The following is a 275736-nucleotide window of genomic DNA, read 5'->3' on the forward strand; positions in this document are numbered from 1 at the left end:
GGGAGGAGAATGTAAGAGGAGAGAAGAAAACAGGAGAATGTAAGAGAAGAGAGAAAGAAAAAACAGGAGATGTAAGAAAGAAAGAAAACAGGAGAATGTAAGAGAGAAAGAAAACAGGAGAATGTAAGAGAGAGAAAGAAAAAAAACAGGAGAATGTAAGAGAGAGAGATGAAAACAGGAGAATGTAAGAGAGAGGAAAGAAAACAGGAGAATGTAAGAGAGAGAGAAAGAAACAGGAGAATGTAAGAGAGAGAGAGAAAGAAACAGGAGAATGTAAAAAGGAAAAAGAGAAAGAAAACAGGAGAAATGTAAGAGAGAGAAAGAAAAACAGGAGAATGTAAGAGAGAGAAGAAAAACAGGAGAATGTAAGGAGAGAGAAAGAAAACAGGGAATGTAAGAGAGAGAAAGAAAACAGGAGAATGTAAGAGAGAAAGAAAGAAAACAGGAGAATGTAAGAGAGAGAAAAAACAGGAGAATGTAAGAGAGAGAGAAGAAAACAGGAGATGTAAGAGAGAAAGAAAAAAACAGGAGAATGTAAGAGAGAGAAAAGAAAACAGGAGAATGTAAGAGAGAGAGAAAGAAAACAGGAGAATGTAAGAGAGGAGAAGAAAACAGGAGAATGTAAGAGAGAGAGAAAGAAAACAGGAGAATGTAAGAGAAGAGAATGAGAAAACAGGAGAATGTAAGAGAGAGAAAGAAAAAAGGAGAATGTAAGAGGGAGAAAGAAAACAGGAGAATGTAAGAGAGAGAAAGAAAACAGGAGAATGTAAGAGAAGAGAAAGAAAAACAGGAGAATGTAAGAGAGAGAGAGAAGAAAACAGGAGAATGTAAAGAGAGAGAAGAAAACAGGAGAATGTACAGAGAGAAAGAAAACAGGAAGAAGTAAGAGAGAGAAAGAAAAACAGGAGAATGTAAGAGAGAGGAGAATGAAAACAGGAGAATGTAAGAGAGAGAAAGAAAACAGGAGAATGATGTAGAGAGAGAAAGAAAAACAGGAGAATGTAGAGAGAGAAAGAAAACAGGAGAATGTAAGAGAGAGAGAAAACAGGAGAATGTAAGAGAGAGAGAAAACAGGAGAATGTAGAGAGAGAAAGAAAAAGGAGAGAATGAGAGAGAGAGAAAGAAAACAGGAGAATGTAAGAGAGAAAGAAAACAGGAGAATGTAAGAGAGAGAAAGAAAAAAGGAGAATGTAAGAGAGAGAAAGAAACAGGAGAATGTAAGAGAGAGAAAAGAAAAACAGGAGAATGTAAGAGAGAGAGAAAACAGGAGAAGTAAGAGAGAAGAAAACAGGAGAATGTAAAGAGAGGAGAAAACACAGAGAGAATGTAAGAGAGAAAGAAAACAGGAGAATGTAAGAGAGAGAGAAAGAAAACAGGAGAATGTAAGAGAGAGAAAGAAAATAGGAGAATGTAAGAGAGAGAAAGAAAAAGGAGAATGTAAAGAGAGAGAAAGAAAAAACAGGAGAATGTAAGAGAGAGAATGAAAACAGGAGAATGTAAGAGAGAAGAAAAAAGGAGAAGAAGAGAGAGAGAAAGAAAACAGGAGAATGTAAGAGAGAGAATGAAAACAGGAGAATGTAAGAGAGAGAAAGAAAACAGGAGAATGTAAGAGAGAAAGAAAACAGGAGAATGAAAGAGAGAGAATGAAAACAGGAGAGTGTAAGAGAGAAAGAAAACAGGAGAATGTAAGAGAGAGAGAAAGAAAACAGGAGAATGTAAGAGAGAGAAGAAAACAGGAGAATGTAAGAGAGAGAAAGAAAACAGAGAATGTAAAAAGAGAAGCAGAGAGAGAAGAAAACAGGAGAATGTAAGAGAGAGAAGAAAACAGGAGAATGTGAGAGAGAGAAAGAAAACGAGAATGTAAGAGAGAGAAAGAAAACAGGAGAATGTTAAAGAGAGAGAAAGAAAAAACAGGAGAATGTTAAGAGAGAGAGAAAGAAAACAGGAAGAATGTAAGAGAAGAAAAGAAAACAGGAGAATGTAGAGAGAGAAAGAAAACAGGAGAATGTAAGAGAGAGAAAGAAAACAGGAGAATGTAAGAGAGAGAGAAGAAAACAGAGGAGATGTAAGAGAGAGAAGAAAACAGGAGAATGTAAGGAGAGAAAGAAAACAGGAGAATGTAAGAGAGAGAGAAAGAAAAAGGAGAATGTAAGAGAGAGAATGAAAACAGGAGAATGTAAGAGAGAGAGAAAGAAAACAGGAGAATGTAAGAGAGAAAGAAAACAGGAGAATGTAAGAGAGAAAGAAAACAGGAGAATGTAAGAGAGAGAGAAAGAAAACAGGAGAATGTAAGAGAGAGAGAGAGAAAACAGGAGAATGTAAGAGAGAAAGAAAACAGGAGAATGTAAGAGAGAGAGAAAGAAAACAGGAGAATGTAAGAGAGAGAAAGAAAATAGGAGAATGTAAGAGAGAGAATGAGAAAACAGGAGAATGTAAGAGAGAGAAAGAAAACAGGAAAAATGTAGAGAGAAGAGAAAGAAAACGGAGAATGTATGAAGAGAGAGAAGAAAACAGGAGAATGTAAGAGGAGAGAAACAGGAGAATGTAAGAGAGAAAGAAGACAGGAGAAATGTAAGAGAGAGAGAAAGAAACAGGAGAATGTAAGAGGAGAGAGAAGAAAACAGGAAATGTAAGAGAGAGAAAAGAAAACACTAGAATGTAAGAGAGGAGAGAAAGAAAACAGGAGAATGTAAGAGAGAGAAAGAAAACAGGAGAATGTAAGAGAGAGAGAAGAAAACAGGAGAGGTAAGGAGAGAAAGAAAACAGGAGAATGTAAGAGAGAGAGAAAGAAAACAGGAGAATGTAAGAGAGAAAGAAAACAGGAGAATGTAAAGAGAGAGAGAAAAAAGGAGAGTAGAGAGAGAGAAAGAAAACAGGAGAATGAAAGAGAGAAAGAAAACAGGAGAATGTAAGAGAGAGAGAAAGAAAACAGGAGAATGTAAGAGAGAGAGAAAGAAAAACAGGAGAATGTAAGAGAGAGAGAAAGAAAACAGGAGAATGTAAGAGGAGAGAAAGAAAACAGGAGAATGTAAGAGAGAGAGAAAGAAAACAGAGAATGTAAGAGAGAGAGAAAGAAACAGGAGAATGTAAAGAGAGAGAAAGAAAACAGGAGAATGTAAGAGAGAATGAAAACAGGAGAATGTAAGAGAGAAGAAAGAAAAAAGGAGAATGTAAGAGAGAGAAGAAAGAACAGGAGAATGTAAGAGAGAGAGAAAGAAAACAGGAGAATGTAGAGAGAGAAAGAAAACAGGAGAATGTAAGAGAGAAAGAAAAAAGGAGAATGTAAGAGAGAGAGAAAAAACAGGAGAATGTAAGAGAGAAAGAAAACAGGAGAATGTAAGAGAGAGAGAAAGAAAACAGAGAAATGAGAGAGAGAGAAAGAAAACAGGAGAATGTAAGAGAAGAAGAAAATAGGAGAATGTAAGAGAGAGAAAGAAAAACAGGAGATGTAGAGAGAGAATGAAAACAGGAGAATGTAAAGAGAAGAAAGAAAACAGGAGAATGTAAGAGGAGAGAAAGAAAACAGGAGAATGTAAGAGAGAGAATGAAAACAGGAGAATGTAAGAGAGAGAGAAGAAAACAGGAGAATGTAGAGAGAAAGAAACAGGAGAATGAAAGAGAGAGAATGAAAAACAGCGAGAGTGTAAGAGAGAAGAAAACAGGAGAATGTAGAGAGAGAGAAAGAAACAGGAGAATGTAAGAGAGAATGAAAACAGGAGAATGTAAAGAGAGAGAAAAGAAAACAGCAGAATGTAAGAGAGAGAAAGAAAAAAGGAGAATGTAGAGAGAGAATGAAAACAGGAGAATGTGAGAGAGAAAGAAAAAACAGAGAATGTAAGAGAGAGAAAGAAAACAGGAGAATGTAAGAGAGAGAAAGAAACAGGAGAATGTAAGAGAGAGAGAAAGAAAAACAGGAGAATGTAAGAGAGAAAGAAAACAGGAGAATGTAAGAGAGAAAGAAAACAGGAGAATGTAAGAGAGAGAAAGAAAACAGGAGAATGTAAGAGAGAGAGAAGAAAACAGGAGAATGTAAGAGAGAGAAGAAAACAGGAGAATGTAAGAGAGAGAAAGAAAACAGGAGAATGTAAGAGAGAGAGAAAGAAAATAGGAGAATGTAAGAGAGAGAGAAAACAGGAGAATGTAAGAGAGAGAGAAAGAAAACAGGAGAATGTAAGAGAGAAGAAAACAGGAGAATGTAAGAGAGAAGAAAACAGGAAGAATGTAAGAGAGAGAGAAAGAAAAAGGAGAATGTAAGAGAGAGAGAGAGAAAACAGGAGAATGTAAGAGAGAAAGAAAAACAGGAGAATGTAAGAGAGAGAGAAGAAAACAGGAATGTAAAGAGAGAGAAAGAAAACAGAGAGTAAGAGAGGAATGAAAACAGGAGAATGTAAGAGAGAGAAAGAAAACGGAAATGTAAGAGGAAAGAAAGAAAACAGGAGAATGTAGAGAGAGAAGAAACAGGAGAAGTAAGAGAGAGAAAGAAAACAGGAGAATGTAAGAGAGAGAAAGAAAACAGGAGAATGTAAGAGAGAGAGAAAGAAAACAGTAGAATGTAAGAGAGAGAGAAAGAAAACAGGAAAATGTAAGAGAGAGAAAGAAAACACTAGAATGTAAGAGAGAGAGAAAGAAAACAGGAGAATGTAAGAGAGAGAAAGAAAACAGGAGAATGTAAGAGAGAGAGAATGAAAACAGGAGAATGTAGAAGAGAAAGAAAACAGAGAAGTAGAGAGAGAGAAAGAAAAAACAGGAGAATGTAAGAGAGAAAGAAACAGGAGAATGTAAGAGAGAGAAAGAAAACAGGAGAATGTAAGAGAGTGAGAGAAAGAAAACAGGAGAATGTAAGAGAGAAAGAAAACAGGAGAGATGTAAGAGAGAGAGAAAGAAAACAGGAGATGAAGAGGAGAGAAGAAAGAAAAACGGAGAATGTAGAGAGAGAGAAAGAAAACAGAGAATGTAAGAGAGGAGAAGAAAGAAAACAGGAGAATGTAAGATGAGAGAGAGAGAAAGAAAACAGAGAATGTAAGAGAGAGAGAAAAGAAAACAGGAGAATGTAAGAGAGAGAAAGAAAACAGGAGAATGTAAGAGGAGGAGAAAGAAAACAGGAGAATGTAAGAGAGAGAGAAAGAAAACAGGAGAATGTAAGAGAGAAAGAAAACAGGAGAATGTAAGAGAGAGAAAGAAAACAGGAGAATGTAAGAGAGAGAGTCTACTTGAACAGAGCAATACTCAATCATGAGGCATCAAAGCCAAAGGAACTGAGTAACATTAAGAAATGCTATAGATGGAAGGAATGCAGTTTGGAAACCTACCAAAAAACAATTAGGCAACAGCAAATTCAATCCCTTTTAGACAACTTCCTGGGTAAATGTTCCACGCAATAGTGAAGGTTGTAAACTTGGCAGTAGAAAATCTAACAGTATATTTGACCTCTCAGCTTACCTATCAAATCTAAAAAATCTCAAATAGAAAACCGAAGAAAATGAAACAACAATGACAAATGGTTTGATAAAGAATGCAAAAATCTAAGAAATAAATTGAGAAACCTGTCCAACCAAAAACATAGAGACCCGGAGAAAACCTGAGTCTACGCCTTCACTATGGTGAATCACTAAAAACAAACAGAAATACACTACGGAAAAAGAAGGAACAGCACGTCAGAAATCAGCTCAATGTAATGAAGACTCCATAGACTCTAACCAATTCTGGGAAAAAATTGGAAAACACTAAACAAACAACAACACGAAGAATTACTATCCAAAATGGAGATGTATGGGTAAACCACTTCTCCAATCTTTTTGGCTCTAAACAAAGAATAAAGAGCAAAAACATATACATGATCAAATACAAATCCTAGAATCAATATTAAAGACTACCAGAACCACTGGATTCTCCAATTACCTTGAATGAGTTACAGGACCAAAATAAAAACTCCAACCCAAAAAAAGGCCTGTGGTGTTGATGGTATCCTTAATGAAATGATCAAATATACAGACAACAAATTCCAATTGGCTATACTAAAACTCTTTAACATCGTCCTTAGCTCTGGCATCTCCCCAATATTTGGAACCAAGGACTGATCACCCCATCACAAAAGTGGAGACAATTGTGACCCCAATAACTACCGTGGAATATGCGTCAACAGTAACCTTGGGAAAAGCCTCTGCATTATCATTAACAGCAGACTCGTCATTTCCTCAATGAAAACAATGTACTGAGCAAATGTCAAATGGCTTTTTACCAAATTTACCGTACAACAGACCATGTATTCACCCTACAACCCTAATGACAACCAAAACAAACCAAAACAAAGCAAAGTCTTTATCATGCTTTGTTGATTTCAAAAAAGCCTTCGACTCAATTTGGCATGAGGGTCTGCTATACAAAATGATGGGAAAGTGGTGTTGGGGTAAAAATACGACATTATTAAAATCCATGTACACAAACAACAAGTGTGCGGTTAAAATTGGCAAAAAAAAACACACATTTCTTCAACAGGGTCGTGGGGTGAGAACAGGATGCCAGCTTAAGCCCACCTCTTCAACATATATATCAACGAATTGGCGCGGGCACTAGAACAGTCTGCAGCAGCCGGTCTCACCCTACTAGAATCGAAGTCAAAATGTCTACTGTTTGCTGATGATCTGGTGCTTCTGTCACCAACCAAGGAGGGCCTACAGCAGCACCTAGATCTTCTGCACAGATTCTGTCAGACCTGGGCCCTGACAGTAAATCTCAGTAAGACCAAAATAATGGTGTTCCAAAAAGGTCCAGTCACCAGGACCACAAATTCCATCTAGACACCGTTGCCCTAGAGCACACAAAAAACTATACATACCTCGGCCTAAACATCAGCACCACAGGTAACTTCCACAAAGCTGTGAACGATCTGAGAGACAAGGCAAGAAGGGCCTTCATGCACATCAAAAGGAATAAAATTTCAACATACCAATTAGGATCTGGCTAAAAATACTTGAATCAGTCATAGGCCATTGGCCCTTTATGGTTGTGAGGTCTGGGGTCGCTCACCAACCAAGATTTCACAAAATGGGACAAAACCAAATTGAGACTCTGCATGCAGAATTCTGCAAAAATATCCTCCGTTGTTACAACGTAGAACACCAAAAATGCATGCAGAGCAGAATTAGGCCGATACCACTAACTATCAAAATCCAGAAAAGAGCCGTTAAATTCTACAACCACCTAAAAGGAAGCGATTCCCAAACCTTCCATAACAAAGCCATCACCTACAGAGAGATGAACCTGGAGAAGAGTCCCCTAAGCAAGCTGGTCCTAGGCTATGTTCAAAACACAAAAACACCCCACAGAGCCCAGGACAACAGACACAATAGACCCAACCAAATCATGAGAAAACAAAAAGTAATTAACTTGGACACATTGGAAAGAATAACAAAAAAACAGAGCAAACTAGAATGCCTAGTTGCCCTAAAACAGAGAGTACACAGTGGCAATACCTGACCACTGTACGTGACCCAAACTTAAGGGAAAAGCTTTGACTATGTACAGACCTAGTGAGCAAGCCCTTGCATATGAGAAGGCCGCCGTAGCGCAGACATGGCTTCAGAGAAGACAGGCTATGTGGCACACTGCCACAAAATGAGGTGAAAACTGAGCTGCACTTCCTAAACTCCTGCCCAATGTAAGGACCAATTAGAGAGACATATTTCCTCAGATTACACAGATCCACAAAGAATTGAAAACAAATCCATTTGAGTAAACTCCATTCTAACTGGAGAAATTCCACAGTGTGCCATCACAGCAGCAAGATTTGTGACCTGTTGCCACAAGAAAAAGGGCAACCAGTTGAAGAACAAAAACACCATTGCTAAAATACAACCCATATTTTATGTTATTTTATTTTAACTGTGTGTTTAACCATTTGTACATTGTTACAACAACTGTATATAATAATATAACATTTGTAAGTCTTTATTGTTTTGAAACTTCCTGTATGTGTAATGTTTACGTTAATTTGTATTGTTTATTTCACTTTGATCATATCATACATCACTGCTTTGGCAATGTTAACAAATGTTTCCCATGCCAACTAAAGACCCTTGATTTGAAGTGAAATTGATTGAGAAACGGGTGTAGAGAGAAAGAAAATCAGGAGAATGTAAGGAGAGAAAGAAGAAAACAGGAGAATGTAAGAGAGAGAAGAAAACAGGAGAATTAGTGAAGAAAAACGAGAAGAGAAGGAAGAAAACCAGTGAGAAGTAAGAGAGAGAAAGAAAACAGCGAATGCAAGAGGAGAAAGAAAAAAGGAGAATGACAGAGAGAGAATGAAAACGGAGAATGTTGGAGAGAAAAAAACATGAGAATGAAGAGAGAGGAAAGAAAACAGGAGATGTAAGAGAGAGAAAGAAAAACAGGAGAATGTAAAGAGAGAGAGAAAGAAAACAGGAGAATGTGAAAGAAGAGACGTAAGAGAAAGAAAACAGGAGAATGTGAGAGAGAAAGAAAACAGGGAATAAATAGAGAAGAAAGGTAATGTAGAGAGAGAGAATGAAAAAGCAGGAAATGGTAAGAAGAGAGAAAGAAAACAGGAGAATGTAGAGAGGAGAAAGGAAAACCAGGAGAATGTAAAGAGAGAGGAGAAAGAAAAATAGGCAGAATGTCAAGAGAGAGAATGAAAACAGGAGAATTAAGAGAGAGAGAAAGAAAACAGGAGATGTAAGAGAGAAAGAAAACAGGAGAATGTAAGAGAGGAAAGGAAAACAGGGAGAATGTAAAGAGAGAGAGAAAGAAAACAGGAGAATGTATAAGAGTAGAGAGAGAAACAGAGAAGTAAAGAGAAGAAACAGGGAGTAAGAGAGAGAGAAAGAAACAGGAGAATGTAAGAGAGAGAGAAAGAAAACAGGAGAATGTAGGGAACACGAAGTAGAGAGAGAATGAAAACAGGAGAGTGTAAGAGAGAGAAAACAAACAGGAAAATGTAAGAGAGAAGAAAAGAAAAACAGGAGAATGTAAGAGAGAGAAGAAACAGGAGAATGTTAGAGAGAGAACACGAAAACAGGAGCAATGTAAGAGAGAAAGAAAACAGAGGATGTAAGAGAGACGAGAAAGAAAACAGGTTAGAATGTAAGAGAGAGAGAAAGAAAACAGGAAAATGTCAGAGAGAGAAAGAAACACTTAGAATGTAAGAGAGAGAGAAAGAAAAACAGGAGAATGTAAGAGAGAGAAAGAAAACAGGAGAAGTAAGAGAGAGAGAATGAAACAGGAGAATAAGAGAGAGAAAGGAAAACACGGAGAAGTGTAAGGCAGAGAGAAAGAAACAGGAGAATGAAAGAGAGAAAGAAAACAGGAGGAAGAAGAGAGAGAAAGAAAACAGGAAGAATGTAAGGGGAAGAGGAGAGAAAGAAAACAGGGAATGTAAGAAGAGAAAGAAACAGGAGAATGGAAGAGGAGAGAGAAAGAAAAACAGGAGAATGTAAGAGAGAGAGAAAGAAAAACAGGGAATTAAGAGAGGAGAGAAAAGAAAACAGTAGAAGTAGAGAGAGAAGAAAGGAGAATGTAAGAGAGCAGAGAGAAAGAATGTAAGAGAGAGAGAAAGAAAACAGTAGAATGTAAAGAGGAGAGAAAGAAAACAGGAGAATGTTAAGAGAGAGAAAGAAAACAGGAAAGTAAGTAGAGAGAGAAAGAAAACAGGAGATGTAGAAGATGAGAGAAAGAAAAAGGAGAATAAAAAGAATAACACAAGTAAGAGCGAGAAAGAAAACAGGAGAAGTGTAAGAGAAGAGCTAACTTGAACAGAGCAATACTCAATCATGAGCATCAAGCCAAAGGAACTGAGTAACATTAAGAAATGCTATAGATGGAAGGAATGCAGTTTGGAAACTACCAAAAAACAATTAGGCAACAGCAAATTCAATCCCTTTTAGACAACCTTCCTGGGTAAAATGTCCACCTGCCAATAGTGAAGGGTAAAACTTGCAGTAGAAAATCAAACAGTATATTGACCTCTCAGCTTCACTATCAAATCTAAAAATCTCAAATAGAAAACCGAAGAAATGAACAACAATGGACAAATGGTTTGATAAAGAATCCAAAAATTCTAAGAAATAAATTGGAAACTGTCCAACCAAAAACCATAGAGACACGGAAAACCTGAGTCTAGCCTTTCACATGGTGGAATCACAAAACACTACAGAAATAACACTACGGATAAAAGAAGAAACAGCAGTCAGAAATCAGACTCAAGTAATTGAAGACTCATTTTTATCTAACCAATTCTGGAAAGTGGAAAAACTACACAAACAAAAACACGAACGAAAGAAAGTATCTATCCAAAAGAGATGTATGGGGGTAAACCATCTTCCAATCGTTTGGCTCTATACAAAGAATAAAGAGCAAACACATGAGACATGATCAATACAAATCCTAGAATCAAACTATAAAGGACTACCAGAACCCACGGATTCTCACAATTACCTTTGAATGAGTTACAGGACAAAATAAAAACCTCCAACCAAAAGGACTGGGGTGATTGGATGTATCCTTAAGAAATGAAATATACAGACAACAAAATTCAATTGGCTATACTAAAAACTCTTTAACATCGTCCCGCTCTGCATCTTCCCCAAATTTGGAAACAAGGAATGATCACCCCCAATCCACAAAAGTGAGAAATTTGCCCAATAAATACGTGGAATATGCAGTCAACAGAACCTGGGAAAATCTCTGGCAATATCATTAAACAGCAGACTCGTACATTTCCTCAATGAAAACAATGTATTCCAGAACCTCTACAAGACGGACATCGAGATCTTCCCCACCGACCTGGTGAAGGCGCTAGTGGACTCGCTGCAGAAGGACGAGCGCTCCCAGGCGGACCGGCGGCCAGAGCTCAAGCGGCTCATTTTCAAGGTGAAGACAGACAACGAGATGGTGCTGGTCCAAGCTGACGATCACGTGAAGAAGTTCCAGCTCCCTAAGACCCACATGCTGCAGGAGGACTTTGTGAAGTGCATCCAGGAGTCTGGGATTGTGAAAGACGTCGCCACCATCCATAGGCTGTTTGAGGCTCTCACTGTGGGTAAGTTGAGACTTACCATCCATAGGCTGTTTGAGGCTCTCACTGTGGGTAAGTTGTGACTTACCATCCATAGGCTGTTTGAGGCTCTCACTGTGGGTAAGTTGACACTTACCATCCATAGGCTGTTTTGAGGCTCTCACTGTGGGTAAGTTGACACTTACCATCCATAGGCTGTTTTGAGGCTCTCACTGTGGGTAAGTTGAGACTTACCATCCATAGGCTGTTTGAGGCTCTCACTGTGGGTAAGTTGAGACTTACCATCCATAGGCTGTTTGAGGCTCTCACTGTGGGTAAGTTGACACTTACCATCCATAGGCTGTTTGAGGCTCTCACTGTGGGTAAGTTGAGACTTACCATCCATAGGCTGTTTGAGGCTCTCACTGTGGGTAAGTTGAGACTTACCATCCATAGGCTATTTTGGGCTCTCACTGTGGGTAAGTTGAGACTTACCATCCATAGGCTGTTTTGAGGCTCTCACTGTGGGTAAGTTGAGACTTACCATCCATAGGCTGTTTGAGGCTCTCGCTGTGGGTAAGTGAGTTAGAGGTCAGGCCTCTCGTTGACAGGACATGGAAATACATGAGCAGTACAGTATGGTTGTACTATAACAATAATATCACCCATGATAGTAAACCAGTGATTGATCTGTCAATAAAGTTTGAAATACAGTACCACTCTGCCTAGGAACACGGTGTGTATCATCTGATTATCCTTACTTTATTAATAGCATCTTGTAAGAGTGACTTTGGATTCAGTGACTTCCATGAGGAGTCCCTCCAAATCAGTATTTTACATTGACTCCTCATTGGATGGTAAGCAAGATTGTCCAGTTTGTCTGCAGCATCCCATCGTATGACTGGTCAGCGGGACTCATGTGGCATCTCTTTTTATTTTTCTCTCCATCTTCATCTCTGCTTGGGTTTAACGTTCATTCCATGACATCATACATGAGATGGATGGCTGTTGTTTCATGGGGCGTCTTCAGCTATGGAAGATGTATAAATGTGCTCTTTGCTTTGACAAAACACAGTGTTCCTGTTTACAATGGATGCTGTTTGAAGTAGCTTGTTTCTATTGGCTTGTATGACATGCATGAACATGAAAGTAAAATGATAGAATGCATTTGCATGGTTTTAATGTGCGTTTGATGAGCATGTTCTCTACAGGCTGCTGAGACTTGTCATGCCTTGTTTACATTCACACCACTACTCTTACAACGAATGGCTCCTTGAAGACTGAAGCTTTCTTCTAAGAGAAGGTTACCTCTGTTTCCAGGGCAACAGAAGCAGATTGACCCAGAGGTGTTCCGTGTGTTCTACACCTTCTGTTTCCAGGGCAACAGAAGCAGATTGACCCAGAGGTGTTCCGTGTGTTCTACACCTTCTGTTTCCAAGGCAACAGAAGCAGATTGACCCAGAGGTGTTCCATGTGTTCTACACCTTCTGTTTCCAGGGCAACAGAAGCAGATTGACCCAGAGGTGTTCCGTGTGTTCTACACCTTCTGGAAGGAGACGGAGGTGGAGGCCCAGGACGTTCACCTGCCAGCTGAGGTCATAGAGCACCTGGACAACAACGAGTGTGTCTACAAGCTGTCCTGCTCCATCAAAACCAACCAGGGAGTGGGTAAGATCGCCATGACACAGAAGAGGCTCTTCCTGCTCACTGACGGGAGGCCTGGGTTTATCGAGATCACCAAGTTCAGAGACATAAAGGTGTGGTTACTTTATGTTTAGGCAGTAGTAGTAGTACTGTTCAGGGATGAGTTTTCTAAAAACTTTGTAGTCCTAAAATAATCTTTGACAAGTATAGGCAATGGATGAAAGATGATCTTAGTGCTATGAAGCTTTTGGAAACTCACTCAGTAATGAATGAAGGGTACATTGGTATGACTACAGTGTATTGCCATCAATGTTTGGCTTTGTTCAAATGAAAATCTGCCATGATGACGATGACACATCTGATATTCCTCTCCTCACATTTCAGTTGAATGCATTCAGTTGTCCAACTGACTAGGTATCCCCCTTTCCCTCTCGTCTCTGTCAGGAGGTGAAAATCTCCTTTGCTCCTTTCCTGCTGTTGAAGATCCCGTCTCTGAAGATCAAGTGCAGTCTGAGGAAGGAGGTGTTTGAGGCCAACCTGAAGTCTGCGTGTGACCTGTGGAATCTCATGGTCAGAGAGATGTGGGCTGGGAGGACGATGGCAGACGACCACAAGGTAGGATATACGCTGGATCTCAGACTGGTGCTGCATTCAGTAGGGTATAATGTAACCAAGTTGAATTCATTCAACTAACCCCTTCAGCTTGAAATACCCCAACCCGCACCATGGAATTGCTAGCTTTTCGGTGGCGCAGCAAAGCTGTTAAGCAGTGCAGTGACTTCTGTTAAACACTTTGTGGAACGTGTGGGTAGAAATATTAGCATAGTCCATTTCACCCTCCTGAATGTGTTATGTCGTTATTCATAGTCTTGAAAAACATGTCACATTATTTTATTACCGTATTATGAAAAAAGTATAAGATCGGTTGGCACCTAAAGGGATATTAATCTTACAGTACAGGCTTGTCCCACCCCTCTGACCTGATGGTTTCCTCCAGGCTTCCTAAAGGAATATGAATCTTACAGTACAGGCTTGTCCCACCCCTCTGACCTGATGGTTTCCTCCAGGCTTCCTAAAGGGATATTAATCTTACAGTACAGGCTTGTCCCACCCCTCTGGCCTGATGGTTTCCTCCAGGCTTCCTAAAGGGATATTACAGTACAGGCTTGTCCCACCCCTCTGGCCTGATGGTTTCCTCCAGGCTTCCTAAAGGGATATTAATCTTACAGTACAGGCTTGTCCCACCTCTCTGGCCTGATGGTTTCCTCCAGGCTTCCTAAAGGGATATTACAGTACAGGCTTGTCCCACCCCTCTAACCTGATGGTTTCCTCCAGGCTTCCTAAAGGGATACTAATATTACAGTACAGGCTTGTCCCACCCCTCTAACCTGATGGTTTCCTCCAGGCTTCCTAAAGGGATATTAATATTACAGTACAGGCTTGTCCCACCCCTCTAACCTGATGGTTTCCTCCAGGCTTCCTAAAGGGATATTAATATTACAGTACAGGCTTGTCCCACCCCTCTGACCTGATGGTTTCCTCCAGGCTTCATAAAGGGATATTACAGTACAGGATTGTCCCACCCCTCTGACCTGATGGTTTCCTCCAGGCTTCCTAAAGGGATATTAATTTAAAAAAAAAAATTATTTAACCTTTATTTTTATTTCACCTTTATTTAACCAGGTAGGCTAGTTGAGGACAAGTTCTCATTTGCAACTGTGACCTGGCCAAGATAAAGTGTGACACAGACAACAACACAGAGTTACACATGGAGTAAACAATAAACAAGCCAATAACACAATAAACAAGTCAATGACACAGTCATTTAACTAGGCAAGTCAGTTAAGAACGAATTCTTATTTACAATGACGGCCAACCGGGGAACAGTGGGTTAACTGCCTTGTTCAAGGGCAGAATGACAGAGTTTTACCTTGTAAGCTCGGGGATTCGATTCAGCAACCTTTCGGTTACTGGCCCAATGCTTTAACCACTAGGCTACCTGCTGCCCCATGTTGCAGTACAGGCTTGTTCCACCCCTCTGCTCTGCTGGAAAACATTATGTTTTGTCCTTATTATATTCTCTTAATGTGATCTCCCAAACTTAATGTGATCTCTCAAACTTAATGTTATCTCCCACACTGTTTAATTGGCTGTACTCATTGTACATTGTAATGTGTAGTAGGTTGTGTGTGTATATATACTTGTAAGACTATGTCTCTCTTATAGGATCCTCAATACAGGCAGTGTGTGTATAAGCTGTCATGTTCCCTTTAAGGATCCTCAGTACAGGCAGTGTGTGTATAAGTTGTCATGTTCCCTTTAAGGATCCTCAGTACAGGCAGTGTGTGTATAAGTTGTCATGTTCCCTTTAAGGATCCTCAGTACATGCAGCAGGCTTTGACTAACGTCTTGCTCATGGATGCTGTGGTTGGGTGCCTTCAGAGCCAGAAGGCCGTATTTGCCGCCTCCAAACTGGCATACTTTGACAGAGTGAAACATGAAGGTATGCATTATGGTCCATATACACTGTCGATTTGTTTTTTTGCATATAAATCATCTGTAAGCTTTACCATTTGTGAGTTTAATGGTGGGGTTCCGGACACAGATCTAGCCTGGTCCTGGACTAAAACACAAACTCAATGGAGAATCATTGAACATGTATTTAGTCCAGGAGTTTCCAGGACTAAGGATCAAGTATACGACTAAATCAACGACATCGGATGTCCCTCTGAAGAACAATAGTGTGTGATATTCATTGTGATTTTCTGTAATCAGGATAGTGATTCATATTCTGATATGTCATTTTTTCTGCTTTCTGTTTCGTTGTCTGTAAGCAGTTCCTATGATGGTTCCAAAGACAACATCGGAGACGTTGAAACACAAGATCAATCCATCACTAGACCTCCCAGCTCCACAGACTGTACACGTCTTACTCTACACACCAGGTGAGGGAATACAGACTGTACACGTCTTACTCTACACACCAGGTGAGGGGATACAGACTGTACACGTGTTACTCTACACACCAGGTGAGGGGATACAGACTGTACACGTCTTACTCTACACACCAGGTGAGGGGATACAGACTGTACACGTCTTACTCTACACACCAGGTGAGGGGATACAGACTGTACACGTCTTACTCTACACACCAGGTGAGGGGTTACAGACTGTACACGTCTTACTCTACACACCAGGTGAGGGAATACAGACTGTACACGTGTTACTCTACACACCAGGTGAGGGGATACAGACTGTACACGTCTTACTCTACACACCAGGTGAGGGGATACAGACTGTACACGTCTTACTCTACACACCAGGTGAGGGAATACAGACTGTACACGTGTTACTCTACACACCAGGTGAGGGGATACAGACTGTACACGTCTTACTCTACACACCAGGTGAGGGGATACAGACTGTACACGTCTTACTCTACACACCAGGTGAGGGAATACAGACTGTACACGTCTTACTCTACACACCAGGTGAGGGAATACAGACTGTACACGTCTTACTCTACACACCAGGTGAGGGAATACAGACTGTACACGTCTTACTCTACACACCAGGTGAGGGAATACAGACAGCTGAGTTTATATTACTCTACACACCAGGTGAGGGGAAACAGACAGCTGAGTTTATATTAATCTACACACCAGGTGAGGGGAAACAGACAGCTGAGTTTCTATTACTCTACACACCAGGTGAGGGAATACAGACAGCTGAGTTTCTATTACTCTACACATCAGGTGAGGGGATACAGACAGCTGAGTTTCTATTACTCTACACACCAGGTGAGGGGATACAGACAGCTGAGTTTCTATTACTCTACACACCAGGTGAGGGGATACAGACAGCTGAGTTTCTATTACTCTACACACCAGGTGAGGGGAAACAGACAGCTGAGTTTCTATTACTCTACACACCAGGTGAGGGGATACAGACAGCTGAGTTTCTATTACTCTACACACCAGGTGAGGGGAAACAGACAGCTGAGTTTCTATTACTCTACACACCAGGTGAGGGGATACAGACAGCTGAGTTTCTATTACTCTACACACCAGGTGAGGGGAAACAGACAGCTGAGTTTCTATTACTCTACACACCAGGTGAGGGGAAACAGACAGCTGAGTTTCTATTACCCTACACACCAGGTGAGGGGATACAGACAGCTGAGTTTCTATTACCCTACACACCAGGTGAGGGAATACAGACAGCTGAGTTTCTATTACTCTACACACCAGGTGAGGGGATACAGACAGCTGAGTTTCTATCATAGTTTCAGTCTCTTATCTTCACTCTGATGTATCTGCCTGTAAGATAGAAGCTGTTTACATGCCAGTTAAGTGCATGTCCAGTTAAGTGCATGTCCTAACATGTTCTGTAAGGTGCATGTCATAACATGTCCTGTAAGGTGCATGTCCTAACATGTCCTGTAAGGCGCATGTCCTAACATGTCCTGTAAGGCGCATGTCCTAACATGTCCTGTAAGGCGCATGTTCCTAACATGTCCTGTAAGGCGCATGTTCCTAACATGTCCTGTAAGGCGCATGTTCCTAACATGTCCTGTAAGGCGCATGTTCCTAACATGTCCTGTAAGGCGCATGTTCCTAACATGTCCTGTAAGGCGCATGTTCCTAACATGTCCTGTAAGGCGCATGTTCCTAACATGTCCTGTAAGGCGCATGTTCCTAACATGTCCTGTAAGGCGCATGTTCCTAACATGTCCTGTAAGGCGCATGTTCCTAACATGTCCTGTAAGGCGCATGTTCCTAACATGTCCTGTAAGGCGCATGTTCCTAACATGTCCTGTAAGGCGCATGTTCCTAACATGTCCTGTAAGGCGCATGTTCCTAACATGTCCTGTAAGGCGCATGTTCCTAACATGTCCTGTAAGGCGCATGTTCCTAACATGTCCTGTAAGGCGCATGTTCCTAACATGTCCTGCAAGGCGCATGTTCCTAACATGTCCTGCAAGGCGCATGTTCCTAACATGTCCTGCAAGGCGCATGTTCCTAACATGTCCTGCAAGGCGCATGTTCCTAACATGTCCTGCAAGGCGCATGTTCCTAACATGTCCTGCAAGGCGCATGTTCCTAACATGTCCTGCAAGGCGCATGTTCCTAACATGTCCTGCAAGGCGCATGTCCCTAACATGTCCTGCAAGGCGCATGTCCCTAACATGTCCTGCAAGGCGCATGTCCCTAACATGTCCTGCAAGGCGCATGTCCCTAACATGTCCTGCAAGGCGCATGTCCCTAACATGTCCTGCAAGGCGCATGTCCCTAACATGTCCTGCAAGGCGCATGTCCCTAACATGTCCTGCAAGGCGCATGTCCCTAACATGTCCTGCAAGGCGCATGTCCCTAACATGTCCTGCAAGGCGCATGTCCCTAACATGTCCTGCAAGGCGCATGTCCCTAACATGTCCTGCAAGGCGCATGTCCCTAACATGTCCTGCAAGGCGCATGTCCCTAACATGTCCTGCAAGGCGCATGTCCCTAACATGTCCTGCAAGGCGCATGTCCCTAACATGTCCTGCAAGGCGCATGTCCCTAACATGTCCTGCAAGGCGCATGTCCCTAACATGTCCTGCAAGGCGCATGTCCCTAACATGTCCTGCAAGGCGCATGTCCCTAACATGTCCTGCAAGGCGCATGTCCCTAACATGTCCTGCAAGGCGCATGTCCCTAACATGTCCTGCAAGGCGCATGTCCCTAACATGTCCTGCAAGGCGCATGTCCCTAACATGTCCTGCAAGGCGCATGTCCCCTAACATGTCCTGCAAGGCGCATGTCCCTAACATGTCCTGCAAGGCGCATGTCCCTAACATGTCCTGCAAGGCGCATGTCCCTAACATGTCCTGCAAGGCGCATGTCCCTAACATGTCCTGCAAGGCGCATGTCCCTAACATGTCCTGCAAGGCGCATGTCCCTAACATGTCCTGCAAGGCGCATGTCCCTAACATGTCCTGCAAGGCGCATGTCCCTAACATGTCCTGCAAGGCGCATGTCCCTAACATGTCCTGCAAGGCGCATGTCCCTAACATGTCCTGCAAGGCGCATGTCCCTAACATGTCCTGCAAGGCGCATGTCCCTAACATGTCCTGCAAGGCGCATGTCCCTAACATGTCCTGCAAGGCGCATGTCCCTAACATGTCCTGCAAGGCGCATGTCCCTAACATGTCCTGCAAGGCGCATGTCCCTAACATGTCCTGCAAGGCGCATGTCCCTAACATGTCCTGCAAGGCGCATGTCCCTAACATGTCCTGCAAGGCGCATGTCCCTAACATGTCCTGCAAGGCGCATGTCCCTAACATGTCCTGCAAGGCGCATGTCCCTAACATGTCCTGCAAGGCGCATGTCCCTAACATGTCCTGCAAGGCGCATGTCCCTAACATGTCCTGCAAGGCGCATGTCCCTAACATGTCCTGCAAGGCGCATGTCCCTAACATGTCCTGCAAGGCGCATGTCCCTAACATGTCCTGCAAGGCGCATGTCCCTAACATGTCCTGCAAGGCGCATGTCCCTAACATGTCCTGCAAGGCGCATGTCCCTAACATGTCCTGCAAGGCGCATGTCCCTAACATGTCCTGCAAGGCGCATGTCCCTAACATGTCCTGCAAGGCGCATGTCCCTAACATGTCCTGCAAGGCGCATGTCCCTAACATGTCCTGCAAGGCGCATGTCCCTAACATGTCCTGCAAGGCGCATGTCCCTAACATGTCCTGCAAGGCGCATGTCCCTAACATGTCCTGCAAGGCGCATGTCCCTAACATGTCCTGCAAGGCGCATGTCCCTAACATGTCCTGCAAGGCGCATGTCCCTAACATGTCCTGCAAGGCGCATGTCCCTAACATGTCCTGCAAGGCGCATGTCCCTAACATGTCCTGCAAGGCGCATGTCCCTAACATGTCCTGCAAGGCGCATGTCCCTAACATGTCCTGCAAGGCGCATGTCCCTAACATGTCCTGCAAGGCGCATGTCCCTAACATGTCCTGCAAGGCGCATGTCCCTAACATGTCCTGCAAGGCGCATGTCCCTAACATGTCCTGCAAGGCGCATGTCCCTAACATGTCCTGCAAGGCGCATGTCCCTAACATGTCCTGCAAGGCGCATGTCCCTAACATGTCCTGCAAGGCGCATGTCCCTAACATGTCCTGCAAGGCGCATGTCCCTAACATGTCCTGCAAGGCGCATGTCCCTAACATGTCCTGCAAGGCGCATGTCCCTAACATGTCCTGCAAGGCGCATGTCCCTAACATGTCCTGCAAGGCGCATGTCCCTAACATGTCCTGCAAGGCGCATGTCCCTAACATGTCCTGCAAGGCGCATGTCCCTAACATGTCCTGCAAGGCGCATGTCCCTAACATGTCCTGCAAGGCGCATGTCCCTAACATGTCCTGCAAGGCGCATGTCCCTAACATGTCCTGCAAGGCGCATGTCCCTAACATGTCCTGCAAGGCGCATGTCCCTAACATGTCCTGCAAGGCGCATGTCCCTAACATGTCCTGCAAGGCGCATGTCCCTAACATGTCCTGCAAGGCGCATGTCCCTAACATGTCCTGCAAGGCGCATGTCCCTAACATGTCCTGCAAGGCGCATGTCCCTAACATGTCCTGCAAGGCGCATGTCCCTAACATGTCCTGCAAGGCGCATGTCCCTAACATGTCCTGCAAGGCGCATGTCCCTAACATGTCCTGCAAGGCGCATGTCCCTAACATGTCCTGCAAGGCGCATGTCCCTAACATGTCCTGCAAGGCGCATGTCCCTAACATGTCCTGCAAGGCGCATGTCCCTAACATGTCCTGCAAGGCGCATGTCCCTAACATGTCCTGCAAGGCGCATGTCCCTAACATGTCCTGCAAGGCGCATGTCCCTAACATGTCCTGCAAGGCGCATGTCCCTAACATGTCCTGCAAGGCGCATGTCCTAACATGTCCTGCAAGGCGCATAACTCGCATAACATGTCCTGCAAGGCGCATAACTCGCATAACATGTCCTGCAAGGCGCATAACTCGCATAACATGTCCTGCAAGGCGCATAACTCGCATAACATGTCCTGCAAGGCGCATGTCCTAACATGTCCTGCAAGGCGCATGTCCTGCAAGGCGCATGTCCTGCAAGGCGCATGTCCTGCAAGGCGCATGTCCTGCAAGGCGCATGTCCTGCAAGGCGCATGTCCTAACATGTCCTGCAAGGCGCATGTCCTAACATGTCCTGCAAGGCGCATGTCCTAACATGTCCTGCAAGGCGCATGTCCTGCAAGGCGCATGTTAGGACATGCGCCTTGCAGGACATGTTAGGACATGCGCCTTGCAGGACATGTTAGGACATGCGCCTTGCAGGACATGCACCTTGCAGGACATGCGCCTTGCAGGACATGTTAGGACATGCGCCTTGCAGGACATGTTAGGACATGCGCCTTGCAGGACATGTTAGGACATGCACCTTACAGGACATGTTAGGACATGCACCTTACAGAACATGTTAGGACATGCGCCTGCAAGGCGCATGTCCTGCAAGGCGCATGTCCTAACAAGTAATTTCTTCACACTTGTCAGGTGTGGTAACTTATGAACTTGTTGTACTGTACAGTGTGAGTCAACAAAACTTAATATGTCACTGACCGGCTCAACATTTTCATATTTTTTATTTTTTTACATTGGTTAAACGTAGAGGCTCAGAGCTACAAAATGGTATATCATACACTGCATTTTTGAGGAACAATGGGAAAGTAATTCTGCTTTGAAAGTTGATAAACTTGTAAACTCACTTTTGAGAAAAAGGACATTGAATGTTTTGGTACCTACTGGAGAACACTCCTTTGTCTACACCCATTCAGCATTGTTCACACACTCTTAAGCCAGCCCCACCCATCTCTTTAAGGATTCACATGTGAGGTCATGTGATCAACACTGAGTACTGTAGTAAAGATTAAGACTAAAAGTGGTAGTAGCCTACAATAAGGAAACATTCCAGGTAAACAAAGTGTCCAAGTAAAAATACTTAATAGATATTAGATTACTCTTACCCAGACACACTTGTCTAAATTGATGGGTCATGTGAAAGAAACACTATAACCCCCAGCCACATCATGTTGTGTAAAAAGTATTAGTGTCATACTTGAGTAAATGTAAAGATACCTTAATAGAAAATGACAGAAGTAAAAGTAAAAGTCACCCAGTAAAATACTACTTTAGAAAAAGTCTAGAAGTATTTGGTTTTAAAAATACTTAAGTATCAAAAGTAAAAGTATAAATCATTTCAAATTCCTTATAGTAAACCAGACGGCCTAATTTTAATTGTTTTATTTTTATTGACGGATAGCCAGGGGCACACTCCAACACTCCAAGACATAATTTACAAATGAAGCATTTGTGTTTAGTCAGTCCACCAGATCAGAGGCAGTAGGGATGACCAGGGATGTTCTCTGTTTAGTCAGTCCACCAGATCAGAGGCAGTAGGGATGACCAGGGATGTTCTCTGTTTAGTCAGTCCACCAGATCAGAGGCAGTAGGGATGACCAGGGATGTTCTCTGTTTAGTCAGTCCACCAGATCAGAGGCAGTAGGGATGACCAGGGATGTTCTCTGTTTAGTCAGTCCACCAGATCAGAGGCAGTAGGGATGACCAGGGATGTTCTCTTGATAAGTGTTTCAATTGGACCATTTTCCTGTCAAAATGTAACGAGTACTTTTGGGTGTCCAGGGAAAAATGTATGTACATTATTTTCTTTCTGTAGTGAAGTAAAAGTTGCCAAAAAAAATAATAGTATGATCTCAAAGGCACTGAAAAACCCCAACATATTCTATGTTGTAATGCAGAGCTACAGTATATACCGTATACATATAATCTATATGCCTGTGGGAGTATCCATTGACTGGCTGACCCATGGATTGTACATTTAAGTTTTAGTGTATTTGATTTTGATGTAGACATTTGCAGCTAAAAGCTGAATTGCTGTGACTGACCACAGTCTCTCTCTCTCTCTCTGTTTATCCAGGCCAGTTGAGTTACTCGGAGGCAGACGGAGATGGGAACCCCAAGCTGTGGTGTGCCCTCAGTGGTGGCAGGGTGGTTGTGTTTGATGCAGCCAGCTGGTCCATGCAGCAGAACTGTGTTCAAGTGGGATCCTCCCAACTGGTATGATGTCTGCAAGCAGACACATACCATTTCCCCTGCGCTCTCCCTGGACTATCGCTTGAGCCTTCCTACTAGGCTCTGTTCCAATATCCACATTAGTGTAGCAGAACACTTAGAGAGAAGCATTGGATTTGGCCATGCATTCTAAGGGTTATATGCTAGTGTGGATATTGGAACATGTCCTTTGTTTCTGTGAAATTGCTTACAGATATCCTTTGAAAAGAAATTGTTATATTGAATTAAGTACACAGTGATCTCTTTCTCTCCCTCTAGCTCTCTGTTTCACTTGTTCTCTCTCTCCCTCTCCATCTCTCTCTTTCTCTACCTCTCTCTCTCCCCCCTCTAGTTCTGTTTCACTTGTTTTCTCTCTCTCCCTCTCTAGCTCTTTCACTCTCTCCCTCTCTCTCGTTTTCTTCTGTTGATAGTGTTTCCTCCTTTCTGTGGTCTCATGAGGCATGAACAGGAGTGCCTACCATTCACATGACAGTGGATTAAACCTGGATATGTTTGCGTCCAAAATAGCACCCTATTCCCTATATAGTGCACTTCTTTTGACGAGAGTCCTATGTGCCTTGGTCGAAAGTAGTGCACTATATAGGGAATAGGTGCCATTTGGGATGCAATTTATGTGCTGAATACGTGGCTTTATTATGTGCACAGAACTGCATGCTGGGATTGGACCAGGATCAAGTATGGATTGGCTCCCAGGATTCTATCATTTACATAATTGATACTCGCAGCATGTCCTGCAATAAGCAGCTGACAGAGCACAGGCATGAGGTTATGGACTTTGCCCTGGAGGAGAGTGACAAGATGAGGTAAAATGTTACACATATAGTTCCGTATGTCTGTGTCCCACAGGGCACCCTATTCCCTATATACTGTAGGGCACTCTTTCATGCTACAGTCACTTCACCCTCACAAAGTGTTAACCCGTGTGTGATGCTCAGGATTCTATATTGAGGGAAGGATAATGTGTTAGAACTGCCTGTTCAAATGACCAATGCACCTATTGCAGAAAGTAGTTCTAACTGTCCTCGCCCCAGTATAATTTTGCAAGGCTCTTAGAACATGGAGTGTTCAGTGTTCTGATGTCTATTTCCAACCAGCAGATGGCAGCAGTGTACTTAAACTACACTTTACTTTGCCCTCAGTGAATCATCAGTAGTTAGACCACAATCAGGCTTCTACATGGTGCTTGTTTTAATCCAACTGTCCCTCTCCTCCCTCCCAGCCAGACATACTCCTGTAGTGCCGATGGAACAGTCATTCTGTGGGACCTCTCAACGCTAAAAGTGAAAAAGCAGTTTCAACTGGCCTGTGATTGGCTTATGTCCATTCAGCTCTTCAATGGAACACTGTGGTGCTGTAAGTCAACCCACTCAGTCATAGTTGTACTTTAACTCTATATTATTATTATTATATTCTTTATATAATCCTATATATTGTATACCCTGCCAATGATCAATTAACAAAGTGTGTCAACTGACCACAAGATAACATGCTAACAACAGCAAGCATCTGGACAGAAACTTTTGTTTGTTTTGTTCCCATCTGTTGTAATGTTGACTAGGTGCCAGAGACGGCATCGTTGAACTGAGGAAGGACGGAACCCCACATCGTAAGATGACACTTCCTGAGGATCTACGGAGCATGCCCACTGAGTTCAGCAGCCTCATCCTCTTCGTAGAGGTAGTAGGCCCATGTTCCCTTCATCTTGGAGATTTCACTGAACCAAGATCTTTATCTCATGCTAGGCCTTCACCTTGGAGATTTCACTGAACCAAGATCTATATCTCATGCTAGGCCTTCACCTTGGAGATTTCACTGAACCAAGATCTTTATCTCATGCTAGGCCTTCACCTTGGAGATTTCACTGAACCAAGATCGTTATCTCATGCTAGGCCTTCACCTTGGAGATTTCACTGAACCAAGATCTTTATCTCATGCTAGGCCTTCACCATGGTCTCCAAGTGGCCTCAATAATCAAGCCAGACACTATGTATTTTTGCAGCCTTCCAACAGTCAGTTTGCTTGTCATGGGTGTCATGAGCTGATGGCTAAACCAGTCCACTGTGTGTTTCTTTCAGAGGGGCCAGTTGTGGACGAGCTGTTCTGATTCTGACGAGCTCTGTCTCTGGCACTGTAAAGACCTGACCAAGCCTTTCCTGAGGGTGCAGCTGCAGAACTGTACAGGGGTCAACTGTATGATCAAGGTTAAGAATCAGGTGAGAAAATAATGGTCTCAGTTGGATGTTCACCCATGCTGTTCTTTGCATGTTTTGCTGGTAACACTTTATTGGAAGGGTACCAACATAATAACCTCTTTAACACGTTACTATTAACACATACAAAACACATTCATAAGATTCTGTCAACAACACTCTTTCTCAGGTGTTGCAATTTCTACAAAAGCTTGTAAAGTAGCAGTTAAAATAGTACAGTACTTAGAAATGATACCATACATTCCACCCTCCCATCATTATTTTATCTTCTTTCTCATAGTAACGATCAGAGTGTCCAGAGCGAACGCTGATTTCTATTTCGATAGTAAATGTCACAGTACAACTGCAAATCCTCAACAAGCTTCTCTTCATTGTTTGTCTCCTCCCCCTCCCTCGTCCAGATCTGGATTGGCTGCAGCGGGCCGAGCCCTGATCAATGCAGGGTGAGTGGGAAGATCTACATAGTGGACACAGAGAGCCACAGTGTAGAGAAAGAGCTGATGGCCCACACAGACAGTGTCCAGGCACTGTGCTCTGCAGAGGGCCGCTATGTACTCAGCGGCTCCGCCTGCCAGGATGGCAAAATCGCCATTTGGAAGGTTGAGTAGAGGACGAGTAGCCTGGTCCAGTATCTGTTTGTGTGGTTTTGCCAACTCTTAAGTGAATAAAATGTTTGGCACAACAATGACCGGAGTTTCCTAAACAGCAGAAATAGATGTGGGACCAGGTTAGAGGAAGAGCCCTGCAGACCCTGAGGAGTCCTACAGGTCTGAAGAGGCTATAAACCCCTCAAACTCAACTCTGGACCTGGAAGCCAGTTCCACTGCTTTGTTTCATTGTTCCCCTCTAATCAGGGACTGATTTAGACCAGGGACACCAGGTGGTTATAATGAATTAGCAGGTAGAACAGAAAAGCAGCAGGATCTGGACCTCGTGGGGTCAGAGTTGAAAATCCATGCTATAGACTATAAATTGTTCTTATTTTCCCTGAACACCTCAGAGAGACGGTGAGCTTCTAAATGTTTTTTCAAAGCTTTGTTCTAAAATGTGCTTTTCCTGGATTAAAGACTCAAGGTTGGCCATTTTTTCTTTTTCACATCATTCCACCTCTGTGTCCCAACCCCACCATGCTGCTCCACCTTGTGGTCTGCCCCCCAACCCCACCACGCTGCTCCACCTTGTGGTCTGCCCCCCAACCCCACCACGCTGCTCCACCTTGTGTTCTGCCTCCCAACCCCACCATGCTGCTCCACCTTGTGGTCTGTCTGCCCCCCCCCCCCCCCCCCCCCACCACGCTGCTCCACCTTGTGGTCTGCCTCTGCCCCCCAACCCCACCACGCTGCTCCACCTTGTGTTCTGTCCCCCAACCCCACCACGCTGCTCCACCTTGTGGTCTGTCCCCCAACCCCACCACGCTGCTCCACCTTGTGCTCTGCCTCCCAACCCCACCATGCTGCTCCACCTTGTGGTCTGCCTCTGCCCCCCAACCCCACCACGCTGCTCCACCTTGTGGTCTGTCCCCCAACCCCACCACGCTGCTCCACCTTGTGTTCTGCCCCCCAACCCCACCACGCTGCTCCACCTTGTGGTCTGTCCCCCAACCCCACCACGCTGCTCCACCTTGTGTTCTGCCTCCCAACCCCACCACGCTGCTCCACCTTGTGGTCTGTCCCCCAACCCCACCACGCTGCTCCACCTTGTGTTCTGCCCCCCAACCCCACCACTCCACCTTGTGGTCTGCCCCCCAACCCCACCACGCTGCTCCACCTTGTGTTCTGCCTCCCAACCCCACCATGCTGCTCCACCTTGTGGTCTGCCCCCCCCCCCCCCCCCCACCACGCTGCTCCACCTTGTGGTCTGCCTCTGCCCCCCAACCCCACCACGCTGCTCCACCTTGTGTTCTGCCCCCCAACCCCACCACGCTGCTCCACCTTGTGGTCTGTCCCCCAACCCCACCACGCTGCTCCACCTTGTGCTCTGCCTCCCAACCCCACCATGCTGCTCCACCTTGTGGTCTGCCTCTGCCCCCCAACCCCACCACGCTGCTCCACCTTGTGGTCTGTCCCCCAACCCCACCACGCTGCTCCACCTTGTGTTCTGCCTCCCAACCCCACCACGCTGCTCCACCTTGTGGTCTGTCCCCCAACCCCACCACGCTGCTCCACCTTGTGTTCTGCCTCCCAACCCCACCATGCTGCTCCACCTTGTGGTCTGCCCCCCCCCCCCCCCCCCACCCACCACGCTGCTCCACCTTGTGGTCTGCCTCTGCCCCCCAACCCCACCACGCTGCTCCACCTTGTGGTCTGCCCCCCAACCCCACCATGCTGCTCCACCTTGTGGTCTGCCCCCCAACCCCACCACGCTGCTCCACCTTGTGGTCTGCCCCCCAACCCCACCATGCTGCTCCACCTTGTGGTCTGCCCCCCAACCCCACCACGCTGCTCCACCTTGTGTTCTGCCTCCCAACCCCACCATGCTGCTCCACCTTGTGGTCTGCCCCCCAACCCCACCACTCCACCTTGTGGTCTGCCCCCCAACCCCACCACGCTGCTCCACCTTGTGTTCTGCCTCCCAACCCCACCACGCTGCTCCACCTTGTGGTCTGCCCCCCAACCCCACCACGCTGCTCCACCTTGTGTTCTGCCTCCCAACCCCACCACGCTGCTCCACCTTGTGGTCTGCCCCCCAACCCCACCGTACTCAGCAGCACCACCTTGTTCGAAAATCCTGGTGAGGACCCTGCTATTCCCTATATAGTACACTACTTTTGACCAGGGCCCTATAGAGAATAGGGTGCCATTAGGGACGTGGACAGTGAGGCTCAGGGAATGACATGATCATGAAGAACCCTGTCATCCTCTGTTCTCTTTAAGTTGGGGTCTGCCTTTATATACTGGATGATGATGATGTAATAGCGTTTCTCTGACTGTTTCACAAAGTTTTGATTTATTTCACTAACAATATTCTGGATACACTACATGTCTTCTTTCAGATTCATATTTCTGCCTCACCCATGTCTTAGCTGTCACATACAATAAAAAAATGATTGTACAGTTATTATTTTTTATTCCTATGCTCATTCATGCAAGTCAGCCTTTCATTTACAGAGAAGGCTGAAATAGGTCTTGAATACAAACCATTGTCATCTAAAATCATCTGCTGAACAGTTAGCTTGTGCTTCACCCCATCCTATGGGCATTGAGGGTTAGTTTTTCTGTGAATAAGTCTTAGTTAGCCCTTCAGAGCGAGGTTGCTTTGGGTGTGAACAGTGAACAGATCAGTGATTTTGTATCTTACTATGGCAGGCATTGCGATCCTCATCTTCCCGTCAACGTTGTGGGCAGGGATTCAGTGGTCTGGCCGAGGGTGGTGGAAGGCTGCTATAATGGGCTCTCGAGTGGTGCAGTGGTCTAAGGCACTAATTTCAGTGCTAGAGGTGTCACTACAGACACCCTGGTTCGATTCCAGGCTGTATCACAACCGGCCATGATTCAGAGTCCCATAAGGCGGCGCACAATGGCCCAGTATCGTCCGGGTTTGACAGGTGTAGGCCATCGTTGTAAATATTTTTTTCTTAACTGACTTGCCTAGTTTAAATAAAGGTTACATTAAAAAAAAAATATATATATATATATATAACAATTATGCACCCTGGGGTTACGTCCCAAATTGCACCCTATTCCCTATAAAGTGCACTACTTTTGATCAGGGCCTGTAAGGCTATGGGCAAAATTACTGCACTATTTAGGGAATAGGGTGCCATTTAGTATGCCGACTGGGTCTCTGCTATGGGCCTGGCTTGCTGTGTGTTGTAGTATTATGCAGGGAAGCTAATGAAAGGAATGTTTTGGGATGTGTCTGTTGGACAATGGAAACACAGAGTTCTCTTGCTGTGTCTGTGGGTGGGTGTGAATGACATGTAAATGTGAGTCTATTTAACCACAGAGAACTCAGTTGTCAATGCATTTTTTTGCATCGCAAAATAATATTATTTCTAATGAATTTAGCTATTTGTAATATCAATGTTGACATTTTATGAAACATTTATGAGGAGTGTATTAGTCACTTTAGTATAAGAAAATAAGGTTTTGTGAAGTACTGACATTCTCATTGATGTAATTGTCATGTGAAAAGCTATTTACAAGTATAACAAGTTATGAATTTGCGTTTTGCCAGCTGAGATGGTCAGTGAGTCCACTGAACTCTCCGGCCGTTTCTACTGGGTATGGTCACTACATGGTCACTACACGTCAGCCATATTGGAACTATTTAGGATGCAGTGCTGCTGTGTCAGTGGTTACCGAGAGTAGGGCGCTAGAGCACGGTGTTGTGGAGAAACCGAAACGGAGGGGGAACCACACACAGCTATACGGTTAATACGGGATTGTAACACATATTTGCAGGATAGGAGACCGGTTAACGGAAATAGTTGAGGTGGATCTTCGATAGTAAAGATATACGTGAGTATAACGTGGCCTTATACATTTTTGAATGATGTGGAGGATATTAAATAACTTTAACATTAGCCAGTTAGCATAGTAAGACCCCAGTCATTGACAATGGGTTGCAGTGAGAGTCGGAGCTTTCAGTTAGCCTACTTTAATTTGCGTTTTTGGTGGAGAAAATACGGTTTCATTTGATGGCGAAAAGGGGACTATATCCTTTATGTACATGAATATGCATGTTTCTGCAAACAGTGGTGCAGTGTCCGAATCTCTCACGCCTAGGTGCAAGGTTCAGCGAACACAGAATGTCTTATTCAAATAGTGTGCAGCGAGTGGCTACATTTCGAGTGGCAACATTAGGGAAATTATACAATGTTGCTAGTTTAAAACAAAAAAGTGATTACAATATTGTTACAATGTTACAAATTGTAACAACTCTCATGGTTGTTTGGTGAGCTCGCTACATTGTATGTCATTGCATGATATAGTTCTGTAGCCGGCTCAGCCCCAGCCATTCTGCATGCCGTTGTTTAAATGACCTGAGTAAGGTATAACGCTACTTGCAGGGGAATAGGGGAAGATTAGCGGAGACCCTGTATCCTCTGTATTTGACACGCTGATGTAATTACACAAGTCGAAGATAGACTGTTCCTTATTCCACGTGTCTAATAACAAAAAACTGCTAAACTCCATAGGCAATTACAAGGCAACAACTATATTACGATGTAACAAAACATGTATAATAACCATAATTGTGTTGAGGTTCACAGATATTGAACTTTCTTCAGTTACTGCTACAGTGCAAACAGGAGAGCCTGCTCATAAACTGTAATGATTATTGTTTTTTTTACAATGAGTTGCATTGATTTGTTGACTCTGCGTATGTTTGCAGGCAAGCAGCATTATTTGATCTGCATGCCTGAATCATCTATTGTTTTGTTTGTTTCCACGATCAGTATCATTGTTGCCGCCATGCCTGCTGCTGTAACAAGTTAAAGCTAGTGTGTAAAGGGAGGAGTTTGGAAGCCAGTAGGAGGAGGGGCCAGGTGTGTTGGTAAGAGGGTGTCAGGTTATCAGCTCAGTAGCACTGACAGAAGTGATTTGCACCAGTTGGAAATACTCTTACATGTAAATAGCCTACAAATATGCAGTTCTGGAATATCCTGGGCTGTGGAAATGGAGGTACGTGTGCTATATTTATATCCATAATACAACTGACAGTTTTTGAGAAGTAGTGGTAGGCTTGTTTGGCTGAGAACTGAACGTGTGTCTGTCTCAGGAAGAGTGAGTCAGTGTGCCTGAGATAAGGGCAGGAAGAGTGAGTCAGTGTGCCTGAGATAAGGGCAGGAAGAGTGAGTCAGTGTGCCTGAGATAAGGGCAGGACGTTTCTCATGTCATGGCCGTGCATGCAGTTGCATGTGAAACGTCACAGACAGGTAAACGTTGTTTGTTGCATGAACATCATGTTATTAGTGACCTCAGGGATTCTTTTGTAGAGGAATCATACAGGGGTATAGAGAGCAGGAGACCCGTACAGAATGTTGTACTGATTGTTCAACCCTCAGAAGAACCCATAGCCTACCTTGTTTGTCAATGTTACCTGATAAATTCCAGGACACCGAGGTGTACCTCAGAGAATGTGCTGCTTCAGGGCTAGTCTTCTGATATGAGTCATCTCGTCACATCTAATGGCTTGTAATAACCAGAAATATCAGCAGTTATAATGTGGGTATGAGAATAGATGTCTATGCTTCTGCCCATGATGATACGAGTACACACAGTGCAATATGTGCCATACACTAACTAACCCTATAGATGTGGTCCTGGTGGAGTAGGCAAAACCATGTGAATGAAACCACACAGTCAAAGACCTGGGTTTCTTTCACCTCCATGTCCTGACAACAATAGTCAAATCAACTGTAGTCCAATCAACTGTAGTCAAATCAGCTGTAGTCAAATCAATGAAGGCAAATCAGTAGTCAAATCAATGAAGGCAGAGATTGTCGACAAATGTAAGCCGAGATTTTGTTGTGTAGAAAATGTACCTTTTGATGTCGACACAGCCCCTCCAGAGGGCGATCCAGCTGTTATGTATTGCGTCACAATGTTTTGAACAAATTCCAATCTCAGGCATAGACAAGCCTTCCGTTCAATTAGATTTGAGATGATCACTGCCATTGTATGTAATTACAGATCCAGATTGATAATATGTAGATGAAGGATCAGGCTAACCTTGCAGTCTCAGTTTGCCTCAGGAACCTCAGGTCTTCAAATGCTCAACTTATCTATGTGGATTCATCGATGGAATTTGCATTAACCTGACTTGTCATGTTATTGTGTAAAAACCCAAATTTACACTTTTGCCATATTTGCCATATGTTTGTAGTTATTTCTCTGTCTCACTGTATTGTGAAGATAGGCCCTCAGTGGGGAAAAGAGGCCTACTGAGCTTGATAAACATGAACATGCATACCTTTTTAATTTGATTATTTAACCTTTATTTAACTAGGCAAGTCAGTTAACACCAAATTCTTATTCACAATGACGGCCTACCCCTGCCAAACCCTAACTTGGGACAACACTGGGCCAATTGTGCACCGCCCTATGGGACTCCCAATCACGGCCGGATGTGATACAGCCTGGAATCAAACCAGGGTCTGTAGTGACACCTCTCGCTCTGAGATGCAGTGCCTTAGACCGCTGCGCCACTCGGGATACCTACTGTACTCTACCTGACTTTCCAGAAGGCTTTTTAAACAGCACGTATCAGGCAGTACCCAGATCAATGACAGGCACTATTCATTATGGATCCCTTTTTCAATATTAACCTTGGCAGGGTACTCTGAGCAAAGGCTAGCGCTATCGAATACCTTGCTATCGAATACCTTGTCAAATGTTGTTGTTTTAACATAGGTTTGGAGATCTGCTGTGTAAATCAGCCAGCAGCGATTCAATGCCGAGTGGATGGGGAGTTGATTTGTGTCTTCTGGGGGGAAAGAAATGCCTGGAAAGCCCATCAACAGTGATTTATTCAAAACAGTTATGTATAAGTGAATGTGTGTATTGAGACAACAAGGCTGTCAAGTGTAAAACAATACAAGCAAGGCAAGATCTGGAAGCGAAACCTTTTTATACTCTGTCAGTTAGTCTTTACTAAGAATATAGAACCATCCGTCAATAGTGTTCTTCTCAAGAAGAAGGGCGGTCCGTAGTTAAAGAACTACAGGGAATGGCCGTAGACTTATTAGTCCAATGGGAAAGTGCTTGTGGGAATGACTTTCACTAAACTGCAGTCTTAGACAAAAGGGTTCCAAAAGGGATCTTTGGCTGTTCCATGTAGAGCCCTCTGTTGAAAGGGTTCTACCTGGAACCAAAAAGGGTTCTTCAAATGGTTATCCTACGGCGACATTCGAAGAACCCTTTTAGGTTCTAGATAGCACCTTTTTTTTCTAAGAGTGTGTATTGCAAATAGAGGTACTCAAATAGGCTCTATCCCTCAGTGATTTATGGTGCAGCTCTCACAAGTCTACAACACACCTTAGGCTTGAATAGTGAACATCTCTCTCGATGTGAGTTGGTCTTTTGTTTGAGATGGTCTCTCGAAACAGCTTTCAAAAATGAGATGATACCAATGGGTTAACCGAAGTCTGGAGCTTTTACACAATTTGACAAATGAGGAAGCTCTGGCCTCCCAGGAATCCAGCGCTGAGACCACAGCATACTGTCACACCCAGCTCTTATCAAGTCACTACTGGGATGTGAAGACCAAATGACCCAACTCAATTCCTCTGAGCCCACACCTTTTGTTACAATGCTTTCTTACTCCTTTTAGTATGTGTTGCATACCGCCACCAAGTTATTTTTGTTGAAAAGCAGCACACACCCACTGGGCACAGATTTGGTTGAGTTGTCAACTAACGTGTGAAATCAACAGAAAATGTCCCCATGCCATTGGATTCATTGGTTCAAAGTTGGGTGAAAAAAGAATAAATTGCCTTATGTTGATGACTTCAAATTCAATCAGTTTTCCACATTGATTCAACATCACCTTGAATTACTGGGTTGGAATGACGTGGAAACAATGTTGATTCAACCAGTTTTTGCCCAGCGGTCCATGATCTCTGTGGGAACTAGAACTAGCTACCATAATCCATGACAGAAATACATCCAGTATTGCGATTGGGCCTGCATTGCAGATGGCTTGTTATAGCAAACACATCCTAAACTGATATGTTGCCAGAGACAAATTTGATTATGTGATTAGCAACATAAATTATGTAAATTGCAACAACACTGACTCAATGGCATTTTTTTATTTTCTCCTAGAAAAATAACCTGAGGTTGAACTGATCGTCAAGGTGGCTGCTGTCATCTCTCTCCTTGAATTTGTTATTTTTAATTTCCTGTTAATTTATAGAATGCAAACAGCTAGTGTGTGTTATTCAGTGAGACTAAAATATTTCTAAAACTGGTAGATAGAAATGTATTTTATATAACTAACATGATTGCCAATTCTACCTGACTGATAATCATGTCTGTTCTAAGCTATACATTTCTATGTGACCATTCTGTTCAGAGGATGCTGAAGTGATGTTCTGCTTGATAGGATCTAGATTAGAGGTCGACCGATTATTATTTTTCAACGCCAATACCGATTATTGGCGGACCCAAAAAAAGCCGATACCGATTAATCGGCCGATTTTTATTTTATTTATTTATTTATTTTTTAAATGTATTTATTTATTTGTAATGACAATTACAACAATACTGAATGAACACTTATTTTAACTTAATATAATACATCAATAAAATCAATTTAGCCTCAAATAAATAGTGAAACATGTTCAATTTGGTTTAAATAATGCAAAAACAGTGTTGGAGAAGAAAGTGAAAGTGCAATATGTGCCATGTAAAAAAGCTAACGTTTAAGTTCCTTGCTCAGAACATGAGAACATATGAAAGCTAGTGGTTCCTTTTAACACGAGTCTTCAATATTCCCAGGTAAGAAGTTTTAGGTTGTAGTTATTATAGGAATTATAGGACTATTTCTCTCTATACCATTTGTATTTCATATACCTTTGACTATTGGATGTTCTTATAGGCACTTTAGTATTGCCAGTGTAACAGTATAGCTTCCGTCCCTCTCCTACCTGGGCTCGAACCAGGAACACATCGACAACAGCCACCCTCGAAGCATCGTTACCCATCGCTCCACAAAAGCCGCGGCCCTTGCAGAGCAAGGGGAACAACTACTCCAAGTCTCAGAGCGAGTGACGTCACTGATTGAAACGCTATTAGCGCGCACCCCGCTAACTAGCTAGCCATTTCACATCGGTTACACCAGCCTAATCTCGGGAGTTGATAGGCTTGAAGTCATAAACAGCTCAATGCTTGAAGCATTGCGAAGAGCTGCTGGCAAAACGCACGAAAGTGCTGTTTGAATGAATGCGTACGAGCCTGCTGCTGCCTACCATCGCTCAGTCAGACTGCTCTATCAAATATCAAATCATAGACTTAATTATAACATAATAACACACAGAAATACGAGCCTTTGGTCATTAATATGGTCGAATCCAGAAACTATCATTTCGAAAACAAAACGTTTATTCTTTCAGTGAATTACGGAACCGTTCCGTATTTTATCTAACGGGTGGCATCCATAAGTCTAAATATTCCTGTTACATTGCACAACCTTCAATGTTATGTCATAATTACGTAAAATTCTGGCAAATTAGTTTGCAACGAGCCAGGCGGCCCAAACTGTTGCATATACCCTGACTCTGCGTGCAATGAACGCAAGAGAAGTGACACAATTTCACCTGGTTAATATTGCCTGCTAACCTGGATTTCTTTTAGCTAAATATGCAGGTTTAAAAAATATATACTTCCGTGTATTGATTTTAAGAAAGGCATTGATGTTTATGGTTAGGTACATTCGTGCAACGATTGTGCTTTTTTCGCAAATGCGCTTTTGTTAAATCATACCCCGTTTGGCGAAGTTGGCTGTCTTTGTTAGGAAGAAATAGTCTTCACACAGTTCGCAACGAGCCAGGCGCCCCAAACTGCTGCATATACCCAGATTCTGTTGCAAGAGAAGTGACACAATTTCCCTAGTGAAAAGAAATTCATGTTAGCAGGCAATATTAACTAAATATGCAGGTTTAAAAATATATACGTGTGTATTGATTTTAAGAAAGGCATTAATGTTTATGGTTAGGTACATGTTGGAGCAACGACAGTCCTTTTTCGCGAATGCGCACCGCATCGATTATATGCAATGCAGGACACGCTAGATAAACTTGTAATATCATCAACCATGTGTAGTTAACTAATGATTATGATTGATTGATTGTTTTTATAAGATAAGTTTAATGCTAGCTAGCAACTTACCTTGGCTTCTTACTGCATTCGCGTAACAGGCAGGCTCCTCGTGAGGCAGGTGGTTAGAGCGTTGGACTAGTTAACCGTAAGGTTGCAAGATTGAATCCCCAAACTGACAAGGTAAAAATCTGTCGTTCTGCCCCTGAACAAGGCAGTTAACCCACTGTTCTTAGGCCATCATTGAAAATAAGAATGTGTTCTTAACTGACTTGCCTAGTTAAATAAAGGTGTACATTTTTTTTTTGTTGCCAAATTGGTGTCCAAAAATACCGATTTCCGAATGTTATGAAAACTTGAAATCGGCCCTAATTAATCGGCCATTTCGATTAATCGGTCGACCTCTAATCTAGATCTGTAGTCATGACCATTCTGTTCAGGGAATGCTGAAGTGATGTTCTGCTTGACAGGATCTAGATCTCTTACTGTAGTCATGTCTGACAGTCTGAGGCTGGAGGAGATTGAGTGTATTTTTCACATCACTGTAGTTTATACAGCTAATCTTCAGGGCCCAGTTCAAAAAATAAATATCTATCTGGATTTCGCCTATCGGATAGGATTAAATGCATAGAAATGTAATGAATAGAGCGGACGAATCTATTAATTGAGTCCTATCCGATAGCCGACATACAGATAGATCACTTTAAAAAAAACTGGTCCCAGGCCAATAGGATTACTCTGCTAGAGCAGCTGTTAAATGATTACCACTCTAGAACGATTTACCTTGTTTTCATTTACATTAGGTTGAGTTGTGAACTAATGTGAAATCAACGTGAAATCAACCAAAAAAGTCACCCTGTCATTGGATTTAACAGTTAGGTAAATAAAAGACTAAATTCTCTTACGTTGATGACTTTTTCCATTCAGTTTTCCACGTTGATTCAACATCATCACATTTTAAGTTTTTTGGTTGAAATGACATGGAAACAACGTTGATTCAACCAGTTTTTGCCCAGTGGGATGGTGCCAATCGTCCTGTCAGGTTTTTTGTGTTGGCTAGGGATGTTTCATATACTGTGCAATGTAGCCTGATTGTGTTGAGACCTAGGGAGTGTTACTATTAGTGCTCTCTTGTCAGTAATACCATTTGAATAGTACAGGCTAGGGGAATTGGGAATTCAGCAGTACTGTACAGTTTGAGTCAGATTGTGATTGGTGACCATCTCCTCCCCTGTGCCTCTCCTTGGCAGGATCAGTGTTGTCTAGGTGAGTAAATGAATGGTGTGACAGAACCCTAGCATTGTGCTGAGTCAGACGTAGGCCATGTAAAGTCCTATAGGCCTATCCACATACACACAGCCACACATACAGTAATCCGTTTTGCAAGCTGCTGTCTCAGTAAGTCCAGTACACATCACCACTAAACAATCACCCAGATCAATCAAACAACTAGGTCTGCTGCAGTATGTCAATCCAGTCTGCTCTAGGGGAATCAGGAGGAGTGTTGTAGTCAGTCAGCCAGGTCTGCTGCAGTATGTCAATCCAGTCTGCTCTAGGGGAATCAGGAGGAGTGTTGTAGTCAGTCAGCCAGGTCTGCTGCAGTATGTCAATCCAGTCTGCTCTAGGGGACTCAGGAGGAGTGTTGTAGTCAGTCAGCCAGGTCTGCTGCAGTATGTCAATCCAGTCTGCTCTAGGGGAATCAGGAGGAGTGTTGTAGTCAGTCAGCCAGGTCTGCTCCAGTATGTCAATCCAGTCTGCTCTAGGGGAATCAGGAGGAGTGTTGTAGTCAGTCAGCCAGGTCTGCTGCAGTATGTCAATCCAGTCTGCTCTAGGGGAATCAGGAGGAGTGTTGTAGTCAGTCAGCCAGGTCTGCTCCAGTATGTCAATCCAGTCTGCTCTAGGGGACTCAGGAGGAGTGTTGTAGTCAGTCAGCCAGGTCTGCTCCAGTATGTCAATCCAGTCTGCTCTAGGGGAATCAGGAGGAGTGTTGTAGTCAGTCAGCCAGGTCTGCTGCAGTATGTCAATCCAGTCTGCTCTAGGGGACTCAGGAGGAGTGTTGTAGTCAGTCAGCCAGGTCTGCTGCAGTATGTCAATCCAGTCTGCTCTAGGGGAATCAGGAGGAGTGTTGTAGTCAGTCAGCCAGGTCTGCTGCAGTATGTCAATCCAGTCTGCTCTAGGGGAATCAGGAGGAGTGTTGTAGTCAGTCAGCCAGGTCTGCTGCAGTATGTCAATCCAGTCTGCTCTAGGGGACTCAGGAGGAGTGTTGTAGTCAGTCAGCCAGGTCTGCTGCAGTATGTCAATCCAGTCTGCTCTAGGGGAATCAGGAGGAGTGTTGTAGTCAGTCAGCCAGGTCTGCTGCAGTATGTCAATCCAGTCTGCTCTAGGGGAATCAGGAGGAGTGTTGTAGTCAGTCAGCCAGGTCTGCTGCAGTATGTCAATCCAGTCTGCTCTAGGGGAATCAGGAGGAGTGTTGTAGTCAGTCAGCCAGGTCTGCTGCAGTATGTCAATCCAGTCTGCTCTAGGGGAATCAGGAGGAGTGTTGTAGTCAGTCAACCAGGTCTGCTGCAGTATGTCAATCCAGTCTGCTCTAGGGGAATCAGGAGGAGTGTTGTAGTCAGTCAGCCAGGTCTGCTCCAATATGTCAATCCAGTCTGCTCTAGGGGAATCAGGAGGAGTGTTGTAGTCAGTCAGCCAGGTCTGCTCCAGTATGTCAATCCAGTCTGCTCTAGGGGAATCAGGAGGAGTGTTGTAGTCAGTCAGCCAGGTCTGCTGCAGTATGTCAATCCAGTCTGCTCTAGGGGAATCAGGAGGAGTGTTGTAGTCAGTCAGCCAGGTCTGCTGCAGTATGTCAATCCAGTCTGCTCTAGGGGAATCAGGAGGAGTGTTGTAGTCAGTCAGCCAGGTCTGCTGCAGTATGTCAATCCAGTCTGCTCTAGGGGAATCAGGAGGAGTGTTGTAGTCAGTCAGCCAGGTCTGCTGCAGTATGTCAATCCAGTCTGCTCTAGGGGAATCAGGAGGAGTGTTGTAGTCAGTCAGCCAGGTCTGCTGCAGTATGTCAATCCAGTCTGCTCTAGGGGAATCAGGAGGAGTGTTGTAGTCAGTCAGCCAGGTCTGCTCCAGTATGTCAATCCAGTCTGCTCTAGGGGAATCAGGAGGAGTGTTGTAGTCAGTCAGCCAGGTCTGCTGCAGTATGTCAATCCAGTCTGCTCTAGGGGAATCAGGAGGAGTGTTGTAGTCAGTCAGCCAGGTCTGCTCCAATATGTCAATCCAGAGTGTTGTAGTCAGTAATGACAGTTGACTCCCTCCGTTTAAAAGGCTGTATTTGTCTTACACACACACACACACACACACACTAGGGTGCTGTGTTTGGAGTCTGACCCGTTCGTTCCCTCCTCTACACCATTCACTTTAACACCATCCTGCAGGCAGCTTGAGGGGTGATGAGAGAGAAAAAGGTCCAGTTCCCAGGACCACAAATACAAATTCCATCTAGACACCGTTGCCCTATAGCAGTGGTTCCCAAACTTTTTATAGTCCCGTACCCCTTCAAGCATTCAACCTCCAGCTGCGTACCCCCTCTAGCACCAGGGTCAGCGCACTCTCAAAATTTGTTTTTTACCATCATTGTAAGCCTGTCACACACACACTATACAATGCATTTATTAAACATAAGAATGAGTGTGAGTTTTTGTCACAACCCGACTCGTGGGAAGTGACAAAGAGCTCTTATAGGACCAGGGCACAAATAATAATATAATAATAATAATCATCATCAATCATTTTGCTCTTTATTTAACCATCTTACATATAAAACCTTATTTGTTCATCGAAAATTGTGAATAACTCACCACAGGTTACCTAGAAGGGTGTGCTTGAAAGGATGCACATACCTCTGCAATGTTGGGTTGTATTGGAGAGAGTTTGTATTAAATCATATTCCACACAGTCTGTGCCTGTATTTAGCTTTCATGCTAGCCGAGAATCCACTCTCACGTACTGTAGGTACGTGGTTGCAAAGGGCATCAATGTCTTAACAGTACGATTTGAATACTCAGGATACTCTGAGCGCAGCCCAATCCAGAAATCTGGCAGTGGCTTTTGATTAAATTAAATTTTCACAGAACCGCTTGTTGCAATTTCAATGAGGCTCTCTTGTTCAGATATCGGTAAGTGGACTGGAGGCAGGGCATGAAAAGGATAACGAATCCAGTTTTTTGTGTCATCCGTTTCAGGAAAGTACCTGCGTAATTGCACACCCAATTCACTCAGGTGCTTCGCTATATCACATTTGACATTGTCCGTAAGCTTGAGTTAATTTGCACAGAAAAAATCATACAATGATGGAAAGACGTGTGTTGTCCTCTGCAGACAGAGAAGAGCTCCAACTTCTTAATCATAGCCTCAATGTTGTCTCACACATTGAATATAGTTGCGGAGAGTCCCTGTCATCCTAGATTCAGATCATTCAGACAAGAAAAACATCACCCAGATAGGCCAGTCATGTGAGAAACTCATCATGCAAACGGTCAGACAAGTGAAAATTATAGTCAGTAAAGAAAACTTTAAGCTCGTCTCTCAATTTAAAAAAATGTGACCAATACTTTGCCCCTTGATAACCAGCTCACTTTTGTATGTTGTAAAAGCGTTACAATGGCTCACAGGCTCCTTGGCTCCGAGAAGCACTGCAAACTGTACTGCTGGGAATGCCTATTATTTGCAAGTGATCGATTTGGTGTTTGGAGCCACACTGGCTTTGCAAACTTGAGTAACACTCCTGTGTAACACTGGAGCCAGCCAGAAGGCGTACAATAGCCAACTCCAAAGCTGATTGGTTGACACTAAATTTTCATTTCCATTCACTATAAGCTACAAGCGCCCGCACTGTTGATTCTGAAGGCCTGAGGGCAGATTTTAGACCCCTGGCAACACATGATGGCTGAATATGATTGGATAAAAGATCTAACATAAAGACCAGCCCTCAAAATCTCAACCTGGGGCAGGAAGCAGTGCAACCAAGAGGAAAGCTATGAAATGAAGAGTATAACTCTTACTCTGGGGAATAATTTAATACATATTTGTGGGAAAATATATTTAAAAAAATATATATATTCTGATGATGTTTAGGCCAGCAGAGAAGGCCTTGCAGGCCCTGACGGCCCACCACTGACCAATTAGGATCTGGCTAAAAATACTTGAATCAGTTATAGAACCCATTGCCCTTTATGGTTGTGAGGTCTGGGGTCCGCTCACCAACCAAGAATTGACCAAATGGGACAAACACCAAATTGAGACTCTGCATATAGAATTCTGCAAAAATATCCTCTGTGTACAACGTAAAACACCAAATAATGCATGCAAAGCAGAATTAGGCCGATACCCGCTAATTATTAAAATCCAGAAAGGAGCCATTAAATTCTACAACCACCTAAAAGAACCTCTCTTGGTTTTGGAGAGATTTTCATCATTGCCGCATCAAGAGTTTTGTCCTTGTAGCCTCGCATTTTGAATTTCTGTCTTTTTTTTTAGCATTGCTGTCAAAATCTGTCTGGTGGCCACAGATTGGTTTAACTCTGCATAACTGGCTATAGACCATTCTTGAGAGGAAGAGGTTGCATACTATCCGCACATAGCAAGGTATTGTGGTCTGTGGGCTTTGTGTGTAATGCATCATTCTCTTTGATGATCCATAAGTCCAGGTAGTTTATTTCTCTCTCATCAGTCTGCATGGTGAATTTGAGGTATTCAGAGCTCTCATTTAGTAAAGTTTGGAATTCATTTCGTTGCTGCTGACTTCCTTCCCAGAGCACAAAGACATCATCTATGTATCTCTTCCATAGGAGGATTTTAGAAAGTAGGGGGTGTGTCTCTGTTTTGTAAAGGTGTGCTTCCTCAAATTGTCCCACATACAGGTTTGCATAGTTGGGGGAACAGGGGCAGCCCATGGCTACACCCCGAATTTGTCTGACTCAAAGACAAAGTAGTTATTGGATTAACCAGGTCAGTAAATTGTAAAATGCAATTATTGGATGGAACAAGGGTAGAGTCTGTCTGCTTGAGGAAATGTTGCAGCGCCTGCAAGCCTCCAGTGTGATGGGATGTTAGTGTATAAGCTAACCATACGTCTGTTACAGTGGGACAAGATAGAGCCATGACAAAACAAGGAAATAAAACTGCTGAAAGCCGATTGGCTTCCTATTTAAAAATAAGATTGAGAACAAGCTATGAATGGTTGCTGGATTGAATCCCCGAGCTGACAAGGTAAAAATCTGTTGTTCTTCCCCTGAACAAGGCAGTTAACCCACTGTTCCCTGGTAGGCTGTCATTGTAAATAAGAATTTGTTCTTAACCGACTTGCCTAGTTAAATAAAGGTTAAATAAATGCAATGAAGGAAAAATACTGGATTTTGGTGCAGGTACAGCCATCCAGCGCAAGAATAAATATTACGATATTGTGAAAATGATACGATATGATATAGTGTCAAAAATAATATCCCGATATGTCATTGCATCGATGTTTTTCTTCTCCCCAGCGCTACTTTTAACCAGGGCACAAAAGTAGTGCACTATGTAGTGAATAGGGTGTCATTTGGGACGTAGCCTCTGTTGACTAGCCGCCGTCATATTCATATGAACACGTCTAAAGCAAACTTTTATTGACCATTCATTCTCTAGTGCAAACAAAACAGTGGCATTTCATAGTCACATCAATATTACAAGAGGAATTGATAGAACCATTTATTTTGATCAGTGAGGAGGAATATACAATCACTGTACCACAGAATTGCTAACTTCTCTCAGTTTCTGGCTAAGTTTCCTAGGTCATGACTACGTCCATGTCATTTGAAGCCCTGGCGCTTAACATTAAAAATGTTTGTTGCCTTTTTTTAAAACCCCCAATTGACTTATTTCCATCTGAAGTCTTACATCATGAATCCCTTATTCATTCACTGCTGTTCGCTCAGATCATCTCTCTATCATCTCCTCTGCTGTGCTTTCTGCTGAGACAGCTTTAGTCAGGAATAATGAGCATTAGGATTAACTGATGAGCTTAGCTGCTCCTGGCTCCTCACTGATAGCAGGACCTCTGTCTGCCTGTCTTTTTGTCTTTCTCTCTGTCTGCCTGTCGGTCAGTGGAGGCTGCTGATGGGAGGACGGCTCATAATAATGGCCAAAACGGAGCAAATGGAATGGCATCAAACACCTGGAAACCATGTGTTTGATGTATTTGATACCATCCCACTCATTCCTCTCCTCTCCAGCCATTACCATGAGCCTGTCCTCCCCAATTAAGGTGCCACCAACCTCCTGTGCTGTCTGTCTGTCTAATAATGTCTCTAATAATGTAGCCAGCTCTTCAATATCGCCACCCTAAGAAGCCAGTGAAATACTGATGTGGTATCTAGAGGGTCTTATCAAAGTCCTGCCATCATCTGCTGTCCGTCTGAACGTGCCTCGGACTTTAATGACCGCAGGAGGATGTCATCTGAGTGCCAAAGGCCACCCTATTCCCCTTTTTAGTGCTCTACTTTTGACTTGGGCCCATTGGGCTCTGGTGAGAAGTAGTGCACTATGTAGGGAATATGTTGTCATTTGGGACGTAGGCGTGATCTCCACTGGAGGACAAGGTTAGGTGGTGACTGACTGCAGGCAGGCAGACAGGGAGCACTGTGCTGAATCCAAAACACTGTTTGTGGAGAAAATAGCCTAGACTGCTGAATGCTTATTAAATTAGGGCTAATCAATTGTAAAGTCATCAGAAGCACATCCTCCTCCCTGTGTCAAGATTGGGTGCGTTCCATCCAGGATTAATCCTCCTAGTTTCTACCTTTCTACCACTTTCACCACCATCTCTCCAAATCAATTCCTGACAGTCACCAGCCTGCTACCATCATGCTAGCCTTTAAGAAATGTCCAGTACCATCAATGTATAATGATGACAGTCACCGTTACATCACCTGAAACAGCAAAGGTTCTGTGCAAGCAGGCCAAGACCCCAGTGCCTTTGGCAGTGCAGTCTAACAGCCTCTGGGCTGTGCTGAACAGATGACCTCTAGGGGGCTGTATCTGCACAGGTGCTGCTGGCTACTGGCTAGCCTCCAGTGGTGCGTAGCTTTGAAGGATCACAGTCAGCTCATGTAAATACCCTGAGTAATGCCATTCAATGCCATCCTAACATACTTCTCTCTCTCTCTGTTTCCCTTGCAGATATTTCCAGGATATCATCATACTACGCTGGTATGTACCGGGGGATTTTGCCCTGGCAGTAAAGATTCTGTCATTTAAAGTGAATAGTGCTGTGTGTATTTTGCCCTGGCAGTAAAGATTCTGTCATTTAAAGTGAATAGTGCTACGTGTATTTTGCCCTGGCAGTAAAGATTCTGTCATTTAAAGTGAATAGTGCTGCGTGTATTTTGCCCTGGCAGTAAAGATTCTGTCATTTAAAGTGAATAGTGCTGTGTGTATTTTGCCCTGGCAGTAAAGATTCTGTCATTTAAAGTGAATAGTGCTACGTGTATTTTGCCCTGGCAGTAAAGATTCTGTCATTTAAAGTGAATAGTGCTGCGTGTATTTTGCCCTGGCAGTAAAGATTCTGTCATTTAAAGTGAATAGTGCTGCGTGTATTTTGCCCTGGCAGTAAAGATTCTGTCATTTAAAGTGAATAGTGCTGCGTGTATTTTGCCCTGGCAGTAAAGATTCTGTCATTTAAAGTGAATAGTGCTACGTGTATTTTGCCCTGGCAGTAAAGATTCTGTCATTTACAGTGAATAGTGCTACGTGTGAAGCGCTGGTTGACTGTGTGTAGTATTTATAGAAAAAGGACAAACTGCACCTAGACTTGCTCTAGATGAGTGCAGCCAGATTGTATTCCACATGTTGTTCCCTATACAATACATACAGCTATTCCACATGGTGTTCCCTATACAGTACATACAGCTATGTGACTCTGTTAGCTTCCTGGAGGGGGCCCATGGCTGAAGCTAAAGGCATGATGGGGCTTTCTTCATCTCCTGCAATCAGCATTTCTCTCTGATTCTTCATCAATATTTCATTGTTTGAACAACATGTACTGGAGAAAATTATCTATTGGAAAATATCAGATAACTATTTGTTGCAGTAAACATCTCTGCGAAGGAATGAAAATCTCTTCCAGTTTGATAGCTATTTCATTTCTCACCAGACTTACAGTTTTGACTTAAATCGGCTTGGAAATCTATGGCAAGACCTCAACATGGCTGGCTAGCACAGCCTGTTCTCATAGTTTCACTTCGGAATTGCTGTAATTGGAGGAAGGTACATTTTTTACCCATTCATTCTGCGTGTTTACAGGGTTAATTCCGCGTGGTTACAGCGTTAATTTTGTGTGTTTACAGGGTTAAAACAGAAACAACTCAAAGGGTAAATGTGCTGTTTTCATTCAGTATCATTGAGTACTCTCCCTGCTTGCAAGAGAATTGTGAACTGCCGTGGCGCATGGGTCTAAGCAGTGTGCTCTGGCTCAGAGCCTCGTGAGTTCGTTTTGCCATTGTGTTATTATTTATTTATTTATGTAGCTCCAACAAAGGCAAATATCCACATCCTCAGTACCTTTTCACATGTCCCAAATCGAAGGCTCTTTCTTGTGACCAGCATGGTCCAGCGATGATCAACAACCAACTTGACAGAGCTTGAAGAATGTTAAAAACAATAATGTAATGTGTAAATATTGTACAATCCAGGTGTGCAAAGCTCTTAGAGAATTACCCAGGAAGACGCACAGCTGTAATCACTGCCAAAGGTGATTCTAGTATGTATTGACTCAAGGGTGTGAATAGGGTTTTCACTTTGTCATTATGGAGTATTGTGTGTAGATGGGTGAGAAGAAATCGATTGAATCCATTTTGAATTCAGGCTGCGACACAACAAAATGTTGAATAAGTCAAGGGGTATGAATACATTCTGAAGGCACTGTATGTATGTGTGGAGCTGGAGCCCATTATTTTAGACATAATGGGGTTTCTAACCTGATATCTAGGGCTCTGAGGCAGCCATGTTCCCTGTGGGAGTGTATTGCGACAGACTATCAGTGGAAACATCTCTAAATTCTCTCTGTACTCACAGGGTTAGGACGGAGCTGGCTGTGAGGACAGACAGGATAAGTGGTTGGTTGTGTACAGTTAAATAACATCCAGCTGATTGGTTGTGTTGATCCATAGTCAGTCAGCAGTATTGGAGAATCGTGGCCTGGATAACTGCACCAAAAGCCGGTATCATCTGACAGACTGACGTCCTCTTGAATGGGGTGCGGAGTAAACAGAGTATGAACCATCCTGCATCAGTTAAGCCCCTTATACAGTACATACCAACACTTTTACCAGGGTTTAGATAGCCAGATTTCTCATATTCTCTCTGCTTTGGTTTGTATCACCTTGTTATGTTGTTTTGGCCTCTTATGTGAATGGATGGTGTCCCTGGTTGTGTGTCTGATTTGAGGTAGACAGACACACAGGCAGGAAGCATCTGTATTCCGCCTGAAGAAAGCAGTGCTGCAGCACCTTGGTGTTGCTTGGAGGTTAGTGTGATTTAGTGGAAGGCTTTAGTTTGTGGAGAGCTAGGCTAGATCTGACTGTGATAAATCACTGCTAGGTTACATAATGAAAGCTGTTCATGGCAGGTGCAATCTACTCTCTCTCTTTGTTTCAGCTACAGGCCCAGAAAAACATATTGCAAAACACACACACACACACACACACACACACACACACACACACACACACACACACACACACACACACACACACACACCTGAATGTTTAAAGGGACCATAGAACTGCCTGTGTGTGATGTGTGTAATGAGTAGAGTGAGATTTGTCCCTTGATTAGGTTTGTTGTTTTCATGTTGGGGTGATTCACAGCCACAATTAATATTGTTATTTCTTCTTTAGTTTTACAGACATCTTGAATATTTGTCATGGTAATGATAGTCAGAGGCATAGGGGCAGACCTTGTTGTAAGGAGGAGAAAGAGGAGGAGGAAGAAGGGAGGAATTGAGAGAGGGACCTGTTTTGGCTGATAGCCAGAGGCATAGGGGCAGACCTTGTTGTAAGGAGGAGAAAGAGGAGGAGGAAGAAGAGATATTGTTTGCTAATGAACTGAGCGCTAGTCATGACCCTGGATCTACTTGATTTGCAGCTCTCTCTCTTCTCTCTCTCTTCTCTCTCTCTCTCTCTCTCTCTCTCTCTCTCTCTCTCTCTCTCTCTCTCTCTCTCTCTCTCTCTCTCTCTCTCTCTCTCTCTCTCTCTCTCTCTCTCTCTCTCTCTCCAACCGTGGCTGAAGAGCCGCTGTCCGTTTTGTAAACAGGAGAAGAGCTGAGTGTAGTTCCCTAAAGGAGGTTGAGCTCTCAACTAGTCTCTTGCCCTCCTTCTCTCTCTCCTCCCACCCTGCCTCCCGCCTCTCTCTCTCTCTCTCTCTGAGTCACACACAAACCCAGCTCACACCCTCCTGACACAGCCGACTCGGCAGCAGGGTTTCACAGCAGTAGTAGCAGCAGCTTGTCCTGGATTACAAGGCTGTCACATCGGAGTAGACAGGCGGTTGTAGTGCTGAACTAACTGAAGGATTGCTTTGTTTTTTGTCTCCTCTGTGTCTTCTACTACACTGTTTTCCAAGTCCGCTGCCTCCCGGGCTTGATTCATTTACAAGGCTGTGCAGAGGCACGCAGAGGGATTTATTTAGAGGCTGGAAGCCAACGCTGAGGGGATCTGAAGAGGAATCGGAAGATAAGGAGCTGACAACACAGCCCTGTCCCATATTGATCTTCTGTCTCTCTCTCTGTCTCTCTCTCTCTGTCTCTCTCTCTCTCTCTCTATCTCTGTCTCTCTCACTCCCTCTCGGAGTGACACCAAACACCTCTGACCCGGAAACAGCCTGTCTGTCAGGCAAGGTGGATGTTAGGATAAAAACTCCTCCTCACCCCACAGTTCTCTCCCCTGAGGCAGGGCTGTGTGAACGGGTCAGAGGGGGGCAGCGGTAGGGGCTGTGCCGGGGTCCTCCGGGGCAGAGGAAGAAGCAGCAGCCTGTCCTGGCCTGGCCTCTATGCGGTTGTGGAAGGGGACAGGGTCAGGGAGCCTGGGGCTGGTTCAGGCCGCAGGGTCTGGTGGTGGGATAGAAAGACAGGTGCTGCTGCGGCCATCATGGAGAGGAGTGGCTGCATCCCCCTATGCTGGGCCCGGGGCGCCTGTGTTTACGCTCAACACCCTCCACTCCCAAGTATGTACTGTGTACACACAGCAGATATGTTATGCACACTAGGTGCTTCTAGGTAGAGCCTTTTAACCAGTGTTCATCTCAGTGTTTTTTAGAGGTCTTTCTGTTGATGATGGCTGTGTTGATCTCAGTGTTTTTTAGAGGTCTTTCTGTTGATGATGGCTGTGTTTGGATGTGTGATGAATATGAATGTGATTTAAAGCTACACTGACTGAATGCTAATTCCCAGAACTCTGCTATAGTTAGAGATGAATGTGATTTGCATTGCCCTGCTTTATGCAGGTATTATTGCTGCCTCTCCTACTATAACATGCCAAGACGTCAGGTGCGCTGAATGGCAATGCCCAAATGTGTACAGCAGCACTGTACCGCAGGTTGCCATAGAGACAAAGGTATTCTTCTCTCATCTGATCACCACAACAAACCAAGCCATGGTGGTCATTAAGTCATCCATGGCTGTGAAAGTAATCAATACAGCATCTAACGCAGTGTTTCCCAACTCCAGTCCTCATTTTTATTGTAGCCCTGGACAAGCACACCTGATTCAACTAATCATCAGGCCCTAAATGAGTTGAATGAGATATGTTTGTCCCGGGCTACAACAAAATGTGTGCTGGTGGTGTTACTGGAGAACCGGAGCTGGGAAACGCTGACTACTGCTGAGCACTGACTTACAGGAGGACTGCTGTCTGTCTGTCCCCTGAACATATTACGGAGCAGAGGGGCGAATTCCCATTAGTCTTGAACTGATTAAGTGTCGGGCAGGGCTGTGATTAGTGTTCTTGTGAGGAGAGGGGATAGCTGTTGAATAACTAGGCCAGGTAGAGCGAGAACTGCCCAGGCAACAGCAGTAGCAGCAGAACTAGCAGCAGTAGTGGAAGTAGAAACAGAACTATCGGCAGTAGAAACAGAACTAGTAGAAACAGAACTATCGGCAGTAGAAACAGAACTAGTAGCAGTAGAAACAGAAGCAGAGCTAGTAGCAGTAGAAACAGAAACAGAACTAGTAGCAGTAGAAACAGAAACAGAACTAGCAACAGTAGAAACAGAAACAGAACTAGCAGTAGCAGAAACAGAACTAGCAGCAGTAGAAACAGAAACAGAGCTAGCAGCAGTAGAAACAGAAACAGAACTATCAGCAGTAGAAACAGAACTAGCAGCAGTAGAAACAGAAACAGAACTAGCAGTAGCAGAAACAGAACTAGCAGCAGTAGAAACAGAAACAGAGCTAGCAGCAGTAGAAACAGAAACAGAACTATCAGCAGTAGAAACAGAACTAGCAGCAGTAGAAACAGAAACAGAACTAGCAGCAGCAGAATCAGAACTAGCAGCAGCAGAAACAGAACTATCAGCAGTAGAAACAGAAACAGAACTAGTAGCAGTAGAAACAGAAACAGAACTCATAGCAGTAGAAACAGAACTATCAGCAGTAGAAACAGAAACAGAACTAGCAGCAGCAGAAACATAAACAGAACTAGCAGCAGTAGAAACAGAAACAGAACTAGCAGCAGTAGAAACATAAACAGAACTAGCAGCAGTAGAAACAGAACTAGCAGCAGCAGAATCAGAACTAGCAGCAGCAGAAACAGAACTATCAGCAGTAGAAACAGAAACAGAACTAGTAGCAGTAGAAACAGAAACAGAACTAGCAGCAGTAGAAACAGAAACAGAACTAGCAGCAGTAGAAACAGAACTATCAGCAGTAGAAACAGAAACAGAACTAGCAGCAGTAGAAACATAAACAGAACTAGCAGCAGTAGAAACATAAACAGAACTAGCAGCAGTAGAAACATAAACAGAACTAGTAGCAGTAGAAACATAAACAGAACTAGCAGCAGTAGAAACATAAACAGAACTAGCAGCAGCAGAAACAGAACTAGCAGCAGTAGAAACATAAACAGAACTAGCAGCAGCAGAAACAGAACTAGCAGCAGTAGAAACAGAAACAGAACTAGTAGCAGTAGAAACAGAACTATCAGCAGTAGAAACATAAACAGAACTAGCAGCAGCAGAAACAGAACTAGCAGCTGTAGAAACAGAAACAGAGCTAGCAGCAGTAGAAACAGAAACAGAACTAGCAGAAAAAAACAGAACTAGTAGCAGTAGAAACGGAAACAGAACTCATAGCAGTAGAAACAGAACTATCAGCAGTAGAAACATAAACAGAACTAGCAGCAGCAGAAACAGAACTAGCAGCAGTAGAAACAGAAACAGAGCTAGCAGCAGTAGAAACAGAGCTAGCAGCAGTAGAAACAGAGCTAGCAGCAGTAGAAACAGAACTAGTAGCAGTAGAAACAGAACTAGTAGCAGTAGAAACAGAACTAGTAGCAGCAGAAACATAAACAGAACTAGCAGCAGTAGAAACAGAAACAGAACTAGCAGCAGCAGAAACAGAAACAGAACTAGCAGCAGTAGAAACAGAAACAGAACTAGCAGCAGTAGAAACAGAACTAGCAGCAGTAGAAACAGAACTAGTAGCAGTAGAAACAGAAACAGAACTAGCAGCAGCAGAAACAGAAACAGAACTAGCAGCAGTAGAAACAGAAACAGAACTAGTGGCAGTAGAAACAGAACTAGCAGCAGTAGAAACAGAAACAGAACTAGCAGCAGTAGAAACAGAACTAGCAGCAGTAGAAACAGAAACAGAACTAGTGGCAGTAGAAACAGAACTAGCAGCAGTAGAAACAGAAACAGAACTAGCAGCAGTAGAAACAGAAACAGAACTATCAGCAGTAGAAACAGAACTAGCAGCAGTAGAAACAGAACTAGCAGCAGTAGAAACAGAAACAGAACTAGTGGCAGTAGAAACAGAACTAGCAGCAGTAGAAACAGAACTAGCAGCAGTAGAAACAGAAACAGAACTAGCAGCAGTAGAAACAGAAACAGAACTAGTAGCAGTAGAAACAGAACTAGCAGCAGTAGAAACAGAACTAGCAGCAGTAGAAACAGAAACAGAACTAGTGGCAGTAGAAACAGAACTAGCAGCAGTAGAAACAGAACTAGCAGCAGTAGAAACAGAAACAGAACTAGCAGCAGTAGAAACAGAAACAGAACTAGTAGCAGTAGAAACAGAACTAGTAGCAGTAGAAACAGAACTAGCAGCAGTAGAAACAGAAACAGAACTAGCAGCAGTAGAAACAGAAACAGAACTAGCAGCAGCAGAAACAGAACTAGCAGCAGTAGAAATAGAAACAGAACTAGCAGCAGTAGAAACAGAACTAGTAGCAGTAGAAACAGAACTAGTAGCAGTAGAAACAGAACTAGTAGCAGTAGAAACAGAACTAGTAGCAGTAGAAACAGAACTAGTAGCAGTAGAAACAGAACTAGTAGCAGTAGAAACAGAACTAGCAGCAGTAGAAACAGAACTAGTAGCAGTAGAAACAGAACTATCAGCAGTAGAAACAGAAACAGAACTAGCAGCAGTAGAAACATAAACAGAACTAGCAGCAGCAGCAGCAGAAACAGAACTATCAGCAGTAGAAACAGAACTAGTAGCAGTAGAAACAGAAACAGAACTAGCAGCAGTAGAAACAGAACTAGTAGCAGTAGAAACAGAACTAGTAGCAGTAGAAACAGAACTAGTAGCAGTAGAAACAGAACTAGCAGCAGCAGAAACAGAAACAGAACTAGCAGCAGTAGAAACAGAACTAGTAGCAGCAGAAACAGAACTATCAGCAGTAGAAACAGAACTATCAGCAGTAGAAACAGAACTAGTAGCAGCAGAAACAGAACTATCAGCAGTAGAAACAGAACTATCAGCAGCAGAAACAGAACTATCAGCAGCAGAAACAGAACTATCAGCAGTAGAAACAGAACTAGCAGCAGTAGAAACAGAACTAGTAGCAGCAGAAACAGAACTAGCAGCAGTAGAAACATAAACAGAACTAGCAGCAGCAGAAACAGAAACAGAACTAGCAGCAGTAGAAACAGAACTAGTAGCAGTAGAAACAGAACTAGTAGCAGCAGAAACAGAACTAGCAGCAGTAGAAACAGAACTAGTAGCAGCAGAAACAGAACTATCAGCAGTAGAAACAGAACTATCAGCAGTAGAAACAGAACTAGTAGCAGCAGAAACAGAAACAGAACTAGCAGCAGCAGCAGCAGAAACAGAACTATCAACAGTAGAAACAGAACTAGTAGCAGTAGAAACAGAAACAGAACTAGCAGCAGTAGAAACAGAACTAGTAGCAGTAGAAACAGAACTAGCAGCAGCAGAAACAGAAACAGAACTAGCAGCAGTAGAAACATAAACAGAACTAGCAGCAGCAGCAGCAGAAACAGAACTATCAGCAGTAGAAACAGAACTAGTAGCAGTAGAAACAGAACTAGCAGCAGTAGAAACAGAAACAGAACTAGCAGCAGTAGAAACAGAAACAGAACTAGCAGCAGCAGAAACAGAACTAGCAGCAGTAGAAACAGAAACAGAACTAGCAGCAGTAGAAACAGAACTAGTAGCAGTAGAAACAGAACTAGTAGCAGTAGAAACAGAACTAGTAGCAGTAGAAACAGAACTAGTAGCAGTAGAAACAGAACTAGTAGCAGTAGAAACAGAACTAGTAGCAGTAGAAACAGAACTAGCAGCAGTAGAAACAGAACTAGTAGCAGTAGAAACAGAACTATCAGCAGTAGAAACAGAAACAGAACTAGCAGCAGTAGAAACAGAAACAGAACTAGCAGCAGTAGAAACAGAACTAGTAGCAGTAGAAACAGAAGCAGAGCTAGCAGCAGTAGAAACAGAAACAGAACTAGTAGCAGTAGAAACAGAACTAGTAGCAGTAGAAACAGAACTAGCAGCAGCAGAAACAGAAACAGAACTAGCAGCAGCAGAAACAGAACTATCAGCAGTAGAAACAGAACTAGTAGCAGCAGAAACAGAAACAGAACTAGCAGCAGCAGCAGCAGAAACAGAACTATCAGCAGTAGAAACAGAACTAGTAGCAGTAGAAACAGAAACAGAACTAGCAGCAGTAGAAACAGAACTAGTAGCAGTAGAAACAGAAACAGAACTAGCAACAGTAGAAACAGAACTAGTAGCAGCAGAAACAGAAACAGAACTAGCAGCAGCAGAAACAGAACTAGTAGCAGTAGAAACAGAACTAGTAGCAGTAGAAACAGAAACAGAACTAGCAGCAGCAGAAACAGAACTAGCAGCAGTAGAAACAGAACTAGTAGCAGTAGAAACAGAACTAGCAGCAGCAGAAACAGAAACAGAACTAGCAGCAGTAGAAACAGAACTAGTAGCAGCAGAAACAGAAACAGAACTAGCAGCAGCAGAAACAGAACTAGCAGCAGTAGAAACAGAACTAGTAGCAGTAGAAACAGAACTAGCAGCAGCAGAAACAGAAACAGAACTAGCAGCAGTAGAAACAGAACTAGTAGCAGCAGAAACAGAAACAGAACTAGCAGCAGTAGAAACATAAACAGAACTAGCAGCAGCAGAAACAGAACTAGCAGCAGTAGAAACATAAACAGAACTAGCAGCAGTAGAAACATAAACAGAACTAGCAGCAGCAGAAACAGAACTAGCAGCAGCAGAAACAGAAACAGAACTAGCAGCAGTAGAAACATAAACAGAACTAGCAGCAGCAGCAGCAGAAACAGAACTATCAGCAGTAGAAACAGAACTAGTAGCAGTAGAAACAGAAACAGAACTAGCAGCAGTAGAAACAGAACTAGTAGCAGTAGAAACAGAACTAGCAGCAGCAGAAACAGAAACAGAACTAGCAGCAGTAGAAACAGAACTAGTAGCAGCAGAAACAGAAACAGAACTAGCAGCAGTAGAAACAGAACTAGTAGCAGTAGAAACAGAACTAGTAGCAGTAGAAACAGAACTAGTAGCAGTAGAAACAGAACTAGCAGCAGCAGAAACAGAAACAGAACTAGCAGCAGTAGAAACAGAACTAGTAGCAGCAGAAACAGAACTATCAGCAGTAGAAACAGAACTATCAGCAGTAGAAACAGAACTAGTAGCAGCAGAAACAGAACTATCAGCAGTAGAAACAGAACTATCAGCAGCAGAAACAGAACTATCAGCAGTAGAAACAGAACTATCAGCAGTAGAAACAGAACTAGTAGCAGCAGAAACAGAAACAGAACTAGCAGCAGTAGAAACAGAAACAGAACTAGCAGCAGTAGAAACAGAACTATCAGCAGTAGAAACAGAACTAGTAGCAGCAGAAACAGAACTATCAGCAGTAGAAACAGAACTAGTAGCAGCAGAAACAGAACTATCAGCAGTAGAAACAGAACTATCAGCAGTAGAAACAGAACTAGTAGCAGCAGAAACAGAACTATCAGCAGTAGAAACAGAACTAGTAGCAGTAGAAACAGAACTAGTAGCAGTAGAAACAGAAGCAGAGCTAGTAGCAGTAGAAACAGAACTAGTAGCAGTAGAAACAGAACTAGCAGCAGTAGAAACAGAACTAGTAGCAGTAGAAACAGAACTAGTAGCAGTAGAAACAGAACTAGCAGCAGTAGAAACAGAACTAGCAGCAGCAGAAACAGAACTATCAGCAGTAGAAACAGAACTAGTAGCAGCAGAAACAGAAACAGAACTAGCAGCAGCAGCAGCAGAAACAGAACTATCAGCAGTAGAAACAGAACTAGTAGCAGTAGAAACAGAAACAGAACTAGCAGCAGTAGAAACAGAACTAGTAGCAGTAGAAACAGAAACAGAACTAGCAACAGTAGAAACAGAACTAGTAGCAGCAGAAACAGAAACAGAACTAGCAGCAGCAGAAACAGAACTAGTAGCAGTAGAAACAGAACTAGTAGCAGTAGAAACAGAAACAGAACTAGCAGCAGCAGAAACAGAACTAGCAGCAGTAGAAACAGAACTAGTAGCAGTAGAAACAGAACTAGCAGCAGCAGAAACAGAAACAGAACTAGCAGCAGTAGAAACAGAACTAGTAGCAGTAGAAACAGAACTAGTAGCAGCAGAAACAGAAACAGAACTAGCAGCAGCAGAAACAGAACTAGCAGCAGTAGAAACAGAACTAGTAGCAGTAGAAACAGAACTAGCAGCAGCAGAAACAGAAACAGAACTAGCAGCAGTAGAAACAGAACTAGTAGCAGCAGAAACAGAAACAGAACTAGCAGCAGTAGAAACAGAACTAGTAGCAGCAGAAACAGAAACAGAACTAGCAGCAGTAGAAACATAAACAGAACTAGCAGCAGTAGAAACATAAACAGAACTAGCAGCAGCAGAAACAGAACTAGCAGCAGTAGAAACATAAACAGAACTAGCAGCAGTAGAAACATAAACAGAACTAGCAGCAGCAGAAACAGAACTAGCAGCAGCAGAAACAGAAACAGAACTAGCAGCAGTAGAAACATAAACAGAACTAGCAGCAGCAGCAGCAGAAACAGAACTATCAGCAGTAGAAACAGAACTAGTAGCAGTAGAAACAGAAACAGAACTAGCAGCAGTAGAAACAGAACTAGTAGCAGTAGAAACAGAACTAGCAGCAGCAGAAACAGAAACAGAACTAGCAGCAGTAGAAACAGAACTAGTAGCAGCAGAAACAGAAACAGAACTAGTAGCAGTAGAAACAGAACTAGTAGCAGCAGAAACAGAACTATCAGCAGTAGAAACAGAACTAGTAGCAGCAGAAACAGAACTATCAGCAGTAGAAACAGAACTAGCAGCAGCAGAAACAGAAACAGAACTAGCAGCAGTAGAAACAGAACTAGCAGCAGTAGAAACAGAACTATCAGCAGTAGAAACAGAACTAGTAGCAGCAGAAACAGAAACAGAACTAGCAGCAGTAGAAACAGAACTAGCAGCAGTAGAAACAGAACTAGTAGCAGTAGAAACAGAACTAGTAGCAGTAGAAACAGAACTATCAGCAGTAGAAACAGAAACAGAATTAGCAGCAGTAGAAACAGAACTAGTAGCAGCAGAAACAGAACTATCAGCAGTAGAAACAGAAACAGAATTAGCAGCAGTAGAAACAGAACTAGTAGCAGCAGAAACAGAACTATCAGCAGTAGAAACAGAACTAGTAGCAGTAGAAACAGAACTAGTAGCAGTAGAAACAGAACTAGTAGCAGCAGAAACAGAAACAGAACTAGCAGCAGTAGAAACAGAAACAGAACTAGTAGCAGTAGAAACAGAACTAGTAGCAGTAGAAACAGAAACAGAACTAGTAGCAGCAGAAACAGAAACAGAACTAGCAGCAGTAGAAACAGAAACAGAACTAGTAGCAGTAGAAACAGAACTAGTAGCAGTAGAAACAGAACTAGTAGCAGTAGAAACAGAACTAGTAGCAGCAGAAACAGAAACAGAACTAGCAGCAGTAGAAACAGAAACAGAACTAGTAGCAGTAGAAACAGAACTAGCAGCAGTAGAAACAGAAACAGAACTAGTAGCAGCAGAAACAGAAACAGAACTAGCAGCAGTAGAAACAGAAACAGAACTAGTAGCAGTAGAAACAGAACTAGTAGCAGTAGAAACAGAACTAGTAGCAGCAGAAACAGAACTATCAGCAGTAGAAACAGAACTAGTAGCAGCAGAAACAGAAACAGAACTAGCAGCAGTAGAAACAGAAACAGAACTAGTAGCAGCAGAAACAGAACTAGTAGCAGCAGAAACAGAACTAGTAGCAGCAGAAACAGAACTAGTAGCAGCAGAAACAGAACTATCAGCAGTAGAAACAGAAACAGAACTAGTAGCAGTAGAAACAGAACTATCAGCAGTAGAAACAGAAACAGAACTAGTAGCAGTAGAAACAGAACTAGCAGCAGTAGAAACAGAACTAGCAGCAGTAGAAACAGAACTAGCAGCAGTAGAAACAGAACTAGTAGCAGTAGAAACAGAACTATCAGCAGTAGAAACAGAAACAGAACTAGTAGCAGCAGAAACAGAACTATCAGCAACAGAACTAGCAGCAGCAGCAACAGAAACAGCAGCGGTGGCAGCTGCTTTACTCTCTCCCTGGATACCAGTATCTATCATGAGTCCTGGTGCTTTAGAAAAGCCAGAACAGAATAACACTGGGGACGTCTTCCCTTCTGTATTCATCTATTTAGAGGCTCTGGCTCTCCTTCAAACGGCATCCTCCAGGGTTAGTGTAAATGCAGCATGTATTAAACCCAGGCAAAGCCTTGATGTATTTTTTGAGGGGGGGCTGGATAGTTCTGTGTGAGCTGGTACAGTAGGCAGAGGATGAGAGGAAAGGAAGCTTTAGTCCAGGGAGGAAGCAGTAGCTCCAGCAATAGCAGGTTGTAATGATGATGTAGGAGTGTAGAGCAGAGCCGTGGGACTGAGGGAGAGAGTCGGTGGGAATCCGCTTGGGTCCCCACAGGCTATAGGATAGATACTGGATGCGTTCTAATAGTCACCCTATTCCCTATAGAGTGCAGTACTTTTGACCAGGGCTCATAGGTGCAGTATGTAGGGAATAGGGTGCTATTTGGGACATGGCCATACAGGCTCCAGAGGCAGCAGGTGTTGTACCCTGAGCACTAACTCCACAGTAAAGGATGGTGATGGTGAAGGTATGGTGCTCCATGTAGTGGACATGACGTTATCAGTTCTACTGTACTGTAGAAGAAGGGTTTGTTTGAGCCCTTGGTTCATGGTAATGCCGTTGGGGCCAAATGGATCAAATCAGATTTTGTACTGTGACTCACTTGTATACACACACACACACACACACACACACACACACACACACACACACACACACACACACACACACACACACACACACTCTCACTCTCACTCTCACTCTGATCTGTGGTATTTTGTTAACATTTCTTGGTCAAATCAAGAGATTTCAAAGCCATTAAAAGATAAGGCTTAGTTTTCAGCTGGAAGAATGTTGTGGTCAATGAAAGATGTGAGATGCAACAGCATTAAAGGACACACACAGCAAGCCAGTCACTCAGTTTCCTCAGGATCATCATATGGCTCCTCACAATGCCCAGCCTGGCTCCCTGTATGGTATGGACTTTACCCTCGTCTCCCTCTAGTGCCACAGCTTACAGAGACCACCTGGGGAACTATGGAGGGTAGATGGAGCCTGTAGGGGGAAATATAGGCTACTGTGTCGCTACAGGGCCTTGTAGTCCAAACAAGGAGCATGACGCAAAAGGCCAGCCCTCATGTTTTTGTTCAACCTGGAATATAACTTTATTGTCCATATTATTATTATTATTATTAGTAGTAGTAGTCGTAGTATTATTACCGTATATATTATTGTCCACGTGTTACAGCGAACAACGGAAATGTGTCTTCTGCTCCATTCTCAACCCCCCTCCAAGCGGTGGGGCGGCCACTGGAGTTTCAGCAGCTGTAAATTGAGGACAATGGCAGTTCAATAAAAAATGCCTCTTTAGTATTAATCTGAAATATGATATATGCCTTTTTCATGGTGCTTACACCCTCTCCTTGTCCTAGTCTGTCATCCCCCACATGTTTTAAACTGACCACCATCATTCCTGTTTCCAAGAACTCTCTAAGGCTTCACGCCACAATGACTACCGCCCTGTAGCACTTACTTCTTTAATAATGAAGTGCTTTGAGAGGCTGGTTATGGCACACATTAACTCCATCATCCCAGACACCCTAGACCCACTCCCAATTTGCATACCGCCCCAACAGATCCATACACGACGAAGTGCATAAAGTTCCCTCAGCGCTCACAACAAGCAACCTCTGACAAAAGTCCCTCTACTTCTATTCGAGGTGGAAATGATGAATCAGACACCTTATCGATAGCAACAGCTCATAGTCCTCCTACAATCAGAAGTTTTTTTTGACTCAATGGAGGAACGTAGTCAGAGAAATGCTGAAGAATGTCTTGCTCGAGCTGTGTTTGAAAATATGTTCTCAGTCAACTTACCTGGTAAAATAAGGAATAAATAAAATAGTCTATATGTTCAAACAGGAGTGGATACCAGACCTGATTCCCCCTAGTGAGAGTAGGCCAATGAAATGAATCCATCGGCTGCACAGCAAGCAGTTGGGTGAGGTCCTTTCCCATCAGGACTACAATTAACAGCCCTGTTCTACATGTCTATGTTCTCTAACTAAGGTTTTGAGACCATGCATTCATTACCTTCTTAGAAATATTGACTTTTGTGTGTGTGTGTGTCTTTCTCTCTGAATGAAGATGGCTGTATGTTGAACCTTAAGATAACTGTACAGGTGTCCAGTTGCAGCTTGTCTCTCTGCCTTGCACCATGCTTGTTTGAATTAAACATTTCCTCTCAGTAGAAACTGTACTCACATGCCTCCAAATCTAGTTCCTATTTCCTTTGCTTACTTCTAGTATTTGACTTTGTTTTCAGTGTTGTTCACATTCACAGTAAGGTGCGTTACATCAGTAGCCTGCGTTGTCCTGCAAGAATAGAAGGCCATGATCAAACCCTCCCTGGAGATAGCCTGGCCTAGCTGCTGAACGGGCCCTCCCTGGAGAGAGCCTGGCCTAGCTGCTGAACGGGCCCTCCCTGGAGAGAGCCTGGCCTAGCTGCTGAACGGGCCCTCCCTGGAGATAGCCTGGCCTAGCTGCTGAACGGGCCCTCCCTGGAGATAGCCTGGCCTAGCTGCTGAACGGGCCCTCCCTGGAGATAGCCTGGCCTAGCTGCTGAACGGGCCCTCCCTGGAGATAGCCTGGCCTAGCTGCTGAACGGGCCCTCTGTGAGTTCGGAAAAAGGCCATGTTTTTCTTCACCGCATCGAAACAGTGGAACAGAAATCTATGGTTGTTCAGTAGTGCTGATGAAGTGCTGTTTGACTCTCATTGGTATTGACACGTGTTGTTACAGCAGCGTTGCTCTGGCCAATGTGGGCCCAGACTACTGTCAATAACTAACCTAGAGAGAAGACTGCAGTCCCACAGTCAATCCCTCTGAGCCACCGAGACACTGTTACACAATCCCTTTAGGATGGGACTACAGTACAACTAGAGTAACGAGATCAATACTCTCACGAGTTAGACAGACAGTGAGCTACTCTATTGACTATATAATCCAAGCTTATATACCAAGCTTTGTTCATACTACAAGTAAATGAAGAATTAATTTGATAACTAAACATCCCACGGCAATGACCTGATATCAACGTCAAATCAACATCTATTTTGAGTTGAAATAACGAGGAAACAATGTTGGCATGTTTTACCCTGAGGGATAACAACTAGGCTATTATTATCCTATTATCCTATTAGCAGCCTGTTATTATTAATGGGATAACAACTAGGCTATTATTATCCTATTATCCTATTAGCAGCCTGTTATTATTAATGGGATAACAACTAGGCTATTATTATCCTATTATCCTATTAGCAGCCTGTTATTATTAATGGGATAACAACTAGGCTATTATTATCCTATTATCCTATTAGCAGCCTGTTATTATTAATGGGATAACAACTAGGCTATTATTATCCTATTATCCTATTAGCAGCCTGTTATTATTAATGGGATAACAACTAGGCTATTATTATCCTATTATCGTATTAGCAGCCTGTTATTATTAATGGGATAACCCAGAGTGAGTTGTATCAAGTTGATGTACAGTAATTGAGATGTGTCTTACAATCAAATGGGTGTTATTTAGGGAGTCTGTGGGGACAACATTACATCTCTGTCCTCTCCTGTATCACCCCTGTTAACCATCTCATCTCCTAGTCGACTGGCCCTCCAGCCTCTCAGTCACTACAAGGGATGTGTGTGTCAGTATGTGTCCTATAATGATTAGCCTAACCTGGTAAAGGTCTTTCAGAAACTATAGTAGGGGAATTGGCTGAGGCAGTCAGTAGACAGACATGCTAGAAAGTTCCTGATAATGTTGACAGAAGGTTTATTTAGTAGGTCTATTTAAGGGCTGTTTGATTAGGTTATGTGTGTTTACTTCAATAGTTTACCTTAGGGTAGCACTATGTTGACCCAATTAGTCACAATAACAACTAAACCTTAAAGATGTTTGACATGAAGTCATTTATCATTCTTCCGTACAGTGGGTTCACTCAAGGATCTTTGTCAGTATGATGAGGCATTTTGTCAAGTCGGCTAATCTCATAAACGTTTCCCGACAGGTATAACTTTGTCTTCTATGAAAGGTTTTTCCGTCAGATAATCACCTACTTTCCTCTGTGTGTGTGTGTGTGTGTGTGTGTGTGTGTGTGTGTGTGTGTGTGTGTGTGTGTGTGTGTGTGTGTGTGTGTGTGTGTGTGTGTGTGTGTGTGTGTGTGTGTGTGTGTGTGTGTGTGTGTGTGTGTGTGTGTGTGTGTGTGAGCCTCTCAGTTAGAGGTGACTGTAGGTCAATCCGTAAACTAGCAGAGTCAGCAGATAGGCTAGGCTATACTTCCTCCCTCATCACTGTCCTTGTGCCTGCTCTGCAGCCTGACTACTGACTGCTGACTGCAGCCTGGCTGACTACTGACTGGCTGACTGCTCTGTGCTGTCATTATCAGTCACTTTGACACATCACACAGCAAAGCTAGATACAGTATCAACCACTTATTCTTTAGCTGCAATGTCAAAGCAGTATGCTCTTGGATTGGAAGTACAAATTAGTGAGTGAATAATATTGACAGGGACAAGCAAACGAAATCCCTATCATTCATTTCTTAGAAAGAAATCAGCTGACTGAAGAAATCTACTTCTTCTGTCCACTTTTTGGAAAAGCTAACTGTTTTGGTCCTGTGTCCTCATTTTGTTGGCCTGTGGTGTAAAGGGTTACTGCACTGATATGTGGACGCGCGTGGCTTTTTGTCATCTTTGAAAAAAAGGACTTTATATCAGAGTTGTGCCTGTAGTCATAGAGATATATAGAGGACTCATCATGGATATAACCCGTTTTAGCATTGCCGTTGTCATTGAGGGCTTCCACCATTTTAAAGTAGTCAACTGGGTGGGGATTCCTATGAGTTGGGAGAAATCAGCCAATGAAAATAAGAAAATGTACTACTTTAAAATGGAGATAGTATGGGCAGTGCCATTGAGGCTGTCACAGACATTATAATGGCACAGATACAGATACAAAGATAAGTCCTCTAACCTCCAAGATGGTGTAGCAGTCGGACGTGTGTTTTTGTCTAATCCCTTCCTGTCCCTTGTAAACATCGTTTTTCCTTGTTTTTTTCCCGTATATATATTTAATATTTTTATATCACTTTCTATCACGGACTGAATATACTCTCCTGCAACCCGCCTCACCCAATGTGGTACGGATCTGCTATTTTTAAACTTAAGAACTCATCAACTCATCAAATGCTAGCCAGCTAACTGGCTACCAGCTACTAGTTAGCCACGGCCCGCTACCTGTCTAAAGTACATCGGACTGTTAGCTTAAGAGGCCCATCGGACAAATTCTTTGGCCACTATACCCACCCTACCGTCGCCTGAACCGGAACTCCAACAGATGCTAGCCAGCTAACTAGCTAGTAGTCAGCTAGCCACTGCTAGCAGTCATCAGCCACCTCTAGCATGGACAACTCTCGCCAGTCTGCACAGCGCTACTCAAACCAGAGCAAATCGGACTTATTTTTCTCCATATCTCAGGATTCCTACTGCAAGCTCTGAACCTTTTTTTTCTTCACCTGGATCACTGCAGCTAGCTAGCTGCTATTCGAGTGGCCACTCCTGGCTAACGTCACTGTCCCGAAGCAAGAACCAATTAGCCTGGAGCTAGCCTTGCTAGGCCCATCTCCCGGCTAGCCAAAGAGGTCCATCAGCCACTACTTGGGCTACAATATCTCTTTTTGGCAACTGTCTTGGACCCCCGCTGACTCATCACGACTGGACAACCGATGTGATTCGCCCGATGGGGTTTTTCTCAACTGGCTCCGCCGTCGCTTCGTCCCCTGAAATTCCATCCGCTAGCATGCTAGCCGTGGCCTGCTAGCTGTCCAGAGCACATCAGACTGTTAGCTTAAGAGGCGCACCTGACAAATTCTTTGGCCACTATACCTATTCTGCCAATTGGCCTGGTTTACCACACGGAGCCCTGCTGATCCGTCTGCCGACGTAACAGCACGAGGGGGCCACAACAGACTTTCTTCCGTCGCAACGTCCCTCCAAGGCCCTTCTGTTAGCTTGCTAGCCCCGGCCCGCAAGCTGCCTGGAGCTACTCACTGGACTCCTATGATCACTCGGCTACGCATGCCTCTCGCTAACGTCAATATTCCTTGTCCATTGCTGTTTTGGTTAGTATTTATTGCCTTATTTCACTGTAGAGCCTCTAGCCCTGCTCAATATGCCTCATTTAACTCTTTAGTTCCACCTACCACACATGCGGTGACATCACCTGGTTTAAATGACAAGGGACAATATCTCTTTCATCGTCACTATATGCACAGGTTTACCCTCACTGTATCCACATCCTACCATACCTTTGTCTGTACATTATGCCTTGAATCTATTCTACCGTGCCCAGAAATCTGCTCCTTTTACTCTCTGTTCTGAACAAACTAGACAACCAGTTATTTTAGCCTCCTTCTAATGTTAAGTTTGTTTTATTCACTGCCCTAGCACACTCTGCCAACCCGGATGTCCTAGCCGTGTCTGAATCCTGGCTCAGGAAGACCACCAAAAACCCAGAAATTTCCATCCCTAACTATAACATTTTCCGCCAAGATATAACTGCCAAAGGGGGCGGTGTTGCAATCTACTGCAGAGATAGCCTGCAGAGTTCTGTCTTACTATCCAGGTCTGTACTCAAACAATTTGAGCTTCTACTTTAAAAAGCCACCTTTCCAGAAACAAGTCGCTCACCGTTGCCACTTGCTATAGACCACCCTCTGCCCCCAGCTGTGCCCTGGACACCATGTGAACTGATTTCCCCCCATCTATCTTCAGAGCTCGTGCTGTTAGTTGACCTAAACTGGGACAGGCTCAACACCCCAGCCATCCTACAATCTAAGCTTGATGCACTCAATCTGTCACAAATTGTCAATGAACCCACCAGGTACAACCCCAAATCCGTAAACACGGGCACCCTCATAGATATCATCCTAACCAACTTGCCTTCCAAATATACCTCTGCTGTTTTCAACCAAGATCTCAGCGATCACTGCCTCATTGCCTGCATCTGTAATGGGTCTGCGGTCAAACGACCACCCCTCATCACTATCAAACGCTAGCGAGCAGGCCTTCCTAATCGACCTGGCCCGGGTATCCCAGAAGGATACTGACCTCATCCCGTCAGTAGAGGATGCCTGGTCATTCTTTAAAAGTGCCTTCCTCACCATCTTAAATAAGCATGCCCCTTTCAAAAAATGTAGAACCAGGAACAGATATAGCCCTTGGTTCTCTCCAGACCTGACTGCCCTTGACCAGCACAAAAACTTCCTGTGTCGTTCTGCATTGGCATCGAATATCCCCCGTGATGTGCAACTTTTCAGCATGCCCCTTTCAAAAAATGTAGAACCAGGAACAGATATAGCCCTTGGTTCTCTCCAGACCTGACTGCCGTTGACCAGCAGAAAAGCATGCCTACTGCACTGAGGCTAGGAAACACTGTCACCACTGATAAATCCACTATAGTTGAGAATTTCAATAAGCATTTTTCAAGGAACAAATATACACAGGCAGTTAGGAAAGCTAAGGCTAGCTTTTTCAAGCAGAAATTTGCATCCTGTAGCACAAACTCAAAAAAGTTCTGGGACACTAAAGTCCATGGAGAATAAGAGCATCTCCTCCCAGCTGCCCACTGCACTGAGGCTAGGAAACACTGTCATCACTGATAAATCCACTATAATTGAGAATTTCAATAAGCGTTTTTCTACAGCTGGCCATGCTTTCCACCTGGCTACCCCTACCCCGGTTAACAGCCCGGCACTCCCCACAGCATCTCGCCCAAGCCTCCCCCATTTCTCCTTCACCCAAATCCAGATAGCTGATGTTCTTAAAGAATTGCAAAACCTGGACCCCTACAAATCAGCTGGGCTAGACAATCTGGATCCTCTCTTTTTAAAATGATCTGCCGAAATTGTTGCAACCCCTATTACTAGCCTGTTCAACCTCTCTTTCGTATCGTCTGAGATTCCCAAAGATTGGAAAGCTGCCACGGTCATCCCCCTCTTCAAAGGGGGAGACACTCTAGACCCAAATCTCTAGAGACCTATATTTATCCTACCCTGCCTTTCTAAGGTCTTCGAAAGCCAAGTCAACAAACAGATTACCGACCATTTCGAATCCCACCGTACTTTCTCCGCTATGCAATCTGGTTTCAGAGCTGGTAATGGGTGCACCTCAGCCACGCTCAAGGTCCTAAACGATATCATAACCACCATCAATAAGAGACATTACTGTGCAGCCATATTCATCAACCTGGCCAAGGCTTTCAACTCTGTCAATCACCACATTCTTATTGGCAGACTCGACAGCCTTGGTTTCTCAAATGATTGCCTCGCCTGGTTCACCAACTACTTCTCTGATAGAGGTCAGTGTGTCAAATCGGAGGGCCTGTTGTCCGGACCTCTTGCAGTCTCTATGGGGGTGCCACAGGGTTCAATTCTTGGGCTGACTCTCTTCTCTGTATACGTCAATGATAACACTCTCGCTGCTGGTGATTCTCTGATCCACCTCTACGCAGACGACACCATTCTGTATACTTCTGGCCCTTCATTGGACACTGTGTTAACTAACCTCCAGACAAGCTTCAATGCCATACAACTCTCCTTCCGTGGCCTCCAACGGCTCTTAAATGCAAGTAAAACTAAATGCATGCTCTTCAACCGATCACTGCCCGCACCTGCCCACCTGTCCAGCATCACTACTCTGAACGGTTCTGACTTAGAATATGTGGACAACTACAAGTACCTAGGTGTACTGTAAACTTTCCTTCCAGACTCACATTAAGCATCTCCAATTCAAATTTAAATCTAGAATTGGCTTCCTATTTCGCAACAAAGCATCATCAAAACTCATGCTGCCAAACATACCCTCGTAAAACTGACCATCCTACCGATCCTCGACTTCGGCGATGTCATCTATAAAATTTCCTCCAACACTCTACTCAACAAAATGGATACAGTCTATCACAGTGCCATCCGTTTTGTCACCAAAGCCCCATATATTACCCACCACTGCGACCTGTATGCTGGCCCTTGCTTCATACTCGGCGCCAAACCCACTGGCTCCAGGTCATCTACAAGTCTCTGCTAGGTAAAGCCCCACCTTATCTCAGCTCACTGGTCACCATAGCAGCACCCACCCGTAGCACGCGCTCCAGCAGGTATATATCACCGGTCACCCCCAAAGCCAGTTCCTCCTTTTGGTCGCCTTTCCTTCCAGTTCTCTGCTGCCAATGACTGAAGCAAAAATCACTGAAGCTGGAAACCAATATCTCCCTTACTAGCTTTAAGCACCAGCTGTCAGAGCAGCTCACAGATCACTGCACCTGTACATAGACCATCTGTAAACAGCCCATTCAACTACCTCATCCCCATACTGTATTAATTTATTTATCTTGCTCCTTTGCACCCCAGTATCTCTATTTGCACATTCATCTTCTGCACATCTACCATTCCATTGTCTAATTGCTATATTGTAATTATTTTGCCACCATGGCCTATTTATTGCCTTGCCTCCCTTATCTTACCTAATTTGCACTCACTCTATATAGATTTTTATTTTTTTCTACTGTATTATTGACTATATGTTTGTTTATTCCATGTGTAACTCTGTGTTGTTGTATGTGTCGAACTGCTGTGCTTTATCTTGGCCAGGTCGCAGTTGTAATTGAGAACTTGTTCTCAACTAGCCTACCTGTTTAAATAAAGGTTAAATAAAAAAATATCTATCTCTATGCCCTATTGTTCACATGCGTATCTTCCATCTAAATGGTCCTACCTGACCTCGCCTCCTCCCGCCTGCCTTCTGTCTTTGAGGACATGTATTTCCATTGTTAGAAGAAAAAAATATATATTATATATATATACACTGCTCAAAAAAATAAAGGGCACACTTAAACAACACAATGTAACTCCAAGTCAATCACACTTCTGTGAAATCAAACTGTCCACTTAGGAAGCAACACTGACAGACACATGCACATTTGTGGCCTGCTGGAGGTCATTTTGCAGGGCTCTGGCAGTGCACCTCCTTGCACAAAGGCGGAGGTAGCGGTCCTGCTGCTGGGTTGTTGCCCTCCTACGGCCTCCTCCACGTCTCCTGATGTACTGGCCTGTCTCCTGGTAGCGCCTCCATGCTCTGGACACTACGCTGACAGACACAGCAAACCTTTTTGCCACAGCTCGCATTGATGTGCCATCCTGGATGAACTGCACTACCTGAGCCACTTGTGTGGGTTGTAGACTCCGTCTCATGCTACCACTAGAGTGAGAGCACCGCCAGCATTCAAAAGTGACCAAAACATCAGCCAGGAAGCATAGGAACTGAGAAGTGGTCTGTGGTCACCACCTGCAGAATCACTCCTTTTTTGGGGGTGTCTTGCTAATTGCCTATAATTTCCACCTTTTGTCTATTCCATTTGCACAACAGCATGTGAAATTTATTGTCAATCAGTGTTGCTTCCTAAGTGGACAGTTTGATTTCACAGAAGTGTGATTGACTTGGAGTTACATTGTGTTGTTTAAGTGTTCCCTTTATTTTTTTGAGCAGTGTATATATTGTATATATATATATTTTAATTAACACAAATTCCATTGTTAGAGCGGTCGCTTGAGTATCTTGTCAATATAATTGACAATCTTTCCTCACATTCACAACAGGTTTGTGTGTTGTTGACTCCTCCTCCCAGGCCGGGCCTCCAATCTTCCTATCAACCATGTTGTTGACTCCTCCTCCCAGGCCGGCCCTCCTATCCTCCTATCCACCATGTTGTTGACTCCTCCTCCTCCCAGGCCGGCCCTCCTATCCTCCTATCAACCATGTTGTTGACTCCTCCTCCCAGGCCGGCCCTCCTATCCTCCTATCAACCATGTTGTTGACTCCTCCTCCCAGGCCGGCCCTTCTATCCTCCTATCCACCATGTTGTTGACTCCTCCTCCCAGGCCGGCCCTCCTATCAACCATGTTGTTGACTCCTCCTCCCAGGCCGGCCCTCCTATCCTCCTATCCACCATGTTGTTGACTCCTCCTCCCAGGCCGGCCCTCCTATCCTCCTATCTACCATGTTGTTGACTCCTCCTCCCAGGCCGGCCCTCCTATCCTCTTATCTACCATGTTGTTGACTCCTCCTCCCAGGCCGGCCCTCCTATCCTCCTATCCACCATGTTGTTGACTCCTCCTCCTCCCAGGCTGGCCCTCCTATCCTCCTATCTACCATGTTGTTGACTCCTCTTCCCAGGCCGGCCCTCCTATCCTCCTATCTACCATGTTGTTGACTCCTCCTCCCAGGCCGGCCCTCCTATCCTCCTATCCACCATGTTGTTGACTCCTCCTCCTCCCAGGCTGGCCCTCCTATCCTCCTATCCACCATGTTGTTGACTCCTCCTCCCAGGCCGGCCCTCCTATCAACCATGTTGTTGACTCCTCCTCCCAGGCCGGCCCTCCTATCTTCCTATCCACCATGTTGTTGACTCCTCCTCCCAGGCCGGGCCTCCTATCCTCCTATCCACCATGTTGTTGACTCCTCCTCCTCCCAGGCCGGCCCTCCTATCCTCCTATCCACCATGTTGTTGACTCCTCCTCCTCCCAGGCCGGCCCTCCTATCCTCCTATCCACCATGTTGTTGACTCCTCCTCCTCCCAGGCCGGCCCTCCTATCCTCCTATCCACCATGTTGTTGACTCCTCCTCCTCCCAGGCTGGCCCTCCTATCCTCCTATCCACCATGTTGTTGACTCCTCCTCCTCCCAGGCCGGCCCTCCTATCCTCCTATCCACCATGTTGTTGACTCCTCCTCCTCCCAGGCTGGCCCTCCTATCCTCCTATCCACCATGTTGTTGACTCCTCCTCCTCCCAGGCTGGCCCTCCTATCCTCCTATCCACCATGTTGTTGACTCCTCCTCCCAGGCCGGCCCTCCTATCCTCCTATCCACCATGTTGTTGACTCCTCCTCCCAGGCCGGCCCTCCTATCCTCCTATCCACCATGTTGTTGACTCCTGCTCCTCCCAGGCCGGCCCTCCTATCCTCCATGTTGTTGACTCCTCCTCCCAGGCCGGCCCTCCTATCCTCCTATCCACCATGTTGTTGACTCCTCCTCCCAGGCCGGCCCTCCTATCCTCCTATCCACCTTGTTGTTGACTCCTCCTCCCAGGCCGGCCCTCCTATCCTCCTATCCACCATGTTGTTGACTCCTCCTCCCAGGCCGGCCCTCCTATCCTCCTATCAACCATGTTGTTGACTCCTCCTCCTCCCAGGCCGGCCCTCCTATCCTCCTATCCACCATGTTGTTGACTCCTCCTCCTCCCAGGCCGGCCCTCCTATCCTCCTATCCACCATGTTGTTGACTCCTCCTCCTCCCAGGCCGGCCCTCCTATCCTCCTATCCACCATGTTGTTGACTCCTCCTCCCAGGCCGGCCCTCCTATCCACCATGTTGTTGACTCCTCCTCCCAGGCCGGCCCTCCTATCCTCCTATCCATCATGTTGTTGACTCCTCCTCCCAGGCCGGCCCTCCTATCAACCATGTTGTTGACTCCTCCTCCCAGGCCGGCCCTCCTATCCTCCTATCCACCATGTTGTTGACTCCTCCTCCCAGGCCGGCCCTCCTATCCACCATGTTGTTGACTCCTCCTCCCAGGCCGGCCCTCCTATCCTCCTATCCACCATGTTGTTGACTCCTCCTCCTCCCAGGCCGGCCCTCCTATCCTCCTATCCACCATGTTGTTGACTCCTCCTCCCAGGCCGGCCCTCCTATCCTCCTATCCACCATGTTGTTGACTCCTCCTCCCAGGCCGGCCCTCCTATCCACCATGTTGTTGACTCCTCCTCCCAGGCCGGCCCTCCTATCCACCATGTTGTTGACTCCTCCTCCCAGGCCGGCCCTCCTATCCTCCTATCCACCATGTTGTTGACTCCTCCTCCTCCCAGGCCGGCCCTCCTATCCACCATGTTGTTGACTCCTCCTCCTCCCAGGCCGGCCCTCCTATCCTCCTATCCACCATGTTGTTGACTCCTCCTCCCAGGCCGGCCCTCCTATCAACCATGTTGTTGACTCCTCCTCCCAGGCCGGCCCTCCTATCCTCCTATCCACCATGTTGTTGACTCCTCCTCCCAGGCCGGCCCTCCTATCCTCCTATCCACCATGTTGTTGACTCCTCCTCCCAGGCCGGCCCTCCTATCCTCCTATCCATCATGTTGTTGACTCCTCCTCCCAGGCCGGCCCTCCTATCAACCATGTTGTTGACTCCTCCTCCCAGGCCGGCCCTCCTATCCTCCTATCCACCATGTTGTTGACTCCTCCTCCCAGGCCGGCCCTCCTATCCACCATGTTGTTGACTCCTCCTCCCAGGCCGGCCCTCCTATCCTCCTATCCACCATGTTGTTGACTCCTCCTCCTCCCAGGCCGGCCCTCCTATCCTCCTATCCACCATGTTGTTGACTCCTCCTCCCAGGCCGGCCCTCCTATCCTCCTATCCACCATGTTGTTGACTCCTCCTCCCAGGCCGGCCCTCCTATCCACCATGTTGTTGACTCCTCCTCCCAGGCCGGCCCTCCTATCCACCATGTTGTTGACTCCTCCTCCCAGGCCGGCCCTCCTATCCTCCTATCCACCATGTTGTTGACTCCTCCTCCTCCCAGGCCGGCCCTCCTATCCACCATGTTGTTGACTCCTCCTCCTCCCAGGCCGGCCCTCCTATCCTCCTATCCACCATGTTGTTGACTCCTCCTCCCAGGCCGGCCCTCCTATCAACCATGTTGTTGACTCCTCCTCCCAGGCCGGCCCTCCTATCCTCCTATCCACCATGTTGTTGACTCCTCCTCCCAGGCCGGCCCTCCTATCCTCCTATCCACCATGTTGTTGACTCCTCCTCCCAGGCCGGCCCTCCTATCAACCATGTTGTTGACTCCTCTTCCCAGGCCGGTCCTCCTATCCAATCCACCATGTTGGCTGGGCTCCCACTAAGCACGCCTTGTTTACTCAACTCCGTCTGTCGCCAAGCCAATCACAGCCTGCCTCTCTCTGCCTGTGGAACTGAACTCCATTCTGTCTTGCCTGGGTAACAGCAGCCACGGTGGAGTTAGGCTAGCAGCCTGACTGTTCGCAGCATTCAAAGGGCTGTGTTGTGGAGCTGGAGGACTCTGTTGTGAATGTAGACAGGCTTCTGGGCTTGCCTCACCTTCCCCTCAGCTCAGGAAGAGAGGGGAGCTATGTTGTGTTGCAGAGAGGACTCTGGCCTCGCCCCCCTCAGTTCAGTCCAGGAAGAGCTCTACCATGAAACAGCAGTGACATGTTGATCACAGCACAGGCTTCTCCTCTTCTCAGCCAGGAAGAGCTCTGTGCTGTGTGAGGAGACAGGAGTGATGACTCACTGTGGCTCCTGAGCGGACAGGACGCATTGTGATAACCAGGATGTGACGTGACTGGACAGGAAAGACGTGAATGTGTTGTTCACTTTGTATGTGTGTGTATGGGAGAGAGAGAGGGAGCGGAATGTGTGGGTAAGAAGAAGTGTGTTTGTACCTGGAAGAAACCAAGAAGAAATCCCATGGATCTGTCGATTCTCTACTGTGTAACCTAGTGGACATACTGGTCTGCGTAACCTAGTGGACATACTCTACTGTGTAACCTAGTGGACATACTTTACTGTGTAACCTAGTGGACATACTCTACTTACTGCGTAACCTAGTGGACATACTCTACTGTGTAACCTAGTGGACATACTCTACTGTGTAACCTAGTGGACATACTTTACTGTGTAACCTAGTGGACATACTCTACTTACTGCGTAACCTAGTGGACATACTCTACTGTGTAACCTAGTGGACATACTCTACTGTGTAACCTAGTGGACATACTTTACTGTTGCTATAGCACTAATGTTGTCACTACGGAACTCTACAGTGGAGTGTACCTGCTGGCCCTTCATCAGTAAAGGTAGGAGGAGTGACTGATTGGACTGTTGTTGCTGTGCTGGTGTTAGATCAGAATAGTAGTGTTTGAATTGAGTTTGACAGGAGTTTATTAAAGTACAACTCTGAAAGGAAGTTATCCAGTCGTGTGCTCAAATGGACCAGTTGTGTCTATACTAATCTCCATTGCTTCAATGTTGTCTGACTGATTGTCAAGAGTTAGGATATTTACCTCCGTCTTCATACATGTGTTCTGCCTGGGTTACCAGAAAGTAACATTGAGGAGGTAGACATCTGAGAATGTGTGTGTTTTTGGTGTTGTGTAAGGGCAGGTTTTCCTGTGGTGCTCTATTCTAGTGATGTTGCCAACAGCAGATACAGTCAGGAAGGCTGAGGAATGTCACTGAGTAGCTCTGGGTCAGTCTTTCCAAAACACTAGAAAAGCCATGTTTTAACAAGCAAGCGGTTCCGTCTTGGCTGTACCTATTACCATACACACACACACACCCCCCAGACACACACACACACACACACACACACACACACACACACACACACAGAGACACACTCACCCCAAATTTCACCCCTGACCGTTTCCACCACAATCCAAACAGCTTATGTATAATGGCCCCAGTTTGTGGTTGATGAGGAGGGTTGTTGTAATGCTGGCAGTGCTTCTGACAGCGCTGCTCCCTGCTCACTGTCCAAAGCCACCCATCTGTCTACTGTAGCAAGCCCAGCTCAGTACACTTCAGCCTGCAGACCTCACTGTTATCTGTCAGTCTGTCCAGCCGTCCGGTTGTCTGTTCTATTCTCTCCAGTCCACTTTTGTTACTGATTACAGATGAAGTTATAATGGTGAGTAAGTAACACAGTTGTCTAGTGTGAATTCACCAGAAGCCTTCTCTCTCTCTCTCTCTCTCTCTCTCTCTCTCTCTCTCTCTCTCTCTCTCTCTCTCTCTCTCTCTCTCTCTCTCTCTTACCTCCCCTATCTCTCTCTCTCTCTCTCTCTCTCTCTCTCTCTCTCTCTTACCTCCCCTATCTCTCTCTCTCTCTCTCTCTTACCTCCCCTATCTCTCTCTCTCTCTCTACCTCCCCTATCTCTCTCTCTCTCTCTACCTCCCCTATCTCTCTCTCTCTACCTCCCTCCCTCCCCTATCTCTCTCTCTCTCTACCTCCCCTATCTCTCTTTGCATCCCTTTCTCTCTCTTTCTCTCCCCTCTGTATCTCTACCTTCAGAATATGACAGACAGCTAGCCCCCACCAAAGGAAGCATGGCGTCAGCGTACCTGGACCCCAACCTGAACCACCATGCTGGGTTGGGCGGTGGGGTGTCGAAGCCGGGGACCATGGACCGCGTGCTCAAGATCCACCACTATTTGGAGAGCAACAGTGAACCATCCACCTGGGCCAGCCACATCCGCCACGGAGATGCCACTGACATCAGGGTGAGATGAGCAGCTGATTGGGTTAAATACAGTTTACCACAGTTATAGCAACTATGCTTCTTTAAGTTACTGTCTGTATAGTCTCTCCCTATCATCCGTACAGTAGGGACACATACTGTCCGTACAGACAGACAGTTACCTATCAACTCTACCAACTAGGCAGACAGTTACCCATCTTCTCTACCAACTAGACAGTTACCTATCAACTCTACCAACTAGACAGACAGTTACCTATCAACTCTACCTACTAGACAGACAGTTACCTATCAACTCTACCTACTAGACAGACAGTTACTTATCAACTCTACCTACTAGACAGACAGTTACCTATCAACTCTACCTACTAGACAGACAGTTACCTATCAACTCTACCAACTAGGCAGACAGTTACCCATCTTCTCTACCAACTAGACAGACAGTTACCTATCAACTCTACCTACTAGACAGACAGTTACCTATCTACTCTACCAACTAGACAGACAGTTACTTATCAACTCTACCAACTAGACAGACAGTTACCTATCTACTCTACTCTACCAACTAGACAGACAGTTACCTATCAACTCTACCTACTAGACAGACAGTTACCTGTCAACTTTACCTACTAGACAGACAGTTACCTATCAACTCTACCTACTAGACAGACAGTTACCTATCTACTCTACCAACTAGACAGACAGTTACCTATCAACTCTACCTACTAGACAGACAGTTACCTATCAACTCTACCTACTAGACAGACAGTTACCTATCAACTCTACCTACTAGGCTGACAGTTACCCATCTTCTCTACCAACTAGACAGACAGTTACCTATCAACTCTACCTACTAGACAGACAGTTACCTATCTACTCTACCAACTAGACAGACAGTTACTTATCAACTCTACCAACTAGACAGACAGTTACCTATCTACTCTACTCTACCAACTAGACAGACAGTTACCTATCAACTCTACCTACTAGACAGACAGTTACCTGTCAACTTTACCTACTAGACAGACAGTTACCTATCAACTCTACCTACTAGACAGACAGTTACCTATCTACTCTACCAACTAGACAGTTACCTATCAACTCTACCAACTAGACAGACAGTTACATATCAACTCTACCAACTAGACAGACAGTTACCTATCAACTCTACCTACTAGACAGACAGTTACCTATCTACTCTACCAACTAGACAGACAGTTACCTATCAACTCTACCAACTAGACAGACAGTTACCTATCAACTCTACCTACTAGACAGACAGTTACCTATCAACTCTACCAACTAGACAGACAGTTACCTATCAACTCTACCTACTAGACAGACAGTTACCTATCAACTCTACCTACTAGACAGACAGTTACCTATCAACTCTACCTACTAGACAGACAGTTACCTATCAACTCTACCAACTAGACAGACAGTTACCTATCAACACTACCAACTAGACAGACAGTTACCTATCTACTCTACCTACTAGACAGACAGTTACCTATCAACTCTACCAACTAGACAGACAGTTACCTATCAACTCTACCACCTAGACAGACAGTTACCTATCAACTCTACCAACTAGACAGACAGTTACCTATCAACTCTACCTACTAGACAGACAGTTACCTATCAACTCTACCTACTAGACAGACAGTTACCTATCAACTCTACCTACTAGACAGACAGTTACCTATCAACTCTACCTACTAGACAGACAGTTACTTATCAACTCTACCTACTAGACAGACAGTTACCTATCAACTCTACCTACTAGACAGACAGTTACCTATCAACTCTACCAACTAGACAGACAGTTACCTATCTACTCTACCTACTAGACAGACAGACAGTTACCTATCAACTCTACCTACTAGACAGACAGTTACCTATCAACTCTACCAACTAGACAGACAGTTACCTATCAACTCTACCAACTAGACAGACAGTTACCTATCAACTCTACCTACTAGGCTGACAGTTACCCATCTTCTCTACCAACTAGACAGACAGTTACCTATCAACTCTACCAGCTAGACAGACAGTTACCTATCAACTCTACCAACTAGACAGACAGTTACCTATCAACTCTACCTACTAGACAGACAGTTACCTATCTACTCTACCAACTAGACAGACAGTTACTTATCAACTCTACCTACTAGACAGACAGTTACCTATCAACTCTACCTACTAGACAGACAGTTACCTATCAACTCTACCAACTAGACAGACAGTTACCTATCAACTCTACCTACTAGACAGACAGTTACCTATCAACTCTACCTACTAGACAGACAGTTACCTATCAACTCTACCTACTAGACAGACAGTTACCTATCAACTCTACCTACTAGACAGACAGTTACCTATCAACTCTACCAACTAGACAGACAGTTACCTATCTACTCTACCAACTAGACAGACAGTTACCTATCAACTCTACCTACTAGACAGACAGTTACCCATCTACTCTACCTACTAGACAGACAGTTACCTATCAACTCTACCAACTAGACAGACAGTTACCTATCAACTCTACCTACTAGACAGACAGACAGTTACCTATCAACTCTACCTACTAGGCTGACAGTTACCCATCTTCTCTACCAACTAGACAGACAGTTACCTATCAACTCTACCAGCTAGACAGACAGTTACCTATCAACTCTACCAACTAGACAGACAGTTACCTATCAACTCTACCTACTAGACAGACAGTTACCTATCTACTCTACCAACTAGACAGACAGTTACTTATCAACTCTACCTACTAGACAGACAGTTACCTATCAACTCTACCTACTAGACAGACAGTTACCTATCAACTCTACCAACTAGACAGACAGTTACCTATCAACTCTACCTACTAGACAGACAGTTACCTATCAACTCTACCTACTAGACAGACAGTTACCTATCAACTCTACCTACTAGACAGACAGTTACCTATCAACTCTACCAACTAGACAGACAGTTACCTATCTACTCTACCAACTAGACAGACAGTTACCTATCAACTCTACCTACTAGACAGACAGTTACCCATCTACTCTACCTACTAGACAGACAGTTACCTATCAACTCTACCAACTAGACAGACAGTTACCTATCAACTCTACCTACTAGACAGACAGACAGTTACCTATCAACTCTACCTACTAGACAGACAGACAGTTACCTATCAACTCTACCTACTAGACAGACAGACAGTTACTTATCAACTCTACCTACTAGACAGACAGACAGTTACCTATCAACTCTACCTACTAGACAGACAGTTACCTATCAACTCTACCTACTAGACAGACAGTTACCTATCTACTCTACCAACTAGACAGACAGTTACCTATCTACTCTACCAACTAGACAGACAGTTACCTATCTACTCTACCAACTAGACAGACAGTTACCTATCTACTCTACCAACTAGACAGACAGTTACCTATCAACTCTACCTACTAGACAGACAGTTACCTATCAACTCTACCAACTAGACAGACAGTTACCTATCAACTCTACCAACTAGACAGACAGTTACCTATCAACTCTACCTACTAGACAGACAGTTACCTATCAACTCTACCTACTAGACAGACAGTTACCTATCAACTCTACCAACTAGACAGACAGTTACCTATCTACTCTACCTACTAGACAGACAGTTACCTATCAACTCTACCTACTAGACAGACAGTTACCTATCTACTCTACCAACTAGACAGACAGTTACCCATCAACTTTACCTACTAGACAGACAGTTACCTATCAACTCTACCAACTAGACAGACAGTTACCTATCAACTCTACCTACTAGACAGACAGTTACCTATCAACTCTACCTACTAGACAGACAGTTACCTATCAACTCTACCAACTAGACAGACAGTTACCTATCAACTTTACCTCCTAGACAGACAGTTACCTATCAACTCTACCAACTAGACAGACAGTTACCTATCAACTCTACCTACTAGACAGACAGTTACCTGTCAACTCTACCAACTAGACAGACAGTTACCTATCAACTCTACCAACTAGACAGACAGTTACCTATCAACTCTACCTACTAGACAGACAGTTACCTGTCAACTCTACCAACTAGACAGACAGTTACCTATCAACTCTACCTACTAGACAGACAGTTACCTATCTACTCTACCTACTAGACAGACAGTTACCTATCTACTCTACCTACTAGACAGACAGTCAGTTACCTATCTACTCTACCTACTAGACAGACAGACAGTTACCTATCTACTCTACCTACTAGACAGACAGACAGTTACCTATCAACTCTACCTACTAGACAGACAGTCAGTTACCTATCAACTCTACCTACTAGACAGACAGTTACCTATCAACTCTACCAACTAGACAGACAGTTACCTATCAACTCTACCAACTAGACAGACAGTTACCTATCAACTCTACCAACTAGACAGACAGTTACCTATCAACTCTACCAACTAGACAGACAGTTACCTATCAACTCTACCAACTAGACAGACAGTTACCTATCAACTCTACCTACTAGACAGACAGTTACCTATCAACTCTACCAACTAGACAGACAGTTACCTATCAACTCTACCAACTAGACAGACAGTTACCTATCAACTCTACCAACTAGACAGACAGTTACCTATCAACTCTACCTACTAGACAGATAGTTACCTATCAACTCTACCTACTAGACAGACAGTTACCTATCAACTCTACCTACTAGACAGACAGTCAGTTACCTATCAACTCTACCTACTAGACAGACAGTCAGTTACCTATCAACACTCTGACTGTCCCAAATGGCTCCCTGTTCCCTATACAGCCCTATAGTCGCTGGTCAAAAGTAGTGCACTATTGCTGCTTTTCAACTCTAACATCAGTGTTACACTAGTCTATACACCCTAATGGTATACTAGGGAAATTGTGTTTCCATAGCTAGGGCTGACGTTGAGGACTTGTGAGAAGGTGCTTTGTGAGAAGGAGTTAAAGTCCACAGTTTGTCATTGTTATGTAAATGCCAGCTGAAAAGTACCAGTGGCCTGGCTTTGGCCCCAGGTGAGAGCAAGTCCGCCGGAGCCATGGCCCAGTGGGACACGGGTGCCGGCCTGCTTAAGGCTTCCAAATGGTTCCCAGCCAAAACAATTAGGAAGAGTTAGTGCATATATTATGATGCCATGAAGTGTATTCTGGCTACGGCTTCTCTAAATGGACAAACAGTACTATTGTGGCTTTTTTCTTGTTTTTCAAGCAAAGGTTTTTTAAGGGAGTATGCGAGCACACTCATTCAGTTCGCCTAGACGACTTCAGGCTAGCCACCAGCTGAACTGAGGTATGCTAACGCCTTCAGATGGAAACAGAACATTTTGGGCCTTTTGGGTAAAACACTGTATGGAAATGTGTCATATACAGTGAGGGAAAAAAGTATTTGATCCCCTGCTGATTTTGTACGTTTGCCCACTGACAAAGAAATGATCAGTCTATAGTTTTAATGGTAGGTTTATTTGAACAGTGAGAGACAGAATAACAACAAAAGAATCCAGAAAAACGCATGTCAAAAATGTTATTAATTGATTTGCATTTTAATGAGGGAAATAAGTATTTGACCCCTCTGCAAAACATGACTTAGTACTTGGTGGCAAAACCCTTGTTGGCAATCACAGAGGTCAGACGTTTCTTGTAGTTGGCCACCAGGTTTGCACACATCTCAGGAGGGATTTTGTCCCACTCCTGTTTGCAGATCTTCTCCAAGTCATTAAGGTTTCGAGGCTGACGTTTGGCAACTCGAACCTTCAGCTCCCTCCACAGATTTTCTATGGGATTAAGGTCTGGAGACTGGCTAGGCCACTCCAGGACCTTAATGTGCTTCTTCTTGAGCCACTCCTTTGTTGCCTTGGCCGTGTGTTTTGGGTCATTGTCATGCTGGAATACCCATCCACGACCCATTTTCAATGCCCTGGCTGAGGGAAGGAGGTTCTCACCCAAGATTTGACGGTACATGGCCCCGTCCATCGTCCCTTTGATGCGGTGAAGTTGTTCTGTCCCCTTAGCAGAAAAACACCCCCAAAGCATAATGTTTCCACCTCCATGTTTGACGGTGGGGATGGTGTTCTTGGGGTCATAGGCAGCATTCCTCCTCCTCCAAACACGGCTAGTTGAGTTGATGCCAACTTTTTTCCCTCACTGTATAGACAGTCATTTGGGACTTGAGCGTCTCACTGTAGAACTCCCCCTATCACCTGGGCGATGTTCATTTAACATTTACATTTTAGTCATTTAGCAGACTCTCTTATCCAGAGCGACTTCCAGGTGCAATTAGGGTTAAGTGCCTTGCTCAAGGGCACATCGACAGATGTTTCAACCAGTCGGCTCAGGGATTCAAACCAGCAACCTTTTGGTTACTGGCCCAATGCTCTTAACCGCTAGGTTACCTGCCGTTCAATAGGGCACACTGTAGCTACAATGTTTTATAACGGAAAACGAAAACAAGTTTTTCATGTTAGACAAATTCACTTAGTACCTCGGACTACCTCACAATTTGAAAGTGTTTCAAAACGTTTTCTCCCTACTGGACACAACCCGGGTATTTATGAGGTTCCCTGTTGACATTTCTACATTTAGTGTCTTCCATCCCGGTTAGGTTTAATAATGACTTCTATTCAGATGAAACAAGACTAAAAGAGTTTAGGAGGTGAAAAGAATAGCTAGCCAAATAGGTGATTAAACGGGCGTTTCTTGGAAAAGATTCCAAAAGGCTTTGCCACCACATCTCTTCTGTTAGGTGTCTGGCTCTGTAATGGCAAAGCGCTTCATTTCAAAGTAGACTGCTTCTAATTTATGGTTCAATGGCCTCTAACTTCAATACCTGAAGTTGTGATGTCAGACGATGTTGAGGGATGTGATGGAACATGTCATCCCTGAAAGAGATGGGGAGGTCTTCTCGTTAATCATTTTAACCAAGCGGGGGTGTCACTTCTCAGATTGTGTCATAAACCCCACAGTGCATTTCAATGATGGATTATTTAACCCGCCCCGCGCCCCTTCCCTTGTTTCTGCACACAATGACAATCTCTTCCTGGAAGAGAGAGAGAGGATGATATATCATTCAGTGTAACTCTGCCAAGCTGTTCTTTCTATTCTATCTACTGTCATAGATAGATGGTTCCCCTGGAGTCCTCAAGTCACCCCTGGACTAAAGGGATGGGTGGGTGAATAGATGGTTCTCCTGGAGTCCTCAAGTCACCTCTGGACTACAGGGATAGATGGGTGAATAGATGGTTCTCCTGGAGTCCTCATGTCAACCCTGGACTACAGGGATGGATGGGTGAATAGATGGTTCCCCTGGAGTCCTCATGTCACCCCTGGACTACAGGGATAGATGGGTGAATAGATGGTTCTCCTGGAGTCCTCATGTCAACCCTGGACTACAGGGATGGATGGGTGAATAGATGGTTCTCCTGGAGTCCTCATGTCACCCCTGGACTACAGGGATGGATGGGTGAATAGATGGTTCCCCTGGAGTCCTCATGTCACCCCTGGACTACAGGGATAGATGGGTGAATAGATGGTTCTCCTGGAGTCCTCATGTCACCCCTGGACTACAGGGATGGATGGGTGAATAGATGGTTCTCCTGGAGTCCTCATGTCACCCCTGGACTACAGGGATGGATGGGCCAAGGAAGCCCCCCCCCCCCCCCCCCCCCCCCCCACTGCTGTCTGTCACATTACCAATATGTCACTATGACTGCTATTCATTTATCTATATCTCCTGCCCTCTGAATCACAAACTACAATCTGTATGACAATTCATTACTGTCAATTACTGTCAATCAAACTATTTTCCGCAAAGGGAATAGGTTGCCATTTGGAACACAGCCATACTGATTTTTTTAGGATTATGACTGACGTGTTGTTGATTGAATCTCATCTCTGAGTGATTCCTCCTCTAACCTCTGTGTGTATACTGTCTACACGTCTGTCCATGTTGTTGATTGAATCTCATCTCTGAGTGATTCCTCCTCTAACCTCTGTGTGTATACTGTCTACACGTCTGTCCATGTTGTTGATTGAATCTCATCTCTGAGTGATTCCTCCTCTAACCTCTGTGTGTATACTGTCTACACGTCTGTCCATGTTGTTGATTGAATCTCATCTCTGAGTGATTCCTCCTCTAACCTCTGTGTGTATACTGTCTACACGTCTGTCCATTAACATTGACTGAAATTCATCTCAGAGTGACTCTATAGCCTAAGTGTGTGTCTACACGTGTGTCCCCTGACAGGGTATCATCCAGAAGATAGCAGATATCCACAAGGTGAAGTGTGTTTCCTGTCTGGGCCTGCGTCTCAGCCACCTGCGCTCAGGAAACATCCACTGGCTGCACCCCGACATGGGGGTGTCCCGCGTCAGGGAGAGGTACGAGCTGCTCCACCCTCAGGACGAGTGGAGGTAAGAACTAGGACAGAGACATACTGTATGAAGCTATATTTACACTGCTGATCCCTGGTCCCAGTTCTGTCCGTGTGTGCTGTTTGACCAACTCCTATTGTCATTGTTGCGTTGGCAAGACAGCACAAACTGATCTGGGAGCAGGCTACATAGACACGTTGAAATACTGTATAAAGCCATATTTACACTGCTCTGTATGTCACCTTAAAAGCCTTGACGCTGCCCCCTTTATGCATATTGGCTCCATGTAATTCTGCTTTAATATAAATATTCAAACACTTCCTATGAATACCATCGTCATAATGCATTATAAGCGCATGTACAGCACCTTATGAGCTTTGCATAACTTAATTTATAACTCAATTATATGAGTAAGACATCCGGGCTACAGCCTTGCCACTTGAAACGCTTGATCGTGCTTAAACTGTCTAACTAGTGCTCACTAGCTAAAATGGCAGATTTCCTAGGCCTGTTTTTTGGAAGAGAAAATATGGGAACGAATTTGGTTGTTTTAATGGATTCAGACCAGTGGCAAAGCCAAGGGGCTAAAATATGTCATGGAACGAAGTGACCTTGTTACTAGGGAGATGTGTGCAGTCAATGTCGTTGCAAGGCGCTTGGTTATTTGATCAATGTAGTAAGGGGATGAAATCAGGATTTATGTGCCTTGTTTTTTCAAATGTAAACCCACGGATGGGGAATTGGGCAGAGTTGCAACAGAACCGAAAATCAATTGTTGCCATCCTGTTAGTTAGGCCGAGTGGCCTTGAATTTCCTTCCAATCTGCCTGCATAAATCATGCTTCCGCAGAAGCAGGCTGAAAACCCTCCATATGGCGTTCCAATGTAATTAGGCCTTTATAGGCTAAGATACATGTTTCCTCCTGTCTCATCACTGTTATTGGAAGGGAAATTGGACTACAATAAGAGATTCGCTGACAAAGTCAACTGAGAAAGTGTTGAGGAGGATAGTAATTAGAGAGGACTGAACTATCTGTTGATGTGATCTCAGTTTTTGATGTTGGAGCCTAATGCTGATAGATTCCCTTCTACTCCTGACTGAGTGGAGATATGGAGAGAGAAATGCCATATCAGAGATAGCAGAGCAATGTCTAGACAGCTTTTATTTGGGTGATATTTCAGACTGTACTCCCCCTCACCTCTGCTTCCTTCATGGCCAGACAGGGCAGGGTGTTGACATGTTTGGGAGGTAAAGGACGTGTTTTAGAACTTTATCCAGCCTTCCTATAAACTACTGTTCTCTGGGCAGGTTGCTTCTCACATTATAACTGTGTGTGTGTGTGTGTCTGTGTGTGTCTGTGTGTGTCTGTGTGTGTCTGTGTGTGCCTGTGTGTGTCTGTGTGTGCCTGTGTCTGTGTCTTCAATTCTGAAATGTGTCCAGCTGGAAGAAAACATTTGAATAATGTAGCAGGCCTAGTTCGATGTTCCCCAAGAATAAAAACATGACAGCAGGCATTTCATGACTCAGTTTAAACCCTGGCCACCTGTCCTTCTCAGAATTATATATGAATCCCAACTGTGATGCTCACAAATCAAGATGGAACGTAACTGTTATGTGAATGTTCTAAGAATACTCAATGATACAATACCTTCTACCTCGCAGAACAACCTGTTCTGTTCCTAAGCAGCATTGTATTTGCATAGGACGGTAGGACCTACCATTGAACACAGTGAGATAATGCATGCTTTATACTGTAGACCACAACCACCACAGCAGAGCTCATTCTGTCTGTCCCCACCTCATCTCAGTCAGGCATCAGTGCAGAAGTAATGGAGCTAAATAATACAGAGGAAATGAATTGACTGTGTGCTATTGTTAGTGGTTCTCTGGTGAAGTTAGCTCAGGGGATACTCAGTGACTGTGCTGCTCATTCATTATGAAATAGTCTCTTTATTCAGCCTTAATTCCTTCTGGCGATAGAATAAGCCCTGTATCGTCAGTAATAGCAACAATAAAACACCATTCAGATGCTGTAGTTGTTTAACACAGGAAGTAGACCTATTGCAGTGTCCATTTGTTAAATTTCTGTTGTTTAGAGCATTTCAATGCCTGCATCCCAAATGGTTCCATGTTCCCTTTAAAGTGCACTACTTTTGACCAGGGCCCGTGGGGGCTATATAGGAAATAGGGTGACCATTTGAGACGCATCCAGTGTCAGACCACATGCTATGTGTCTCATTAGCCTTGCATTCCAAACGAGGCTGTACAAGGCCGTTGAAAGGAAGACTGGATAATGGATGGATATCTGTGTGGGGGAGGGGGGGGGGTTGACCTCGTCTCAATGCTTTCATGCCATGGAGCGTGTTACTGCTTGTCTTTCTGTGTCTCCGTTGTTGAGCTGGTGAATGGTGCGTAGGTTATACAATAAAAGCAAGCGATTGATACATTAGGAGAAAATGATCCTAATTTACCTTATTGTCGAAGGGAAATGTATCTTGAACATTGGATCTCACAGTCGTATCAATAGCTTGTTCATGGAAGACACATTCTAGAACACTGGTTCAATGGAAGTGTTGACAGACCAGCAGACACACTAAAATACTCATTCAATACCCATGACACTGTCCTCAAGCCATTCATACAGACATCAAATGAATGACTTGCCTTTTACACATAGAATCACAATGTACCGCGTCATGTACCTTCCACTGGCTGCTGTTCTATTATCTCTCTCTGGTGTAGATCACAGCTGAGTAGAAAACACCAGAACTACATTCAAAGACCATCTGATCTGATATGACAGAGCCGGGACAGGTTTTCTCTAGTCAAAGACTTTGTAATTAGAAGGAACAGGCGTAGAACAGAGTTTGAACAAGCAGCTATTTCAAACTGTTCAGTAGTTTATTTCACCTTGTAGGTTGATCAGAAGGCTGTGGCTGGATGTTATAGTTATTCCAGGAATGATCATTGAGGTCTCTCCCTGCCAAACATGATGATGATGTCTCTGCCTATATAGGGCACTACTTTTGACCAGGGCCCATAAGGTTATTTTCAAACAGTGCACTATGTAGGTAATAGGGGGCCATTTGGGACGCAGACTCAGTCTCACTGATCTCTTTTTTTCCCTCTTTTTTTTATCCCCCTTTTCTCACCAATTTCGTGGTATCCAATTGTTAGTAATTACTATCTTGTCTCATCGCTACAACTCCCGTATGGGCTCGGGAGAGACGAAGGTCGGAAAGCCATGCGTCCTCCGAAACACAACCCAACCAAGCCGCACTGCTTCTTAACACAGCGCGCCTCCAACCCGGAAGCCAGCCGCACCAATGTGTCGGAGGAAACACCGTGCACCTGGCTACCTTGGTTAGCGATGAGACAAGGATAACCCTACCGGCCAAACCCTCCCTAACCCGGACGACGCTAGGCCAATTGTGCGTCGCCCCACGGACCTCCCGGTCGCGGCCGGCTGCGACAGAGCCTGGGCGCGAACCCAGAGTCTCTGGTGGCACAGCTAGCGCTGCGATGCAGTGCCCTAGACCACTGCGCCACCCGGGAGGCCCCTCACTGATCTCTTTGATCAGCTCCATATGAAAGAATCCTCTGGGAAAGTACAGAATAATTACAACGTGCTGACTTGTACCTTACAGCTTACACATTCACAGCGCTGTATAATAACACACAGAGGTTGTTAGATATCAAAACAGCATTTGGTCTGTCCTAACTCTTCTGTATCAATGTGTTCCTTTGGAACCTTGTTTCTGAGTTGTCCTTCGTCCTCGTTAGCATCGAGCTAACCACATGGCATTTCTTTCTCCACAGGTATGAGCTACGGATACGCTACTTGCCAAAAGGATTCTTGAACCATTTTTCAGAAGATAAACCTACACTGAACTACTTCTACCATCAGGTGAGGAAATAAACCATAATCAGATTGAGTTAAAACTGTCAGGTGTGGACAGAAACCATATTCAGATTGTGTTGGGAAAGTCAGGTGTGGACAGAAACCATATTCAGATTGAGTTGGGACCGTCAGGTGTGGACAGAAACCATATTCAGATTGAGTTAGGACCGTCAGGTGTGGACAGAAACCATATTCAGATTGAGTTGGGACCGTCAGGTGTGGACAGAAACCATAATCAGATTGAGTTAAAACTGTCAGGTGTGGACAGAAACCATATTCAGATTGAGTTGGGACCGTCAGGTGTGGACAGAAACCCTATTCAGATTGAGTTGGGAAAGTCAGGTGTGGACAGAAACCATATTCAGATTGAGTTAGGACTGTCAGGTGTGGACAGAAACCATATTCAGATTGTGTTAGGACTGGCAGGTGTGGACAGAAACCATATTCATATTGAGTTGGGACCGTCAGGTGTGGACAGAAACCATAATCAGATTGAGTTAAAACTGTCAGGTGTGGACAGAAACCATATTCAGATTGAGTTGGGACCGTCAGGTGTGGACAGAAACCCTATTCAGATTGAGTTGGGAAAGTCAGGTGTGGACAGAAACCATATTCAGATTGAGTTAGGACTGTCAGGTGTGGACAGAAACCATATTCAGATTGAGTTGGGACCGTCAGGTGTGGACAGAAACCCTATTCAGATTGAGTTGGGAAAGTCAGGTGTGGACAGAAACCCTATTCAGATTGTGTTGGGAAAGTCAGGTGTGGACAGAAACCATATTCAGATTGAGTTGGGACTGTCAGGTGTGGACAGAAACCATATTCAGATTGAGTTAGGACTGTCAGGTGTAGACAGAAACCCTATGCAGATTGAGTTAGGACTGTCAGGTGTGGACAGAAACCATATTCATATTGAGTTGGGACTGTCAGGTGTGGACAGAAACCATATTCAGATTGAGTTGGGACTGTCAGGTGTGGACAGAAACCATATTCATATTGAGTTGGGACTGTCAGGTGTGGACAGAAACCATATTCAGATTGAGTTGGGACTGTCAGGTGTGGACAGAAACCATTCAGTGTTCTTCCGTCTCTGTTTATCAGAGAAATACACTATTGTGTATTATGATTTTTTTCACAACAGGTAGAGGACAATGTGTGACAACGTCAGCTGGCTATACTTCAACTGGCTGCAGGCTATATAAACTCTGTTAAATAGCTTCTGGTGACAGTGAAACGGCCTTGCTGGGGTGGTACAGTGTGACTGAGAGTGCGTTATATAGCTGTCTGGGCTGCTGGCCAGAGGTTCTTAGAGAAGAAACCCACCAGAAAGTCCAACAGCTGAAAGCTGTGTGTGGCTACAGTCTGGTAGCATCACCTGCTGGGTGATACGAACGGCAGCCATCCCCTGCTGGGTGATACAAATGGCAGCCATCCCCTGCTGGGTGATACGAACGGCAGCCATCCCCTGCTGGGTGATACGAACGGCAGCCACCCCCTGCTGGGTGATACGAACGGCAGCCATCCTCTGCTGAGTGATACGAACGGCAGCCATCCTCTGCTGGGTGTTACGAATGGCAGCCATTCTCTGCTGGGTGATAAGAACGGCAGCCATCCTCTGCTGGGTGTTACGAACGGCAGCCATTCCCTGCTGGGTGAATTGAATGGCAGCCATCCCCTGCTGGTTGAATCGAATGGCAGCCATGCCCTGCTGGGTGATACAAACGGTAGCCATCCCCTGCTGGGTGTTAGGAATGGCAGCCATCCCCTGCTGGGTGTTAGGAACGGCAGCCATCCCCTGCTGGGTGTTAGGAACGGCAGCCATCCCCTGCTGGGTGTTAGGAACGGCAGCCATCCCCTGCTGGGTGTTAGGAACGGCAGCCATCCCCTGCTGGGTGTTAGGAACGGCAGCCATCCCCTGCTGGGTGTTAGGAACGGCAGCCATCCCCTGCTGGGTGTTAGGAACGGCAGCCATCCCCTGCTGGGTGTTAGGAACGGCAGCCATCCCCTGCTGGGTGTTAGGAACGGCAGCCATCCCCTGCTGGGTGTTAGGAACGGCAGCCATCCCCTGCTGGGTGTTAGGAACGGCAGCCATCCCCTGCTGGGTGTTAGGAACGGCAGCCATCCCCTGCTGGGTGTTAGGAACGGCAGCCATCCCCTGCTGGGTGTTAGGAACGGCAGTGATTCAACATATAGAACCACCTAGAAATGAATAGACATTGATGGCTGATGTTCTGGTCAGAGGTGATAGGACGGCCACCTGCTGCTGTTAAATACAAGCTTTGGTGTTTTCTCTCTTAGAGATCTGAGGTAGCCTCAAGTCTCGTGGCTCATTAAAGTCCATGTGAGTTGGACCCATCAGCTGCAGCTCAGTCAGACTAACTAATTAATAATATAGTCATATAATATATGTCATTTAGGAGACGATTTTATCCAAAGCGACTTACGCGTGGGTGGTCCAGGGAATCGAACCCGATATCCTGGCATTGCTTTACCAGCTGAGCATCTGATGACAACCACAAGTAACTGAGGACCTCTTTCCATCTACCTATTCCTGTCTTACAGTAGATTCACAATGCTAACTACACTACCTGTCACTACTTTAGTAGTTCTCTCTGTCATGGAGAATGACTGTGATGATGTTTCTCAGGTCAAGAGTGACTACATGGAGAATGACTGTGATGATGTTTCTCAGGTCAAGAGTGACTACATGTTGTCATGGAGAATGACTGTGATGATGTTTCTCAGGTCAAGAGTGACTACATGTTGTCATGGAGAATGACTGTGATGATGTTTCTCAGGTCAAGAGTGACTACATGGAGAATGACTGTGATGATGTTTCTCAGGTCAAGAGTGACTACATGTTGTCATGGAGAATGACTGTGAGGATATTTCTCAGGTCAAGAGTGACTACATGGAGAATAACTGTGATGATGTTTCTCAGGTCAAGAGTGACTACATGTTGTCATGGAGAATGACTGTGATGATGTTTCTCAGGTCAAGAGTGACTACATGTTGTCATGGAGAATGACTGTGATGATGTTTCTCAGGTCAAGAGTGACTACATGTTGTCATGGAGAATGACTGTGATGATGTTTCTCAGGTCAAGAGTGACTACATGTTGTCATGGAGAATGACTGTGATGATGTTTCTCAGGTCAAGAGTGACTACATGTTGGAGGTAGCTGATCGAGTCGACCAAGACATTGCACTTAAATTGGGCTGCCTTGAAATCAGGTGAGTTCTATTTCAAATACTTGATATTTGAAATCTTATAAACATTGAATTCATGTACTTGTCCAATATTCCATAATTAGATATACATTTTGACTACTCACAATTTGTTTATTATCTTTTGTTTTCTGTTACAGGAGATTTTTTAGGGAAATGCGAGGAAATGCCCTGGATAAGAAATCAAATTATGAATTATTAGAGTAAGTGATTATTTAACTTAAAGGCCCAGTGCAGTCAAAAACTAGATTTTACTTGTGTTTTATATACACTGCTCAAAAAAATAAAGGGAACACTTAAACAACACAATGTAACTCCAAGTCAATCACACTTCTGTGAAATCAAACTGTCCACTTAGGAAGCAACACTGATTGACAATAAATTTCACATGCTGTTGTGCAAATGGAATAGACAAAAGGTGGAAATTATAGGCAATTAGTAAGACACCCCCAAAAAAGGAATGGTTCTGCAGGTGGTGACCACAGACCACTTCTCAGTTCCTATGCTTCCTGGCTGATGTTTTGGTCACTTTTGAATGCTGGCGGTGCTCTCACTCTAGTGGTAGCATGAGACGGAGTCTACAACCCACACAAGTGGCTCAGGTAGTGCAGTTCATCCAGGATGGCACATCAATGCGAACTGTGGCAAAAAGGTTTGCTGTGTCTGTCAGCGTAGTGTCCAGAGCATGGAGGCGCTACCAGGAGACAGGCCAGTACATCAGGAGACGTGGAGGAGGCCGTAGGAGGGCAACAACCCAGCAGCAGGACCGCTACCTCCGCCTTTGTGCAAGGAGGTGCACTGCCAGAGCCCTGCAAAATGACCTCCAGCAGGCCACAAATGTGCATGTGTCTGCTCAAACGGTCAGAAACAGACTCCATGAGGGTGGTATGAGGGCCCGACGTCCACAGGTGGGGGTTGTGCTTACAGCCCAACACCGTGCAGGACGTTTGGCATTTGCCAGAGAACACCAAGATTGGCAAATTCGCCACTGGCGCCCTGTGCTCTTCACAGATGAAAGCAGGTTCACACTGAGCACATGAGCACATGTGACAGACGTGACAGAGTCTGGAGACGCCGTGGAGAACGTTCTGCTGCCTGCAACATCCTCCAGCATAACCGGTTTGGCGGTGGGTCAGTCATGGTGTGGGGTGGCATTTCTTTGTGGGGCCGCACAGCCCTCCATGTGCTCGCCAGAGGTAGCCTGACTGCCATTAGGTACCGAGATGAGATCCTCAGACCCCTTGTGAGACCATATGCTGACACATGCACATTTGTGGCCTGCTGGAGGTCATTTTGCAGGGCTCTGGCAGTGCACCTCCTTGCACAAAGGCGGAGGTAGCGGTCCTGCTGCTGGGTTGTTGCTCTCCTACGGCCTCCTCCACGTCTCCTGATGTACTGGCCTGTCTCCTGGTAGCGCCTCCATGCTCTGGACACTACGCTGACAGACACAGCAAACCTTTTTGCCACAGTTCGCATTGATGTGCCATCCTGGATGAACTGCACTACCTGAGCCACTTGTGTGGGTTGTAGACTCCGTCTCATGCTACCACTAGAGTGAGAGCACCGCCAGCATTCAAAAGTGACCAAAACATCAGCCAGGAAGCATAGGAACTGAGAAGTGGTCTGTGGTCACCACCTGCAGAACCATTCCTTTTTTGGGGATGTCTTACTAATTGCCTATAATTTCCACCTTTTGTCTATTCCATTTGCACAACAGCATGTGAAATTTATTGTCAATCAGTGTTGCTTCCTAAGTGGACAGTTTGATTTCACAGAAGTGTGATTGACTTGGAGTTACATTGTGTTGTTTAAGTGTTCCCTTTATTTTTTTGAGCAGTGTATATTTCCACACTTTGAGGTTGGAATAATACTGTGAAGTTGTGAAAATGATGATAATGCCCTTTTAGTGTAAGAGCTGTTTGAAAAGACTGCTTGCAATTTCAGCCTGTTTTGGTGGGATGGAGTTTTGGCCTGCTTGCTGACATCACCAGGCGGTAAATTAGTTAATAGACCAATAAGAAAAAGAGTTCCAAACCTCTCTGCCCATAACTGCTTGTTTTCAGTTTCCCCCTCCCCACTCAGACCACTCTAAGACAGTCCTAGCAAAATTATTGCCTGAGAAATTGCTATTTGCTAAGAAGCAATTTTTGTTTATTTTTTGACAATTTTAGTTGAAACAATTCCAGTACTTAATTATTACATAGAAATGATTTATATTGAGATTTTAAAAAATGGTTGCATTGGACTTTTAAAATGATGTATTTCTGTATTAACAACATACACGTCATTATCTTAACACTATCTATGAACAGAGATCCTACATTTCACCTCTATGAGCCTCTGTGCTGAGCCTTTGGCCGTGTGTGTCCTCTCCTGGTTAGATGTATGTAGGCCAGTGTAAATTGACTGCCTTCCTCGTGAACCTCTCACTCTGGACACTTTGCAAATGGCACCCTATTCCCTATATCTCTGGTCAAAAGTAGTGCAGTATGTAGAGAATAGGATGCCATTTGGGACGTAGTCTCTGTTGAAATGTGTCTGATCTATTTATAGTGTTAGAATCATTTATCCTCATTCTCATCACCTTCTACAGCGTCATTATAATGTCCCCACACCCCAGTGATGGCACTGTGATAGTGTGAACAGGACCCCCACTATTTTATAGCCCTTTCAATTCAATTCAAAGGGCTTTATTGGCATGTGAAACATATGTTTACATTGCCAAAGCCTTTCACACTCTGGGAGGGTGGCTGCCCGATAATGTCTGTCAGTTTAACCAAGGATGTGTCTAAAATCGCACCCGATTCCCTTTATAGGGTCCTGGTGACCCTATATTTATAGGGTCCTGGTGACCCGTATACTAAGGCATTTGAAAATTCGATGTAGCAATATAGAGTGGGAAAGTAGCCTCACATTTGGACAATTAATAGACACTGCAGTAAATAAAACCGAATTAAAACATCTCTCTCGTACAGGACTGGAGTCTACACAGACCGGTGCGCCATAGCCAATCAGAGCTACAGTAGGCCTTTATGTAAACAAGCCATTTGTCACACGGGCCTGCCATCATTCACTTTGAACTGGACTGTGTGTTTACAGGCAGTAGGGCCTGTCATCATTCACTTTGAACTGGACTGTGTGTTTACAGGCAGTAGGCCCTGCCATCATTCACTTTGAACTGGACTGTGTGTTTACAGGCAGTAGGGCCTGTCATCATTCACTTTGAACTGGACTGTGTGTTTACAGACAGTTGGGTCTGCCATCATTCACTTTGAACTGGACTGTGTGTTTACAGGCAGTAGGCCCTGCCATCATTCACTATGAACTGGACTGTGTGTTTACAGGCAGTAAGCCCTGCCATCATTCACTATGAACTGGACTGTGTGTTTACAGGCAGTAGGCCCTGCCATCATTCACTATGAACTGGACTGTGTGTTTACAGGCAGTAGGCCCTGCCATCATTCACTATGAACTGGACTGTGTGTTTACAGGCAGTAAGCCCTGCCATCATTCACTATGAACTGGACTGTGTGTTTACAGGCAGTAGGCCCTGCCATCATTCACTATGAACTGGACTGTGTGTTTACAGGCAGTAGGCCCTGCCATCATTCACTATGAACTGGACTGTGCGTTTACAGGCAGTAGGCCCTGCCATCATTCACTTTGAACTGGACTGTGTGTTTACAGGCAGTAAGCCCTGCCATCATTCACTATGAACTGGACTGTGTGTTTACAGGCAGTAGGCCCTGCCATCATTCACTATGAACTGGACTGTGTGTTTACAGGCAGTTGGGTCTGCCATCATTCACTATGAATTGGACTGTGTGTTTACAGGCAGTAGGCCCTGCCATCATTCACTATGAACTGGACTGTGTGTTTACAGGCAGTAAGCCCTGCCATCATTCACTATGAACTGGACTGTGTGTTTACAGGCAGTTGGGTCTGCCATCATTCACTATGAACTGGACTGTGTGTTTACAGGCAGTAGGCCCTGCCATCATTCACTATGAACTGGACTGTGTGTTTACAGGCAGTAGGCCCTGCCATCATTCACTATGAACTGGACTGTGTGTTTACAGGCAGTAGGCCCTGCCATAATTCACTATGAACTGGACTGTGTGTTTACAGGCAGTAGGCCCTGCCATCATTCACTATGAACTGGACTGTGTGTTTACAGGCAGTAAGCCCTGCCATCATTCACTATGAACTGGACTGTGTGTTTACAGGCAGTAGGCCCTGCCATCATTCACTATGAACTGGACTGTGTGTTTACAGGCAGTAAGCCCTGCCATCATTCACTATGAACTGGACTGTGTGTTTACAGGCAGTAGGCCCTGCCATCATTCACTATGAACTGGACTGTGTGTTTACAGGCAGTAAGCCCTGCCATCATTCACTATGAACTGGACTGTGTGTTTACAGGCAGTAAGCCCTGCCATCATTCACTATGAACTGGACTGTGTGTTTACAGGCAGTAAGCCCTGCCATCATTCACTATGAACTGGACTGTGTGTTTACAGGCAGTAAGCCCTGCCATCATTCACTATGAACTGGACTGTGTGTTTACAGGCAGTAGGCCCTGCCATCATTCACTATGAACTGGACTGTGTGTTTACAGGCAGTAGGGCCTGCCATCATTCACTATGAACTGGACTGTGTGTTTACAGGCAGTTGCAACAGCGCGACTTCAGATCATTAGAACGCATTCGCCAAAAGCCACAAAATATCAAATCAAATCAAATGTATTTATATAGCCCTTCTTACATCAGCTGATATATCAAAGTGCTGTACAGAAACCCAGCCTAAAACCCCAAACAGCAAGCAATGCACGTGTAGAAACACCTGAATGGATTTCTTAAAATACCACGGGAGTCCTCATACATTTGGAAACGTTACAGTTCTATTGATCAAACAACCATGAAACGGCAGGCTCTCGCTCCCTTAGTTGTTTATGCACATCAACAACAACAAGATCAACAACTAATGCTAGCCAGAGCAATATGTGCTAAAATCTAACGAAGGAACATTAGATAAACCCTCTCAAACTTGTTCAGCTAGTTGTCCGTCAAAATTGCACTGATAAACAGTGGGGAAGCCTACTCGTCCTTCTTAAGCTTGCTTGCCAATCCATGCTTGTCCCAACCAAGCACCAAAGCTACCTGGCTAAAGTTGGCTAGCTTGCTAGCTAGCTACTTAGAGACACAAATGAGAGAACACCTCACTCTGACTGTTTTACTCGCCCTAGCAGAGTTGGTTAGGCTGTTTAGAGCGTTTCTGACTAACTATTTGTTTTTTTGCCTATGTTTACTGACACCGGTCATATTCAGCAGGTGTTGCGCGTTCGTTAATTCATCAGTTATTCTGCGCTCTGGCACACTCAAATGAGAGTGTTCTGAAATCGGTGTAGCTAGATATATAGCCAGAGTGAATTTGTGAACATGAGATATGTTCGCTAACTGGATAACAGTCATTCAAGTTCTAGTTAGCTAAATAAATAACTGTGTATAACCACTAAAAAATGACATGAGGGGAAAAAGTCAGTGCATCCCGAATGGAAGCAGCAAACAATGTACCAGGCCAGCTGTGATTTACAACCTGATAGCAATATTTTCTGAAATGTATTGGTGAATTATATTAATCTTGCATTGAACTGCATTAATCTATTCTGCAAACAATGCCTTAGTGTATGCCATTGAAATTAATTTTGTAGTATAAACTGGGAATTTGATGATGTTGAGTGATATTATGATTGTCTGTTTGTTTCATATCTGCAAGCAGTTAAAACGCTATCAGTTCCAATTTAACTGAGCAGCTTCACACTGTCACCACTGGTTACGACAGAATCCTGGCTCTGGCTTATTCACAACAAATAGATGCAATCTGAAGATTTGACCAGCCACAGCGTGTAGGCTATAGCTACTGTACGTCCCAAGTGGCACACTGTTCCTTACATAGTGTGCTACTTTTATCTCACTATGTAATGCACTATAGGGAATACTGTGCCATTGGGGACGCAGCCTATATCAGGAGCTAGAGTTTTATGTTCCTCATTGGAGCACGGTGGTGGAGGCGAAAGGCCGTTGGTGACTTTATGTTCCCGAAGCAAATGATTTGTTTGTTCAGGACATATTTGCGTTAGTATGTATTTTCTGACTGTGTGTTGCAGAGCCAGAACAACACCACTCCACCACACTGGGATATTAGTCAGCCAAACTGCCTGGGTGAATGGTGATGTTATATATCTAGACCAGACTGTGTACCTGGCCTATACAGAGAGGGACCGCTGGCTGGCTCTAACCAACTGATAGGGCTATGGAGGGGTGGTGAGTGTGTGGCGTTGACTACACAGTAGCTAGCTATGGAAATGGCCTCAGTGCTTTTGCCATCTACCAGCTGACAGGTGCTCTATCTGGAGCCAACTGAAAACAGAGTGGTGCTTTAAGAGGGAATTATGCTGTTTTAAAAACAATCTCTTTTTAAATAAATCTTTTTTTTTTTTTTGAAGTAGTGTTTTCACATGCCAGGCTTGATACAGAGTCAGTGACAATGAAAATGGCAACAAAAAAATATTGATTTGATATAAATAAAAAAATCACTACTCTGGTTATAGTTTAATTCAATTTCCCCTACTGCTGACCTCGTTTTGGTGAAATGAGCACACATTCTTGTTGATCAATGCTGTAATGCAGTACTCTTTCTGCTCTGTCCTCTGCAGAAAAGATGTGGGTTTACCAAGATTCTTCCCCAAGAGTTTGCTGGACTCTGTGAAGGTAAGAAACCTTCATTGCTCTCTTTCCCCATCCTGGGGGTTCTAACATAGGCCTCTGCAAACAGGGAGATGCCATTGTTCAGATTGAATCAGTGTCATCACCTGGCTGGCTGGCTGCTCCTCATAGTCTTACCCCAGAGAATAGGTGTCCCAGTTCTGCACAAACCTCACAGTCCTGATGGAAACTGTTCCGGTGGAATGGTCAGGCTCTCTCTTCATCCTTCATCCTCTCTGTTTCTGTGTCTGCCCTTACAGGGCTCCAGACTGTGACCATTTACTCACATTTTGCGACCCTTTGACCTAGCTGTACGAGTTAAATGTATTACTAGTCACACTGGTGCGATCTGCACATTCTACCTGGTCACCTCAATCAAAAAGTATTTTGATTTTGGGCAAATAAAACCATGAATTTGTCAAACAGTAAAGTGCATTATCCTCATGACTCCTATAATAAAAGTGTTGTCCCTGCCACTGTGCCCGGCTGCTGGCATGAGCAAGCCTCTCACTCTCTCTCCCCCCTTGTGCACTGCCAACAATGCCTGCCTCTCCCTCCCACGGATGCTTGCTTCCAGCACACCAAACCCCAACCCCTGTCACTCAAGCAGGCAGCACAGTTCTTCAAAAGAGAGTGTAAATAAAAAGGCCTGGAAACTGCTTCTTCATTAGAAATCCCAGATCACACTTGTAGGTGATGTCGTAGCGACATTATCTAGCTTAGCTCATGTGCAGAAATATATCATCGGGTCTAATGGTCTAATGGTCGTGTCGTGCCGATCTTCGCATGTGCAGGTCATCAAATCAAAGGCAATTCTTCGATATACAGTTGTTTTTTATGAAAATGAAACATATCAGTTTGTCAAATTAGGTTTTGGCTTTAGATTTCGAGAAAACCCCAAACTGTGATGTTGGGCTTCTGGGTTTAGAAACTCTGTGGTTCCTCGCTGTTTACATTCTCTCAGCATGCAATCACTGCATGCACTCAACAGATTCTTCCAAAACAAGAAGGATACCGCTTTCCACGTTGCTTCTTGATATGAATCCATGTGTTTTCTGTTCTGTACTATTTGTTTGTGTGTCTTGCTGTCTGCAAAGCGCTAGTCAGTTGGTCTTAGGAAGCTGGCATATGCCTAAATGAATGCTAATCTCTAACTAGCTAAAAGCCATTTAGCTAATGTACTGAGCTAGGGCAGAGCAAACAGGATCTCTAATAAAGATTGCTACTAGCCAGCAGTGGTGGTGCTGTAAGTCAGGGTGTTTGTCCAACGGTATGAATTAGAGAGCCTGTATTCTTTATATCTTTGTCTAAATATAACATCATATATCAAATGTAGTTGGGGTATCCTGGGAAATACTGACCAACACTTTGGTTCCAGTGGCGGTCGGTTTCGTTTCAGATAAGGGAGGACGATTTTTTTTTTTTATATGCATGGCCTTATGTCTGTTACAGTATGTTGGATGACTGACATTCATATTCCATTCAACCAGCTCAATGTAACATTGCTAGGTTTAGGCTACTTACTACATGGGTACTATCAACCTATCCTATGAATGAAGGTGCTAATTTCCTTTTATGCCCTCAGGACATGCGTCGGTATTACCCTAACGACCATCAGGTCCTAATGGTACTCAGGGCTCTACTGTCCCTCCATCAGGTCCTAATGGCCTGGTACTCAGGGCTCTATTGTCCCTCCATCAGGTTCTAATGGCCTGGTACTCAGGGCTGTATTGTCCCTCCATCAGGTCCTAATGGCCTGGTACTCAGGGCTGTATTGTCCCTCCATCAGGTTCTAATGGCCTGGTACTCAGGGCTGTATTGTCCCTCCATCAGGTCCTAATGGCCTGGTACTCAGGGCTGTATTGCCCCTCCATCAGGTCCTAATGGCCTGGTACTCAGGGCTCTATTGTCCCTCCATCAGGTCCTAATGGTACTCAGGGCTCTACTGTCCCTCCATCAGGTCCTAATGGCCTGGTACTCAGGGCTGTATTGTCCCTCCATCAGGTTCTAATGGCCTGGTACTCAGGGCTGTATTGTCCCTCCATCAGGTCCTAATGGCCTGGTACTCAGGGCTCTATTGTCCCTCCATCAGGTCCTAATGGTACTCAGGGCTCTACTGTCCCTCCATCAGGTCCTAATGGCCTGGTACTCAGGGATGTATTGCCCCTCCAGGTCCTAATGGCCTGGTGCTCAGGGCATTACTGTCCCTCCATCAGGTCCTAATGGCCTGGTACTCAGGGCTCTATTGTCCCCCCATCAGGTCCTAATGGCCTGGTACTCAGGGCTCTACTGTCCCTCTAACCACTCTGACATCAATGCAAATGCAATGGAAAAATCACATCAAACACTGATCATCAAACACTGATCATCATGATCATCAATTTGAAGAAAGAAGTGCAAAAGCAGGTTGAAACTGAGTGTAAACATGGTCCTTGTGGATGTTATTTCATAGCCTAATGCAATGAAATTTACAATGCTTTTTAAGGTGATGATTCATTCAGAACACCCATATGCTTATTAGAGCTTATGCATATGCATAGATATTATGCATATGTATAATCTGAGGTTTATGAGCCCAAACCTGAAGAAAAAAAATTGTGCTGTTATACAATACATAGCCTACCGTATATTACACATGGCAGAAAAACATCAAACAAACTGATTTAAGATCTTTGGTATATTAATGGGCTAGCCTATACTCCAAAATTAAACACATTTGAGTAATGGCATTTGAGTGTGGACTGTATCATTATGCATACTGTATGTACTGGTTACCTTATGCTACGCTCCAACATTTCTATCCATGAGTCTGGGAGAGAACCTATAGGCCCTAAGTGATGCTGTTGGTTCACTGATTGTGCAGGGCGGCTTACAATTAGTTTACGATTATAGTGCATTTTTGTATGATTTGGAATAGCCTAATAATAGTGATTTTATTTGTGTTTTTTCATAATTATTTGGGTGACACATTACCTTTAGCTATACAGAATATCTCACCACCGTGCGTTTCCATCTCCACCTCTCTCTCCTTCATTCCTTTCTCAAGCGTGCAGCGGGGCTGTCAACAATTTAGTGAAATATGTTTAGTTGTGAAAACATGTTACTAACGATGTTCCTGAAGAGTTTTCACTACGTTTCCAAATGTAAGCACTGGGTAACTGCAGGAACAGGGTTCAAGAGACCATGGCATACAGAGTTTGGGCAGAATATCACATGAAGCACAGCTCTGCTATAAAACTCAAGTGGGTTTTCCAGCATCATTGAAAGACTGACCGTCGCGAGTGCGCCCATTCACTATTGGAGTGCATACGGATTACATGTATTTTTTCCCCTGTTCCTGTTCCTGCCCATTTGATAATGGGACATTCTAAATCTAAACTAATTTGACATCTCAGTAAAGACAAGATTCAATTGAGAATAGACTGCTGGGTGAAAATATGATGACTTGATGAGAACAGCCTGAGGTAAGGAATGGAGCACAAGCTTTATTTTTTTGACTTTCTCAGATCATCAATAGCCTATATTAGATACATGCAGCCAATATATGTTTTGATTTCTAAGACATTCTAGTTTTGTATCATTCATGACTAAAGTTGCCAAGTAACTCTAAATCTTGTGTATAGGACCTTTTACACTCAACATAGCCACTTCATATGCACACTTGCTCCAGAATGGGAAAAATATCCTTTCTATTTTATTCAGCTAAGTTCAATTCTATTCTTCTAACTATTAAATCATATATAAAATAATGGCATGGGACTTATAAGCATATCTTGTCAGCTAAATGATCAAGCCTACAGTCTATGGCATGGAGCATAGCCAGATAACATACAGTAGACCAACTCATATTCTGTTCTTCTGAAATACTTTTGACTCTGATCATAATGTTTCTTTAGACCTGACTAAAATAAATAATGGATTTATTGTGATGGTGTATAATAAATAGATTTATTAGACTTTTTAAATTCGGATGTTCTGAAGGCACACATCAACTTGTTTATGTTAATGAACTGTCAACTACCGTGAGACCGGCAGTCTTTTGCATGACAATAACCGTCTGACAAAATGTCATGACCGCCACAGCCCTAGGAAAGACAAAATATTTAAGTGCCTTTGAACGGGGTATGATAATAGGTGCCCGGCGCATTGTTTTTTGTAAAGAACTGCAAAGCTGCTGGGTTTTTCACGCTCAACAGTTTCCCGTGTGTATCAAGAATGGTCCACCACTCAAAGGGCATCCAGCCGTTTTGATAAATATACTGTATCTCTACCTGAAAATACATGATCGAAGTGATTGATCATTGGTGTTCAGCAGTCATAAAAGTTTGCCTTATTTACTTAGAAGAACTAGTAAAATAGTGATGTTGTCAGACAGCATAGGCAGCAGCTCTATACAGATGAGATGATGACTTGGAATGAAATAATAAAGTCATCAAATAAAACAAATGTTTTATTAAAGTAAAGTACTGTGAATACATGATGGTTAATAAGTGATCAGCAGTAATGGGCCGTCACTACCATCATGGGACTTTTATTAATGGTTTTATTCTGTGTTACAGCATTCAACTCGCATAGTGCATTTAATGTTAAAACATTTTTTTGCTGTGATTTAAAAATAAATTATGGAACCGAAACCGAACTGACCTCAAAAAGCACTAATTGCTCAGCACTATTGACTAGGATCATTCAATTTCTCTGTCGATAAGTCTAATGATGCTATAACTTCTAACAGTAACTGTATCCACTGGTGAGTTGGTAGAGAGTGAGGTGATTGCCATCTAAGAGCCATCTTTTTTTGCGGCAGTGCTGCCTCATACACATTGACTTAGTTGCTGAGACACAAAGACACTGATAAAATGAAAGATACACTGGTACCTAGATCCCCTGACTGACAACCGGCCTGGGGAATGGGCCTCCAACTCTCATCAAATTACACGGGCCTGAATCCTCAGTGTACATTACATTACTGTCCGGTACACCCAGCATATCTCCTCCCCGCTCTTCCCTCCAGGACCCTGAGTTTCTCCTGATCCACCTATACTGACCAGAAAAATCTCCAAGCATTCGTTGTTAAAGGACACGCATCACAAAGCATCACAAAGCATCACATTGTCATGAAAAACAAAACAAAAAACAGACACCCGTCCTTCAGTGGAGGCTGCTGAGGGGAGAACGGCTCATAATTATAATGGCTGGAACAAGCTTATGAAATGGCATCAGACACATGGGAACCAACCTCCTGTGCTGTCCCTACCTCCCTCATCTCTACTCCTCCTCCTCCTGAGTGCTCCTCCTGTGGTTCGGCTGCAATTCCCCTCCTGGTCAGCGGGGTGTAGCAATGAGCTGGTAGTGACGCGGCACGTTAGTGAAACTGCTGAACTCTGGGCTGAGGTCAATGCTGTCAGGTCCTCCAGGGCAGGAGAAGGAGAAATGTTGCAGCAGAGACACCAGGAACAGAAAGATCTCCATACGAGCCAGAGACTCTCCCACACAGGCACGCTTACCTGCAGAGAAAGCCAAGAAGGCGGGGTTCTTCTGGAAGTTTCCGTTCTGATCAAGGAAGTGATTGGGATTGAAGGTTGTGGGCGTGGCCCAGTGGTCCTGGTCTCTCAGAACAGAGTGCAGCATTGGAAGGATCACGGTGCCCTGAGGGATAGTGTACCCTCTGAATGAGATATTCTTGGTGGCATAGTGCGGGAGGTTCAATGGGGCGATGTCCAGGAAGCGCTGCACCTCATGGATGACGGCTTCTGTGAAGGGGAGGTACTTCCTGTCCTCCATCTGAGGGACGCGCTGTCGGCCAATCACTGTGTCGATCTCCTGCTGAACGTGCTCCTGAATGTCGGGGTATTTGAGGAGCAGCATGAAGGCGTATCTGAGAGTGGTGCTGGTGGTCTCTGTTCCTGCAAGGAAGAGGTCCAACACTGTGGACACCAGGTTCTCGTAATGGAACTCAGAGGAGGACACGTCCTTCTCCTGGTTGAGTCTGGTGAGGAAGGAGTCTGTGAAGTCTCTAGGGTTGCCTGGGTCAATGGTCTCCTGGTGCTCGTGGATCTTTTTCATCACAAAGCCTCTCAGCTCGTCCATCTGGCCGAACACGACTTGCTGCCGACCAGGCAGGCGTTCCATCAGCCAGGGGAAGATGTTGTACAGCTGTCCACAGGGGCTGCTTCCAAAGCGCAGTACAGCTGAGAGGATGTTGAGCAAGTGCAGGAAGTTGTCATCGTCATAGCCGAAGCGCTGGCCGAACACCAGGGAGCAGATGACGTTGGACACGGTGCGACTCAGGAATGGATGAGGATTGAAGGGCACGGCTTTAGTGGCATCCAGACTGTCTATGAGCTGTTGGCTCTCCTCCTGTACCCACTCCTCCATCCTCTTACGGCCCATCCCAAAGTCTCTCAGCGTGGTCAGGGTGAAACGACGCAGCTGGCGCCAACGCTCCCCATTACTGATGGCCAGGCCGTATCCCCTGGTAACTAGGACCAGGAAGGGGACAGGAGCTCGTCCTGTGAAATCCTCAGCCTGGTCCACCAGAGCCTCCTTGACTGCCTCGTACCCCACCAGCACCACGGCTCGCTGGGGCCCAAGATACACTGTCATCACTGGCCCATACACACCACTCCACTTGGTGAGGGTCTTGAAGGGGGCCTGTTTGTCGATCTGATGCAGGTTGCCTAGCAGCGGCAGGGTGCAGGGTCCAGGGGGTAGATGGACATGTCTCTGTCTCCTCAGCCTGAACAACCACAGTAGAAGTAACAACACCAGGCCTCCCAACACCACACTACTACACATCTCCATTGTTCCAGCCTGCAAAACAAACAACAACATCTCTTGTTATTGTTCTTCTTGTTATGTAGTACTATATTGCATCACTCCAATATTGTATCCTTCTGCGCGGCAGGATACATTCAGAGTAAGAATTTTCTGATTAGTCCTGTGTACTGGGTTATGTTGCGGCTGCCCCCCTTAAATAGCTGCAGCGGCACTACTTCCACCTCTTCTCTTTCTCTGCGCATTCCTGAGAGGATTTGCTAGGTAAGAGCTGTATCTTAGTGTATAGGGCAGACGTATACCCACAGCTATTCAATAGCTTGGAGCAGCTAGCTAGCCTCTCCATCTGGGTGCTCTGTTGTCCCCCTCCAACCCCCATCCTCTTTTCCCTTAGAAACTCACATACAGCTCTATTACACTGCCGGTGTTACACAGAGAGAAACTACCATGTCCAGTATGGTGTTTCGCTGTGAGAAAGGAAAGGTGTCTCTGTCCACAGGCAGCGGCCTGCGTCTCAGAAGGCGGAGCCCAGCAGTCAATCTAAAACACACACAGCCAATGCTGCCGTCCCATGCATAGAGACATTAAACACTGGACACTTCCTTTTATACTGTTTTTCACACGGTGTATTTATACACTGGACTTTTGACATGTTATCATTCTAATATAATTACTACTGTACATTGCATTTTTTATTAGTGTTTATACACACCGTGTATTTATATACTGGACTCTTGACATAACTAATATAAAGTATTTACTAGGGGTGTAACGGTTCGCTAAACCCACGGTTCAGTACGTATTGCGGTTTTGGCGTCACGGTTCGGTTTTGGGTCTGATACAGCGGAAAAATGAAATTCCAGCCGTTACTGTAGTTAATTTTAGCAGTTAATAAAAGTTTTAAAAAGCATCCTTGGACCCGTTCTGAAATGACCTTGGGCTTTCCCACCCGGCCAAATATGCATTAATACATTTTTCAATGTCGACAAGAGACCCGTTCCGAAAGGACCCGAGGACGACCAGTTCCGTATAGACGTGGTCGGATCAGAGTGAGGGAAGCAGCAGAAAAGTCCATTTGTAAGCTACTTTATTCACCAGAGCTGATACAGCGTGAGGGAGAGCATGCGGAGGAGGGGCCTTGCGAGGAAGAGGTGCCTTGTGGTGAGTGTACTGTGAGCAAGTGAAACAGGAGCAAGAAGGAGGGAGGGAGAGGCAGCAACCAACCGAACTGACTTGCGCTACTATACTAACTTCTAGCTTGTCATAGCTAGGTTGTTTATCATCCAATATGATTACGTAGTACCTGTCTTGACTGCATCAAACCTTGAGAAGCTAGTTGGCTAAGATAGCTAGCTAAGTTAGCTAGCCAGATAGCTAGGCTAATTGAGTCTTCATGTGTTTCTCCCTGTCCTACAGCATTTTTCTGCACCCGCTATAACATCTTCTAAACTGTGTACGTGGCCAATACATTTTCATTTGATTTGACGTGCTTGCCGCCGGCCTTGGCAGCCTCTCACAGTCCCAAAGAGCAAACTGAGAGAGGCAGGTTGAGCTCCCATGGGTACTGAATACATTGCTGGAGGGCTACGAACTCCAGTTCCGTTGCCGGTACCGCATCAGTTCTGGTGCCAATGTCTCAGGGTCTTCTGGTGTTGAAGCCCTGATTGACTGAATATTTCTGAATGGGTTCAGATGAAAGGAGTGTCGACCTCCATCCTAACCCCTCATTCTGGACAAGGGTTCTGTCTGAGTGACGTGTGAACCGGCCATTACAGTTGTCCACATACGCTTCTGTCGCTGGTTAACCAAGGGCTTCCCCCAGCGTGCTGTGAGAGGCCCGGGGCAATGTACACTTAATTTCACAGACGCAGCCAATGCAAAAGGTTTTATCGGCTTTTGTTTGCTAGCGTGAGAGAGTTCTGGGCCAGGGCCTACCTGAACAGACTCTCATGTTGTTACTGCAGCATTTTGGCTGTCCGGCAGGCCTTTGCCTTTTGCTGTGGTGGTGCATTCTTTTGGAGGAGTTACTACCTCGTGGGCCCTGCTCAGAGTTCCCCTCTCGGACGTTTGCGCCTCAGCCAGTTGGGTGCTGTCTAGCACATGTTGACCCATCTATGTGGTCAGGAGGGCTGTTCTTGGTGTTGTATCTGCTTCCCTGGGAAGGGGCGGAGGGACACATGACTGCTCTGAGCTCAGTCCAGACTGAACTTTGCTCTTTGTCTGGCCAAAGACTAGTTCACTGATTAATCTGGTACTGTGATACCATATTGGAGTGATCCAATATAGTGCTACATAAGAAAGGCTACATACAGTATGTAACCATGGTTATGGGAGGTATTGGATTACTCCAATCCTTTTTGTCGGTGATCTACGGCGCCTTGGATTCCCAATTCAATATTATCCACAACAATTCCACAAATTCAAATGGAATTCCCTCAGGCTTTCAAGCTCGTCATGTCACTATTCAGACAGCCTACAGTAGCTATACTGGACATGTAGGAATACATTCTTAGAAAACAAGGTGCTATCTAGAACCTAAAAGGGTTCTCCGGTTGTCCCCATAGGAGAACCATTTTCTGTTCCAGGTAGAACCCTGTTGGGTTCCATGTAGAACCCTTTCCCCAGGGTTCTACATGGAACCCAAAATAGTTATACCTGTAACCAAAAAGGGTTATCCTACAGGGACAGCCGAAGAACCCTTTTGGAACTATTTTTTCTAAGAGCGTAGATTATTAAATACAAATCCTACAGAACATTTTGATACTGTGCATTAATTCCATTACCTGGGAAATGTACAAATATTAAATTCCAAAGATTTAAATGTTTTTAGAATTATAATTCACTTCCAATTTAAAAAAATCCAAACTGTCTAATTTCAATTCAATTCAAATTCCATAACTGAAAAAAAATACAAAATTGAATTAAAAAACATTCTCCACTTCAGGAGTGAATTCAAGAATTGAAATGGAATTTCTAATTAAATTGGAATTGACTCCTGGACTAACCTGAAAATCCTTACTCGGAATGTATCCTGCGGCACGGAAGGATACCATATTGGAGTGAGCCAATAGCTCACATAACCGTGTTTACATACTTAACCTTCGTTGTTGTTGTTTCTTCTTTAACCCACCTATCTATCTTTAGTGTTTTCCTTCTCTCTGTGTTGTTCTCGGTCTCTGTTGCCTGCCTGACTGTGTTGTTGTTTCTTCTTTAACCCACCTATCTATCTTTAGTGTTTTCCTTCTCTCTGTGTTGTTCTCGGTCTCTGTTGCCTGCCTGACGCTGTGTGTGTGTGATGCAGATGTTTGCAGAGATAAGGGTGTGTGTTGGAACTTACTGTACTGGAACAGAAGTGAACAACGGATTATGTGATTGGCTGCTGAGTCGTGCTGACATACTTTACACAGATTGCACCTTCACCCCAATCTCTTCCTGCTTTTTAGAATCTGGGGCCAACATTAACAAAGCAGATGACAGTGCAGAAATCACCAGGAGCGGAAATAACTCATATCTAATACTGTGTCTGTCTCGGTTTTAAAACTTTAATAAACACATTTCCCCCAGGAATGTTTACTGTTTTAAACCTAATTTCCTGCAATTATGCGTATTTTGACATGGCTATAGGCCTATGACCAGGGTGGAAAACAGGTCAGATGTATTCAGGACGACTTCGTTACTGGACAGTGAGGTTAAAAGTATATGGACAGTGACACATTGTTTGTTGTTTTGGCTCTGTTCTCCAGCACTTTGAATTTGAAATGATACAATGTCTATAAGGTTAAAGTGCAGACTGTCATCTTTAGGGTATTCATCCATATCAGATGAACTGTTTAGAAATTACAGCACTTTTTGTACATAGGTCCCCCATTTTAGGGAACCAAAAGTATTTGGACAAATGTATTTATAAGTGTATTAAAGTAGTCAAAAGTTGTGTATTTGTTCCCATATTCCTAGCACGCAATGACTACATCAAGCTTGTGACTCTACAAACGTGTTGGATGCTTTCGCAATTTGCTTTGGTTGTGTTTCAGATCATTTTGTGCCCAATATTAATGAATAGTATTGTAAATACTATTGTAAATAAGAATAGAATATGTTTCTTAACACTTCTACGTGAATGTGGATACTACCATGATTATGGATAATCATGAATGAATCGTGAATAATGATGTGTGAGAAAGTTACAGACGTACAAAGATCATACCCCTTACCCGGTTCACTTCCATGCTCACTGAAGACCGTGATAATACTCCATTCTGCTGGCTGGTTGAGACGCTTTAGAAGCCACGTTGATGCTATGGACAGAATCCACTTTGAGAAGCAACTTCTTGCTTAAGTCCTCCTTCCATTGTTGATAGCCGTGGAAGTTCTCAGGGATGAAATGTGCCCCTCAGATTGCTGATTGACGAGTAGATGCCCAATTTGCCCGCCTCATTCTCACAAACTTATCCAACTTATTAGGACGTTTTTCATTGCGTGCAAAAAACTTCACCAAACTATAAACTTCACTAAACACTAAAAGGTTGATCAAAAAGGAGATTATGAGTAAAAATGCAGTTGCTAGCTTGATACTGTTACTGTCTTTACACCTACGAACAAACCCACGAGGACGAACACGAAGGCTGAGCTTGGCTTTGTATTTCCCCACCGTGTGACCGAGGAGGTTACGAAGGTTGAGCTTGGCTTTGTATTTCCCCACCGTGTGACCCAGGAGGACACGAAGGCTGAGCTTGGCTTTGTATTTCCCCACCGTGTGACCCAGGAGGACACGAAGGCTGAGCTTGGCTTTGTATTTCCCCACCGTGTGACCCAGGAGGACACGAAGGCTGAGCTTGGCTTTGTATTTCCCCACCGTGTGACCCAGGAGGACACGAAGGCTGAGCTTGGCTTTTTATTTCCCCACCGTGTGACCCAGGAGGACACGAAGGCTGAGCTTGGCTTTTTATTTCCCCACCGTGTGACCCAGGAGGACACGAAGGCTGAGCTTGGCTTTGTATTTCCCCACCGTGTGACCGAGGAGGTCACGAAGGCTGAGCTTGGCTTTGTATTTCCCCACCGTGTGACCCAGGAGGACACGAAGGCTGAGCTTGGCTTTGTATTTCCCCACCGTGTGACCCAGGAGGACACGAAGGCTGAGCTTGGCTTTGTATTTCCCCACCGTGTGACCCAGGAGGTCACGAAGGCTGAGCTTGGCTTTGTATTTCCCCACCGTGTGACCCAGGAGGACACGAAGGCTGAGCTTGGCTTTGTATTTCCCCACCGTGTGACCCAGGAGGACACGAAGGCTGAGCTTGGCTTTGTATTTCCCCACCGTGTGACCCAGGAGGACACGAAGGCTGAGCTTGGCTTTGTATTTCCCTACCTTGTGACCCAGGAGGACACGAAGGCTGAGCTTGGCTTTGTATTTCCCCACCGTGTGACCCAGGAGGACACGAAGGCTGAGCTTGGCTTTGTATTTCCCCACCGTGTGACCCAGGAGGACACGAAGGCCGAGCTTGGCTTTGTATTTCCCCACCGTGTGACCCAGGAGGACACGAAGGCCGAGCTTGGCTTTGTATTTCCCCACCGTGTGACCCAGGAGGACACGAAGGCTCAGCTTGGCTTTGTATTTCCCCACCGTGTGACCCAGGAGGACACGAAGGCCGAGCTTGGCTTTGTATTTCCCCACCGTGTGACCCAGGAGGACACGAAGGCCCAGCTTGGCTTTGTATTTCCCCACCGTGTGACCCAGGAGGACACGAAGGCCGAGCTTGGCTTTGTATTTCCCCACCGTGTGACCCAGGAGGACACGAAGGCCGAGCTTGGCTTTGTATTTCCCCACCGTGTGACCCAGGAGGACACGAAGGCCGAGCTTGGCTTTGTATTTCCCCACCGTGTGACCCAGGAGGACACGAAGGCCGAGCTTGGCTTTGTATTTCCCCACCGTGTGACCCAGGAGGACACGAAGGCCGAGCTTGGCTTTGTATTTCCCCACCGTGTGACCCAGGAGGACACGAAGGCCGAGCTTGGCTTTGTATTTCCCCACCGTGTGACCCAGGAGGACACGAAGGCCGAGCTTGGCTTTGTATTTCCCCACCGTGTGACCCAGGAGGACACGAAGGCCGAGCTTGGCTTTGTATTTCCCCACCGTGTGACCCAGGAGGACACGAAGGCTGAGCTTGGCTTTGTATTTCCCCACCGTGTGACCCAGGAGGACACGAAGGCTGAGCTTGGCTTTGTATTTCCCCACCGTGTGACCCAGGAGGACACGAAGGCTGAGCTTGGTTTTGTATTTCCCCACCGTGTGACCCAGGAGGACACGAAGGCTGAGCTTGGCTTTGTATTTCCCCACCGTGTGACCCAGGAGGACACGAAGGCTGAGCTTGGCTTTGTATTTCCCCACCGTGTGACCCAGGAGGACACGAAGGCTGAGCTTGGCTTTGTATTTCCCCACCGTGTGACCCAGGAGGACACGAAGGCCGAGCTTGGCTTTGTATTTCCCCACCGTGTGACCCAGGAGGACACGAAGGCCGAGCTTGGCTTTGTATTTCCCCACCGTGTGACCCAGGAGGACACGAAGGCTCAGCTTGGCTTTATATTTCCCCGCCGTGTGACCCAGGAGGACACGAAGGCTGAGCTTGGCTTTGTATTTCCCCACCGTGTGACCCAGGAGGACACGAAGGCTGAGCTTGGCTTTGTATTTCCCCACCGTGTGACCCAGGAGGACACGAAGGCTGAGCTTGGCTTTGTATTTCCCCACCGTGTGACCCAGGAGGACACGAAGGCTGAGCTTGGCTTTGTATTTCCCCACCGTGTGACCCAGGAGGACACGAAGGCTGAGCTTGGCTTTGTATTTCCCCACCGTGTGACCCAGGAGGACACGAAGGCTGAGCTTGGCTTTGTATTTCCCCACCGTGTGACCCAGGAGGACACGAAGGCTGAGCTTGGCTTTGTATTTCCCCGCCGTGTGACGCTGACTGTACGGCGTTATTGTATTGTTTCAGAAGATAGAGCTGATTTGAAGAAAACCTCAAGCCCAACTTTAGAACAACATTACAATGTTATTAATATTGATTTAAGAGTTTGTAATTTGGAATGTTTTCTTTTGGTGCTCTAAGTTACTATTAAATGTGTTTCTGGCATTGAGAAATAGGTGCTACACTCACATTAATATGAATCAATTTTCTGTTCTGTGCTATTAGTTTGTGTGTCTTGCTCTTTGCAAAACGCTGGTCAGTTGGTCTTAGGAAGCTTTTGTAGGCCCGCGGATCAATTTCCCAAAACGAAAGAAGAAAAGAAATCGGGGTCTCAATTTACTGTTGAGAGTTAGAATAGTAGAAAAACAAGGTGCCATTTCTAAATGTGGTTTTGCATCAGCAGTTATTCTCTTGTTAAAGTCAGTCACTGACAGTCACTCAACTAGCCCATGTCCGCTAACCATTTTAGATTGGTAAGTTAGTCTAGCCAGCAATCTAAAGTTGTAGTAATCATGGTCGAATTACCGACCGGGGGGGCTATTGATTTTCTTAGTCACTCACTTAGATATCATACTCAAAACTGCAAACATTTCTCTCCACTCTATGGCAAAATGTGTAGAATTGCAGGAAATTAGCTTTAAAACTGCACATTTTCATCTCTGGCCCATGGAACAATTAGTAGAACTGCAGAAAACTTGCTTAAAAATTGCTACATTTTCTCTACACTATAATTGCAGGAATTCCAGGCAATTCATTCTCAAGCTTAGAAATTTCACTTAGGGCCCCCAAAAGTCTAGGGCCGGCTCTGACTGCATGTGTTTGTATGGATGAGGGTACGCAGACCCGCGAGCCACTGCGGCCCTTCATGATGAGTTCCGATTTTTTGTGGCCCCCACCCCAATCAAAGTTGACTATCCCTGTAAAAGAGCATTGTGACTTTAAATCAAATAATAGTTGTCACAAGCGCTGAATACAACAGGTGTAGTAGACCTTACAGTAAAATGCTGAATACAACAGGTGTAGAAGACCTTACAGTAAAATGCTGAATACAACAGGTGTAGAAGACCTTACAGTAAAATGCTGAATACAACAGGTGTAGAAGACCTTACAGTAAAATGCTGAATACAACAGGTGTAGAAGACCTTACAGTAAAATGCTGAATACAACAGGTGTAGAAGACCTTACAGTAAAATGCTGAATACAACAGGTGTAGAAGACCTTACAGTAAAATGCTGAATACAACAGGTGTAGTAGACCTTACAGTAAAATGCTGAATACAACAGGTGTAGAAGACCTTACAGTAAAATGCTGAATACAACAGGTGTAGTAGACCTTACAGTAAAATGCTGAATACAACAGGTGTAGAAGACCTTACAGTAAAATGCTGAATACAACTGGTGTAGTAGACCTTACAGTAAAATGCTGAATACAACAGGTGTAGTAGACCTTACAGTAAAATGCTGAATACAACAGGTGTAGTAGACCTTACAGTAAAATGCTTACTAACAAGCTCTTTCCCAACGATGCAGTTTAAATTAGAAAATAAAAACACAAGAGAAACTAGATGGTCATTTTCCGTGAAGAAACATTTGTTGTAGTCGAAGAAGTTTAAACGTTGTTCTACAGCGAAGCAGTGACATATAGTCAAAGTTAATTCTAATAAAATATCAGGTCTGACTACTATATCAACCTTATTACTTTGGAGTGTGGGGCAGTTAGATCACGTTTCATCACAAATAACTACACTCAGACTAATACTTTTACTCAATCCGACTTTTAGGTTATTATTTGGGGAAAGAAATATGATGGTGCGTCTAGTGGAAGAAGTTTAAAAGTTTGTTGCTGTTGAAGAATGTAGGCTGCTGTAGTAGAGGGAGGGACTGTTTTATACATGGTAGATAGTAGCCTTCAGTGGGAGACTAGGTGGTAGTAGTAGAAGTGGTAAGTAGCCCAGAAGTACTAGTACATGGTAAGTAGCCCAGAAGTACTAGTACATGGTAAGTAGCCCAGAAGTACTAGTAGCAGTACATTGCAGTAGTAAAAGTGAATGTTTTAGATAGGTAGGCCATGGGTTAACTATAGTAAGTGAGGTCGCTAATTTGGTTAGTTAGTTGTTATAGCGGGTTAGTTTAATGAGTTGGGGTGAGCTGTATGCCTCCCCCAGTGCTATAATTTGGTTAGTTAGTTGTTATAGCGGGTTAGTTTAATGAGTTGGGGTGAGCTGTATGCCTCCCCCAGTGCTATAATTTGGTTAGTTAGTTGTTATAGAGGGTTAGTTTAATGAGTTGGGGTGAGCTGTATGCCTCCCCCAGTGCTATAATTTGGTTAGTTAGTTGCTATAGCGGGTTAGTTTAATGAGTTGGGGTGAGCTGTATGCCTCCCCCAGTGCTATAATTTGGTTAGTTAGTTGTTATAGAGGGTTAGTTTAATGAGTTGGGGTGAGCTGTATGCCTCCCCCAGTGCTATAATTTGGTTGGTAGAATATATTTTGATTTCCGATTTAAATAGCAGAGAAGTAGACACATTTTTTATGTACGTTTTTGGGAAAGCGGTCAATTCTGAAAACAGACGTTTATATTAACAGTGTTGCACTTTTCATGTAGCTTAATTTGGGCCAGCTAAAAGCCTTACCACCGATCACGCAACATTATGGACTAAAAGTTCAAATCCTGTAGTTGCAGAATTATTTTTGCTTTGGCAATACTGGTCAAATGAAGATCCTACATCTGTATGTTTAAGACACAGCAACCGAGACTAACTGGTATCAGGCTTTGAATTATGAAACACCATGAATGATACCGAGACGCAACTGAAAATGGATGGTTCACTCAGTAGGCTTTGTACACTAATTGAGCAGACTGACAGAGATGAATTTGTTGTGTAGAGATGTGCACAGGAGAGCACTCATATAGGATCCCAGAACCCATCATGTGACTAATTACATTGATTGTTGTTATCCAATTAGGCGGTTCATAATTGATGCTCCTCCAAGTTAATATTTGCATAATTAGAACATCTTGTTTTTCCCCCCCATTTCAGATTCATGTAAATGCTTTCAAGGATCAAATGAGGTGTCATCATCCTAGAAAATCCAATTAGATTCAGCAATTTGTCTTTTCCACTTTTTGAATTTCAAAGCATAGATTTGTGATTTGTTTGGCATTTTTCTTTGGAATGCTTGTAATTATTGGGAGTGATGGGGGAGAGTGTGGCAGAGACAGATAGAGTTTCTGCTTTCACAGGATGCAGCTGATCTTATTGTCATGACTCCGTATTGGGCTGTGGTGTCAGAGGCTCCTGGTGTGGATGTGTCTATGAGTCATCTGATAGGATGCTGATGAATGACTCTTCTAAGGAATAATAATGCTTAGAGTTGACTTTATGTTGAGAGTCAATCCAAACACGTACTGTAATCATTTAGTTCTGTTGATGATTTTTTGATAATCACTATTTGTAGGTGTAGCCTTATAATTGATAAGGATGTTCACTTTTTCCTACCCTCAGTCTTTATTTGTTGTTAGTAACTTTCTTTTTACCAAGACATGTAGGAGTCCTTACCCTTTGTATCTCTCTCTACTCTCCAAGGCTAAACCACTAAGGAAACTGATCCAGCAGACCTTCAAACAATTTGCCAACCTAAACGATGAACAGAGCATTCACAAGTTCTTTGAGATCCTGTCTCCCATTTACAGATTCGACAAGGAATGTTTTAAATGTGCCCTTGGGGTAAGTAGGCTAGTGATAGACGTTTCACTATCCCACTGTGATAACGGTTGGCTGTCCTCAGGGAAACCCTGGCTGGCAGGGTTCCAGATAGGAAGAGCTCAGCTCAGTAGCCTTAAGGATGTGTTTCACAGTGACACCTGCTGGGCATGACAAACACTGTTTCTTTCATCTGTCTTTCTGTCTGTCTGTCCATCGCTCTCTCTCTCTCTCTGTCTGTCCTGCCTGTCTCTGTGTCCATCTCTCTGTTTGTCTTCTAGTCCAGTTGGATTATCTCTGTGGAGCTTGCCATTGGACCTGAGGAGGGCATCAGCTACCTGACAGACAAAGGATCAACTGTGAGTACTTCTGAGTTATCAAGGCTTTTCTTTATTCACCTTTTATTCACATTCTTCTGTACATTTTGTAGAATTGCATTTCCTACCCAATTCGAAGATGATAACCACCATGGATGTTTCATTCTGTGCTTTCTGTTCTGTCCGTGTGTTCAGCCGACACATCTGGCCAACTTCACCCAGGTACAGACCATCCAGTACTCCAGCACGGAGGACAAGGTGCGCCAGGGGATGCTGCTGCTCAATGTGTCTGGAGCCCCGGAGGTACTGTGTATGTGTGTGAGCGTGTATGAATTCAGTAACATGCCCTGCAGTGGCCTCAGTGAAGTTATTTCCAGCACTATAGCTGGTTGACAGATGAGGAACTCTGAGCAGTAAACACTTGATTGACCACTAAGGGATTCTCCAAGGGAAGAAGACGCACCCCTGATACTAGCAAAACATACTCCTCCCTGCATGGGTTCTTTGATGGACTGTGCGTGTGCGTGTGTGCGTGTGTGTGTGTGTGCGTGTGTGTGTGCGTGTGCGTGTGCGTGTGTGTGTGTGTGTGTGTGTGTGTGTTCGTCCTCTCACTTATCTCCTTTGATGTGCTGTGGTTTGTCCTAACTGGAGGTCTCAGATGGAGGAGGCAGCCCTGCTGATGAAGTCTCTTTGTTGCTTGTCTGACTGTCTGTCTAACTGTGTCTGACTCTGTCTGTCTGTCTAACTGTGTCTGACTCTGTCTGTCTGTCTGACTGTCTAACTGTGTCTGACTCTGTCTGTCTGTCTGTCTGACTGTCTAACTGTGTCTGTCTGTCTGTCTGTCTGTCTGTCTGTCTGTCTGTCTAACTGTGTCTGTCTGTCTGTCTGTCTGTCTGTCTGTCTGTCTGTCTGTCTGTCTGTCTGTCTGTCTGTCTGTCTGTCTGTCTGTCTGTCTGTTTAACTGTGTCTGACTCTGTCTGACTCTGTCTGACTCTGTCTGACTCTGTCTGTCTGTTTGACTGACTGTCTGACTCTGTCTGTCTGTTTGACTGACTGTCTGACTCTGTCTGTCTGTTTGACTGACTGTCTGACTCTGTCTGTCTGTCTGTCTGTCTGTCTGTCTGTCTGTCTGTCTGTCTGTCTGTCTGTTTAACTGTGTCTGACTCTGTATGTCTGTCTGTTTGACTGTCTGTCTGTCTGTGTATCTGTGTGTGTCTGCAGCCTCTGACGGTGACCACAGCGTCTCTGAACACGGCAGAGAACATGGCTGACCTGATAGACGGATACTGTCGCCTGGTCAACGGAGTCTCCCAGTCCTTCATCGTCCGCGTTCAAAAGGGTACGCTAACACTGCTGCTGACACCTTTACACTGAGTGGAGGGGTTTTACACACACCCACAATAATAACAGGATCTGGATAATAACAAGGCCGACTCAGAGAAAGAGGGAACGTCTGAAAAACAGTGAGCAGACATTGAACTTCCACTACATAGAGGAAAAGGGCAGACTGACAGCCCTGCTGTGTTGTGTACTGTGGACAATGGACTTGACTGTGTTAGAGCAGCGGTGGAAAGAGCTGCAGACTCCACTGCACTGAGGCTGGATTGTAGGCTCACAGATTGATAGATGCAATAGGATTTATTTGACCTTTGTCTATACAGGTATGTCCATGAAGAACACATTCTTATTTACAATGACGACCTGTCAAACACATCAATACTTAACAAAAATCAATTACACAATACACATCTATATACACATCAATTACACAATACACATCTATATACACATCAATTACACAATACACATCTATATACACATCAATTACACAACACACATCTATATACACATAAATTACACAATACACATCTATATTCACATCGTTTACCAAATACTCATCGATATACACATCAATTACACAATACACATCGATATACACATCAATTACACAATACACATCGATATACACATCAATTACACAATACACATCGATATACACATCAATTACACAATACACATTTATATACACATCAATTACTCAATACACGTCTATATTCACATCAATTACACAATACACGAAAAGCAAACCCAAAACCCAAAAGGTAAAACATAATCATATGAAACAAACACATTCTTCAGTAAGTGAGCCCACATTCATCCACGACTTCATAAGTTTTGTAACCGGTTTTCATTTGCGATTCTAGATGTGGTATTAATGTTGTAATTGGCATAATGTTTTTCCAGTGAGTCAGCCCAGTAGTAAACACATGGCTTTATGAGAGGCAGTTACAGAGCTGTTGAGGGACTCTGCCATTCCATTTCTACAGTCATTTGGAAAGCTGAACACAACAAATCAAATTGCCCGGAAACAGCTTTCACTACCATTCATTTCACTCAATGAATTCTGTCTTTTTAAAACATGAATGACTTCACACAGGAGAAAGAAGTATCCATTCAAGGCATAGGCTTTTAGGGGCTCTTCTCTGCTTTAGGCTCATAAATGAAAGAATGTTACATATTTGATGTCTCATATTATGAAATGATATTACTAATGATGAATGTGTCAGTGTGGGCTTTAGAATGGATCCTGTTGATGGACTGTAACTCTACTGCTAACCCTACGTCTAACTGATGGACTGTAACTCTACTGCTAACCCTACATCTAACTGATGGACTGTAACTCTACTGCTAACCCTACATCTAACTGATGGACTGTAACTCTACTGCTAACCCTACATCTAACTGATGGACTGTAACTGTACTGCTAACCCTACATCTAACTGATGGACTGTAACTCTACTGCTAACCCTACATCTAACTGATGGACTGTAACTCTACTGCTAACCCTACATCTAACTGATGGACTGTAACTCTACTGCTAACCCTACATCTAACTGATGGACTGTAACTCTACTGCTAACCCTACATCTAACTGATGGACTGTAACTCTACTGCTAACCCTACATCTAACTGATGGACTGTAACTCTACTGCTAACCCTACATCTAACTGCCTCTAACAATCACCAACAGAGGGAGAGAGAGCGCTACCTTCCATCCCAAAGTCCACCCCAAAGTAAGTACATGTCTCTCTCTACTCTCTATCCTCTATCTCTCTCTCCTATCTCTTCTCTCTCTCTCCCATCTCTTCTCTCTCTCTCCCATCTCTTCTCTCTCTCTCCCATCTCTTCTCTCTCTCCCATCTCTTCTCTCTCTCTCCTATCTCTTCTCTCTCTCTCTCTCCTATCTCTTCTCTCTCTCTCTCCTATCTCTTCTCTCTCTCTCTCCTATCTCTTCTCTCTCTCTCCTATCTCTTCTCTCTCTCTCCTATTTCTATCTCTCCTCATCTCTCCCATTTCTATCTCTCCTATTTCTATCTCTCATCTGGAATGTTTCTTCCAGGCAGCATATCAGGTTTCAGTCAGGTGCTCTGAAAACCAACACAAGCCTTGCTCCCCTCCTACTGCTTCTTTTTGGCAGAATCATGAGGAATTTCTCTGACCCTGTTTAGAGTTCCTGTCTCCGTCCCCGGCCCTCTGACCCCCCAACCCCCTTTAACCATATCCTCTTGGATGTGCTGACGGGCCTACTTATCGGGATCCCCCCTGCAGCACCCCTGCCAAACATGCCCTGCCAGTGAATGGAATGGTCCTGGAACTGTCTATAACAGAGCCCAGTCATAGTGTCACAGTGTGGACAGGCCAGTCTGTCTTTCTGTTCTGGTGACTGGAGAAACAATCCTTTCACAGGGAAATGTACAGCATTCATCTGTTCAAACCTTTATTCCACAGAGTCTCCAACCATGAGAAGCGTCTGGATGGGGGGGTCCGGACAAGGGTTGCATGTGTCTCAGGTAGGACCTTCTCACTCTCTCTCTTTTCACGTCTCCTGGGTTTAGTGTCAGATGAGGTTTGGGGTCAGATGAGGTTTGGTATTGTACTGGGACTGTGAAGCTGTTGATACGTTGTCTTGTTGGGCTTTGCCATGATAACAAAACAGTTATCCACACAGAAGCCTTTACTGAAATCACTATCTGCCATGTTAACTATCCCATAATTCACTGGTTTATTAGTGCATGCAGTGGTGACAGACAGGATGCAGAGATGATTGACAGCCCATCAGTCAGCTAGATGTCTGACATGTACTTTGACATGAGCTCTCTGATGCTCCGGTGGAGTTGAGCACATAGTATGAGTAGAATAGTGAAAGTAGATATTGCTCCCTCTTCCTACACAATGTTCACCACATCCTAGTGGGCTGTTGAAGCACCATACGGCACCATAAGCTAGCTACATGACATGTTATAGTCTTCTGGTCCTATCTGGCGATGCCTAGTCCCAAATGGGACCCTATCCCCTTTATAGGGCACTATTTTTTACCAGGGCCCATAGGGATCCGGTCAAACGTAGTGCACTATATACAGTAGGGGATAGTGTGTCATTTAGACCCATCCCTAGTCATTGTCCCGTTAGAGTGCCCTGCTGGGGACACAGCTCTATGACTGCTGCACCACAACAGAACTACCTGAGGAGGTTTTTCTATCCTTGTTGAAGGTTTACTGTCACACGTGTGAAGGAAAGCACGTAAACTGCAGACAACACGGTGTGTACCAAACATATCACAACAGCAGAGCTTGTACATTGGTTTAGAAACAAGACGTTTTTTTAGACGTGACCCCATCCACCAATCACGTTTGAGGCAGACCAGAGAACATTGCTGAATTGTCTTTTTGTTGTTGTGTAAGGGCATAACATAGAAGAGTGATGTGGTTTGTTGTTGTGTAAGGACATAACATAGAAGAGTGATGTGGTTTGTTGTTGTGTAAGGACATAACATAGAAGAGTGATGTGGTTTGTTGTTGTGTAAGGACATAACATAGAAGAGTGATGTGTTGTTGTGTAAGGGCATAACATAGAAGAGTGATGTGTTGTTGTGTAAGGGCATAACATAGAAGAGTGATGTGGTTTGTTGTTGTGTAAGGGCATAACATAGAAGAGTGATGTGGTTTGTTGTTGTGTAAGGACATAACATAGAAGAGTGATGTGTTGTTGTGTAAGGACATAACATAGAAGAGTGATGTGTTGTTGTGTAAGGGCATAACATAGAAGAGTGATGTGGTTTGTTGTTGTGTAAGGACATAACATAGAAGAGTGATGTGGTTTGTTGTTGTGTAAGGACATAACATAGAAGAGTGATGTGTTGTTGTGTAAGGGCATAACATAGAAGAGTGATGTGTTGTTGTGTAAGGGCATAACATAGAAGAGTGATGTGGTTTGTTGTTGTGTAAGGGCATAACATAGAAGAGTGATGTGGTTTGTTGTTGTGTAAGGACATAACATAGAAGAGTGATGTGGTTTGTTGTTGTGTAAGGACATAACATAGAAGAGTGATGTGGTTTGTTGTTGTGTAAGGACATAACATAGAAGAGTGATGTGGTTTGTTGTTGTGTAAGGACATAACATAGAAGAGTGATGTGTTGTTGTGTAAGGACATAACATAGAAGAGTGATGTGGTTTGTTGTTGTGTAAGGACATAACATAGAAGAGTGATGTGGTTTGTTGTTGTGTAAGGACATAACATAGAAGAGTGATGTGGTTTGTTGTTGTGTAAGGGCATAACATAGAAGAGTGATGTGTTGTTGTGTAAGGGCATAACATAGAAGAGTGATGTGGTTTGTTGTTGTGTAAGGGCATAACATAGAAGAGTGATGTGTTGTTGTGTAAGGACATAACATAGAAGAGTGATATGGTTTGTTGTTGTGTAAGGACATAACATAGAAGAGTGATGTGGTTTGTTGTTGTGTAAGGACATAACATAGAAGAGTGATGTGTTGTTGTGTAAGGACATAACATAGAAGAGTGATATGGTTTGTTGTTGTGTAAGGACATAACATAGAAGAGTGATGTGGTTTGTTGTTGTGTAAGGGCATAACATAGAAGAGTGATGTGGTTTGTTGTTGTGTAAGGACATAACATAGAAGAGTGATGTGGTTTGTTGTTGTGTAAGGACATAACATAGAAGAGTGATGTGGTTTGTTGTTGTGTAAGGACATAACATAGAAGAGTGATGTGTTGTTGTGTAAGGACATAACATAGAAGAGTGATGTGTTGTTGTGTAAGGACATAACATAGAAGAGTGATGTGGTTTGTTGTTGTGTAAGGACATAACATAGAAGAGTGATGTGGTTTGTTGTTGTGTAAGGGCATAACATAGAAGAGTGATGTGGTTTGTTGTTGTGTAAGGGCATAACATAGAAGAGTGATGTGGTTTGTTGTTGTGTAAGGACATAACATAGAAGAGTGATGTGGTTTGTTGTTGTGTAAGGACATAACATAGAAGAGTGATGTGGTTTGTTGTTGTGTAAGGACATAACATAGAAGAGTGATGTGGTTTGTTGTTGTGTAAGGACATAACATAGAAGAGTGATGTGGTTTGTTGTTGTGTAAGGGCATAACATAGAAGAGTGATGTGTCGTTGTGTAAGGACATAACATAGAAGAGTGATGTGTTGTTGTGTAAGGACATAACATAGAAGAGTGATGTGGTGTGTTGTTGTGTAAGGGCATAACATAGAAGAGTGATGTGGTGTGTTGTTGTGTAAGGACATAACATAGAAGAGTGATGTGGTGTGTTGTTGTGTAAGGACATAACATAGAAGAGTGATGTGGTTTGTTGTTGTGTAAGGACATAACATAGAAGAGTGATGTGGTGTGTTGTTGTGTAAGGACATAACATGGAAGAGTGATGTGGTTTGTTGTTGTGTAAGGACATAACATAGAAGAGTGATGTGGTTTGTTGTTGTGTAAGGGCATAACATAGAAGAGTGATGTGGTTTGTTGTTGTGTAAGGACATAACATAGAAGAGTGATGTGGTTTGTTGTTGTGTAAGGGCATAACATAGAAGAGTGATGTGGTTTGTTGTTGTGTAAGGGCATAACATAGAAGAGTGATGTGGTTTGTTGTTGTGTAAGGACATAACATAGAAGAGTGATGTGGTTTGTTGTTGTGTAAGGGCATAACATAGAAGAGTGATGTGGTTTGTTGTTGTGTAAGGACATAACATAGAAGAGTGATGTGGTTTGTTGGTTATCTAGCTGATATACTGGTGCAGTCTGGCTTAGATTTAGGTTCACATTTAATTTATTGGCACCTGTAAAACATCACTATGAATCAACCATCAGTCTGTTATCAGGCGGCTCTGTAAAACATCACTATGAATCAACCATCAGTCTGTTATCAGGCGGCTCTGTAAAACATCACTATGAATCAACCATCAGTCTGTTATCAGACGGCTCTGTAAAACATCACTATGAATCAACCATCAGTCTGTTATCAGGCGGCTCTGTAAAACATCACTATGAATCAACCATCAGTCTGTTATCAGACGGCTCTGTAAAACATCACTATGAATCAACCATCAGTCTGTTATCAGGCGGCTCTGTAAAACATCACTATGAATCAACCATCAGTCTGTTATCAGGCGGCTCTGTAAAACATCACTATGAATCAACCATCAGTCTGTTATCAGACGGCTCTGTAAAACATCACTATGAATCAACCATCAGTCTGTTATCAGGCGGCTCTGTAAAACATCACTATGAATCAACCATCAGTCTGTTATCAGACGGCTCTGTAAAACATCACTATGAATCAACCATCAGTCTGTTATCAGGCGGCTCTGTAAAACATCACTATGAATCAACCATCAGTCTGTTATCAGGCGGCTCTGTAAAACATCACTATGAATCAACCATCAGTCTGTTATCAGACGGCTCTGTAAAACATCACTATGAATCAACCATCAGTCTGTTATCAGACGGCTCTGTAAAACATCACTATGAATCAACCATCAGTCTGTTATCAGACGGCTCTGTAAAACATCACTATGAATCAACCATCAGTCTGTTATCAGGCGGCTCTGTAAAACATCACTATGAATCAACCATCAGTCTGTTATCAGACGGCTCTGTAAAACATCACTATGAATCAACCATCAGTCTGTTATCAGACGGCTCTGTAAAACATCACTATGAATCAACCATCAGTCTGTTATCAGGCGGCTCTGTAAAACATCACTATGAATCAACCATCAGTCTGTTATCAGACGGCTCTGTAAAACATCACTATGAATCAACCATCAGTCTGTTATCAGACGGCTCTGTAAAACATCACTATGAATCAACCATCAGTCTGTTATCAGACGGCTCTGTAAAACATCACTATGAATCAACCATCAGTCTGTTATCAGGCGGCTCTGTAAAACATCACTATGAATCAACCATCAGTCTGTTATCAGACGGCTCTGTAAAACATCACTATGAATCAACCATCAGTCTGTTATCAGACGGCTCTGTAAAACATCACTATGAATCAACCATCAGTCTGTTATCAGGCGGCTCTGTAAAACATCACTATGAATCAACCATCAGTCTGTTATCAGACGGCTCTGTAAAACATCACTATGAATCAACCATCAGTCTGTTATCAGGCGGCTCTGTAAAACATCACTATGAATCAACCATCAGTCTGTTATCAGGCGGCTCTGTAAAACATCACTATGAATCAACCATCAGTCTGTTATCAGACGGCTCTGTAAAACATCACTATGAATCAACCATCAGTCTGTTATCAGGCGGCTCTGTAAAACATCACTATGAATCAACCATCAGTCTGTTATCAGACGGCTCTGTAAAACATCACTATGAATCAACCATCAGTCTGTTATCAGACGGCTCTGTAAAACATCACTATGAATCAACCATCAGTCTGTTATCAGACGGCTCTGTAAAACATCACTATGAATCAACCATCAGTCTGTTATCAGACGGCTCTGTAAAACATCACTATGAATCAACCATCAGTCTGTTATCAGGCGGCTCTGTAAAACATCACTATGAATCAACCATCAGTCTGTTATCAGGCGGCTCTGTAAAACATCACTATGAATCAACCATCAGTCTGTTATCAGACGGCTCTGTAAAACATCACTATGAATCAACCATCAGTCTGTTATCAGGCGGCTCTGTAAAACATCACTATGAATCAACCATCAGTCTGTTATCAGGCGGCTCTGTAAAACATCACTATGAATCAACCATCAGTCTGTTATCAGGCGGCTCTGTAAAACATCACTATGAATCAACCATCAGTCTGTTATCAGGCGGCTCTGTAAAACATCACTATGAATCAACCATCAGTCTGTTATCAGACGGCTCTGTAAAACATCACTATGAATCAACCATCAGTCTGTTATCAGACGGCTCTGTAAAACATCACTATGAATCAACCATCAGTCTGTTATCAGACGGCTCTGTAAAACATCACTATGAATCAACCATCAGTCTGTTATCAGACGGCTCTGTAAAACATCACTATGAATCAACCATCAGTCTGTTATCAGGCGGCTCTGTAAAACATCACTATGAATCAACCATCAGTCTGTTATCAGACGGCTCTGTAAAACATCACTATGAATCAACCATCAGTCTGTTATCAGGCGGCTCTGTAAAACATCACTATGAATCAACCATCAGTCTGTTATCAGGCGGCTCTGTAAAACATCACTATGAATCAACCATCAGTCTGTTATCAGACGGCTCTGTAAAACATCACTATGAATCAACCATCAGTCTGTTATCAGGCGGCTCTGTAAAACATCACTATGAATCAACCATCAGTCTGTTATCAGACGGCTCTGTAAAACATCACTATGAATCAACCATCAGTCTGTTATCAGGCGGCTCTGTAAAACATCACTATGAATCAACCATCAGTCTGTTATCAGACGGCTCTGTAAAACATCACTATGAATCAACCATCAGTCTGTTATCAGACGGCTCTGTAAAACATCACTATGAATCAACCATCAGTCTGTTATCAGACGGCTCTGTAAAACATCACTATGAATCAACCATCAGTCTGTTATCAGACGGCTCTGTAAAACATCACTATGAATCAACCATCAGTCTGTTATCAGACGGCTCTGTAAAACATCACTATGAATCAACCATCAGTCTGTTATCAGGCGGCTCTGTAAAACATCACTATGAATCAACCATCAGTCTGTTATCAGACGGCTCTGTAAAACATCACTATGAATCAACCATCAGTCTGTTATCAGACGGCTCTGTAAAACATCACTATGAATCAACCATCAGTCTGTTATCAGGCGGCTCTGTAAAACATCACTATGAATCAACCATCAGTCTGTTATCAGACGGCTCTGTAAAACATCACTATGAATCAACCATCAGTCTGTTATCAGACGGCTCTGTAAAACATCACTATGAATCAACCATCAGTCTGTTATCAGGCGGCTCTGTAAAACATCACTATGAATCAACCATCAGTCTGTTATCAGGCGGCTCTGTAAAACATCACTATGAATCAACCATCAGTCTGTTATCAGACGGCTCTGTAAAACATCACTATGAATCAACCATCAGTCTGTTATCAGACGGCTCTGTAAAACATCACTATGAATCAACCATCAGTCTGTTATCAGGCGGCTCTGTAAAACATCACTATGAATCAACCATCAGTCTGTTATCAGACGGCTCTGTAAAACATCACTATGAATCAACCATCAGTCTGTTATCAGACGGCTCTGTAAAACATCACTATGAATCAACCATCAGTCTGTTATCAGACGGCTCTGTAAAACATCACTATGAATCAACCATCAGTCTGTTATCAGACGGCTCTGTAAAACATCACTATGAATCAACCATCAGTCTGTTATCAGACGGCTCTGTAAAACATCACTATGAATCAACCATCAGTCTGTTATCAGACGGCTCTGTAAAACATCACTATGAATCAACCATCAGTCTGTTATCAGACGGCTCTGTAAAACATCACTATGAATCAACCATCAGTCTGTTATCAGACGGCTCTGTAAAACATCACTATGAATCAACCATCAGTCTGTTATCAGGCGGCTCTGTAAAACATCACTATGAATCAACCATCAGTCTGTTATCAGACGGCTCTGTAAAACATCACTATGAATCAACCATCAGTCTGTTATCAGACGGCTCTGTAAAACATCACTATGAATCAACCATCAGTCTGTTATCAGACGGCTCTGTAAAACATCACTATGAATCAACCATCAGTCTGTTATCAGGCGGCTCTGTAAAACATCACTATGAATCAACCATCAGTCTGTTATCAGGCGGCTCTGTAAAACATCACTATGAATCAACCATCAGTCTGTTATCAGACGGCTCTGTAAAACATCACTATGAATCAACCATCAGTCTGTTATCAGACGGCTCTGTAAAACATCACTATGAATCAACCATCAGTCTGTTATCAGACGGCTCTGTAAAACATCACTATGAATCAACCATCAGTCTGTTATCAGGCGGCTCTGTAAAACATCACTATGAATCAACCATCAGTCTGTTATCAGGCAGCTCTGTAAAACATCACTATGAATCAACCATCAGTCTGTTATCAGACGGCTCTGTAAAACATCACTATGAATCAACCATCAGTCTGTTATCAGACGGCTCTGTAAAACATCACTATGAATCAACCATCAGTCTGTTATCAGGCGGCTCTGTAAAACATCACTATGAATCAACCATCAGTCTGTTATCAGGCGGCTCTGTAAAACATCACTATGAATCAACCATCAGGACCAGACCAGGCCAATGGCACAAATTACACCCAAGGTTACATTTCACCAGCCAGCCAAGTACTGTCTGGTTCTGGCAATACATCCTCACCCCACAGCACCTCATCTATCAACTTAACACTGTGTCAGTGGGCACAGGCCTGTGTGTGTGTGTGGACGTGTTTAACTATATAACTAATAGTAAACAAACAAACATTTGAACAACTGGGGGCATTTTGTTAGTCTTGACAAGGTCAAATGCTATTTCTAGGAGGTTTAGGGTTAAGATTAGTGTTAGAATTACGTTAAGGGTAGGAGCTAGGGTTAAGGTTAGGTTTTTGGGTTAAGGTACGGATTATTATAATTATTATTATATCTTTTTTTACCTTTATTTAACTAGGCAAGTCAGTTAAGAACAAATTCTTATTTACAGTGACGGCCTACCGGGGAACAGTGGATTAACTGCCTTGTTCAGGGGCAGAACAACAGATTTTTACCTTGTCAGCTCAGGGATTCGATCCAGCAACCTTTCGGTTACTAGTCCAACGCTCTAACCACTAGGCTACCTGCCACCCCAGGGGTTAGGGTTAGGGGTTAGGGAAAATAGGATTTTGAATGGTACTGAAATGTGTGTCCCCACAAGGTTACTGTGTGTGTGTGTGTGTGTGTGTGTGTGTGTGTGTGTGTGTGTGTGTGTGTCCTCTCCTTTCTATCTCTCCAGTTTAAATGTCACAGAGCTCTTCCCCCAGTCTCTGGCCCGCATCACAGTAGAATGTTAATGACTACTGGGTGAGTGTCAAATAAAGAGCTGATTGAGAGGGTGGGTGGAGCAGGGTGGAGCAGGGGACAGACAGGCCTGTGTGCATATGGTCCTATTGACACAGCGCACTCAGAACGAATAGAGAGATGCTTGTGTGAAACTCAAGTCCCCCCATATGATCATGATGGTACTGGGGAGAAGTCTTGTTGTGGCACCCTATTCCCTATATAATGGCACCCTATTCCCTATATAGTGCACTACTTTGGACACTGGTTGAAAGTAGTGCACTACATAGGGAATAAGGTTCTGAAGACCCATGCTAGATATGCTCAGGCATCACTGTAGTTGAATGTATTGTCATGTTGTATAACTCTTATTCTCTGTCATTACCTTGTCATTATAACACGATAAGGTTGTGCAGGGTTCAGTTGATATAGTTCTGATGCAGAATGTTCAGATGAACGTTGGCACCGTGTCTTACAAGTGTTTGTTTTCCTCTCTTCTCTGACTGGTCATGGACTTTGTATGAACCTGATAAAATGAAGTCTCTCTGCAGACTTTGTATGACCCTGATAAAATGAAGTCTCTCTGCAGACTTTGTATGACCCTGATAAAATGAAATCTCTCTGCAGACTTTGTATGACCCTGATGAAATGAAATCTCTCTGCAGACTTTGTATGACCCTGATAAAATGAAGTCTCTCTGCAGACTTTGTATGACCCTGATGAAATGAAATCTCTCTGCAGACTTTGTATGACCCTGATAAAATGAAGTCTCTCTGCAGACTTTGTATGACCCTGATGAAATGAAATCTCTCTGCAGACTTTGTATGACCCTGATGAAATGAAATCTCTCTGCAGACTTTGTATGACCCTGATGAAATGAAGTCTCTCTGCAGACTTTGTATGACCCTGATGAAATGAAATATCTCTGCAGACTTTGTATGACCCTGATAAAATGAAATATCTCTGCAGACTTTGTATGACCCTGATAAAATGAAATATCTCTGCAGACTTTGTATGACCCTGATAAAATGAAATCTCTCTGCAGACTTTGTATGACCCTGATGAAATGAAATCTCTCTGCAGACTTTGTATGACCCTGATAAAATGAAATCTCTCTGCAGACTTTGTATGACCCTGATAAAATGAAATCTCTCTGCAGAAGATGAAACAAAATAATTCAACTCCGCACAAAAACTGCACCAGGACTTCCATTCCAATGTTGTTCAACAAACTGAGATGCTCTCTGAAGTTACATTTAGAAGTTACACTTCCCCTAAACCTTTTGTTTCTCTGTCATCTGCTTGTGTGAGTGTGTGTGTGTGTGTGTGTGTGTGTGTGTGTGTGTGTGTGTGTGTGTGTGTGTGTGTGTGTGTGGTGTGTGAGTGTGACCTACTTACAGTGAGGTGTCTCTTTGACCTGGGTATGTTACTCACTTGGCAGCCTCTTACTATCAACACCCTTATCAACGTCTGGGGGAATCCCCTGAGAGTTAGTAAGAAGTGGCTGCAACTTGGTTTTGACCTTTAAACTCGTTATTTTGCTGTCAACTTTCTCTAAGAGGGCCAGTAAACATGCCCTAATCTGTGTTTTTTGCCTCTCTCTCTCTCTCTCTCTCTCTCTGACCTGTGCATGCTACCTACGTGGATTTGCAGGGGATTTAAGTGGGGACGGTAAAGTTCAACGCTATCATAGCATTTCACAGCTTTTTAACACTAGTCATTTGACTTATCAGCAGCTTTTTTTCTTTATCTCAGGCTGCAAAAAGCAGGGCTGTCTCAACATTCCTCTCTGCGTTATTTTTTCCAGGAAACTTTTGCTTCTTCCTTAAAATCACAGCAGTCAGGATAGACAGGCTCACCCAATGACTCTGGAGTTACACATGACTCAATCTGTTTTTCCTGAAGAAGTTTCTCTGGGGGGAAAAACTCCTCCTCATCCCTCCTCCCCTCCTCCCCTCACTCAAATACCACTGCTGCTATTGGAGCACAGCTCAGACCTGAGGAACATGGTGGGAGAACGCACAGGGAGGCACATCACAGAGCTGGGCTGTTTGTCATATGTGTGGAGGGGGGTTGTTGTTAAGGGTTAACAACTTTGAAATGGTGGGGTTTTGGTAAAGGTACTTTATTGTACTAAAGGTAAGTTAAGTACAAGTCTAGAGGTAGTTAAACAAATTAACGCCTAGCCTAACTCTTGTCTGTCATGTTGGGCTATCCTGCTTCGAGTCAGAATGCTGCTGTTCATTATCCTCACCTCTCTCTATCTCTCCTCTCTCACTGTGTGTCGCTCTCTTTTTTCCCCAGAGACAGACGACTATGCGGAGATCATAGATGATGAGGATACCTACACCATGCCCTCCAGTGAGTACCGTAGCATCTGTCACACAGGGAGTAAGTAAGGGATCATGTGCTGAGGAGGATGGAGGGAGGCAGAGACAGGCAGCTGTGCTGGGTTTTAGAGAGGCTCAGTGGTGAGCTGCAGACCAGATGTTCTCTCCAGACCCCGTGGGCCTTTGATCGTGGTCTCTAGTGTACAGCTTTAACCCAGTTTGGAGAAGTGTGCCCCACTTTCTGATTGGCTGTTGTTACCACATTCTGCCTTCCTGGGGTCATTGAGACTGGAGTTCTCTGAAAGCACCAAAGCTACAGGGGTCAAGTTGGTGTTAGGCGTCTTTCAGGTCTTCATTTTTTATTTTTCGAGTTCAGTTTTTTGCTACTACATTTGTAGCAGTTTATTTAGATTGTTCTTCACTTAACTAGTATTCAAGAGGCAATAATGTTTCTCAATTATTTTATGTTCTTCTTTAATGTAACTATTACTGTTGATAGAGAGTAGTTCACAAATAGCTAGAATCATATTTACACGGGGAATACCCAACACAGAGTGCATGAGGTGGATCTGTCAGTAGTAGAATGAGCTGGCTGTGACTGTGTCTTCTGCTGCTTATTCAAACAGTTTCCTCTCAACATTTCATTTTTCATGACATATCTGTCCTTTGTCCTACACTCTTAGGAAAAAAAAGGTGCTACAGTTGAAGTTGGAAGTTTACATACACTTAGGTTGGAGTCATTAAAACTCGTTTTTCAACCACTCCACACATTTCTTGTTAACAAACTATAGTTTTGGCAAGTCGGTTAGGACATCTACTTTGTGCATGAGACATGTAATTTTTCCAACAATTGTTTACAGACAGATTATTTCACTTATAATTCACTGTATCACAATTCTAGTGGGTCAGAAGTTTACATACACTAAGTTGACTGTGCCTTTAAACAGCTTGAAACATTTCAGACAATGAAGTCATGGCTTTAGAAGCTTCTGATAGGCTAATTGACATCATTTGAGTCAATTGGAGGTGTACCTGTGGATGTATTTCAAGGCCTACCTTCAAACTCAGTGCCTCTTTGCTTGACATCATGGGAAAATCAAAAGAAATCAGCCAAGACCTCAGAAAAACAATTGTAGACATCCACAAGTCTGGTTCATCCTTGGGAGCAATTTCCAAACGCCTGAAGGTACCACTTTCATCTGTACAAACAATAGTACACAAGTATAAACACCATGGGACCACTCAGTCGTCATACCGCTCAGGAAGGAGACGCGTTCTGTCTCCTAGAGATGAACGTACTTCGGTGCGAAAAGTGCAAATCAATCCCAGACCAACAGCAAAGGACCCTGTGAAGATGCTGGAGGAAACAGATACAAAAGTATCTCTATCCACAGTGAAACGAGTCCTATATCGACATAACCTGAAAGGCCACTCAGCAAGGAAGGAGCCACTGCTCCAAAACCGCCATAAAAAAGCCAGACTTTTGTTTGCAACTGCAAATGGGGACAAAGATCATACTTTTTGGAGAAATGTCCCCTGGTTTGATGAAACAAAAATAGAACTGTTTGGCCATAATGACCATCGTTATGTTTGGAGGAAAAAGGGGTAAGCTTGCAAGCCGAAGAACACCATCCCAACCGTGAAGCACGGGGGTGGAAGCATCATGTTGTGGGGGTGCTTTTCTGCAGGAGGGACTGGTGCACTTCACAAAATAGATAGAATCATGAGGAAGGAACATCATGTGGATATATTGAAGCAACATCTCAAGACATCAGTCAGGAAGTTAAAGCTTGGTTGCAAATGGGTCTTCCAAATGGACAATGACCCCAAGCATACTTCCAAAGTTGTGGCAAAATGGCTTAAGGACAACAAAGTCAAGGTATTGGAGTGGGCATCACAAAGCCCTGACCTTAGTCCTATAGAAAATTTGTGGGCAGAACTGAAAAAGCGTGTGCGAACAAGTAGGCCTACAAACCTGACTCAGTTACACCAGCTCTGTTAGGAGGAATGGGCCAAAATTCACCCAACTTATTGTGGGAAGCTAGTGGAAGGCTACCCAAAACGTTTGACCCAAGTTAAACAATTTAATGGCAATGCTACCAAATACTAATTGAGTGCATGTAAACTTCTGACCCACTGGGAATGTGATGAAAGAAATAAAAGTTGAAATAAATCATTCTCTCTACTATTATTCTGACATTTCACATTCTTAAAATAAAGTGGTTATCCTAACTGACCAAAGACAGGGAATTTTTACTAGGATTAAATGTCAGGAATTTTTACAAACTGAGTTTAAATGTGTTTGGCTAAGGTGTATGTAAACTTCCGACATCATCTGTATGTAGAACCTAAAATGGTTCTTTGGCTGTCCCCATAGGAGAACCATAGGAAAACCCTATGAATAACCCTAGGTTCTACCTGGAACCCCAAAAAGTGTTCTGCCTGGAACCAAAAAGGTTTCTCCTATGGGGACAGCTGAAGAACCCTTTTGGAAATCTTTTTTCTAAGATTGTCCTCCACACGACTCCATAGTTTACTTTATATCATAACAGTGGAGAAGTATTTAACATAGCCTGAAACGCTAGCCGTTTATATTATGTGTACACACACACACACCCAGCTAGCAACAGAGGCTGCTGACAAATGGCAGTGTAGTCCAAGAGTATTAATCTCCCTGCAGTTCGTTTGCACTGACTGTCTTCTACATGCAACAAATGTCGCTCCCCTTTGCCAGAAAAGCACTCTTAGTTAGTCATGTGTTTCTCCAAACCAGGGACAAGGGAAGAGGGAGGGACCTTTCGTACAGGTTAAACCATTGTAAAAGTATGTTCCTCCAATGTTGATGTGCCTCTAAAAGATTTCTCCTCACATGAACTGCCCTGCAGAATACTATGGACTAGAGGAAGGTAATGGTGTGCGTCTCAGCCCTGTACTTGAGGATTGCCTTTTGGTTGTATTGTGGTTGTCAGACCAGGGTCAACCATATATGTCAAATACTTTCAAATACTTGAGATACACCTGATTTAGTGTGCAATTGACCCAATGGAGTGGTCGCACAAGGCCAATCAATATCCATGCTAAATCAAGTATTTGAAAGTATTTACCATTTGACCCAGGTCTACCTATGGTTTGACTTGTGTGATGGTGTTTCTGTGATTTTGTTTCATTTTGCCAAAATAGCAGTACATGTAGTGTTTTGATTGATGTATTGATTGTTGGTGAACAGACACTGTCCAGCCCAGAGAAAGATAAATAGTGCAGCCAGGCTGTATTATTGACCCGTTATGGATGGAAGGGATCACAGCCACTAATCAGACACAGTACTGCTCCAGCATGGCCCCTCACTGGCCCTCCACAATACGTGCAACGTTAAGAAGAAAACAAAGATAATTTGACACCATCATACTGTTTAATAATGTTTTACATTTCAAGGGTAAAATATGATTATGGCTTGGCATGTCTGGTGAAACTTTTTGCATGGTGATTTAATATTGACAATATGATTGTATTTATTCAACAAATCAGCCATTGCATGCAAATCCATGGACAGCCTTGGCAGTCCTGATTTGAATGGAATTGCATGATTGCATGTTGTACTGTGATCTTCAGTGATCAGATAAAACCAGATTGATTTCATAATCAATCAGACTGCCATACCAACCATTTACTTTAATCCAGTTGATATGAAGTCAGTGTGTCTAATGCTGTGTGTTGTACCCAGCCAGGGACTATGAGATTATAAAGTCAGTGTGTCTAATGCTGTGTGTTGTACCCAGCCAGGGACTATGAGATTATACAGTCAGTGTGTCTAATGCTGTGTGTTGTATCCAGCCAGGGACTATGAGATTATAAAGTCAGTGTGTCTAATGCTGTGTGTTGTATCCAGCCAGGGACTATGAGATTATAAAGTCAGTGTGTCTAATGCTGTGTGTTGTACCCAGCCAGGGACTATGAGATTATAAAGTCAGTGTGTCTAATGCTGTGTGTTGTACCCAGCCAGGGACTATGAGATTATAAAGTCAGTGTGTCTAACACTGTGTTGTACCCAGCCAGGGACTATGAGATTATAAAGTCAGTGTGTCTAATGCTGTGTGTTGTACCCAGCCAGGGACTATGAGATTATAAAGTCAGTGTGTCTAATGCTGTGTGTTGTACCCAGCCAGGGACTATGAGATTATAAAGTCAGTGTGTCTAACACTGTGTTGTACCCAGCCAGGGACTATGAGATCATACAGTCAGTGTGTCTAATGCTGTGTGTTGTATCCAGCCAGGGACTATGAGATTATACAGTCAGTGTGTCTAATGCTGTGTGTTGTACCCAGCCAGGGACTATGAGATTATAAAGGCAGTGTGTCTAACGCTGTGTGTTGTACCCAGCCAGGGACTATGAGATTATAAAGTCAGTGTGTCTAACACTGTGTGTTGTACCCAGCCAGGGACTATGAGATTATACAGTCAGTGTGTCTAATGCTGTGTGTTGTACCCAGCCAGGGACTATGAGATTATACAGTCAGTGTGTCTAATGCTGTGTGTTGTACCCAGCCAGGGACTATGAGATTATACAGTCAGTGTGTCTAACACTGTGTTGTACCCAGCCAGGGACTATGAGATTATACAGTCAGTGTGTCTAATGCTGTGTGTTGTACCCAGCCAGGGACTATGAGATTATAAAGTCAGTGTGTCTAATGCTGTGTGTTGTACCCAGCCAGGGACTATGAGATTATACAGTCAGTGTGTCTAATGCTGTGTGTTGTATCCAGCCAGGGACTATGAGATTATAAAGTCAGTGTGTCTAATGCTGTGTGTTGTACCCAGCCAGGGACTATGAGATCATAAAGGCAGTGTGTCTAACACTGTGTTGTACCCAGCCAGGGACTATGAGATTATACAGTCAGTGTGTCTAACACTGTGTGTTGTACCCAGCCAGGGACTATGAGATTATACAGTCAGTGTGTCTAACGCTGTGTGTTGTATCCAGCCAGGGACTATGAGATTATAAAGTCAGTGTGTCTAACACTGTGTTGTACCCAGCCAGGGACTATGAGATTATAAAGTCAGTGTGTCTAACACTGTGTTGTACCCAGCCAGGGACTATGAGATTATAAAGTCAGTGTGTCTAACACTGTGTTGTACCCAGCCAGGGACTATGAGATTATACAGTCAGTGTGTCTAATGCTGTGTGTTGTACCCAGCCAGGGACTATGAGATTATACAGTCAGTGTGTCTAATGCTGTGTGTTGTACCCAGCCAGGGACTATGAGATTATACAGTCAGTGTGTCTAACACTATGTTGTACCCAGCCAGGGACTATGAGATTATACAGTCAGTGTGTCTAATGCTGTGTGTTGTACCCAGCCAGGGACTATGAGATTATAAAGTCAGTGTGTCTAATGCTGTGTTGTACCCAGCCAGGGACTATGAGATTATAAAATCAGTGTGTCTAATGCTGTGTGTTGTACCCAGCCAGGGACTATGAGATTATACAGTCAGTGTGTCTAACACTGTGTTGTACCCAGCCAGGGACTATGAGATTATAAAGTCAGTGTGTCTAACACTGTGTTGTACTCAGCCAGGGACTATGAGATTATAAAGTCAGTGTGTCTAATGCTGTGTGTTGTACCCAGCCAGGGACTATGAGATTATACAGTCAGTGTGTCTAATGCTGTGTGTTGTACCCAGCCAGAGACTATGAGATTATACAGTCAGTGTGTCTAATGCTGTGTGTTGTATCCAGCCAGGGACTATGAGATTATACAGTCAGTGTGTCTAATGCTGTGTGTTGTACCCAGCCAGGGACTATGAGATTATAAAATCAGTGTGTCTAACACTGTGTTGTACCCAGCCAGGGACTATGAGATTATAAAGTCAGTGTGTCTAATGCTGTGTGTTGTACCCAGCCAGGGACTATGAGATTATAAAGTCAGTGTGTCTAACACTGTGTTGTACCCAGCCAGGGACTATGAGATTATTAAGTCAGTGTGTCTAACACTGTGTTGTACCCAGCCAGGGACTATGAGATTATAAAGTCAGTGTGTCTAACACTGTGTTGTACCCAGCCAGGGACTATGAGATTATACAGTCAGTGTGTCTAATGCTGTGTGTTGTACCCAGCCAGGGACTATGAGATTATACAGTCAGTGTGTCTAATGCTGTGTGTTGTACCCAGCCAGGGACTATGAGATTATACAGTCAGTGTGTCTAACACTGTGTTGTACCCAGCCAGGGACTATGAGATTATACAGTCAGTGTGTCTAACACTGTGTTGTACCCAGCCAGGGACTATGAGATTATACAGTCAGTGTGTCTAATGCTGTGTGTTGTACCCAGCCAGGGACTATGAGATTATACAGTCAGTGTGTCTAATGCTGTGTGTTGTACCCAGCCAGAGACTATGAGATTATACAGTCAGTGTGTCTAATGCTGTGTGTTGTATCCAGCCAGGGACTATGAGATTATACAGTCAGTGTGTCTAATGCTGTGTGTTGTACCCAGCCAGGGACTATGAGATTATAAAGTCAGTGTGTCTAACACTGTGTTGTACCCAGCCAGGGACTATGAGATTATAAAGTCAGTGTGTCTAATGCTGTGTGTTGTACCCAGCCAGGGACTGAGATTATAAAGTCAGTGTGTCTAACACTGTGTTGTACCCAGCCAGGGATTATGAGATTATAAAGTCAGTGTGTCTAATGCTGTGTTGTACCCAGCCAGGGACTATGAGATTATACAGTCAGTGTGTCTAATGCTGTGTGTTGTACCCAGCCAGGGACTATGAGATTATAAAGTCAGTGTCTAACACTGTGTTGTATCCAGCCAGGGACTATGAGATTATAAAGTCAGTGTGTCTAACACTGTGTTGTACCCAGCCAGGGACTATGAGATTATACAGTCAGTGTGTCTAATGCTGTGTGTTGTACCCAGCCAGGGACTATGAGATTATAAAGTCAGTGTGTCTAACACTGTGTTGTATCCAGCCAGGGACTATGAGATTATAAAGTCAGTGTGTCTAACACTGTGTTGTACCCAGCCAGGGATTATGAGATTATAAAATCAGTGTGTCTAATGCTGTGTGTTGTACCCAGCCAGGGACTATGAGATTATACAGTCAGTGTGTCTAACACTGTGTTGTACCCAGCCAGGGACTATGAGATTATAAAGTCAGTGTGTCTAATGCTGTGTTGTACCCAGCCAGGGACTATGAGATTATACAGTCAGTGTGTCTAATGCTGTGTGTTGTACCCAGCCAGGGACTATGAGATTATAAAGTCAGTGTGTCTAATGCTGTGTTGTACCCAGCCAGGGACTATGAGATTATACAGTCAGTGTGTCTAATGCTGTGTGTTGTACCCAGCCAGGGACTATGAGATTATAAAGTCAGTGTCTAACACTGTGTTGTATCCAGCCAGGGACTATGAGATTATAAAGTCAGTGTGTCTAACACTGTGTTGTATCCAGCCAGGGACTATGAGATTATACAGTCAGTGTGTCTAACGCTGTGTGTTGTACCCAGCCAGGGACTATGAGATTATACAGTCAGTGTGTCTAATGCTGTGTGTTGTACCCAGCCAGGGACTATGAGATTATAAAGTCAGTGTGTCTAATGCTGTGTGTTTTACCCAGCCAGGGACTATGAGATTATAAAGTCAGTGTGTCTAATGCTGTGTGTTGTGCCCAGCCAGGGACTATGAGATTATAAAGTCAGTGTGTCTAACACTGTGTTGTACCCAGCCAGGGACTATGAGATTATCAAGTCAGTGTGTCTAACACTGTGTTGTACCCAGCCAGGGACTATGAGATTATAAAGTCAGTGTGTCTAATGCTGTGTGTTGTACCCAGCCAGGGACTATGAGATTATACAGTCAGTGTGTCTAATGCTGTGTGTTGTACCCAGCCAGGGACTATGAGATTATACAGTCAGTGTGTCTAACGCTGTGTGTTGTACCCAGCCAGGGACTATGAGATTATAAAGTCAGTGTGTCTAACACTGTGTTGTACCCAGCCAGGGACTATGAGATTATAAAGTCAGTGTGTCTAATGCTGTGTGTTGTACCCAGCCAGGGACTATGAGATTATAAAGTCAGTGTGTCTAACACTGTGTTGTATCCAGCCAGGGACTATGAGATTATAAAGTCAGTGTGTCTAATGCTGTGTGTTGTATCCAGCCAGGGACTATTAGATTATAAAGTCAGTGTGTCTAATGCTGTGTGTTGTACCCAGCCAGGGACTATGAGATTATAAAGTCAGTGTGTCTAACACTGTGTGTTGTACCCAGCCAGGGACTATGAGATTATACAGTCAGTGTGTCTAACACTGTGTTGTACCCAGCCAGGGACTATGAGATTATAAAGTCAGTGTGTCTAATGCTGTGTGTTGTACCCAGCCAGGGACTATGAGATTATAAAGTCAGTGTGTCTAACACTGTGTTGTACCCAGCCAGGGACTATGAGATTATAAAGTCAGTGTGTCTAACACTGTGTTGTACCCAGCCAGGGACTATGAGATTATAAAGTCAGTGTGTCTAATGCTGTGTGTTGTACCCAGCCAGGGACTATGAGATTATAAAGTCAGTGTGTCTAATGCTGTGTGTTGTACCCAGCCAGGGACTATGAGATTATGAAGTCAGTGTGTCTAATGCTGTGTGTTGTACCCAGCCAGGGACTATGAGATTCAGAGACAGAGGATTGAGCTGGGTCGCTGTATCGGAGAGGGACAGTTCGGGGACGTCCACCAGGGAGTCTACATGAGCCCGGTAGGCCTAGGCTGTGTCCCAAATGGCTCCCTATTCCCTATATAGCCCACTGCTTTTGACCAGAGCCCTATGGGCATCCCTATGGGCCTTGTTCAAAAGAAATGCTCTACCTAGGGAATAGGGTGCTTACACACTTGTGGAAAAATAAGACACAATCCTCTTAGACTTGATTTATTTAAAACATTTCTGATGTTTTATTTCCCTCTGTAGGAAAACCCTGCTCTGTCTGTGGCCATCAAGACGTGTAAGAACTGCACCTCTGATAGTGTCAGGGAGAAGTTCTTACAAGAAGCTCGTAAGTAACACACCTCCTCCTGTCGTCCTTCTTGATCACAGCACATAAGACCTCTTGCTCTTCATACATATTACATCAGTTGTGTGTATACTACTGAGGGTTGAACACGTGAGCTTTTAGTTTGCATCTAGCGCGCATTCTCAGCATAGCAATCTCAGACAGATATTTCTACCTTTTTCTACCTACAACAATGCAGAGATTTAGATTCATCCCAAATGGCACCCTATTTCCTATATAGCACACTTTAATAGGTATTAGGATGCCATTTGTGACGCAGACTTAGTGTAGCAGTGGGTTTTTGAACAGCAGAAGACTTAACTGCTCTTCAGCTCCAGTGGTCCTGACAGAGAGAAAGGCTCCTTTATCCAGATGAAATGCCCAGACAAGGTGGGACTGAGCTAACCCGCATGTATGAAAACACAGCAGGAATGTGTGGAGGCTGCAGGGGGACTGGGGAGGACAGAGCACTGCTTTAGAGAGGGATGGCTTTAGAGAAAGTGGGTTTACACTAGTACAGTCCTACTGATTTCCCAAGTGCAATACACACCCCTTCCCCTTGCTGAAGTCTGAGACACACACACTCATGCGTGCATGCCCACACACACACAGAGAGACAAAACACAAACACACACACACACTGCTCTAAAACAGATCAAATAGCACATCACCACTATAAAGGCTGTGTTTCCCCTCCAACACTAGCCTCCCCTCTCCCCTCCCCTCCTCCCCTCCTCTCCTCTCCTGTCCCCTCTTCTCCTCTAACCCCAGCCTCTCCTCTCCTTCTCTCCTCCTCTCCTGAGGAGAGAAATCTGAGAGAAAACGAAGATGGCGGTTTGAGTCCAAGTCATCCTAAAATAGCCCACATGGTCCTGCTTCCTTCATAACAGCCTTGATATTTATTATCAACATGAATAATAATCCACTATATAATCAGTCTTCATTTTCCACTCTACCTTTTCGCCCTACATACAGTAACCTGATTCTATAAACCGTAGCCTAGCTAATCCCTGGTCTATTCAATTACACTGAGTGTGTGTGTGTGTGTGTGTGTGTGTGTGTGTGTGTGTGTGTGTGTGTGTGTGTGTGTGTGTGTGTGTGTGTGTGTGTGTGTGTGTGTGTGTGTGTGTGTGTGTGTGCTTGTTGTTCCCATGCAGTGACCATGCGTCAGTTTGACCACCCCCACATAGTGAAGCTGATTGGAGTGATCACAGAAAACCCAGTGTGGATCATCATGGAGCTGTGTACACTGGGAGAGGTACAGAACACACACACAATACAGTGCTTTAATACAGGAAGTACCTTTAATACACGAGTCAGTTTAACAGTGATGACCTCAGGCTCTGTAACAGTAACCTATGGATCATGCTGAAGAGTACTGTAATTTGAGTTTTTACATTTTTTCACCCATTTCGTCTTGGATGGTACTTCTACCTTTCACATGGTTTCAGCTGTTAGGGATGGCCATCTAGTGGTGGATAGAGGCATCACATTCAACGTTCAATTTCAAGGTTTATACAGTACACTGTAGAAGGCAGTCTATGTTATATGTGATCAGGGTCGGATTAAGAAATCATAGGCCCCGGGCTTTGTTTTTTCTATAGCCCCTCCTTCCCGGTACACCATCATTTTCTGTAAACAAATCCATGCACCAAGATGCAATTGAAAGCGTGTTACATTTACTGTTGAAGAAAGAGGCCCTAAACCCAGAATAACATTTGGCACGTGGCATAGGCTACAGTTGAGCAGAGATGTTTTTAGAATTTCCACACATGAGGATTTAAAAACCGCATTTCATGCATTTCTATGTAATTTACATGACAGAAGACATTAGCACAATCTTTTTTAATACCACACAAATAACTGAAATCAGTGTCTACTCTGACTGACAAACTGAGATCAATCTGGTCTGGAACTCACAACAAACAATAGCCCAGGCCAATGAAGCGACACACAGATTGTACATTATCAGGAGGTAATATATATACAGTATATACACTGCTCAAAAAAATAAAGGGAACACTAAAATAACACATCCTAGATCTGAATGAATGAAATATTCTTATTAAATACTTTTTTCTTTACATAGTTGAATGTGCTGACAACAAAATCACACAAAAATGATCAATGGAAATCAAATTTATCAACCCATGGAGGTCTGGATTTGGAGTCACACTCAAAATTAAAGTGGAAAACCACACTACAGGCTGATTCAACTTTGATGTAATGTCCTTAAAACAAGTCAAAATGAGGCTCAGTAGTGTGTGTGGCCTCCACGTGCCTGTATGACCTCCCTACAACGCCTGGGCATGCTCCTGATGAGGTGGCGGATGGTCTCCTGAGGGATCTCCTCCCAGACCTGGACTAAAGCATCCGCCAACTCCTGGACAGTCTGTGGTGCAATGTGGCGTTGGTGGATGGAGCGAGACATGATGTCCCAGATGTGCTCAATTGGATTCAGGTCTGGGGAACGGGCGGGCCAGTCCATAGCATCAATGCCTTCCTCTTGCAGGAACTGCTGACACACTCCAGCCACATGAGGTATAGCATTGTCTTGCATTAGGAGGAACCCAGGGCCAACCGCACCAGCATATGGTCTCACAAGCGGTCTGAGGATCTCATCTCGGTACCTAATGGCAGTCAGGCTACCTCTGGCGAGCACATGGAGGGCTGTGCGGCCCCCCAAAGAAATGCCACCCCACACCATGACTGACCCACCGCCAAACCGGTCATGCTGGAGGATGTTGCAGGCAGCAGAACGTTCTCCACGGCGTCTCCAGACTCTGTCACGTGCTCAGTGTGAACCTGCTTTCATCTGTGAAGAGCACAGGGCGCCAGTGGCGAATTTGCCAATCTTGGTGTTCTCTGGCAAATGCCAAACGTCCTGCACGGTGTTGGGCTGTAAGCACAGTGTAGGCCGTCATTGGAAATAAGGTGTAGGCCATCATTGGAAATAATAATTTGACTTGCCTAACTGACTTGCCTAGTTAAATAAAATAAAAATTTAAAATGAGTTTAACAGTCAAATTGCCAGGGTAAGAGGTTCCAAAAAGGTTATGCCTACAGCATAACCATACCTGTAACTGCCAAAATAAAGGAAACACTTGATTAAATTAGGTATATTTTATGGTGTGGGGTGCAATTTCCTGGCATGGTTTAGGTCCACTTGTAGAATTTATGCCAAGGCACATTGAAGCTGTTCTGGCAGCACGTGGTGTCCCACTTTATGTTGGTGTTTCCTTTATTTTGGCAGATAAGCTTCTGATAAAACTTAATCCACAGGTTTTATGTAGCAAAATTTGAAATTGTGTTTTTTTTACATTGGATAAAAGTAGAGACTCAGAGCTAGAAAATTGTATATCATACACTACAGTTGAGAAACAAAGGGAAAGTAATTCTGCTTTGAAAGTTGATTAACTTTTAACCTCACTTTTGAGAAAATGGCCCTTAATGTTTTGGTACCTACTGTGGAGCTTTTCTTTGTCTACACACATTCAGCATTGTTCACACCCTCTTTAAGCCTTTGCCCGTCCCATCTCTTTAAGGATTCACATGAGGCCATGTACTAAACAACCAAAGATTTCAAGACTAAAGACTGGTTTATACTACGTGTTCATAAATTTAATCTGGACTGCCAGAGTGTGCTCAGAGTGCACTCTGGGCATTCATAAACTCAGCGTTGTCAGATTGTACATTCGCAAATTCAGAGCGTTTCGCTCTCGGAGCGTTCAGAGCGCACACTGGATGGTCTAGCCGAGGAGTAGGGTTGATCCCAGCGTTCTGACCTCACATCAGAAGTCAAGCACCCAAGCTAACTGGCTAATGTTGGCTAGCTACTTCCAGACACAAATGAGAGAACAGTTCACTCTGACCATTTTACTGGCACTAGCAGAGCTGGTTAGGCTGTGTTTATGTTATCCAGAGCATTGGTGACTGCAACTGTGCTGCTGGCAATAATTTAATCACGCTTTTTTGCCAACGTTTACTGACACGGGCCATATACAATTGGTGTTGAGCGTTCGTAAATTCGTCAGTTATTCTGCGCTCTGGCACACTGAGACAAGAGTGATCTGAAATCGGAGTAGATAGCCAGAGCGGATTTATCCGCTACGTCTATCGACAGTTGTCGCATTGACATCATGAACATTGAAATCGTTACTTGCATAGTGCAGTCTTTTGTTTAGACATGTAGCTAGCTAGGTAAACAATGAACCATGATCCCAACTCATAACGTTAATACCCTGCATGAATCTGCAGGCAGCTAACCAACCAGGTTCAATGTTAGCTAGCTAACATTAGGCTATAACTAGCAATGCAAATGGCTCTGAGATACGAATAATATAACTACACAGATCATACATGTAACGTTAGCTAGCCAGCCAGCTAACGTTAGCTAGTTAGCTAACAGTACACTTAAACTTGAAATTAAAACGACTTTCTGACTAAATTAGAAATGTGCAATATCTGAAAATGTAGCCAGCTAGACTATCTTACCCGTATGCATGGATAGACGCTTCTCCCTCTCTGTCACGGATGCCATGGTTGTCCTTAGTTTGAAGATGTAACCCAGAGACAGGTGTTTTATACAGCAGCCTTCTGTGTGTTCTCTTTTCAACTCAGGCTGCATATTTGCAATCAAACGCCAGAATCTTTTCCGTCTCCTTAGCTATCATACTCTAATTCCACTGATTTCAAAACTCGGCCCTCCGGAAAGTGGAGAACAACACTTATGCAGTTCTACTATGCAATGTCTTTCAAAAAAGCCCTGTTAGAAAGGATTACTGACACATACTGACCGGCTCATGTTATAGACAGAAGCTAGCTACATGGCAGACCAGTCTGAACTCATCTCTCGGCATGTCCAGCCCACTCATTATCTCAGCCAATCAGGGCTAGCAAGAAGGTTGCTGTCTTTTTCTGTGGCTAAACCAACTAGGCTTGTAATTTAACATTTTTTTTTCATATTTACAGATGGCATACAAGTTTGTTATTAAGACACGTGAAAGTTCACATATTCCAGAAGGCATTTCTGCCCAAAAACACATTTTTATAATAAAAAAATGTTTACTCTCCTGTGTAGTAGTGATGCGCGACATACGCCTAGTTTCCTGAAATTGTGCTCTCTGGTGTATTTTGAACATTGAGAGCGGGCTCCTGTGGTTGGATAAAAAATTATTGTAATAATACAAAAAAATGCACACAAAAAAATGTTTTGTCCCAGCCCCTGACTTACACAATTGACCAGTCACATTTATTTATTATGCAGTTTATTATTATTATTTTTTTTTATTCATCAGTTACCCAATCAAGGCAGGGCCCCCAGTTACCCACATGGCACCCCTTACCTCCTCTCCTCCCCCCATCTGATGATTAGCAGAACGGCATCAGGCTGTCTACACTCAAAATATATACTACATATTTTATAAATACTGTATATATCTCCTTTATTATTATTATTATACATTTTTTTAATGTTTTTTTTCTCTCTTGGGCCCCCATCGGGCCTGAGCCCAGGGGCTTCAGCCCCAGGAAGCTCCTGCATTAATCCATCCCTGTATGTAATGTACATGCTAAAGTGAGTATTATCTTTTGTTTTCTCTTCCATCTTTATAGCTACGCTCCTTTCTGCAAGTGAGAAAATACAACCTCGACTTGGCATCACTGATTCTCTACGCTTTCCAGCTAAGCACAGCACTCGCCTACCTGGAGAGCAAGCGGTTTGTACATAGGTAAGCCCCCACCCCAATCTAGCCTTATTAATATGGCTTGTGTGTGTTTCCTGTAAACACACTACTCTTCTCTTTTCCATTGTAACCATGTCTGCGTCTTGCAGGGATATAGCTGCCAGGAATGTGCTGGTATCCTCAGTGGACTGTGTTAAACTGGGAGACTTTGGCTTGTCTCGATACATGGAGGACAGCTCCTATTACAAAGGTAGGAGTTTCACCTGTTCTGGAGACTAACTGTCCACAGTTAGCATACCAGAGGAGATCACTTTCTGCTCTTTTTGTTATCAGTAAGTCATTCATTAGGTTCCTCACTCTTTAAGCAGACAGCTGTGGCTGCTGTCATTCATGGACATTATAAACGTGGAAATATCTGTTGCACGTATGCATGGGGCGAGTGAAAGAAACTCAACAGCTCTTTTCATCAGCGTATGACTCTGTGAGACTGTTATTGTGAACCACTCATCTAACTATGGCTTAGGGAAGTCCTGTGGGAGGGGATGTGTTTGTCTTGTTACTTGTTGCATTGATCATGTGTACCTGTCTAATCAATCACAATAAAAACATTTGATCACAAAAAAAATAAAAGTCCTGCTTTCACCTCTCCTCCCAGCCTCCAAAGGGAAACTGCCTATCAAATGGATGGCACCAGAATCTATTAACTTCAGACGCTTTACCTCAGCCAGTGACGTGTGGATGTTTGGTGAGTATGGGAATTTGATACAGTACTTATTAAACAGTTATTAGCTGACAAATTAGGGTTTAAATAAATATATGTTTCTCTGTACTCCAGGTGTGTGTATGTGGGAGATCCTCATCTACGGAGTCAAACCCTTCCAGGGGGTGAAGAACAACGATGTCATCGGCCGGATAGAGAACGGAGAGCGTCTGGCCATGCCCCACAACTGCCCCCCTACCCTGTACAGCCTGATGACCAAGTGCTGGGCCTACGACCCCAGCAAGAGACCCTGCTTCACAGAGCTCAAAGCCCAGCTCAGGTATGTCCGTCAGTCGGTCTATCTGCATTGCTGTAGTGCATGGTGCATTATCCTACCTTGAAGACTATCTCCTACAACTACAATGTCATAAGATCTGAACTGAGGCACATTGACTGTAGAGGGAAAATAATGCATATCTATCAGGGTTGGAGTTCATTCCATTTGAGTCAGTTCAGGAAGTGAACTGAAATTCCAATTCCAAATGTTTCTCATAGAGAGTGTGGGTGGGGGGGGGGGGGGTTGTCGGAACGAATGGTCGTGGGAACTTAAAATAATTCTAATAATTTGTACACTGCAAATTGACCACAACTAAGCCCAAAAAGAGATTGTATTTAAAAATAACAATAATTTCATACCTTGATTATATTGAAACACGATCACGTCTCTTTTTCTATTTGTGAGACTACTTTGAAACAGATTTCTTAAATTAAATAGATAACAAAAATATATATTCTTTTAACAGTCCACCTGTTGCCGACCCCATCTAGATAGATTTTCATTCTTGGTCACTAGATGGCACTCTGTCACCAAAGCATCCACACATTTCAATCGTTGAAGGTGGAATTGACTGGCTTGTTTGTACAAGTAGATATACTGTATTACATGCCCAGTTCTCTGGCTGACACTTGGCTTCATGGTGTTTTGGGTGCTGTGATTCAGTTGAGGCCAGTCACACCTCTGGGTGACACTTGGCTTCATGGTGTTTTGGGTGCTGTGATTCAGTTGAGGCCAGTCACACCTCTGGCTGACACTTGGCTTCATGGTGTTTTGGGTGCTGTGATTCAGTTGAGGCCAGTCACACCTCTGGGTGACACTTGGCTTCATGGTGTTTTGGGTGCTGTGATTCAGTTGAGGCCAGTCACACCTCTGGGTGACACTTGGCTTCATGGTGTTTTGGGTGCTGTGATTCAGTTGAGGCCAGTCACACCTCTGGCTGACACTTGGCTTCATGGTGTTTTGGGTGCTGTGATTCAGTTGAGGCCAGTCACACCTCTGGCTGACACTTGGCTTCATGGTGTTTTGGGTGCTGTGATTCAGTTGAGGCCAGTCACACCTCTGGGTGACACTTGGCTTCATGGTGTTTTGGGTGCTGTGATTCAGTTGAGGTCAGTCACACCTCTGGGTGGCATGAGACATAGGGAAATCCCTCTCAGTTGGTTTCCACTAGATATCACAGCCACAAAGTCAAAATTAAAATTCACGAAAAAATGTGCTTTTTGTTCTTAATTTAAGGTTAGGGTTAGGCATCAGGTTGTGTGTTAAGGTTAGCGTTAAGGTTTAAAATCACATTTTAAGAAGATAAATTGTTGAAATAGGTGGGGTTTATGGCTTTGTGGCTGTGGTGACCAGTGACGGCCCTCTCAGTAGCTCTGACTCGTCAGACCGTGCCCGTCTGTCCCTCTTCCTGTCTGGGATGACCTCATTGTTGGTATGGTAACTGAGAGGGACAGTGCCAGGGCCCAACCCTCACCTTCTATCCTTAGGTTTCCATTGGTGAGGGAGTCAGACCTGTGCGTTTGATTTAGCTTGGAGTTTTGGGGACTCTTCTATTGGTTTGATTTTATGGGACAAACTATATTGATCTCAGGTGTTTGATATGTGTCTGACCCAGGTTTATTAAGGACGTAGTGAAAGAGACAATTACAAATGGCCACCGGCCACTGTTTTGGTAAACAGCTGAGGAACGAGGCTAGAGAATTGTAACCTCACTCACATTCATAAACAGAGCTATGGATACAAGGACTGACCATCCATGATATCAGGATGATAGTTTGAACCATGTTTTTGAATCTATACAGTGTTAACAATTACATTGTTTAAAAACAATGAAGAGAAACAAGCTTATATGTTAGGTATTGACGGGTGAACTAAAGCTCTTGAGGTGTTCAGAAGTTCTATTCTTCAACAATCAATGGGGATATATCATTTATTTAAATGTACAACAATGAATGTAGCAGTTGCAGAAAGGTCAGTATGTAATACTGGTGAGGAAAGCACCTTCAGGTAAAGGTCAGTATGTAATACTGGTGAGGAAAGCACCTTCAGGTAAAGGTCCGTATGTAATACTGGTGAGGAAAGCACCTTCAGGTAAAGGTCCGTATGTAATACTGGTGAGGAAAGCACCTTCAGGTAAAGGTCAGTATGTAATACTGGTGAGGAAAGCACCTTCAGGTAAAGGTCAGTATGTAATACTGGTGAGGAAAGCACCTTCAGGTAAAGGTCCGTATGTAATACTGGTGAGGAAAGCACCTTCAGGTAAAGGTCCGTATGTAATACTGGTGAGGAAAGCACCTTCAGGTAAAGGTCCGTATGTAATACTGGTGAGGAAAGCACCTTCAGGTAAAGGTCCGTATGTAATACTGGTGAGGAAAGCACCTTCAGGTAAAGGTCAGTATGTAATACTGGTGAGGAAAGCACCTTCAGGTAAAGGTCAGTATGTAATACTGGTGAGGAAAGCACCTTCAGGTAAAGGTCCGTATGTAATACTGGTGAGGAAAGCACCTTCAGGTAAAGGTCCGTATGTAATACTGGTGAGGAAAGCACCTTCAGGTAAAGGTCCGTATGTAATACTGGTGAGGAAAGCACCTTCAGGTAAAGGTCCGTATGTAATACTGGTGAGGAAAGCACCTTCAGGTAAAGGTCAGTATGTAATACTGGTGAGGAAAGCACCTTCAGGTAAAGGTCAGTATGTAATACTGGTGAGGAAAGCACCTTCAGGTAAAGGTCCGTATGTAATACTGGTGAGGAAAGCACCTTCAGGTAAAGGTCCGTATGTAATACTGGTGAGGAAAGCACCTTCAGGTAAAGGTCAGTATGTAATACTGGTGAGGAAAGCACCTTCAGGTAAAGGTCCGTATGTAATACTGGTGAGGAAAGCACCTTCAGGTAAAGGTCAGTATGTAATACTGGTGAGGAAAGCACCTTCAGGTAAAGGTCAGTATGTAATACTGGTGAGGAAAGCACCTTCAGGTAAAGGTCAGTATGTAATACTGGTGAGGAAAGCACCTTCAGGTAAAGGTCCGTATGTAATACTGGTGAGGAAAGCACCTTCAGGTAAAGGTCCGTATGTAATACTGGTGAGGAAAGCACCTTCAGGTAAAGGTCCGTATGTAATACTGGTGAGGAAAGCACCTTCAGGTAAAGGTCCGTATGTAATACTGGTGAGGAAAGCACCTTCAGGTAAAGGTCAGTATGTAATACTGGTGAGGAAAGCACCTTCAGGTAAAGGTCAGTATGTAATACTGGTGAGGAAAGCACCTTCAGGTAAAGGTCCGTATGTAATACTGGTGAGGAAAGCACCTTCAGGTAAAGGTCCGTATGTAATACTGGTGAGGAAAGCACCTTCAGGTAAAGGTCAGTATGTAATACTGGTGAGGAAAGCACCTTCAGGTAAAGGTCCGTATGTAATACTGGTGAGGAAAGCACCTTCAGGTAAAGGTCAGTATGTAATACTGGTGAGGAAAGCACCTTCAGGTAAAGGTCAGTATGTAATACTGGTGAGGAAAGCACCTTCAGGTAAAGGTCAGTATGTAATACTGGTGAGGAAAGCACCTTCAGGTAAAGGTCAGTATGTAATACTGGTGAGGAAAGCACCTTCAGGTAAAGGTCAGTATGTAATACTGGTGAGGAAAGCACCTTCAGGTAAAGGTCAGTATGTAATACTGGTGAGGAAAGCACCTTCAGGTAAAGGTCAGTATGTAATACTGGTGAGGAAAGCACCTTCAGGTAAAGGTCAGTATGTAATACTGGTGAGGAAAGCACCTTCAGGTAAAGGTCTGTATGTAATACTGGTGAGGAAAGCACCTTCAAGTAAAGGTCAGTATGTAATACTGGTGAGGAAAGCACCTTCAGGTAAAGGTCAGTATGTAATACTGGTGAGGAAAGCACCTTCAGGTAAAGGTCAGTATGTAATACTGGTGAGGAAAGCACCTTCAGGTAAAGGTCAGTATGTAATACTGGTGAGGAAAGCACCTTCAGGTAAAGGTCAGTATGTAATACTGGTGAGGAAAGCACCTTCAGGTAAAGGTCAGTATGTAATACTGGTGAGGAAAGCACCTTCAGGTAAAGGTCCGTATGTAATACTGGTGAGGAAAGCACCTTCAGGTAAAGGTCAGTATGTAATACTGGTGAGGAAAGCACCTTCAGGTAAAGGTCCGTATGTAATACTGGTGAGGAAAGCACCTTCAGGTAAAGGTCAGTATGTAATACTGGTGAGGAAAGCACCTTCAGGTAAAGGTCAGTATGTAATACTGGTGAGGAAAGCACCTTCAGGTAAAGGTCAGTATGTAATACTGGTGAGGAAAGCACCTTCAGGTAAAGGTCCGTATGTAATACTGGTGAGGAAAGCACCTTCAGGTAAAGGTCAGTATGTAATACTGGTGAGGAAAGCACCTTCAGGTAAAGGTCCGTATGTAATACTGGTGAGGAAAGCACCTTCAGGTAAAGGTCAGTATGTAATACTGGTGAGGAAAGCACCTTCAGGTAAAGGTCCGTATGTAATACTGGTGAGGAAAGCACCTTCAGGTAAAGGTCAGTATGTAATACTGGTGAGGAAAGCACCTTCAGGTAAAGGTCCGTATGTAATACTGGTGAGGAAAGCACCTTCAGGTAAAGGTCAGTATGTAATACTGGTGAGGAAAGCACCTTCAGGTAAAGGTCAGTATGTAATACTGGTGAGGAAAGCACCTTCAGGTAAAGGTCAGTATGTAATACTGGTGAGGAAAGCACCTTCAGGTAAAGGTCCGTATGTAATACTGGTGAGGAAAGCACCTTCAGGTAAAGGTCAGTATGTAATACTGGTGAGGAAAGCACCTTCAGGTAAAGGTCCGTATGTAATACTGGTGAGGAAAGCACCTTCAGGTAAAGGTCAGTATGTAATACTGGTGAGGAAAGCACCTTCAGGTAAAGGTCCGTATGTAATACTGGTGAGGAAAGCACCTTCAGGTAAAGGTCAGTATGTAATACTGGTGAGGAAAGCACCTTCAGGTAAAGGTCAGTATGTAATACTGGTGAGGAAAGCACCTTCAGGTAAAGGTCAGTATGTAATACTGGTGAGGAAAGCACCTTCAGGTAAATGTCAGTATGTAATACTGGTGAGGAAAGCACCTTCAGGTAAAGGTCCGTATATAATACTGGTGAGGAAAGCACCTTCAGGTAAAGGTCCGTATGTAATACTGGTGAGGAAAGCACCTTCAGGTAAAGGTCCGTATGTAATACTGTTGAGGAAAGCACCTTCCGGTAATCCTTCACAAGAAAGGTCTAGACACACACCCTGGTAACTGCCTTTGAATTCCCCTCTGATGTAATGCTGGACATTTTCCCTTCATTGACAGGGTAGGGTTTTCGTGAGAATGAAGTGTCAGCGTCATTTCCATGCATGCTCACGCTTGTGTTGCTAGGCATTTGGATGTCCAGGTAAGATACCCTGGGGCCATGGTGAAGTAGTTTTAACTTCACTTCATGACGTAGGGATCTGTCTCCTTTCCATCAGTGACTGCTATAGAACAGACCTGTAGATGCTGCATCTGTGTGAGCTGTGCTGCTGCCTGCCATGCTGTCTCCCATCACAGTGCCCTTGGTTTACACAGAGAAGACATGTCGGAAAATAAGAGTGCTGTGCTTTTATTATCCTGTTTAAAACTCAGCATGAGTCACACCTCCACTTTCTACTTGTCTTTCTGAGTCCCACCACATCGGTCATGTTCTGGTGCTCCAGCAGCATGGAAGTGGCTGTGTCCTGGAAACCATGTCAATATTTACACTCTTAATACTATTTAAATGAAAAGCCAGGCCCATAAAAGGCATTTGATGTGGGGTTCATTGGTTGAGACTTGTTTTATGTCATCATATAAATTAGGGAGCACAGCTGCCAGAAAGGGGTGTGTCTGTGTGTGTGTGTGTGTGTGTGCGTGCGTGCGTGCGCAAACACAGAATACTAAGGCAGGATCTTTCTCCAACATGCCAGCTTACATGGGACCGCTGTCATATACCCTTACACGGTACCACTGTCATATACCCTAACACGGTACCGCTGTCATATACCCTTACACGGTACCGCTGTCATATACCCTTACACGGTACCGCTGTCAGACCCTTACACGGTACCACTGTCATATACCCTTCACGGTACCACTGTCATATACCCTTACACAGTACCGCTGTCATATACCCTTACACGGTACCGCTGTCATATACCCTTACACGGTACCACTGTCATATACCCTTACACGGTACCACTGTCATATACCCTTACACGGTACCACTGTCATATACCCTTACATGGTACCACTGTCATATACCCTTACACGGTACCACTGTCATATACCCTTACATGGTACCACTGTCATATACCCTTACACGATACCACTGTCATATACCCTTACATGGTACCACTGTACTGTATTTAGCTGCTGCTTGGAAGTCAGTTGTAAAGTTGTAAAGTCAGTTGTAAAGTTGTAAAGTCAGTTGTAAAGACAGCTCTGTGGTATTGTCCTGCAGATATGACTCCAGCTAGTCTCACTGTGAGAGGAGAACTCTGAGGGGATGGTCTTATTAAGTCCCATGGAAAAGGGGGCTGTCCTAACCAAACCCTCTGCCTCTGATCCTGAGCCTTTCTATCTGCTCTGCACTGAGCTGACCTGAGAGACTGTGTCTGTCTGGCTGCTTGACCACGTCTTGCCAGATCGGCAGGCTTGGCACTAGCGCTGCTTTAACTTCACCGTCACCGAGACAAACCTCTCCAGCCTCTATCTCGGCTCCACAGCGGAGGGCTTCAGTTCACCATCACCGAGACATCTTCTCCAGCCTCTATCTCAGCTCCACAGCGGAGGGCTTCAGTTCGGTTGTCTGTCTGGTCTCTGGGACTCTCTGCCTGGTTGTCTGCCTGGTCTCTGGGACTCTCTGCCTGGTTGTCTGCCTGGTCTCTGGGACTCTCTGCCTGGTTGTCTGTCTGGTCTCTGGGACTCTCTGCCTGGTTGTCTGTCTAGTCTCTGGGACTCTGCCCGGTTGTCTGTCTGGTCTCTGGGACTCTCTGCCCGGTTGTCTGTCTGGTCTCTGGGACTCTCTGCCTGGTCGTCTGTCTGGTCTCTGGGACTCTCTGCCTGGTTGTCTGTCTGGTCTCTAGGACTCTCTGCCTGGTTGTCTGTCTGGTCTCTGGGACTCTCTGCCTGGTTGTCTGTCTGGTCTCTAGGACTCTCTGCCTGGTTGTCTGTCTGGTCTCTAGGACTCTCTGCCTGGTTGTCTGTCTGGTCTCTAGGACTCTCTGCCTGGTTGTCTGTCTGGTCTCTGGGACACTTGTGTCATGCGTACTGGACGTCTCTCCCCTAATGGATTATCTAAGTGGATATGGTCTCCTGTTCCTCTAGCAGCACACGAGGCAGCTCAACTCCCACTGTTGTAAGGTAACAGTCAGGGCTTTTCCTTCCTTATCTCCTTCTCTCCGTGACTCAGTTGACTGGATATGTCCTATTGAGGTCTGCCTTGAGCAAATGTGGAGTGATGTAGTTGGCTGTGAAGGAATGGTTTTGATTCAGGTCTCTCACAATACAGTTTTCCAGACTTATTCTGAGCATTGATGATATGGAACTCTAGCAAAGTGACGCTGGTGAGTAGTGAATATGTTTGGAGAGTCTTTTAGCATGGCATTCAGTGTGCTTCCATTGTAATGCTGTTGAGTTACTGTCAGACTGTTTGATTTTATTTTTAAAGGTAGTAGCTATTAGCTAGTCAACAGAAAGTAATACTTTATATAATGTTTTGTCAGCAACACTGCGAACACTTTTGTTATTAGAGGCAACGGTGCTAATAGCCTGTAACTTGTTAACAGACGGGTCAGGTTTGTGTTGTGTGTTCTGGAGAATGACCAGGACAGGTGGTCCCCATGTTGTTGTTCTTGTCTGATTTACTGCTGCTATCACACATTTTTTATTTATTTAACCTTTATTTAACCAGGTTAAACCCATTGAGGTTAAAAACCTCTTTAGTGAGGGTGACCTGGCAAGAAGGCAAAACAGGGAAATAGCAGTGTGTCCACAAAACATTACAGAAAAATACAGAATACACACAAAAGACAAAGTGTCACAAGTTAAAGATACAACTGAAGATTAGAAACAACTGCAGTTATCACAAACAGTGTTGTCGATCAGAGTCTTAAAAACAGACAAGGACACTAACTCCCCTAACTTTAAAATCTTCTGAAGCATGTTCCAGGATGAAGGGGCATTATGGGAAAATGATTTTTTTCCCATCTCAGTTCTAGCCTTAGGAACAGACAAGGACAGCAGCGACTATATTGAGTGACTGATCTGGGCAGTAAAGAACAGAGATACAAAGGCAGCATGGCAGCCAGGACTAATGCTGTTTCCACAAATAGTCCTCCCTCCCAGAGAGAAAGACAGAGAAAGAGAGAGACAGAAAGGGAGAGATGGAGAGCGAGAGAGGGAGCGTGAGGGACAGAGAGAGAGACTGTGGGGTTCATGGGACACAGTTTATTGCCTGTATTTAGGCTGGAGGACCCTCCACTTCATGTAACTGTTCTTTGTTTAGTTGGGAGGAGACACTCCAGAGTTCTCAGCATCCAGAAGAATGTTTGGCTCAGTGAATTGCCTGCATTCTGTTCAGACTGGACATTGGATGACAGAACGGAGGATAAAACACAGAACATTGGGGTCTAAGTTAATGCTGGCTGAAAGGTATTGTCAGAACAGTACAGAACAGTAGAGTAGAGCCACATCTCCTCTCATTGTGTGATTATATAAATGGCTTATTCCTCTAATGGCTATTGCAGGCTCTGAGGGGAGGGAAGCTGTTTCATGTGTTTGAGCGGTTTCCCCTCTTTTTGTGCATGTCCAATGGGTTTCCATGTGCTGTGGACCAGAGGCATAAAATCACTGTAGCAGATCCAGGCTGGGTGGAGTGGGACCGCTGTTTGCTTTCCCTACTCTGTATTCCTTAAGGTCCTATGTGTGTACCATATTGTCTGACTCTCAAATGGCTCCCTATTCCCTTTATAGTGCACTACTTTAAACAAGGCCCATAGAGCTCTGGTCAAAAGTAGTGCACTATATAGGAAATAGGGAGCCATTTGGTATGCATCCTATGTACTGTAGCTCAGGACAAGAGGATGTAGCTGGTTACAAGGGAAGGTTGTTGTAGTACTCAGCTGTGTGAAACCCACCCTGTCAGCTAACAGGACAGCTCTGTAAACAAAACCATCTGAGAACGCAGCAGGACTTAACAGTGAAGGACATGGACCTTGTGGTTGTAGCTACGCTGCAACAATATCCATCCCTGAATTCTAGTGGAGAAACCTGTCACCATGTACAGGAACAGTACAGTACAATAACCTGTACAGAGTTTATCCAGCGTATCTCTCCTCCCCTCTCAAAGCCACAGCACCACAGGTTTAGGTCTTTTTAGGAGATGCTGAACTAAACTATAGTTATGCTCCTGGCTGGACACTCCTGAAGTCTGATAGTATCACGGACACACACACACACACAGTCACAGTGGTTTGTTCTGTCTCTCTGCAGTCAGATATTGGAGGAGGAGAAGCTGCAGCAGAAGGAGAGGACACGTATGGAGATGAGACGTCAGGTCTCTGTGTCCTGGGACTCAGGGGGGTCCGACGAGGCGCCGCCTAAAGTAAGAGCTTACACACACACACGCGCACACACACACACACACAGATAGAGAGTCACACACACACACACAGAGATAGAGAGAGAGTCACACACACACTCACAGATGCACACTTTTAGACACACACACACAGAAGCACATTAATAGACACACACAGACACACACACAGCGACTTTATGCCTTGGCCACGAGGAGGTCACAGACGTCATCATCAACACCTATCTTGGCAGTCAGTCTGTCAGTTGGCTGCTCCCATTACAAGAGGAGTTTTCATGGTGTGACATCTGTAAACACTGTACACAAATACAACAGTACAGTCAAGCTTGAGGCTTTAGTCAGTGACTCCCTCAGGAATTACACATTGAATCGGGTGGGGTCTACATGCTTGGAGCCACAATTTCACTTCTGTTGGTCAGACTGTCTGTCTGTTAGACATTATTCTGAGGGAAACGTTCTTCGTAGCTTCACCTCTTCCATCCTCCAATGTTATTTAGAGAGCTTTCATTTTCTATCTGATATACTAATGTCATTTCTGTTCCCAGTTTTCTCTCTGCTGCAGCTGTTCGCATTATCTAAAGCCTTATCTATTGTTAACCCATGGTCCTATTCTCAGGAACTAGTCTCCACCATGGGCAAACACTGCTGGCTGCTGTGACTGAACAGCTCTGTGTACAGCCACCATATCAACTCAGCAAAAAAAGAAACGTCTTCTCACTGTCAACTGCGTTTATTTTCAGCAAACTTAACATCTGTAAATATTTGTATGAACAAAGCAAGATTCAACAACTGAGACATAAACTGAACAAGTTCCACAGACATGTGACTAACAGAAATGTGTCCCTGAACAAAGAAGGGGTCAAAATCAAAAGTAACAGTCAGTATCTGGTGTGGCCACCAGCTGCATTAAGTACTGCAGTGGATCTCCTCCTCATGGACTGCACCAGATTTGCCAGTTCTTGCTGTGAGATGTTACCCCACTCTTCCACCAAGGCAAGTTCCCGGACAATTCTGGGGGGAATAGCCCTAGCCCTCACCCTCTGATCCAACAGGTCCCAGATGTGCTCAATGGGATTGAGATCCGGGCTCTTCGCTGGCCATGGCAGAACACTGACATTCCTGTCTTGCAGGAAATCACGCACAGAACGAGTAGTATGGCTGGTGGCATTGTCATGCTGGAGGGTCATGTCAGGATGAGTCTGCAGGAAGGGTACCGCATGAGGGAGGAGGATGTCTTCCCTGTAACGCACAGCGTTGAGATTGCCTGCAATGACGACAAGCTCAGTCTGATGATGCTGTGACACACTGCCCCAGACCATGACGGACCCTCCACCTCCAAATTGATCCCGCTCCAGAGTACAGGCCTCGGTGTAACGCTCATTCCTTCGACGATAAATGAGAATCCAACCATCACCCCTGGTGAGACAAAACCGCGACTCGTCAGATGAAGAGCACTTTTTGCCAGTTCTGTCTGGTCCAGCGACGGTGGGTTTGTGCCCATAGGCGACGTTGTTGCCGGTGATGTCTGGTGTGGACCTACCTTACAACAGGCCTATAAGCCCTCAGTCCAGCCTCTCTCAGCCTAATCCAGACAGTCTGAGCACTGATGGAGGGATTGTGCATTCCTGGTATAAATTGAGCAGTTGTTGTTGCCATCCTGTACCTGTCCTGCAGGTGTGATGTTCGAATGTACCGATAATGTGCAGATGTTGGTACACGTGGTCTGTCACTGCGAGGACGATCAGCTGTCCGTCCTGTCTCCCTGTAGCGCTGTCTTAGGCGTCTCAGTACGGACACTGCAATTTATTGCCCTGGCCACATCTGCAGTCCTCATGCCTCCTTGCAGCATGCCTAAGGCACATTCATGCAGATGAGCAGGGAACCTGGGCATCTTTCTTTTGGTGTTTTTCAGAGTCGGTAGAAAGGCCTCTTTAGTGTCCTAAGTTTTCATAACTGTGACCTTAATTGCCTACCGTCTGTAAGCTGTTAGTGTCTTAACGACCGTTCCACAGGTGCATGTTCATTAATTGTTTATGGTTCATTGAACAAGCATGGGAAACAGTGTTTAAACCCTTTACAATGAAGATCTGTGAAGTTATTTGGATTTTTATGAACTATCTTTGAAAGACAGGGTCCTGACAAAGGGACGTTTCTTTTTTTGCTGAGTGTGATGACTATTGATGGGAACTATTTTATCAAGAGACTATTTTATCAAGATACTTTTTTATCAAGGGAATCTTTAATCAAGGGACTATTTTATGTGACTACCCTGTCCCCCCCTTACTGACTACCTTGCTGTTCTCCCCCACTGACTACCCTGCTCTCCTCCCACACTGACTACCTAGCTCTCCGCCCCACTGACTACCCTGCTCTCCTCCCCAGTTGACTTCCCTGCTCTCCTTCCCCATTAGTTCCTCTACCAGCTCTCTACTTACAGCTTATCACCCAGCTGGCTTTGTCTTCAGCAATGTTCCATCATGTCTCAATGTGCTTGTTATATGTCTGTCTGTGTGTCTCTGTTCCCTTGTCTCCCTCCGTCTATCTGTCTGTCTGGTCCCTCCATCTGTCTGTCTATCTATCTGTCTGTCTGTCTGTCTGTCTGTCTATCTATCTGTCCGTCTGTCTGTCTGTCTGGTCCCTCCGTCCTGTCTGTCTGTCTGGTCCCTCCATATGTCTGTCTGTCTGTCTGGTCCCTCCATCTTCCCTGTCTGCCTGTCTGTCTGGTCCCTCTGCCTGTCTGTCTGGTCCCTCCGTCTGTCTGTCTGTCTGTCTGGTCCCTCCGTCTGTCTGTCTGTCTGTCTGGTCCCTCCATCTGTCTGTCTGTCTGTCTGGTCCCTCCGTCTGTCTGTCTGTCTGGTCCCTCCGTCCTGTCCGTCTGTATGGTCCCTCCATCTTCCCTGTCCGTCTGTATGGTCCCTCCATCTTCCCTGTCTGTCTGTCTGTCTGGTCCCTCTGCCTGTCTGGCTGGTCCCTCTGCCTGTCTGTCTGGTCCCTCCGTCTCTCTGTCTGTCTGGTCCCTCCGTCTCTCTGTCTGTCTGGTCCCTCCATCTGTCTGTCTGTCTGTCTGGTCCCTCTGTCTGTCTGTCTGTCTGTCTGGTCCCTCTGTCTGGTCCCTCCATCTGTCTGTCTGTCTGGTCCCTCCATCTGTCTGTATGTCTGTCTGGTCCCTCCATCTGTCTGTCTGTCTGTCTGTCTGGTCCCTCCGTCTGCCTGTCTGTCTGGTCCCTCCTTCTGTCTGTCTGGTACCTCCGTCTGTCTGTCTGGTTCTTCCGTCTGTCTGTCTGTATGTCTGGTCCCTCCGTCTTTCTGGTCCGTCTGTCTGTCTGGTACCTCCGTCTGTCTGTCTGGTACCTCCGTCTGTCTGTCTGGTACCTCCGTCTGTCTATCTGTCTGGTACCTCCGTCTGTCTGTCTGTCTGATACCTCCGTCTGTCTGTCTGGTACCTCCGTCTGTCTGTCTGTATGTCTGGTCCCTCCGTCTGTATGTCTGGTCCCTCCGTCTGTCCTGTCTGTCCTGTCTGTCCTGTCTGTCTGTCTGTCTGTCTGTCTGTCTGTCTGTCTGTCTGTCTCATCATGCTATACACATTGTGTGCGTCCTGTCCTGTCTGCAATCCCCCCCCGTCCCCCGTCGGCCGTCCTTGCAGCAAAGCTTTAGTCTGGAATGTCTGTCGGCGCCTATACCTCAATGCTTTGGCTCTCAGCCCTCCCTGTTATATCCCCAACTGTCCTTCCCCCCCCCCACCCCCCACCGTGCAGCCCTGAGGAGACCCTCCATGCCCCCTGCGGTGGTCAGATCCTCTACCCCCACCTCCACACTGACATGCTACAGCCACCCCAAAAGCAGCAGCTGACCCATGCAGTCCACAGATCCATACAGGCCGGTGGAACAGGACAGGACAGAGGGCCACAGCATTAAATAGATCAGAGCTGTAAAGGTTTTGACATACGCCACTCTAGTGGTGTCTCTCTGAAAGACACACAGCAGGGCTGGACACTGTTCAGTTCCAATCCAGGGATTTCAGTGTCAAGTTATGTAGAGAAATCACTGGCTGTTTCTCATAGGGCTCCTGTTAGGATGCAACAGTGATCCATTATAGTGCTATTTCACTTTGACAAGAGACACAAAATGGCTTTAAATCTAGTTAGATGATTATTGTGGATTTGTTAAAAGCTGTCGCCTAAATACTTACACTGAGTATGATGGCAAACAAACTAGAGTAACATTAAATTACATTTAGAATTAAATAATGTTTTGGCCCAACGTAGATTTAGTGATTTTCTTTGTTGAATATTGTGACACTAAGCTGTTTGGAAAGCGGCATGTTGTCTTAACACATGCTAACACAATGTGCCTTGGCCTTGAGGGGGAAATGCTATTGAAATGTCCTCAGGTTGTCACTCACTTTCAGAGCCTGTGTAGGATGCTTGTGTAATCCTTGTCCCAAATGGCACCCTTTTCTCCTATGTAGTGCACTACTTTTGACCTGGGCCCATAGGCCTCTGGAGGAAAGAAGGGCACTATGTTAGGGAACAGGGTTCCATTTGGGATGCAGTATGCAGTACTGTACAGCAGGGTGACGTCTCCTCCCTCCAGATCTCTGGATGATGCAATCTACTGTTATTCTACCATGAAAACATGCTGCTCTCATTGGTCCTTTTTCAACACGGTTGGTTGATGCTTCCGTTGTCGTCATCTTAGCCATCCCAACGTTGTGTACAACCATGTAGAATCTTTTAATTTCCTGTTTTATGATGTTTCTATTGTACGTGTTCTAAATGAGCATCTGAACTTCTTGCACATCATTTCATGTTTCCACAGTGTTGTCACATGTTGTAACTTACAGCCTGTTCTGTTTTGTTCACTGTCTTTTGCTAATCGGGAGGTTTGGCCTCGAGAAGCTTACTGTGAAAAGGTCTGTAAGGTAGATGTCTCGCTATGATTAAATATAAGGAAAGTCTGAGTGCAATGCTCAGTGGAGGAGGAGATTGTTGCCTGCCTGCCTATCAACAAGTCACCCTGAATTGGAGATGATTATTCTACCCTCATTCCCCCCTCCCCCGCACCAAAAATAACCAGCAACTCTACTAAGTCCAACACCAGAACTCTCATGTAACTTTTTTGTGGATGTTGAACTAACCGTCTGCTTGTTTCATAGCCTTTCTTTGTTTCCCTTTTGAACAGCTCTAACTCTGTCCACACACATTGCATCTGTAGTTTGTGTGCCAGTCAGTGTGTGTGTGTGTGTGTGTGTGTGTGTGTGTGTGTGTGTGTGTGTGTGTGTGTGTGTGTGTGTGTGTGTGTGTGTGTGTGTGTGTGTGTGTGTGTGTGTGTGTGTGTGTGTGTGTGTGTGTGTGTGTGTGTGTGTGTGTGTGTGTGTGCCAGCCAGTCAGTGTGTGTGTGTGCCTAGCTCTATCTAACCCAGACCTAGCTATGGAGATGAAGCAGCAGCATGTATTTAACAGAGCTCTCTGTCTGTCTCTCTATAGCCCAGCAGACCAGGGTACCCAAGCCCACGCTCCAGTGAGGGGTTCTACCCCAGCCCACAGCACCTGGGGCAGCCCACCCACTACCAGGTAGAGCAAGGAGAGCTGGTACACGGGGGGGGGGGGGGCAGGTAGCCTAGCGGTTAAGAGCGTTGGACCAGTAACCGAAATGTTACTGGTTTGAATCCCCGAGCCGACTAGGTAAATCTGTCGATGTACCGGTGAGCAAGGCACTTAACCCTAATTGCTCCTGTAAATCGCTCTGGACAAGAGTGTCTGCTAAATGACTCAAATGTACATTTTTAATTTGTTATAACAGCATAACCACTAGCAGGTAGAGCAAGGAGAGCTGGTACATTGTGTTATAAAGTAGTTATAACATCATAACCACTAGCAGGTAGAGCAAGGAGAGCTGGTACATTGTGTTATAAAGTAGTTATAACATCATAACCACTAGCAGGTAGAGCAAGGAGAGCTGGTACATTGTGTTATAAAGTAGTTATAACAGCATAACCACTAGCAGGTAGAGCAAGGAGAGCTGGTACATTGTGTTATAAAGTAGTTATAACATCATAACCACTAACAGGTAGAGCAAGGAGAGCTGGTACATTGTGTTATAAAGTAGTTATAACATCATAACCACTAACAGGTAGAGCAAGGAGAGCTGGTACATTGTGTTATAAAGTAGTTATAACAGCATAACCACTAACAGGTAGAGCAAGGAGAGCTGGTACATTGTGTTATTAAGTAGTTAAAACAGCATAACCACTAGCAGATAGCCTAGCTACTACAACACACTGACAGAGAGACATGAGACAGTACCCTGTGTTTATACAGTAGTTATAACAGGCCTTTCCCTAGATGTCATGGGATTCTGTTTTGGTAGTTGGGATATTGGGGGTTCCTGATCTAAGTAGATACATTACTAAGGCCATTACTTCAAAGGCCCCTGTCCTTCCCAGATGGCAGGATACCCAGGCCCCCACGGCATGCCCTCCGTGACCAGTGGGATGTACCCTTCCCAGGCATCCCACGATCCCCATGACACCTGGAACCACCACCGGCAGCAGGACCTCCCCATGTGGTCCCCCAACATGGAGGTAAGGATCTGGGGATGGACCAGTGTTGTACACCTGATGCTCCCAATAACAAGATGGTACTGTAGTAGCGATTGAGGTTGGTGAGGGACAATGCACTGATTCTCTCTCTCTCTCTCAATCTCTCTTTTTCTCTTTCTCTCTCTCTCTCTCTTTCTCTCTTTCTCTCTCTTTCGCTCTTTCTCTATATCTCTCTTTCTCTCTCTCTCTTTCTCTCTCTCTGTGTCGGTCTGTCTCAGGACAGGGGGTCTCTGGACATGCAGGTGATGGGTCAGGTTCTGCCCCCCCTCCTGATGGAGGAACAGTTGATGATGCAACAGCAGCAGATGGAGGAGGACCAGCGGTGGCTGGAGCAGGAGGAACGCTTCCTGGTAATAAAACACACACTATATATACATACACACAAACCACACACACAGACACACTATATATACATACACACATACCACACACACACACTATATATATATATACATACACACATACCACACACATATACAAGCACACACACACACTATATATACATACACACATCCCAAACACACACATAATGGTTGTACATACCTGCCTCCTGTAACCCCTCTGATGGTGATGCAGGAGATAACAGACCTGCCTCCTGTAACCCTTCTGATGGTGATGCAGAAGATAACAGACTTGCCTCCTGTAACCCTTCTGATGGTGATGCAGGAGATAACAGACCTGCCTCCTGTAACCCTTCTGATGGTGATGCAGGAGATAACATACCTGCCTCCTGTAACCCTTCTGATGGTGATGCAGGAGATAACATACCTGCCTCCTGTAACCCTTCTGATGGTGATGCAGGAGATAACAGACCTGCCTCCTGTAACCCTTCTGATGGTGATGCAGGAGATAACAGACCTGCCTCCTGTAACCCCTCTGATGGTGATGCAGGAGATAACAGACCTGCCTCCTGTAACCCTTCTGATGGTGATGCAGGAGATAACAGACCTGCCTCCTGTAACCCCTCTGATGGTGATGCAGGAGATAACAGACCTGCCTCCTGTAACCCCTCTGATGGTGATGCAGGAGATAACAGACCTGCCTCCTGTAACCCTTCTGATGGTGATGCAGGAGATAACAGACCTGCCTCCTGTAACCCTTCTGATGGTGATGCAGGAGATAACAGACTTGCCCCTTCATGTTCTGTTTTCAGGGTGTTTACTTACAACTGTAATGTCTGACACAAAGGTACATCATCATTCCTTGGAAAGACCTGTGTTAATTGTGCACAGATGTTGTACATTATGTTTTGCACTGGCTTCATACCCCTCAGTTATTTTAGTAGTACCGTATCATTATCTCTGAGATGTGTCCCAGAGCGCCTCAGTTCACTTCTTGGATAATTTTTTACTTTCAACGGACAAAGGCGGTTTCAGAGAAGAAAGGGGGAAACAAAAAGCGTGCGTGCGTGCGTGCATGCGTGCGTGGGCGCGTGCGCCCAGGTGTGGCTAAGGCAAATTCCTAGCTAATGATAGGTTTGTCCCTCCATGCGCCGTCAAGTATGGTAAACTTATTTTGACCCAGAGTTGGTGAAAGCCAAATGATCTTTGCTGGAAAGCTGAGTAGGTTGTATGTAGTTTAGACCCGTAGACTCTTATTTCATACAAGGGGAGGGACTACTAGAAGAAAGGAAGGAGAGGACCAGGGGAGGGAGAGAGATAGGGAGGGAGAAAGAGACAGGGTGAGAGAGCGAGAGGTGGAGAGATAGAGAGAGAGAGACAAAGAGGGAGGAAGAGAGAGAGGCAGGCCAACAGAGAAAGACCACTATCTGGCAGCATGTTCACTTTGTGTGAGTCAGTCAGCGAGCCAGTCAGTCAGTCAGTCAGTCAGTCAGTGAGCCAAGCCGTGTAAACAGGAGTAAAACTGGGGAACCTCTCTCATCCTGTTGATGGAATTCCTAGCAGCTCGCTCCATGCTCTCCTCCCAGGCACTGAAACACCCAGCAGAGAACAGCAGTCCAAAGGATGCAGGTTTTCAAGTCCTGCCTCGGAAAACTGGTACAGCATTAGGGAAGGAGGGAGGGAAGGAGAGAGGAATGTAAATAGTTTGGCAGGCAGCTGGCGTGAGACTGAAGTTTTAATAAGTTAACGGGCAGAGCAGCAGCAGGAGTACATTTGCTGCGCTGCAGGATTCTAAGCTGTGTACAACTGTTCCTTCTGTGTTGAAGTGCTAGAAAGATAAATAATTGAATGTGCCTACTAATGTAGATGTTAAAATATATTAGCATACTAGAAAAAATATGATCATACTAGAAAAAAATATTAACATACTACAATTGATGCTCATCAAGAAATAACAGCGACAAGTGCACTGGAAAACCATTTAAAACAACTTTAGGCGCGTTACATCGCATTAGATAAAGTCGCTCAGAAGATGTGGTTTTAGCTGCAATCTAATGTCACTTTGCTTGTGGAAAACGGTATCGAGCGATGTAAGGGTTTTACGCATGCGCAGTTGTTGGGTCTCGCGCTTTCTGCAAGTTGGATGAGCAGCGCATTTACCTCAGCAACAGAAAGTCACGTCAAAGCTTAGCTAGCTTACATTAGCTGAAACCCTATATTACAATACAACACACACACAAATAATAATGACGACTCCAAGGATCAAGCGGAGAATGTCTCTTGTTACCATTTTGTCCTGTGTTTACGTAGCAGTGATTTGTATTTGTCATGATATTGTATATTCATTTAGATTTGATCTGACTGATTTGAATATCAGTGCATCAGATGTCATACCACAGTTATAGCAAAGTAATGTCCATTATCACTGTGATATAGAGAAATAATGATTGTTTTCCACATTGAAATCAGTCTGAGCATTTGTTTGTTTGTTCGTTCGATCCTTCATTTAACCTGCTGTGTCTCTCGGTCACAACCAGAAGCCGGATTCAAGGAATTCCAGAGGCAGCATTGACCGGGATGACTGCATCCTCCAAGGCCCAGTAAGTCTCCTCTTTTTACTTGGTTTCCCTGGATGGAATAACAGTCAACGCTATCTCATTTTCTCTTTACCTCTCTCACAAATATGCAAAATACCTTGGGCTTTCACTCAAAAGATGTTAAAGAGATTTTGTCTGGAGGGGGAGGGGGGTTCCCGTCAATGTCTCTCTGTTGTCTGTGCTTGTTGTACCACTCCTAGCATGGGGTTGTGTATACAGTGAGTCAGTGAGTATTACAGTAAGTCAGTCGTACAGTGGGAGAGAACACTCCCAGACAGCCTGTGTAGTAACTCTAGAGCCTCAAGTCAATCAAACCAGTGTTTCTGTATTTACGCTGTAGTGCAGTATATTAGCAGGCATAAATGTTTTCCTTACTGAATGGTTTTGTGGTAAAATAGCAACAGGCCCCCTGACAGATAGATGCTATCAGTTTTTAAAACACGACTTTGGCTCAGAGAGCTTCAACATATAAATGCATAATAGATACAGTGCATTCGGAAAGTATTCAGACCCCTTCTCTTTTTCCACATTTTGTTACGTTACAACCTTATTCCAAAATGTATTAAATAAATACAAATTCCCATCAATCTACACACAATACCCCATAATGACAAAGCGTAAACAGGTTTTTTGAATTTTTTTCAAATGTATTAAAAATAGAAAACTGAAATACCTTATTTACATAAGTATTCAGACCCTTAGCTATGAAACTCAAAATTGAGCTCAGGTGCGTCCTGTTTCCATTGATCATCCTTGGCGATGTTTCTACAACTTGATTGTTGTCCAGCTGTGGTAAATTCAATTGATTGGACATGATTTGGAAAGGCACACACCTGTCTATATAAGGTCCCACAGTTGACAGTGCATGTCAGAGCAAAAACCAAGCCATGAGGTCGAAGGAATTGTCCAAAGAGCTCCGAGACAGAATTGTGTCAAGGCACAGATCTGGGGAAGGGTACCAAATAATATCTGCACCATTGAAGGGCCCCAAGAACACAGTGGCCTCCATGATTCTTAAATTAAGTTTGGAACCACCAAGACTCTTCCTAGAGCTGGCCGCCCAGCCAAACTGAGCAATCGGGGAAGAAGGGCTTTGGTCAGGGAGGTGACCAAGATCCTGATGGTCACTCTGACAGAGCTCCAGAGTTCCTGTGTGAAAATGGGAGAACCTTCCAGAAGGACAACCATCTCTGCAGCACTCCACCAATCAAGCCTTTATGGTAGAGTGGCCATATGGAATCCACTCTCAGTAAAAAGGCACATGACAGCCCGCTTGGAGTTTGCCAAAAGATACCTAAAGGACTCTCAGACCATGAGAAACAAGATTCTCTGGACTGATGAAATGCCAAATGTTTGGCCTGAATGTCAAATGTCACGTCTGGAGGAAACCTGGCATCATCCCTACGGTGAAACATGGTGGTGGCTGCATCATGCTGTGGGGATGTATTTCAGTGGCAGGGACTGGGAGACTAGTCAGGATCGAGGGAAAGATGAACGGAGCAAAGTACAGAGAGATCCTTGATGAAAACCTACTCCAGAGCACTCAGGACCTCAGACTGGGGTGAAGGTTCACCTTCCAACAGGACAACAACCCTAAGCACACAGCCAAGACAACACAGGAGTAGCTTCGGGACAAGCCTCTGAATGTCCTTAAGTGGCCCAGACTTGAACCCGATCTAACATCTCTGGAGAGAACTGAAAATAGCTGTGCAGCAACGCTCCCCATCCAACCTGACAGAGCTTGAGACGATCTGCAGAGAAGAATGGGAGAAACTCCCCAAACACAGATGTGCCAAGCTTCTAGCTTCATACCCAAGAAGACTCGATGGTGTAATCGCTGCCAATGGTGCTTCAACAAAGTACTGAGTAAAGGGTCTAAATACTTATGTAATTGTGATAAAAACCTTGTTTTTCCAAAATGTGTAAAAAGTCAAGGGGTCTGAATAGTTTCTGAATGCACTGTACATGCTTACTACATTGGCATTCCATAAGCAAGTTGTATGTATTTGTTTTAGCACTCTCGGGATTTACCTTCAACTGGAAAAGGGAAAGTCAAGGGGTTAAGAAAAGAACACTGACTGATATGAAGGAATATCCATCTGTTCTCATGTATAGAATGTATAATGTAGAACTATCAGAATATAGAATGTAGAACTGTTTGAACATAGAACGTAGAATTATTAGAACATAGAATGTAGAACTATTAGAACATAGAATGTAGAACTGTTAGAACGTAGAACTATTAGGACATAGAACATAGAACTATTAGGACATAGAATGTAGAACTATTAGAACATAGAATGTAGAACTATTAAGACATAGCATGTAGAACTATTAGGACATAGCATGTAGAACTATTAGAACATATAACTATTAGGACATAGAATGTAGAACTATTTCATTTGTTCCCTGTCATTGCTCAGTATCATTACATTGAGCTGTATGGACAGCTGTGTTCTGAGCTGCATGGACCATTAGAAGGGTATAGCCCCAAACCAAACCCACTCTTAGTTTAAAACACTGGCCACATTAATGCAGGAGCTCTCATGCAATCCACTCTATTTTACTGGGCAATTTGCAAAACCAAAATCTTGCTTCATGGCGAGATAACTGTCAGAATCTGTCTCCCTGATAATAATTATAGCCAGGCAGAGGATGAAGCCAAGGAGTGATGGATAGCCATTTAGCATGTTGAGTTGATGCACACAAATATTGAATACAACTCAATAACCTCTAGGTTATTCTGTAAACTTCAATCAGCAAGTGTTTTATTGACTTACATTTAAACAGGGAATACTGCATATGGTCTGTTCTACAGTTTGTTTTAGGGCTATCACAGTAAAGCAGAGATGTGTTTTTACTGTGGAACGCCATGTAAACTGGTGGTTGGCTGTGGTCCGGTTAGGTCTGTGTATCCAAGCAGCAGGAGTATTTTGAGTGTTGGTGGAGAGACCACAACACAGATGACACCAGAGAGACTGCTCACTGGGATGTTGTGGAAAAACACTGTTGGAAATGTGGAATGAATCCTGCTGGTTTATTTCAACTGCTTGTTTGTGTTTGTTTGTGCAGACAGGAAACCAGCACATATACCAACCCATAGGCAAACCAGGTAATGTCTCAGCCAATGTAATTACAGGTTTACCTTACACGTATTGTTTTCAATGTTCCCCTGGTTCTCTGACTCTAACTCTGACGGGCTCTGACTGGCTCTGACTCTGACTCTAACTCTGACTGGCTCTGACACCGACTCCGACACCGGCTCTAACTCCGACCGACTCCGACTCTGACACCGACTCTGACTCTGACTGGCTCTGACTCTGACTGACTCTAACTCTGACTGACTCTAACTCTGACTGACTCTAACTCTGACTGACTCTAACTCTGACTGGCTCTAACTCTGACTGGCTCTAACTCTGACTGGCTCTGACTTTGACTGGCTCTAACTCGGACTGGCTCTGACTTCGACTGGCTCTAACTCGGACTGGCTCTGACTGGCTCTGACTCTGACTGACTCGGACTGGCTCTGACTCTGACTGGCTCTAACTGACTCGGACTAGCTCTGACTCTGACTGGCTCTAACTCTGACTCTGACTGGCTCTGACTCTGACTGGCTCTGACTCTGACTGACTCGGACTGGCTCTAACTCTGACTGACTCGGACTGACTCGGACTGGCTCTGACTCCGACTGACTCGGACTCGGACTGGCTCTGACTCTGACTGGCTCTAACTCTGACTGGCTCTGACTCGGACTGGCTCTGACTGGCTCTAACTCGGACTGGCTCTGACTGGCTCTGACTCTGACTGACTCGGACTGGCTCTGACTCTGACTGGCTCTAACTGACTCGGACTAGCTCTGACTCTGACTGGCTCTAACTCTGACTCTGACTGGCTCTGACTCTGACTGGCTCTGACTCTGACTGACTCGGACTGGCTCTAACTCTGACTGACTCGGACTGACTCGGACTGGCTCTGACTCCGACTGACTCGGACTCGGACTGGCTCTGACTCTGACTGGCTCTAACTCTGACTGGCTCTGACTCGGACTGGCTCTGACTGGCTCTGACTCTGACTGGCTCTGACTCTGACTGGCTCTGACTCTGACTGACTCGGACTGGCTCTAACTCTGACTGACTCGGACTGACTCGGACTGGCTCTGACTCCGACTGACTCGGACTCGGACTGGCTCTGACTCTGACTGGCTCTAACTCTGACTGGCTCTGACTCGGACTGGCTCTGACTCTGACTGGCTCTAACTCTGACTGGCTCTAACTCTGACTGACTCTGACTCGGACTGGCTCTAGCTCGGACTGGCTCTAGCTCGGACTGGCTCTAACTCTGACTGGCTCTAACTCTGACTGGCTCTAACTCTGACTGGCTCTAACTCTGACTGGCTCTAACTCTGACTGGCTCTAACTCTGACTGACTCTGACTCTAACTCTGACTCCCTCAACTGTTCTAGCACATTCCTCAACCATTTTAACTGCTAAACTATGTTGACAGGCTGAGAATTTGGCTATTTCTGCTAGGCCTGTATTAGTTTATGTTGCCATAATAGTAGATATTTGATAGGAATATCGTTGAATCTGTGAGAGTTTGATAAGAAATGCTACAATTCCTGTGCATCTTCCATATAGTCATGCGTTGGTTTTATTCCTTATGTAACTGATTATGGGTCCTTCGCCTCCACATAACATGCATATATTGTACTATATGTTGTAGTTTAAGTATCTGTTGATTCTATTGTACGTATCTGATGGGTCCTTTGCCTCAACAGAACATGCAGCTCCACCAAAGAAACCCCCCCGTCCCGGAGCCCCCAGTCACCTGGGCAGTCTGGCCAGCCTGAACCCCGTGGACAGCTACAATGAGGGAGTGAAGGTAAACTGATGCTCACATCTTTATTCTACCATATCTACCAATCAAACGTTACACGCATTCTACAACAATCCAGTCATTTGGCTTCATCGCTCAATTTAAGCCCACAGATTTACATGTCTCAAAGTTGTTTCAATTTATTTGTAGTTATTGTGTTGGTATTTTACTTTTGCATGTGCACTCCTAAACAAAGTGTTCATCCATCATTTAAAAGCTAGAATCCTTCATTGAAATGAGAACAAAGTGGTTCACCCCACCTCTGTTTTGGTAAAAAGCTGAGGGATGGACCTGGAGAAATGTAACCACGTTCAAATTCATAGACAGAGCTGTGGATGCAAGGACTGACCATCCATGATATCAACATGATAGTTGTAACCATGTTTTGAGGCTAGACAGTGTTTGTTTACATTTACTTTGTTTACAAACATCAGAGTAAAACAGGTTCATATGTTGGGTTCTGATGAGGTACGACAGTTGAACTAAGCTCCTGAGGCATTTACAAGTTATATTCTTCAAATATCAATGCGTATATACACTGAGTGGACAAAACATTAAGGACACCTTCCTAATATTGAGTTGCACCCCCTTCCCTTTGCCTCAGTTCGTAGGGTCATGGACTCTACAATTTGTCCAAAGCGTTCCACAGGGATGCTGGACCATGTTGACTCCAATGCTTCCCTCAGTTGTCAAGTTGGCTGGATGTCCTTTGGGTGGTGGACCATTCTTGATACACACAGGAAACTGTTGAGTGTGAAAAACCCAGCAGTGTTGCAGTTCTTGACACAAACCGGTGCACTCTTATAGTGGGCCATGTAGAGGTCTTATAGTGGGCCATGTAGAGGTCTTATAGTGGGCCATGTAGAGGTCTTATAGTGGGCCATGTAGAGGTCTTATAGCGGGCCATGTAGAGGTCTTATAGTGGGCCATATCCATGTCTCAATTGTCTCAAGTCTTAAAAATCATTCTTTAACCTGTCTCCTCCCCTTCATCTACACTGATGAAGTGGATTTAACAAGTGACATCAATAAGGGATCATAGCTTTCACCTGTATTCACCTGGTCCGTCTATGTCATGGAAAGAGCAAGTGTCTTTAATGTTTTGTACGTTCAGTGTTTAATTAATTTATACGTGCAAAAATGAATGTTGCAATTAAGGATTCTAACTTTAAGCTGAGAAGTTCATGACTATGCATCTAAAACATGACTAACTGTCCCTATTCCTGTTAGAACATTCCTACATGACTTTACCATGTTGGCCAGATCACAACGACTACCACTGTATTTCAAATACACAGACTTCCCCTTTTTTATGACACCCAAACGACCGGAGATGTCACTATTTTCCCCAGTGATGGTTACTATGGCAACAGTCCGCTTGAGTTTCTCTGTGTCAGCACAGAACATCCAGGAGCGTTACCTTCCCTTATACAAACTGTTAGCTCTGCTCTGCTACCACTGCCTTGGTGTCATTAGGCTGCGTCACTAATGGCACACTATTCCCTATATAGTGCACTACAGTACTTTTGACCAGAGTCCTATGGGCCCTGGTCAAAAGCAGTGCACTAAATAGGGAATAGGGGGCCTTTTGAGGTGCACCCTAAGCCTCAGCTAAAGCAGTCCCAGCTGTAGTTCACCCGCTCTCTCCTCCTTCCCCAAACACGCTCATAAATACCACATGATCGACCAGGCAGTCAGGCCTGCAATGCACCCTGGGAAGGAACACACTCTTTCCATTACACTGCCTTCTTACCATCAGCATGGAAATGATTTAACAAGAGGAATACTCTAATGTGGTTCCTTCTTCCTGAGAAAGAAGCAACATGTAAACACTGACATGGTCTTTATCAGCCCATCATGACTGGAACTGAGATGGTCAGACTGGGCTATGATATCATGCATCACAAATGGCTTCCTATTCCCTATATAGTACACTGCTTTTGACCAGAGCCCCATAGGCCCTAGTGGTAAAACGTTTTGCACTATATAGGAAACAGGATGTCATTTGTGACACTGTACTACAATGTACTCAGTACTGTACTACCATGGCAACCTGTTCCCTGTTCTGATGAGGGAATTAGTGGGATTCATGCAAAAGATAAAAACATGTCAAATAAAACACAAAGGCTACATTTATACAGGCAGCCCAATTCTGATATTCTGCCAGTAATTGGTCTTTTGACCAATCAGATCAGATCCTTTGCCAATAATTAGGTACATTTTCAGAATTGGGCTGCCTGTATAAACACAGACAAAGTTTCATGACCACAACATTTGAGTCACCACCTCTGTAGATATTTTAGTATTTACTCAACCAACCTCTCCAAAACCTTATTTATCTGGATGAGACTTTGCTCTCTGGTGTTATTGCGTGTATTGTTAATGCTTGTTGCATTAATATTTTCTCCCTCTTCTGTCCCTCTTGCCTCTGCCTTACTATTGTTGAACTTAGCCCTGGCGGGTAAGAGAACACTGTGAATGTGTGTGTGTACGTTCATACGCTCATATGTGTGTGTGTGTGTGTGTGTGTGTGTGTGTGTGTGTGTCTCTTTAGACCTAATTTCTCACAGAATTGTCAATCAGTTGTTATTTGATGCTGAAAAAGCAGGCTATGGGTTGGGTTGTGTAGTGGGGTGGGGTGGGACAATGGAGTCCATCTGTATCTCTGGTAACAGTGAACTTTTAATGCATCATCTGATTTGGGGCGCTTTACAAATGGCACCCCATTCCCTATATAGTGTACTACTTTAGACCAGAGGGCCCTGGTCAGAAGTATAGTATATAAGAAATAGGGTGCCATTTGAGACTCAACCAGGGTTCTGTTGTCTGTTCACTGAACCACTTCAGCCTTCTCATCCTAATGCATTTCTTCCATTCACCGTACTGACACAACACCTCTTTACCATCGATAAAGTGGGTCTTATAGCAGGCCATGTAGAGGTCTTATAGTGGGCCATGTAGAGGTCTTATAGTGGGCCATGTAGAGGTCTTATAGCGGGCCATGTAGAGGTCTTATAGCGGGCCATGTAGAGGTCTTATAGTGGGCCATGTAGAGGTCTTATAGCAGGCCATGTAGAGGTCTTATAGTGGGCCATGTAGTGGTCTTATAGTGGGCCATGTAGAGGTCTTATAGCGGGCCATGTAGTGGTCTTATAGCGGGCCATGTAGTGGTCTTATAGCGGGCCATGTAGAGGTCTTATAGTGGGCCATGTAGAGGTCTTATAGCGGGCCATGTAGTGGTCTTATAGCGGGCCATGTAGAGGTCTTATAGTGGGCCATGTAGAGGTCTTATAGCGGGCCATGTAGTGGTCTTATAGCGGGCCATGTAGTGGTCTTATAGTGGGCCATGTAGAGGTCTTATAGCGGGCCATGTAGTGGTCTTATAGCGGGCCATGTAGTGGTCTTATAGTGGGCCATGTAGAGGTCTTATAGTGGGCCATGTAGTGGTCTTATAGTGGGCCATGTAGTGGTCTTATAGTGGGCCATGTAGTGGTCTTATTGTGGGCCATATAGAGGTCTTATAGTGGGACATGTAGTGGTCTTATAGTGGGCCATGTAGTGGTCTTATAGTGGGCCATGTAGTGGTCTTATAGTGGGCCATGTAGTGGTCTTATAGCGGGCCATGTAGTGGTCTTATAGTGGGCCATGTAGAGGTCTTATAGCTGGCCATGTAGTGGTCTTATAGCGGGCCATGTAGTGGTCTTATAGTGGGCCATGTAGTGGTCTTATAGTGGGCCATATAGAGGTCTTATAGTGGGACATGTAGTGCTTGTGTATGTTCAGATCTGTGTTTGTGTGGCCATAATAATGTGTTTGTCTATGACATTGTTTCAAACAACCCTTTGAATCCTAAACATAACACACTGACTTCTTCCTAAATGGGATCTGTGCACTTTTGACATGATTTAGGAATAATGCTGAATTCCAAATAACTCCATTATAGAATGTATTGTTTATTCCAGATGCTGACATCTTCCTAACATAACCTCTAACCCTCTTTAGACCCAATGTACAATTTCAAGGATATGTTTGACTTGATTTAGCCACTGGTGACAGTCTCTACAAACATTTCAAATTCCTTGGGTTTTTGTCATTGTGATTTACTACCATGAATGACTGTGGTGTTGACTGACTGGTGATATATACTGCCATCTATTGGTGAGAGTTAAGAAATGCAAGGTTGAACATTATATGAATCATCTGTCCCTCTCTGTTATTTCTCCATCTCTGCTCACAGTGTATTTTTCTCCTTCATTCAGCTCCAGCCTCAGGAGATCAGCCCACCCCCCACTGCTAACCTGGACCGCTCTAATGACAAGGTCTATGAGAATGTCACAGGACTGGTGAAGGCTGTCATAGAGATGTCCAGTAAAATTCAGCCTGCGCCTCCCGAGGAATACGTGCCAATGGTCAAGGTAGGAGAGACACAGTGTTCATTATCTCCACATTCAATCATCAGGGTTCATTGTAGCAAAACGTTTACGTTTCGTTCTTTTTGGAAATGTTTTATCCATTTGACCTTTTTTACCTTTAGCAGACGCTCTTATCCAGAGAGACTTACAGTAGTGAGTCATTTATCCAGAGAGACTTACAGTAGTGAGTCATTTATCAGACGCTCTTATCCAGAGAGACTTACAGTAGTGAGTCATTTAGTAGACACTCTTATCCAGAGAGACTTACAGTAGTGAGTCATTTAGTAGACACTCTTATCCAGAGAGACTTACAGTAGTGAGTCATTTATCAGACGCTCTTATCCAGAGAGACTTACAGTAGTGAGTCATTTATCAGACGCTCTTATTCAGAGAGACTTACAGTAGTGAGTCATTTATCAGACGCTCTTATTCAGAGAGACTTACAGTAGTGAGTCATTTAGTAGACACTCTTATCCAGAGAGACTTACAGTAGTGAGTCATTTAGCAGACGCTCTTATCCAGAGAGACTTACAGTAGTGAGTCATTTATCAGACGCTCTTATTCAGAGAGACTTACAGTAGTGAGTCATTTAGCAGACGCTCTTATCCAGAGAGACTTACAGTAGAGAGTGCATACATTTTCATACTGGTCCCCTGTGGGAATTGAACCCACAACCCTGGCGTTGCGAGCACCATGCTCTACCAACTAAGCTACACGGGACAGAGCAGATTTCTAGGATTGGTTCATATGAGTATATTTGTGTTTCAGGATGTGGGTCTGGCACTAAGAACACTCCTGGCCACAGTGGATGAAACAATCACGTTACTTCCAGCTAGCACACACAGAGAGGTACGTTACTCAGGCATGGGCCATTTCTGATCCAGTACTATGTTAGTCCCCTCTGCCTTCTCTTATACAGGTCATTTTGTTTTAATTAGTTACATAATACTGGAATATATGCACCCTGTTCATTCACTGAACCTATTTCTATTTTATCTCTCAATATATTATAATAATAATAATATATGGAACATTTATGTTTTAATCAAGTACTATCTTATCTTAAAGGTGGAGATGGCCCAGAAGCTGTTGAACTCTGACCTGGCGGAGCTGATCAACAAGATGAAGCTGGCCCAGCAGTACGTCATGACCAGCCTGCAGCAGGACTACAAGAAACAGATGCTGACGGCCGCCCACGCCCTGGCCGTAGACGCCAAGAACCTTCTAGACGTCATCGACCAGAGCCGGCTCAGGATGTTGGGCCAGGCCCGGCCGCCACCTCACTAGCGCTGGGGGAGGAGGGTGTGGAGTGTGGGATGAACTGACTCGAACTCAAAGCTTCTGGCTGAATGACTGTCTGGACAGATGGAAGCCATGTGGGGGCACCCTTGGGTTTGTTCACCTGTTCTGTCATGTCTAATCAGTGATTACTTCAAGGAAGGGAGGAATGAGGAAGATTGCATTGTGAAGGAATTTGAACGGGGCACTGCTTCTACAGGACCGTCATATGGACTGGACTCCAGGGGCATCACCAGGCAGACTAGCGACCACCTCTGACCCTCACTCCCCAACACACCACTCCTTTTTATAGACTTGGAATCTTTGAAGAGTTATTTTATTTTATGCTGCACCGATTGTGTCGGCTGACTAACTGTGAATTCCTACAGTCCCAGATTTCATCTGAAGAAGAATCAGGAGGCACACTTCAGAAACTGCTCCCCCCAGTGGACAAATGGAGGATGACGTGGACAACAGAATTGAACTGGAACCTCTATGCTTTAGTAGACAGAACACTGAACTCCTCACACTACGTCTAACATGTCTGTTTCATTGTTAACACTTGTCACAAGCTCAATAGTGATTCATGGAGGATCACAAACACTGGGATATATTTTGTCTTGGCTCAGTCGGCCATCTTGTCAAATAGGAGAAAATAACGGATGAAATAAAATGATGACAAAAAGACAAAGCTGTGACAGTGCTTTCCTGTGTTTACAAATGACAGCCAAAGCTGTGACAGTGCTTTCCTGTGTTTACGAATGACAGACAAAGCTGTGACAGTGCTTTCCTGTGTTTACAAATGACAGCCAAAGCTGTGACAGTGCTTTCCTGTGTTTACGAATGACAGACAAAGCTGTGACAGTGCTTTCCTGTGTTTACGAATGACAGACAAAGCTGTGACAGTGCTTTCCTGTGTTTACGAATGACAGCCAAAGCTGTGACAGTACTTTCCTGTGTTTACGAATGACAGCCAAAGCTGTGACAGTGCTTTCCTGTGTTTACGAATGACAGCCAAAGCTGTGACAGTACTTTCCTGTGTTTACGAATGACAGACAAAGCTGTGAGAGTGCTTTCCTGTGTTTACGAATGACAGACAAAGCTGTGACAGTGCTTTGCTGTGTTTATGAATGACAGCCAAAGCTGTGACAGTGCTTTCCTGTGTTTACGAATGACAGACAAAGCTGTGAGTGCTTTCCTGTGTTTACAAATGACAGACAAAGCTGTGACAGTGCTTTCCTGTGTTTACGAATGACAGACAAAGCTGTGAGAGTGCTTTCCTGTGTTTACGAATGACAGACAAAGCTGTGACAGTGCTTTCCTGTGTTTATGAATGACAGCCAAAGATGTGACAGTACTTTCCTGTGTTTACGAATGACAGACAAAGCTGTGACAGTGCTTTCCTGTGTTTATGAATGACAGCCAAAGCTGTGACAGTGCTTTCCTGTGTTTATGAATGACAGCCAAAGCTGTGACAGTGCTTTCCTGTGTTTACGAACGACAGCCAAAGCTGTGACAGTGCTTTCCTGTGTTTACCAATGACAGACAAAGCTGTGACAGTGCTTTCCTGTGTTTACGAATGACAGACAAAGCTGTGAGAGTGCTTTCCTGTGTTTACGAATGACAGACAAAGCTGTGACAGTGCTTTCCTGTGTTTATGAATGACAGCGCTTTCCTGTGTTTATGAATGACAGCCAAAGCTGTGACAGTGCTTTCCTGTGTTTACGAATGACAGCCAAAGCTGTGACAGTGCTTTCCTGTGTTTATGAATGACAGACTAAGCTGTGACAGTGCTTTCCTGTGTTTATGAATGACAGACTAAGCTGTGACAGTACTTTCCTGTGTTTATGAATGACAGACTAAGCTGTGACAGTGCTTTCCTGTGTTTATGAATGACAAACTAAGGATGGTGTAGCATGTCATTTATTTTCCCTAATGGTGTTTAGCTGAATCATTTTTCCAATAGTTTAATAGATTTACATTCATATTTTAAACTTCTCGACATTTCATCAACACATGTTCCCATTTAACACCAACAGGAATGAATGAATACCTTAAAGGGTCATCTCAGCAGTACTTCTCATACTAATCAGCTATTACATAAGTCTTATTCATAGCTTACTGACAAGTTACCATGCTTATCATTTAGGTCTATCTGTGATATTTGCTGAGAAGCGAGAGGACACTTATTGACTGACTTTAACATGTAAAGTCATGATATTGATCTGGATATTGATCTTGGCTACAGCCAGTTCCTAAGCTATTCAACAAGGTGTATTATTCCTCCTGGTTCCCTCACCAGCTTTATCCTCAGTGGTCATGCAAGTGTCATGAGGCTCCAGGCATTGTTTTATGTTCTGATTGCAGTCAGCGTTGGAGGTGAGTGAACTGCATCAATAGCATCTCAGTGCATCGACTGAAATGACATATAAAAATGAAATGACAAACAAATGAATGAATGAATAATGAATTCTCTGTGGAAAGGGATATACTGAGTAGCAGAATAAAGAGAGCGTCTTCATGTTTCTTTCATGAGTTGGATGATCAACCGTATAAAAAAACATGTACAACTGTTGTGGAAATTCTAACCAAGTGAGAGAGACTGTTATTTCTTCAAACAATCAATCTTTATTAATAAGAATTGCAATAACGACGCTGGTCAGTTATGCACTCTGAGGTGTAAGGCTTATATAGTCAAACGATCTTATGCAAGCATATACAAAACATGTGATCTTGGTATGTCTCCCGACCCCTCCTGTCTCAGCCTCCAGTATTTATGCTACAATAGTTTGTGTCGGGGGGCTAGGGTCAGTCTGTTATATCTGGAGTATTTCTCCTGTCTATCCTGTGTCCTGTGTGAATTTAAGTATGCTCTCTCTTTTTCTCTCTTTTTCTCTCTTTCTTTCTTTGTCTCTCACGGAGGACTTGAGCCCAAGGACCATGCCTCAGAACTACCTGGCCTGATGACTCCTTGCTGTCCCCAGTCCACCTGGTCATGCTGCTGCTCCAGTTTCAACTGTTCTGCCTGCGGCTATGGAACCCTGACCTGTTCCCCGGACGTGCTACCTGTTCCAGACCTGCTTTTTTCAACTCTCTAGATACAGCAAGAGCGGTAGAGATACTCTGAATGATCGGCTATGACATTTACTCCTGAGGCACCCTCTGCAACCACTGTGATTATTATTTGACCCTGCTGGTTATCTATGAACATTTGAACATCTTGGCCATGTTCTGTATAATCTCCACCCGGCACAGCCAGAAGAGGACTGGCCACCCCTCATAGCCTGGTTCCTCTCTAGGTTTCTTCCTAGGTTCTGGCCTTTCTAGGGAGTTTTTTCTAGCCACCGTGCTTCTACACCTGCATTGCTTGCTGTTTGGGGTTTTAGGCTGGGTTTCTGTACAGCACTTTGTGACATCAGCTGATGTAAGAAGGGCTTTATAAATGAATGTGATTGATTGATGTGTACGTGTGTGGAGAATGAGATGAAACTGGGGTAAAAGATACAGACTAACTGAATTGGTCGTCTCGTTCTACAGCAACAGCTGGTTGTTCTAGTCTTCTAGTTAGGTGTGTAAAGAACAGCTGGTTATTCTAGTCTTCTAGTTAGGTGTGTAAACAACAGCTGGTTATTCTAGTCTTCTAGTTAGGTGTGTAAACAACAGGATACAGTTTCTCTGATGTAAGCACCTTTTGCTGTCTGCCCAGATGGTGTGGTGTTGCACACCCACAAACACATATACATACACAAGCAGGAACTTTCTGGAATGCAAAAAGCTATACAGCCTTAAAGAGATCTTGCATTATACAAGCATTAAAGAGGTTTAACTTCCCTTACACAACACAGGGTAGAGCTGTGTTAACTCATCAAACATATCCTTTTGACACTCAGATTCTGATGAAATGTGGGATGATTCTGTTTTCAGTGGGGGTACACTTGTCGTTTTTGATAAAAAATAAAGTATCTGTTGAAAGAAACCAAGCAGAACATTTGACAGTTCAAATGAGATTTCAAATTGGTTAGAACAGGAGGGAACAGCTTCCATTCCCACTGAAAGGTGACTTCAGAGCTGTGTGTCTCAACACTAGCCTGGGTACCACTTCAGAGCTGTGTGTCTCAACACTAGCCTGGGTACCACTTCAGAGCTGTGTGTCTCAACACTAGCCTCGGTACCACTTCAGAGCTTTGTGTCTCAACACTAGCCTGGGTACCACTTCAGAGCTGTGTGTCTCAACACTAGCCTGGGTACCACTTCAGAGCTGTGTGTCTCAACACTAGCCTGGGTACCACTTCAGAGCTGTGTGTCTCAACACTAGCCTGGGTACCACTTCAGAGCTGTGTGTCTCAACACTAGCCTGGGTACCACTTCAGAGCTGTGTGTCTCAACACTAGCCTGGGTACCACTTCAGAGCTGTGTGTCTCAACACTAGCCTGGGTACCACTGCAGAGCTGTGTGTCTCAACACTAGCCTGGGTACCAGTCTGTTTACAGTAGCTAGCGTTCCACTCCTAGTAGGGCCTACTCATTGTCATCACCAAACAGTGGAGCTAATACTTATTTAATGACAAGTGGAAATTCAGCATATAACATCTAGGTCTATCTGTAATATTTGCTGAGGAGAGAAAGGACACCTATTGGCAGAAGCAGGAGAGCTGTGTGGATGGGAATGGTAGGAGCCCCACTGTTACTACAGCAGGTCACCTAGTTGCCTTCTGGAGGGATCCAAACCAGCATTGTCCTTCTCTCTCTGACAGTCAGTCAAACTGGCACACTGTTTCATCATGCTTTTCTTTTCTCCTGCCAACATAAAACAACATACAGTGTGCGGATATAACGTTCTCACTCATCGTTATTCATGATTCATTCAGGACTATTTGTAATCATGGTAGTATCCACATTAATGTAGAAGTATTTGGAAACATATTCCATTCTTATTTAAATTAAAAATGACTCCAAAAATACACAATACATTATTTACCTTTCGTTTCTATTGGGCACAAAATAATCCAAAACAAACAGCAAATGCATCCAACAAATGTGCATAGTCACAGGCTTGATGTAGTCATTGCATGCTATGAATATGGGACCAAATACTTAACTTTATACTACTTTAATACACATATAAGTGAATTTGTCCCAATACTTTTGGTCTCCTGAAATGGGGAGCTATGTACACAAAGTGCTGTAATTTCTAAACGGTTCACCTGATATGGATGAAAATACTCTCATATTAAAGCTGACAGTCTGCACTTTAACCTCATTTAAAATCCAAAGTTCTGGATTAGAGAGTAAAAACAACAACAAATGGGTCACTGTCCCAATACTTTTGGAGCTCACTGTATGTCTATCTTTTCCTCATGCAAGTCACGTGATCAAGTCCTGTTACTTGTACCAACTAACTTTAAATCGGTTTTAGATTAGAGATATTCAAGGCTTTGTAAATCTAGGTTTATAATGAATCAATGATTATGTATTACATCACAGCTTTTCTTTTAAAGTGGAAAGTCACTGGTGCCCTGTGTTTTCTATGACTGCATGTGTGGTTAACTTGCAAGAACTTCCCAACAGTGCCGTATTCAATATCAAAATAGTATAACAAAAAAACACAGGAGCTATAAGAGAGAGAGAAAGAAAACAGGAGAATGTAAGAGAGAGAGAAATTAAACAGGAGAATGTAAGAGAGAAAGAAAACAGGAGAATGTAAGCTCAATACAGGATCAGTGTCAGTATCAGGGTCAGTGTCAGGGTTAGTGTCAGGGTTAGTGTCAGTGTTAGGGTCAGTGTCAGTATCAGGGTCAGTGTCAGGGTCAGTGTCAGCACCACATGTACAATGAGCAGGGTGTACAATACCTGTAGGCAGGGTTAGCATTGCAGCATAAGTGATGGGTGGGTGCGTGGTCGTGAGTGTGTGTATGGGAGTGTGTGCGTGGGAGTGTGTGTATGGGAGTGTGTGGGTGTTAGTGTGACTGTGTGTGTATACTAATGGTAATATGTCCATGTAAACAGGAGCAATAGTGACCAGTAGCATACAGTCATGGCCAAAGGTTTTGAGAATGACACAAATATTAATTTTCACAAAGTTTGCTGCCTCAGTTTATATGATGGCAATTTGCATATACTCCAGAATGTTATGAAGAGTGATCAGATGAATTGCAATTAATTGTAAAGTCCCTCTTTGCCATGCAAATGAACTGAATCCCCCCCAAAAAACACTTCCACTGCATTTCAGCCCTGCCACAAAAGGACCAGCTGACATCATGTCAGTGATTCTCTCGTTAACACAGGTGTGAGTGTTGACGAGGACAAGGCTGGAGATCACTCTGTCATGCTGATTGAGTTCGAATAACAGACTGGAAGCTTCAAAAGGAGGGTGGTGCTTGGAATCATTGTTCTTCCTCTGTCAATCATGGTTAACTGCAAGGAAACACGTGCCGTCATCATTTCTTTGCACAAAAATGGCTTCACAGGCAAGGATATTGCTGCCAGTAAGATTGCACCTAAATCAACCATTTATCGGATCATCAAGAACTTCAAGGAGAGCGGTTCAATTGTTGTGAAGAAGGCTTCAGGGTGCCCAAGAAAGTCCAGCAAGCGCCAGGACCGTCTCCTAAAGTTGATTCAGCTGCGGGATCGGGGCACCACCAGTACAGAGCTTGCTCAGGAATGGCAGCAGGCAGGTGTGAGTGCATCTGCACGCACAGTGAGGCGAAGACTTTTGGAGGATGGCCTGGTGTCAAGAAGGGCAGCAAAGAAGCCACTTCTCTCCAGGAAAAACATCAGGGACAGACTGATATTCTGCAAAAGGTACAAGGATTGGACTGCTGAGGACTGGGGTAAAGTCATTTTCTCTGATGAATCCCCTTTCCGATTGTTTGGGGCATCCGGAAAAAAGCTTGTCCGGAGAAGACAAGGTGAGCGCTACCATCAGTCCTGTGTCATGCCAACAGTAAAGCATCCTGAGACCATTCATGTGTGGGGTTGCTTCTCAACCAAGGGAGTGGGCTCACTCACAATTTTGCCTAAGAACACAGCCATGAATAAAGAATGGTACCAACACATCCTCCGAGAGCAACTTCTCCCAACCATCCAGGAACAGTTTGGTGACGAACAATGACTTTTCCAGCATGATGGAGCACCTTGCCATAAGGCAAAAGTGATAACTAAGTAGCTCGGGGAACAAAACATCGATATTTTGGGTCCATGGCCAGGAAACTCCCCAGACCTTAATCTCATTGAGAACTTGTGGTCAATCCTCAAGAGGCGGGTGGACAAACAAAACCCCACAAATTCTGACAAACTCCAAGCATTGATTATGCAAGAATGGGCTGCCATCAGTCAGGATGTAGCCCAGAAGTTAATTGACAGCATGCCAGGGCGGATTGTAGAGGTCTTGAAAACGAAGGGTCAACACTGCAAATATTGACTGTTTGCATCAACTTCATGTAATTGTCAATAAAATCCTTTGACACTTATGAAATGCTTGTAATTATACTTCCGTATTCCATAGTAACACCTGACAAAATTATCTAAAGACACTGATGCAGCAGACTTTGTGAAAATGTATATTTGTGTCATTCTCAAAACTTTTGGCCACGACTGTAAATAGATAGATAGTAATGGCAATCAATAATGAAAACATCTAATCAATAATCCGTTTAGCAGCAGCATGGGTGTGATGAGGTGTGTAAGTGTGTTGCGTCAGTAATGTGTGTGTGTGTGTGTGTGTGTGTGTGTGTGTGTGTGTGTGTGTGTGTGTGTGTGTGTGTGTGTGTGTGTGTGTGTGTGTGTGTATTGTGACAGAAAAATGATGTATTCGCCTTATTTGTTGGATATGTAACAATTATTTACTTAACAAACAGTAAGATATTTCTGTCCTGCTAATGCTGATTTTTATGGTGCTATGTAGCTTCCTGCAGCTAGTCTGGGTGTCGAGGACATGGGTTTTTACTAGAGATAACTTGAAGCTGATAATTGATTGATGTCTCTGTGATAAGAAACAAAACAGCCACATTCCATTCTATGATTAGTGGTGCATGTGAGACATATGTCTCCGGTCTGATTGAGCCTGCATTCCATAGACAAGGTATGGTGTATGTTTAGCTGGGATAGAGAGCAGTAGAACAAAGGCCTCAATGATCTTTAGACATCCTGGCATCTGGGAAATTAGGCCGTGGTCGGGGGGGTTAAGATAACGCCAGGGGCAGATAAAGACAGGATGAGCTCAAAGTGGCTCATGGTGCCCCCAAACTGTCTGGGAAGGGTGGAGCCAGCCGTGGTTGAAGCATTTTTAGGTTTGGTATATAAAGACGTTGTATTCTCTGTATGGTTCAAGCACTCGGTCCGACATTCAAAACTGCTGTGCTAATGGCTTCATTATTGCAATAATTAATTGATATTAAATAAAGATGATTGTTTGAAGAAATGACTAAGTCTCTCTCAGTACTGAATTTCCATGACAGTATGTAAGTATGAGTGTGTGAGTGAGGGTGTGTGCGAGTGAGTGTATGTATGTAAGTATGAGTGTATGTACTGTATGTAAGTATGAGTGTGTGGTGTGAGGAATAGTTACAGTGAAGGTGTTTGTGTCTGAGTGGATAGTCTGTGGGAGAGGGAGAGCAGTAGTTCTTTGCCATTTAAAGAGCGACTGACCCTAATATCCAACTAATCACTTTGAAAACGGTCTATCTGGCATCGATATGAGTGTCAAAATTGACTACAAAGTGTAAATAGGATAATTTCGGTCATAAAGTCAGTCTTATCTAAAACGGAGTTTGGAAGCTCAGTGGGTCACAACGAGTGTTTCATCGCCCCAAATGCCTTCAAAGGTCACAGCCATTTGAGACTGAAAAGCCCTATATGGATTGATCAACTATGGTTTGCATGCCCTGCCAAAGGACCCTATCATGCGGAATAGATGGTTGGAGTTCGTTGGTCCCCAGTGGTGGTGAGTATACCGGTAGCTAGACCATAGACTGCTGGTATATTTTGTTAATTATTATGATCATTGCTATCATAACTAACGTCAGCTATCTAGCTAACGTTAGCCTGCCTCAATACAACTCGGATTTGGCTTGGAAATATGATAACATTCAAAAAAAGACAAATAATAAAAAGACAAATAAAACCTTTTGTTATGATTGTGATGTCGCTAGATTGACTTTAGATAAAGTATATCCTTAGACAGCTAACTAAGATCGAGGGGCCACCATATTTTAGCTAGCTAACATTAGCATTGCTAGCTATTTTAGACTAACTTTGCCATCTCTCTAAAGTAATTTTGAAGACATAATATGGCAAAGTTGTTTCCTATTAATTATTTGCCTACTTTAGCAATGTATTTCCATGCCACTCTAAGTTAGTGTAATTTAGACAAAACAGTCACATTAGCCTCTGAGGCGTAACCCATTTCTTGGGAACAAATAAATATTGGATTTTTAAACGTTTTTTTAACTTAACCTTTATTTAACGAAGCAAGTCAGTTAAGAACAAATTCTTATTCCCAATGACGGCCTACCAGGGAACAGCCTTGTTCAGAGTGACAGATTTTTACCTTGTCAGCTCGGGGATTCAATCCAGCAACCTTTCGGTTACTGGCCCAATGCTCTAACCACTAAGCTACCTGCCGCCCCAAAATGCAGCTTTGGTGGTACTAGCTAACTCATGTCTGACTACAACAGTGTACTAACTAGCAGCAACAAACTCAAAGTCAAACCAACCCAGGGCCATAGCAATACATGTCACAGTTGGTTGCATAGTGTAACGGCATCACCGGACTGAATCTAATCCAATCTGGAGCCAGTCAGTCTACATTTGTAAAGCATAGAATTACCTTCCAAATGGGATTAGGGTATTTCTCGAGCTATGTTTATAATTGAGGGATGATGACAACTGTTGACCCTGTTATTCTCTTAGACAAAGTGCCCAGTTAGGTGCCAGACTTATCCCCTGGTCAGGAACAGATGCCAGGGCTTACCTCCTCCCAGCTGCCCATTGCACTGAGGCTAGGAAACACTGTCACCACCGATAAATCCACAATGATTGAGAATTTCAATAAGCATTTTTCTACGGCTGGCCATGCTTTCCTTCTGGCTACCCCAACCCCGGCAAACTGCTCCTCAACCCCTGCAGCTACAGTGGGGAGAACAAGTATTTGATACACTGCCGATTTTGCAGGTTTTCCTACTTACAAAGCATGTAGAGGTCTGTAATTTTTATCATAGGTACACTTCAACTGTGAGAGACGGAATCTAAAACAAAAATCCAGAAAATCACATTGTATGATTTTTAAGTAATTAATTTGCATTTCTTTTCAATCTGGACCCTCTCTTTCTAACATTATCCGCCGCAATTGTTGCAACCCCTATTACCAGTCTGTTCAACCTCTCTTTCGTATCGTCCGAGATTCCTAAAGATTGGAAAGATGCCGCGGTCATCCCCCTCTTCAAAGGGGGTGACACTCTAGACCCAAACTGTTACAGACCTATATCCATCCTGCCCTGCCTTTCTAAAGTCTTCGAAAGCAAGGTTAACAAACAGATCACTGACCATTTCGAATCCCACCGTACCTTCTCCGCTGTGCAATCCAGCTTCCGAGCTGGTCACGGGTACACCTCAGCCACGCTCTAAGGTACTAAACGATATCATAACCGCCATCGATAAAATACATTACTGTGCAGCCGTCTTCATCGACAGATGAGCTTCAATGCCATACAACTCTCCTTCCGTGGCCTCCAACTGCTCTTAAATGCAAGTAAAACTAAATGCATGCTCTTCAACCGATCGCTGCCCGCACCTGCCCGCACCTGCCCGCCCGACTAGCATCACTAATCTGGACGGTTCTGACTTAGAATATGTGGACAACTACAAATACCTAGGTGTCTGGTTAGACTGTAAACTCTCCTTCCAGACTCACATTAAACATCTCCAATCCAAATTTAAATCTAGAATCGGCTTCCTATTTCACAACAAAGCATCCTTCACTCATTCTGCCAAATATACCCTCGTAAAACTGACCATCCTACCGATCCTCGACTTCGGCGATGTCATTTACAAAATAGCCTCCAACACTCTACTCAACAAATTGGATGCAGTCTATCACAGTGCCATCCGTTTTGTCACCAAAGCCCCATATACTACCCACCACTGCGACCTGTATGCTCTCATTTGCTGGCCCTCACTTCATACTTGTCGCCAAACCCACTGGCTCCAGGTCTTCTACAAGTCTCTGCTAGGTAAAGCCCCGCCTTATCTCAGCTCACTGGTCACCATAGCAGCACCCACCCGTAGCACGCGCTCCAGCAGGTATATCTCACCGGTCACCCCCAAAGCCAATTCTTCCTTTGGCCGCCTCTCCTTCCAGTTCTCTGCTGCCAATGACTGGAACGAACTGCAAAAATCTCTGAAGCTGGAGACTCTTACCTCCCTCACTAGCTTTAAGCACCAGCTGTCAGAGCAGCTCACAAATCACTGCACCTGTACATAGCTCATCTGTAAATAGCCCATCCAATCTACCTCATCCCCATACTGTATTTATTTACTTATTTATTTATCTTGCTCCTTTGCACCCCAGTATCTCAACTTGCACATTCATCCTGTGCACATCCTACCATTCCAGTGTTTAATTGCTATATTGTAATTACTTTGCTACCATGGCTTATTTATTGCCTTACCTCTCTAATCTTACCCTCATTTGCACATGCTGTATATAGATTTTCCTACTGTATTATTGATTGTATGTTTGTTTATTCCATGTGTAACTCTGTGTTGTTGTATGTGTTGAACTGCTTTGCTTTATCTTGGCCAGGTCGCAGTTGCAAATGAGAACTTGTTCTCAACTAGACTACCTGGTTAAATAAATAAATAAAAAAAATAAAAATGACCACTCTAACATGGTTGCCAAGATAGCCCCATTACCCCATTACCACCAGACAGAATGCCAATAGGCACGGCATCTGTATCGGCTGGGAATGACAATGAAAGATGATAGGTGCACATTGTTATATTAGCAGAACACTGCTTCTATTGTATTATAAAGGGTTGTTTACTCCACATGGAGCTGTTACTACATTTTAGAATATCTACATTAATTCAACAATTGCATTCTTCTCATTTAGTCTTTAGGCTACTGACCAATTCAAAGCTTCCTCCGGCATCTCACCATACATCTGCCTGTAGTTATTAAACTCAACCTGCCGGAGGTTTGTTTGTTGTGATTGGGTGGTGGGAAACCACTGCAGGCAAGGTTCTGACAGATGGGTGTGACTTGGTGCTGGACACACCCAAGAAACATCAAACCACACCACATCAAACCACACCCCCATGCCAACTCACATGTTGCTTCTGTTGTGGTTGCCAGCATTTCACGAGGAGCAAGCCAAAAAACGAGGCCAAATCAACTGGTGCAGTTCCCCTTTAACAGACTTATGGCTCGGGGATAGAAGCTGTTTAGGAGTCTGTTGGTCTGAGCCTTGATGCAACGGTACCGCGTGCTGGACGGGAACATTGAGAACAGTCTCGGGTGGCTAGAGTCTTTGGCAATTTTTCGGGCCTTTCTCAGACACCACCTGGCATGTACGTCCGGGATGACTGGGAGCTCACCCCTGGTGACGCACTGGGCCGTCCGCAGCACCCCCTGTAGGGCCTTCTGATCGAGGGTGATGTAGTTTATGAAAGTTCGATACCAGCTGCCCAGCATAGGGTAACCTGGCATCAGCATCTGGCTCAGAGGAGCATTCCTTGTTAGACGAGGCCAAACTATTTAAAGAGGCACTGCCATGCCTTCTTCAAGGCTGTTCTGGTGTGAGAGGACCATGTTAAGTCCTCAGTGATGTGGACACAGAGGAACTTTAAGCTCTTGACCCTCTTGGCTGCGTCACTGTCGATGTAGATGGGGGGGGGGGGGGTGCTGTTTCCCTGTTTCCTGCAGTTCACAATCAGCTCCTTGGTCTTGCTGATGTTGAGGGAGTGGTTGTTGGCCTGGCATCACACTGCGAGTTCCTTGACCTCCTCCATGTGGGCTGTCTCATTGCCGTTGGTGATCGGGCCTTGTGTCATGGAGTTGAGCGTGGCCACACAGTTGTGGGTAAACGGAGTACAGGAGGGGGCTAATCACACACCCCTAAGGGGCCTCTGTGTTAAGGATCAGCGAGGCAGATGCGTTGTTACCTACCCTCACCACCTGGGGGCGGCCCGTCAGGAAGTCCAGGATCCAGTTGCAGAGGGAGGTGTTTAGTCCCCGGGTCCTTAGCTTAGTGATGAGCTTTGTGGGCACAATAGTGTTGAATGCTGAGCTGTAGTCAATGAATAGCACTCTCACATAGGTGTTCCTTTTGTCCAGGTGGGAAAGGGAAGTGTTTCCGGGATGATGGTGTTTATGTGAGTCATGATCAGCCTTTCAAAGTACTTCATGGCTTATGTATTATTATTATTATTAAATAATGTCGTAAGGAGAAAAATGTATTTAATCCATTTTAGAATAAGGCTGTAAAGTAACAAAAGGCACTGCCTTCAGAAAGTATTCAGACCCCTGGACTTTTTCCAAATGTTGTTACATTTCAGCCTTATTCTAAAATGGATTAAATAAAAAAATGTCCTCAGCAATCTACACACAACATCCCATGATGACAAAAATACATTTTTGGAATTTTTAGCAAATGTATTAAAAATTAAAAACAGTAAAACCTTATTTATATAAGTATTCAGACCCTTTGCTATGCGACTTGAAATTGAGCTCAGGTGCATCCTGTTTCCATTGATTGGACATGATTTGGAAAGGCACACACCTGTCTATATACGGTCCCACAGTTGACAGTGCATGTCAGAGCAAAAACCAAGCCATGAGGTTGAAGGAATTGTCCATAGATCTCCGAGACAGGATTGTATCAAGGCACAGATCTGGGGAAGGGTACCAAAACATTTCTGCAGCATCGAAGGTCCCCAAGAACACAGTGGCTAACATAATTTAATATATATAATAAGTTTGGAACCCCCAAGACTCTTCCTAGAGCTGGCCACCTAGCCAAATTGAGCAATCAGGGGAAAAGGGCCTTGGTCAGGGAGGTGACCAAGAACCCAATTGTCACTCTGACAGAGCTCTAGAGTTCCTCTGTGGAGATGGGATAACCTTGCAGAAGGACAAGCATCTCTGCAGCACTCCACCAATCAGGCCTTTATGGTAGAGTGGCCAGACGGAAGCCACTCCTCAGGAAAAGGCACATGACAGCCCGCTTGGAGTTTGTCAAAAAGTACCTAAAGGACTTTCAGACCATGAGAAACAAGTTAAGTCAGGATTCCTATTTGACTCAGCCATGCCTCCTTGCCCGTCAAACATTTCCTCATCTCCCACCCCTTCTAATGCGACTATCCCCGATGCTTCTCCCTCTTTTTCCCCTGCTCGGCAACAAAGTTTATCCCTGCAGGCAGTCACTGAGTCCATCTCGGTCAGATGGTTTAGACCCTTTCTTCTTTAAGGTTGCTGCCCCTACCATCGCCAAGCCTATCTCAAACCTTTTAACCTGTCTTTCCTTTGGAGGTTCCCATTGCTTGGAAGGCAGCTACGATTCATCCTTTATTTAAGGGGGAGATCAAGCTGATCCTAACTGTTATAGGCCTATTTCTATTTTGCCCTGTTTATCAAAAGTTTTGGAAAAACTTGTCAAAAATCAATTGACTGGTTTTTTGATGTCTATAGTATTCTCTCGGGTATGCAATCTGGTTTCCGCTCAGGTTATGGATATGTCACTGCAACCTTAAAGGTCCTGAATGATGTCACCATTGCCCTTGATTCTAAGCAATTTTGAGCTATTATTTTTATTGACTTGGCCAAAGCTTTTGATACAGTAGACCATTCCATTATTGTGGGCTAAGGAGTATTGGTGTCTCTGAGGGGTCTTTGGGCTGGTTTGCTAACTACCTCTCTCAAAGAGTGCAGTGTATAAAGTCAGAAAACCTGCTGTCTCAGCCACTGCCTGTCACCAAGGGGGTACCCCAAGGCTTGATCCTAGGCCCCACACTCTTCTCAATATACATCAACAACATAGCTCAGGCAGTAGGAAGCTCTCTCATCTATTTATATGCAGATGACACAGTCTTTCACTCAGCTGGCCCCTCCCCGGAGTTGATGTATGTTGATGCTAATATTATGTACAATATATAGTTATGTTTCCATATGATAACAATAGCCTAATATGCTGTAAACTATTGTCTTTTAACAGTTTCACTCAATTCATTCTAATCAACCTAATAATTATGACATACCCCTCACTATTGTCATTGGCTGCACTAATTGCACTGTTTGTCTACAAAACCTGGTTCAAGCCATCATGGCATTAGTGTTTTACCCAGTAGATTACTGGGACTGTATTAGTATGGACTGTGCAACTCTGTTTGTTTTTATAGCTTACAGTTCATTCGCTGTTGGTCAGCACCTCTACAGTAAATAATTGTCTTTGTGTTTACGCCAGCTAATGCTTTTCATTAGTCATGATAATGCAACAGAGATACAGGTAAATCATTTCATTGTAATAATTTATTCAAAGAGGAAAGGCATTCCATAAATCCTGGTAGAAAGATGTGATTCAAAAACATCCGGCTACGCTTCCTACTTAATTTTTAAAGACCTTACAGTATCTTCATTATTTAAAAGTACAGTTGATTCCTGATAAGTGCGCATTGTATAAGTGCAAAAAACTTCATTAGTGCATTGTAGCTCAATCGTCCCATTTCAAATACAGCCTGGATAGATACAGGTTATGTGCATGTTTCGGTTAGCTCTCACATATGACTGTCCAAAGCCATTGGATTTATCAGGAGTTCACTGTACGTTACTCCATCTTTTGTACATGTTTCTCATTCCCCCCCTTTAGCATCCATCTATAAATGTACTATTCTCAAACAGGAAGTAGAGGACTGAAAGAACAAGCAGAAAACAGTACAGCAAGGAGCTGACAACACTGCTCCTTGTGGACTATATGGAGAGGTGCAGGCAGGGCAAGGGGCAGCTTTATGCTTCAGTAGGCTACATACTGGTTATATCTGGTAACATGGAGCAGTGCAGGCAGGGCGAGGGGCAGCCTCCTTTTTCAAGGGTTAATGTCATGTCCACAAGTACAGTGAAATGCCTTTCTTGCAAGCCTCAAACCTAACAATGCAGTAATCAATATGTATCACTAAAAAAAGGTTCATGCTTCTGTAGGCTACATACGGGTCGGTCAAACTTCTAACACATGGAAATATCAGTGGTTAATGATGAACACAGGGTTGACTGAAAATAAGCTGTATTCTCTACTTACAAAACGAATTCTGAACTTCACTAAAGGCTTCTAATAAACCCTGGTGCACCCTCAGAGAGCCTCCCGTGCTGTTTACAACCCCACCATGTGCAGCTATGTTTCCTCATTCAACTCTGTTCTCTGGTGATGACCTCAGTCATCATTGGGCTTTGAGTTTCCTGTGGTTGTGGTGGCATGATCCATACTCACGACATCTGGTCTTGTTTGTAGAGTAAAGCCTACAGGGGGTGGGGGGCAGATAGAGAAGTAAATGAATGAGATCACATACTTTGTTAACTGTCAGAAACCAAACCCCTGATCATCCCGGTCAATAGATCTCAGAATGATGGAAAGTTAAATAATCTAATAACGAGTGACTATAGGGCAATATCCCAAATGGTACCCTATTCTCTAAAGTGCACTACTTTTGACCAGAGCCATATGGGAATAGGGTGCCATTTGGGACGTAGTCTAGAGTATTTCAGGGTCACTGACGATAGCTGAACTATGTCCCACCCACCTCCTCTGGTAAAGGTAGAGGAGAAACAGAATCTCATCCCTGAAGCAGCCCAGCTGGTGGGATGGGTGTGTGCTGAAGACACAGGCGAAGACATCGTTGACAAATGTATTGACTGCCTAAAGAGAAGGCACAAGAGTGCTTCATTCTAACTCTGAATGCACCCCCAATGAAACCCTATTCCCTACATAGTGCACTACTTTTGACTAGGGCCCATAGGATGCACTATGGAATAGAGGGCCATTTGGGATGCATACACAGTGTCAATGTGAAGAAGAACAGACAACTTGATGACATTTTAGATGGACTTTAGGTAAGCAGCTGCTTATCACTGCAACAACAACAATAATGAATTATACTATAAAACAGTTACTACTCACTTTATACATCAATACGTTCCATTGCAAATGGCCCACAGACTTCAACTGAAGGAGAACAAGAAGAGAAAGTGAAGATTTGTGTCAAAATAGAACATTTTACTCACGGCCCATTATGCTCTAAATTAGGACAAAGTAAGACAAACCTTGAAGTTAATGAACAGCTGAGGAGCCATAGAGAGGAATCCAAAAGCATAAATCCCTGCAGGGGGAAGCCCAGTTTCAGTTGGAATTATTGATATTACCCACTAATACAAGATGTAGGATCTTAATTTGACTTTTATTGTCAAAGCAAAATAATGCTGTGGCAACATGATTTGAACATTTAGTCCATGTTGCTTGACTGGTGGTTAAACTATTAGCTGGCCAAAAGTAGGCTATATGTAAAGTGCAATAACGTTAGTGTGTTTTTTCAGTATATTTATGTAAATCACGAAGTTGCATTTTGGCAGTGCAGGAAAATTCTATGCAACAAAAGTGATCAAATTAAGATCCTACATCTGTAGTTGCTAATAAAAAAAACACATTGGCCATGAAAAAGTAGCCTTGTGAAACCAGCCTGATCTCTCGGTAGGTCACATTCTATTTCACTTCACAGTACAACAAATAGTGAGTGCAGCGTTCAGTCTGCTTGACCAGGCTAGTGTTAAAGATCTACATAAAATATTGTATTTGTGTGATCAATTGATATTAAATGCAAAACATAACCCCCAAGGAGGCTTGATAGAGTATGTGTAAACTTACCACTGACAAGGCTGTTGATTAACCATGAATAGTAGCTGTCAAAATAAAATCTGAATATTAGATACGTTGATGATCAATGTCCTCATCAAACCTATTTATTTATATTTTAAATACAATTAAACTCCAGACTTGTCTTACTTTTTATACCTCAGGTATACCAGAGAGAAGATGGCTCCACTAATAGACAAAGGGTACACTAAATAAGACAGGCATTTCATTGCCTAGAAAATGGAGAACTGCATTAGAAAATAGTTGTCTGCTTGATTTATGGTATTAGTGTTAAGAGGAACCAAACATACCACTAATTCAGCACTTACCTGTGTGTCATGTTGTATAGTCTTTCTCTCTGATTCATCAAATTTACCAACCTGAAGACAACCAGTTTAAAGGAATAATCCTGAATTTATACTACTGTTTGTTTTTAACGCTAAAAGATACATTTATTTCAATCAGTTTTTTCAATAACAGATTCTTAATTAAAATCAACATATACTCATTGGCCCTCCATGCACACAACGTGAATAAACAATTTATATATTTTTTTGTAATACTTACATGAACAATAGACCTAGAGGTTCTCCACTGTAGCTGTATTTTGGAAACCTTTTTGACCTTCCATACCTATAGGTATAGAGGGAGAAGAAGGAATTCATGAGATCTGGTATGGTAACACTGAACCTTCGGCCATCCCCAGCTATGGTTGGCAAAAAGCATTGATTATTTGTATTGATGTTCTAAATCCTTTCCAAACTGCTGATTCATGGCAGATACCTCAATTGTGGTTCCTATTCCAACAGGAATGAGACCTAGCAAGCTGCTTCGTTCCTCCAGCATTTTCAGGAGAATCACTATGGTGCTGAAGCATCTCCACAGCACTGGAACAGAACAGCATAGAGAAACAGATAGAGCTGGGTTAGTTCTGAGGTAGATGGGAGTAGATCAGTAGATTTGTGTGCTGCTGGAGGTAGTGTTTGTGGGCGGATGGTGGGTTTATCCAGAGGCCTGCCTTGGATAACTATCTGTAGTAATGATACACAAATCTACAAAAACACCATATATCTGTCCCAAATGGTACCCTATACCCTATGTAGTGCACTACCATGGTCAAAAGTAGTGTACTATAGAGGGAATAGGGTGCCATTTGGAACGTATTTCAAGCCTGACACCTCATCTTCCCTAACTCAGTTAGGAAATTGGCATGAAAACTTGGATGCATAAATAAGAACATGAAATGCATTATTATAAAGATGTATTTTATTCCTCCCTCACTCTTACCTGTTTTGCGAGACATGCCCACCATGTTTTTCTTCTTCCTCCAAAAGCTTATGTCATTTTTAAAGGCCAGGAATTCAAATATGAACTGAAAAATTAGACAAAGAAAACTGTAGATGGCTGACATGATTTGAAATGATCTTTGTGATAGAATGAATGAATTCTAATAGAAAATCCCTTACATGGAATGCAGTCACCAGGGTAGTCAATGCTAACAGGTACAAGTTGTGGTCCACGAGAACACCTTTGATTTCATCTATATTCACCTCAGTGAATCCTGTAATAAATGAAGCAAAAAAAGTTATCTTACAAGAAGTTGACAAACGTATGTTGTTATCTCAGTAGTTTAAAAGGAGGGCTAAAGTAATAAACTAACCAAAGCGTTTCAGTGAAAACATTACATCCTGCATGTGGATCCAGAGACGGAATTGCCTCAGCGATAGGCCTTCGTAGGATATTGTAAGAGGTAGTTTGGTTGTGGAGCCGTTAATCTCCTACAAACACATGTTGTAAAAACAAGTATCCTCCAAGCCCTCTTTGTGAGGCATGTTTTAATGTTCTTGAAATTAGTATTTATAACTGTAATATAATTTACAAGAAGAGTAACATCTCACCATCATGTCCTTTACCCTGACGCTGAGTTCATCAATATGTAAAAGTGGGAGATATACCATCCTGTTCTCATCCTGAAATCTAAAACATGAGACAGAATATCTGAAATACAAAACATCAATATTTCTCACCATCTCTGTAGCTAGCTCTGCATAATGTGAGCGATGCTGTGCTATATAAGTGTACTGTAGGCCTTATAGCGCACACCCACTCCCAAAATAAACACACTCACACAATACAAACATTTTATATGAGACTTACACTCTCATGTAGCGCCGGACATCACTTGGCAAGGTCCCTCTGTTGAAGGTGAAGTCCTCTGACATCATGTTTAGGGTTAGACGGGACCTCCAATGAGAGATGGGTCTGTCTACTACTCGAGGAGCAGTGGCAGCATGTTTCTGAGAAAATGCAAGACCAGGAGAAGCCATGAAAGAGATGATCAAATGGGTCAACCAAACAGAGCAGTTAAAGATGATCTTTTGCCAGTCCAGACTGAAACATAGAGGAATTGTTTTGTTGTCTTACTTTGAGGACCTCTTTAGCAGAGCTGAGATTTTCTCGGGACATCATGTAGGTGCTGAGCTGGGCAACATGATGGACCTGCCGGTTATCCTGCAAGGGAGACACTCCAAACTTGTGTACATAAACCAATGTGTGCAGAGTCCCGTTGTTACGTGTTGCCAATGGCAGGGATACATTCACCACCCTTTAAATCAAGAAAAGCAATGGTGACAGGTGAGAGATATAGGCTTCTGTCCCAAATGACACCATAGTGTCTATATAGTGCACTACTTTAGACCAGGGACCATAGGGAATACAGTGCCATTTGGGATGCAGGCCATAACCTTATCTTTATACTCGACTAAAAGTGACATGCTATTTTTACGCCACATGACTGCAGATTTAAATGGGACTTCGGCCTACCTTTCAAATTTAGAATGTATGTCAAAGTCATCTATATTGATGATGAGGTTGAGTTCACTGTGGTCAGGCCTCAAACTGGAGAAAATGCTGAGCTGTTAAAATAAATGAGACTTCGCATTGATTCAATTCAATTTATCTTTATGGGCTCTGAAAGACACTTCTTGTGCACCATGGTCACTAATTAAATTGTGATGCATGAATTCTCTGACCAAATACAATAGCTAAAAATGATTAATTGCACTAATAACCTACCCTAAATCTAGGGTTTCACTGCAGTATGTGTAAGATCAAGGCCACTATTTACCTGGAGACGGGGTCTTTCTGCAAGGTAGGAAGAAATGCAGTCTCCTTTACCTCTCTCACAAGGCTTGGTGTATACAAAGCCATAAATCACCCAGCAGGTGTGTGACATATACACGACGAACACTCCTAGTAATATCTTTGTCAGATTAGTCCTTTTGAACAGGTCCTTTGAACTCGTCGGCTTTGAATAGCACGAAGGGAACATACTGGTATGAAATGTAAAAATAAAAAACGACCAAACGAATGGTGGACATTGACAGCTAAAGCTAGGAGTATAGGACCACAAAAATGCGTCACCGATGGTCAATGATATCATCAGAAAATATACAATTTGTCAAATCAGGCGCATCATGCCGCTCGGCATCTTCTAACCCAGAACTGTATCCAGGCAGCACGCGAAGACGCCTATGGTTCGGTGGTGGTGGTGTTGACGCTACGCCTCCTCGTTCTACGTCATGTCAAATACAGGGTGACGATTGGGTGCCCACAGTGGTACCCACAGTGTGAAAATGTAGCCCTTAATGTAATGTATTGTAACGACCCTGGGTTTATAAGCGCGGAAATCGACTCTGCCGCTTGAGCAAGTTTTTGCGGCACACTCGATAGCGCGCCGGACCTCAGGCTAGAAGGTCGAGGGGTCGAGACCTGCTCCCTGCTATTTCATTACAGTATATTTTCAGCATAGGGAAGTTACATTGGAAAATGTGTAGGATGTTTTTCTTACGGAACATTTACGGAAATCTCAAGTAAGGTTTTCTTCCGTTGAACAACTTCATTGGTTGAAATTGATTCATCCTCTCGAGTTCAGGGTCATGCACGAGCACGTGTTACTGTAACACCAAAACACCCCGATGCCTGCTGGTTGTAGTTGCTCAGAGCTAGCTGTCCCTGTGTTAAGGAGGAATGACGTATCTTGGATTTAGCTACACCAACTGCAAGCCTGTTGTTATTTGCTATTTTACTCACGTATGGCATATTTTTGTGACTGTGCGACAAGTTGAGAAGTTTGTTCGGGAAGCACGAGCTAGTCTGCTAGCAGCATAAAAGTTTGTTCGCTAACGTTAGCATATAGCTAGCTAACTTGCTAGCTAGCGCCTTGTTTGCGTGCTAACTAGCTAAATAAAGGGGATACCTAGTTAGTTGTACAAATGTGTCTTCTGCATTTAACCCAACCTCTCTGAATCAGAGAGGTGTGGAGGGCTGCCTTAATCGACATCCTCGGCGCCCGGGGAACAGTGCCTTACTCAGGGGCAGAACGACAGATTTCTTACCTTGTCAGCTCGGGGATTCGATCCATCAACCGTGCTCACAAAATAGATTTGACCCGACTTTGGACTGAAATGGTTGTATGATTTTGCAGAACAAACCACTGTCTTTGTCCAGTGCTACGTAGCCAGTTGATAAGTTTACTAGCTACCTAGCCTACGTTAGTAATTCAGTTCCGGATGCAAGTGGAATAACCAGCAATGCACTGATCAGCTGGCTAGACTAACTAAGTAGCTAAATAACTAAGGACACTTTGTTAAAATGCAGTGGTGGTGAACAAAGCAATGGAAGCTTGTTTCAAGTCGTTCACCATGGGTGGTCTTCGGAGATCTCTGGACATTACATTCAGGGTCCTCGCCGGCTGTTTGACCTGCAGAACAGTGAGTTGTTCCAGATCACCTATAAAATGCCAACTCTCCAAGCATCCACCGGTGACGAGGGGGAAAGCAACACTGTTGCGATCATGTCCGTCTGGTAGGTGATGTAACATTTTTACTGTTATGGCTAGACCTAGCTACACAAGGCTACTCCTGCCTCCAGTAGTTGATCGAAAGGTGTTGGGGAGACTACATGAATGTATTTGTTTTTAGAGACATCTGGATACTGTGTATCAGGACTGTGTGGCCATTTACACAGATGGTTCAAAAGATCCAATGACAGGATGTACTGGGTCAGCATTTGTAGTGCAGGAATGTGGGGTGGAAGTCAGGAAACGTATTACAGATCATCTGACTGTGGAGCTGATGGCCATATGGTTGGCCTTCCAGTGGCTGGAGGAAGTCAAGCCAGACAGAGTAGTTATTTGCTCTGATTCATGTGCAGTGTTAATGAGTCTCCAGCTCATGTAGCAGACAATACCTGCTTTACGAGGTGCTACAAACCCATGGCAGGATTACATATTAGTATACAGATAAGATTGACTTGGGTCCCAGACCATGTAGGGGTGGAGGGGAACAAGGCAGTTGATGTACTGGTGAAACCAGCACTTAGTAGTGTTGATGTTATCGTTTCAATGAGCCAGGCAGAGGCAAAACGCCTGATATGGACAGTGAACGTGTAGAGATGGCAGGAGCAGTGGAATAGAGATACTATGGGCAGGCATTTATTTCAAGTACAGAGGAAAGTTGGGGAGGACGCCAGGAAGGGACAGAAGAGAGGAGGCTATTTTTTACAAGATTAAGGGTGGGACACAACCAGTTGAATAAGACCTTAAATGTGACAGGAAAGCATCCAACAGGAAAGTGTGGTTATTGCCAGGAAACAGAGACTGTGGAGCATGTATTGCTACAGTGTGGGCAGTATCAGAGGGAAAGAGAGAGGCTGAGATTTTATGAGGGAGAAGGGGAAACAGGAAGTTAGTTTAGAGTATATTGAGTAGAACGTCATTAGATATAGTCTCAAATATTTAATATTTTTTAAGAGCAACGGGGCTGGCAAGTAGGATTTAGTTTCTCCCCGTCTCTGGCACCCACTCCAGTACAGTAGTTGGCGGTAGTGCATCATAACATTGGATGCCAACCGCCGATAAACCCCACCGAAAAAAGACCTAGCTGCAACACACATGTTGTTGGCTAATGGATTCTTATTTTTGTTTAATTGGCAGCAAATTTAATTCGGCATAGAGGAACTGAGGCATCCCTCTCCAGTGTGGCTCCTGCTTTTGTTGTGGTAAGTGGCAAGTTTTAGTTGTGTCAATCATATCCAATTTGAAATTGTTATTCTAGTCTCTTCTAAATGTTATGTCTGTCAGCAGTATATGGGATATGATCAAACATTTGTCAACATTGACAAAGCCAACATTCTATAAAAAGGTTGCTTCTGCAAAATGCAAGAAGAGAGAAAACCAATGTGTCAGCTCATTGTGACTACCTATATTGTTCACCTGAGGGAGTGTGTGGAATGTACCTAGAAGTTCTACAGCAATATACTGGCAGTAGCTACAACTGTGCTCTTCTGTCATAGATGAAATTTGACAAAGATGGAAATGTAACCTCATTTGGTAAGTATTGGAACATCTATTGTCCTCATTAGCTTGTCCATTATTTGTTTTTCTTTAGTTTTCTGTTCTCACAAGGACTACATCGAAATGCAATTGTTTATTGTACTTTGTTACTGACAAGATATTTGTCCTTCTTATAAGTTTTGAGTGTGACTTCTGACCCCTGGTCTGATTCCTATCTCAGAGAAGAAGAAGTTGGAGCTGTATCATGAGCTGAGTCTGCAGGCCAGAGACCTCAGGTTCCAACACCTCACCAGCATCACCGCTAGGAACAACAACATCATCATTCGCATGGAGGTAGCTACGTACTGGTTTTGTTTCGTGTTACAGCGTTATGCTGAAGGTACTGTTAGCTAAACTGCTGCGTTTGTCACCTGTCGTGACAGCTAGCCTCAAATTATCCTCTAACTTTTAGAGAATCCTATGATTAAAAAAACAAGTAGAAAATCGCACACTCGAAAAGACAGGTGACCGAATTTGACTCGTTTTGGCACCTGAACCGAGTCTGTTCTTGTGTCTTCAGGCCTTGAAGGCAGTAGTGACCCCCAATAGCCTGTTGGTGTTGGATTTCCGAGGTCTGGGATTGGAGAGATGGCTGGTCCTGGAGTTGGCTCCACAGTTGAATGGGGATCATGGAGCTCTGGCCACTCATTCACTGCCATTTGAGTTCAGAGCCCTTGAAGCTATTCTGCAGCACAGGGTAAGACACACGCTATGCAATCACTCATTTACTATTCGTTTATCACAATTGTTCACACTTTTGGATAGTCCCATATTGATGATCTACTCATGGTCATACTATCTGTTGATAAGCAACTGCTTGTTAGGGTAAGGGTTGAGTTCAGGGTTCGGATCAATCAATTACATTTATTTATTAAAAAATTACATCAGCAGATTTCACAAAGTGCTATACAGAAACCCAGCCTAAAACCCCAAACAGCAAGCAATTCAGATGTAGAAGCACGGTGGCTAGGAAAAACTCCCTAGAAAGGCAGGAACCTAGGAAGAAACCTAGAGAGGAACCAGCCTCTGAGGAGTGGCCAGTCCTCTTCTGGCTGTGCTGGGTGGAGATTAAAAGTGTACGTGGCCATTAAGGCCAGATTGTTCTTCAAGATGTTCAAACGTTCATAGATGACCAGCAGGGTCAAATAATGATCAGTGGTTGAAGAGGGTGCAACAGGTCAGTACCTCAGGATAAGGGTTAGTGGATAGTTAGTTGATATGTTGTTGACAGTTATTGAACATCTACAATCCATCTACTTGGGACTATCCAAATAAAGTGTCACCTGGTATTTGTTTCTGCATGTATGTGTCTGTTTGTTTTGTGTATAGGTAAACATCCTTCAGGCTCGGCTGAATGAGGTTCACCCTGTCATCCTGGACATTCTAGAGTCTCTTGTGGATCCTAAACTACTCTCTGCAGATCGCAGCAAACTGCATATACTTCTTCAGAACAGCAAGAAGTGAGTGGAAAAGCAATGTCAGTCACATCATTATAAGGAGCGTTGCTGCTTTTGCATGTGACGTTTGGTTCATCTTATCAAGGCAGATCCTCTATTATGGACATTGGGCCAGTAACTGAAAGGTTGCTGGTTCGAATCCGAGCAGACTACGTGGAAAATCTGCCAGTGTGCTCTTGAGCAAGGCACTTAACCCTAATTGCTCCTGTAAGTCACTCTGGATATGTGCATCAGCTAAATGACTTAAATGTATTGTAGGTTATGAAAAGATGAACACCTATGGTTATAGTTGGGCCAGGGCTATTGTATGGATCTAGAAATCCTGCACTAGAAGGCGTGGCTGGATTAGCTCTGTGTAGCCAATCTCATTCCCTTTCCGACTTCCAACTGGGATTTCTGGGAATTTTGGGGAAAGTTACCAGAAGAGTTACCAGAATTGTTCAACTGTTGTTTGTTTTCTGCCCAGCCTGTCAGAGCTGGAGACAGACATCAAGGTCTTCAAGGACAGTCTGCTGAAGATCCTAGACGAAGAGGAGATGATCGAGGAGCTTTGTGTCACCAAGTGGACGGATCCACGTGTGTTGTAAGTGAAATTTCAACATGCAGATTTTGTAGGCACATGGTACTTCATGAGATTATTTGTGTTCATTGTACACATTTGTCATTATGGTGGGAGTGAGCTGACAACGGGAGGGTTGCTGGCATCAATACGTCAGGAGTCACCCTTGATATAAACCCCCTGAACTGCTCACTGGGAATGGCACTGTGGCTGCTCTGTGGTCCAGCCTTTAAAACCTAGTCTGTGTGTGTGTGTCTGAGGGGTTGGTACAGCAGAAGACACATTTCTCTCGTATGGATGAATAAAGTCTTCTTTTTTTTTTTTCTTAACAGTTGTTGGATGAAGGTTTTATTGGTCTCTCTTGTTGTTGTGTGTGTCTCTGGAGGCAGTGAGGAGAGCAGTCTGGGCATTGATCATGCTGAGGAGATGGAGCTTCTCCTGGAGAACTACTTCATGCAGGCTGAGGAGCTGGGCAACACGACCAGGGAGCTCAAGGGCCTGATAGACGACTCAGAGAGTGTGATCTTCATCAACCTGGACAGGTACTGACGACTAAACCCTGTCTGCATCCCTGTTTCCTGTATAGTGCAGTACGTTTGACCAGGGCCCATAGGCCTCAAAAGTAGTCCACTATGTAGGGAATGGGGCAGGGGTTCTCAAACTTGTTGGGCCGGGGACCCCTTTTGTGATAGCAAATTCATCAGGGACCCCCTCATAATCAGAACACAACTCGAGTGAGATAAAAAATAGTATACAAGCAGTTTTACTATGATGTAGGCAGTGCATGGCTGGACGAACCAAGTCACGGGCCCTGGGAAGGAACATTTTAAAGCCCAGTCTCTTGATATCAGAGAGAACATTTTGCAGTTTTCAAGCTAATATCCTGTAATTCTGCACATTTTGTCACAGGGCAGAGATTATTTTGTTGTTGCAGCTTTAAGAGACAAAACGTTGCAGTTTTAAAGCTTTAATGAGTTCCAAATGTATAGTTGGTGGAGTACTGTGGATATCAATATCACTGTGAGCCTCCCAGGCCCATGTTGCCCAGGGTTAAAAACATACATTGTAGATGAATAATATTATATTTGATTGTATTACACACTAAACTTATTTCACAGATCCCTTGGCCAAAATGTGTTTAAGCTGTTAGTAATATTTAAGGGGGGCCGCCAGTTATGCATCTCTGGTATAGTGTAATAGTCATGCTGCGTCCATACAAAATAGGCTGGCAGAATTATCTAGCTAGACAAAAAGAAATCAGTTTAAGTGTATTGCCAATGTAACTGGCTTTTGGTAGACTTCATTTGTCCTCATGTCGTTTTCTGTTCTAAGGTGCATTTAATGCTATCAGGGGAACTAGCCTATTTTTCCAACTGCTGAACATGGCATTTTCATTTTCTCCTGTTGTTAATTGGCTTAAAGAGCTCTCTGTCAGTCAGGCCTAGTTTGTCACCATCCCATTTCCGTCTGTCCCCATGGGCCATGGCACACCCAGTCACCGGAACGTGATGATGCGTCTGAACCTGCAGCTCACCATGGGGACCTTCTCACTCTCCCTATTTGGCCTGATGGGTGTCGCCTTCGGGATGAACTTGGAATCCACGTTTGAGGAGGTTAATGATATGTGTTGATGATAAAGCTTTAATCTTATAAATTACACATGGGACAATTTAACATTGAGTTTGTTAACCTGGCAACACATGCTCATTGTAATCTAGCCAGCTGCAGCAATGTAATATTGCTAAATGGCAGATGAACCTGAGGTGAAGGATGACTGGCTCAGTGTGTGGTCCATAGAGAGATAACACTAGATCGAACAGAGTTTTATCGGTGTCGTGTTTGTTCCCCCAGGACCCCAAGGTGTTCTGGCTGGTGACAGGCTTCATGTTCCTGGGTAGTGGACTAATCTGGAGGAGACTGCTCTCGTTCCTGGGTCGACACCTTGAGCCTACCTTCCCCCCACAGGTAATTTAATTGTTAATTTCATGATTTATTTGGATATAAATGTTTATCATCTGTTGCATTCTGGTGTGTAACGTGGATAACTCACTAATTGTCAATACCAGTCCCTGGGTACTGCATGTCTGACATCTTGATCATGCTTAAGCTCAGTGTTTCGTCTTGAGATCATTCTGATCATTTCCATGACTTGTGTTGTAAAAACCCTCTTTCTCCTCCCTAGATCCCAACAGTTTGGAAGAGAAACCAAATCAACTCAAAAGGAGGAGAGGTGAAGAGTGGACTAAGATAATAGTTCCTTGTTGCACCACCTCTCTGCTGAGGAATCTGAACTGTTTGACTGTTTTCATACTACAGTGAGAGTTCTCTCGTTTATTGCAGAGGAATGTTTTCTCTTCATAATCTCAATATCATTTTTTTGCAATTGGTTTAAGACTGTTGTAAGCAGTGTTCATGTATTTCTTAACATCCTGGATATATTGTTATAATGAAGCACACTGTATACCTCCAGCTGTAGTCAAGGATACTGCACCAATTCTGACTGTCCAAAAACATGGTCCCACTGTTCACCAAAACCACTGTTCAAATAGCTTTGACTGAATATACAGCTAATAAATAAAGACATTGAGTACTGAACAGTCTCAAACTTTGAAAGAACTAAAACCCAAGATACACTGTATATACACAAAAGTATGTGGACACCCCTTCAAATGAGTTGAATCTGCTATTTCAGCCACACCCGTTGCTGACTGGTGTATAAAATCAAGCACACAGCCATGCAATCTACATAGACAAACATTGGCAGTAGAATAGCCTTACTGAAGGCACTGTCGCAGGATGCCCTGCTAGAGCTGCCCCGGTCAACTGTAAGTGCTGTTATTGTGAAGTGGGAACATCTAGGAGCAACAACATCTCAGCCGTAAAGTGGTAGGCTACACAAGCTCACAGAATGGTACCACCGAGTGCTAAAGCGCGTAAAAATAGTCTGTCCTCGGTTGCAGCAGTCAGAGTTCCAAACTGCCTCTGGAAGCAATGTCAGCACAAGAACCGGTCGTCGGGAGCTTCATGAAATGGGTTTCCATGGCTGAGCAGCCGCACACAAGCCTAAGATTACTATGCGCAATGCCAAGTGTCGGCTGGAGTGGTGTAAAGCTCGCCGCCATTGGACTTTTGAGAAGTGGAAAAGCATTCTCTGGAATGATGATTCACGCTTCACCATCTGGTAGTTGGACGGACACATCTGGGTTTGGCGGATGCCAGGAGAACGCTACCTGCCCCAATGCACAGTGCCAACTGCAAAGTTTGGTGGAGGAGGAATAATGGTCTGGGGCTGTTTTTCATGGTTCGGACTAGAACCCTTAGTCCCAGTGAAGGGAAATCTTTACGCTACAGCATTCAATGACATTCTAGACAATTCTGTGCAACAGTTTTTTGTGGCAACAGTTTGGGGAAGGTCCTTTCCTGTTTCAGAATGACAATGCAGCTATTCACAAAGCGAGGTCCATACAGAAATGGTTTGTCGAGATCGGTGTGGAAGAACTTAACTGGCCTGCACAGAGCCCTGACCTCAACTCCCATCGAACATCTTTGGAATGAATTGGAACGCCGACTGCAAGCCAGGACTAATTGCCCAACATCAGTGCCCGGCCTCACTAATGGAAGCACGTCCCCGCAGCAATGTTCTACCATCTAAACTCAGCAGAAAAAGACACGTCCTCTCACTGTCAACTGAGTTTATTTTCAGCAAACTTAACATGTGTAAATATTTGTATGAACATAAGATTCCACAACTGAGACATAAAATTAACAAGTTCCACAGATATGTGACTAACATAAATTGAATAATGTGTCCCTGAACAAAGGGGGGGGGGGGGGTCAAATCAAAAGGAAGTCAGTATCTGGTGTGGCCACCAGCTGCATTAAGTACTGCAGGGCATCTACTCCTCATGGACTGCACCAGATTTGCCAGTTCTTGCTGTGAGATGTTACCCCTCTCTTTCACCAAGGCACCTGCAAGTTCCTGAGCATTTCTGGGGGGAATGGCCCTAGCCCTCACCTTCCGATTCAACAGGTCCCAGACGTGCTCAATGGGATTGAGATCCGGGCTCTTCGCTGGCCATGGCAGAACACTGACATTCCTGTCTTGCAGGAAATCATGCACAGAACGAGCCGCATGGCTGGTGGCATTGTCATGCCAGGATGAGCCTGCAGGAAGGGCACCGCATGAGGGAGGAGGATGTCTTCCCTGTAACGCGCAGCGTTAAGATTGCCTGCAATGACAAGCTCAGTCCGATGATGCTGTGACACACCGCCCCAGACCACGACGGACCCTCCACCTCCAAATTGATCCAGCTCCAGAGTACAGGCCTCGGTGTAACTCTCATTCCTTCGACGATAAATGCAAATCCGACCATCACCCCTGGTGAGACAAAACCGCGACTCGTCAGTGAAGAGCACTTTTTGCCAGTCCTGTCTGGTCCAGCGACAGTGGGTTTGTGCCCATGGGTGACGTCTGGTGAGGACCCGCCTTACAACAGGCCTACAAGCCCTCAGTCCAGTCTCTCTCAGCCTATTGCGGACAGTCTGAGCACTGATAGAGGGATTGTGCGTTCCTGGTGTAATTCGGGCAGTTGTTGTTGCCATCCTGTACCTGTCCCACAGGTGTGATGTTCGGATGTATCGATAATGTGCAGGTGTTGTTACACGTGGTCTGCCACTGCAAGGACGATCAGCTGTCCGTCCTGTCTCCCTGTAGCGCTGTCTTAGGTGTCTCAGTACGGATAGTGCAATTTATTGCCCTGGCCACATCTGCAGTCCTCATGCCTCCTTGCAGCATGCCTAAGGCACGTTCACGCAGATGAGCAGGGACCTGGGCATCTTTCTTTTGGTGTTTTTCAGTCAGTAGAAAGGCTTCTTTAGTGTCCTAAGTTTTCTTAACTGTGACCTTAATTGCCTAATGTCTGTAAGGTGTTAGTGTCTTAACGACCGTTCCACAGGTGCATTAATTGTCCATGGTTCTTTGAACAAGCATGGGAAACAGTGTCTAACCCTTTACAATGAAGATTTGTGAAGTTATTTGGATTTTTACGAATTATCTTTGAAAGATGGGGTCCTGACAAAGGGATGTTTTTTTTTGCTCCGTTTAGTAGAAAGCCTTCCCAGAAGATTAGAGGTTGTTATAGAAGCAAAGGAGGAACCAACTCCATATTAATGCCATTGATTTTGGAATGAGATGTTTGGAGAGCTTTACTTTTGGTCATGTAGTGTAACTCAAGTTTTCATCCTCAGGTCCAACATAACTATTGTGCCATTCACATACAGTAATGTAGTATGTATTTATTAGTTGTATCATTCACAAAATGGTCACTGCCATGCTGTTTGTCATTACATTATAAATTAAATTAAAATATAGGACAAAACAATTCGATTTTTTTGACGGGGTGCAGGATTTGTTTTTGCCTGATTTCGGTATTTATGCTTATAATTTCCGACATTTTGGTTGGCTTCTGTCATATGTTGCCTTAGAAGACTAAATAAACCTTTGCTCAGCAGAATGTAATAGATCGATAGAATGAATGCTTCAATCTAGTTGACATCGGTAAAGTCCTCTCACCTTTCGCGGGGCAAAGAAGTTTAGGGACTGGGGAGAAAATACAATAAAGCAACAAAAAAAAACGACAATTTTTCTGTGCAAAATGTCCAAATTATATTAGTTTGACCGGTTGTAAGCCAAAAGTAAACTGTGAAAACGACCCAAAGTGTTTCTGATAAGATTTTAGTTCGGCTTCGAAGCATATTTTATGTGGTTTAAATTGAAATACTATCAGTTTTTATGATGACAGCACCCAGATGGTATCTACAGTAACTGAGCATGGCATTCTCTCAGAACGAAATAAATAATATTTCTCCACTCCTGTTCCCAAATCCACATTTTACCTACATTTGGTGTATAATTTTACTGCAAGAAATGCTTACTTCTGCATGAGTTAGGCAATTATTAAGGATATAGCCGTATTCGCACGGGACTAGTATTACTAGAGGACGTTGGTTAAGTATTTATTACCCCAGAATGTCCGTTATTCCACAGGACAGGATTGTTTTTTTCCCAAACTGCCCCCTGTAATTATTTTTTTCTATAAATTGACAGTTGACCGAATCGTGGAGGTTTTTTTCTAGGCGTGAGGAAATTTCAAAACTACCAGATAACCTCAATGTAGCCTATAAAAATGTTAATTAGTTAAACATTTCTGGATTTTTTTTAAAGGTATTGTTTCTATTTAATCCGCGTGCCACCCGATATGTTATAACCCTAACCTGTCGCTCCGCAGATATAACCGCGGGTTATGAGTCAACCCGCGCATCACTAGTCGACACTAGTGGTTTTATGAATGTTGATCATGTGTTATGTAGATGTGTATACATCGTGAAATGTTTTCCTTATCATAACGCGGTATACTTATCAACTACAGCACTTAACATTGTAATGTTCACATAATTGACATGAACCGGTGGGGATGACTACTTTGACACAACATCAGCCCAACATCACTCCTCAGAAGAATCAAGAAAATATCTCCTGTCAGATTACCTGCTAAAAGTATTAGTTTGGCTGTATCTTAAATTGTCATTATGCAATTCCACTCATCCTCTCTCCTAGCCTCGCTTCCTTCTCAACCATATTGAAGGAGGAGGTCCAAGTTCCCCCTCCCAGACCTTCAAAACATATTGAAATAGAAGGTCCAAGTTCCCCCTCCCAGACCTTCTCCTTCAAACATATTGAAATAGAAGGTCCAAGTTCCCCCTCCCAGACCTTCTCCTTCAAAACATATTGAAATAGAAGATTCAAGTTCCCCTTCCCAGACCTTCTCCTTCAAAACATATTGAAATAGAAGGTTCAGGTTCCCCCTCCCAGACCTTCTCCTTCAAACATATTGAAATCGAAGGTCCAAGTTCCCCCTCCCAGACCTTCTCCTTCAAAACATATTGAAATAGAAGGTTCAGGTTCCCCCTCCCAGACCTTCTCCTTCAAACATATTGAAATCGAAGGTCCAAGTTCCCCCTCCCAGACCTTCTCCTTCAAACATATTGAAATAGAAGGTCCAAGTTCCCCCTCCCAGACCTTCAACCATATTGAAAGATAATGTCCAAGATCCCCCCCAGACCTTCTCCAATGCATTTTGAGATTAATCCAGACAGATTCTATGATTTACTATTCCTCATTATAGCTTTGCATACATTATACAATTTACCTTCCATAGTACACAATTGGACCTTCATTTGCCGGTATGAACCAGGGTTTTGCCCTAGTACTACACAGCTGATTCAAATAACCAACTCATCATCCAGCTTTGATGATTTGAATCAGCTGTGTAGTGCTAGGGCAAAAAACGAAATATGCAGTTTGGGAAACCGTGGTCTAAACAGATAATGTTAGGACAGCAGTCATGTTTTTCTGTGCCATTTGTGTGTCTTCAAACAATATGAACCTTTTTGATGCATCATAAAACATGCCTTTGAGCTGTTATGTATTATTTAATAAAATCTCAATTGCATGGACTTTGATAATGACATCGTCATTCAGGCACATATTTTTTGTGTTTGCACGAATCAACTTCCCCCAACAGGGGGAAGCAAAACTGAACTAATCAGACCAAATATTAGATTCAATTTGCCACACTGAGCAAGGTATAATCAAAGTATTATTTACACGATAAGCTTTATTTTGTTCTATGATCGTCACATTATTACATTTGTATTCATATATTTATGTTTTATTTAAGTAAAGTCAATATCTAAGTCTCTAGACAACAGTACATCTAAACCACTTGTCTAACTCATTCCATGGAGGGCCGAGTGTCTGCGGGTTTTTGCTCCTCCAATGTATATGATTGATTGATGAATTAAGGTCACTAATTAGTAAATAACTCCACTCACCTGGTTGTCTAGGTCTTAATTGAAAGGAAAACCCCAGAACCCGCAGACACTAGGCCCTCCATGGAATGAGTTTGACACCCCTGATCTAAACATTTGAGTGGCGCCTTCTCATCTCCACTGATGTGAAAACAATAGGTTTAACCAGGGCTCCTCTCCAACCTTGTTCCCGGAGAGCTACCCTCCTGTACGTTTTTATTTCAACCCCAGAGAAAACCTACAACCTGATTCATTTTACCAACCAGCTCATTATTAGAATCAGTTGTGCTAGGTTAGGGTTGGAGCGAAAACCTACAGGACGATAGCTCTCCAGGAACAGTGTTGGAGAGCCCTGGTTTAGACCTTTCACTGTATTGTGAGGTGTTATGCTACCCCGGAATCCTGCTTTGGTGTCAGAAGTGAGATGGGACTATCATATCCGGATGGTTCATAACCTGTGTAGGCATACTCTACTAGCCTATCATAACTCATTCACTTGTGGCTATGTCAAATTGTCAATTTAAATTATCACTGCACACTCAAGTGAATGACGCTTCTTTATGTTCCAAGTATCTGTCAACCAATTATAGAAGACGCTTTCCTAACTACCTTGTTTCCGCAATGAATGTTGCGTTCCAAGCTGGGCGCATCAGTACATGTAATAGCGCGTGCTTCCGCTTTTCCCTTTCAGTAGAAAAGTACTAGGAAAACGGGAAATAAACTATTTTATTCGGAGAGAAACATCGAGCGGGGAGGATCTAGCTTTGCTCGTTTTGGAATAAATCGATTGGGAGAGTATAATCTGGGAGAGAGAGTGGTGTCTACAACTGTGAAGATAATTACATTTTTTTGTATGAGCGCTAGCTAATATATCTATTTTTTTTGCCACGGTTTGTTATTTCCAAAGGAATAATGACGAACACTTGGATGCTATTGACTCTCGCGGTGGCGACCTGTTTTATGAGTGAAACGGTGAGTAAAGTTGTCAGGACAAAGAAAGTAATATTTAAAATGTGTTTTGTTAAACCTCGCGCGGTAAGGAGTTGCTGAAATGTTTTTTAACGGGTTTCGATGTAGGCTATTTTGCATGCTGGTCTCACTCGCGGTCTTCATAACCTCTGCGAGTAATTTATCTGGCTACTTTTACAAGTAAAGAAGTCAATGTAACTATTCCCTTATTTATGTATTCCCTTCTTTCCCTTGTGCGCTAACCATATGACTGAAGTCTTATCACATTGTGGCCCAAATGATAAAGATACCTTTTTACAGTTGCCAGAAAGGCACGTGGTATGATTTTAATATTTGTATAAAGCCAAATTCATCATCGAATAGTTTCTTTACAGTTTGATTCCACAATGGTCAAATATGATTTAAGAGGCGGTGTGGAACTACAGTCGTCTCTGTTCCTTGGTCAAAACAGATTAAATGGTTACATTTAACCAGGCTGAGAACACAGGCATCTGTGTTGCCTTTTATAAAGTGTCCAATAACCTCCTATTGAAAGACACGTTGAACAACTACTGAATTGTCCATCAGTGGAGTTAATGAAACATTTTATAGGTTTGTATACTTTTCCTCTCCGTTTGCCACTACAGTAGACATGGCTCTATCATTGGCACGGTGATGCCGTTGCCTAACTAACATGGCCATTGCTATGAAGCAGCAGTTTTGCATCTGTGTTAATTAGCCCCAGCCTTCCAACCTGGATTGTTTTAGAAACCAAAAATCAATAAAGGCAAGGGCCCTCATCTCTGATTTTAAAGTGAAATGTATTGCAGGGTTCTATAGTTGTAGTACTTTTGACAGTATCAACCTATGGGCATTCTACTAAAGTGAAGGTGGGTGAATGAAGTTATTTTAGGGTGATGTGTGTTTAACTGTGGTGAAGGCTGCATGCCCCACACTCCCCTCTAACATTAGGTCAGACTCCTCATTTAGAGCCTTTGACTGTATTTGGTCCATTGAGGATTTCAGACACCACCATTGCTCATCCCCTTCCATTTTTCAGCACAAAACATAAACACCAGCTCTGAGAGGCAGCACTTTTCTCTAATTCATTACATCTTGGACCGGACTCTAACCTCCATCAGTATCTATCTTTTTGTTCATGCGGAAACAGAGGAACTATTGCTCTAGATTGATCTAGACTTAACTGAGATGTCCAAATATCATATCATCACTGACGATTTGTCACTGAAAGTACTTCATGTACTATACCACTGGCACCATGACATCTGACCTGATTGGTATTAAAGTCAACAGTGAAGGAACATCTACTGATTAGATGGAACGGAAATGACATCACTTGTCATATCATCACCAACGTTGTGTCATTGAAAGTGCTTCATACAGATGTACCACATCAAATACTAAGGCATGGTTGGGAATAACATCAACAGTATAGAAACATCTGGAGTTGGATGTACTGTCTGTGATCAAGGCTCTAGAAATATGCATGGAAATCCTGAATGAGAAAAGTAATGAAATACTAGCCTGACAAATAGGATTTCTTGAGAGGATGGAAACTGGTCACATACCGCAGCTTCAGTACTGACTGCTACTCTCATTCCTCCCCTGCCTCAATTAGCTTAGCAAATGTAAAGTTATCAGAGAAAACGTGGGGGTGGCTAGGCAGCAAGGCACTAGACGGCTGTGTTGTGAGAGGGGAAACGTTCTGATGTACACACCGGCTGCTCTGTATCTATGAAGCCCTGAAGTTGTCAACTGGATAATGAAACTGTAGGTTGTTTGGCTCAGATCTGAAGGTCAATAATAAGAGATGTTAGTTTTGAACCTTTCTTGACAAATGCAGCCTATGCCTGAAGATTTAGTAAATGTTTGGACTTCTCTTTTTTTTTGTGGATTTGATTGTACATGGAATTGTGATCATTGCTACTCTGATCATACATCCTAGAGTGAAAGTTAACCTTAATGTAACATTTTCTAGAATAGCGTGGACCGCGGTCAAACGCAAGATGTTCCATGACGGTGTATACTGACAGCTTGCTGTGGTGTTATGCCAGCCAACTTTGTTTACCCAGTTGAAAAGCATCCAAAGAGAATACCCCTGTCTGCTCTTTGCTGATAGATGTGACTCGTACTAAATGTTCTTTGCCTTGCGTTACCTCCATATATGGCCATAACGGTTTCCCGGAAACAAAAACACCCACTCCAGATGTTTTTGTACTGTATGTATCTGGCAGATGTGCTCTCAATAGATATTAGTGTTATTTTTAGACACCACTGAAGCTGTATGTGAGTCAGAGGTGACCGTCGATGTGGAAGACGGTGTGATCTGGACTCTGAATCCACATGTCCTATGTCCTCCTGACCCTCTTGGGTTAATTGATGCACAGAAGGACAGACCGACAAGCTGTGATGACGATATTATCAATGCGAAACAGGAACTAATCAGTTTTATTTCCTTTGGAACTGCAATCTCACACAAGATCCTAAGTGGTGGTATTTTCTGTCTGACCTTAATTTGAGAATATTTTAAATACGATTTTAAATGTTTCCTGTCAGCAGGAGGGAGGCCCTCCCCAGTGTTAGTCATGCATGCAGTACACAGGGTAGAGTATGTACTGTTGAACTGATCAGTGCTGACTGGATAGGGCTGGTCTGGGAGTCATGCAGCTTCACATGTAAGTGGAGCTGTGCTCCATTGGTATTTCTACTCATTTTCCCCAGCTCCCTTTCTGTCTCCTTCTCTCTCAACAGCTCTGTAAGAGGCTTGCCTTTTATCTGTCCACCAAAGCTTGTCTGGAATTTTAAACATATTTGCTGGGTTGAGCTTGTTGCTGGGTCAAATACACAAGCATTTCAGTACACCTGCGATAACATCTGCTAAATATGTGTATGTGATAAATCAGAACTGATTTGAATACTTGTGGGGTTGAGCTTGTTGCTGGGTCAAATGGTTGTGGGGTTGAGCTTGTTGCTGGGTCAAATACTTGTGGGGTTGAGCTTGTTGCTGGGTCAAATACTTGTGGGGTTGAGCTTGTTGCTGGGTCAAATACTTGTGGGGTTGAGCTTGTTGCTGGGTCCAATAGTTGTGGGGTTGAGCTTGTTGCTGGGTCCAATACTTGTGGGGTTGAGCTTGTTGCTGGGTCCAATACTTGTGGGGTTGAGCTTGTTGCTGGGTCCAATAGTTGTGGGGTTGAGCTTGTTGCTGGGTCCAATAGTTGTGGGGTTGAGCTTGTTGCTGGGTCCAATAGTTGTGGGGTTGAGCTTGTTGCTGGGTCCAATAGTTGTGGGGTTGAGCTTGTTGCTGGGTCCAATAGTTGTGGGGTTGAGCTTGTTGCTGGGTCCAATAGTTGTGGGGTTGAGCTTGTTGCTGGGTCCAATACTTGTGGGGTTGAGCTTGTTGCTGGGTCCAATACTTGTGGGGTTGAGCTTGTTGCTGGGTCCAATACTTGTGGGGTTTGACAGCTTTGTTTATTGTGTTGTCTTTTTAAAGGGTCTGAGATTGTCCACTTAGGTCACTACCTCCCATCTGAAGAATCTGAGTTCTATCACTTGGGTTAAATCAATGATTTATATTTTGCGACGATTTAAGGGAGGGAAGTTTCTCATGGAGCCTGTGTTGATCTTTCGACACTGGGGATTTTTCGTTCTCTGCTGAGGATTTTCTGTGTTTTTATGGAACACTGCTAAGCATGTCACAGATTGTCAAAGAGTTTCAACAGTACATTTGGGATCCTTTTCTAGATCCAGAGGGAGCCTGACTTGGCCCACAGCTATCAGAACTGAATAGAAAACAAAAGTCAAGATTGTTATTGTAGTCATTTAGCAGATGCTTTTATCCAGAGTGACTTACAGGAACAATTAGGGTTAGTGCCTTGCTCAAGGGCACACCAACACCTTTTTCACATAGTCTGCTCAGGGATTTAAACCAACAACCTTTCGGGTAATGGCCCAATGCTCTTAGCCGCTAGGCTAGCTGTCGTCCTGAACCGCTGAGAGTGTATTTCCCCCCCCCCCTTCCCCTTAGAACAGTTTCAATTTGTCAGGGCATGGACTCTACAAGGTGTCGAAAGTGTTCCACAGGGATGCTGGCCCATGTTTACTCCAATGCTTCCCACACTTGTGTCAAGTTGGCTGGATGTGGTGAACCATTCTTGATACACACGGGACACTGTTCAGCGTGGAAAAACCCAGCAGTGTTGCAGTTCTTGACACGATCAAACCAGTACGCCTGGCAACTACTACCATACCCCGTTCAAAGGCACTTCAATATTTTGCCTAGCCCATTCACCCTCTGAATGGCACACATACACATTACATTTACATTTTACATTTAAGTCATTTAGCAGACGCTCTTATCCAGAGCGACTTACAATTACATACATTCATACTTTTTTGTACCGGTCCCCCGTGGGAATCGAACCCACAACCCTGGCGTTGCAAGCGCCATGCTCTGCCACACGAGACCATACACAATCCACAATCCATGTCTCAAATAATTTTTTACCCTGTCTCCTCCCCTTCATCTACACTGATTGAAGTGGATTTAACAAGCGACATCAATAAGGGATCATAGATTTCACCTGGTCAGTCTGTGTCATGGAAAGAGCAGGTGTTCTTACTGTTTTGTACACTCAGTGTGTTGGCTGTTTTATAGTAATCTGTGTTAATAAAATAGTCTGTCCACATGAGATTCTTTTATAGTGATAACTCTCTCAGGTGCTCAGATGTCTGCTCTCATTTGGTACTGATGCTAGTTCATGATCTAGTTGCTATTTGTTCTAACCCAGGTGTGGTGTATGGGCCAGCGGTCTGTCTCATGCTTCAGGACTAATTCTTCTGGCTCTTGAGTCACTGTAGTTGTCGATCTTCTTGGCATCATCAAGGCCTGAAGAACCTTTGCATAAAGAGGCATGTCATTAGTGTCGAACAGGAACATGAAGGGTATCATATGTGTACTGTAACGACTGTAGTTTATACTTGGGACATAGGCCCCCATCCTCCTACTGGGATGCCAGAGCACTTTTATGTGAGGCATGTCATTACTTCTATTCACATTGGTATGATTTTCACATGGTAATATTACAAGTCATATAGATTTACAGCATTTTACCTGGATATGGTCGCATCATGTTGACCTTCAGCGGGAATATGGGCTCAGTGTTTGGATCATCGGCAAGGACTCTGGCCTTGGTGTCGGCAGCTGGTCCGCATCTCCCTCCCGACCAAATGCGCCCACGTCGACCATGGTGAAGCGGTACTTTGCATTGCGGACTGTCAACCGGACTATTGTGAAATATCCCTTGTAGTTGTAGGACTCGTTACCAGAGTTTGCTGGAGCTCGGATCTGAATATGTTTCCCTTCGACTGCTCCTACACAACTGAGAGTTTTGGGATCGTTGGAATTATTAGGCGATTTCGGCACATTTTGCTACTGAGGGATAAGCAACAAAATCTGCCTTCGAGACATGCCAGATAGCCTGGCAAGCTTCGCTGATGATGGCAAATGCTTTTGCTGTGTGCTGCCAATTGCCAAAAACATCCAAAAGTACTGAACATGTCTTCCCTTGTCAATGCTTTGCATAGGTCAGACTAGAGACATGTATTCTCAATTGTCCCCTCTTGTAGTGATCAGTGGACCAACATGCCATTTTCTCCCTCGTGAGAAATTAAAAACAAACCACTAGTAAGAGCAGTTCAAGCTCTTCTAATTTGAAGGCAGACATGTTTGCTTTTGTAGCTAGTTAAATCCGGAAAGTACATTTGTATCTGGATTGTTAAGAGATATATTTTAAACAAATTATATTTCTAATCCTTAAAGTAGAGTTACAAGCATAACACCGGATGTGTAGCTAGCTAGTATTTGTAAACGGGCAATTACACGTGATCCAGAAGTTTTTAAATGTCGTCGCTAGCTAGAGTGAGTGTCTGGGCCCCTCATGACTCCACCTATGAACATGCACGTGATCTACGCACGTAAACAGTGTAGAGGCCTTAAAGCTGTGTGTGTGGTGGCATCACGTCAACGAATACCACAAACACAGACAGATCCATAGCTTCTCTGTCTGACCAAGCCTGGGGTACAGTTTAAGAACTTGTGAAAAACTATAATTATCATTGAGCCTGAATTTAGACAGTAATTGCTTAGTAATCCTGTCTTTTGAAGTGATTTCATGTGCAGACTCATTTGCTGTCAGCTGTTTTACTCTGGCATTAACAGAAAGATGCAATGAATTTCTCAATATATCTGCTTTACATTAGCTATATTTTGCTTTTCCTTGGCTACTCCTGAAACTCCCACTCATGTCCCCTGTTCATGTCTTGGCTCTGGTAATCCCTGGAATATGACAAAGTCTCAAACCGTGATTACCTGGATGGAAAACGGAGGCAGAAAATAATGGATTTTGTTACAAATGATTGTTAAATTTTCTGTTCCGAACTCTTACCTCTGAAAGTTTCCTAGAATAATTATATATCAAATTAGTCTTCTCTATTGCAAAGTATTGTGTTAGATGTTTTCCTTTTTAATATGTGCTGGACATGAAGTGGTCATTCCAGAGAGCTACTGCCTAAATCCTGCAACGCAACGCAGACCCAGCTCACACAGGGTCCCACACCACAGTAAACTACTTCATACTCGCACTACTGTAGTGTTCAATTATGCCCAAGGACCAAAGTTAATGTCTTTATTTAATCTTCATTTATACAGGTAAGTATTACTTAACACATTTCCTATTTTAAAATGATGACCTGTCCCAAGGCGTAGACAGCAGTGCGAGAGGCTTGGGGTATAAGAAGCTCTGATGAGTAGTGGTAACGTCTCTCTGAAAGACCACACTTGACAAATTCAGATTTTGTGCACTCTGAAACTAGCACATGTAATCTCACCATAATTTGGTTGTCACTCTCTGATATAATTTCATAACATACACTAGATCTAGTTCCGCCATTCAGGTACAGTCAATAAAACAAATATCCCCAGAATGTCTGACTCCAGTAGTCCGCTCTCCGCCCCCCTCCAAGAAGACCCAGGCCAGTAGAATATCCCAGCCTCATAGCCCTAGTACCACACCTGTGTTTATTGAATCGTATGAAGAATACCAGGCATACCTCTGGTCTGAATGGGCTGTGTTTATCCTGTTAGGCAGCAGTTCTGGTGGAGCGCTGGCACCGTCTAGTAGTTAATGCTCTTCCTGTGTACTCCTGAGGGGCTGCGAATGTCAGCAGCTGGTTGGACAGCTACTACATCGGCAAGGTATCTATCCCAAATGGCACCCTGTTCCCTAATGTAGTGCACTACTTTTGACCAGGGCCCATCAAAAGTAGTGCACTAAATAGGGAATAGAGAGCCATTTGGGATGTAGCCTAGAGCTGCTGTGCCCTGCATGAAGCTGAGCCCTCAGCAGATGTGGGTTAATATTGTAACCCACATCTGTGCTGCTTCCCAGCACTGTGGAAGGAAGCTGGTTACTAGAGAGCTCCTGTACGGTTGGTCCACATGCTGGGTTATTGTCTTGGTAGACCTGTTTGGTTGCTGTCATTGGGTGATGCTGACAGACGATATATATGGGCAGTGTTGCCAGTAGCGTTGGTTGTTATTTAATGTGTGAATGTAATCAGCAGAGAACGTCCTGTTTTCCTCTGGCTGTCCGACAGGGGTATGCTGAGAAACAACACAGCCAGGCCTTCAGGGCATGGAGGACGACTTTCAAAGGGAATCCAATGTTTTTCATGTTGAGATTACATTCATATCAGGTAGTCATCCTAGATCTGCCTGGAATGTTTTTTAAAAGCCCCATAAGTCCAGTGTTGGTCATATCTTGGCAGGTTCTCTCTTCCCATCATTATAGCTTACAACTATACCTGTGGAGGAGGAGGGTGACATGATTAGCTGACATGTCCCCAGCATGTTGCTGTGATAGCCACTAACAACAATACCTTAATGATTCAAACCTTTAGTAGTGGCTGGCTGACTGGGCTGTTTGGAAGGAGCTAGCTAGTGAGCAGAGGGAGAGAAGAGGGAGTATTTCCTTTTCAGTTGTAGACTTGGCACAGCCTGAAAGCCCAGTCCTGAGCTCCTCAGCTCCCTGCACAATACCTCACTTGTGCTGCTACTTTGGCCCAGGAATGTGAGGCTCACCTTCATATGTCTGACAGCAGTTTGTTTTGGAATGAGAGATATTATTCACCACCACATCGTACTGCTGCAAACATCGTTCTCTCATCGCCTCTTCGCTCTCCCTCTCTGAAGAGTTGAGGCAGCCCCATATGATGCTGTTGAAACCCCCATAAACCACTGCTTTAGATAGTCCGTTCTATTCTTAAGATGGGAAAGTAATTGATCCGCACATCTTGAACAGTGTATTTTGTCAAGGCATGTATGCTACGTGTGGGCTAGGTGCAAAGATGTTCAGAGACTAATCATATAGCATACTCTCGTGTGTTCACATCGGCCTCTGGAAAACAGAGCCTGACAATCTTAGGTTAGGCTTTATCTAAGAACAGGCTAACACTACTATCTAATAAGAAAGTGGAATTCCGGCAGCATGAAAATAGGGCCTTTCAGTAGCCAGTTGTACTCTGTACTGTACTGGGGCCTGATCTGAGTCCTTGACTAATCCTGAACAACAAAGGGCATTGGAGGAAATGATCAGGGCTGTTTAACGTCTGGGAGTCTGTATTGATGTTGTACTTCATGATGCAGTGGCTGGGTATTCACACTGACTAGACTACTACTGTATGGTCACCGGCTGACCCTGAGAGTCTCCATTGTTCTCACAATGTTATCTCTATTGGATGTTTGGGGTCAACTTGACATTTGTCATAACACTTGACTGCTTCAGAGGCTAAATCAGCTGAGTATATCTGGGTCAAATACTTTTAAATACTGAAGTGTTTTCATGGCTGGCAAACAGAAGTAGTGTACAGTAGATATCAGTCATTCATGACTCCAGTCATACCATAGTGTACAGTAGGTATCAGTCATTCATGACTCCAGTCATACCATAGTGTACAGTAGGTATCAGTGACTCCAGTCATACCATACTGTACATGTGGTCTTCTAGGATTAGTCACCACTGTACGTTCCATTGTGACGTGTCAACGCTCAGTGTCAGAGGGGTCTGTTTGTTTGATCTTTTCTCCAATACTATTGGTCCATTACCATGTCAATCAACGCTTGAATAGAAACGTAGCTTACACTGGATTTTGATGCCAACGCAGTCGCTACAGTCCCATTAGTTTTCATTGCAGCCTCGTTTGAATACCACGGTTATGCATAATGTGTACTAACACCGTTAACTAGCACTGTGGTCTTCTAACATTAGTTGACATGGGAGCCCTTTATATACATTGTTTTCCTGGATTACTTTGATCATCGCTTCCTCTGTCTTATGTTCTGCCTGCTGCGTTCTCTATAGTATGTTGCATAGCAAACAAAAGATGATTCACTGTGTGTGACAGTTTGAAAGACCACTGGAGCACAACACAATGGCATACCAAAGATGTGTTTTTGTACAGATGACAATTATTTCCAAAAGGAAATGTTAGTCAGAGGTTGATATGAGTTAGTGGCTTCGAACTGTTTCCCTCAGTGATCCCAGTCAGACCTTTCCTTTGGCTTCCATCTAGCTGGGTATTCCCTCTTTTCAGCCAGAGCCATTGTTGTGCTCTTTGAAGCATCTGTCTCCTTCAGTGAGTCTGAAATGACTTGTCCTCTTATTGTGTACTAGGCTCTGCTTCCTTTGAAGCAAGAGTCCTTCCTTTTTCTTACATCACCCCTGTCTGTCACTCCCCCCCCCTCTCCTTCACGAACAAAGGCCTGAAAATTGAACCAGGCTCCTTAGTGTCAACATTCATCAGCGGAGCAAAAAGGCAGACCTCGACGTGTGTGCGTGCGCGCGCACACAGAGGGTGCATCCTTAGTACCTTTTGTCAGATGTATTGCTTTTGTGGGGATTTTGGGAAGCACAATTGTGTGGAAACATCACACGTCTTGGTGAGCATCAGTGGCTGTGAATGGTGATTTCCATGAGCCCTGACAGGCTAGTTGAAGAGGTGGCCACCAGGCTACTGTGGTGGGCCAGAGATCTAAAGGAATGCAGGGTGTTGGGAGGGATGACTAGAAGGATCCAGGGTTCAGAGAGTCAGACTACATGCTTCTATCTGCTCTGAGAGCAGCCTCCTGCCCTAAAAAGTAGTTTCTGTTTATTCATTCTTCTGTTCACAATAACACTTTGCCTTGGGATTGGATGAGCCAGTCAGACAATGACACCTTCCTGTTTTAACCTGCTCTCCACATGCAGAGGAATTACAGGAAGACTGATACATTGTCTTTGGTTTCTGCTTCAGAAAATGGGAAGATTTGATCCAGGCCTTCATAGCTTCTAAGTGGTATTTCAGGTAATGGGGAGGCTCATGAGATGCCTGCTTCTGTTCATTTGTTTGTTTCCCAGGGAACTGTGAGATTAATAAAAATGTCTCCCAAAATATTTGTCTTGATTTTCTTAGCATGGTTCTTTCAAATTTGTTTTGCTCTTGCGCTTCTAATGCCTGTATAAAATAAACAGCATGGATATCCTCCACAGTGAAAAGTGTTTGTATAATCTTAAGGGCATGAAATCTACACTGGGAATAGTTTGTCATGTGATCAGTTATTGAGTAGTATTATGGGTCCTGGATGCTGATCAAGGGGGATACCTAGTCAGATGTACAACTGAAATGAGTCTTCTGCATTTAACCCAACCCCTCTGAATCAGAGGTAAGCTGAGGTATATCAGACAATTTACCATGGGTATGATGCAAACGCTCTTGTTTACTGTTCTATTTATGTGGAACTATTTCATAATAGCAATAAGGCATTTTGCGGGTTTGTGGTATATGGCCAACATGCTATGGGCTGTATCTAGGCTGTATTCTGCGTTGCAGCGTGCATAGCCGTTGTATATTGGACATATGCCACACCCCTCAGGCCTTATTGCCTAAATAGCATGTGGGTACCTGTAGAATTCAGTTTATATGTTGGAGACACTTTTTCCTTAATCTGTTCTCCATTCACAGATCTCGGCCCAGTCGGATTACCTGTACCTGGATGACCAATCAGGAGACTCCGTAGACGACGACAGTTACAACTCTGGCTCAGGGTCCGGTGATATGAGTAAGCAATGGTTACCTTCTAAAATATTTCACCCTTGTTTCCTAATGTCATTTACATAGCAACCTGATAATGCCATGTTAATTGTTTTAGCTGTATGTAAAGCTATAATTGTACTGGCTCTACGAAGGTCCTAGACGGTGCACAGAAACCGTTTGACTTTGTTTAGACTACTAGGGCACACTGGTACTGCAGGATCACAATGGACCTACGGAGGCGGTGAAAGCACAGATGTTTCACATGCAGTCAACCAAGACTATGTTAATTACCCAGCACATGTCATGTAGAGAGACGTTCAATAATGAATGAGTCATTATTTCATATACCCTAACCTGAAGTGATACTGAACCATAGACTGTATAATGTACTGTACAAGAACACCCAAACAGATCTGGCTTGCAGTCTATTTCTGAGTCAGTATGACAGGGGTTGTGTGACGTTATTGGTCGACTCATTATGAAAAGGGCCTCTATCATTAGTAGTGAATCCATTAGCACTGGCATTGTTGTGATTTGTTGTTTATCATGTTAGCCCTGCCTGCGAACCAAATTTCTCTTTGGGGTCAATACATTTTAGATTATTTTCCTCCTCAGCTATCGGTGAGGTCACTGAGCGAGTCAAAGTGAAAAGGGTGTTCGCCGCTCCTGAAGCAGAGCCAACCCAGGACTCTCTACCAGAACTTTCAACCGCCGTGGAGATGTTTACAGTCACTGACCTGAGCACAGAAATAGCTGAGACAGAAACTGAGACTGAAACAGAGGTATGCCTCTCTTTTTAACTGACTTTAGTGTGGGCTTTTGAGCCGGTGGTGTGATTGTTTCATTTCGCCTCGCACTGCTGGCATGGCAAGGACTTAATACTATCCCTGTGGTTTTATAGTTGCTGTGAAAATCGAAGTCTCTCTTTCTCCCTCTGTCTGTGTGTCAGACCCAGGTCCCTGAACGGTCTCTGGACGTGACAGAGGAGACTGTAATCAGTAGTGAAGCTCCTCCCAGCACCACCGGTGCTTCCGGGTTGCTGTACGAGGCAGACACACCCTACGATGTACACTCTGAAAACCTATTCCAGAGGACAGAGGTCCTAGCAGGTATGTTCTGGTTTATGTATTCAGGAGATCATATTGACATTAACATCTCTCTTTTTCCAATGAGACCTGAGCATAATGAAAGCAATAAAATATCATCAGACAACATATGTTAAACATCACACAAAAAAGCGATACACACTACGATAATGATTCATCAAAACGGTCATCTGAAATCTATAAGTTCCAATTGAAGAGATCATTTTTCAATACAGCCCACTATCAGAGATTGGATCTGAAACATGGCCTCTGTCTTAAATTGGGTAACTCTAGACTTTGCTTTCAGAATCAATAAAAACAGACTCTTTGTCTTGGCGTTTGATAGCAGAGGGAAGGAGACTGAGTCAAGCAACCAACAACACTTCGGGATTGTTTTACAATGAAAGCATGTTATGAATGAAGAGTATAATTGTGACTCCTCCTGAGTCGGCTCCGTCTCATATTTGATTAGTCCATTGATCTTAACTTTGATGCACTAGACTGCAGCTATCAGGGTGCTTTTTCCCATTAATTTCTCAATGTGAGTTGTTGCCAAACATTTGATACAAAGCAATCATAGTTCCCTCTTTATTGTTCATCCACGTTAACAGAAGGTAATGGGGTTACATTTACTTTGCATTTTAGTCATTTAGCAGACTGTCTTATCCAGCGACCTACAATTAGTGCATTCATCTTAGAGCTAGGTGAGACAACACATCGCAATCGTATCATTAATCGGGTTGGGGTAATTACCTTGCCCCACACACAATCTGGTAGAGGTCTATCATATCTGATTTGACTGTTATTAACACTATCTTCTAGCAAGGTTGTCAACACCAATCACTTGTATTGAATCATTGATCAATAAGCATCTTCTGACGTGGTTCTTCTCCCCCCCCCCCCCCCAGCGGTGATAGCTGGCGGGGTTATAGGTTTGCTGTTCGCCATCTTCCTCATCCTCCTCCTGGTCTACAGGATGAGGAAGAAGGATGAGGGGAGCTACGTCCTTGGAGAACGCAAGGCCCCTAGCTCAGCCTATCAGAAAGCCCCCACCAAGGAGTTCTATGCCTGAAACAACCACCGTCACTATGAGGAGAAACCTCTGGAGCAACATAAAGACGAAGGCTGTGTCCCAAATGGCACCCTATGCCCTCTATAGTGTACTTACTACTTTTAACCAGTATCTGTGCACCATATAGGGTGTCATTTGGGATGCATACAAAACATCTCATACAGCAGGGCCCTCCTCGCATGCTGTTGGTTGAAATGGTATTGAATGAGGAAGTGTTTCAAGGAGCTTTTTCATATAGCAAATATATACTTTTCCTTAATGAGGCCAAACAGGGCTATTGTAAATGTTTCATGTTTTGGATCATTAGAACGGTTGGAGAATTTCCTTGTCATGTGAGAACGTGAAACATATTCATAGATTGTCATGGACTACTTTCTAACTGTAGAGGTACATATTTGTAAGGAAGGAAAAACAACTTTTTTAAAAGGTCACTGAAATAAAAATGACAGAATATAATTGTCCTATAGCTATTCTATTTTTGATTTTTTTCATAGCATAGCATTTTTTCATGAACTTATGTTTTTCATGTTGAGGTTATGTAATGTTTCTAGTCTCAAAGCAATCTGGTCTCCAATTTAACTTGGATGAAAAAACATTTTTTTTTGTTATTATGCTATTTTTCTTGTCATTGTCTGAAATGAATTACAGGATTCCATAACTACCCAATGTCATCTGGCCAAAGCAAAGGACATTCCTTTCTAGTAAAACATTACTGATATAAAGCAGTGTTTACCAACTCCAGTCCCCAACAGTACACATTTTTGTTGTAGAACCTGACAAACTTGCCTGATTCAATTTGAGGGCCTGAATAGTTGACAAATTGAATCAGGTGAGTTTGTCTGGGGCTACAACAACGTGTACTGTTGGAGGTACTCGAGGCCTGGAGTTAAGAAACACTGATTTTTAAATGCTACTCTTAAGGGCAGGGGTGTCAAACTCATTCCACGGCGGGCCTAGTGTCTGGGTTTTTGTTTTTTCTTCTCAAGACCTAGACAACATGGTGAGGTGTTTGATTAATTAGTAATCAAGTACAAGGGAGGAGTGAACCCGCAGACACTCAGCCCTCCGTGGAATGAGTTTGACACGTGCTTTGAGGAGTGCATTATATCACAGGAGGTTGGTGGCACCTTAATTGGGGAGAACGGCCTCATGGTAATGTATTAAACACCTGGTTTCCAGGTGTTTGATGCCATTCCATTTACTCCGTTCTGGCCATTCTCCCTCAGCAGCCTCCACTGCTATATGTACTCTGTGTTCCAGTTTCTGTTACCCAAAATATAGAGGAACCTTTTCAGTAGGTTTCACTATTAGGTCCATGAATTTTCTCCTCTGATCACAATGCAATGTTAAGACTTGGGTGTTTTATAAACAAACCTGCAAAACTTTTCTGACCAATTTATGATATAAAAGCTGATTTTCATTTATCTGCAGCTTTTAAATGATGACTTGCTAGATATGGGGAACTAATGCTAATGAACAGTCCTATGCGCTCAACTCTTTTCAGTTGACTTTAGTATAGTGATTTACTCTAGCCACAGATGGGACACCGGACTTCTCTGTAATATCCGTTTCAACTTTGACTGAAAATCTGTCAGACTCGAAAGTCCAGGGCGCTTTCCCAAATGGCACCCTAGAGCCATATGAACCCTGGTCAAAAGCAGTGCACTAAATAGGGACTAGGGTGCTATTTGTGATTTAGTCTCAGTGAACAGGACATGGTGTACCTTATTACTTATCTGTTCCCCCTCTTTAGCATCTGTAAAGAATTATGAATGTCTACTATAGAACAATGTTCCTCTTCCCTAAAAAAATTACTTCTATGATCACTGGGTTGATGTGTTTTTCTCATGGTACGTAATTATTGAATAAAGGTACTTACAGTAAGACTTTCCTTGGACTTGGAACAGTGTTTTTGCCATTTATCACATGTAACACAATCTCCCTATTTTATTTTGTTACCTTTAGTCCTGACTCTAAAGGTAGACTCAGCTAAATTATGTAGATGCATAAAGTAAAACGGCATAGTGGGTCAATTTCCACAACTAAGAGCGTTAGAGCGCGAGGCTAAACTTCTCCGCTGTTTTGGTCCCGTGGCTGCCACATTGTAAGAGCGTGCGGTGAAGGGAACCCATGCACATGTGCAAATACTGTATGTGTGACTGAGTGAAATCTTGCTCATTGAAATCTGCAGTGCTGCTTGTGCAACACAATTTCGCTGACTACCTTTAAGTCAGTGGTGCATCTGTATAATGTCTGTACTATAATTTATATATTAATTTATATATATATTACATATTAGAAATAATGTTAGTTCAAGTATATTGATGTATATTCACAAATGTTTTAAGCCTTTGAAGTGCCTACCATTCTGAAAGTTTTTTTTTTTTTTTTTTTAGTTTTTTTTTTATATACTGTTGAGACAAAGGATGTTTTCTAAGTGGCATGATGAAGTAGTAGTCACGAATATAAGCACAGGATACTGATGGCAACTTAGTGTTACAAAAGCAGTGTTGTATGTTATGATGGGAGACACTACTGAATAAACAATGTGGCTTAATATTAAATAGTAATCAAATGTGGTTTCTTCTCTCTGAAATGGTTGTATTTCTGATAAGGCTCCAACATATTGTGTCTGTGTTCTTTGGAATGTTGACACTGTTACAAAGTAAATGTAAGAATATAACTTGCAGCACAAATACCATATGTGGTATCTCAGATTTCATGTGCAAGCTGGAATAAAATGTTAAAAATATAAACAGCTTTTGTTAGTTTGCGATCTCTGATCAAAACACTAAACAAACAGGCTGCTGTGAGCTAAATGTTTGCTCATGCCAAGTCATGCAGAAAGAAAAGCAAAATGTCCGCAGTAAACGTCAAGGGTAATAATTAGAGCAGACTACATTTTTTAAAATATATATTTTTTATCACAATTTGGTAAAGAAACAAAAACAAAGCAAAATGGAATTGTTAACAAAAGTGAAAACGCATGTCTGTCCCTACTGAGTTGCCGTAGTCATTCAAATATCACGTTATTTCAAGTTATTTCAAGTTATTTTGAAATTGATAAATAGCTAGAAGGAATAACATATATTGTGAATTATTCCATCTGTCAAGGCGGTCAGCAATTTGCCAACTAACTGCAGAGGAAGGATTTTTTTTATATTTTTTTTATCGTGTCCTAATTTAAAAGTCCTTTCATATTTCGCTAGTTAGGAATCACAACGAATGACATAACGTTAGCTATACAGATGCTTGTGGTTTGCGTCTTTGTTTTGCTATGCATTTCACTGCATCAATTAGCCGACTTAACTCTAATACTGGTATGGACCGACGTCACATTTGTTTTAATTTAAAAAAAATAATGATTTGAGCACCCAAAGAATAGCCTCCAATTACACGGAACAATGTCTCTGAAATCTGTAGTTTTTTTTTTTTTTTAATGAGTTGCGTCGGAGCTCCTCTCCGCCCATACTAGTCGCTGCTATACCTCAATACGTTTCTGTTTCCATTAATGAAGTAAACGCTGGCACGTGTACCGTGCTGTCATATTTTAAGCAAATTAGGGAAATGTAGTGTAGTCTGTGCATTAGCGTAAATAGCCTGTTGTCACGAGGAAAGTATTTGTAAATAACCTTAATATGTTCTTGTCTGCCTCCAGATGCAGGGCCGGCAGATAAAACAATGTGGCCTTTTCTCACTGACTCTTTTGGCCACATTTTTCCATTGTAGCTGTTTGCCACACAGTACTGGTGGAAAGCCATTTCCAGAGACTGCTAAAGAAATTGCCAGCTATGCAAAGGTAGCCAAGAGCATCATAGACTTGGCTGTGTATGGCAAAGCCCAGAACCGCTCCTATGAGAGACTGGCAGACTTCACAGATACAATAGGGAACCGTGTCAGTGGCTCTAAGAACCTGGACCTGGCTATCAAGTACATGTTCAGTGCCCTGAAACAGGATGGGCTGGAGAACTTACATCTAGAACCAGTGAAGATTCCACACTGGGTCAGGGGAGAGGAGAGCGCCATGATGCTACAGCCCCGGAACCACACCATGGCCATCCTTGGACTGGGCAGCAGTGTGGCTACACCCCAAGGAGGTAGGCCTGTGGTCAATTCCACGGGAATGAAATTACGCTCAATATTTTTCACTTAAAAATGTATACCAAATAAAAAACATTGATTTCAAAGTTTAACAAACCATAGAACTCTATACACAAGGACTACTTTGAGCAATTTCCACTGAACATTTTACAAAAATACATTTACAGGAAGAACTGTGCAGATACAAAGTTTGGTAAGAGAATAAAACTGAGGGATATTTTTACTGTAATTCATTTACCAAACTTTGCATCTGTTTTCCAGTAAGTGTTATTTTTTGTTTTTTTACTGTGTGAATTGTTCATTGTAGTCATTGTGCATAGAGTTGTATGGTTTGTTAAACGTTTAAATCAATGGTTTTGGAGTCTCAGCGTAATTCTGTTATCTTGGAGCTGCCCCTGTGTTCTGTAGCGATGAGTTCTATCACTCAAGCCTAGACAATGCTGATGGTGTTGCCACTATTTGCAAGGCCCAACTCAAGCCAAGGTGTAGATATTTAGATGAATCTTCGACTGGTGCGCTGATGTATTTTTACATAACCTTTTATCTAACCAGGCAAGTCAGTTAAGAACAAATTCTTATTTACAATGACGGCCTACCCCTGGCCAAACCCGAATGACGCTGGCCCAATTGTGAGCTGCCCTATGGGACTCCCAATCATGGCCGGTTGTGATACAGCCTGGATTCGAACCAGGGTGTCTGTAGTGACGCCTCAAGCACTGAAATGCAGTACCGTAGACCGTTGCGCCATGCATGTCACTTTTTTTGTGGCTTTCGGTTTCTTCGGGTTCAGGCATTGAAGCAGAGGTGCTGGTGGTGGAGTCTTTTGAGGAGCTGAAAAAAAGGCAGAAGGAAGCCATTGGGAAGATCGTGGTGTATAACCAGCCCTTTGTCAGCTATGAGGAGACTGTGTAGGACAGGGATTTTGGGGCATCCCAGGCAGCTGAAGTAGGAGCTGTGGCTACTCTCATCCGGTCCATCACACCCTTCTCCATCAACAGGTACTGGATGGGTCACAATGATCCAATGTATTCCTTCCCTTATAATGCCAATTAATTGAATGCTTGACTAAGGCTGGGACTGCATGTTGCCATCTCTCTTCCTGTCTAGTCTGACTGCATGTCATTTTTGTCCCACATTTCTAGCTATTTGTGTATTCCGTATACTTGTATTCCTCTAGTACACCTTTTTATATTGTTTTAAACTGACTTTTTGAAAGTGTGTCATAAGTCATTTATGGGAATCCAAAAGTAGTACAGTGCCCTATTTCTGCTGATAATTTCTAACATGGGTCTCTCTCTGTGTTGCAGTTCTCACACAGGCTGGCAGGACTACCAGGAGGGAGTGCAGAAGATCCCTACCGCCTGTATCACAGTGGAAGACGCCATGATGATGGCCAGGATGGCTAAGCGAGGCCAGAGGATTGTGGTCCGACTCACCATGAACGCCCAGACCTTCCCTGACGCTGACTCCTTCAACACTGTGGCTGAGATCATCGGCAGCGAGCACCCAGAACAGGTAAGCTACGAGAAATGTCCCATTGGGTCTAAACCATTTGTATAAATTGCTACCCCCTTCCTAGGCTACCTGGGGCAGCAGGTAGCCTAGTGGTTAGAGCGTTGGACTAGTAACCAAAAGGTTGCAAGATCGAATCCCCGAGCTGGCAGGTAAAAAAGATCTGTCATTCTGCCCCTGAACAAGGCAGTTAACCCACTGTTCCTAGGCTGTCCCGTAACTGACTTGCCTAGTTAAATAAAGGTAAAATAAAATAATTATACAAATGTTTATTTTATCCGTGCAACGTTAAAGGGGATCCCATATAGATTCTTTGTTGGGATCTATATGGGATCCCCTTTAACGTTGCACGGATCAAATAAACATTTGTATAATTATTTTATTTTACCTTTATTTAACTAGGCAAGTCAGTTATAACATTAATGTGCACCACAGTTTTATTATTATAGACTTCTACTACTAGTTTGATGGTTGTACCCATCAATTGTCCCATTACTACTAGTTTGATGGTTGTACCTATCAATTGTCCCATTACTACTAGTTTGATGGTTGTACCCATCAATTGTCCCATTACTACTACTAGTTGGATGGTTGTACCCATCAATTGTCCCATTACTACTACTAGTTGGATGGTTGTACCCATCAATTGTCCCATTACTACTACTAGTTGGATGGTTGTACCCATCAATTGTCCCATTACTACTACTAGTTGGATGGTTGTACCCATCAATTGTCCCATTACTACTACTAGTTGGATGGTTGTACCCATCAATTGTCCCATTACTACTACTAGTTGGATGGTTGTACCCATCAATTGTCCCATTACTACTACTAGTTGGATGGTTGTACCCATCAATTGTCCCATTACTACTACTACTAGTTGGATGGTTGTACCCATCAATTGTCCCATTACTACTACTAGTTGGATGGTTGTACCCATCAATCGTCCCATTACTACTACTAGTTGGATGGTTGTACCCATCAATTGTCCCATTACTACTACTACTACTACTAGTTTGATGGTTGTACCCATCAATTGTCCCATTACTACTACTACTACTAGTTTGATGGTTGTACCCATCAATTGTCCCATTACTACTACTACTAGTTGGATGGTTGTACCCATCAATTGTCCCATTACTACTACTGTAGTATGATGGTTGTACCCATCAATTGTCCCATTAAGAATCACCCATATTAGCAGTCTTATTTCATTTCCAACATTTTAAAATGTACTAAAAGGGCCTGCCGAGTGGTGGGCCGTCTAAGGCGATGCAGTGCTTGTGGCGTCACTACAGACCCGGGTTAGCTCCCAGGCTGTGTCACAACCGTCCGTGACCGGGAGGCCCATAGGCCGGCGCACAATTGGCCCAATGTCGTCTGGGTTAGGGGGAGGATTTGGCCCGGGGGGGCTTTACTTGGCCCATTGTGCTCTTGCAACTCTTTGTGGCGGTCTGGGCTCCTGCAGGCTGACCTCGGTTGTCAGTTGAACGGTGTTTCCTCCAACACTTTGGTGCAGCTGGCTTCCGGGTTAAGAGGCGTGGTCTGGCGGGTCATGTTTCGGAGAACACATGACTCGACCTTCGCCTCTCCTGAGCCCGTTGGGGATTTGAAGCGATGAGACAAGATCGAAAAATGGAGTAAATTATTATTATTGAAACATGTATTAACAGCATGGGGCTGCTTTTTGCACTGTGAAGCATTCCAATCCTCTCCCATTTTGCCATTTGTCACATTTGTTTCCCTTGTACATCCAGTCCAACAAATCCATAGACTAGGCATCACTTTCCCCCAACAGATGCACTGAGGTATGACCAGGACTAGGGTATTCTGTCAGAGGTAGGGAGGGAGCGGGTGACTAATTTAACATAGGTTTGATACATGCTCTGTGTGTGCTGTAAGGGCAGCGTGAAGGCCTGAATCTCCTCTCCCCTGGGAGCCAATTAGAAGGCAGGGACGGCAATGGGATGTCAGTCAGAGGAGGATCATTCTGTAAGGTTCTGTCCAGTTACACAGCATTTGTCCGAGCTCACTGTGAACCGTGTCCATGGAGTTTCTCATTAGTCATGACCGGACACTGCTTGTGTCGCTAATGTCACCTTATTCCCTATATAGTACACTACCGTTGACCAGGGTCCCTAGGGCTCTGATCAAAAGAGGTGCACTATGTAGGGAACGGGGTGCCATTTGGGATGAGACTACTGCCTGGATGAGGGCTCTTTGTGGAGATTTGCCATTTCATCCTGTCTCTGCTATAGACAGAAGAGCGTTAGCTATCTAAGCTTCTGCTCTGTTAGCAAGAGGGCTATGAATTTGCTCTGGTAGGATGTTTCTTTGTTTGATTTGACAAGGAGATTTGTCACATTCTGACAGTTTTGTCAGCATTAATCTATTCTGAAATGAGTACTACACCTAAGGGGATCCCTCATTGTATCTCACGTTCCCATTATTCAATCCCCTCAGATCTACAGGAGTGACTAGGGAGTAGGGGATGTACTAGTGGTTGATTTAGGAGTTTAGCACTAGCATCCCTCAACACTTCTATAGCAGATCCAGCCCTCTGAGACTATTCTGTAGTCACTAGCATCCCTCAACACTTCTATAACAGATCCAGCCCTCTGAGACTATTCTGTAGTCACTAGCATCCCTCAACACTGCTATAGCAGATCCAGCCCTCTGAGACTATTCTGTAGTCACTAGCATCCCTCAACACTTCTATAACAGATCCAGCCCTCTGAGACTATTCTGTAGTCACTAGCATCCCTCAACACTTCTATAACAGATCCAGCCCTCTGAGACTATTCTGTAGTCACTAGCATCCCTCAACACTTCTATAACAGATCCAGCCCTCTGAGACTATTCTGTAGTCACTAGCATCCCTCAACACTTCTATAACAGATCCAGCCCTCTGAGACTATTCTGTAGTCACTAGCATCCCTCAACACTTCTATAACAGATCCAGCCCTCTGAGACTATTCTGTAGTCACTAGCATCCCTCAACACTTCTATAACAGATCCAGCCCTCTGAGACTATTCTGTAGTCACTAGCATCCCTCAACACTTCTATAGCAGATCCAGCCCTCTGAGACTATTCTGTAGTCACTAGCATCCCTCAACACTTCTATAGCAGATCCAGCCCTCTAAGACTTTCGGTAGTGCCATGCCCTGTCAGTAATGCTTCTCTTCTGTGCTCTCTCTGATTTAGAGGGGTTGGGTTAAATGCTGAAGACACATTTCAGTTGAAGGCATTCTGTTGTACAACTGACTAGGTATCCCCCTTTCCTCTGTTTGAGCTGGGTCCCAGATTGCGTAAGGAGGAAGGAACGTAGCTGTAGCTCTCTCTGCTGACGTAAGTCTGCCTTTTCTGAGTTGTCATCTCTACAGAGGAAAAACACAACTGGGATCCCTAGGAAACACTGACACTATGGAACGTCATTCTGTGAAATAAACCTCACTTCCTATTATTCTGAACTTTGACTAGGCCAACAGAACACTTGGCTACAAGGGGGAAACGGTATTGTCTCTGTTCTCCGCTCTACTACAGGGCTTGTGCTGATGCGTCATTCTGTTCTGAAGATATTTACATTTACATTTACATTTAAGTCATTTAGCAGACGCTCTTATCCAGAGCGACTTACAAATTGGTGCATTCACCTTATGATATCCAGTGGAACAACCACTTTACAATAGATATCATCTCTGTATGGAAGGTGACTCATTTAGCGACCGCAAAAACAGCTTTTACTTTTCTCTGGAAAGTCCCTAATCCAAGCATTCCAGTACCACGTTAATTGATTGAAACATTGTGACAGTAATCTTAGTATGAGTCACAGTGGCAGTACACTGAGTGTGAGTGTTTTTTACTGTCTTTAGCTGCTGTGTGTCAGATGTCAATGATGCATTAGCACAGCAGTGTGAGTGACTGGCTGTGTCCTGTCCTGACTCCGAGTCATCCAGTCATGAGGCAGGGAGGAGCACTCAATCATGTGCTACTTGGTAATTGATGTCATCAACAAAAGATTCTAAAGAAGAGACCGTTCTGTTCTCTTAAAACAATTCAGAGTTCTGACCTACATTGCCTAATAAGTAAGTAGCCTTGCATGAGCCTTGGCTTTTGAGAGTTGTAACGGCTCATAGGAGCAGGAGCCTATCTCCTGTTTCTGTAGTGAGGCAGCTTGATATACCAGTACACTTCCTGGAGAGGACACTAGTCTAGTACAGGGCCGAACCACCAATCTATCTCCTTAATGCTGAGGGCCAAGGAGAGATGCATTGGGTCCCAGTCTTTGATATGACTCGGTGGGGGATGGAACTCCCAACCTTCTAATCTCAGGGCAGACACTCTAACCACTGAGTGGGTGAAAAGAGGTCTTAACATTGACTTCTCAAGTCATCTTATGTAGTTTACATGGAAGCTTAGATGAGCGTTGTCGAGGTGAAGCCCTCAAAAGGTCTTATGTAGTTTACATGGAAGCTTAGATGAGCGTAGTCGAGGTGGAGCCCTCAAAAGGTCTTATGTAGTTTACGTGGAAGCTTAGATGAGCGTTGTCGAGGTGAAGCCCTCAAAAGGTCTTATGTAGTTTACATGGAAGCTTAGATGAGCGTTGTCGAGGTGGAGCCCTCAAAAGGTCTTATGTAGTTTACGTGGAAGCTTAGGTGAAGCCCTCAAAAGGTCTTATGTAGTTTACATGGAAGCTTAGATGAGCGTAGTCGAGGTGAAGCCCTCAAAAGGTCTTATGTAGTTTACATGGAAGCTTAGATGAGCATTGTCGAGGTGGAGCCCTCAAAAGGTCTTATGTAGTTTACATGGAAGCTTAGATGAGCGTTGTCGAGGTGGAGCCCTCAAAAGGTCTTATGTAGTTTACATGGAAGCTTAGATGAGCGTTGTCGAGGTGAAGCCCTCAAAAGTTCTTATGTAGTTTACATGGAAGCTTAGATGAGCGTTGTCGAGGTGGAGCCCTCAAAAGGTCTTATGTAGTTTACATGGAAGCTTAGATGAGTGTTGTCGAGGTGGAGCCCTCAAAAGGTCTTATGTAGTTTACATGGAAGCTTAGATGAGCGTTGTCGAGGTGGAGCCCTCAAAATGTCTTATGTAGTTTACGTGGAAGCTTAGATGAGCGTTGTCGAGGTGAAGCCCTCAAAAGGTCTTATGTAGTTTACATGGAAGCTTAGATGAGCGTTGTCGAGGTGAAGCCCTCAAAAGGTCTTATGTAGTTTACATGGAAGCTTAGATGAGCGTTGTCGAGGTGAAGCCCTCAAAAGGTCTTATGTAGTTTACATGGAAGCTTAGATGAGCGTTGTCGAGGTGGAGCCCTCAAAAGGTCTTATGTAGTTTACATGGAAGCTTAGATGAGCGTTGTCGAGGTGAAGCCCTCAAAAGGTCTTATGTAGTTTACATGGAAGCTTAGATGAGTGTTGTCGAGGTGGAGCCCTCAAAATGTCTTATGTAGCATCTCCTCTCCCGATGAAGAGGAATAGAAACTGTCTATGGTAGGGAGGGAGGGACACTGTCCTCCAAAATATATTTGCTTTGGTTTGGGAGAACGTCCCCATTCTGTCCTGTAGTGTAAGTTGCATAACCTGTGTGAACTTTGCTGTTGACTGTGATTTGGTCTGTTCCATCATCAACAGTCTGTTTTGATAGTTCCCTATATGGATATAACCTAGAATATGCAGGAAGGGCTAGTACAGATCTTGGGCTCCAGTGGTATTGCAGTGGAGGGCTTTATAATGGAGACATATGTAAGGGAGTTGTAGGCTTTGACTTTATTCCAGGATAATCTGAGGCCTGTATAACAACTTTTACCCATGCCTAATGCATGTGCAGACCCTCACGCACTTCAACCACACTTGTCTGGTCCACTTTACTTATTTGAGTCCACATGGCAGTCAAATGTGTTACTGAAGTATCTAGCCTACATGGGTCTTTACAAGGTTAAAGAAGGATTCAGTCTGACTTTTCACTGTGTCACACAGCCAGGCCTGGTGCTGATAGTGATTGTGAGGACTGAGGATGTTCCTTCCCTCATTGTTCCACTACTCACGTCCCACAGACGTGTGATGTGACAGACGGACGCCTTCCTCCGTCTGCTGTAATTACAGAGGGGAGAAGGACGTTCTCCTCCTCCGCAGTCTCTACCGACTCCACTGCCATGTTTAATCTGGCAGAGTTATCAGCTCTAGCTAGCTAAGCCCAGAGCAGAGCCAGAAGCCCTGTGGATATACCTTCCTTGGCTCGAGGGGAGAGCTAGGCAGTCGGCTGCAGGCGCGACTCGTCTACAAGTGTCAGGCTATCACAGATAAGTCTCGGGTAAACCCTGAGGAGATTGCTACTGAATCCCCATACTCTCCATTCATCTCCTTCTGCCAGAAACACTTTGCAGAAGGACAAGTAAAGGCCAATGACAGTTTAAAGCAATCAAATTGTAACTCATAAGATATGTTCACCTTACTGAGTCTTATCAGTAATAGAAGTACGTGACTTAACTTTTGTTCCTTCAGTTTGACTTTTCTCAGACAGGCTGTTGTTTTTGTTTTTTGAGCTAGTTATCTGTTGTCCATTTCCTCTGGAGTCTTTGAAGCAGGGGTTTCTGGGTCAGAGGAGTGGCTGTGCTGTAATGATGCGTGATGCCCATTACAATGCCACACACAGACTACACTAAAGCCTCTCCCTCCTCCCTCCTTTTTCCTGCTTCCAGCCTCTCCCTTCCAGACCCCCCCCCCCCCCCCCCCCCCCCAGTTCAACAGAAAATTCAAATCTGTTCAGGTAGTAACTCCCTATTCCATGCAAATGTCTCCCTGCTGAGCACTGCTCTGATCGCAGCCCTGCTCTCTCTCTCAACCCTACACACCAAGAACCCTGTGTTCTCTGTACAGTGTTTGATGCTAAATGGGACTGAGCTTAACTCCCCTCCTACAGACACTCAAGGGCAGTCAGATTCTGCGTTATCTCCAATGCTTTAGAGATGCTTTTAACTTTCTAACAAATAAAGCAAATGTGGCCGTGTCAGAGGAATTTCAGAGAGAAAGTTTAAAAGCAGAGAGAAAAGCCAGACCTAAAAAAAATAACTACATGGAGAGATTCTGTCAGACTGCAAAGCTCCACTCTGTTTAAAAAATATATATAAAAAAAAAAAACTATGTGTTTTTTTAAAGGCTGTCTTATAAAATCCCTTTTTCCACCCTGTTTTGGTTATTGTGGTCAGTTTTGTTGAGGTTACGTCTAAGCATAATAGGTCACAGAATGAACTTGGTCCTTTGTTCTGAAGACCTTCCACGTCTGTGCTTAGGTTCAGTGACCACACCTGCACTTGGTCTGCTCATAGTTGGCTCCTCGCCCCACAGACACACGCCATCCATAATGTGAATAGCTCCCCTTTGCTAAAATGTTTTATGCAGTGTTGCTAACTGTAGGCTATAAACATGCCTCATTCATTTGTCCTGATGTGGAGGCTACAGTGCTGTATGCAGGGTATGGCTGGGACTAGAAGTTGTTGTCCTCTATCTATTCCCAGTTTATGTAGCCTATTCGGATTCAGGAAGTAAACTTGAATAACAATTAAATATGTGAAAAACTGCATTTATTTTCAATGACTTCTCAATAAACTGAGGAGTAGAAGCTATTTCAATTTTTTTCTCAATTTTTGAATTTTAAATTAAAATCACCTTCTGAATTGACTGCCTTCATTTTCAATTGATCCCAGCCCTGCTATTCACTTGCTTAGTCATTTGTCTTCTGACAAAATGGCCTTCAGAATGGTCTGTGTTGTGATTTCATCTGTCACTCGGGCGTTTCACGGACTCTTTTGTCCCGGCAGAACAGAGGCAGCAGTAGTTTGACTAGCACCACATTCAGACTAGAGTACAATTACCAGGATATGTCAAGGCAGTTATCTTCTCACTGACAGCTAAATGAAAGCTTTAGATTTAGACATTTAGCTGTTCTCTTTGCTGAGAATATATCATTATTCCATATACATGTTGGCCTAATGTAATTATGTAACAAGACATATCATGCATAGGCTATATTTTATTAAATCTAGATCCACTTTCCCTATATGGCCCAAAGTGCTACATTAACAGAATACCAGGTATTATTTGTCATGTAATGATTTTTTTCTCTAAAAAAAGTAGTTGGCTGTGGCACACAGTATGGGACCTGTAGTAGGGAGGGTACCTCCGTTCGTTGGCCTGGCTACATAGAAATGGAATCACTAGAATGGGAAGAGGTTCTATGTCCGTTCTAATGATTTCTTTGATAGGCTACTGTCCTCTGGGACTCGCCCTGTCATAACCCTTTAATAACTCCACTGTGTTGAACAGCCTCTGTCCTGTCATAACCCCTCATTAACTCCACTGTGTTGAATAGCCTCTGTCCTGTCATAACCCCTCATTAACTCCACTGTGTTGAATAGCCTCTGTCCTGTCATAACCCCTCATTAACTCCACTGTGTTGAACTGTGTTGTCCTGTCAGCCTCTCCTGTCAGCCTCAGGACAGCCTCTCCTGTCAGCCTCAGGACAGCCTCTGTCCTGTCATAACCCCTCATTAACTCCACTGTGTTGAACTGTGTTGTCCTGTCATAACCCCTCATTAACTCCACTGTGTTGAATAGCCTCTGTCCTGTCATAACCCCTCATTAACTCCACTGTGTTGAATAGCCTCTGTCCTGTCATAACCCCTCATTAACTCCACTGTGTTGAACTGTGTTGTCCTGTCAGCCTCTCCTGTCAGCCTCAGGACAGCCTCTCCTGTCAGCCTCAGGACAGCCTCTCCTGTCAGCCTCAGGACAGCCTCTCCTGTCAGCCTCAAGACAGCCTCTCCTGTCAGCCTCAGGACAGCCTCTCCTGTCAGCCTCAGGACAGCCTCTCCTGTCAGCCTCAGGACAGCCTCTCCTGTCAGCCTCAGGACAGTCTCTGTCCTGTCATAACCCCTCATTAACTCCACTGTGTTGAATAGCCTCTATCCTGTCATAACCCCTCATTAACTCCACTGTGTTGAATAGCCTCTGTCCTGTCATAACCCCTCATTAACTCCACTGTGTTGAACTGTGTTGTCCTGTCATAACCCCTCATTAACTCCACTGTGTTGAATAGCCTCTGTCCTGTCATAACCCCTCATTAACTCCACTGTGTTGAACAGCCTCTGTCCTGTCATAACCCCTCATTAACTCCACTGTGTTGAACAGCCTCTGTCCTGTCATAACCCCTCTTTAACTCCACTGTGTTGAATAGCCTCTGTCCTGTCATAACCCCTCATTAACTCCACTGTGTTGAATAGCCTCTGTCCTGTCATAACCCCTCATTAACTCCACTGTGTTGAACAGCCTCTGTCCTGTCATAACCCCTCATTAACTCCACTGTGTTGAACAGCCTCTGCCTATTAATAATAGTCTTGCTACTTTATTAGAAACTGCACAATATTAGCACAACTAGCGAGAATCGAGAGGCCACTTGTCTTTCAGAAAGGACAGACCATGCCTCCTTGGAGGGTGTTTATGGATTCTAGGGACTTGTCCCAAAAGGTCAAACCCTGCCCATCTGACACACTATTCATTGCATGCTCCATAAAATCCTCAAAGTATTTGAAAAAGCACATTTTTCTATTTTGACCCTGGGTGTGCTTTCTACCTGCCTGTAGTATCCCACCTCTCCTAGACATCCTAGTAACTGTAGAGCTGTCCCTCGCTGCTGCCATCCGGGGTATGTTCTGTTCTTGAGGCTGAGTCTCCCTCCTTAATGGCCTCATAATCCCTATGTAGTGTACTACCTATGTGCCCTGGTCTAAAGTAGTGCAGTACATAGGGAAATGGGGTGTAATTTGGGCCGCAGCCTGCGTGTCCCAGCCACACAGAGCAGACGTACTCCACTCGCTCATCTTGATCAATGAGCCGCAGAGAGGGGTGGTTTCAGTGAGCCGCAGAGAGGGGTGGTTTCAGTGAGCCGCAGAGAGGGGGTGGTTTCAGTGAGCCGCAGAGAGGGGTTGGTTTCAGTGAGCCGCAGAGAGGGGTTGGTTTCAGTGAGCCGCAGAGAGGGGGTGGTTTCAGTGAGCCGCAGAGAGGGGGTGGTTTCAGTGAGCCGCAGAGAGGGGTTGGTTTCAGTGAGCCGCAGAGAGGGGGTGGTTTCAGTGAGCCGCAGAGAGGGGGTGGTTTCAGTGAGCCGCAGAGAGGGGGTGGTTTCAGTGAGCCGCAGAGAGGGGTGGTTTCAGTGAGCCGCAGAGAGGGGTTGGTTTCAGTGAGCCGCAGAGAGGGGTTGGTTTCAGTGAGCCGCAGAGAGGGGTGGTTTCAGTGAGCCGCAGAGAGGGGTTGGTTTCAGTGAGCCGCAGAGAGGGGTTGGTTTCAGTGAGCCGCAGAGAGGGGTTGGTTTCAGTGAGCCGCAGAGAGGGGGTGGTTTCAGTGAGCCGCAGAGAGGGGTTGGTTTCAGTGAGCCGCAGAGAGGGGTTGGTTTCAGTGAGCCGCAGAGAGGGGGTGGTTTCCCACTGTGCATACTGCCATTTTATTTCTCCATCTTCATGGCTGCTGAGCCCAGACGCAGCACAGCCCCTCAGCACCACCATCCTCTCTTGTCCTTCAAGCCTATTTAGGTGCATCATGTGTTGGACGACTGGGTCTTGTCCCGAGGCCCGGTTCTGTGGTTTTAAACATTGATGTCTTTCTTACAGTAGAAAGTGGTTGTAACCCCCACGGGTGGGTTTAGCTGAGGTTGTAACCCCCACGGGTGGGTTTAGCTGAGGTTGTAACCCCCACGGGTGGGTTTAGCTGAGGTTGTAACCCCCACGGGTGGGTTTAGCTGAGGTTGTAACCCCCACGGGTGGGTTTAGCTGAGGTTGTAACCCCCCACGGGTGGGTTTAGCTGAGGTTGTAAACCCCACGGGTGGGTTTAGCTGTGGTTGTTGCTGGCTACTGATTTATGAGTCAGAGCCAGCTGGGGGAAACCGTAGTTTATACTCTTCTCTCTCTGCATATTCATCAGTCACGTGATGGTTAGATTCCTGCATGAACCCATACAACTAGCAGTTCAGAGGAGGAATGGACTTAGATGGATGTACAATGTGTATAAGTGTCTATAGGGTATGCCAAAACATTCAAGAGATGCTCAAAGTTGGCCTATATTGCAGACCCCACCATACCATGAGACCTCCGTGTCTTCATCATTGGTAAAGATAAACGGTTGAGATTTAAAAGCTTTACAAACAAGGTTGTCAAACTATTTTGTCCACGTTGGTTTGAGTGAGAAAGACACTGAGGAGAACCAATCAGTAAAAAAGCACATCCCCTTCATTTGTCAACGCATCGTGCCGACAACATCAAAATAGCCTTTCCAGACTCTGAAGACAGGAGGACTTGGAGTTTGGTGTCAGCCACACTAAGAATGGCCCTCTGGATTTGCCTGGAAACTTTGGTGTTGGCCAAGCTATATACCAGCTAGCTATGTGCGTTAGCTGACATGGGTCTCTCTCATGAGATGAGTAAATATTCACTGTGTCGGCTCTGAGGCCTAGTCAGGTCCATGGAATGTGTTTTGCGTAACTCCAGGGAACATATTTTTTATGAGCAAACATAACCTTGGGGCTGGGGTTGTGTCACAAATGGCACCCTATTCCCTTTTATAGTGCACTACTTTTGACCAGGACCAATAGGGATCTTGTCAAAAGTAGTGCACTATTTGGTGTATAGAGTGCTATTTGGGATTCAGCCTGGCTATTTCCTGAATGGGGTCGAGAGGAGCCTCTTCAATTATCAGTCAGCCTATTGGCTACCATTCTCTGTAGACAATGACACAGTGGTCACATCTATCAACTGTTGCTGTAAAAAAGTGATAAAAGCAAGTGCTGCCTGTTTCCTTGTGGTATGATGAATTGGTGTATAAATTCCTTGTCTAGGCATTTGGAGGTTCATAATAAATAGTAATATGTGCTAGACTCTTGGACTGAGCTGTGATTTAGATTCCTCTAGTATCGGACCGAATGCCATTTTCAGAGCCAGTCAGTTCTCACTTAGTAATGGCACTGAATCATCCAGAAAACCATACAAGGGTGATGTACAGCACGTACATAACTTTAGAAACCTGGTTCTGGGCAAAAAAGACATGTACTGTAGATGAAGTATGAGATATGAGCCTTGTATGCAAATGAGTATCTTTATATTTTTATTTATATATTTTTATGTCTTGCCTAATGTTTCCTCAGCTCCAACACTGAAGACCGGTGTGTTAAATTCACACCCCAAAACATCAACTTACAAAGTCTGAGTAGCAGCTGTGATGTGTTGAGTAGCCCACTACAGAAAGCCTAGGTCAGCGTCCTCGACTCTGCTTTAAAATGTCACATTTTATTATGACATCTCAATATTGTGAATTAAAGCAGTGCAATCACAAGGTTATAAAGGACAGGAGCCATACACATTACTGTGAAAACAACTGCTGCTCTTAACTGTGGTGAAGTCGCTCTGCATATTCACAGGAAATGAAACCGGTCGGATTGTTGACCTCATTTCCTGTCTTTCGTTGGCCTGTATGAATCATTTTGTCTCGAGGTCCAGGATCTGATTTTAGACACAGATGACTAACATCAAAATGTCTCTTTATGGTTCCCTTCAGCTCAATTTCTTATTGTGCCAATAATGCAGTCAGAGCTTGAATAAATAGGCCTCTGACCACTTAGTTGAGGAGCCACGAGTCATGACACATCAAGGCTGTAGTAGAACTTATACATGATAATGGATTGCATGTAGAGCTTCTCTTTAATCCCAGTGCTTTACATTGGATGGGAATTGCACACTACAACACTGCTGTAAAGTTGGGTACCACGTGGTATGAATGTGTGGAAATGGAAAAGCATTTGTTGTAGAATAAAAATGGAGCCCATGATGTGCCTCTCCATGATGTCTCTCCATTGTCTCCATGATGTGCCTCCATTGTCTCCATGATGTGCCTCCATTGTCTCCATGATGTGCCCTGCCTGTGTGTGTTGGGCTGTCACCCATCAGCAGGCTGCAGATGCCCAGCGTTGAACCGACACAATGTGCAGCTGCATCACTACTGTGGGGGGGGAAATCGTATTCACTGGCTGTCAGTTCCTGGGGGCCGCAACAAATAAAATGCTTACCAAACATAATGTAAATCACATTGCTACAAATCGATAAGGATGGAGATGGAAACCTAGATCTAACCTCAGTATTTTATTTCAGAGCCTGAAGCTAATACTGGAAAGAGAATACATCTGTAATGAATTGTAGTAATCTGTTCAAGGTCTGTCAACTTTTAGTCTCCGTGTTTTATTATTTACATTTTTTATTATCAGAGCGCAAGAGAAGGAGACTGTGAAATCTCCTGATTTACTGTGTAGATACTATCTATTTTTAACCTATTTCTTTAACCTAAAACGTTCTTATCTTGCTCTGTTTGTAGTTGTTTATTTAACCTTAAACGTTATTCTCTGTTTGTAGTTGTCACACACTCTCCACATGCGCTACTGTTTCTTATTTATCCTGATTGCCTAGTCACTTTTACCCCTGCCTACATGTACATATTACCTGTACTACCTGGTACCCCTGCACATTGACTCAGTACTGGTACTACTTGTATACAGCCTTCTTATTGTTATTTATTGCATTACTATTTTCTATTTTTATTCGCACATTGTCTTACTTTTTACCTCTGTATTTTGGGGAAAAAGCTTGTAAGTAAGCATTTGATGGCGGATCTACACCTGTTGTATCCGGAGCATGTCACAAACACGCATGTGTGATGTGATTTTTGGAAGCGTGGAATGTTGTACAGTGCTGTAGTTCCATGTGGTGTACAATACGTACAGCTTGTTTATAATTGGGTAAACTCCTGCTCTGTTCCAGGAAATGACAGGGTTTATCATAAGTGAGCCTGTGTGTCTGTCTGGGGGAGTATTTATGTACCCTTCCAGTCACATGACATGCCAACATCTTGTCAATAGACCAGTATAGTTGCAAACAGTATTAGAAAGCAATCGTTATCTAGAGTTACCAACATTAAAGAGGCCTATATGGAACTTTTGCCTTTTTATCTTATTGGACAAAGGGGCACTCTTGTCAACATCATGACTAAAAGCATAGCGTTTGCAACTGGCAACTACATTTCCATAGTGCGTCTTTAACCAAGCTGTGTTCAACTTTGAAATAGACTAAAGTTTTGGTTGCAGCAGCAGTCCTCAAGCACTGTAATGACTTGGCTTGCACGTCTGTTTTACACTAAACAACTTATAGAACCTTCATTTATGGCTCAACTGAGATGATCAGGCCATTTTGTTGTGTTGAACAAGAGGTGGCCTGTCTGTCCAAATCATTTGAATCTATTAGGACTAGTTAGGCCAATAGCCGTCACTGCTCGTACTACCTGAACCATGCACCATCTGGAGTACTGGATGTTGAACCATGGCAGAGACGTTATAGTAGTGATTAAAACCCCTGCCTTCTTCTCATTAGTGGTATTAAACTGGAAGTGAAGTGCTAGTGTGACCCCCATAATGTGTTTCACAGGCTCAACTCCCACTCAGTTATTCCATGTGAACCTATGGCTTGTTCTCATCAAAGCATCGAGAAATCTGTTACAGAAAGTCTGATTTGACTTTATATTCAGGGTGGCTGTTTATGACCCGAGAATATCTTTGGCTATATATGCAGAAATGGTTGTACCAATCACAGATTGTCCCTGTTATTTAATCCCATGATTCTGTACCACTCTACTGTGCCAGTGATGCATTTATATACATTGACTTCGGAAAGTATTCAGACCCCTTGACTTTTTCCACATTTTGTTAAGTTACAGCCTTATTCTAAAATGGATTAAATCATCCCCCCCCCCCCCCTCATCAATCTACACACAATACCCCATAATGACAGGTCTCTACAGAGATGTTCGATCGGGTTCAATTCCGGGTACTGGCTGGGCCACTCAAGGACATTCAAAGACTTGTCCTTGAAGCCACTCCTGCGTTGTCTTGGCTGTTTGCTTAGGGTCGTTGTCCTGTTGGAAGGTGAACCTTTGGCTCAGTCTGAGGTCCTGAGCACTCTGGAGCAGGTTTTCATCAAGGATCTCTCTGTACTTTGCTCCTTTAATCTTTCCCTCGATCCTGACTAGTCTCACAGTCCCTGTAGTTCTGTCCTTGAGCTGTTCTTGTCTATTGATGATCTGTATTATGTTTTGTGTGGACCCCAGGAAGAGTAGCTGCTGCTTTTGCAAAAGCAAATGGTGATCCTAATAAAAAAACTTGAAATACCTGCCGCTGAAAAACATCCCCACAGCATGATGCTGCCACCACCATGCTTCACCGTAGGGATGGTGCCAGGTTTCTTCCAGACATGATGCTTGGCATTCAGTCCAAAGCGCTCAGTCTTGGTTTCATCAGACCAGATCATCTTTTCTCATGGTCTGAGAGTCCTTTAGGTGCTTTTTGGCAAATTCCAAGTGGGCTGTGGTGCCTTTTACTGGAGTGGCTTCCGTCTGACCACTATACCATGAAGGCCTGATTGGTGAAGTGCTGTAGAGATTGTTCCAGAACGACAACCATCTCCCATCTCCACAGAGGAACTCTAGAGCTCTGTCAGAGTGACCATTGGGTTCTTGGTCACCTCCCTGACCAAGGTCCTTCTCCTCCTTGTTGCTCAGTTTGGACGGGCGGCCAGCCCTTTCACGCGTCTTGGTGGTTCAAAACTTCTTCCATTTAATAATGATGGAGGCCACTGTGTTCTTGGGGACCAGCAATGCAGCAGAAATGTTTTGGTACCCTTTCCCAGATCTGTGCCTCGACACAATTCTGTCTCGAAGCTCTAGGGACAATTCCTTCAACCTCATAGCTTGGTTTTTGCTCTGACATGCACTGTCAACTGTAGAACCTTATATAGACAGGTGTGTGTGTGTTTTTTTCCAAATAATGTCAAATCAATTGAATTTACCACAGGTGGACTCCAAGTTGTAGAAACATATCAAGGATGATCAATGGAAACAGGATGCACACATTTCTAAAACCCTTTCTTTGCTTTATCATTATGGGGTGTGGTGTGTAAATTAATGAAGATATTTTTTATTTAATCCATTTTAGAATAAGGCTGTAACGAAATGTGGAAAAAGTCAAGGGGTCTGCATACATTCCGAATGCACTGTATCTATGAAGCGTAACATACCTAAAGTAGATTGTGTGAGAAAGGTCCTGTGAAGGGCCAGAACAATTTAACAAGGTGTGTGTGAATCCTATTATTTACACTGCTAACCCCAGCAGACACCTCTAATCTGACTGCAACTGCTGGTGGGCTCTGCCTGCCAAAAATACCCAGAGAAGCTGCAATTAAAATGTGATTCATATGTTACACCTTTGTGCATGAAAGTTTGTTTAGCTAAAGTTGAATCTCTCCCCCACTTTAAAGTGCTTGCAGCCAGGGAAGTCCACCAGTCAAGCAAATTAGTATCTGTTTCAGTCTGGCAAGATGGGAGTCTGATGGGGACAAGGGAGGTACACTGGGAATCAAGTTGAGGACTTTAGTTTCTCTGACAAACACTTAAGATTTTCACTTTAGTTTGGCTACACAATATAAGCCTAAGGGACCACACACACAACGCACCGAATGATGATCTGTCATTCATCTGCCGTTCGGCGCGGTGTGTTTTAGGGACCACCCGCTGGATGTCTGCCGTTCGGCGCGGTGTGTTTTAGGGACCACCCGCTGGATGTCTGCCGTTCGGCGCGGTGTGTTTTAGGGACCACCCGCTGGATGTCTGCCGTTTGGCGCGGTGTGTTTTAGGGACCACCCGCTGGATGTCTGCCGTTTGGCGCGGTGTGTTTTAGGGACCACCCGCTGGATGTCTGCCGTTCGGCGCGGTGTGTTTTAGGGACCACCCGCTGCTGGATGTCTGACTGCCGTTCGGCGCGGTGTGTTTTAGGGACCACCCGCTGGATGTCTGCCGTTCGGTGGGTGTGTTTTAGGGACCACCCGCTGGATGTCTGCGGTTCGGCGCGGTGTGTTTTAGGGACCACCCGCTGGATGTCTGCGGTTCGGCGCGGTGTGTTTTAGGGACCACCCGCTGGATGTCTGCCGTTCGGCGCGGTGTGTTTTAGGGACCACCCGCTGGATGTCTGCCGTTCGGCGCGGTGTGTTTTAGGGACCACCCACTGGATGTCTGCCGTTTGGCGCGGTGTGTTTTAGGGACCACCCGCTGGATGTCTGCCGTTTGGCGCGGTGTGTTTTAGGGACCACCCGCTGGATGTCTGCCGTTCGGCGCGGTGTGTTTTAGGGACCACCCGCTGCTGGATGTCTGACTGCCGTTCGGCGCGGTGTGTTTTAGGGACCACCCGCTGCTGGATGTCTGACTGCCGTTCGGCGCGGTGTGTTTTAGGGACCACCCGCTGCTGGATGTCTGCCGTTCGGTGCGGTGTGTTTTAGGGACCACCCGCTGGATATCTGCGGTTCGGCGCGGTGTGTTTTAGGGACCACCCGCTGGATGTCTGCCGTTTGGCGCGGTGTGTTTTAGGGACCACCCGCTGCTGGATGTCTGACTGCAGTTCGGTGTGGTGTGTTTTAGGGACCACCCGCTGGATGTCTGCCGTTCGGTGGGTGTGTTTTAGGGAACACCCGCTGGATGTCTGCGGTTCAGCGCGGTGTGTTTTAGGGACCACCCGCTGGATGTCTGCGGTTCGGCGCGGTGTGTTTTAGGGACCACCCGCTGCTGGATGTCTGACTGTTCGGTGAGGTGTGTTTTAGGGACCACCCGCTGGATGTCTGCCGTTCGGCGCGGTGTGTTTTAGGGACCACCCGCTGCTGGATGTCTGACTGCCGTTCGGCGCGGTGTGTTTTAGGGACCACCCGCTGCTGGATGTCTGACTGCCGTTCGGCGCGGTGTGTTTTAGGGACCACCCGCTGCTGGATGTCTGACTGCCGTTCGGCGCGGTGTGTTTTAGGGACCACCCGCTGGATGTCTGCGGTTCGGCGCGGTGTGTTTTAGGGACCACCCGCTGCTGGATGTCTGTCTGCCGTTTGGCGCGGTGTGTTTTAGGGACCACCCGCTGCTGGATGTCTGTCTGCCGTTTGGCGCGGTGTGTTTTAGGGACCACCCGCTGCTGGATGTCTGTCTGCCGTTGGCGCGGTGTGTTTTAGGGACCACCCGCTGCTGGATGTCTGACTGCCGTTCGGCGCGGTGTGTTTTAGGGACCACCCGCTGCTGGATGTCTGTCTGCCGTTCGGCGCGGTGTGTTTTAGGGACCACCCGCTGCTGGATGTCTGACTGCCGTTTGGCGCGGTGTGTTTTAGGGACCACCCGCTGCTGGATGTCTGACTGCCGTTCGGCGCGGTGTGTTTTAGGGACCACCCGCTGCTGGATGTCTGACTGCCGTTCGGCGCGGTGTGTTTTAGGGACCACCCGCTGGATGTCTGCCGTTCGGCGCGGTGTGTTTTAGGGACCACCCGCTGCTGGATGTCTGACTGCCGTTCGGCGCGGTGTGTTTTAGGGACCACCCGCTGCTGGATGTCTGACTGCCGTTCGGCGCGGTGTGTTTTAGGGACCACCCGCTGCTGGATGTCTGACTGCCGTTCGGCGCGGTGTGTTTTAGGGACCACCCGCTGCTGGATGTCTGACTGCAGTTCGGCGCGGTGTGTTTTAGGGACCACCCGCTGCTGGATGTCTGACTGCAGTTCGGCGCGGTGTGTTTTAGGGACCACCCGCTGCTGGATGTCTGTCTGCCGTTCAGCGCGGTGTGTTTTAGGGACCACCCGCTGCTGGATGTCTGTCTGCCGTTCGGCGCGGTGTGTTTTAGGGACCACCCGCTGCTGGATGTCTGACTGCCGTTTGGCGCGGTGTATTTTAGGGACCACCCGCTGCTGGATGTCTGACTGCCGTTTGGCGCGGTGTGTTTTAGGGACCACCCGCTGCTGGATGTCTGACTGCCGTTTGGCGCGGTGTATTTTAGGGACCACCCGCTGCTGGATGTCTGACTGCCGTTCGGCGCGGTGTATTTTAGGGACCACCCGCTGCTGGATGTCTGTCTGCCGTTCGGCGCGGTGTATTTTAGGGACCACCCGCTGCTGGATGTCTGACTGCCGTTCGGCGCGGTGTATTTTAGGGACCACCCGCTGCTGGATGTCTGACTGCTGACATTTTTGTGCAATTCTACATGTTGGATTGCAAATTATGGCCAGCACTCTGTTCAGAGCTGCTAAGTACTCTGGGTTGGCAAATGTTACCGGTGTGTCCGAGCATTAAGATGATGCTCTTCTGCTACAAATGTCATATAGGCTACTGTTGTCTTGCTTACTCCTATATGGTTCATAAAGCCAGATTCCCAGACTCATAGTATAGATTAGATATCAAGTTACCTGACATCGGCAAATGAGTCTGCGATAAAAGTTGCCTGAAGAGTGACATCATGTTTAATTTTGCTTAGTTTCTCTGCTTGGTATCCTGTTTATCTTTTCATCAAAATCATCTCTGCTCAAACAAACCTTAAAGAACATCAGAGTTCCCACAGTGCTCAGGATCAAGTAACCTTTGTTCTCTGTTGCCACAGCAACTATACCTGAGTCTGTTCCTGAATAATGCAGAATAAACAGAAGAAGAAACCGGTCACAGGATTCTTATTTACTTAGATGTAGGAAACCAAGGCAATTCCCGGACATTGGAAGATATGTTGAGCACAAGGAGGTTATTTCCTCTGTCATTTATCAAAACCTCTTCTTTCTCCTCCCTCTTTTATGGCACTGATTTATTTTCTCATCTGAAATACTGATTGGGTGTTTCAATGGCAGTAGTAGCAGTAGTGGCAGTAGTAGCGGCAATAACAGCAGTATAGTAGCGGTAGTATAGTAGCGGCAGTAGCAGCAGTATAGTGGCGGTAGTAGTGGCAGTAGCGGCAGCATAGTAGTGGCAGCAGCATAGTAGCGGCAGCATAGTAGTAGCAGCAGCATAGTAGTGGCAGTAGCGGCAGCATAGTAGTAGTAGCAGCAGTATAGCGGTAGCATAGTAGTGGCAGTAGCGGCAGCATAGTAGGGGCAGTAGCAGCAGTATAGCGGTAGCATAGTAGCAGCAGTATAGCGGTAGCAGCAGTATAGCGGTAGCAGCAGTAGTGGCAATAGCAGCAGTATAGTAGCGGCAGCAGTATAGTAGCGGCAGCAGTATAGTAGCGACAGTAGCAGCAGTATAGTAGTGGCAGTAGTAGCAGCAGCAGTATAGTAGTGACAGCAGTATAGTAGCAGTAGTAGTAGCAGCAGTATAGTATTGGCAGCAGTATAGTAGCGGCAGTATAGTAGTGGCAGCAGCATAGTAGCAGCAGCATAGTAGCGGTAGTAGCAGCAGTATAGTAGCGGTAGTAACAGCAGTATAGTAGTAGCAGCTGTATAGTAGCGGTAGTTGCAGCAGTATAGTAGCGGCAGTAGCAGCAGCATAGTAGTGGCAGTATTAGCAGTATAGTAGCATCAGTATGGCAATAAAGGCAGTCTAGTAGCGGCAGTATAGTAGGGGCAGTAGAAGCAGTATAGTAGTGGCAGTAGCGGTAGTGTAGTAGCAGCGGTATAGTAGCGGCAGTAGCAGCATTATAATAGTAGCAGCAGTATAGTAGTAGTGGCAGTATAGCGGCAGTAGCAGCAGTATAGTAGGGGCAGTAGCGGTAGTATAGTAGTGGTAGTAGCAGCAGTATAGTAGTGGCAGTAGCAGCAGTATAGTAGCAGCAGTATAGTAGCGGTAGTAGCAGTATAGTAGTAGCGGTAGTGGCAGTAGTAGCGGTAGCAGCAGTATAGTAGCGGTAGTAGTAGCAGTGTAGTAGCGGTAATGGCAGTAGCGGTAGCAGATGTGTAGTAGCGGTAGTGGCAGTAGTATAGTAGTGGCAGTAGTAGCAGTAGTGGCAGTAGTATAGTAGTGGCGGTAGCAGCAGTATAGTAGTAGCGGTAGTGGCAGTAGTATAGTAGTGGCAGTAGTAGCGGTATTGGCAGTAGTATAGTGGCAGTAGTAGGCGGTTGTAGTGGCAGTAGCGGTAGTGGTAGTAGTGGCAGTATAGTAGCAGCAGTATAGTGGCAGTAGCGGTAGTGGCAGCAGTATAGTAGTGGCAGTAGTAGCGGTATTGGCAGTAGTATAGTGGCAGTAGTAGGCGGTTGTAGTGGCAGTAGCGGTAGTGGTAGTAGTGGCAGTATAGTAGCAGCAGTATAGTGGCAGTAGCGGTAGTGGCAGCAGTATAGTAGTGGCAGTAGTAGCGGTATTGGCAGTAGTATAGTGGCAGTAGTAGGCGGTTGTAGTGGCAGTAGCGGTAGTGGTAGTAGTGGCAGTATAGTAGCAGCAGTATAGTGGCAGTAGCGGTAGTGGTAGCAGTATGGTAGTGGTAGCAGTATGGTAGTGGTAGCAGTATAGTAGTGGTAGCAGTAGTAGTGGTAGCAGTATAGTAGTGGTAGCAGTATAGTAGTGGTAGCAGTATAGTAGTGGTAGCAGTATGGTAGTGGTAGCAGTAGAGTAGTGGTAGCAGTATAGTAGTGGTAGCAGTATAGTAGTGGTAGTGGTAGCAGTATGGTAGTGGTAGCAGTATAGTAGTGGTAGCAGTATAGTAGTGGTAGCAGTAGACTAGTGGTAGCAGTATAGTAGTGGTAGCAGTAGTAGTGGTAGCAGTATAGTAGTGGTAGCAGTAGCAGTATAGTAGTGGTAGCAGTAGTAATAGTAGCAGCAGCAGTAATAGTAGCAGCAGTATAGTAGTAATAGTAGCAGCAGCAGTAATAGTAGCAGCAGCAGTAATAGTAGCAGCAGCAGTAATAGTAGCAGCAGCAGTAATAGTAGTGGTAGTAGCAGCAGCAGTAATAGTAGCAGCAGCAGTAATAGTAGCAGCAGTATAGTAGTAGTGGCAGTAGTAATAGTAGCAGCAGTAGTAATAGTAGCAGCAGGATGTGAGGGCGATAGTGTGTAGTTCATCATAACTCACAAATGGAGAAGACAATGGGGTAGATATGATTTATCTGACTTATCCTAGATATATTTTAGGCAGTTCACTGGGTAAATTCATCAGCTTAGATTTCAAGGCTCTTCTCTTTTTCAATTTGTCAGAGTATGAAAACTATTTTCAAAGGAGAAAGTATGTTCCATTTTGATTTCGCCTAAACTTTAAACCTTGGTCTGTGAAGGTCCTGATACATCAGCTTCCATGATTAGTCTGAAGGGTTTTCTGACGGCATGTGTCCGTTGGCATGGTAACCAAGCCAACTTTGAGGTATTGGTAAAAATGAATAAATGTACTTCAAGGAAAAGATATTAGACCTATGCATTTGATTTCACGCTCTAGTTTTGGGAGTTCATTTTTGGGCAAAACCAGCAGTGCCAAGTGGTAAAGAAACCAGCAGTGCCAAGTGGTAAAGAAACCAGGAGTGGTATAGAAACCAGCAGTGCAACGTGGTAAAGAAACCAGCAGTGGTAAAGAAACCAGGAGTGGTAAAGAAACCAGGAGTGCAACCAGCAGTGGTAAAGTGGTAAAGAAACCAGCAGTGGTAAAGAAACCAGCAGTGGTAAAGAAACCAGGAGTGCAACCAGCAGTGCAAAGTGGTAAAGAAACCAGCAGTGGTAAAGAAACCAGGAGTGCAACCAGCAGTGCAACGTGGTAAAGAAACCAGCAGTGGTAAAGAAACCAGCAGTGCAACCAGCAGTGCAACGTGGTAAAGAAACCAGCAGTGCAACGTGGTATTAAGGTTATTAATGTTAAAGAGGATCATATTTACTCATCATAATTGAGGGGTTTGGGACTCACTCTGTCAGTCCTAGTTTACTCATCATCATCGAGGGGTTTGGGACTCACTCTGCCAGTCCTAGTTTACTCATCATCGAGGGGTTTGGGACTCACTCTGCCAGTCCTAGTTTACTCATCATCATCGAGGGGTTTGGGACTCACTCTGCCAGGCCTAGTTTACTCATCATCATCGAGGGGTTTGGGACTCACTCTGCCAGGCCTAGTTTACTCATCATCATCGAGGGGTTTGGGACTCACTCTGCCAGTCCTAGTTTACTCATCATCATCGAGGGGTTTGGGACTCACTCTGCCAGTCCTAGTTTACTCATCATCATCGAGGGGTTTGGGACTCACTCTGCCAGGCCTAGTTTACTCATCATCATCGAGGGGTTTGGGACTCACTCTGCCAGGCCTAGTTTACTCATCATCATCGAGGGGTTTGGGACTCACTCTGTCAGTCCTAGTTTACTCATCATCATCGAGGGGTTTGGGACTCACTCTGCCAGTCCTAGTTTACTCATCATCATCGAGGGGTTTGGGACTCACTCTGCCAGTCCTAGTTTACTCATCATCATCGAGGGGTTTGGGACTCACTCTGCCAGTCCTAGTTTACTCATCATCATCGAGGGGTTTGGGACTCACTCTGCCAGTCCTAGTTTACTCATCATCATCGAGGGGTTTGGGACTCACTCTGCCAGTCCTAGTTTACTCATCATCATCGAGGGGTTTGGGACTCACTCTGCCAGTCCTAGTTTACTCATCATCATCGAGGGGTTTGGGACTCACTCTGCCAGTCCTAGTTTACTCATCATCATCGAGGGGTTTGGGACTCACTCTGCCAGTCCTAGTTTACTCATCATCATCGAGGGGTTTGGGACTCACTCTGCCAGTCCTAGTTTACTCATCATCATCGAGGGGTTTGGGACTCACTCTGCCAGTCCTAGTTTACTCATCATCATCGAGGGGTTTGGGACTCACTCTGCCAGTCCTAGTTTACTCATCATCATCGAGGGGTTTGGGACTCACTCTGCCAGTCCTAGTTTACTCATCATCATCGAGGGGTTTGGGACTCACTCTGCCAGTCCTAGTTTACTCATCATCATCGAGGGGCTTGGGACTCACTCTGCCAGTCCTAGTTTACTCATCATCATCGAGGGGTTTGGGACTCACTCTGCCAGTCCTAGTTTACTCATCATCATCGAGGGGTTTGGGACTCACTCTGCCAGTCCTAGTTTACTCATCATCATCGAGGGGTTTGGGACTCACTCTGCCAGGCCTAGTTTACTCATCATCATCGAGGGGTTTGGGACTCACTCTGCCAGGCCTAGTTTACTCATCATCATCGAGGGGTTTGGGACTCACTCTGCCAGGCCTAGTTTACTCATCATCATCGAGGGGTTTGGGACTCACTCTGCCAGGCCTAGTTTACTCAACATCATCGAGGGGTTTGGGACTCACTCTGCCAGTCCTAGTTTCTTTTGATTGGTATTTAACTCGTTCAACTATTTAGTGGCGTAACGATGGGAGCTGTTGAATCATGTCCTATTGGAGGTCAGTCTGGTTATTATTAGCCACGATCGGTGAGTCTACAGTATAGTCCCACCAAAATCCATACCAATAACTCTGCATACTCCTGTGTTGTCTCTTGGACAAGAGACGGGTTGAAGACTTGAAGTCCTCTTCATGGAAGAAGGAGATACTTTTAACACATGGCACACACTGAGTGATGGGGGGTAGTTTGGTTTATTTTCAGCGTCTACACAAAGGCTCCTCGGCCCCCCTCCTCCCTCTCTGTATGGCACACTCCCATGTCTACCGACGACAGCCAACATCTGGAAAAGTTTGTTCTCAAACTTATTTTTCCTTCTGACCATTGTGAAGTGAATACATTTTTTTCATCAGACTTTTTTGTGTTTCTTTCTATTTATGTTGTGAACACCTTTGACGTTCTCCTTAGACATTTGACTATATTTCGCTACACATTTCACTACACCCGCAATAACATCTGCTAAACATGTGTATGTGACCAATAACATTTGATATCCCATAAAGCTCTGGGGAAAAGGAGTTCACTAGATACTGTAGGGAATAGGGTATCATTTGGGATGCACACTGAGTAGGATGCTGACTGTTGACCCCTATGCAGCTACACTTCATTGTAGTCCCAGACAGCCACAGGTGAAATATTGCATTCTTTAGCTTGGAATGTCCGGTTCACCATTCTTCCTTTGAAACCAAACCTGTGGCCTATAATGACTGTACTGATCTCCAGTATGTAACGTATTACAGAGCCCAGGTCTGCTAGCCCTCATTCACGTGGTGTTTTTTGTTTCAACACCTTTGGCATCCTCCTTTGACATTTTATCATTATTAGGATCCTGCTGGTTGTTGACGCCTCCGTAGCTATTGGATACAGTACATTGTTGTCCAAGAGAACCAAGGGGGAAACCTGGACTTTCCGGTTCACCATTCTTGCTTTGAAACCAAACCTCTGTCTGACCTACACTATAATGAATGATTGTATTGATCATCCATGTAACTTAGTGATCTCAGGTAGGGCTGGGAATTGCCATGGACCTCACGATACGATATTATCGACATGCTTAGGTGCCAATACGATATATGTTGCGGTTCTATATGTATTGCGATTCGATACTGTGATTTTATTGTGATTCGATGTTCCAGACATATTGCTCACCATACTGTATGTCTGCTGCAGAGAGACAAGAGAGCCATGAGAAAACACGTTTTGATCAGTCATGAAAATACAATATCTGAAAACAAATTGGCTCCCTAGTTTAAAAAGAAGATGGAGAACAAGCTATGAAGGAAAAATGAGCTTTTGGTGCAGGTACCGCCAGCAAAAATAATATTGTCGATACAATATAGCATAAAAAATAATATGCCGATATGTAACTATCGATTTTGTAATCCCCCCCCCCATCACTAATCCTAGGTATGCTGTCTGTCCCCCCCTTCAGGTGGTGCTGCTCAGTGGTCATCTGGACAGCTGGGATGTGGGCCAGGGGGCCATGGATGATGGTGGTGGAGCACTCATCTCCTGGGAGGCCTTGTCTCTGCTTAAAGACCTGGGTAAGAACCTGGGAGACCCTGTCTCTGCTTAAAGACCTGGGTCAGCACCAGAGCCTGGGTGACCCTGTCTCTGCTTAAAGACCTGCGTCAGAACCAGAACCTGGGAGACCCTGTCTCTGCTTAAAGACCTGCGTCAGAACCAGAACCTGGGAGACCCTGTCTCTGCTTAAAGACCTGGGTCAGAACCAGAACCTGGGAGACCCTGTCTCTGCTTAAAGACCTAGGTCAGAACCAGAACCTGGGAGTCTCTGTCTAAAGATCTGGGTCAGAACCTGGGAGTCTCTGCTTAAAGACCTGGTTAAGAACCAGAACCTGGGAGACCCTGTCTCTGCTTAAAGACCTGGGTCAGAACCAGAACCTGGGAGACCCTGTCTCTGCTTAAAGACCTGGGTCAGAACCAGAACCTGGGAGACCCTGTCTCTGCTTAAAGACCTAGGTCAGAACCAGAACCTGGGAGTCTCTGTCTAAAGATCTGGGTCAGAACCTGGGAGTCTCTGCTTAAAGACCTGGTTAAGAACCAGAACCTGGGAGGTCCTACTGTTCCCTACTTATACTGAACTACGTTTGACCTGGGCCCCTAGTCAAAAGCAGTCCACTATATAGGAAAGAGGGTGCCATTTAGGATCTAGACTATGTATCTGGAACATAATCCACGATCTCTGAAGCTCTTATTGACATGAGCCTCAAAAAAAGATGAGTGTTTTGTATCGAGTCTATTGGCATCTTTTGAAGCTGTTTTGTGATCAGGGGCCTTATGCATCACGCGTCTCAGAGTAGGAGTGCTGATTTACGATCAATCAGTTTAGTCTTTTACATCACTATGAGTAAGATAACATGGACAGGAGAGACCTGATCCTAGATCAGCACTCTTGGTGACGTACACTTGAAAATGCATTTAAACTGCGGTCTGCTGACTCATAAAATATAGCAATTAGCATGGTTTACTTCATTTTTTTTCTGGTCATTGTTCACTTAATGAAGTATGACTTTTTTCCACATGAAGTGTAATTAGACACGTAAAGTAGACCACCAAGCTGTTTGTGCTCTCTGACTGAAAGCCTTAACGTTGACTTGAGAGAAACTTTCCTTTTTCCACTAATGTTGCAATGGAAACTATGTCATTCCCATTGAATATGTGAAGACATTTTAATGTCTGGACAATAATAACCAGTCGCTGCTTTATTGTTCATTCTTGCGGATGGATGGATGCATAGTAAAGTACTTGGCTGGAATATGCTCAGCTTTGCCCGCTATTAAAGAAGAGGACCTATCATCAATGAAACTTTTAGTCAAGATGAAGCCACGGAGCAATAATTGGTCCCTTGGGCTTTGTTCAGCTACGTCCCAAATGGCACCCTATTCCCTATATAGTCCAGTACTGTTCACCAGGGCTTAACAGTAGTGCACTACATAGAGAATAGGTTGCCATTTGGGACTCAACCCTAGACATGGCACTGATGTCAGATGAGGGTGTAGGCTACAGCGTTATATTAGAGGACCTCTATAGGAAGGGAGTGGCCTGCTGTCCTTTGTAGCCCACATAAAGTAGTAGCCTCGGGGGGGGTCACTTCTAGAATAACACACAGGCTGAAACCCAAATCAGATAAGTTGTCTCTGGAAGTCTTATCTATGAATGGGGCTCATCATTGCAGTGAATATTGACTAGGGTCTGGTGAATAGGAATGTTCTGCTGAATATATGGAATATTAAACAGCCCAAGGGTTGGTGAGGAAAAGGGAATCCATTTGTTGTAAAGCTCTTTCTGTATTGCTGCTTTGTTGAAATGGTTGTGGCCCATGTATGAATTGTGATTGCGTGTCCAGGTCTGCGTCCCAGAAGAACCCTCCGGACAGTGCTGTGGTCTGCAGAGGAGCAGGGAGGGGTTGGAGCGCAACAGTACTTCCAGCTTCACAAGGTACCTTTCTACCATGGTGCATCTTGTTGGCTTTTTACTGTCGATTTAACTTGTACACTCTAACCAGTATCCTCCTATCATACAGTACATCCTCTAGCCCTCAAACTCAACTCTGGACCTGGAAGTCAGTTCCACTGCTTTGTTTCATTGTTCCCCTTTAATCAGGGACTGATTTTAGACCTGCAAATGAGCAGGCTGCGGACCTCGTAGGGTCAGAGTTGACTAGCAATGTCCTATAAGATCCTTTTTTGGCTAGATTTAAGACTTCTGTTCTCTCCACTTTAGATTCTTACACACACACAGGGGTCCACTGCGTAGAGGATGAAACAGCACAGCTATTATGTGGTCGTTCTTACATTTTGAATCGTTGACCCCAGTCTCCTTCAGATTGTGTGTGTACCAGTAATAGCATTTTATTATCAATAGCTGATGGCTTTTCATCTACATCAGCTTGTTCTTTGCCAGTCAACATGTGGTAGGAACTGGCTTCATTCGGAGCGGTACACAGAAATGTAAACTGGTGTCAGATCTACTGTAGGAGAGCCACTGCACAGATTGTTTAAGTCAGAATGGAGCCGAGACCACACTGAATACCAGCATTCTGGGAGCGTGGTGGTTTCTGTGCCTTCTAATGTGAACGGAATCAGAATGGCCAGAGGTTAGAGGGGAACAGAGGGTTTACATCCTGACTCTGACCAGAGACCCACCTTCTCCCTGGCCTGCACTGGATCCAACTACATACTATTTCCTCAGATTTCTCCAAAAGCTTCAGTATACAACACTAAATGTCCACTACACTACATCAGTGGTATTCAATCTTTTTCAGCAGGGACCCCATTTTTTTCCACCAGAATTTCTGGGGACCCCTTTTTTTTCGCTCTAATTTCTCGTGAACCCACCCCAAAAATTATGACAAAACTTAAAAAATTGGTACATTTCAATTCTTACATAAACAAAGACCTTCAATTCATTACACTTTCATCTCTTATCAAAATTAAAAGAAACCAATAAATACATTTACTCTAACATTTTATTGATCTAATTTATCTTTCTCAAAAATGTTTGCATGTTGTCCCCTACAATAATCTGTTCTTTACATTTTTGTTTCCGTGCCCCCGACTTTGAATAGCACTGTCTTAGATCCCGTCCAGCTGGCCCTGCATTCAGACGTTTGCAGCAAACGTTCCCGTGGTGTTTATCAAAGAGGAATCTGCATTGACTATCATGGAGTTGGTGTTTCTATTCCACTTTGTGGGACATTCTATGCGCTCTCCCTTGCAGAAGCGTATTTGTCCTCCAGTGTCTGAATGGGGGGTGATGGTCCAGTCTTTTCACCCTACTTCTCTCACATCCTGGTAAAGCTTTTTAGCTCGAACGCTGGCCAAATAAATCAACAGCCAGGAGAGATGAATGTACAGATGTATTTCTCTGTGTGTTGGGCGTGTGGTGTGGTTCTGGTACAAAATGGTTGTCGTGCATCACCCAAGAGTGCTACACGTTTGTGGTTGAAGAGGGGAGTTTCCCACCTTACTATATATTTGTATTTATTATGGATCCCCATTAGTTTCTACCAAGGCAGCAGCTATTCTTCCTGGGGTCCAGCAAAATTATAAAAGTTATACAATATAAAGCACTTTCAGCACTGGAAAAGCACAATATAAATCCAATCAATGATTATTTACGATTGTATACCTATTCTGCTGTCCCCCAGGTGAACATCTCTAACTTTAACCTAGTGATGGAGTCTGACATGGGTACCTTCACCCCCCTGGGGCTGCAGTTCACAGGCTCAGCCCAGGCCCGGGCTGTCATGGCTGAGGTGATGAAGCTACTGAAGCCCATCAACACCACCACCCTGGAGGAACACGGAGAGGGAATTGATTTAGAGATGTGGATGGATGCCGGCGTGCCAGGTGTGTAGACTCTTCTGTTGTCTGTCTGTCTGAGTCAGTAGGAGCCAGGTGTGTAGACTCTCTTCTGTTGTCTGTCTGAGTCAGTAGGAGCCAGGTGTGTAGACTACCTTCTGTTGTCTGTCTGTCTGAGTCAGTAGGAGCCAGGTGTGTAGACTACCTTCTATTGTCTGTCTGTCTGAGTCAGTAGGAGCCAGGTGTGTAGACTACCTTCTATTCTCTGTCTGTCTGATTCAGTAGGAGCCAGGTGTGTAGACTCTCTTCTGTTGTCTGTCTGTCTGTCTGTCTGTCTGATTCAGTAGGAGCCAGGTGTGTAGACTCTCTTCTGTTGTCTGTCAGGGAGATAAGCTGAGGAGACTTCCTCGTAGTCTATTTGACTCTTGTTCCACCTGTGTCTCTGTGACCTTTGTCAAATTAACAAGCCATGTTCCCCTTCTGCAGAAGTGCTTTTGACCTTTTTAAAGAGGAAGTAGCACATTATTTCTAGACCAATTGAACATTCAGTTCCACATTGTCTCTGTGGTCATTTTTGTGGAATTGATCAGTTTCTCAAATAACATTTATATGGAAGTGAAATATGCTATGTACTCCGATTTTAAAAAGAACTAGCGTTGCTACAGTATGTAGGCAACCAAATCATTTGGTATGACAGGGAAGAGAAAGTGTACTATGAAACACATCCCCAGTAACGTATTTGTTGTGCTGATATTTGCTATGACAGCAGAAACTTGTCTGTAGACTAAATAAAGGGTGTGAGAGAGAGAGAGATGGCCTCAGCCTACCAGCATGTGTTAACTCTAACCTACTTCATTAACATGGGTTTCATCCAACACAGTTGTTTTGGATCCCTTCAAGCTGAGGTGGAGATAAACAATGAAGCTCATTTGGAACCAGTAAAGGGAGAGGATGTTTTAGAATTCATAAAGTGTCTCAGAGTAGGCTAGATGTGCTGATCTAGGATCAGGTCCCTCCCCGTCCCATCCATATAATCCTATTCATTATGATCGAAAAGACAAAACTGATTCTAGATCAGCACTCATACCGTACGCTGAGACGCTTTATGACCACAGGCCCAGACCTCTACAGTAATCTGATGAGCCCACTTCTCCCTCCATCAGTCCAGCTAATAGACGAGTCTTTGACTGTCCTCAGCCTTACCCAGACACAGTGTAACCACACCTGTATAAGGACTTGTTATAACAGGTCAGCCTTCTACTGTAAAGGAAATGTTTCAGGAATGACATCACCTTATCTCAGTGGAAAAGTAACTATTCTGGGTGGATGAATGGTGTAACCAAGAGAGGGGCTGTTCACTGTGAGGGTTCAAAAAGCCACAATGTTAAACAAATGAATCACCGAACCAGCTGTCCAAACACCTCACTCTCATTTCACATAATGGCAAAAAGTCTATGTGTTTGTCCCAAATGGCACCCTATTCCCCATATAGTGCACTACTTTTGAACAGGACCCATATGTATCTGGTCAAAAGTAGTACACTATGTAGGGAATATGGTGCCATTTGGGATTCACATTAAATGTAATGCAGCTCCATCCAATGACCTTTCACTACACACATTCCTTCATTTTTCCAGAGTGAAAATGTTGTTACTTTTTCTCTCTGTTACAGTGGATTTGGGAACATGGTTGAGACTACAGTTGCTTCCCACATCAGTACCACCAGAGCCAGTCTCTCTCCTAGCATTGTCTCCCTATTTCACTTCTGGATTGTCCTTACAAATCAACATAAAGGGGAAAGGACATAACAGTCTCTGTCAGGAAGAATACAAGACAGAAAGCTAGATGTTTAACAGTCTCTCTGTCAGGAAGAATACAAGACAGAAAGCTAGATGTTTAACAGTCTCTCTGTCAGGTAGAATACAAGACAGAAAGCTAGATGTTTAACAGTCTCTCTGTCAGGTAGAATACAAGACAGAAAGCTAGATGTTTAACAGTCTCTCTCTGTCAGGAAGAATACAAGACAGAAAGCTAGATGTTTAACAGTCTCTCTGTCAGGTAGAATACAAGACAGAAAGCTAGATGTTTAACAGTCTCTCTGTCAGGTAGAATACAAGACAGAAAGCTAGATGTTTAACAGTCTCTCTGTCAGGTAGAATACAAGACAGAAAGCTAGATGTTTAACAGGACATTAGTCTCTGTCAGGTAGAATACAAGACAGAAAGCTAGATGTTTAACAGTCTCTCTGTCAGGTAGAATACAAGACAGAAAGCTAGATGTTTAACAGTCTCTCTGTCAGGTAGAATACAAGACAGAAAGCTAGATGTTTAACAGTCTCTCTGTCTGGTAGAATACAAGACAGAAAGCTAGATGTTTAACAGTCTCTCTCTATTAGGTAGAATACAAGACAGAAAGCTAGATGTTTAACAGGACATTAGTCTCTGTCAGGTAGAATACAAGACAGAAAGCTAGATGTTAGACAGTCTCTCTGTCAGGTAGAATACAAGACAGAAAGCTAGATGTTTAACAGTCTCTCTGTCAGGAAGAATACAAGACAGAAAGCTAGATGTTTAACAGTCTCTCTGTCAGGTAGAATACAAGACAGAAAGCTAGATGTTTAACAGTCTCTCTGTCAGGTAGAATACAAGACAGAAAGCTAGATGTTTAACAGTCTCTCTGTCAGGTAGAATACAAGACAGAAAGCTAGATGTTTAACAGTCTCTCTGTCAGGTAGAATACAAGACAGAAAGCTAGATGTTTAACAGTCTCTCTGTCAGGTAGAATACAAGACAGAAAGCTAGATGTTTAACAGTCTCTCTGTCAGGTAGAATACAAGACAGAAAGCTAGATGTTTAACAGGACATTAGTCTCTGTCAGGTAGAATACAAGACAGAAAGCTAGATGTTTAACAGTCTCTCTGTCAGGTAGAATACAAGACAGAAAGCTAGATGTTTAACAGTCTCTCTGTCTGGTAGAATACAAGACAGAAAGCTAGATGTTTAACAGTCTCTCTCTATTAGGTAGAATACAAGACAGAAAGCTAGATGTTTAACAGGACATTAGTCTCTGTCAGGTAGAATACAAGACAGAAAGCTAGATGTTAGACAGTCTCTCTGTCAGGTAGAATACAAGACAGAAAGCTAGATGTTTAACAGTCTCTCTGTCAGGTAGAATACAAGACAGAAAGCTAGATGTTTAACAGTCTCTCTGTCAGGTAGAATACAAGACAGAAAGCTAGATGTTTAACAGTCTCTCTATCAGGAAGAATACAAGACAGAAAGCTAGATGTTTAACAGTCTCTCTATCAGGAAGAATACAAGACAGAAAGCTAGATGTTTAACAGTCTCTCTGTCAGGTAGAATACAAGACAGAAAGCTAGATGTTTAACAGTCTCTCTGTCAGGAAGAATACAAGACAGAAAGCTAGATGTTTAACAGTCTCTCTGTCAGGTAGAATACAAGACAGAAAGCTAGATGTTTAACAGTCTCTCTGTCAGGAAGAATACAAGACAGAAAGCTAGATGTTTAACAGTCTCTCTGTCTGGTAGAATACAAGACAGAAAGCTAGATGTTTAACAGTCTCTCTGTCAGGTAGAATACAAGACAGAAAGCTAGATGTTTAACAGTCTCTCTGTCAGGTAGAATACAAGACAGAAAGCTAGATGTTTAACAGTCTCTCTGTCTGGTAGAATACAAGACAGAAAGCTAGATGTTTAACAGTCTCTCTGTCAGGTAGAATACAAGACAGAAAGCTAGATGTTTAACAGTCTCTCTGTCAGGTAGAATACAAGACAGAAAGCTAGATGTTTAACAGTCTCTCTGTCAGGTAGAATACAAGACAGAAAGCTAGATGTTTAACAGTCTCTCTGTCAGGTAGAATACAAGACAGAAAGCTAGATGTTTAACAGGACATAAGTCTCTGTCAGGAAGAATACAAGACAGAAAGCTAGATGTTTAACAGTCTCTCTGTCAGGTAGAATACAAGACAGAAAGCTAGATGTTTAACAGTCTCTCTGTCAGGTAGAATACAAGACAGAAAGCTAGATGTTTAACAGGACATTAGTCTCTGTCAGGTAGAATACAAGACAGAAAGCTAGATGTTTAACAGTCTCTCTGTCAGGTAGAATACAAGACAGAAAGCTAGATGTTTAACAGTCTCTCTGTCAGGTAGAATACAAGACAGAAAGCTAGATGTTTAACAGTCTCTCTGTCTGGTAGAATACAAGACAGAAAGCTAGATGTTTAACAGTCTCTCTGTCAGGTAGAATACAAGACAGAAAGCTAGATGTTTAACAGTCTCTCTGTCAGGAAGAATACAAGACAGAAAGCTAGATGTTTAACAGTCTCTCTGTCAGGTAGAATACAAGACAGAAAGCTAGATGTTTAACAGTCTCTCTGTCAGGTAGAATACAAGACAGAAAGGTAGATGTTTAACAGTCTCTCTGTCTGATAGAATACAAGACAGAAAGCTAGATGTTTAACAGTCTCTCTATCAGGAAGAATACAAGACAGAAAGCTAGATGTTTAACAGTCTCTCTATCAGGAAGAATACAAGACAGAAAGATAGATGTTTAACAGTCTCTCTGTCAGGAAGAATACAAGACAGAAAGCTAGATGTTTAACAGTCTCTCTATCAGGAAGAATACAAGACAGAAAGCTAGATGTTTAACAGGGCATAAGTCTCTCTCTATCAGGAAGAATACAAGACAGAAAGCTAGATGTTTAACAGTCTCTCTGTCAGGTAGAATACAAGACAGAAAGCTAGATGTTTAACAGTCTCTCTGTCTGGTAGAATACAAGACAGAAAGCTAGATGTTTAACAGTCTCTCTGTCTGGTAGAATACAAGACAGAAAGCTAGATGTTTAACAGGGCATAAGTCTCTCTCTATCAGGAAGAATACAAGACAGAAAGCTAGATGTTTAACAGTCTCTCTGTCAGGTAGAATACAAGACAGAAAGCTAGATGTTTAACAGTCTCTCTGTCAGGAAGAATACAAGACAGAAAGCTAGATGTTTAACAGTCTCTCTGTCTGGTAGAATACAAGACAGAAAGCTAGATGTTTAACAGTCTCTCTGTCAGGTAGAATACAAGACAGAAAGCTAGATGTTTAACAGTCTCTCTGTCTGGTAGAATACAAGACAGAAAGCTAGATGTTTAACAGTCTCTCTGTCAGGTAGAATACAAGACAGAAAGCTAGATGTTTAACAGTCTCTCTGTCAGGTAGAATACAAGACAGAAAGCTAGATGTTTAACAGTCTCTCTGTCAGGAAGAATACAAGACAGAAAGCTAGATGTTTAACAGTCTCTGTCAGGTAGAATACAAGACAGAAAGCTAGATGTTTAACAGTCTCGCTGTCAGGAAGAATACAAGACAGAAAGCTAGATGTTTAACAGTCTCTCTGTCAGGTAGAATACAAGACAGAAAGCTAGATGTTTAACAGTCTCTCTGTCAGGTAGAATACAAGACACAAAGCTAGATGTTTAACAGTCTCGCTGTCTGGTAGAATACAAGACAGAAAGCTAGATGTTTAACAGTCTCTCTGTCTGGTAGAATACAAGACAGAAAGCTAGATGTTTAACAGTCTCTCTGTCAGGTAGAATACAAGACAGAAAGCTAGATGTTTAACAGTCTCTCAATCAGGAAGAATACAAGACAGAAAGCTAGATGTTTAACAGTCTCTCTGTCAGGTAGAATACAAGACAGAAAGCTAGATGTTTAACAGTCTCTCTGTCAGGAAGAATACAAGACAGAAAGCTAGATGTTTAACAGTCTCTCTGTCAGGTAGAATACAAGACAGAAAGCTAGATGTTTAACAGTCTCTCTATCAGGAAGAATACAAGACAGAAAGCTAGATGTTTAACAGTCTCTCTGTCAGGAAGAATACAAGACAGAAAGCTAGATGTTTAACAGTCTCTCTGTCAGGTAGAATACAAGACAGAAAGCTAGATGTTTAACAGTCTCTCTGTCAGGAAGAATACAAGACAGAAAGCTAGATGTTTAACAGTCTCTCTGTCAGGTAGAATACAAGACAGAAAGCTAGATGTTTAACAGTCTCTCTGTCAGGTAGAATACAAGACAGAAAGCTAGATGTTTAACAGTCTCTCTGTCAGGAAGAATACAAGACAGAAAGCTAGATGTTTAACAGTCTCTCTGTCAGGTAGAATACAAGACAGAAAGCTAGATGTTTAACAGTCTCTCTGTCAGGTAGAATACAAGACAGAAAGCTAGATGTTTAACAGTCTCTCTGTCAGGAAGAATACAAGACAGAAAGCTAGATGTTTAACAGTCTCTCTGTCAGGTAGAATACAAGACACAAAGCTAGATGTTTAACAGTCTCGCTGTCTGGTAGAATACAAGACAGAAAGCTAGATGTTTAACAGTCTCTCTGTCTGGTAGAATACAAGACAGAAAGCTAGATGTTTAACAGTCTCTCTGTCAGGTAGAATACAAGACAGAAAGCTAGATGTTTAACAGTCTCTCTGTCAGGTAGAATACAAGACAGAAAGCTAGATGTTTAACAGTCTCTCTGTCAGGTAGAATACAAGACAGAAAGCTAGATGTTTAACAGGACATAAGTCTCTCTCTGTCAGGTAAAATACAAGACAGAAAGCTAGATGTTTAACAGTCTCTCTATCAGGTAGAATACAAGACAGAAAGCTAGATGTTTAACAGTCTCTCTATCAGGTAGAATACAAGACAGAAAGCTAGATGTTTAACAGTCTCTCTATCAGGTAGAATACAAGACAGAAAGCTAGATGTTTAACAGTCTCTCTGTCAGGAAGAATACAAGACCGAAAGCTAGATGTTTAACAGAACATTAGATTTCTTCCTAGCAGTACCTTGGGAATGTTAGTGTCAGGAAGGGCTGCTGCATCGTGCTGTTTCCAAATGGAAACTGTACAGGGACCTGATTGCCAAGCTAAACGCTAACTGCTACCAGATGCACTTCTACTGCTCTGGTTCCCCTACTCCTACTTGCATTCACTTGCAAAAGAAATGGGAAAGCATAACATAATGGGTTTGTAATGAACTCTGGGTTTAGCTCTGTCAACAGTGATCATGGTGAGAATACAGTATGCACTGCACATTTAATCAGTCATAATGGTACGTTCAAGGACTGAGACACACACAAACCAACCAACCATAGTTAATACATTGATGTAAGTGACTCCTTACCGGTTTTGTTCTGTCTGTCCTCCAGGAGCCAGCCTGCACGTTGCAGACAGTAGATACTTCTGGTTCCACCACACCAACGGGGACACCATGTCTGTTCAGAGCCCCATAGAAATGAACCTGTGTTCGCCAATAGTCTGGTCTGGGAGAGAGAGGACACTATATATAATAGTCTGGGTGGTTGAGAGGAGATCTCACACTATAATAGTCTGGTCTGGTGAGAGGAGAGACTCTAATAGTCCTGGTCTGGTGAGAGGAGAGACATATTATAATAGTCTGGTCTGGTGAGAAGGAAGAGACATCATAATATAGTCTGTATGGTGAGAGGAGAGACATCTATCATAGTGTGCTTCTGGTGAGAGGAGAGACATCATATAATAGTCTGGTCTGGTGAGAGCGAGAGACATCTATAATATGGTCTGGTGAGAGGAGAGACATCTATAATAGTCTGGTCTGGTGAGAGGAGAGACATCTATAATAGTCTGGTCTGGTGAGAGGAGAGACATCTATAATAGTCTGGTCTGGTGAGAGGGAGAAATCTAAATAGTCTGGTCTGGTGAGAGGAGAGAATCTATAATAGTCTGGTCTGGTGAGAGGGAGAGACATCTAAGTCGTCTGTCTGGTGAGAGAGAGACATCTATAATAGTCTGGTCTGGTGAGAGAGAGACATCTAGTAATAAGTCTGGTCTGGTGAGAGGAGAGACATCTAGAATAGTCTGTCTGGTGAGAGGAGAGGACATCTAGAATAGCTGGTCTGGTGAGAAGAGAGACATCTATAATAGTTGGTCTGTGAGAGAGAGAACATCTATAATAGTCTGTCTGGTGAGAGGAGAGGACATCTATATAGTCCTGGTCTGGTGAGAGGAGAGACATCTAAATAGTTGGTCTGTGAGAGGAGAGACATCTAAATAGTCGTCTGTGAGAGAGAGACAATAATAGGTCTGGTCTGGTGAGAGAGAGGACATCTATAATAGTCTGGTCTGTGAGAGGAGAGACATCTATAATAGTTCTGTCTGGTGTAGAGGAGAGACATCTATAATAGTCTGGTCTGGTGAGAGGAGAGACTCTAAATAGTCTGGTCTGTGAGAGGAGAGACATCTAGAATAGTCTGGTCTGGTGAGAGGAGAGAATCTATAATAGTTGGTCTGGTGAGAGGAGAGACAACTAAATAGTCTGGTCTGGTGAGAGGAGAGACATCTATATATAGGTCGGTCTGGGAGAGGAGAGACATCTATAATAGTTGGTCTGGTGAGAGGAGAGACATCCTATAATAGTCTGGTCTGGTGAGAGGAGAGACATCTATAAATAGGTCTGGTCTGGTGAGAGGAGAGACAATCTATAATCGTGTCTGGTGAGAGAGAGATGACATCTATAAAGTCTGGTCTGTGAGAGGAGAGACATCTATAATAGTCTGGTTGGTGAGAGAGAGACATCTAATAGTTGGTCTGGTGAGAGGATGAGACATCTATAATAGTCTGGTCTGGGGAAGGAGAGACATTATAATAGTCTGGTCTGGTGAGAGGAGAGACATCTAGAATAGTCTGGTCTGGTGAGAGGAGAGACATCATAATAGTCTGGTCTGGTGAGGGAGAGACCTCTATAATTAGTCTGGTCTGGTGAGAGGAGAGACATCTATATAGCTGGTCTGTGAGAGGAGAGAAATCTAGAATAGTTCTGGTCTGGTGAGAGGAGAGACATCTATAATAGTTGTCTGGTGAGAGGAGAGACATCTAGAATAGCTGGTCTGGTGAGAGAGAGACACTATTAGTGTTGTGAGAGGGAGCACTAGAATAGTCTGGTCTGGTGAGAGGAGAGACATCTATAAATGAGAGGAGAGACATCAGGTATAGTCTGGTCTGGTGAGAGGAGAGACATCTATGATAGTCCTGGTCTGGTGAGAGGAGAGACATCTATAATAGTTTGGTCTGGTGAGAGGAGAGACATCATAAAAGTTGGTCTGGTGAGAGGAGAGAATCTATAATAGTCTGGTTCTGATGAGAGGAGAGGACATCTATAATAGTCTGGTCTGGTTGAGAGAGAGACATCTATAATAGTCTGGTCTGGTGAGAGGGAGACATCTATGAATAGTCTGGTCTGTGAGAGGAGAGACATCTAGAAATAGTCTGGTTGGTGAAGGAGAGACAATCTTAAAGTCTGGATACTGGTGAGAGGAGAGACATCTATAATAGTCTGTCTGGTGAGAGGAGAGACATCTATAATAGTCTGGTCTGGTGAGAGGACAGATGGACATCTATAATAGTCTGGTCTGGGAGAGGAGAGACATCTATAATAGTCTGGTCTGGTGAGAAGAGAGACATCTATAATAGTCTGGTCTGGTGAGAGGAAGAACATCTATAATAGTCTGTGATCCTGGGGAGAGGAGAGACATCTAGAATAGTCTGGTTGGATGAGAAGAGAGACATCTATAATAGTCTGGTCTGGTGAGAGGAGAGACATCTATAATAGTCTGGTTGGTGAGAGGAGAGACCATACTAATAGTCTGGTCATGGTGAGAGGAGAGACATCTAAAAGTCTGGTCGGTGAGAGGAGAGACATCTATAATAGTCTGGTCTGGTGAGAGGAGAGACATCTATAATAGTCTGGTCTGGTGAGAGGAGAGACATCTAGAATAGTCTGGTCTGGTGAGAGGAGAGACATCTACTAATAGTCTGGTCGGTGAGAGGAGGAGACTCTAAATAGTCTGGTCTGGTGAGAGGAGAGACATCTATAATAGTCTGGTCTGGTGAGAGGAGAGACATCTATAATAGTCTGGTCTGGTGAGAGAGAGGACATCTATAATAGTCTGTCTGGTGAGAAGAGAGACATCTATAATAGTCTGGTCTGGTGAGAGGAAGAGACATCTATACATAGTCTGGTTGGTGAAGAGGAGAGGACATCTTAGAATAGTCTGGTTCTGGTGAGAAGAGAGACATCTATATAGTCTGGTCTGGTGAAGGAGAGACATCTATAATAGTCTGGTCTGGTGAGAGGAGAGACATCTAATAGTCTGGTCTGGTGAGAGGAGAGAGACATCTAAATAGTCTGGTCTGTGAGAGGGAGAACATCATAATAGTCTGGTCTGGTGAGAGAGAGAGACATCTAGAATAGTTGGTCTGGTGAGAGAGAGACATCTAGAATAGTTCTGGTCTGGGTGAGAGGAGAGACATCTATAATAGTCTGGCTGGGAGAGAGGAGAGAATCTATAATAGTCTTGTCTGTGAGAGGAGAGACATCTATAATATCTGGGTCTGGTGAGAGGAGAGACATCTAGTAATAGTCTGGCTGTGAAGGAGAGACATCTATAATAGTCTGGTCTTGTGAGAGGAGAGATCATCTATATAGTCTGGTCTGTGAGAGGAGAGGACATCTATGAATAGTCTGGTCTGGTGAGAGGAGAGACATCTATAATAGTCTGGTCTGGTGAGAGGAGAACATCTAGAATAGTCTGGTCTGGTGAGAGGAGAGACATCTTAAATAGTCTGGTCTGGTGGAGAGACATCAAAAGTTGGTCGGTGAGAGGAGAGATTATAATAGTCTGTCTGGTGAGAGAGAGACATCTAAATAGTCTGGTCTGGTGAGAGGAGAGACATCTAAATAGTCTGGTCTGGTGAGAGGAGAGACATCTATAATAGTCTGGTCTGGTGAGAGGAGGAGACATCATATAGTCTGGTCAGGGTGAGAAGAGAGAGAATCTATAATAGTATGGTCTGGTGAGAGGAAAGACATCTATAATAGTCTGGTCTGGTGAGAGGAGAGACATCTAGAATAGTCCTGGTCTGGTGGAAGGAGAGACATCTATAATAGTATGGTTCTGGTGAGAGGAGAGACATCTAAATAGTTGGTCTGGTGAGAGGAGAGACATCTCTATAGTTGGTCTGTGAGAGAGAGAAATCTAGAATAGTCTGGTCTGTGAGAGGAGAGACATCTATAATAGTTGTCTGGTGAGGAGAGAGACATCTATAATAGTCTGGTCTGGTGAGAGGAGAGACACTAAATAGTCTGGTCTGGTGAGGAGGAGAGACATCAATAATAGTCATGGTCTGGTGAGAGGAGAGGATCATAATAGTCTGGTCTGGTGAGAGGAGAGACATCTATAATAGTCGGTGTGGTGAGAGGGTTTTTGGGGGGTGGAGAGACATCTCAAATAGTCTGGCCTGGTGAGAGGAGAGACATCTATAATAGTCTGGTCTGGTGAGAGGAGAGACATCTAAATAGTCTGGTCTGGTGAGAGGAGGACATCGTAATAGTCTGGTCTGTGAGAGGAGAGGACATCTAAATTAGTCTGGTCGGTGAAGGAGAGACATCTAAATAGTCTGGTCTGGTGGGAGAGGAGAGGACATCTAGAATAGTCTGGTACTGGTGAGGAGGAGAGACATCTATAATAGTCTGGTCTGGTGAGAAGGAGAGACATCTATAATAGTTCTGGTCTGGTGATGAGAAGAGAGACCATCTAATAATAGTCTGGGTGGTGAGGGAGAGAAATCTAGAATAGTCTGGTCTGATGAGAGGAGAGACATCTATAATAGTCTGGTCTGGTGAGAAGAGAGACATCTATAATAGTTTGGTCTCGTGAGAGGAGAGGACATCTAGAATAGTCTGGTCTGGTGAGAGGAGGGACATCTAGAATAGTTGTCTGGTGAGAGGGAGACTCTATATAGTCTGGTCTGGTGAGAGGAGAGACATCTATAATTAGTCTGGTCTGGTGGAGAGGAGAGACATCTATAAGTCTGGTCGGTGAGAGGAGAGACATCTATAATAGTTTGGTCTGGTGAGAGGAGAGACATATATAAGTCTGGTCTGGTGAGAAGAGAGGACATCTATAATAGTGTCTGGTGAGGAGGGAGACATCTATAATAGTCTGGTCTGGTGAGAGGGAGAGACATCTAAATAGTCTGGTCTGGTGAGAAGAGAGACATCTAACATAGTATGTTCTGGTGAGAGGAGAGACATCTATAATAGTCTGTCTGGTGAGAGGAGAGACATCTATAATAGTCTGGTCTAGGTGAGAAGAGGAGGCATCTATAATAGTCGGTCTGGTGAGAGGAAGAGACATCTATAATAGTCTGGTCTGTGAGAGGAAGAGAACATCTAGAATAGTAGGTCTGGTGAGAAGAGAGACATCTAGAATAGTCATGGTCTGGTGAGAGGAGAGACATCTATAATAGTCTGGTTGGTGAGAGGAGAGACATCTATATAGTCTGGTCTGGTGAGAGGAGAGAATCTAAATAGTCTGGTCTGTGAGAGGAGGACATCTAAAGTGGTCTGGTGAGAAGAGAGACATCTATAATAGTCTGGTCTGGGAGAGGAGAGACATCTAATCAGTTTGGTCTGGTGAGAGGAGAGACATCTATAATTAGTCTGGTCTGGTGAGAGGAGAGACCTAAATAGTCTGGTCTGGTGAGAGGGAGAGACATCTATAATAGTCTGGTCTGGTGAGAGGAGATCGGACATCTAGAATATTCTGGTCTGGTGAGAGGAGGACATCTTAATAGTCTGGTCGGTGAGAGGAGGAGAATCTAAATAGTCTGGTCTGGTGAGAGGAGAGACATCTATATAGTCTGGTTGTGAGAGGAGAGACATCTAGAATAGTCTGGTCTGGTGGAAGGAGAGACATCTATAATAGTCTTGTCTGGTGAGGAGGAGAGGACATCTAGAATAGTCTGGTCGGGTGAGAGGAGAGACATCTATAATAGTCTGGTTGGTGAGAGGAGAGACATCTATAATAGTCTGGTCTGGTGAGAGGAGAGCACATCTATAAAGTCTGGTCTGGTGAGAGAGATCTTAATAGTCTGGTCTGAGAGGAGAGACATCTATAATAGTCTGGTCTGGTGAGAGAGAGGACATCTATAATAGTCTGGTTGGTGAGAGAGGAGACATCTATAATAGTCTGGTCTGGTGAGAGGAGAGACATCTAGAATAGTCTGGTCTAGTGAGAGGAGAGACATTATAATAGTCTGGTCTGGTGAGAGGAGAGACATCTATAATAGTCTGGTCTGGTGAGAGGAGAGACATCTATAATAGTCTGGTCTGGTGAGAGGAGAGGACATCTATAATAATCTGGTCTGGTGAAGAGGAGAGAAATCTATAATAGTCTGGTCTGGTGAGAAGAGAGACATCTAGAATAGTCTGGCCTGGTGAGAGGAAGACATCTATAATAGTCTGGTCTGTGAGAGGAGACATCTAGAATAGCTGGTCTGGTGAGAAGAGAGGACATCTAAATAGTCTGGTCTGGTGAGAGGAGAGACATCTATAATAGTCTGGTTGGTGAGAGGAGAGACATCTATAATAAAGTCCTGGTCTGGTGAGAGGAGAGAACATCTAATAGTCTGGTCTGATGAGAGGAGAGACATCTAAATAGTCTGTCTGGTGAGAAGAGAGACATCTATACTAGTCTGGTCTGGTGAGAGGAGAGACATCTAGAATAGTCTGGTCTGGTGAGAGGAAAGATCTATAATAGTCTGGGCTTGGTGAGAGGAGAGGACATCTATAATAGTCCTGGTTGGTGAGAGGAGAGACATCATAATAGTCTGGTCTGGTGAGAGGAGAGACATCTATAATAGTCTGGTTGGTGAGAGGAGAGACATCTATAATAGTCTGTCTGGTGAGAAGAGAGACATCTATAATAGTCTGGTCTGGTGAGAGAAAGACATCTATATAGTCTGGTTCTGGTGAGAGGAGAGACATCTAGAATAGTCTGGTCTGGTGAGGAGAGAGACATCTATATAGCGGTATGTGATAGGGAGAAATCTATATAGTTGGTCTGGTGAGAGGAGAGACATCATATAATAGTCTGGTCTGGTGAGAGGAGAGACATCTGAATAGTCTGGTCTTGAGAGTGAGAGAGACATCTATAATAGTCTGGTCTAGTGAGAAGAGAGGACAATCTAATGTCTGGTCTTGTGAGAGGAGAGAACATCTAGAATAGTCTGGTCTGGTGAGAGGAGAGACATCTATAATAGTTGGTCTGGTGAGGGGGAGAGACAATCTATAATAGTCTGGTCTGGTGAGAGGAGAAGACATTATAAATAGTCTGTTGGTGAGAGGAGAGACATCTAAATAGTTGGTCTGGTGAGAGGAGAGACATCTATAATAGTTGTCTGGGAGAGGAGAAATTATAATAGTCTGTCTGGTGAGAGGAGGACATCTAGAATCGGTCTGGTGAGAGGAGAGACATCTATAATAGTCTGGTCGGTGAGAGGAGGCATCTGAGGGTCTGGTGGAGAGAAGAATTATATAGTCTGGGTCTGGTGAGAGAGAGACATCTAGAATAGTGTGTCTGAGTGAGAGGAGAGACATCTATAATAGTGGTCTGGTGAGAGGAGACATCTAAATAGGTCTGTGGGATGAGAGAGAGGACATCTATAATAGGTCTGGTCTGGTGAGAGGAGAGAACATCTAGAATAGTCTGGTCTGGGAGGAGAGAGACATCTATAATAGTCTGGTCTGGTGAGAGGAGAGACACTAGAATAGTATGGTTGGTGAGAGGAGAGACATCTATAATAGTCTGGTCTGGGAGAGGAGAGACATCAATAGTCGTTCTGGTGAGAGGAGAGACATCTATAATAGTCGGGTCTGGTGAGAGAGAGAGACATCTATAATAGTCTGTCTGGTGAGAGGAAGAGGCATCTATAATGTTGTTGGTGAGAGGAGAGACATCTATAATAGTCTGGTCTGGTGAGTAGAGAGAATCTAGAATAGTCTGGTCTGGTGAGAGGAGAGACATCCTATAATAGTCTGGTCTGGTGAGAGAATGAGAGAATCTATAATAGTCTGGTCTGTGAGAGGAGAGACATCTAGTATAGTCTGGTCTGGTGAGAGGAGAGACATCTAGAATAGTCTGGTCTGGTGAGAGGAGAGACATCTAATAGTCTGGTCTGGTGAGAGGAGAGACATCTAAAATAGTCTGGTCTGGTGAGAGGAGAGACATCATATAATAGTCTGGTCTGGTGAGAGGAGAGACATCTATAATAGTCTGGTCTGGTGAGAGGAGAGACATCTATAATAGTCTGGTATGGTGAGAAGAGAGACATTTATAATAGTCTGGTCTGGTGAGAGGAAAAGACATCTATAATAGTCTGGTCTGGTGAGAGGGAGAGACATCTATGAATAGTCTGGTCTGGTGAGAAGAGGACATCTATAATAGTCTGGTCTGGTGAGAGGAGAGACATCTATAATAGTCTGGTATGGTGAGAGGAGAGACATCTATTATAGTCTGGTCTGGTGAGAGGAGAGACATCTAGAATAGTCTGGTCTGATGAGAGGAGAGACATCTATAATAGTCTGGTCTGGTGAGAAGAGAGACATCTATAATAGTCTGGTCTGGTGAGAGGAGAGACATCTAGAATAGTCTGGTCTGGTGAGAGGAAAGACATCTATAATAGTCTGGTCTGGTGGGAGAGAAATCTAAATAGTCTGTCGGTGAGAGGAGAGACATCTATAATAGTCTGGTATGGTGAGAGGAGAGAATCTATAATAGTCTGGTCTGGTGAGAGGAGAGACAATCTATAATAGTCTGGCTCTGGTGAGAGAGAGTCATCTATAATAGTCTGGTCTGGTGAGAGAGGATGAGAGGAGACATCTTATAATAGTCTGGTCTGTGAGAGGAGAGACATCTAGAATAGTCTTGTCTGGTGAGAGAGAGAGACATCTATATAGTCTGGTCTGGTGATAGGAGAGACATCTATATAGTCTGGTCTGGTGAAGAGAGACATCTTTATAGTCTGGTCTGGTGAGAGGAGAGACATCTAGAATAGTCTGCGATGATGAGAGGAGAGACATCTAAGAATAGTCTGGTCTGGTGAGAAGAGAGACATCTAGAATAGTCTGGTCTGGTGAGAGGAGAGACATCTAAATAGTCTGTCTGGTGAGAGGAGAGACATCTAATAGTCTGGTCTGGTGAGAGGAGAGACATCTATAATAGTCTGGTCTAGGGAGAGGAGGAGACATCTATAATAGTCTGGTCTGGTGAGAGGAGAGACATCTAGAATAGTCTGTCTGTGAGGGAGAGACATTATAATAGTCTGGTCTAGTGAGAGGAGAGACATCTATAATAGTCTGGTCTGGTGAGAGGGAGAGACATCTAGAATAGGTCGTCTGGTGAGAGGAGAGACATCTATAATAGTCTGGTCGGTGAGAGGAAGCATCTAGAATAGTGGTCTGGTGAGAGGAGAGACATCTATAATAGTCTGGTGTGGTGAGAGGAGAGACATCTAGAATAGTCTGGTGGTGAGAGACATTAAATAGTCTGGTCTGAGTGAGAGAGGAGAGACAATCTATAATAGTTGGTATGGTGAGAGGAGAGACATCTATAATAGTCTGGTCTGGTGAGAGGAGAGACACGAATAGCTGTCTGGGAGGGAGATAGTCTGGGTCTGGTGAGAGAGAGACATCTATAATAGTCTGGTCTGGTGAGAGGAGAGACAATCTAGAATAGTCTGTCTGGTGAGAGGAGAGACATCTATAATAGTATGGCTTGGGAGAGGAGAGACATCTAGAATAGTCTGGTCTGGTGAGAGGAGGATCTATGGTCCTAGTCTGGTCTGTGAGAAGAGAGACATCTATAATAGTCTGGTCTGGTGAGAGGAAGTGACATCTAGAATAGTCTGGTCTGGTGAGAGGAGAGACATCTATAATAGTCTGGTCTGGTGAGAGGAGAGACATCTAGAATAGTCTGGTCTGGTGAGAGGAGAGACATCTATAATAGTCTGGTCTGGTGAGAGAGACATCTATAATAGTCTTAGGGTCTGGGGAGAGGAGAGGACATCTATTATAGTCTGGTCTGGTGAGAGGAGAGGAACATCTAGATAGTCTGGTCTGGTGAGAGGAGAGACATCTATCACTAGTCTGGTCTGGTGAGAGGAGAGACATCTAGAATAGTCTGGTTGCCCCACAAATCACCCTGATAAGGAAATCAGTCAATTGAAATAAATGAATTAGGCCAGTTTGTGCAGAAATTCTTTGTTTGTGCAAACACAGTTTCATCAGCTGTCTGGGTGGCTGGTCTCAGACGATCCCGCAGGAGAAGCCGGGTGTGGAGGGTCCTGGGTTGGCGTGGTTACACGTGGTCTGCGGTTGTGAGGCCGGTTGAACATACTGCCAAATTCTCTAAGATGACGACAGAGGCAGCTTATGGTAGAGAAATAAAGATGACATTCTCTGGCAACAGCTCTGGTCGACATTCCTGCAGTCAGCATGCCAATTGCACGCTCCCTCAAAACTTGAGACATCTGTGACATTGTGTTGTGACACAAAACAGCACATTTTAGTCGCCTTTTATTGTCCCCAGCACAAGGTGCACCTGTGTAATGATCATGCAGTTTAATCAGCTTCTTGATATGCCATACCTGTCAGGTGGATGGATTTTCTTGGCAAAGGAGAAATGTTCACTAAAAGGGTTGTAAACAAATTTGTGCACAAATATGAGATGAGCTTTTTGTGTGTATGGTACAATTCAGGGATCTTTCATTTCAGCTCATAAAACATGGGACCAAGACTTCACATGTTTATATTTTTGTTCAGTATAGAATAGCCTGGTCTGGTGAGAAGAGGGAAGTCATAAAAGATATCACCTTGTAAACCAGGTTTATCCTGTCTGTCACCAGGCCAGTCTGGCACCAGACCCCCATCACTTCCTGTGTCTAAACTTCCCAAGCTCGGAAAAAAACTAAGTGCATGACCAGCACACGAATGTTGAATTTCCAAATTGGTCAAATAGTTGGTCAAAGGATATAGAGGTAGATTAGGGTTGTCAAGGTGTTTTAGTTGGTAACCCAGCAATCTTCTTGAGACCCCTTAGTCTCGTTCCATCTTATGAATGAGACAGTTCAAAAATACATGCCACCATGGTCTAAGAAAAGCACAGCTTTATTGGCAGATTAGACATAATGACAGTTAACATGAAAACATGCAGTACATATGTGTTCATTATAAAAGTAATGACTGGAAAGAATATGCAATAAATATTAATTCCATTTTGTACATTGTGTGGTTTATACCACACAATAATTATTCTTTAGCCACTTAACCAGAGTGGAGGTATAATTTCTCACAGAGAGGTTACTGCAGGAAGCCCTTCTGGAGGACAAACAACATAAAAACATACTATCACTCAAAAAGAAATGCTCAGTAAAAAGCATTTTATGGCACCCATATTCCTATAGTGCATTCTTCTCCCAAAGCTATACAGGGGATAGGGTGCCGTTTGGGATGCAGTCCTAGTGGACTACCTGGGCAGCATCTCCTCCAGGTCAGCCACTACGTAGGCACCACCGCCCACAGGGGCC

General features: G+C 44.0%; 7 protein-coding genes and 1 non-coding gene across 16 annotated transcripts; 5 read left to right on the plus strand and 3 right to left on the minus strand.

Annotated features, from left to right (window-relative positions):
• The first annotated feature begins 10317 nt into the window (after positions 1-10317).
• Positions 10318-26272, plus strand: LOC120047311 (DENN domain-containing protein 3-like). Its single transcript, XM_038992834.1, has 12 exons — positions 10318-10323; positions 10759-11053; positions 12506-12765; positions 13097-13267; positions 15026-15155; positions 15490-15597; positions 22663-22802; positions 23463-23620; positions 24037-24170; positions 24376-24494; positions 24893-25030; positions 25429-26272. The coding sequence occupies exons 1-12, from the start codon at positions 10318-10320 to the stop codon at positions 25633-25635; spliced, it is 1866 nt and encodes a 621-aa protein (XP_038848762.1). The 3' UTR covers positions 25636-26272.
• Positions 26273-29361: 3089 nt separating this feature from the next.
• On the plus strand, positions 29362-174345 carry LOC120048834 (focal adhesion kinase 1-like). The gene is made up of 32 exons (XM_038995104.1): positions 29362-29487; positions 43996-44025; positions 73203-73411; positions 81680-81846; positions 85627-85714; positions 88862-88941; positions 89076-89138; positions 95651-95705; positions 113015-113155; positions 113413-113490; positions 113644-113751; positions 114670-114787; positions 116480-116522; positions 117238-117299; positions 128137-128193; positions 136811-136908; positions 137119-137203; positions 138358-138458; positions 142814-142929; positions 143034-143134; positions 143540-143629; positions 143720-143924; positions 153455-153566; positions 159047-159133; positions 160006-160143; positions 160380-160511; positions 163040-163102; positions 166172-166211; positions 167877-167980; positions 172233-172388; positions 173154-173234; positions 173454-174345. The coding sequence occupies exons 3-32, from the start codon at positions 73238-73240 to the stop codon at positions 173670-173672; spliced, it is 3162 nt and encodes a 1053-aa protein (XP_038851032.1). The 5' UTR covers positions 29362-29487; positions 43996-44025; positions 73203-73237; the 3' UTR covers positions 173673-174345.
• LOC120048835 (cytochrome P450 2F3-like) lies at positions 100490-105798 on the minus strand. 6 transcript variants are annotated; one of them, XM_038995106.1, is made up of 3 exons: positions 105604-105773; positions 104505-104628; positions 100490-102509 (listed from the first exon to the last, which is right to left on the minus strand). In XM_038995106.1, the coding sequence occupies exons 2-3, from the start codon at positions 104583-104585 to the stop codon at positions 101022-101024; spliced, it is 1569 nt and encodes a 522-aa protein (XP_038851034.1). In that variant the 5' UTR covers positions 104586-104628; positions 105604-105773; the 3' UTR covers positions 100490-101021. The 6 variants fall into 6 exon arrangements, with proteins under 6 accessions (XP_038851034.1, XP_038851033.1, XP_038851038.1 ...); XM_038995105.1 differs by having other exon boundaries at positions 105479-105773; XM_038995110.1 differs by lacking the exon at positions 104505-104628 and having other exon boundaries at positions 105693-105798.
• On the minus strand, positions 173033-173106 carry trnaa-cgc. Its single transcript has one exon. It is a non-coding gene; the product is annotated as a tRNA-Ala (tRNA).
• A 15745-nt stretch (positions 174346-190090) lies between the features above and the next one.
• LOC120047312 (cleft lip and palate transmembrane protein 1-like protein) lies at positions 190091-194887 on the minus strand. The gene is made up of 17 exons (XM_038992835.1): positions 194684-194887; positions 194380-194471; positions 193971-194161; positions 193714-193861; positions 193455-193533; positions 193217-193334; positions 193023-193117; positions 192844-192928; positions 192340-192443; positions 192124-192189; positions 191886-191936; positions 191707-191789; positions 191569-191603; positions 190971-191026; positions 190828-190872; positions 190451-190566; positions 190091-190169 (listed from the first exon to the last, which is right to left on the minus strand). The coding sequence occupies exons 1-17, from the start codon at positions 194885-194887 to the stop codon at positions 190091-190093; spliced, it is 1647 nt and encodes a 548-aa protein (XP_038848763.1).
• A 634-nt stretch (positions 194888-195521) lies between these two features.
• LOC120048837 (magnesium transporter MRS2 homolog, mitochondrial-like) lies at positions 195522-202561 on the plus strand. Of its 3 annotated transcripts, XM_038995111.1 has the most exons (11): positions 195522-196422; positions 197552-197616; positions 197911-197947; positions 198132-198244; positions 198471-198647; positions 199280-199410; positions 199874-199990; positions 200356-200508; positions 201462-201579; positions 201818-201931; positions 202149-202561. In XM_038995111.1, the coding sequence occupies exons 1-11, from the start codon at positions 196233-196235 to the stop codon at positions 202215-202217; spliced, it is 1284 nt and encodes a 427-aa protein (XP_038851039.1). In that variant the 5' UTR covers positions 195522-196232; the 3' UTR covers positions 202218-202561. The 3 variants fall into 3 exon arrangements, with proteins under 3 accessions (XP_038851039.1, XP_038851040.1, XP_038851041.1); XM_038995112.1 differs by lacking the exons at positions 201818-201931; positions 202149-202561 and having other exon boundaries at positions 201391-201574; XM_038995113.1 differs by lacking the exons at positions 201818-201931; positions 202149-202561 and having other exon boundaries at positions 201406-201574.
• A 5601-nt stretch (positions 202562-208162) lies between these two features.
• On the plus strand, positions 208163-224647 carry LOC120048838 (syndecan-2-like). Of its 2 annotated transcripts, XM_038995116.1 has the most exons (6): positions 208163-208294; positions 208743-208807; positions 219860-219956; positions 220547-220713; positions 220881-221040; positions 221925-224647. In XM_038995116.1, the coding sequence occupies exons 2-6, from the start codon at positions 208748-208750 to the stop codon at positions 222086-222088; spliced, it is 648 nt and encodes a 215-aa protein (XP_038851044.1). In that variant the 5' UTR covers positions 208163-208294; positions 208743-208747; the 3' UTR covers positions 222089-224647. The 2 variants fall into 2 exon arrangements, with proteins under 2 accessions (XP_038851044.1, XP_038851043.1); XM_038995115.1 differs by lacking the exon at positions 208163-208294 and having other exon boundaries at positions 208317-208807.
• Positions 224648-225494: 847 nt separating this feature from the next.
• On the plus strand, positions 225495-275095 carry LOC120047313 (carboxypeptidase Q-like). Its single transcript, XM_038992836.1, is given in 8 exon segments — positions 225495-226185; positions 226980-227187; positions 227497-227704; positions 253389-253500; positions 255324-255415; positions 257127-257328; positions 264483-264594; positions 275056-275095. Coding segments are annotated over 8 exon segments (1413 nt in total). The 5' UTR covers positions 225495-225746.
• The last annotated feature ends 641 nt before the right edge of the window (positions 275096-275736 follow it).

The sequence above is a fragment of the Salvelinus namaycush genome, chromosome 5, assembly GCF_016432855.1.
Source record: "Salvelinus namaycush isolate Seneca chromosome 5, SaNama_1.0, whole genome shotgun sequence".
Classification (NCBI taxonomy): Eukaryota; Metazoa; Chordata; class Actinopteri; order Salmoniformes; family Salmonidae; genus Salvelinus; species Salvelinus namaycush.

Bases quoted from the DNA above. Each gene is read 5' to 3' on its own strand.
- LOC120047311 (XM_038992834.1), top strand. The intron at 23,621-24,036 runs GTAAAATGTTAC...CCTCCCTCCCAG, and splicing joins GAGGAGAGTGACAAGATGAG to CCAGACATACTCCTGTAGTG. The intron at 24,171-24,375 runs GTAAGTCAACCC...AATGTTGACTAG, and splicing joins CAATGGAACACTGTGGTGCT to GTGCCAGAGACGGCATCGTT.
- LOC120048834 (XM_038995104.1), top strand. From the start codon at position 73,238: ATGGCGTCAGCGTACCTGGACCCCAACCTGAACCACCATGCTGGGTTG. The intron at 128,194-136,810 runs GTGAGTACCGTA...TGTTGTACCCAG, and splicing joins TACCTACACCATGCCCTCCA to CCAGGGACTATGAGATTCAG. The intron at 173,235-173,453 runs GTACGTTACTCA...CTTATCTTAAAG, and splicing joins CAGCTAGCACACACAGAGAG to GTGGAGATGGCCCAGAAGCT.
- LOC120048835 (XM_038995106.1), bottom strand. From the start codon at position 104,585: ATGGGTCAACATGTGCTAGACAGCACCCAACTGGCTGAGGCGCAAACG. The intron at 102,510-104,504 runs GTAGTAACTCCT...TTTGTTTTGCAG, and splicing joins CTCTGAGCAGGGCCCACGAG to GCTGGAACAATGGAGATGTG.
- LOC120047312 (XM_038992835.1), bottom strand. From the start codon at position 194,887: ATGTTCCCTTCGTGCTATTCAAAGCCGACGAGTTCAAAGGACCTGTTC. The intron at 193,862-193,970 runs AAAACAATTCCT...CTGGTCTTGCAT, and splicing joins GGTCCTCAAAGTAAGACAAC to TTTCTCAGAAACATGCTGCC. The intron at 192,444-192,843 runs GTAAGAGTGAGG...GTTCTGTTCCAG, and splicing joins GGGCATGTCTCGCAAAACAG to TGCTGTGGAGATGCTTCAGC.
- LOC120048837 (XM_038995111.1), top strand. From the start codon at position 196,233: ATGGAAGCTTGTTTCAAGTCGTTCACCATGGGTGGTCTTCGGAGATCT. The intron at 198,245-198,470 runs GTAGCTACGTAC...TTGTGTCTTCAG, and splicing joins ACATCATCATTCGCATGGAG to GCCTTGAAGGCAGTAGTGAC. The intron at 199,411-199,873 runs GTGAGTGGAAAA...TTTTCTGCCCAG, and splicing joins CTTCTTCAGAACAGCAAGAA to CCTGTCAGAGCTGGAGACAG.
- LOC120048838 (XM_038995116.1), top strand. From the start codon at position 208,748: ATGACGAACACTTGGATGCTATTGACTCTCGCGGTGGCGACCTGTTTT. The intron at 220,714-220,880 runs GTATGCCTCTCT...TCTGTGTGTCAG, and splicing joins AAACTGAGACTGAAACAGAG to ACCCAGGTCCCTGAACGGTC. The intron at 221,041-221,924 runs GTATGTTCTGGT...CCCCCCCCCCAG, and splicing joins GAGGACAGAGGTCCTAGCAG to CGGTGATAGCTGGCGGGGTT.